Source organism: Lepisosteus platostomus, chromosome 14 (genome assembly GCF_059453375.1).
Source record: "Lepisosteus platostomus isolate fLepPlt1 chromosome 14, fLepPlt1.hap1, whole genome shotgun sequence".
In the NCBI taxonomy this organism is placed as follows: domain Eukaryota; kingdom Metazoa; phylum Chordata; class Actinopteri; order Semionotiformes; family Lepisosteidae; genus Lepisosteus; species Lepisosteus platostomus.
The window spans coordinates 27,181,125-27,412,876 of NC_142624.1; the positions used below are offsets into that span (position 1 = coordinate 27,181,125).

Sequence of the window (231,752 nt, forward strand, 5' to 3'; positions counted from 1 at the left end):
GTAACTATACATGGTTGAAATGAATACCTTTGGATGGTTCTAACAATTTCCCAAATGCACTCACACATATTCTAAATAGTCACTGTTGTAACTGGATAAATTACTGCAACTGTGTTCTTCCAACTACTCAGGTGCTACTCATTTACTGTAGATACAGCTAACAAACACACCGGACCTCCAGAACCAAAACAATAAGCAACAGCACAGCCGAGCAACGCTAACTGACACATGACATTTGTTTCTCATTTACTTGAATTATTTTCTATTTAAAGTCCTGAAATAGCACTGTCATGAAAAATGAAATCAAACCTGGATTATTTCTCTGTAGGAAAATCAATAAGTACATCTGAGAGAGCTTCCATTAATTTCTTGAAAGGAGTCCTCAAAACTTTAATGGGTGTTGATGTGTTGTAGACAATTTGCATTCTGATCCACAAATCGTAATTTAGTCTTTCTATCCGTTTCATTGTTAATAGGAGAGCTCTTTGGAAATTAAGGTCCCAAAACAGCATGACAAAGATAATCCGGAAGATAATAGATCTTCCCTATACGGAAATATTTTTACACAAAAAGAATATGTGGAAAATATCTATATATATATTCTGTTTGGGGGGTCAAAGTTTTTCATTACCATGTTTTTTATTAATTTTTGGCGTCAGATCTCACAATTAAATTTACAGTAAAGGACTCCCTTGTATGTTTACAACTAGAACATTCACCGCATAACTTAATAATTAAGACGTACTACTGAAAAGAGAGACAATAATGAAGATGTTTTTTAAAAAGTCAGTTGTGGCGTATTTTATAATATTAATAATTTTCACCAAACTTATTGCAATCAAGCAGTATGTTTTGTGGCAGTCTGTGATATTTGCCGGATGTTTGTATCACCAGCGGTAGTAATCCCCTGCAGTAGCTGACACTATTCTGAGTCAGTGAGGAGGTGAAGGGAAGTTTTGCAGTCTGAGGTCGTTTAGTATCTGAAAAGCAGCATCATGGCGGAGCAGAGCGATTCTCCTGTTCATGTCCAAAATCCGCAACCAGCACCGACAACGAGCTGGCCTATTACCAGGGAGTCATACGAGCTCCAGGAGGTTATAGGTTAGTATTGACGGAGCCTATTTATGTGGTCTGAATTGTGTTTGATTTTAAGAAGTCCGGCGATTATCTGTAGAAAAGGACGATAAAGGCCTACCGGCTTTTTCGATGCAACATCCAGTGCTGCTCTGTGTAACAAACCTCAGGTTTGCATTGCGGATGTCAATAACCGCAGTGTTTTACTTAACATTTTGGAAGACACTGATCGCGCTTTTGAGGTGGAAAGAAAGATTCAATGGTTTTAATGATCATTTGGATTTGTTACTGAGTTGTCATTCTCGGGAAAGTATTTTTTTCCTTTGAAAATAGCAGGCGATATACAGTAGGCGAGAGATGTCACAACGTCTCTAGTTACGGTCTGGATAGAAATTATGATACCAAAACAGGCCAAGTTTGGGTTTTGTATTCAGAACTTTATAGAATGTAATACATTGAGTAAAATATGTATGTAATCAGCTCACATATGTTTTCTATCTGGGACATGAACACTCAGTAAAACGTGTTTTAAATAATCGATTAGATTGAATGTATATAGTGTATAATTGCTGAGGTATCGTAAAGATATTAAATAGCTGCCTTATAGTAAAGGATCACTTTACTATAATCTTTTGTGATTGCCATTACATTGTTAAAGTTGAGGATGCTTGCAACATCCAGTTGAAACCCAGTTCAGTAACTAGACATGACAACGAAGCTTTTTTTTGAAGTTTAGCCGTGGAGAGGTCGTAAATTTAAATGTGCATTAGTTAAAAACGACGAAGGTGCATTTGAGATAAAGATTACCTTCAGCAGTTAAAGGAGTGACAGCTTTTAAGAAGGTCTTCTCCTTGCTTATCCTTCCTTTTTGTACAGTAGCTGCCTGTTTGAGAATTGTTGATAGTTTATAATTTACTCATATTTATAATCTTGTCACGTTTATTGCTTTAAGTTTTTAGAAGAACTCTCTATGTTTCTGAGTAATGTTTGTTCTTGTCATCACTTTCTTTAACACCACAAACTGAAGGGGATTTGTTACTGTTGATCTATCTTGTCGCTTGTCGTTTAGGGAAGTCTTACATGACACTCACCACTCCCTCTGCAGGTCAGACTCTGCATCCACTTTTGGTCCAGTAACTTACTAAAATACTGTTTCCCCTTTAAACTTTAAATTCTCTAATGTTTCTTTTTCACTTCACTTCTTGGCGGACGTGTTGAACACTTTCGAGACAAATCCAACAGATTTTTTATTTGGGTCACATTCCTTAATATCTGCTTAAATACACACCATTCCACTAGGGATGGTGACAATATGCTGCAAGTGTATTTCCTTCGAAAGCAGGATTGTGCTGAAGCATAGAGTCTAGAAGAAGATGTAAGGGGTAACAAGGAGAAGGAAGAAAAGTCTGCTACAAAAAAGGTTGAGGACATGCAGTATAGTTGGGAAAAAAGTTTTTTTATGATCAAATGACAGATCCACATACACATCCTAAGTAGATTTAATCTTTTTTTCATGCCACAAGCAGAAGGCCTCATCTCATAAAGGTGGAGGGAAAATATGATTGGCATCAGTGGAAGAAAAGACAGAGAAAAGTTATCCCCTAAACTGTGCCCACATTTTAAGTGATTGTTGTTGGAGGGATTAGTAGTAAAGTGGGAGATATACTGTAGTATAAAAGAAAGAATCTTCTCTAGTCTCCATACTATCCTGGATGGTGCAATTGTGCACAGCCATTTTAACACTTTAGGTTTTATCCCTTTTCACAGTTCACAAGGAATAACGACACCTGAGAATTAGAGGCTTCTTGAGTGTTTAGGTATTAATCCCCTTGGTTGAAGGTCCTGGTCTGATCTCAGTACAAGGAGGCCGGGACCCCCATGCAGAGTGAGGGGTGATCAAGGTGCAAGTGAGCAGCTGCACAGGAGGAGGAGGGATGTGTGAAGAATTGCACAAAGTGGAGGGGTTTGTGTATTATATTTACAACTTGGTGAAATGACATTGGAAACGATTATGATTTAGAAAAGCCAGGGTCAGGGCTGGGTTCCCTCCGGGACTTCAGTCAAGAACTTCCATTTTAAGGTTTTATGGGGGACAGATCTATTGCATAACTTATCATAAGAGGAGTTAAAAAGGTGTTGTTTCATATTTATTCATCCTCTGTGCCAGACTGGAATGATCCAATTAAAATTTTTCCATTTAATTAGTTCACCAAACAATTGCTAATATTTATGTGAATTAGCTATTAGGATATTAGGTGGAGATCTTATTATCTTTTAGAGTTTTTATATGCATGTTAACTGTTTTTAATCTTATGGTACAGGAAGAGTTCTAACTAAGCAATGTTTTTGAATTCTGTTTTGTATTATAGTATTATGCTGTTGTTGTCTTGTATTGTTGTCATATACAGTGGTGTGAAAAAGTGTTTGCCCCCTTCCTGATTTCTTATTTTTTTGCATGTTTGTCACACTGAAATGTTTCAGATCATCAAACAAATTGAAATATTAGACAAAGATAACACAAGTAAACACACAATGCAGTTTTTAAATGAAGGTTTTTATTATTAAGGGGGAAAAAAATCCCACCCTACATGGCCCTGTGTGAAAAAAGTGTGACAAACATGCAAAAAAATAAGAAATCAGGAAAGGGGCAAGCACTTTTTCACACCACTGTATATGTTATGTTTATGATCTCTTGATGTGCAAGACAGATTCGCTTAGGGGCAATAAAAGGTTAATCTGGTTCAATTCAATATTGTGTGTCTGGATGTGGATCTGGTATGTGACAGATGTCTGCAATCCCCTGTCTCTCTTTGAACACGTGTTTTGGTCCTGGTTTTATCATTCTCTGCACTAACACTGACCCCACTCTTCTATAACTTTTTGGTGTTGTGCCCAGTATCATTTCTCTGACCAACTGCAGTCAGATCCCCTGGCTTTTGCTAACTTTTTGGACAAAAGTATGCCTGATGTAGTTCACCTGGCAGCAAGCTGCCCCACCTTCACCAAAACAATGGTTTAGGAATGTATTGCATTTCAAGTCTCAAGCTTGAAATGAAAGTTTGCGACTTGAGGTCATACTAATAAAATGTTATTCCGTGTGACAGCCTCTTTTGCATTTTTATAATAATCTACAGCTCTCTTTAGACCCAGAGACTTTACTACAGGTCTCGTCCCCAGGTGTTAATTAGACTTATCACATTTTAATAAATTCTACAGAAATAGGTTTTGTATCCCTTTAATTCCCCCTCCAGTATGTACATTTGACAGATATTTGAAGAAAGTGTATAGAAGTTGTGCTTTGCACTTAAGTCCTTATACCCTTCTGCAAGATGTTTTATATTCATTTCTTAACTTAGTTGGCATAAGCAATGTTAGCTTATATAAAAAAATACATTATTGATTAATAAATTATTAGTCATTCAATCTATCTAGTCATTATTTCACATTGAGGTGTTTGTATCAGCAATTGTTGGTGCAGTAATAATTATAAATCCCAGCTCTGATAGAACATTTGTGAGTATTGCTCTTATACAGAGACCACCAAGAAAACATTCCAAAGATCTGACTTGGTTTTCTGTCACAGAGATTTAAAATCGCAATGATTCTGATAATAACTCTTAATGTTTTGCATGTGCTGTTTTGTTTTGGTAATCTTGGATGATATGCAATCTCGTCCCTCACTTACCTGTCATGGCCAGTTGCTATTTTGCCTAGTGTATCAAAGAGTTGCTTACTAGAGAATAATTACAAAGTACAGTACACTTCATCTTGAGTGTTGTATAAGCGCATAAATACTCTGATTTAAGTGCAAAATGATCTGAATACACTAGTTATTTTCCATGGTTAATACTCTGTCATATTGTTGTTTTAGGAGGGTAGCTGTTGCTTAAGCAGCCCAATCAAACTCTTTCTTGGGTAAAAACAAAATTAAAACAGTATGAAGAATGGAAAAATGCAGATTTAATAAAGTATTAAACATTTGTGCTGCTATTACATTTTAATTACACGATAACATATCATATATATTTGTAGGTGGTATTGGGTTTTGGTGATTTGAGTTGAAAAAAAAATGCTTCTGCAGTATCTTATTTTGTTTGGCAAGAATTTTTACTAAAGCCAAAATCACCTGATGAAACAAAAGCTGTGTAAATAATGAGAACACTATTTTTTATATAATTCCATAATATAGGGTAACTTTCATGCCAGGCAAAGAACATCATGTGTTTGAGCTGTGTAAGAGTTATATTTCAAGCACAACTTTCTATTTTTTACTTTGATTTTCCCATTTAAGGAAGAGGTATTTATATAATTAAGGTCAGGTTTGGACTTTCAACAATTTGTTACTGCACTCATGACATCTCCTGCTAATGTTTGGAAGTAGTTATATCATATCATTAACAGAATCTGACAGAATGTTCTCATATTTCTTCAATCTAACAAAATCTTTTTTTTTCTTTCTCATGGTTTAGGTAGTGGTGCCACAGCTGTGGTGCAGGCAGCACTTTGCAAACCCAGACAGGAGCGTGTGGCGATAAAGAGAATTAATTTGGAGAAATGCCAGACGAGTATGGATGAGTTACTGGTAGGTAAAATTATGAATGTGTTTTTGTCCCTTTCCCTTGTTCCTTGGTGGACATCGTCTGGCTGTCCCTGAATCTGTTCATTCATGGATTCTCCCTGTGCTCCTTCTGTTTCTGCAAATATGTATATAATGAAGCAGTGCTAAACATCGTTCAGGGATGAAATCCAGTTCTAAGAAGTCTAGTATAAAAAGCTAATAGAGCAACAATTCACTCTGCCATTCAAGTGTTGATGATGTTTAAAACTTTGACAGTACTTGTGTACTATAGCCATGCTCTCTGATTTACCTTGCTCAGTGCTGCTTTGTTGTAACAGTTATACTCCATGACATGGCATGTTCCTAAATGAGCTGCAAGTCTAAAAGCAGGCCGAACCGAAATTACTCTTGGATATTTTTCTTACTGAGGCGATCCACAGACCTGAGGCATTTTACACGTGCCTCTTGAGGTCCTGCGTAGGAGGTGTTTGCATAATTCTCTCCAAGCGATGTTTTTCTTTTTTTCTGAATGAAGTACTGTGTGGTCTACCGGTTGCAAAAATAGTACTCAAGCTTTCAATTTTATGTCTCTACGTTGAGTACAGGGCAGGATGATTGTTAAATTGGGTGAGGATGTAATTTGTGTTGATACTTGCCAGTTGAGGCCATCAGCCCTAGGACAGCACTTAATTACTTGCACAGTGTCAAGAATGGGTTGGGTGTGTTTGTCTTGAGGGATCTTGTCTAACCTCTCATCAGTGATGCTTGTAGCTGTATGGTGACGTTTTGAATTTTCTGTCTACTAACTGGTGCACAAGGATGTCTCAGAGACTCAGAGGCTGCAGCGTTTGTTTTTAGCTACCCTGCTGGAGATCAGTATGGGAGACAGAAAGTGTGAAAGTGCAGAGTAAGATCAAAAAGGGTGGCTGATAAAAAATAACATTAAAAAGCAGCGCATTCATGAAGTAGCACACTAATATTTTGCAGATGTTGTACTTTGTCATCTAAATGTAACACAATAAGTTAATTTTGAATACAGGTGTATATCACATTAAAACTGTTTCTCCTTTTTTAACAGAAAGAAATTCAAGCAATGAGCCAGTGCAACCATCCAAATGTAGTCACTTATTATACATCGTTTGTGGTAAAAGATGAGCTTTGGCTGGTAATGAAACTGCTGAGTGGGGGTATGTTCTTACTGCGGTGGTATTTTTCTTTGGCATATACTCATACCACTGCCTTGTGCAGAGGATAACATTACTCTTGAGTACTTTCACCATGAATCACCATTATAGGCAGACGTACTGAATATTTCCGACAATGAATACTACCCTTTGCCAAGGGAAAATAATCTGTGCCATATATAGGCTTGGCACTAAATATCTAAGTACTTTGTTCTGACCCACTATGGCAAACATTGGAATTGTGGACTTCTGAAATAGCCCCTGACTACATAGATTACGCCCTGCAAATTTAATAGAAATTTGAGATGAAGTCATAGAGGCCCTGGGTATTAACTGTCTCCACTGGCATTGTACGCTGTGACATTTACTGGACCTATGATGTGTAATCCGGTCATCTGGTCATATGTACTTGTCAGTTTATAGGTGATTATGTACATGAGCTCAAGGGTCCTAAAGCATTAGGGTTTTAGCAGTCAGTGATACATATTATGTACTGTATAAGTCTGTTTACAAAAATGTAACCATGCTGTTCCTGCATATGGAGTCATTTTTCTAGCAGGTTGTAAAATGGCTGTGAATGGATTTTTCTTTTGGTACTTTGGCTGACGGCCAATTTTTGTTATGAATCAGCCTGTCAGAGACATTACTTAAAGTGGTACGGCTATGTTTCATGAAGGCTAAAGCACAAAGAAACACCTTGTTTTGGGCTTGATGAAACAATTTATAACGAGCAGCAGTGACTTGTGTTAGTGAAGCAGACCCATTCAGGCCAGTAGTTAGAACAGGATTTACCACAGCAATAAACTGATTATGTTGGCTGACCCGAAAGAGCTATGCTCTGTTGCTACAGTAGGAGAACAAACAGGAGCATGAATCTGTAGGTGCAGAATTCATCTCTTGATGATGCATTGAATCGGGTGAAATGTGTCCTAGTTCATTACATTTGAAGGGGAGTTCATAGTTATTTATCCAAGATAGTAAATATACCCAGTTGACATCTTTGTTTGTTTTTCATGTCATGCATATAATTAAGAGATTTGTTTCTTAACATAATTATTATTTCTGTTTGAACCCGATCTTTAGGATCAATGTTGGACATCATAAAATACATATTCAGCAAAGGAGAGCATAAAAATGGAGTCCTAGATGAGCCAATTATAGCAACTATTTTGAAAGAGGTTTTGGAAGGTTTAGACTACCTACATAGAAATGGTCAAATTCACAGGTAAGAATTTTATTAGAGTGTTTGTCTTCAATGTCATGGTATTAAAATTGGTGGTCTTCTAACTACACTTTTTAATAGTTTAAGTAAACTATTAAAAGAGTTATTTAACTACAATTTAAATAGATTACAATTAAAAAGTTCCGATTCCTTTGACCTTTACTTAATAAATATATGTATTTCTGTGACTGGTGTTCAAAACTTTGTTGTTACGAATTCAAAGCTTAAGGACTTTCCTAGTTCTTCATTTTAGTTTAATATAAAAACTTATTTTGTAGTAGACATCTATGCATCTTTGAGGATTTGTTGTGGAGACCCTGAAGACCTAAACCACTGATATCACAGGAGCTTTTCAATATTTCTATTGTGTTCATTGGCTTGTGACAACAGTTAAAAATATATGAAGGAAATTACTGTAATTTAACACCATTCATGTAGTATCCTGGAAATGAAATAAGGCTAACTCTTTCTTTTTCATGTAACCATAGAGATGTAAAAGCTGGAAATATTCTCCTGGGAGAAGATGGTTCTGTGCAAATAGCAGGTCTGTCACGTTAAACTGAGCAGTAACTGGTACAGAATTATCTAAATTCTCTTTTTTATAATAATGTTAAAATATCTTTGCATTTCAATGTTGATCACCTTAACAGCTGGATGTATTGTCTAAATTGTGCATATACCCTTTCAAATGCAACAAAATGGAGCGTCACTGGAGGGGGAGAATACAGTGACAATGGAGTGTTTATTCAACAATTAAAGGCACACGTGTATCACAGAATAATTTAATAAATATTGAAAATCTTCATTGTTTTTAAGAACATACAGTAGAGCATAAATAAAGTGGTACATTTCTTTTGATACTCGGAATGCACTGGTGAGTATAAACAGTTAGGACAGTTAATTTTATAGCCCCTGAAAAACTAAATGACCAATGTGTTTTTCTACATCCTTTATTTAAAATACCGAAACACTCTTAACACAGTGGTTTTCTAAATTCTGAGTGTGTTAAGTTCAGTGTCCTGGTTAGACTTTGCATTGCAGTTTCATTATCGAGTACTCTATTAAACAGCTTTTTCTTGCTAGAATCTAATCTGTATTTTGTTTTGTGCTGTCGGTGTGCTTTGACATGCAAACATTAGACATTTGCCTATTTAGTGTACAGAAAAGTATGAAAAACTGTTTTAAAAGGATCATAGCCACATGACCTTACAGCATGAATACAGTTTTGCTTAACGAAAACAGTAGCTTTTTCCCATATGTTATATGCTGGTGTATGAAGCTCTATTTTAGTGCGCATGATGTGTCCTCTGATTCTGGTGTACTGTAATTTCCTTGTTGATCATTTCTACAATTATGCAATAAATACCATTTATCATGTTATTCTCTAACAGTGCAACTTACATCTTTCTGAAAACTTCCTCAGGACCAAAGAAATGCCATAATTTATATCACCTAGCTATCAGTGTGTCTTGTTTGGAATCATGACACAATGATGTTTCATTTGTGCTTTAACAACACACTATATAGAGTTGTTATTCTTCTGAGAGATCAGTGTAAAGCTTATAATGTTGTTTTCAAGACCTGCATACTGTATCATTCCCCAGTCTTTTTTATCCACTACTAATATGACTTTATAAAGTGTTGCCTTCTTTTTTATTAATGTACTACTATATCTGCTACTATATTCCCTCCCCCCCCCTCCCCACAGAATGTCAAATTCTATCAATCTGTATGTAAATTAAAAGGACCTTTTTTCAGAATTAAGGGGTGGGGAAGGAATCAGTTGAGATGATATTTTTACCTTATAGATTTTGGCGTCAGTGCATTCTTAGCAACAGGAGGAGATGTTACAAGGAACAAAGTTCGGAAAACCTTTGTTGGAACTCCCTGTTGGATGGCACCAGAGGTTATGGAACAGGTGAGATAGTACTGCTACCCGTAGTCAAAATAGTAATCCAGATTAAACATGAAGATCTTAAGAAATAAATATGATTTTTTCGCATGTGTGTGTTCACACAGGTACGAGGCTATGACTTCAAAGCGGACATTTGGAGCTTTGGGATTACAGCTATTGAATTAGCAACAGGGGCTGCACCCTATCACAGATATCCACCTATGAAGGTACGAGGACAACCTTTAATATATTTAACTTTAAAACTAACTTTAATATGTTTCTGCATGCTTTAATGTTATTGGTGACAGTTCAAGACTGGTTATCTTGTTGCTCTGTTTAAAAAATGCGTGTGAGATGACCCTTTGTTTTATCCTCTTGCTTTTCAGGTTTTAATGTTAACATTACAAAATGATCCCCCTACTTTAGAAACAGGCGTGGAGGACAAAGAAATGTTAAAAAAGTACGGCAAATCCTTTAGAAAACTAATAACACTGTGCCTTCAGAAGGACCCTACAAAGAGGTTTGCAGTTTACATGACTTTACCTATCAAACGATGTTGAGTATTTGATTGACCGGGATACTTATGTGGTTAAATCTATAGCATTTAATCTATGCTTCATTTGTGAGTTGCACAAATTAATCTTGTATTTAAGAAATGTACCTGTTTGTTGATATAACGTGAAGTGAACAGTCAGATAAAGAGTCTTTAAAAGAGTGCTGTATTTGATTTACTGAAATGAACCTCCTGTACATGTTTGCATGGCTGCAGCTGTGAGTCACAGTGTCAAATACAGAAGAAATTATATAGCAGTACTTAATGGTAAGGTGAAATAATGTACCCAGGGTATTACATATGAGTTAATTAATATTCATAACAGCCTTATTTACCAGCTTTACAAAATAACAAACTTGTTTTTGTCTGTTATCTAAAAAACTATTACTTCTTAAACTTAAAAAAAAATGATGTATACTTTATAATAGTACATAAGATACTTTTTGTCCATATTGAAACTGTTAAAATACTGTCAACTAAGAAAGTGTTTATTTGACAACATTCCCCTGGCTACTCATTTTTTTATATTTACTGGTATCTGTTTCTCTGCATACCACTTACTGTGTTAACAAATACATAAATTGGTAAAATAACCAGACTTCCCTGAAAAATGCAGAAATATGACCTACTTCTTTCCTCTAGGTTTGTGCTCTGAAATACAAGTGGCATATTACTTGCAAATCTCAAAGTCTGGAGTTGAGTGTTTGAAGACGCTTGCATTTGAATGTCCTTAATGTTTTCCTCTTTTCAGGCCAACAGCTGCAGAGCTTTTGAAATGCAAGTTCTTCCAAAAAGCAAAGGTATCTTTCCATTCTCAGGTAAAATTGTAAAGGTACCGTGTATATCTGTTTTTCACTTTTTTAGTAATCTGGTATGCTTCTTGCTTTTCAGAACAGAGAGTATCTGATTGAAAAGCTGCTACATAAAGCACCGAATATTACCCAAAGAGCCAAAAAGGTAATGTTTTAAAAATACTGTTTATGTGGATATTTAAAGTGCTAGCACTTATGCTGCATTTTCTTTCATTATACAGATCTCAAGTCAACAATAGAAGACCTAGGACTAATTTCAGAACCAGTAGAAAAATGTAATACACCCTCTGTATTTCTTGCCATAACCTTGGCATGATCAAACAATCGTCACTTAAATGTGCAGTTCATTTTTGGGATCTATTTTTTTAAATGTAGTATACTGACAATTGAGTAACAGTGTGAGAGCTTTCATTAGTCTTGTTAAACACAGTACGTTTTGCTTACACCCTCACACATATAGTAAGTCAGTGACAGGTCTTGTAATTGGTGAGTAAGACTTTTTGTACAGGTTAGAAAACGACTAAATACTGCTTTTGGAAAGCTTGACTTTTTTAGGAAGCTGACTCCTGTGCCTCTGTCATAGCTAAAAATGCTCCTGCTCAGGTACCATGACAGCTTTTAGGAGTCATTGGCCTAGATTTTTCTTGTGGGTTAACTGCCCACTACATAGTAAATTAACTACTGTATATGGACAATCTACCCACAGTGTCCCCACAAGAGAACCTGGTCTGGTTGTCTTCTGTTTCTTTAGTCAGAATCTTTTTAAGATCTATAACTTGTGTTTTACAGCCATTAGGAGTTGTCTTGGAGATTATTTTATTATTTCCAGTAGGTTATGGGCCAGTGTAGCCACCTAGATGAGTAGACTTAAATCAGTATTTCACATTTTGAGTGAATACCCAGCTGCTGCTCAGGGCCTGTACATTTCCCACTTCTAGTGGTCTGATGTGTGCATGGGTGTTGGTTCTTTGCCTGATCTGGTAAGTGGAAGCCAGTTGTTTCAGTTTTGAATATGAAAAGGCTGGTTTAGTCCGCTGCCAAAAGATGTAGGACCAGGCACGTCAGACAGTTCTAAATTTCTGTTTGAAGAGTGAAAGTCAGTTTAACCTCAGACAGTGGCGGTTGTGTATGATTAATAGCAGGCAAACCAAAACAAGAACCTGCTGTGAATTGTACCTTCACTGAGGGGCGGTGTTAGAGGGGTGATATTGTGGTTCACTTTGTGTGTATCTGGTGAAAGTCCTGTTTATGTGATTGTACTGTTTATTCTGTTTTGTGGCTTCAAGCCTCAATGCATGACTCCAATGCCAACAATTTGTTCAGAAAGCAATGAAAGTGAATTTGGAATACATTTTAATTCCAAGGTAATTTTTTACTCTTCAGTAAATACACTGGATCCCTTTCGTACATGTTTAATCATAAACACCGTAGAATATCCCTTAAGCGAATTCATTATGAAATAAAAGTTTGAATAATTTTGGGCATGGTTTGTAACATGTTTCCATGCTAATAAAAAATAAAGTGGAGTAAAAGCATTGCTAGAAAAACAAGGCAAGCATAAAAAGCAAAATGCCACTAACATTAAACCTCATATGGAATTGGTTTATTATGATAAACCATCTTGATGTCAGGATTTCAAAGGCCAGAACGGCTGACTCGATTTATTTCTATGAGGATGTGGGAAAGACAAGTAGGGGAAGTTTAATGAGAAAAATAAGAAAGTTCTACTAACAAGTAAGGGTTTTCCCTCCAGCTCAGATTTGATTGGGGGGTGATAATTCCCACCTTTATCTTTTTGCTTGTTCAGACCTTTTTAGTATCTGTTTCAGGACTTTAACTTCTTAAAAATGCCATTCTTCAAGAGCATTGCTCTACCAATTTTAGCAAATTGATTTAGTCTCTCCTTAACTTGTTCAGTGATGGTTTACTCTCTCTGTCTAAAAAGCTATTAATCGGTGATTGATTTATAATGAACAGGCACAGATGGGAAGGACAATGTATCAGACACTCCTAGGAAAAAACGTTTCCCCTATGTTTTAGCTCACACCTGAATTGTGGGGATTGGTTCTCATGCTCAGAAACTGCACTATGGCTGATTCCAGTTATCAATCCCATTGAACTGTTCTACAGCTGAAAGCTCATTTAAACGTTGTTCAAGAAGAAAATTGAAAACAGTTGGACTGAAATTAGGGACTTGACTGGAACAAAAACCAGAAGACATTTAGTCTCCCAGGGTCTGGGTTAGAAATTGCTGGTGTAAAAAAACCCACTGTGATCTGCCATAGTTGGTGTTTAAACTGAATTAGATTTGGCCACTTGGATATAGAATAGCAAATTGTCATGGAATAGGTAGTCCTTTTCCCCTGTCTGAGGGAGTAAAAAAATACATTGTACAATACTATATAGTTCTAAAAATAAAAGTCAGTTTCTGAGATGATAAATGGTATTTTAAGATATTCTCCCTCATCATAAACAATATGTTTAATAATTTAGCAAATTCTGAAAATACATTTTGGATCCATTTGACTTGGACATTATAAGGCTCCATTTCCTCTACATCATCCTTTTCTTGATTGCTTGAACATGTTTGTCATTCATTTGAGAAACATTTTAGAAACAAATAGTGCCTGCAAGACACATTAAAACAAGTCTTCTTAAATGTTAATGAATTTAGTGCTTTGAAGGTTTGAAAACAATTTAAAATTCTCATGAAGCTGTGTTCAGCTAATTCTTGGCAGTATAGCATTGGTGTGTTAATGCACACCTTTTGGGAATTAAATCTTAATTATAAAAGTGAAAGGATTGTGGTTGCATTGTAATTGAATGTTTAATATTCTAAAGAGATAGAGTAAAGTGTACAAATTCCAAAGCCTGGCTTTCACAAAGCAGTTCAGCAGAGTTTGCTGTCCTATTTTTTCAATTTCATATTGATTGATACACAGAGCTAACAGATACTGAAAATCTGTATCTGAGTGTCTCTTGCAATTTATTAGGTGAGAAGAGTTAACAAAGGAATGTCAGCTATTGTATCAGACCTCAAGAGATCAGAACATAGTCAGTGTCACTTTCACTATAGTTCTCAGTAGAGTTCTTCTGCCAACATTCATAGTCTTTGCAAGAAAGATCCAACAGCAGAAAATACATCCATTTCAAAGAGCAACGTAACCACTAAACTCTGCCCCCTGGCTTCCCTGTCATTCACTTTGAATGCTGTCTTTTTCCACATTTTCTGAAAGCTTGGGCTGGTAATCCAGTGCTGTACTATACCTCATGGGGACGAAATCAACATATTGATTTTGAACAGGCAGCTGTGAAATCCATGAGAACAAATTATTGTATTGTATGAGAAGCTGAATTGGCCAAAGGTTAGTTTAAGAGGAGGTCACATGATTTAAAAATAAACACAGAAAGTCCCTAATTGTACTACGCGGTGAGCCAAGCTCAGAAGTATTATGGCTTTCTTGTTTTAGTGAAATGTCTACATTTTTACTGGTCACATCCAGCTGCATGTAGAGATATGTAAATAAACCAATTTCAAAAAGAAGCATTAAGAAGGTGAAAGCCTTTTTGAGTTCTAAACTTGAGTTGGATTTCATCTCTAACTGGGTTTGAAGCATGGTTGTTCTGACTAATGTACAAAGGCACTCTGCAGTTAGCGGTTTTTCTGCTTATTTGCTTTATTCTTCACCAATATATGTGAAAAACCAATATCTTGGATAGGTCAATAGGGGTGATGTGCTTCATTTTCTAAGCAGTCTAAAGCATTTACGAGTAACATACAAGATATTGACAGCCATCATTGCAGGTATTATATGTAATTACAGATGCTGTTGAATCACCTGCAAAACAATCAATATTCTAAATTCCTTAGCCTTTTTTTCCCTTTTTCCTGTTTCAAAGTAAGAATTGTTTGCAATCAATTCAACTGACAGGAGCATTTCTACTCTCTTTTTGAGAAGTGGTGTCAGTGCTTAGTGTCCAGCAGAGAGCAGTGTAATCCTGATTTTGTTTGCTCATAACCTTCATTGTTGTGTTTAGGGACTGTGAATTCAAGATGATCTTATTCAAGAGTCTGATATTCTCCTGCAATAACTTGAAATTCTATGTAACTGAAAGGCAATAACTGGGAAGGAAAACGTATATGCCTTGTAGATCCTCTTTCACCGCACTAAAGCCGTAACCCTTCCTCTGCACAGTATGTGGAATATTGATATTATTTTTTTCATTTTTTAGATGTTCCCAAAGACAGATCAATAAAAGACATTATAATCTAGTATCTTCTCTTTTCCTTGGAGTGTCACTACATGCAATCTTATAAACAGAGTTTTAAAACATTACTATTTTATGACACCTTTGTTAATGCCATATCTTTACTTAATTAATATTTCCAAAAACATTTGCATTTAACATGTATTCATAATTTAGACAGATAACTGTGATCTTTACAACAGTGATATGTCCTTTACTACAGCATTAGATCTTTAAGACTTTAAGACACCAAGAAAGTTTTAACTATCGTAACTAATCTATGGACAATGTCAGCAGATGGGAGATGTCATGGACTCGTGTACCTTTCCACATTCTGAAACTTGCTCTTGGATGGTTTTAAGACTATGAAAATGACAAGACCAGCTGTGAAATGCCCTACAGCATGAGCCAAGATACATCATTTGAGTCTGGTTAAAACCCATGAGTCCCACAAGCAGTTCGTACCAATATGAAGCATCTTCCTTTTTTACTCGCAGCCTGAAAAACTGCAGGCTAGATTCAGTGATGTGAACTGGCACCTGCTGCAGTTCCCCCAGGGGCACTTAATTTTCATATTTCTGTATCTTTCCTGCAGACAATTAGAAATGTATGTGGTCTGATACTGTAGTACAAATAACAGGTTTTAAAGGTCTTTGAGATTGAGTCTGTAAGGCCATCTAAAGACAACTGATGCAATTTAGGTTTAATTTATTATTCTGTTTCCAAAACAAAAAAAAAACCCATAACAAAAGCAATACACAATACCAAATGATTAGGCAGACAAGTCAACATAAAATAGTTGTAAATGAAAGCCTTTGAAGCTTATAGAACATTCTTTTTGTGCAGCTTGTTGTGCTTTCATGTTCCTATTCTCAGTGCTTTTATTAAGAAACCAGTGCCTTTCCATCATGGTGTACTGTGCATTTCTTGCTGTGTGTAACGTGCAAGGCGATCAGCTTCCTCTCGGGTGTAAAGAGCTTGCAGGTAATGTGGATGGGAATGGCTCTGATGCTTTTTTGTTTTGCTCAAGGAGCCTGAGCAGAAACCTGGGAAAACAACCTTGGTGCCAGGTTCTGAGAGAGAACACGAGGGCATCAGAAGGGTATTTGTTTTTTGACTTAGCCGTTAGATGCTGGGTGCTTCTATTTAGGCTGCTCCGACGTTGCCTGTTGGAGGTGTCTGTGTTTTTTTTTTTGCATTTAGTGTGTTGCTTGCATGCTTCCCGTAGGAATTGCTCCGCCAAGTTTCTCTGAATAGCTGTAATCTCTGCAGAACATGCAGACCTCTGACAAGTAAAACTTGGGCTAGAGTTTTGATGTACATACATATCTTAATATGTATACCTTCCGTGTATATATTATAAATGTATGTATATATGTATTTATTTATGCAACTTTGCTTAGTTTCCATTTGCATACGTTATTTCTGAACTACCACACTGATACCTCTTATTACAATCACCTGTTATTGCTGTATCCGCCTGATTTAAAATGGCCAACTGTGTGTTTTTGCACATCTCAGCTTGCGAGTCCCGTTGAAAGAATTGCCCATGGGAGAAAGGGGAGGTGTGGGTAGACTCCTCTGACCCACCCATCTCATGAGCCTTTCGTTTTTTTTAACACGTCACGAGTGCCACGGCCACCGGCTGGCGGTTCAGAGTCCTTTGGAGGGTGGCCACAGGGGGTCGCGGTGTCACCGAAGGCCCTGGCCGATCCCAATCCCATCCCAGTTGCCAGTTGCCCACAACTGGCAGAGCGCCACTGCTTGGGGACCCAGTGCCATGACCCAGGCTCGCACCTGTGATGAGGCTTGCAGGATGCCTGAATCTTACCCTTTATTGTATTTTGTTAGATATCTTTTCAAGAAAGATTTCCCCCATCCCCAGAGATTGCACAAAAGAAACCATTGCTGGTTGTAGACATCCTGTTTCTGAAATGGATAAGAAGTTAATCTTTGGAAAACTGTCTCTTGTAATCACCTAGGTGAGAAGAGTCCCTGGGTCTAGTGGCCATCTCCATAAGACAGAGGATGGAGACTGGGAATGGAGCGATGATGAGATGGATGAAAAAAGTGAAGAAGGAAAGGCAGCATTTAACCAAGGAAGGGTAGGTCCTGTGCTTTTAGGATCATTTTATCCTTCCCAACTGAGGGGCTGCGCTGAGGAGGAAGTATTTGCTTTTTGGATTTGCTGGTTGAATCTCCTGGGCTGTGTGATTTAAGTTGTGGTGAAATACAATGCAGAGAATGCTTTAACGGTCAGATGTTTTGGCATGCTTGCCTCACATGCTTCCCTGCCTGCGTTAACCATTTAATGTCACCATCTGCTAATGGCAAAACGTTACTTATCTTATTCAAGGGAGAAAACGATTGCCAGAATAGGTGGGAAAGATTTTGGAAATCGCTGGAAGGCCTAGGTGAGAAAGAGTTAGCAGATGCTTGACTGGCAATATCAAAGATGAGAAATGTCTTTGGTATATGTAACTGAAAAAAATCAGCTTTTACACAGACCGTAAAAAAGGCAAGCGTCTTCACTGTGAATATGCTGACGATTCACTAAGTGTTTCTAAGTTGTCTGTGCCAATGTGTTTTTTACGTGGTTTGCTTTATATCCATTTCTGATGATTTTGCAGTTGCTAACACTTCTGATTACTTCCCTTGGCATAAAGAAATTCATTAGATCATGCCTAACTGTATTATTGGCTTGTTTGTTGTAGTTTGAGGAATTCATCTTTTAATGTTATTTTTCAGTCCCGAAGAGTACAGCAACAAAACGAAGCCGTAAGTAACTTATGTAAATGCATGTTCTGTCATTCTAAAGTCACCTCTTACAATAATATGGTCTTCTGATGAGTGTTATCAACTGTGTATGTTTAAGAAGCGTTTAAACTACATTTCAAGGTAAAGATAACAGCTACATGTCATTATGTTAACCTCATCATTTTAATGACAAGATGTTCATGACAGTAAAAGAAAAACACATTTTGTGGGTTGCTCTTACTGTTACATGGCATTAGGACTGTAGATGAACCTTGCTTAAAGTCATTTTTAAAACATTTGTTTCAGGAATGCATTATATGCTTTTTGTGCTGTGAGATGATTAGCTTGGGTTTGACCCGTAAAATATCAGATTTATTAGTTTGTTTGCAGATTTCATCAGTTACACAAGAATATGCTTAGTGTGGCCTTCTCATAAATATTTATGTCGGCACTTACACTGTTCTTTCCTTATTAACTTATTCTTGTTCTCAGTCTTGTTATGACAACCTCCTCATTTTCAATTGTAAACTGAGCCTACAAATTAGGAATTAATATGCCATAACTTGATTTTGACTGAAACAAGGGCCTTTAGAGGAATTTCATCATGCCAGGGAAGAGGCCCTAATCCATTTTGTTTATTTTTTGTGAAGCTTATGGAGAAGCAGATGTGAATGGTATTGTTAATATTTTTTTTTTCAGAATGAAGTGAACGCCAATAACATTCCCATTGGAGGACTGTCAATTCAGCACCCCCAGGTGTGTTTCCGAATTTAAAAAATGACAGTTCTTTCATGATTTGGTGGGTTACTTTCTGATGTTTTAGTCCATCAAGGTTTTGATATTTTATTGATAGCATTTTGATACTGGCTTTCAATAAAGGATTAAAACTGTAATTGTAACTGTAAACTGTATCATGGAAAATATTATTAATTCTAAACAGCAGTTCTAATAAAGATCGAGCTTTTCCTTGAGCTTTCAAAATTTGAACAGGGACTGGGTCATATTTTAATCAGATTATTCTTTTTTGGCATGGGGATTAAATGCATGAAGATTTTATAGCTTTATACTTTTCTGAAAATCGATGGTCATTTCTTCCTTAGTGTCACTACCAGCGTCATTTGCAGCATTTATCCTACTTTTATTTACATAACAAAGAATGCACTACTTCCCGCACTTTTATTACATAATTTGTCAGCATATTACGAAGATTTCCAGCTCTACCAAATGGCAGATCTCTCCTTACTCATCCCAAGAATGCTGCATTTACTCTTGGAGCAAGGAAAATAAACATTAAACATTTACCATCTCCCTGATGTCACGCCACATACAGATGGCCTTAACGTGGGTGCAGCTGTTCTGACGTTATTTTCAGAAGATGATGAACATCATTTCTGCAAATAGAACTATATTTTTGCAGTGTGTACAAAGTCTTGACAGAGTAAATGCATCTCTGATAACATTCTAAACACAAAATAGAACTGACACAGGCAAATATACTGCACATATAAATAGCCGCATGTTGCAGGCATGCAAGCAATAGGGTACAAATAGAAAATTGCCCAATTTTATGAGTGATCGTTGTAAAATGTCAACCTTTATCTACAGTTATCCTTTGCATCACAAACTGGGCTTGTGTCTTAGCTGGTAAAGGCACTTGCACGAGTACAGGTTGAGCTGTGATCTAGACATTGGCATGGCGGGTTCGAGCCTGGGCTGTGTCATTAGCAGATGATGGCCTGGATTCCCCGAGTGGTGGGGCACAATTAACGGAGCACTATAGAGGGTAGGAAGGAATTAGTCAACCTGGGCTCTCTCCGCTCCCTGTGAAACATCACAGATGGCAACTTCCTGAGTGCCTCCAGTGCAGGACTGCATAGCCAGTGACATGTTACAAAATTAACTACTTGGAGGTGGGCTAGTGGGAGGAGCCATCTGGATTTCCCGTGTGTGCACACAGGGTTTGTAGCCATGACTTAAATCGTGAAAGCAATGGCGATTCCAAATGATTGGGCAGATAACAAAAACGGTTGGGACAGAAATGTTCCCAAAAAAAAAGACACAAACTTCTGTTATGCTGGTCGGTATTTGAACTGAATATCTGTCTGGCTGTCTCTGTTGAACTTTCAGGAAATTGACGGAAAACCCTTTCATATTTAAATAAGACACCTAGTTGAGAACATTATAAAATGCCTGCTAAGAAACTCTTTTTGTTTTTTGAAGGTTCAACCTTATGAACATTCCCCGTACATTCAAGGCCAAACTGCTGTAAATATGGTCCTTCGGCTAAGGTAAGACCAGTAGCACTTCAGGTAGAGCTTCATTTCATCAGCTGAATAAATGCAATTAGAAAGAAATATCCAGTTGAGTCTAACACTGTGACCTAATTGCCGTTTGCCTTACTAATGAGCAGGTGTTACTTTCATAAAGATATTTTTTTTTCTTAATTTCACTGAAGACTCGTATCATGGGGAGTATCTCTAATGAGCTGAACTTCACACTTCAGTGCTCATTTTCAGCACAGGAGAACTTGAATTGGGAAGACTGTGTGGGAACAGGTTTATATTTCCATATTTGCTGACCCTGGATCATGTTAATTTCTTTGGTCTACCCCTGGTGGGATATATCTGCCAGTTTCCTTAGACACATCTTTAGTAGATCAAACCTCTTGCAGTTGTACAGTCACGCCTTTAAAGGAAAAGGAACTCTTATAGGTCTGCAGCCAATAATAATACAATCCCCAAATCCTTCGTGTTTATGTGGTATTCAATTAGTTTTATGTTAGCTCACATTGGAGGGTTGTTAAACTGAATACACTTCACCCTGTAGTAATTGGCAATTGGTACATTTGGTCTGTTCTCATGCACCATCAAAGTATAAAAAGCTCCTAGTTTGAATATTGATTTTCCCTGTGTAGTTTGCTGTCTTCATGTGGACTCCCTCTGGGTACATTGTTTTAGTATTGTGCACTCCCCAGTGTGTGTTATCCTGCCTTGTAACTAGGTTAGTCTGGGGCTCAGCACAGCCCTCTCCCTTTTTTAATTTCCCCTTCCAGAAGTGTCTTTCTATACATCTTCTTCCATACTGAAATAAATCTTTTATGCCGTGGGATTTTGATTATTATGGCATCATGCAAAACAAAATTTCCACAAACCCATCAATCACAAATTACAGAGTCAGTGGTAGAAGCAAGAAGTCTCTGAGACAGACCTACTATCAGACACTAGGGCTGTTACTTGGGATTGATGGATTGTGTCAAAGTTTTGATGTAATATCATTCTAAACTTGTTTTTTTTCTACTTAAAAGAAAATATTATTGCAGACCCCAAACAGTATAATTTGGGCTATTTGTAATTAAAGTTGTATCCAATTTATCAACTAAACACCTCTGGCTTTGATTTTGTCCAGTGTTTTTGCAGAGCAAAAGAGTGCAGTATTTCTCTTACCATTATAAACATACATAATTGCCAAAGACTGCAGGATGTTAAAGATTATTAATTAAAGGCTTTTTTCTTTTCTGCTGCTGGGAAGACGTGCTGGAGTTACAACTCAGTAGTCCCTTTTGCATGCGCCATTGGCTCATTTAATTTGCAGGCCCATTTCTGACTAGGCAAGTACTTGCAGCTTAACATGGAACTGCTGTACTCAGAATTGACCTTTTTAGGATTTTCACCACCAGTTTGAATAATAAAGTTTTACCAGAAAAAGGAGAATTTAAAGACCAAGAAAAATGTCCCCTTCTTTATTAAAAGAAGTTAATAATGTTAAAAATATTGTAAAAAACTGCATCTTACTGCTTTTTTTAGTTGCAGTTATACTAACATTAGTTAATGTATGAAAATATTTATGAGACTAAAAACTCACAGCATATCACAAGTCAACTTAAACTGGGTTACATGATATGAAGTACTGTAGTTCTTGAATAATGCATTCTAACATACCCCATACCATAGACAATATGCCTATTTTAAAACAAGTTAATGTACTCTTCCTGTTATGTTATGGGCCGCACATAGCTTTAATGTGTCAGTGCAGCAATATTTTTATTAAATAAAATAATGTACTGTACAAGGGCATTTTATGAGCAGACAAATATTGTTTGGAAGGAGCTGTATGAATTTATTACGTTACATTTAGATCTTCACTGCATGCAGACTGTGTGCTAACAGATTTTAAACTCCTTGCGTGATAGACTAGGCAAGCTTTGTGGTTTTGAATTTAAAAATATATGAAAATAGTTATAAACCTCTAGAATCTAGGAAACTTACAGCACAGACAATAGAGCATTTTTAGGAGACTTGCAGCCGGCTGATTTATATTTTGAAAGCTAAGGATGAGTCTTCCTGGGAAAGGAGCTCTGGGGTGTTGAGATAACTTTGAGCCTGTATCTTCAGGCTTTTCTTCATGGCACACAGAGCCCAGAAATTATTGGAATTTAGGGACTGATTTGTGAATGTTGTAATTATTGTGATGCAATGTAAATAAATTGGCTTATCTCTTAAAACCATATTTTGTAATTTCCAGGTTTCAATAGTCAAAGTCAACATAACATTTAGATATTCTTATGTACTTGCATTTGTTTATAAATGTATACATATGCTTAGATAAACCTAAACATAGTTAGGGAGTACAAAAGTATCACTGCTGAATTAAACCAATTATATCTCCGCTCTTAAATCGTCACTTTTTGCACAACTGGTTTGAGGATAGCCTTTGATAAGATATGCACCATCTAGCTTTCAAAGGAATGGTATAATTACTGGAGCTATTCTTAGGAGATCTGGCTTAATTCTGTCAGGTCTGAAAAAGAAATGTACTACAGTTGGTACAGTTATCTCTAGTATATTTTATATAAAATGTGGTTTAGATTTGTGTTGGACTGTAATTTGTGTAGGACTTTCCAATAATAGAGACCTGAATACAACTCAATGTTGTGACAAAGATTTACTACTCGCTATAGTTCGTGCCTAGAACACCCAGAAAATATTTACTGATGATAGAAGAGTCAAGATGGTGTTAAACATAACTTGTGAACATACAGTGTCCTCCATAAGTATTGAGACAAAAGTAAAAGCCCTCCATAAGTGAAGTCAAAATTGCTATTTCTGTTGTATACAAAAGAATTTTAGATGAAGAGATGTTTATGAGGAGAAAATGCAGAATCTCTCCTTTAATTTCTGTGCATATATGCTTTGAACATTTTAGAATTACACCACTTTTTGTGTTTCATCCCCCTACATTACTGTATTAAAGCCTACTGTACATTCACATTGTATCCAAACTCATTACCCTGTCAAGATGATCTCCGCATGGTGTGGTACACTGCCCAAAGAATGTGTGGGAAAATTCATTACATTAAGAAAAAAAGAGATTGGTAGACACAGATCTTCTGACATCTTTCATGTTGTATGCTTTGCGGCATGCAATTTAAAGAACTTGTGTTGCCTCCTGTAGATCCTTAGTATGGTTCAGGACGTGTAGCTATGATAGATCAATAAAATTGCCTTTGGCTGTCAGGACTCTAAGGCTATGTCAAAAGTTGACTTGAAGCCGTTTGAATTTTGTTTTTTAAGCATTAGTTTGTGGTTATTATTGTCTCCAATCTGTGTAAGAAAATCCAGTTTAAATGTTGCAGAAAGTCAAGGTTATCCATCTGTCCTAAAAAGACCTCACACTAAGGGTAACATAGTTTGACAAGGTGCTTGGATGTCTCTTCAGAATTATAACTTTGTAAAAAGTTCATAATTAGCTCTCTGTAAAAAGCCAACAAATACAGTATTATGTGAATTTGCATTTATTTCGCAAAAGGAGGAGTGTGGTCTTATCCTTGGTAGGAAGAAAAACACAATAATCTAAAACTCTTCTCGTTTTTTATTTATTTCTAGGAGGACGTGTGAGGCTAGACAAGTAGATAAAAGAGCTGGATGTAATTTAATAACAAAGTAAACATATTAAGAGTGTTTTGTCAATGAATTTGAGAGTTGGGCACTACAGCAGTATCTTTAGTCAAATCTATAATGGTTGAGCAGAAATGAAGAAAGAAAATAGAATAGGCTTAGACGAGCATTACAGTCATGATGCTTTACTCCTAATAGATAATATAATCACATTTCCAATTTCTTCCACATTGCTCCAGTCTTGGTTTGAAGTTAATTCCTTGTTATTTCATCGGTAGACTGCACTTCTTTATGTTACAAACATTTTTATATACTTGAACAGGTTGGTTTATTGTTTGCTTAAGAGTACATTTTACTTTACTTTGAACCTTAGTCTAGTAAAAAATCCTGTTTGGGGTATTTATTAAAGTTATGGTACTTTTTTACCCTCTGTCAACCAATCATTTCTGTTTACAATCTGAATAAACTTTTCAGATGTTGTCTGCGGCTTAAAGCAAGACCCATAAAAAAGTTAAAAGAACTAAACGTAACTGAATATCAAAGAAAAAATATAGGGAGTGTTGTCTACGACTTGGACAGTTGGGCATTATAGCAGTATCTTTAGTCAAATCTGTAATTGTTGTGCAAAAATGAAAAAAGAAAATACACTTTGATTTATTGCATTTAGTGTAAAAGTGACCTATATTCATTGTAGTTGTACTCAGATTCATAGGCTTACTACTACAAAATCAATATAAATATATAAGGAAAAACATTCCTCAAAGGTTTGGCTAAATTGATACACAACTTTATGAGTGCAGATTAACCTGTATATAACCCCTATGTACTCATCAAATTTGTAAACTATTGTACTGAGTGCTGGTCTGTGACTTTGGTCTTCCCTGCACAACTTAACAAAGCTCTAATTAATTACAGAGTATATTATTCTTTTTCTCTTTTGTATACATGTAAGGGAACAAAACTGCTTATCACAGTAACGGAAAGTGCTAATGATGCATCATATTAAACATCAGTTTATTAGCAACCATTGTGTCTGTCTTAATGGTCATTTCAGTTATTTGTATTTCAAATACACTTCCTTTAACTTTTGCCTTTTATATTCTGTAAAGTGTGGCAACCATGATTGAAAATTCTTTTTTAATAGCATAAGTATGTTACATCTTTTGTGAACAAGCAAAGATACCTGATAAGACAGAATTATTATTTTTCATTGATTTAGATCTTTCATAATTTTGAAAATAAATAAATTTGTTGCAGGCAAAGTCCATGTTTTGATAGTGTTTAAAGAAATGAAAATGGGAGGAAATTCAGAAAATTATAGTTTATTGTAGTGATTTCCATGATGGGAAATCATTTAATCCTTTGACTGAAAAGCAGCGTCTGTTTTAAACTGGGTTTCCAGTACCTGATGTCGCCTTATTTGTATTCTCGTTTTGTGTGTAGGCGCTGAAATGTTTACACTGCGTGCACAATAATTAAAATGTGGTTGATAAAATGAATCTAAAAATGTTGATATGACTGTACTATACAGTACATCTTCTTAGAATATGCCTTCAAATAATGGAATCATTATTTTATTTCTTTGTAAATTGCAATCATTTTGTAATTTACATCTTATAAGCTTATAGTATATGCTTATTTAATTATACTTATAAATGATTTTGTAAGTTGCATTTCTTTTTATATACAAAATTATGTACCATTTTATTTCTTTATTCTTGTGTAAACTGTAATCCTTTTTCTAAGTTATTATTTTTGTTGGCTATATTGATGTGTGTTGTCTTGAAAATAATAGTCTAGAAGTAATTAGTGCTTAATATTTGATTTCAAAGAAAGATTTTTTGTCTGTTATAAAAAGCAGTGTTTAATGCTGTCTCTGCTTCAGAAGATATCACTGAAATACAGAGTGTTTATCCTGTCCAATTGCCATGTTTGAGTTTTAAACTGATAAGTATTTATGTGTCTTTTGGGACTATGATGGTGATACCATTACTCACAAAGGCCTGTCAAGATCTGCAAGATGCCAAGGAGCTGGAGTGGAAATTTAGGAAGCTTACGAGTCCCAAATGCCATTTCATTCTGAGAACAAGAAAATCCTTTTCCTTAAAAGCTGCTTTTGTGAAATCTTTCTGAAAGTAATCTACTTGTGGAGTCTTTTCAGGGAGAAGGAGCATTGCTTTACATCAACTAAGATATTATAATCGTATCTGACATAAGTTACAAATGAGAGTGTCCTGTGAGAGACTACAGCAATGCAACACATGCATAAAAAGCATATTGCATTGGTGTTTCTTTTCAAGCTTAGCCAAAGCCAAACTATGTCAGGGTATCAGGGCACACAATTCTCACAGTGTAACAAAGAAAATCAGGGTATGATTGAAATTCCTGTCTATGAGCGTTTGACACCTGACAAGTTCCATAGGAGGCCGTCTGAGCAGAGACCCAGTCTCCTAAGATTTCTGCTTTGCGGTGTCTGATGATCGTGCCCTTGTGGTGGAAAGAAAATCGGAATTGCTGGGAAGCCGTGAGACCTCTCAGCGAGCACCAGAATTCTTTGCTCGTCTTTGGGTTTCAGAAGGGGAGGGGGCGGGGGCGAGACTCGAACAGGGCTCTACCAACGTTGAGATAAGAAGCAAGAAAGAATGTGACATGAAATTTGTTTTTTTTTTCCCGTTTCATTTTAAACATTCCATTTTCTAACACAACCTTAGCTTTCCAAATAAAAGAAAAGCATTTAAATGGTGAAATGCATCCTTTTAAGATCCCCCAAGGTAACGTGTTTGAACCTTATTGTGTAATCTGTTTATTTGAACTGATATAATCTGTCAAAGGCTTTCAAGGCAGCTGGTAGCAGATTTTTGTCAGCTGCGGAACAGAATGAGCGGAAGATGGCAGATTACAGGGTTCAAGGTTGTGGTTACATATTATGATGGTACTGAAGACTCTTTCACAGAATAGGCTTAGACAAGCACTGCCGTCATGATGCTTTACTCCTCATAGATAATATATTTCCATTTCCAATTTCTTACATGTTGCTCAGGTCTGGGTTTGGAGTTCATTCCTTGTTATTTCATCAGTAAACTGCACTTCTTTATGTTAAAATTTTATGTCTACTTGAACAGGATGGTTTATTGTTTGCTTAGTGTACATTTTACTTTACTTTGAAACTTAGTCTAGTGTAACAAATCCTGTTTTAGGTATTTATCATACTTAAAGTTATGGTACTTTTTTACCCTCTGTCAATCAATCATTTCTGTTTACAATTCGAACATACTTTTCAAACTTAATCTTTAACTTAAAGCAAGACCCATAAACCTTAGAAAAATTAAGTTCTTATTTTTGGCAACATTTTTTTTAACATATTGCAGTGCAGCAAACAAAACGGTATAAAGCCCTCGTAATTTAGCCTCACAGAAACAATCAATATATAATAACTAATTTAGTGGTCCCTAAAGATTTTCATATATTAAAGTTCCTTTTATTGAAGATAAACATTTGAAAGCAATCTGAAAGCAAAACAATTTAATTATCACATCTGAGAATTTATTATTCCACATTTTGGGATGCACAATTTGTTTTTTAATAATAAACACTTTGTAATAAAAATGTGCTACTTCAAAGACAGAACTCCTACCTACAGTGAATTTGAAACTGATAGAGCATGTTTTAAAGTTGTCCCTTCTTATTATTTCCTAATGTAATCTAACATATAATTGTGTACATATACAGTACTATGTAACATACTGTATAACTATTCAAGTACAAGTGATTTGAATAACCAGTTTAGCTTGTGATACAGATATACAAAGTTTGCATCCAGCAGCTAAAAATATGAGGGTGAGTTCTTCATGAATTATTTTTAGACTATATACCGTTTTGTATTTTTATTTCTAATGGAGTTTACTGATACATGTAAAACCATGTATCTTCTTCTACTTCTACAACAAAAAACCTGTACATATGGATAAGAATTCTAAGGTAGAAGAGGTCTTTAAAATAATCCCTCCCATGTCAACAGTGTGTCAGTTTCCAGCGCTGTAAACCATGATCTCTGTGTTACTTTTATCGTAAATCCCCAAGCTAGTGAAATGCACATACTGTAGTAAATGCAGCTAGTGTTGAAACCACATTATTTCCAGCCACAAATTTTAAAAAAAGTGAAGAAAAAGAACGTTTTGGCTGTAGAGCCCTCTTCAGATGTGTTTAGGAATGGGGGAAGGGAGCAGGAATATGTGTAACAGAATGCAAAATGGACAAAGGAGAAGGCTTATATGAGAATTGATAAGAGGTAAAAGTGTAGGGGTCTGGCTAAAGAGACAGAAAGTCGGGTGGCAAATTCCACGAGGAAGTGTAAAAAGCATAAAGCTCTTAGTGAATGGAGAGACTGACGAAAATCACTGAATTCTGCAGGAAGCTGTAATTTAAGGAAAATTTTGGGTTCTGATGTCATTCTGGATTAGCAGTCGCAGCTTCTTCAGTTCACTGCTCTGACATGTTCCTAGGAAGTGCTGAACAGTCTTCTCCCTGTTGTGCCAAAGTTATATGGCAGTACGGCAAGCTACTTTCTCTAAGAGTTTCAATAATTGAAATTGCTGGACAAGCTTGATGCCCTCTGGGTGATCTTGGAATGGCCAGAGGCTTTGTGTATACAGTATGTGTTCTAGTGGATGTGTATTTTTGCAATTCATAACTTCTAATGCATCCAAACACGCATGGTGTGGATGGCAGCTGTGAGAAACAGAGAGGATCTGCAATCTCTCAAAACAGAGAGCAAGCCTGTGCATTTTTGTTTTAGAACTTTCCATGTTATTTTAATGGTTAAACCTGAAACATCCTTGGTGCATATATTTGTTGGTAAACTGTACTTCAGAAGGGATTAAAAGTTAGGATGTTCCTAGAATGATTTTCTAGTTTGTCTCTCCCAAAGTGATTCAGTGGCTTTAAGTAGTAAGCCAAAAGCATTTGTTAGCTTCTGTCTTCTTACTGTATATTTGGGTGATTCATCATCTGTGTGATGCACAGCGGCCCACTGCTGTCCCAGCATTCCATTTCAGATAAACACCCTGTCCTGGCAACATGTACACTGTATGGGCTTAACTTTGGGAGAAACATATACCACTCTCAATTAAAATTAGAAAATATCCTATTTTCAGAAAAATCTTCGGTTTCCAGTGCATGCGTATTGTGTTCTAAAGCCCTCTGTGAGTAATTTATTACTTGCGATTCAGCTTCCAATATAATCCCCTTCGGTTCGGTTGCTTTGGTTACCATGGAAGAGGCAGGGGAGCCATATCATGGGCTGCAAGAACACTTCCCACAGAACTGTTTCCTTAAGAGATACTGTAGGTCTCAGATTCATATTCCTGTCATCTGATGTGTTCTGGGGCCAAGCAATTTATTTTTTTCATATTCTGTTTTAGTGCCTTCAAAGCTTTTTCATTATCAACGCTGCGCTAAAAAAAGTTGGATCTGTCGGCGTTATGTACGCCGCCGATATTTTGCTTGATCTATATAGGCTTTCGTGGGTGGCATTCTGCATTAATGGTCAGTAAGGTTCTAGCATTTTATTAGATCATGACTATTGAAATTGCAAAGAAAAATCACCTGCTTTGTGTTTTTAGCAAAAAAAATGAAAATTACATAAAATTGATTTTTGCTAGATCTATCATACCTCCAGAAGTTTTTTTTTACTGAGTTTTTCCATTAAGTTAAGGTAAAGACTTGGTTGTTTCAGATTTGAAAGTAATTTATTACAGTTTAAAAATTAATTTATTGCAGCATCTAAAACACTCTTTCAGCACTTATCTTGTCATGCAATTGATTACTCCTAAAGCACAGTAAAGCACATGATTTATATACCCAGTGCAAATAGCATCCATTCATTATATACAAAACAGGCTCATTCAAACCAGTAGGTATGAAGACACATCAATATAGGGATTGTAGACTCTGCCTGAGGTTATAAATGGAAAAGATTTTCTGTGATGTTTTTCAATTTGGAAAGACCCCCACGTAAATTTGTAAACGTACAGTACAATACTGTAGTATGCATAATGTGGAACGCTTCTTAAAACGTTATTTCATTAACTTGCCTTTGTTCATGATTAAATACTTTTTTTTGTATAGATTAATAAATGATACGTGCTAAATATACCCGTATAATAAGTCGGAGGATGCAATTAGCGTTCAGCAAACTGTGATCTTCAAAGCTGCTGCTCTCCACAGATTTTGTTCTCTCGGATTGATGGAAATAATAAAAGCTCAGCACAACTGTAGAAGGATGTTGATGAGGCAGCAGATAGTTTTCTGTGTTATGTGCTACCATTCCATATTGATTCCCATTGACAAATTCTTCCGTTGCACACAGTGGAGCAGTTCAGATGGCAGCACATCTTCCCAGATGTTCCTAATTTTCATGCATGATCACTTGAGTTTTCGAGCTGTAAGCACAATAGCCCATAATATGGGTTATGAGTGATTTACAGCCTGACCTTGGATAGGAGTTTTGCAGATTGCTTGTTGTTTTGTACATTGGAGAGTGCATGTTCTGTGGTAGCTGGAGAAAAAGAAAATATATTTTTTTCCAATGTTCTTTCCTTAGGAATTCCAGAAAAGAATTAAATGACATCCGATTTGAATTTACACCAGGGAGAGGTAAGCTAATTCTGGATTATCAATCAACTAAAATAATGTGGTTTGATGTTTCTAGCCTTTGCATGTGTTGTGGGTTTGATCTGTATATCATTTTGCATTGCAATGCAGTTGTATGTAATATTGGGAGATTCTGATAAGGAAAGTATTTTCCAAAAACAACACTCAAAGAGCATAATTGAGTTGCTGGTCTCAAATTACAAATCCAGAATTTGAAAGGAATTCTGTCAGTTATGATAGAAAATGCATGCACTGAGCATCAAAAGAAATGCACCACGCTGTTTATGCAGGTATGTTTTTTAGAGGGATAAAGAATACAGATTTTGTGTAGTGATGAAATGTTTTTGTTGTCATTATGTATGTAATATTGGGAGATTCTGATAAGGAAAGTATTTTCCAAAAACAACACTCAAAGAGCATAATTGAGTTGCTGGTCTCAAATTACAAATCCAGAATTTGAAAGGAATTCTGTCAGTTATGATAGAAAATGCATGCACTGAGCATCAAAAGAAATGCACCACACTGTTTATGCAGGTATGTTTTTTAGAGGGATAAAGAATACAGATTTTGTGTAGTGATGAAATGTTTTTGTTGTCATTATTGTATGTAATATTGGGAGATTCTGATAAGGAAAGTATTTTCCAAAAACAACACTCAAAGAGCATAATTGAGTTGCTGGTCTCAAATTACAAATCCAGAATTTGAAAGGAATTCTGTCAGTTATGATAGAAAATGCATGCACTGAGCATCAAAAGAAATGCACCACGCTGTTTATGCAGGTATGTTTTTTAGAGGGATAAAGAATACAGATTTTGTGTAGTGATGAAATGTTTTTGTTGTCATTGTGACTCTGTGACTGCCTGTGATGCCGTGAGAGACTCCAGTGGCTTTGGCTGTTTCATAAACAAATCAGCTCATTAGTGAAAGAGTTGACTGGGCAAAGGTGATGAAGTGATTTAGCTTGTTGAATATGAACCCTGATGATAATCGAGAACAAAAAAAAACAACAACAACTAAGGAACCAATGTGCCCCACGTTTCAAGAGAATTATATCATTTCAATATATTGGAGCAACACCTCAGGTGAACTCGACAACCGCTTCCTCTGAAGTGATGAGTCAAGGTTTTGTGTAGCCGATCCTGACAGCTGTCCACAAGTCCAGTACAGATGAGCAGAACAGAATACTAATTGTTGAGTAATAGGGTGGTCCAGGTGTGATTGTAGTGATTAATGGGAACTTGACTGCATGGCACTACAATGATCAAGTCCCGAGCCCTCACTCACCTTTCCTCTGGGCTTATCCTGGAATGACAACATTCCAGCTGGGCAAGGCATGACCTCATGGTTTCCTGCAAGACTGAGATGCCTCGGCTGCCCTGATTGCCAAGCCTGAGCCCAGTTGAACATTTGGGACGAGCCAGACAATGTGTGGCATGTAGGGCCCAGAGACCGGTGAAGAGGCAAATGATTGTTCAGACTCTATGGAATGAAATGAATGAGACCACATCTCACAAGACATCATCTGCAGTCTGGTGCAAATCATGCTTCACACATGTACTCATTGTTTCCATTGATGACCACACACACACACTAATGACTTTTTTTCACCAAAGCACTTAATTGGCATAATGAATTTGCCAATGTCATGTCCGTTGTATACAATGTCATTATACCTGCTTCAGAAAATATTTCCCACTGGTAACTATATGAATTTGCTACAGTTCTAAATGATAAGTTTCTTTTGACGCTTAGTGGATGCACATTAATCTGTATCATAACCCCTAAATAACTGTTCAAGTGTAAAATGAAAATGTGATTAAATCAACTAACCCGTACAACTTGTCTCTTCAAAGTGCATTTTTTAAATGGGAGTCAGTGTTCTGAACCTTTATCATAATTTCCTAATTTTCCCAATTGTTTGTGAAGACACTGCTGATGGAGTATCCCAGGAGCTCTTCTCTGCTGGCCTGGTTGATGGACATGATGTAGTTATAGGTAAATTTATCTCTTGATATATTTGAATTTAGCTTATGTCTCCATTTTTCCATAAACTAAATATTAAGTCCAATGTAAGTGTAATGTCTTTAATAAATGCTGTATTTATTTTAAAAATATATATTTTTTTTCACTTTTCAGTTGCTGCTAACTTACAGAAGATTGTAGATGATCCAGTCACCTACAAAGTATTGACTTTTAAATTGGTGAGAACTCTAAAGATTAATGTATACAGAACATACAGCATGTGTGAAGCCAGTGAAATGTCTATGAAATATGTAAAATAATTCAGGTGGGTAGCTGCGTCAGCATGCGTAGGCTGCAAAGGAACAAGTAATAGGTTTATTCCATGCTGAAAAAAAGAAGAAAGAGAACACAATGTTTCAGCCGTGGAGCCTTCTTCAGGTGACACCTGTTGCGTTCTCTTTCTTCTTTTTTTCAGCATGGAATAAACCTATTACTTGTTCCTATGTAAAATAATGTTTTGATCCTTTACCTCAGCAGTGCTGCTAAAACCGCAATATTTTATTTTGTTCTAGTTTAATAAAAACTTTACATTGCAGAGTAAAATTCAAATGCACATATTTGAATGTGATCTAAACACTAAGCTGTACAGTATAAACACAATTAATCCTTATCATTTTTTCAAATCATAGACTTGTCTTCTTTTACTAAAAGGCCATTGATATTCTAAGATTCATGCAGACTACATTGAAATCTTTTTGAAAAGGAGATTGAATCTTGATCCAAAAATATATTAATTTATTTAAAAGTTCCAAAATTCAGTTATCAGTCAAGACAAGTTTATTTTTTAATATTGTTGAATGTGCACGTTTGATATTTTATTAAAAACTTTATCAAAGGCCTAAATATTGAAATATTCCACATTGCTTTTGCTTGTTCACAAACTCTTCGCCTATTTGTTAAGCAAGCTACCTTTTCTAAATCCGTGCTGACTGTTGTCTAGAGTCTTACTGCCATACAGATTATCTTCTATTTACTTACTATTTACTGCTTACATAACCTTACATATAATAGGTATAACACATATTGGTTTTGGGTTTGTTTTGTCACCCTTTTTTGACTAAAGTTTAGTGTCTTGTGTGACTGGTGGAAGAGTTTTTTTATTGACTGTTTCTTTTCCCTGAATTGATAGTAAACTGAGAGGCCAGCCTTGGAGATTTGTACTTTATACCTATAACCCTTGGAGACCTGAGTGCATATACTGTACAGTAACATATGTGCCTCTTGATGATGAACTTAATCCTCTACTGTTATCTTCCTGTGGTAGAACAGAAATAATACTTTTATTATTTAGTTTTGCTTCCATTGCAGTCTTCTTTTCAATCTCGAAACAGAGATAGCACTAGAGATTAGATAGCTAATCTCTAATATCCTCTATACCTTTGTTTACAATTCATTTAATTTCATATATATTTCATACTGTTTGTGTAGTATAAATCTCCTAATAATACTTTTTTAAATTTATGAAGTTCCATCTCCTTTCTTTAATAATACTTAAACCATTTGGGGCACTGTGTTTCCACCAAGATTTTCTTAGTTATGGTATTGATCTGTTCTGATTAATATATGAATATAATTGTATGCACTGTAGTAGGTTCCTAACACTTTGGCTTTTGAATGGCTTTTATAACTGACCCATATTCTGTGGTATCTGAGATCCTTGATGCTTCTATGTTCCTGTGCCTGCATGCTCTTTTGCTGTACAGTGCTCCACCTCTCCCTGTTCGAACGTTCCTTTCTCTCTGTAATGCTGAGTTCCCATTGATATTGTGCTCTGTACCATCACTCTCCATTAGCCATGTATCAGTGGTTCCAATTACATCATAAGTGCATGCTAATGCGCTTGCTTCTATTTTTTGCATTTTATTTCTAATAGTCCAAGCTTGATTTAAGCACTTCATCACTTGGACATTGTTTTATATTTAAATTTTCCTCATGGTTATATTTTTTACCTTACTCCCTGTGTATCTTCATCACAGAGTTTCACTAGATTCTCCCACCTTCCAGTGTAGTTGAAATGTTTTTGAAGTCCTCTGTAGATCCTTGCCCCTAGCCAGCTGGTGCTCATCATCAGAAGGTTTTCAGTGCACAAGAACGCTGAAGCATTCCTCACCACTCCATGTGCTTAACCATGTGTTTTGTTTACACATTAACATTTGCAATCCTTCACCTTTGCATGATGAAGCAATGAAGGCACGGTCCATCAGTGGATCAGTGCTTTGCCCTGCTCTTCAGCTGGTTTCTAAGTTCTTTCAATTTATGTTAAAGCAAACTGTTGCACTTGCAGTCTTGCAAAAATCGATTCCCTTCTTTGTGAAGTAGATGATTTATAATATTTTAACAAGTGGATTTATTTCACTGAAGGCCGGGGTGCCAATTGCAATCGATTAATGCCTGTGGTCTCAGAAAGTTGAAGCTTCCTAATGTCCGAATATATAGGGAGAGAAGGGAAGCTCTAAGCAAAATCAGTTTTTTTCCCAAGATAACTCATTGGTTTTCCACAAGAAAACTGCTGCTGTAAAAGGACACAAGGGAAAAGCATGATTTGGCTTTAAGTTCAACAATAAATTGTTGTGTACTGATGCACAGATGTCATGCTGTGGTGTTACTAGGGTACTTTAAAACTGAAAGGGAATATTGATTGGTCTTCAAAGACCCTAAATCCAATGCATTAAATGCATGTTACTACCAACAGGATATAGTCATACTGTGCTCTATCATTAGGCCAACAGTTAAAGTAATGCATTCATCCCCTTTCCATAATATATTATTCATAAAATTTGTGAATCAGTATGTTTGTCAACTAAAGGATAGCTGATAGCTTCAGCACTTCTCCATCATCACATACCTGTATAATATTTACATTTTCAAAATGCAAAGATCAGATGAGTGCTGCAAAAATCACGTAGTGCTATAATTCACATTTTAATCAAGAAATTATTTTGAAGAGCAGAACAATAGAGGATAAAAGTAAAAAATTACATGAGGGGTTTTTACTTTTTTAGTCGCTTATTATGAATCAGGGCCTGACACAACTCTTGAGCTTGCTCCTCCTAAGTTTGATGTGTCATTATAAGAAAAGGGCTTTTTTTGGCCATTTAGTTTCACACAAGAGATAGATGGATGACTACAAGACAGGGATTTCTTATAATTCATCTTGCAGAAGTATACATAGCTTTCTTTGAGACAAGCAGATGTTTAAATCATGATGAATAATTAGCTACTCTGCAAGTCAAAATTTAATCTTCATTAATTCCATGTAGCTTTCGCTATGCTTTGCAAATGCTGCGACATACCTTGTCATAACATTTATTTGGAGAAAAAGTTACCATTCCTCAAGGCATTTAAAACAGCTTTGCAGTCTGAATCTGAAGAAGGAGGAAGATAAACTCATGAGTCCTTTAGATTCAATTGACCAGTTTTCTTGTATTTGGAACATTTCCAAAGCACGTCTGCAAGAATATCTCTCATTTATTACCAGACCAAGGTACCACGAAGGCAAATGTTTTATGAGTCAACAGAATACTTCCATCCTCTTATCATCCATAATTACTTTATTTCCAGAGTACAGGTTGAAGGTTGTAGGTGCATATACTGTACATAAGAGGAGTATTAAAAAATAAATTGAGACTGCTTGTAATGTCAATAGAATTTAATTTCTTCATAAATTCAAATATCTCAGTTTAATTAAGATTTATAATGATACAATGCTATACTGCCCCAATTAATAGTCTGTGAACTTCTAAACAAGGAATGTTTTCCATTGTGTCGCATGAAGCCTATATTTTTAAAATCCTCGAAATGCCTCAGTGAAATTGTTGAATGTGGTTGCCAAGTACTCCGTAAAGTGGTGCCAAAATATGTACTTCTGTGGTTTGAAACGCAGCTCCCACAAAACCTTAGGTTTTAAGAAAGAGTCCTAATATATGATGGTTGTGCGATGGCCAAAGATATGAGAATTAACTTGCAGTGTGTATCTTCCTGTATAACCTAATAAACTCTCCCTCTGTCTGCTTCTCAGGCATCTGGCTGTGATGGCAGTGAAATGCCGGATGAAGTCAAATTGATCGGGTTTGCCCAGCTGAGTGTCAGCTGATGCCGTCTTATTGCCCGGTCTAAGCAAATGCTAGGATCAAATGGTAGGATGCAAGAGAGATGGAGACAGAGGAAGCACATTGCACAGGATTCTGCTTCATTTCCTAGCCTTTCACAGGACCCAGCACCCACTGCTTGCCTCTTCCTCCAACACTGCTGCTAATATCCAAGAGAGCATTTATACAACTCCGGAGAAACACTTGAGAATCCATCCACAACACAAAGTACAAGAATTAAAAAAATGTACTCAGGTGGTAATATTTATTGATATTAAGTAGCCTATTTTATTTTTTACCGTTACCTCTGCTTTTGGCATAGCTTTTTTGATGCTGTTCAAATAATTTATTGAATAAAGTATGTCTTTCTTTGTTGAAATGTTCTCAAAATAAAACAATAGCTTTCATTGATGTGTGTATTAAGGACCGGCAGATTGACAGGAAAGTTATTTTCTAGGTCCAATGTTTGCCATGTTCAAAATGTAAAATACCCATTATTTATGTAATGCTTATTTGACAATGAATAGCATTCTTATAATTGTTATTGAATTAATGTACTGTATATAGAAGGAAGAGTTCCAAGTTGGAGACTGAAAGTATGGCTGAGATTTTGGCGAGTCTGTGTTTATTGTCGCTTCAACGGAGGTCATTGTTGATGCTGTAAGATGTTGGAGGTGCCTTCTTAATTTTATCTTTAAAATGTGCCTGCGAATGTAGTTAATGAACACTGATAAACATCAGTATGAAATGTCAACAGCAGTTGTTGTTTTTTCAAGTGCCACAGGATTGCAGTGACATTTATATTTCTGCAGAGATTGTTTAAAGAGCGTGTATTCACAGTTATTGGTGATCCTTTAGACTGAAGTTGCAATGCACTTTCAGACAGACAACTTAATGTCTTGTCCTGTTGGATTACATTTTGAGTTTAGTATGTTTACTATATTACTGATGAAAAAGGTTATCTAAAGCATAATAGAATTAATAATACTCTTCTCTAAAAGTCTTGAAGAGGCCTAAATATTAATACACAAGCTTCTTGTTTTGTCTAAATGCACTGCAAGACTAGAGTTGTTTTTCAAAGATATACAAGATGTTAAAGGTATCAGCAGACCTAACCTGAAAGGCATTCATTAAAGGTATGATTAACAATTTACTTGTACGATTTATAAGTACGATAGTTCTCAATGCCACTGATCATATTTTAAGTGGTTCATAATGTAACTGTACTGGATCCATATGGTTATTGTGTGTTCTATATACAGTATGTATTTCATTTCAGCATATTTACTCTGTTAAATTTAATTCAGCGGCAAAACTAAACTGTCTGCAAAAGAGCTAGAAAATAAATTATTGCTGAACTGGTGTGTCACTTTTATTGTTTTTAGATTTAATACGAACAAATTTAACATACTTGTTGAACACAATAAATCCATTTCTGGTTCAATGTTTTAAAGCTCTCCAACAGAGATGTTGTCAAATCTAATTCTCTCTAATCTCAAGTCCAGCCAAGTGAAAGTGGCAATGACAAATTCACAGTATGCAATTGAAGAACTGATATATTTGTAGAGTAGTGAAACTGTCCCCATAGGTGGGCTGATCAATTACAAAAATCACACAGATTTTCAGTCTGTTTTTTAAATTGAAAACTAGATTTAGTCTTGTGATTCCATGTGTAATTCAGCCATGGTTATAGTTTGATACATTCATGTAACAGTCTTTGATTAAGTACGATATAAAAAATAAACAAAGGCACTCAAAGTGGTACTTACCAAAACAGCAGAGATGTATTAAGAATGCATTAAGAGAAATAAATGAATTAATTGGTTCACCTTTTGGTTTATCTTTTAATACAGATCACACAATTTTTAGCTCTTGGCTAAATTAAAAGCAGTGTCCATTTGCATGTGGTTAAAAAAATTGTAGTCATCACTGCAGAAATACCACAAGTCCAACTGTGAGAACTGTGCAGCTGAGGCTTTATTCAGGTCCATAAACAGCATTGGGTAAACAAAGGGAATACAAAATTGGTATTTTTCTCCCACTGTTGCAAATGAGTGGTATGTAACAACCAGTAATAAGTAATTATATATCCACATTTTATCTTACTGTGTCTTCATTTTTCTTCAGCTGCAGCTTCCATTGAAACATAATTATAGAAAAAGTATGGAAACATGAAAAATGGGTATGTAACACAAATGTGCTTGATTAAAATATTTTGGTAAGAATTAAGTGTTCATATAGGATTGTGCTATTTTGGTATAGTACAGTGTGACTGGTTCTACTGAATTAGCTACTGAAATAAGCTGCAAGGGCTGAATTGCCTGCTCGTGTTTGTACTGTAACTGTGATGCTACTACAGTTTTAAAAATGGCTTGTATGACACCTGGTTGGCAAGATGAGAGCGATCAAGGTGTTAATTAAACAAGGGTGCTCCCATTGTCAGATTGCAGCCAAGCTTCGTGTTTCGCCCGGAGCTGGATCTAAGTTCTCATTGGAGCTTTTCTTGTGTAAAGAGCAATGTTCAATTGCAAAACAAACCACAATAATATGGGCAGTTTCTGGTGGAGCGCTCCAGCTCACTGCATCTTCATTGTCCTGTTTCTCACCTTACCCCAGTCCTCCTATTCACTGCTTTCGAACAAGCTGTCCCATTCTCTGATGTCCATTCCACACATTTTTAACAGGGGCTCCTTGTTCCAGTAGCTCTGTCATTGAAGAACTCTGCATCGGTGTTTGGGGGACCCTCTGTTTTTTGGAGTTTGTGAGAGGTCTGACCTCATATCTGTTTTTTCATGTGCCAGGCGAGTTACTGCCAAATAATGATGTATTATGAATGCTATGCCTTTACATTCATCAGCTCATTTGTTCCAGTAAGAATTTGACCGAACTACTGAATAGTGAAAAGGCACATCTGGATTTTGCATATGGAGATATATCAACCCTTTGCTATATTCATTGTTTTACAGGATTGTCCTATGTGCATTCATTCCATTGCAACCAGCTCTTGTTATTTGGCGTTTCAGTACATTGAAGCAAATGGAGTCTAAGGCTGACATGTTGCCCTCAACATCAAAAAATATTTCACACATATTATAGGCTTTTAAAAGACCTTGAATTTGGCAGAAGCTCATGTGTGGCTTCTATGCTGTTATATTTGTCACCGTTCCAGTAGAGTAGTCAAAATATAACAATGGTGGTATTGTTGTTGTCATGCTGATTAAAACAGCAGAGCAAAGATAATGTCAAAATGATCATTATTGCTGGTCTCTTTACTGTGCTGAAAATACTTTATACACAGACATGCATTCAGTACAGTGCAGTCACATACTTCAGCACACAAGAGGCTTGGAATAGAAAATGATTTAGTCCCTGGGAGCAGGAGTGGGAGAAAGCCATAACCCCTGCACTGCAAACAAACGTTGCAATGTAGTGTTCTTGTTAAATTTTGTTCCAGCCATTTTGTTGTAAAAAGGTGTTGTGTAAGATGTGTACAGTACATGGGTGTAGAATATATTCTCTCAAATTGCAAGGATTTCGAAAACGTCTCCAACACAAAACATAACATTACACTATATTATTAAGACATATTTGTGCCGGGATCACCAGTTGTACTGGTGTTTCACCTCACTGAGGCGATACAAAAAGGCTCTAGCAATCAGGTTTTCAGGATATTTCATTCCCCTCGCTAACAAAGTATTTCAGTATACTAGGTTTTTTTTTGCAATGTGTGGGTTACTACAGAAGAGGATTATAATTACCAATTATTTTTTCTAAGTTTGTAATGCTAGCACTGTGTGGGCAGGTGTTTAAGACTTATTAGGAATTCACAAACCTTGCTGGGCTCTGTGACTGTGGCAAAGTAATTGCTGTTCTTTCCATCTTCAGGTAGACAGAGTTTAAAACACAGCGTTTTTACTGTTTCCATAACATAACGTGGCAGCTCGGCTGAAAAACGGGAAGGAAAAAAAATGCACGCAGCTACAGTATAAAAGCCAACTGGTACACAAAATAAAACAGCGGGGTATGAATACTTGAAACTGTTTCTGTGGAACTGCAAAGCAATTATAAAATATTCACAGCTGGAGGCACTAGGAATGACCATTTAAGCAGTTCCTTTCCTTTGGGAGGGGGTGTTTATCAATCATGATAAAACTAGTGTCTGCTATCCTTCTTTGTCAGGAAATCATTGAGTCAGATTGGTGTTCTTTTCACTCTGTTTCTCTGTGGCATTTTTCTGTAAATATCAAGGTTTGCTTGATATTGTGTTCAACCTGCAATAAGCAGATGGATAACAAATTGCTGCTGTGTTGATATTGGAGGATTATGCCCAGTCTTTAGTGTTTTGTTCCCATGAATGTCGCGGAACTATATGCCAGAAGCTGATGCCAAGTCATTTTGTATTTACTCTGTAATTTTAACCCCACCACTGTTTTGTAATGATATGAATGAACAGCTTAGAACTTTGTGTTCAGAGCAAGGCTTTCATAAAACATATTGTATACTGTATAAGGCAACAGCTGTGTTTTGTGGCTGTAGTTTCATCAGGGTTGTGCTGATCTTCAGTTTTGTCAGTACAAGTTATTCAGGCCTCAAATGAATCCCCCAGACGCATACTGCCATCCAAAATGAGATATATTTTCAACACGTATCACGCTTCAGATATTCGTCAGAAAGGGTTTTTTTCTCCTCCAATAATGAAGGGAATTGCAGTTAATAGCTGACAGTTTCAAACAGATGGCACATGTAAGCGAAGGCACAGTCAGGCAAACATGGTAAAAAGAAACGAAAAATATCCGTACCTGCTGCTCAGAGGAACTCCTTGATGTATACAGAAGTTTTGAAGCCAGGAATAATATATGGTACTAATGACTTTCAGAACATTGGGAATACTTACATAGACTTGCCTCTTTTTCAAAGTACTGTAATTGGGTATTTTTTTGCCTAACTGTACAACTGTCCTTTCTGGATATCCATTTGCAATGTTTTTTTATGGTTAAGTGGCAGTCGCCCAATAAGGTTAGAGTTTGTGTTTGTGAGTTGGTGTTAGGCCAGGGGTTCCATTCCAGCTGTGTTTGGAATGTTTTAATTGGCTAAATCCACTGGTTAATAAGGGGGAATTAACATGGTTTGCAGATGTAGGACTCCCCACAAGACCAGGGATCCAGACTCCTGGGTTAGTGTTCCTGTGAGGTTAAGGGCTAAAGTTAGTGCTAGGGTTCAGGGACAAGGTTGGTTTAGAATTAAATCTTAAGACTAAGTTTAGTGCATTGTACTTTAGGCTCCAGTTAGGGTTACTTCTGAATTTGTTTGTATAGCTACAGGTGGGTTAAGAATAGGTTTTGGTTTGGGGAAAAGATGTGTGCTTGTGTTTATGTTTTGGTGTAGAGTTTGAGCTGACGTATTTAGGCTTTCAAATGTGACACAGTCAACCTCAGAATTTTATTTTTATGTGTTTTTTTATGTGACTTTCAGCAACAGAATATTCCAGTGTTTTACATACACATTTTCTAGCTAATGGAGGTAAAGCTCTTATACAATCTGTATATACAGTAATGCTCAGTATGGTTTCAGTTTTTTTATCCAATTATTCTCTCAATTACATATGAAAGCCATAGCTTTTTGAAACATTTTGAAGAACGAATAATTTTAATGAACATACAAACTCCACACAGTTAGTACCCCAGGTTTATACTGTAATTGAATCAAGGGTTTCCTTCAGGTGCTTGGCTTTCATCCCGCATCCAAAAACTTACTGGTAGGTTAACTGACATCTGGGAAGCTGATTGATTCTGGTGTGAATGTGTCGGTGTTTTTATCTTTGTGTGCCCTGCAATGGGCTGGTCTCCTGTCCAGGGTGTATTCTGCCCTGTGAATGTCTCTTGCTGGGACTGGCTCCTGTTCCCCCTTGACCCTGTATTGGATAAAGCTGTTAGAAAACGGAGGGATGGAAATGTGCATTAATTTAGCAAATTTCTGTGGATTTCCTTTATATTCTTTTTTTCTTTCCAAATGGCCCTTCATGACAGATGCTGTTACTGGATTATTGTTAATTTATTAAACATTTCATAGTTAATATGTAATAATTGCCCACTAGCTTTACTTGAGTGGTTTCAATCAGCCGTCTTTGCTCATGCTTAACGACATTAAAAAAAAGCAGCCTGAAATGCAGGGCTAGTTGAATACTTTCCTCTTTACTGTCGTTGATTCGGATTGAGTGACAGGGCAGTATTTACTGGAAGTGATTTTGGAAATGGGAGGAGCAGTTCTAGCTCTGCACATGTGGGGGCTCCAGTGAGCCCAGCTGTGGCTAAGCTCTGCCTGTGCAGCATACAGTAGCTGAGTGAACAGCATGGCAGGTCTCCCATTCCTGGAAACAGGGCTGGACACAGCGGAGACTGCCCAAAATGATTACTGAATGCCCCAAATAGTAGTCAAAATCTTGTGTAGGAATAGTAATTAATTCCATTCTTCTGGACAGCAAATTTCCCCTGTATCACAGGTTTCATACCTGATGGTGCTGCCTTAAACCCAGGAGGGGGGATTCTAAAGCTCAGTCATTCTAAGTAGTCACCCTGACCTATGGAGACTTGTATGTATTATACTGTACCACAACATCTACTAAATTTATCCAAAAACGTAATACCTGTTCTAACTCAGAGCAAGGAAAACATTGAAGATATTGTAACTCTCTTAAGGGAGAGTTTTAATTAGGGTCCCTGACACTGCAGGTTATATACAGTAAACAACAGTTCATGTTTGCTTGGAGTTGTTAGTCCTGAGGCACTAGGTATCCAAGGCCTGAGGTTTAGCCACACACGTGTAAAACTGAAGGAACAGAATTGAAATAAAATAGCAACAAAATAAATACCCTCAGCTAAAAATGTAACTTTTCCTTCAAAAGCTGTGCTGTACCTGTTGTGGAAATCTAGAATGTTTGCCAGGAAGACAGACACACATTTTTCTAATTCACCCAGTTTCTCTTATAAAAAAAACAATTCGGTCTCTGTTTTACCTCTCTGACACTCCATTTCACTGTGTGTGCTGGTTGTAAATAAACGTGGTCACTGAGGGTGTGTAAAACCCACTTTTTCTTTTACCATGGCATGCTGTCAGAGGAGCTATAGAAAAGGTTTTATTTTTTAGGTAATTTAAAGCAAAAATAACACTCATGGAATTAAGACCATATCCACAGCAACTAAATTAAATCACACTGCTTGTAAGAGTTTGCTTGGACATGTCATCGTTATTATCTTTCTGGCAGAATAATAACACACAAATTGTTATCAGGTGGTGTATCACAGGACTTGGAATAAAGGAAATACGATGGAATAGTATGATAATTGCTTTAAGGGAGAAATGGTATCTTTGAGCATGGTTGATCCATTAGTTTAATTTGTATTTTTTTCTGACCAGGAATTCTTGATGAACTGGCAATACAAGCAGTGCCTGTCTCGGAAAAGGGCAAATTTACATGTTTATGAGAACAGCTATTCACAGCATCTAAATTAGCTGCAGCACAGCAAATCTCTGTAATTCTAATGGCAGAAAGTCACTGTTGCTGCAAAAATCTGGAAAGAGTGATCCAGAAAATTCTTCTGCTTTAGGACAGAATGCATCTGGAAGGAAACAAAGTTTTGCTGGGAGGTACTGTTAGAGAAGTACACACATACCAATAAACAAATCTAGGGGAAAAAATAAAAATAACTGTCCAAAGTTTTCCTTCTTAAGTGTATGAAACTAGCAAGATGTATGTGTTCATTCTTGCATTTTAGCACTTTAATTAAAAATTAACTTGCTTTATCACACATTTTCATAGGGAGATATACTGTACAGTACTCTATATATAATGTAAGGACGACAAAATATAACTGCATATCAGAAGCATACATACAGTTTTAAATTTGCCCTTTTAAGATTTTTTACATGGGTTTTCCTTGTATTTTCTATCAGTCAAGTTTCTTATGGAGTTTTTGGATCAGTATCCTTGCAAAAGGGCTTCCTTTTTTATTTTCTTCACTAATTTACAAAGAAACATTAGTTACTGCTACGGTTTTGCACTATTAACAGGTAATGTGTAATGCCGTAAAAAACTTGTCTTAATAATGCTCAAGAATGTTTATTTCAATGTAAAAAATGGCATACTGTACATAACAATAATCAGTTAGGAAAGTTTTGTATGCTTTGACAGTAAAATATCACAACAGCTCAAGTTCTACAGAATAAAAAATGTTCTGTGTATGCTTACAATTATACTGGCTCTGACAGAACAAAGCCATTTTAAGCTGTCTTTATCAGACTCAAGTTATACAAAATATATTTATTTGCAGTAATTTCAATAGCAGTGCTTAAATTAAAATTTGATACTTCACATACACATGATAATACATTCACATAGGAATGTACATAGTTACAATATGTCACTTATACAACATAATACATATACCCATTGATACATACTGGTGCTGAAGAAATTAATAAGCTCTGTACATACATTAGAATATAAACAGAGCCCAATTTTGAATTGAGAGCACAGTGTATCACCATCATTTTCTGAAAGAAAGGAAACAATTTTGATATTTAAACATTTAAAAAGAGCTACAGTTGCATCTTGTTAGTGTCAAATGACAGAGGTCATCATTTTTTCATTCAGAAAAAAGGGTTCCTTTTTTGCTGACATTTCAAAATTGAGCCTGGCACCTTTTAAGCATCAAATTATTTATACACAGTTGATTCTTAACACTGAGCAGCAATGATAGCTATCATTAATAGCTTTTCTATTGTACAATACATCCAACAATGTTTTTTCTTACTTCTTGATTTAACAAAAAATATTAATTTAATGACATTCATGATTGGCTTCAGTATGCATGATTTTATACATGGGTCATATTGCTGCCTTTCTGATCAAATGCTGGCATTATATATAAATACTTTTTTCCCCACTGTGTCACTAATATTTAATGAAGTCCTCTTCATTTATACATCATCCTACGCTGTATTACGCCCACTAGATTGTAGACCTAAGTGTGTTTTATGTCAACATAAAGAAATCTTTTAGACCCCAGTTCAGTTCTTTGAGTCCTGCTTATTTTTTACTATAGATTTAAAATCCACTAGCGTCTTACAAAAAATGGTGTGCATGTACACATTGAAACAAACCTAGAAATGCCTGCTTTAAAATTGAAATGGGTATCCTTTACACATACAGTAGTGGAATCATCTGTTTTCCCATAGTACCTTTAAGTTGTTGGCAGAATTAACAGCCTTCTGCATCAGTCTCATATAATAGACAAGCTACTTAATACCATATTGTGTTCACGTCACATTTTGTGCTTGATATTAACACTCATAAAACTGGCAATTAATAATTAAGCAACCCTGAAATGTATTGCACATTTTCCAAAGACATTTTAAGAGCACAAGAATCTGAGAGGACATTGGCAAGGCCGAGGGACAAGAATGTCAAAGATATTTTAGCAGCAAAAGTTGTAGTCTCTAGTGAGAACAGTGCCAAAAAATACCAACGGGTAGTAAGACTTATCTGAAACCTTTCACATTTACAGAGTCACATATGTAAATTAAAAAAGAAACAAAAAAATCCTAAAAATACTTTTTGCCCCATTGCCAATTCAAGCAATTTTCATATGGTACACTATGAGGAAGTTGTTTAATACAAACCTTAACTTTAAAATTAACAGAGCATTATTGTCCCACTCTTTCTTCATATTGTTAGTTGCTCTTAATTTCAGTCTTTACGACAGGTTCTCTCAAATACTGAACACATTTTTAAATGAAGCAATGAAGATACCTCCAAACCACTGCTGATTTTGCATCAGTTATATTATTTTCCTTTTGTAGGCGGCTCATTTTAATATGGCATGGCTCTGTACATTATTAATATCGATTGTTCTTGAATTTTCCATTATTTCCGAACACAAAATAAACTGTCAAACACGACTCATATATCGGTGTCATGTTTGTTTTAGCAAAACCATGCACCTTTCGAACCTTGTAGGCTCATAATAAACACAAAAAAAAAGTTAAATCCAGCAAGTCGCAGAAGAAGTGAACATCGATAACTTTTTTTAAAGACTTTTACAACAGTGGTCATTATACTTGAAAATTAAATGGATCTGATCATGTGATCCTGGTGCTTTCTCAATAATTCAAAGTTTTGCTCTTCCCAGACCCAAGGAACTAACATCTCAGGTGCTTCTTACTTGACATATCATTCCAGATCCTGTGCATTTCTTCTGGAGATATCTGATGCACTGTGATAACTCTCCGGTATCGGCAGAGGCTATAAGCCATTTTCCAGTGATTGAAGCCACTGTTCTGAAAAGGGTGGATACCAAGTTTCCTTAAGCACAAGCCAACATACACATCCTCCAAGTGCAGCAGCCTAGTGTGGAGAGATGTCTTGTAAATAAGTTCTGCTACATCTGCAGAAAACACATAGCCTGTCCCTGAGCAGAATGGCGGGTACTTGCTGTCAGGGTATAAATCTCTGGGCATGTACCACTTACTGCGTACATCTCTTATAGGCCCTCCATTGATGACATAGCCTGTGAAGTACCTCCTCCTTGGCTTTGTTGTCGGCTTTAAAAGCTTGTAGACCAGATTATCCATATTTACAAAAATGTCACTGTCTGTCTTCATTACATATTTTGCCTTTGAGCAAAATGTGGCCACCCATCTCATGCCCATCAAGGTTTTGAGGGTGAGATTATGGTAGGAGTCAATGAAGTCTTCAACCACAATGTCGTGGAAAATCTGGCTTTCCTGCTCCACCATCTGATTTAAGACAGAGTCCGTGTTTTTGCCCAGGAGAAACAGAGTGACAATCCTGATACCGTTGAAGTTGTTTTCGTCTCCCCATGTTTCCCGAATGGCCTGCCTCGCGTCAAACTCCTTGTGCGTTGTGCTGATGAGGATGACCAGGAAAGGGACATTGGTTTCACATTTTTTAGGCTCGTTGATAAGGAAATCAAATGAATGTGGATTCAAGGGGCGGGTCCGGATGTTGTTAAATGTCACGTTTTTGCTTTTTGCTACTTGTCTCTGAGGTACTGACGCTTGGCCAACATATGAGGATGATGGGCGAGAGACACTTAAGTACCAGAGAGCACTTGCCCAGCAAACTACTGTCAAAACATATAAGCAAGAGACCTTTGAAGGCATTATGTTACATTTACTTATATTTAGTGTACTGAACCTTGAGTGGCTTATTTCCCATTAGTGGTACTATTTCAAATTGGGCAGCATTATGCTGCTTAGTTGTATCACTTGACATTAATGGTCAATAATGGATTGCTTCAATTTCCAGCGGCCAGATCTTCTTTTGACAAGAGCGTCATATTTATTTTTCTAAAGCAAAACGTGCTTAGGAAATATGTCGTTCCCCCGTTTCTCCACTTCGCAGTCCTCCTGCCTCTCCATTTAAAGCTGCAAGAAAGAAAAGGGAAAGTAACAAACATGAATGCTTTTGAAATTCTGTGTTTATGAACTGTTCACATGTATGTGCCACCGCTTAACTATGGACTGCTTGCATTTCATCCATGCTTTTATCCCAAAGGATCCCAAAGAGATTTGCATGTAAGGGAAGAGCTTCATACGCTACTGAGCTGCAGCCCTCCCCTGAGAGATATGCAGCAGAACCTTATGCACCAGCAGCCACACTACACTCCAGATCAGGTGGAGAAGTGAGATAATACTTCACCAATCATTTTCAAAGGGAAATAAAGGGAGGCCAGACTGTGAAAGCCCCAAATGGAATCTTGTACAGTGGACATAAGACTTGTACTTTAACAAACAGTCTAATGAGATCTTTCATTATGTCACGGGACCCTGACTGAGCCTCTCATCCAAAGGACAGCATGGCCTATGGCACAGCATCTTCTTGTCAGGGGCGAGCAAGAGCTGGTAATCAGTCCCGCATACACACGCTGTTAGAACACACTCAGGCAGACTTTCACAGCGGCCAGCCAAATAATCTATTTTTTTACTTATTATTTCTCTATTAGTTCCATTTTCCTTTAAATACTGCCACCGCCCTTCACTCAGGGCTCTGTCATTAGCAGCTACTGTGCATTTCGTACTGTAGTTTCCTTACGGTTTTCTTTTTTCTCTACCTTTATGCGCTAACTTAATTATTCCAGCACTTTCCTTGTTCTTTGCCACTACTGCTCTGCAGCCCTGAGTGTTGGGTTTATTTTTGTGTCTTTCTTTTGTTTTTGGCTCCTCTGTTTTCTGTTGATGCGGTGTTCCCCACCTCGCTGTTGCCTCGTAGCATCATTACACTTCTGCAACACAGTGTCACCAGTCACTGTGCTGAGGTATTGGTCAGTACATTGTTTTCAGAGAAAATAGTGCCACCTACTGGTCTACCACCACCATATCCTGTACCTACTTGGTTTCCTTAGAAGTGCTCCATCTCTGTACTGATCAGTCTACAATGTGGTAACGCTGCTGTCATTCCTCACTTGCATTCATAAAAAACACAGAGCAATGAAGAAATTCAGTAGACATGGGCTAAAATAAATGAAATTGAAATGATGTGGTACTCCCTACACAGTGTATGCAAGGATGAGCTTCTGTCAGATTCTTTTAAATATAGGTGGTTTAGTTGTCAGAACAATTAGAGTGACCGGTTGCATGCCAATTCATTTTGTCATAATAACATCGTGGAAACATGACAAAATTAGCCCCTTAATCCTCAAATGGTATCAAATCTTATCATTATTATAATTTCTAAATGAAGTAAAAACAATGATAGTTAACACATACTGTACCCACGTTCAGCACAACATCAACATAGCTTTGTTAGGACAGCTACAGGGATATCAGTTTGAATGAGAAATTACTGGAGCACTTGATTGAGTTCCCAGAAATTGTTATAATTTGAGACCTAAAGCTATTGATAAGAGGGCCACTAGTTTAGAATGGCTAACTGGCAGACATCCAATGATTTTCATTTCAAAGAGTCAGCTTACTGAAAGGATCAGGTAAAGTAAACTGGGGGCAAAGATAATTCTAATGTAACATTCTGACAACTCAGAGAATGCTAAATGGAAAAAATATATAGGCTTTCACACACACTCTCCAGAAATGTGAAATAAAGCTGTTCTAAAGCTCTAGAAATCGGAATGGGTGAATATGGATTCTGAGAAGCCATATTTTAATCTTGTCACTGCATAACAGCTAAGAGGATTAAGATATGTGAATCTGAAACAACAGTATAGATCAAAATCTGATCCAAATCTCTATTATCTCTATTAATCTCTATTAATCTTTATTAAGTAGACACTATTGTATAGAGAATTAATAGCTTTTCAGAAATCTCTAACAATTGTCCTGTAAAATAATTCTATTCATAAATGCTAAAACAATGAATAGCACAGTGTAGAAAGTCAACTCTCACGTGACAAGGTAATCTTCACCTATCCATAATGCACTGGGTAGAAAAAAGACATAAAACTCAGAAATCAATTTCCTCGTTCTGAACTGCAAAACATAATGGAAATGTACAGCAAAAAGTGCTGTTAACCTTTGAAAGAGTACAAAAATGAAAAGATAACAGCTTGGCAACGTGCCATAAACTGAAATTTCATAAGGCTAAGATTTGCCACATTCAGGCTTTGTGTAGTTCATTTTTTGTCTTGCAAAACAAGTACATTATGATAGAGTATGTTGATGTGATGCACAAATGCTCTATATTTATCTCAATGTATCAATTTAAAGCTGCATCAAGTATGACATTTACATCTCATAAAAATAACTGACAAAATTCTGCAGTATTTGTCATGGTTGGATGTACCATTTATAGTTTCAATAAAATGTACACTGGGATGAATTCTTGTGTTCTTTTTTATCATGTTATTAAAAATGCATGCTACATCCAGCTGGATATTCAATAATATATTGGAAGATGCCATTTCCATATTTTGTTAGATGCCCATGTATGAGTTATATGGAAATGTTATGTTATTATGCAAATGTGAATTATATGAGTAGAGCATATTTTTCCCTTTGGCTATTAAAACGAATCAGTATTTTCACGAAAGGTTTTTAGACAGTTTAAAAACATTTCATACAAGTATGTAAAAAGAAATCTTAAATCTTCAGGGTTTCTTATTCTAGCTGCATTGGAAATGGTTTAACTCTGACAATTGAGTAATTTTCATTGAAAAAACTGCATAGAGTAAAAATACTAAAGCAAGCCACAAAAAGCCAGACAGATTCTAGGGGGAGGAGACACTTATCAATGTACAATGTGCAGAATGGGAAACGCAAACAACAGTTCTGGTTCTTATTTGTTAAGATTTCAGAAGAAATGATGGGATTGTAGGATCCACAGAGGTTTTTAAGACCCATGCTTGTTATCAATACTTGTAATACTGTACAGTTTTACATGTTTTATATCTTTTGTTTTATTTACTTAAAATTATGAAGCTAATTAGGTATTAAAACTGTACAGTCTACAAGTGTTAAATGCATCACTTCATTCATTTTTCTTTCCCTTTAAGATATTAGAAGAGATTGATACTCCATCCATCCATTTTCTAAGCACTTCAGGGTTGCAGGGGAGCTGGAGCCCTTTGTAAGCAACAAGTGCAAGGCAGGATACACCCCGGACAGGATACCAGTCCATTGCAGGGCACACAGGCAGAGACATACACTCACTTACAGTAGGTCCCCATTACCTGTAAAGCACTTTGAGTGGAGTGTCCAGAAAAGCACTATATAAGTTTAAGCAATGATTATTATTAATTACTTGCACCAGGGCCAAGTTTTACAAAAGCCAATTAACCTACCAAATATGTCTTTGGACTCTGGAGAACCCAGAGGATACTTGCACAGGAAAACATACTGTACAAACTCCATGCAGATAGCACCCCTGGTCCAGAATTGAGCCCAGAGCCCCAGCACTGCAAGGCAGCAAAGATAACCATAGTGCTGGCTAAAACAATACATTCACCTCAAAAGAGAAGCAGCCATATATTAAATTCTCCATTCTTGATAGGACCTAGCTCTACTAAACCTTAATATTATTTCTGCTCCTGTCATCTTGGTGTCCTACTCTATCTTGGTTGAAACACTTCTAAAATGTCTGGGCAGTTTTAAAACTTCCTGACAGATTTTGAGATTCAATTTATAGTAGGGTTCCCCTTAGATACTGTTAATTTCAAATTTGGTTCTGTATTATGGAATTAATCTTTGGAGTTCAGTAGAAAGATTGACAAAGTCTCAGGAGAGACTTTGTTCTGTTTTTCATAATCACTAACTCCTTACAAGTGATTATGTCTTCAGTTTGAAGCAATAATTGAATTCTCATTCTAGCAAATGTGCTCAGTCTACGTCTGGGCCAGGACTTGCACTTCCAATATGATCACCAGTATCTGGCTCTTTTTTTTTGGCTTACATATCCGTTCTACGGTATGTACTTATGCTGTCCCCCGAGGAACAAGTTTGACTGTACTGTAGGTTTAACTACACACATGGGTTAAAACAGTCTGCTGGACGTTTGGTAAAAAATGAAGGGAATGGCATATTTTTGTTGCAGGGCTTTTATAAACTCTTATCAGATTATTATATGACTCACCATCTGAAAAAAAGTTCTTGTATGCTACCAGTGAGGAAAATCTTTGGAATCAAATACATTTGCCTTCCAGAACCCTAACCCAAAGACCCAATTGGACAATTTGCTTAAATTTTCTTCACAGACTGTATTTGGCTCCTCATAGACACTATCACATAAGATAAGATAAGTTCACCTTATTGGCCATATACAGTACAATTTCTTGTATTGTATTTGTCTTTTTTTGTATATCCCAACTTGCTTTCCATGAGACACACAGACAAGGAGAGAAGCTTGGGGTCAGAGCAAACGGTCAGCCATTTATAAAGCACCCCTGGAGCAGCTGGGGTTAAGGTCCTTGCTCAGGGGCCCAACAGAGTAGGATTCCTCTGCCAGCCGCGGGATACGAACCGGCAACCTTCCAGCCACAGTTTCTTAGCCACAGAGCCGCCCCATCACATGAAATTTGTTCCTAATCCTATGTGTACGCTTTGTTCAGAGAGCACTATGGGTATATTTTCACACAAGTTTTGTGTTTCTCTGTGTGGTTAAAGAGACATTATTCCACTTTTTTCTCCAGTATTTTAAACCAAAATATTCCTCACTGTCATCTGGTACTGTTAAATGCTTAATCCAGTCCTGGCCTCTCCAGGCTGTAGAAATGGATCTGGCTGGCTAGTTTCAAAGCAGATAAAAAGACTGGAGGTCTCCCCATTCCCTGTCTTTGCATCATTGAATGCTTCTGACAGTATTTAATGTATATGTACTGTAGCTCTCTTCTGTTAACATCCATGGAGCCCAGGGGTTGATGAAGGCATGGAGGATTGCTGTCAATGTGGTCAAATCCTAATTTTTCAGCACTTCTATAATAACTATTTGACTTTATTTAAGTCAACAAGTGCAAGACAGGATATGCCCTGGACAGTACATGTGTTCTTTAGTATAAAACTCTGGTGGGGGAGTAGGGGGGTATACCAGTGTTAGGGAGTGTCGAGTTGTTTATTTCTGGCCTTGATCCATTTTTGACAAAAGAAATCACAAAAACTGGTTCCCCCCAGAATTTTCCCTTTACTCCTAAACAGAGAAACTGTACCACCCTTAAGCTTTGATTTTCAACACTGTAAGAATATTAGTGTTTTAAAGGACTTTGGTATATTTAAGTACTGTTAGTATGTCATTTTTCATGGTCTGCTTCTCTTGGAAAGGAAGACTTTTTTTCTAATAAGGAATTTGGTACTTTTAACATCCTTAAACTCAAGAAACTATACACTGACTTTATAACAAGGCTGAGATGTAGAACATTTTATCATATTCATGGATCCTTATGTTATTACTGCATTGCTATTTGTCCTAGAAGGATATTAAAAATGTGTCCATTTAAACTGATTTTCTTTTTTCCTTTCCTAGCGACCTGCTGGCAGGGGAGCCTTAGAGAGTCATTTGTTATTGCTGTTACAGGCAATATGTGACCTTGAAGGACACGATTTGTTATGAGAGAAGTCAGCAGAAACATTGACACTTACCTTTATGTGAATGCATTAAGCATTTGAAAGGAGTCACTGCTGATTTGAATGTGGGGAGATCAAATACCACTGAAGTAAGCAACTCACGAACACCTACATATGTTAGAATTTAAATCCTTATTTTAACCTTCATTGAATAATATTTTTTTATTATCCAGTAAAGGTTAACATAAGGATTGAAGGTAAATTAACATTCGTTTGAATGATTATTACTTTAATTACACTGGAGTTTTGCAGCCACATTAGCATTTTATTTCTGATTTATTTTATATATATCTGTATTACTTTCAAGTATAATGCTCTCTAAACATATTTGCTACTGTTATACAGTATATTCCTCGTAGCTTACAAAATAGAATTTTTGAGAAGTTTGCAATGACCACATTACTCTGCAGTGGACTGGAACCATAAAAATATAAAAATGAGGCTCCACCAATGGGGACATGCAAGTATCACAAAGAATAAACTGCTGAAATCTTGCTGTAATTTGAAAATCACTAAAATTCTAATTCTACATCCTTCCCCCTTTTCTGTGGACACTACATGTCAAAAGGTTAAAAGTAACAAATTATGTAGAAAGGCACTTATGATCTTAAACAATGGTTTTCAACCTGTGGGCCGTGGCGTATTGCAGGGGGGCCATCAAATTATGTTGTAATTGTAAAAGAGTCGTAAATATATAACATAATATATATAATATAAATATTTCAAAGATATTATGGCTTAGCATGCTGACCGCCATTAACGCCATTATATGTGACATGACAAGAAAGCTAACATGTAGTATAACTGCCTAATTACGCTTCATGTCATGGATAAGTGGCTTGCGTTTGGTTCTCTTATGAGGAAAGACACAGAGGAAGGCCTATCTATGGTGTCTCATACTGATAGCCCAAAATCTAAACCCCAACTAAAAAAGAGAAAATATTGCAGTGAGTACCTGGCTCTGGGCTTTATGTGCGTGGGAACTGTGAACGAGCCACTGCCGGTGTTTGTTGTGGTTTCCGAAGTGTTATGAAATGAGGCTTTAAAGCCAAACAAATATGGCCAAAAAGCCAAAACAAGTATTTGTCCAAACCTATTGAGTTTTGTTAAAACAGACTTGGAGAATACCAAAGCAAGAGTAAAATTCTTGAATCAACTTGAGTGGGAAGCGAAAATACCAAAGCAGTTGAAGTTTCCTTCCGTGTAGCTCAGCTTATAGTAAAGGCTGGAAAGCCTCATACAATTGGGGAGAATTTGCTTTTGCCTGCTGCTAAAGAGATGGTTGGTGTCATGTTAGGAGAGAAGGCCCTCAAGCAGCTAAATCTAATATCACTTTCAGACAACACCGTTGAACGAAGAATTAATGAGATGGCACAAAATGTACAGTAACTCAGCAGCTGTTACAAAGAGTGCGAGAGAGACGCTTTTATGCACTGAAATTGGACGAATCTAGTTATTGCAAACCTTTCCAATCTCTTTGTGTATGTTAGATATGAACATAATGGGGATGTACACTTTCTGTTCTTTAAGCCTTTACCTACACACTCAACTGCCGAAGCCATTTTTGATGTTTTGAATGCGTTTATTGTGTCAAATGGGAGAGAATGGTCAAAATGTGTGGGAGTGAGCACTGATTGAGCAATAATGGGGAAACACGGCGGGGTCATTTCGTTTGTGAAAGCTATTGCACCGCTTATGACATCTGTACACTGCAGTTTACTTAGGGAAGCAGTGGCTGCCAAAAAAATGTCAGCAGATCTTAAGAGCGTTGTGGATGAGTCAGTTACAATAGTCAACCTCATATAGTGCAGGCCTGTACAGTCACGTACATTTCAAGAGCTATGTGATGAAATGGGTAGTGATCATGTTCAGCTCCTTTTGCACACAGGTATGATGGCTTTCTCGGGGCAAGGTGCTTACTCAGCTTTTTGAGTTGTGTGACAAAGTAAGAAATTATTTATCCGACTCAAAATTTGATCTCTCACAAATCGTTTCAATGATCTTGAGTGGCTTGCTAAATTGGCTTACCTTGCGGACATTTCAGTCACTTTAATGGACTCAGCCTTGGTCTTTAAGGTAAAGCAGTTATGATTTTTCACATCCAAAGTAAAATAGAAGCCACAGTAAAGAAAGTGGAAATGTGGGCCAAACGTATCACCCAGTCAAACTACGACGCGTTTGAAAATGTGTCAGAGTTTCTAACAAAAGAAAAAACCCAGCTACCAGCAGCATTCACAAAGTTAACTACAGAGCAACTGCAAAGTTTGGGGACCCAACTGCAAGACTACTTCCCGGCTCCCGATGTTCAGTTCAGCTGGATTGAAAATCCTTTTGAAAACCTACAGTATGTGAAGAGGCTCTTGCAAGTTTGGGTGCAAAGGAGCAAGACAGTCTTGTGGACCTGTCCTATGACAGTGCTTTAAAACTGATCCTTTTCACAGAAATTCCTAACACATTTTTGGCTTCATGTTACTTCGGAGTATCCTGATCTTTCGGACAAAGCAGTGAGATTTCTGATACCGTTTCCGCCAACAGATCTTTGTGAAACTGGATTTTCTGTGCTGGTGGCACTAAAGACCAAATACAGGAGTAAGCTTAATGTTGAGCCAGACCTCCGCTGGCAGCTTCCCTCTCTGCAGCCCGACATCCAGCATTTGGTACTGTATCTGTCAAACAGCACAAGCCCTCTCACTAAGTGAGCCAGAAAGAAAGTGCGTGTGTTTAAAGCCAGGCTAGTTGTAGGCTATTGAGTGACTGTGCATTCATTCCTCCATTGGAAAATCTACTGCACATGTTGAATATAATGTAACGGATGGGGAGTTAACATCTACTTCTGTTTCATAATTGTTCTGATCGTTATTGTGCATATTTGTGTTTCTCAACGTCTTCATGAGTTCATTTTAGCACAGAAGGCTACCATGCACTTCTGGAAATATTTTCAGTTCGTTTGGATTCCGCCCGATCAGTTTTGTTTGCGACAAGGCTAATGTTAAGTGCGTGAGATATCATAATAAAGAAAGAGCTGTACTGGTGCCTTAGTTGTTACAATATTTCTTATTTTCATTTTTATTTTTTATTTTTTGTGAGGTGCTGACTGGACTCCTTTTGTAATCAATAAAAGGTCTTTGTAAAGCCATTGTTTGTAGCTTGTATATGTGCATTTCCACTGATTACTGGTGTCAGTTAGGCTACTGCTGAGGTACAGTATAGTGCTAGCCGTTTCAAAATGGTGAGGACGGCCTGGTTTTTGTATGGGCCGCGGAGGATTTTATGGTCGGTCCTGTGGGGCTGTCGAGCTGTAATAGGTTGGGAAGCTCTGATCTAAAAGATATTACTTAGTCTTCTGGGCTGCAATCACACAGTTGATAAATATCTGGCACCCCTAAACTGATTAATATATTAAATTATTTATACAGTATATAAACATTTGATTGGGGTTCTGTGTCAACATGCAAGCTGCAAAGGAATCAAAAGAGGTTAATTTCATGCTGAAAAGTAGAAAAAGGAAAAAATTTTAGAGAAACAGCAAAGGAGCAGGAATGTCTTATCTTTCTGTTTACTTTTCTGTGTGATATTATCATCTGCTTGGACAATATATAAATTACTGAAATATCTCTGAAGAAGGAAAAATTAAGATATTAGTTTTAAGTACAACGGTTACAGATTCACAGAAACGCTATTAGGAAAGTGTCAAAAATATGTGGGTCATTTGATAACAAATCAATGTTTTTGAAGAAAAAAAGCACCCTTTATATACAGTACCAAATGTAAAAACTGAAATCACAGAATAAATGTATCATGACTATGAATGAAAACTGAAAGCAAGCTCAATCTTTTCAAATTGACAGGTTTAGCAACCGGTGAATTCGAAATGAAATAATGATTATCCTTGTTCTGTCCCAGTTTTGGCCTTTAGTACAAGACTGGGCTTTAACAAAAGATGCCATTGCTTTTAATAGATTTGATATCTCTTGCATGGGTAAAAAGTCAGTTAAATTCTTTTTGCCAAATAGTAATTGTTGAAATTCTCCAGTTTTCTTGATTTGTTCCATGTAACCATGTTCTTCAGGTTTGTTTGTTTAGAAAAATTCAACATACCCCATCACCTTTGAACACATCACCAGAATAACATTTTAATTGCAACTGTCATCCTTGGAGCTTCTTTAAAAAGATTCTGCTTAGACACCAATAAGAAAAGCATCAATTGATAAACAGATTAAACATAGAATTGAAGTTACTCTATGCAGTAAAAATTACTAAATGTGTACATTTAACACCAAAGTTCAAACTTACTGTAGCAAATAATTAGACTATATCCTTAATCAGACTTGGGTCTGGATTAAATCAGAACTGCGGTCTGCCTGTTAAATACTTTACAAATCCAGCACTTAATGACAGATACTGTATACTGTACATTCTGCAGCAGCAGGAAAGCTCTGACTGACAAAATCAAGTAATGGGTACATAATTTATAATTGGTGGGTAGGCTGATTTCGATACAGGCTTTTGTAATCAGTTTTCAGATACACAGTGACTCTAATAAATCTTTTCTTACAGTAGGTAGATAAAACAAGACATAGAAACTATACATCATTACACATACTGTTACTGCATATGCTTCATTTAGAAATCACTAAGTGACTTCTATTAGTTCAATACGATGTTTGCACTTTTCCTTATTTAATTAGAATTCTTTAGATCCTCTTCAGACATTGAATTAAATCCATTTAAATCCCATACACAGAAAGTATCTACTGGAATTGTTGCAAATTATATACATGTTTTGACACTAATATATTCAGCATCTCAGCTAAGTGTTCTACAGTCAGAAAAAAACTCATCAAGGGCTGTTATTGAAAGCAGTAACACAGTCTGCAAGTGATTTAAAAAGACTGTAAAAACTTTCCATCCCATTTAGCTTCTGTATACCTCAGTTTAAGTTTATTCGATTTCTAGGTTACACGCGCATCATGAAAACCAGCCTTATGTTGGTCTTGCTCCAACAGATATAGTATAAAGCAGTTGGAGACAGAGACTTCTGCAGTGTTCAAGCATAATCCTTTGCTACATCTCTAGCTTCCTATTAAAACCAAAAACATAGATGGGAAACAAATAACTTTCTATAGATACTGTACATTAGCCATCTATCTAAAGAGACTACATATCGAAAGGTAATCCATCACCACTTTCCATTGGATGAACACTAGATCCTGTAGGTTATCAGCTACTCCCAACTCCAAAATCCCAGGCAGAACTGATATACTGTAAGTTAACTTATTGTCATCTTACACTATTACTTACTGTGCTCAGTCTTAATCTTGCACTCTCAATTTGTTACCCTCTCTTACAATTTTTCTCAACCATCACTTCCCAAATCTTTTTTAGACACCAACCAGTCACCTACTGTCGTTTCTCTCTTTCTGCAAACACTGCTCGCAACATTTCTTTGAGGATGTTAGTATTTTATTAAATAAAAATGTTGACTTGGATTGACAGCCCTGTTGCCTAGCACTGCAGTCTCGTTCTCTAGTCTCATTCTCTTGCAGCGCGTTCCTATTACTGTTCTACCACTCAGGAGGCTGAGTACCTCTTCTTTGCTGTGCCACTGTAAATCAATATGCAGCTAAAATTATTTCTTTCATTAGGCTCATTACACGAATGACCTCCAAATGTCAGCCAAAATGAAAAGAATATTAAGCGCATTGTATAAGGATCTTTTCAGAATTAATATGAAATTATTTAAAAAAAAATAAGGATTCATGGTTGGTTCACTGAATGTCTCCATTGGGCTTCTGTCTGAAAATATATCCTGTGTATCTAAACGTATACAAATGTTTAGACAACTTCAACATGGTACAAAAAGTAAAGAATGTCCACTTTTCTGAGATGTCTATAGCTGCAGAACACCGCCTAGATTAATGTCAGTGTAGACACAGTGTAATGGTATTGTTTGCAGAAAAAGAAAAACACACATTTCTAATCAGATGATCATGTCGGGAGCCAACATTTTCATTAATATTGCACAGAATAAACTGCTCTTGAATTGCACCATTCCAGTGATTTTGATTCAAAGTGAAATGTCTGCTTATTTTAATTTTTTAAAGGGCAATTGGCCCTGAAAAACCATGAAACTTGTTTTAATACAAGGCAAGCATGCACAGCCAATAAGCCACAGAAGAAAGAGATACTTTGCTTTTGAGAAAGTATCTCCTCTGACTTTTCCTTCATTCATAAGGTAACTTTTGAAGATGTTTTTCTTGCTCATTAAGCAGTCTTCAAATGATGACATCAGTTAAAAATGTATGATTTATATCCATGCTCATTTATACTTTGCCTCATTTCTGTGAAATTTACATTACACATGTATGTAGGTTGAAATCTAACAATTTCTTCAACTTTTAGAAATCGCCTTTATTAAGGTTATAAAACTGATATTCACGTACAATTAATGAAATTAAAATAATCATTCTACATACTGTATAAAAGGCCATTACTCCTGAAATACTAATAAATGCAGAAAGAAATCTCAGAATGGCAGTCAAATTATATTTCTCAGTAATATTCTCACTGTCACATGACAGAAGAGAATGCATTCTTATTTCTGCAATGCCATTAAAGGCAATTTTAATGCTGTGACAAGAACAAGAGAAACTACTTTTCTTGTAATGTCTTTTTATACATTCACATGGATTGCTAATCTTTTAACGAAGAGAGGACAAAACCATACCCATAATGCTAGGTTTTTATTTATTGTAAATGTTTGTAAAACCTTTTAAGTCATTTGATTAAAAACAGCATTAATTTTATGGGGAAAAAAGTGTTCCATGTAGTATCTAATCTTCAAATTCACTGACAAAGTGACTGCATTTAAATCCACCATTTCATAACTAATTATAATTTATATGACTGACAAGGGATTCTGGTTGCTTTGGAAACAAGAAGCAGGCTGTGATACAGTATGTGTGTCTGAAAAGAGGGCCACACAACAGAAAGAACATGCTCTGCTACTTTATGACTGTTTACCTATCCTGACTTAAATAGTCTCTTCAATAATGAAGCAATGTAATTATATGTTATTGTGTACACAGTCCTTTGTTTATACATCACCATGTTATGCCATAACTGTACTCAAATTGCACTCACACACATTCTCTGCACCCTTGAAAACACAAGGGTCAGTCCAGGAACATTGCAAAACCACTAGTAAATTAACTGGCAACACACCAATGCACAAAATGTACATACTGAGAACTGTGTAAATGTTTTAGTTACAGAGTAATAAAAAGAGCAGAGCACTTCACCATTAGTCTAAAAAAAAACTTCATCAGGGAACTATAAATGGTGATAATGTTAATTGGAAAGCACAAAATACTACAATTTGATTAAAGTGTATTATGCTTCTGTCCTTATTAACTGAAGTATGTTGATAGTGAAAAGATCTTTGGAGACATGGTTCACAACATTAAATCAATTTTTATTCTCAGGCAAATGAAGGAATGGTGGGACACAGGAATTGGAGCTGACAAAGATTTAAGACATTTGAACAGTGTCTTTCTATTTGGTTTTTAGTAGTAGGTTGAACAGCTGTGCACAAATTAATGACAGAAGGCAAAGACAGTTTTGAACAAGTTCATACCACTTTGGCTACATTTCTTTCCAAACAAGTTGAGAAGGACATTTGTCAGAAACGTCATGAAACAGTTCAGTCTATCTACCAGTCTGAAAGTATACAGTACATGCAAATCTCTCTTGTCTGCCTACATCAGATTGAAAAGACAAATTTCAGCTCTTCCAGTTTTAACAATAGTTTCGACTGTTTCAAAGACAGTTTTAAATATTACAACAGTATTAAATGTGATTGATATGTAATACAAAAACAATAACATTAGATATTCAGCAACACAAAATTATGTGAGATGTAGAGAGCTATCTTACACTGAAATGCAGCAGGATAAAACAGAAACATCAGAATGAGTGTCTAAAGACTTAATGAAATATATAATAATTTTCTAGGGTAAGAGTTAAATTTGTTGTCAGCCAAGAATACAATCACAATCAATTGCCACAAAGCAATGTTAATTATTTTTCTTAGAGAGCTGCTGAAGTCTTTTGTGTAAAAGGATTAATTATATTTTTCTTTACACAAGCGAGGAATGCCTTGATTTATGGTGAAATGTTAAAGTATAGACACATCCGTCAAACACAATGCCAATAAAGGCGTTTCTAGCTTAATAGGTGCCGGACTCAATTTACAATCCTATATACTGTATGAAAGTAGAATGGGAAAAAGAATGAAAGGCTTTCTAATGGATTAATGCAAACATTACACAGAAACCGAGTGGCAAGCAGAACATCCTTTGGCATTTATGAGTACTTAAATGCATCCTGAATGGGAGAAACAGATAAACAAGTCCTATTGTGTTGGATACACAATTGGTACAATCTGTGCTGTAGCTGCAGAGATTTATTGCACAAGACAGATCCCGTTGCTTTACAGTTTGAGAAAAAATATTGGACATCAAATATATAGTACATAAATAAAAATAAGGTATTGCACATACTGTATACTATCAGATGGTTAAATGAAAAAACCTGAATTAATGTTCTAACTGTCAAATGTTCTAATACATGGTGTTTTAGGTTTACTCAGCCATAGTTAGCTGCATAGTTCCTCTTTTTGGGTACATCCAAATTAACAAACTCTACTTGTTATTAATTCTTTCCTCTTTAATTTATACTTTAAAGGGATTGTTTCTACACCGATGTAGGGGACATTTTTCAACACTTCTTTGAAGCAAAATAAAAAAATACTGAAAAATAAAAATGAGGCTTATCTAAGGTATGCTAGGACACTGGTTAGAATATTTCATAACATTATAATTATATTATATTTATCTGAATACAAGGTGTATCTCTTCTAAGATGTTAAAAATTCATATCAACAGGCTCTGAAAAGCGAAACAGAAAATAACTGCAACCATGAGAAAAAAAAACTATATTCATTTTCTTTTAATATTTGACCATACAATACGTTCTCCACGTTTCCAATAGTTTTATATGTGAAAAGACACCTTGATGCTTTTTTTGCTCTTTAATGGAGCATGAAGGTCTTGGGGAGGTTAAGTTCTGAAGTGTCCTTTTACTTTCAGCATTTTAATTAAAATGGAATTGATGATAAAAAATCCTGCTAAGCTCACAGCATTGTGGGTTCAGCATGATAACAGATAATTGAATGATTGTTAGCAAGCAATAGTAGAATACTGGAAATTCCATTACATTAGAAACTTGATAGCCTGTTCAGACTGTTGTTTTCAGGTAAATACAATCAATGAAAATACAGGAATTAACTTGCATGAGTAGACAAGTCATGCTGTATTTGTTATAGGTGAGTTTTCTCCCTTCACTTTGATACTTCTAAGTTTTTATATCTGTATGGTTAACGGGAAATATGTTACTGCTTAAGGACAACTGAAGGGTGAATGCTGAAGAACAATTTAAATAAAATAATGACAAAAATCATAACACACTGTAATTTCCTACTGATTATTTCATCTTTGAGAGTTTCAATAAAGCCAGAAAGAATTTTATGTCTACACACAGGACCATTTTCCTGAGACAATCTGTCTTTGAAAGAAAGCAAATATTTGCAATGTCAAAGAGCACAAATAAACCACCAAAGAAACTGCAAAACATGACTGACATGTCACAACCGTAAACCCCTCCTCTTAAGGACACTCCAGCCCTTCCTTGTTCAGTACTGATCCCCTGCACCTGCCTCCGGTTCCTGTCCCGCGGGCTTTAAAAGCCAGACGTTCCTGCCAATCTGGGCTCAGCTTTGGAAGATGGATTCCCGGAAGCCCGCCTATCTGTGAGTCCAGGAGCGACTTGACGGCACAGGCTTTATCACGGCATCCTGACCTTCTGAGGATTAGGGAGCGTCTGGTCCCATTACCCCCTTTTATTCCCCCGACCCTCCGCCGGATCCCACTCCGGCTTTTACCTCTGTTTGTCTGTCAGGATGGATTACCTGGTCTTGGACTTTTGCTACACTCATGGATTTGCCTCGGATTCCCTTGGACAGTTTGCCTCGGCCACACCTCCCCCGAACACCAGCGCACCATGGACACGCCCCCTGTTTTCCTTCCAGCCCCTTTGCATGCTTTTTTCCCTGTATATTCCTCTCTCCTCCCCGGATTGTGTTAATAATTAATAATAATAATTGCTTACACTTATATAGCACTTTTCTGGTCACTCCACTCAAAGCGCTTTACAGGTAATGGGGTCTCCCCTCCACCACCACCAATGTGCAGCATCCACCTGGATGATGCGAAGGCAGCCATAGTGCGCCAGAACGCTCACCACACATCAGCTATTAGTGGGGAGGAGAGCAGAGAGTAATGAAGCCAATTCATAGAGGGGGATTATTAGGAGGCCATGATTGGTAAGGGCCAATGGGAAATTTGTCCAGGAAGCTGGGGTTACACCCCTACTCTTTTCGAGAAACACCCTGGGATTTTTAATGACCACAGAGAGTCAGGACCTCGGTTTTACGTCTCATCCGAAGGACGGCACCTGTTTACAGTATAGTGTCCCCATCACTGTACTGGGGCATAAGGACCCACGTGGACCACAGGGTGAGCACCCCCTGCTGGCCCCACTAACACCTCTTCCAGCAGCAACCTTAGTTTTTTCCCAGGAGGTCTCCCATCCAGGTACTGACCAGGATCACACCTGCTTCTCCCTAGAGTCCTGAAAGAACGCTTCGTGACAGACATAACAGTAGAAAACTAATTTGCGCTGCTTTGCTAGATGCCTTGAATTGTACATGAAACCTGGAAATGGTGACGGGAGTTTTATTTATAAGGGTGACATTTTTTAATAAATGGCTTCAAAAACATTTAGCCTACTAAATATTAAAAATATATTACAATTGGATATATGCACTTTGTGAATCAATGTGTTGAGAAGACTGAACTTTGTTTAGTTAAAGGTCTTATTAATACATTTTTAAATAAGTTTTAGCATTAGTTGTATATTACTGTATTTTCCTTGGTATGTGTTTTAGTACAGTATAATTTTTCAATTAGGCATAGGGGACATAGATTCTGGCTCCCTTGTGACCCTGTATTGGATAAAGCGTGTAGAAAATGGGTGGATGAAGTTTATTTTTGCATAATTTATCAATATTACATTCTTATAAAAGGTAAAAAGGTACATTAGGGGACAGGTCTATTCATTAGTAATTAATTTCAGATCTCAGATATAAGGAGGTCAGAACAATGTATATAAATATTGTGCATAAATATTCACTGTTCCCTGCAGTTACTGTAGATCAGACTAAGGATTAGATCTCTTTTTAGCTTTTAGTATACAAAACCAGTATTCCCTAGTCATGATAAAAATTTCCATCGAACAATACTAATGAAACTTGGAATCTTCATAAAGTGATGACAAAAAATATCCATCAAATAAGAGCAATTTTTGAAGGAAATCAAGCATTCTTTCCACATTTCCATAACGCTCAATGTTATTTTAAATGGTGAGACTGTTTGTTAATGTAGTAGCTAAGTTGCACTAGCAATGGTTAATTCTGACTTTCTGGTTGTTGACATACAGGATTTGACATTTTTCCATAATATTATACTTAATCATTGCAGCAGGAGAAAGTTCACATCTGCAAATGTTCATCAACATCAACATCATTTTTTATTTGACTTTATATATACTACCTAATATCTTCAAAGTATTACTTGTTAAAGTAAATATTAAATAATTATACACAAATAATTCAACATTCTACATTTAGTTCTGATTAAATTCACTAAATTTTGGCATTTTGTGAAAGTGGACATACAGTACATAATTTGCTTTATACAGTATTTATATCATTCATTTGAAATTCTAAGATACAGTAGTATAGTTCAATTTAAAATCTTAGATTAAATATTTTTGGCAAGAGCACTTCATATCTGTAATGTCAGTACATGTACAGTACAAAGTCAGGCTGCTGTTGTGCTCTTTACAGATATACAAATGTCTTAACACTCAACCACCATCACGCCACCACAATCCACAAAAACGCTCACAGCAACTCCATTACGAAGAATGGACTGAGGTTTCTAATGAGTCTTCTGCATTATTTATTTAGGCTTGTCAAAGGAAAAAGCATGTGGTCTCCGAGTTGATCCCATTTAAATAGACCAGAGTGCATCTAACAGAATGCCACTGCTGATCATTTTAAATTCTCTTTAAGCTAGAGTTAAAACTAAATAATAAAACATGTCTAAACTAATAAAAATCATCATGCAATGAGGTGAGAACTCTTTAAATATCTGAAAAGGCACAGAGCACAGACTCTTGTACATGAACAATGAGGTACCTGAAGATGTCAGACCAACGGCAAGATTCAGGTTCTTTTGTGGCAATCGTTCAGCTCCTGTCTGCCCCTCTTCTTCCTCCTGGCATTATAAAACCCATCCTTTGTTTCCACACACCTGTAATGTGAAACATACAGCAATCATTTGTAAAATTCATAAATAATTGGTCTCAAGTGCTTTTATGAGCTGCAACAAAAACTATCAACACAAAACCAAGGCAATTATCTTTGGTTTGAAATCTGCACTGGGCTTTCCAGTTTCTTTTAGCCACCTTCATTTTTTTGTTAAGCCTTTTCATCTGTCACCTGAAGTGAAGAGCAGCATATCAGGTTTTATAAACCCAGTGCATTACTTTTGTTACCACAGGCAAATTTGGATTTATGTACTGCTATATGGGAGAACTTCTGTTTTAACCTCAAAATCTGTGTTTTGCCTCAACGGTACAGTACCTAAAGGCAAGAAGACATTTTTATACAGTCTTGTTTGATTTATGATTCTGTGGGTAACCATAGCAGCAGGGTGATGACATCGTACTTAGCAGCCACGCTGTGCTTTTGGGTGTTTGCTTCAGAGAGGTTCCTGCCAGAATTCATCAGACAGATACTGTATGATGATCAAAACATCACATTAACAGACTGAAAAAATCAACATCCTTCTCTTCATTATTTTTTTAGTGCATACACTGTCTTTAGTTAGCTGATAATTTTGCTTTTCAGTTGAATGTCTAATATCAAAGGAACAAGAGGATGTTACTTCCATTCTAAAAAGTAAAATGAAAGAAAAAATAATATAACATTTTGGTTGTTGTGTCTCCTACAGGTGTGTGGAAGGGTCCACAGCAGCAACATTGTGATTTTTTTCAGCTTTTATTTTAGTTTTTTAGTATGGAATTATTGTTCCTTTGCAGCTTGTCCCCACTCCTAAACTCTTCAGTCTAATATGAAGTACTGTGCAGTCATACCATTGCAAACACATTCCTTATGACAAATATGTGCATATAAATGCCTACAGTTCTACAGAGAATACAGTGTTTTCATATACAGTATTTGCATCAATGAATTAACATAGACGTTTTTAAATTAGAAATGGGAAAATAATATTAAACATATTACCATGTCATAACAATGTAAGCATGAAGAAAATACTGTAATATTACTTTGAATTTAATTAATATATCTATATAGCAATCTATCTTTCTAAAGGCATTCTTCTTTGGACTTTTTTAATGACTATGAAACAAACACAGTAGAATTAAAACTGTTCTTATATTAAGATTCATGAATAATAACAACACCCAGGAATTAGATGTGTCTGAGGAGTTCATTGAATGTTTAGGTGTGAGGGTGCTTATTGACCAGGTAAAGGGAAACTTGTCTTAACGGCTTTGGCTGAGGCTGGCCCTGGCCAGAGAACGAGAACCCTGGGACCTTGTGCAGAGTGAGGAGTGACTGAGGGGTGGATGAATGGGAGGAGATAGGCTGGAGGAGGGATGCATACGAGAAACACTGAAACAGAGGCTTACTCTGAAGATATATACTGTACATAATTTTTGAGACAGTACCTCAAGATAAATTATGATTTACAACAGCCTGGGTTAAACTGACTTTATTGGTGTCATCCCTCCCTATCTTCAGTTAAGAATTCTTTTTATTCACAAATGTAGTACAGTCTCATTTATTTTACTCAAACTTCACAGCATTGTCTTATCTGATGAAATGAGATTAAATGACATTTGCTTCAGCTCTTTCAACCCCAGAGGCAGAACTGAATTTTCAGAATTTGAATTTGTTTTTTGTTTTTTACTCTTTTTGTAATTATATTGTATGGCATACTTTTTGACTGCTGACAGAATGGAGCAGATGGGCGGAGCTACAGTATGGCTCTGTGGCTAAAGGATCTGCACCTGTGGCTGGAAGGTTGCCAGTTCAAATCCCGTGGCCGGCAGAGGAATCCTACTCCGTTGGGCCTCTGAGCCCTTAACCCCAACTGCTCCAGGGGCGCTGTACAATGGCTGACCCTGCTGTCTGATCCCAAGCTTCTCTCCCTGTCTGTGTGTTTGTGTCTCATGGAGAGCAAGCTGGGCTATGCGAAAAGATGAATTCCTAATGCAAGAAATTGTATAGGGCTAATAAAGTAATCTTTTAAGAAGATAAAAATGGCAACAAATGAAAGAAAGACTTTTGATTGTTTGGTAATCATAATCCCTTTCATGCCTCTCCTTTTATTGCCTTAGGAAAATTCAAATCAGTAGAAAAGGTCTGGTAGCAAAAAAAACCCGATACAATTAAAATGAAATTCTTCACTTTTAATTTAAGAATTGAATTAATGGATTTATTTTAGTAAAATTCTTGTTATGGTGCTTATTCTTTAAAAATTATGCAGACAAATTGTGGCTATCTGGGTAGCTATATTAAATCTCTGATCTCACCCAAGATAATATGAGAATAACTTTACCATTTCAGAACTTGGGAAATTTCTATAGGTATGTTATATTGGTGATAACATGAAAAGATACATACAGTACATACTGTAGTGATTACTTCCCTATTGGGATGAAAACATTCATATAAAAAGCCACTCATCAATCAGACCCATACTATTTATACCACTTTTGACTGCTTCTTTTCTTTACTTTCAAAATATAACTTTCAATAAAAAATATTTCTAGCTCATTGTCAACAGTTGATTTCAAAGGAGGAGAGAAGTGAATGTAGAGAATAAATGATGACTGAAAAGCAGTCACATTGCAATGTTACAAAGTCCAGTGAGGTCTGTGGCTCAGATGCTGAAACCCGCAGTGTTCATTCTTAGAGGAAAGAAGAGCAGTGCATGACACATCATTGGTTAGTACAATAGTATGAACCTGAAATGAAGGATTGATCCCCCAGAAAATGCAATGGACAATCAAATTATTTCTATGAATCAGCTAAGAAAACTTTTGGTCGGTGTAGCTGGCCTGTAGAAGTCAAGGCTGAAATTCTAGACTTTGCCAACCGATGCAGGGGCTGAACAGTTTGCTGTATGTGACTGGGATTTTTCAAGCAGCATTTGAATGCAATTTAAATTTGTTGTCATCGACCTGAGTATCTTAGACTGTCAAGCAAATGCAATCCAAGAGTCTTCCTGGGTACCCAATGAACTCCAACAGATGCACGTTTTAGATAAATAGCATTCTGCCTAAGGCACAAGGGTAGTGGCAGTCAATTGAGTTAGCTAACAATCTCCAATTCTAAATTGAGAGTGTATGAAAAAACTGATAAGTTCTTCATATAAAAAGTAAGTAAAAAGTGCTTTCAGAGAACAGAAAAAGAAAGCAGTATTCACCTCAGAAAGGTTCTGTGCTAATTACACTATTATGTCTCTGGCTGCTTCATGGAATTGAGGAGCAGGGCAAAAAAAAAACCTCCCTTCTAATCAATAAGTCAAGATAAAATGTCTAAGCCCCACATGTACACTGTAGGCCCTGACTGAAATTGTCATTACATGTATATCTTTAATGTACACTTTTAAAGCACTTGGGTTTGTGAAGTGTATTTTGGGATCATTCTCAAAAGAATCAGACCTCTGTAAGAGGACACGGGGAAGGGTCATCTCTAACAGGTACTTCCGAAACGAAACGCTGAAAATGCTAGAGATGGACCTTAGCGAGATGGCGGACAAAAAGAATCAGCTGACCAGTAGATGGAAGGGGTCTACCTTAAGAGACAACGAGACACAGCTGAGACGCATCAGGAACCGGGATATAAGTGGCCCGGAGGCAGTGAACAGCGCGGAAGCCGGTAAGGTGAATGCGTTTTGGAGGAAAAGAGTGGAAAGAGGTGGATGTTAAGGATCGGGCTAACGAACGACTGCAAGGAGAAAGGTTTATGATTTTGGATTACGGACACTGGTTTAGGATACATCGCGGATTGTCTTTATTACGAACTTTTGGAACTCGGAACGAATCAGGACTAAGGGAACGGATTACGGACTGTATTAGGAAGACAGTTGTTGGAAGAAACGCCACGGATCGGAGGACAGTAAAGTGTGGTGTAAGTACGACCTTCGTTTACATAAACTATTCCCCCGGAGACACCACACCTCGTTTAAATCAATATCAATGAAGAAAAGGTTTCTATTGGTCACAGGAAAATTTGGAAAATCCTGTTTAATTAAATATAAATCAAGTGGAATCCTGCTTTCTTCCTGTTTTGCTGAATAATGGATGGTACAAATACACAACCACTTGTCCTTTAACAAATATCAACAACAGAAATGCCTAGAAAATATCAGTTTACCCCATTATAGTGTACGCAAGGTTAGGATTTAATCTAGTAAATATTACCTTCCTGCTGAGGTGGTTGAATTGCCAGAATGAGGATCTTTCTTTGTCAAATTGATCACTTCAGGGAGACAGGCTCATGATTGGAAAGCAGTATGTAAAGTCTATTCCCAGGAATAATTCATTGCAGCAACATAAATATGCATTGTTCACTTTTCAGCAAAATATAAAATATGGTAGGAGTATAGACTATAAGTTAAAACTAAGTTTGCATGAAATTGACCTTTTTACAACTGTTTGCAGAGAGAGAATTTAAAGCATATCAGCACTTTAAAACTTCCAATTACTACAGAAGAAATTTCACATTTGCTGACATCCTCACAGTTTTCACAGGAAGAATCTACATCTAAGTATTTTACTTTTTAGAGCATCCAATTCATTTTTATTATGCAACTCACCTACTGTAATTTGGAGTGGAAAATGTCTTTACATCTTTCCAATGACTGCTATACACAGAGAGTTCATGGGAAGGTGCAGAGAGGCTCCATGAACCCTTTCAGCTTTAAGCATGCTACAAGCTCTGTAACACATGTAGACATTTGTAGAAGAGTTGTATTCCTCCCTGATTTCGGAGCAAGTGTGTAGGTGCTCAGCAAAACACAGAAACATACACACATAAAGCATAACCTTCAACTGGAGTAGTATGTTCCTTTACAAATTGAACTATCTGAATATTTTACTTTCATACCTGCATATTTCAGTTTCTTTGTTTCCAACATCTATCCATTTTCTGAACCGCTTTATGCAGTACAGGGTCGCCGGGGAGCCAGAGCCTATCCTGGCAAGCAAGGGGTGCAAAGCAGGATACAACCTGGATGAGATGCCAGTCCATCACAGGGCACACACAGACACAATCTCACACACACTTACACTTGGGCCAAATTCATAGAAGCCAACTTACTTAACAGCATGTCTTTGGACTGTGGGAGGAAACCGGAGTATCTGGAGGAAACCCACGCGAACACAGGAAGAACATACAGATTCCATGCAGATAGCGCCCCAGGTCTGGAAATGAACCCAGGATTTTAGCGCATTGAGGCAGCAATGCTCACTGCTGCCCCGCCGAGCCACCCAGTTTTCAATATGTGACTCCAAAACCCGGGATTGTGAAAAAAAACACATCATCACACCAGTATAGAAGACTCTGTCTCATATGTAAATGTATGAAAATGACATGTGACCCTAACACATCTGCTGAATGTAATCCTTGGGGGGAAAAAACAGCAGATAACGTAAAATGAGCCAGAAAAAATATTCCTTTACTGATTTCTTCACTGAAACAAAACAGAGGTAGACTTAGAAAAGGAAGAGGCTGGCAGAAATTAGCAGATTTTTTTAACCTGTGTTTAAGACACATTCAACGCAGTGGTTTTTTTATGCATACATTAGGAGAAGGTCAAAATGAGGATAACGGGCACAGCACGTGTACCGTGCTTTAGCGGGTAATCATTAAGAAACAGATGGTGCTGTACTTGATTTGTATCTCTTTTGACCCTTTTGATTGTGTTTTCTAATTCTGCCCTGTCTTGGAGAGATGAAAAACCGACCTGATCCCTGTCAAGAGACTCTGTCTGTACTGTACAGTAGGTAACAAAGCAACAGGAAGCAAAAAAAAACAAAGCTCCATTTCATTGACTTTTTTTCATGCATATGAAATGCTAAACATTATATACTATAGTACCACTTTACGGCCTTTACTGAACACCATATAAGGACCTTAAACTGCTTTTAGTGGTAATCATGAAAGAAATTGCTATTTCTGAACAACAAGAATGCAATTAAAAGCAGTTCACAATGAACTAACATGGATATACACTGCAAAAATAAGGCTTTATAACACAGAGACTGTAGAGTCTGAACACATTTTACAGACACTTGTTATTAATTCCAAAATATACATTTTTCACTTATTTATATATTTAAAACTAAAATGATTGAATGTTGTAAAATGGCAGAGATATGGTTGAAGAGTTCAATCTCTAATCTTCAATGCTAATTAAAACATTTGCATTTGCTCATTTGCTGATACTCTTCATTGTCTGTATGAATATACTGTATAGAACCCAATCCTACTCGTTCAGCATAAAAAAATATGCATTTACTATCTTCACAACTGTGCAATGTTTTTACAAAGATTATGGCCCATGACAAATATAAAATAAACACTAGCATGTCAGCAAAAGTCAACCTTATCAATAAGCTTCACTTCAACTCATTCAATATGCAATGTTCAGAATTCAAAATTTCAATGGAGCAGAAACCTATACCTAGACTATTGTGTTAAAAGTGATGCTTTGTCACACTATATATTTTCAATCAAGATATTTTGTTGCCTTACCCAGTCCTGGGGCTAAACCTTTTAAAAATGCAAAGATTCAACCATGAAGACCAAGGAGGTTTCAAAACATCTCAAGGATAAAGTTGTATAAAGACAGATCAAACATATAAAACATTTGAAAGACACTTACTATCTCTTTGAGCATTGTAAACTTGATGATTAAGAATGAAAGGCACCCAGGCACTGTCTAAATCTGGCTGTCCCTCAAAACTAAACAACCAGGTAAGTAGGAAACTTTAAAGTTACAGTTCGGTGGCTGAGATGCAAGAAAATGTCCATGGGCCAACAATATCACAGTCACTCCACAAAGGAGGCTTGTTTGGAACTGAATAAAAAACAACCTTAAATATCGTGAGTCTGCAACAATGCACCTACAGTACTGTATGTGATAGTGCAGGCATGTGGCAAAATATTTTGTGGTTAGAGAAGACACAATGGGAAATTGGGTTCTAGGTGCAAAGCATTATGTCCTACACAAACCCAACATACTGTAGTGCATCACCCAGAATACATCAATCCTACTGTCAGGCGTGGGGATGGCAGAATGATGCTATAGTTCTGCTCCTCATCATCATGGATGGGGAAGCTTGTTTACTGTGCAAAGGCCATTGAAATGGACAAAAAGACTTCTAGTTGTAATTACTGCCAGAGGAGCTAACACCAAATACTGAGGTCAAGGGTCTGAATACTTAAGTAATCAACAATTATCATTTTATTTCGCTTTAGATTTTGCATTATATTTCCTGTGACCTACCTTCCCTTAGAAGTCTTCAGTATGAGAATTCAGGCTTTGAACTTCTTAAGTGATTGTTTCAAATGGGGACATCATGGGAAGGGTCTGAATACTTTTGCAAGGTACTGTATATTACTTTATTACTTTTATGTACAGCCTACTTCATCTTCAGCCAAATTCTCAAATAGACATGAGCTTTAAACTAACATCTAAACTGATTGCTTCACTGCAGATGTCTTTCTTTCTTCTTTATGAAAGTAATTCAAGTCTATGTTCCAGCAATTACAAACTGGTTTTTGATTATGCCAACCAATAAGAAAAAAATAATACAATTACGGTTACAATTAAAAGTTATAGATATCAGAATGCAAAAGAAAAAACTAATCATGTAATGGCATTTAAAAAAAATGAATTAAGCAAATTAATTCAAAAGGTCTTTATTTCTAATTAGAAAATAATATAAACAATGTTTACCCACAGGAATTAAATAGCGATAAAATCTGCTTAAAAGTGATTACAATTTATTAGAATATATATATTATATCATGAAAGTATCATATTAAACCCATGACTGCGCAACATGATTGTTATGTTGAAAGAAACAAAAAGAAATTCGATGTGTGAAGGCACTTAAGACTTTTCACAGTATGCTTCTCTGGTCAGATGTGGCTACAACTAATGTCATTAGTGGAGTCCAACAGGGATCTGTATTAGTACCACTACCAGGGCTGGCCCTAGCTTTTTGGGGACCTTAGGCAAGATCTTGGAAAGTGACCCCTTTGTAGAAATTAATCCTAGAAAAAGGTATGAAATTAAAGAACAAATGAAAAACAAGTGCACTCAATAACAAGGGAGGTGAGACCAGCAAGACTTAGCAGATGGGAAAGTTTTAAATAAAAAACAACTTTAAATCAATTTGCCTATATTTTAGGCCTCAGGCATGTTTTAGTCAACTCTGGCTTCATAAAGGTCCTCTCTGTTCCTGCTGCTCCACTGTCACAGGGAGAGCGACTACAATCCAAAGGGCTACAGTTTGAGTTCACAATATCTACATTCAATGAAATACAAGAGAAAACGCAGGGAAAACAATTCGTTTTATGTCGATAACGTGCGATCGCTGGACAGTCTTTTGTACTGTACATTCATTTTCACATTTCTGTTTGGCTGGGCAGCACCGATTTTTAGGCAGGTGACCCACACAGTGTTATACAATTGTGGGAAACATCTGTTAATTTCTAGTAAAGAAAAAACTATAAAAAACTACAACTCAAGTAGGCTACTCGTCTAGAATGGAAATGTGGCATGTCTACCGTTTGCTAACTACATGGATCTGAGAGACCCAAAACCGAATGAAATACAAATGATTACATTATTATACATATTATGTATTATTACAATGACTTGATTTGGCATACAGTGTATCTGCAATTCTGCGATTCAGAAGCATTACGTACTCAATTGGTCTTTTTTTTTGACTGGGCTTCCATGAGGATAATCTGTAGAAGCACCAAAAAATCCCAAGGTTGGGCACGCACCTGGCAGATGCCATTTAAATGCAGGAAACTGCACAATAATACAAAGCGGGTAAGAAAAACAAACTCTAGATACAACATGAAAAACAGCTTGAGCGAGATATCTATAAAATGACTTTGGTGTTTATGCTGATGTATGTAAGTTATTATCTGAAGTAAGGGGAGGGGTAACAGCAACATGTTAATCTCACTCAGCTGTTGCTAATCACAGTCATTATGGAAATTAGCCATATATTTTACACACGAACACCTTGCCTCTTATTCATCTCAAGCATCCCTCCTCCACCCTCTCCACACCTTGCAGCTGCCCCTTGGTTCGCTCTTGTCTGAATGTGGAGTGAACCAAGGGGGTCTGAGCCTCCTCATCCTATTGGCAGGAGGCTACCCATTAACTAGGCAGGTGAAGCCAAATCTATCCCACCAAAGAGATCCAAACATTAAAAAGCATCTTATTTTTGGATCTTGCTGTCCCTGAATAAATCATTTTAACTTTTGAGCCAAACTCGAGAAGCAAAACAAAATACAAACACAATGTTAGGAAATACTGTATACTGTAGTTATAGTTGATGTAGAATATACAGTACATCAAAGGAAGTACTGCACATGTACAAATTGACCTCATTTACAATGCTGTGTATGTTTTTGGTCACCGGGATGTTAAAAAGACATTTCTGCTAGGAAATCTCACCTACATTCTGTGGCTTAAAGGAATATACTACACAGACAGGTACTAACAAAGTCAACAAACTGCACTTCTTGAGAATCAACATTGAAACCAGAGAACACAAGTAAAAACTATAGTGTGTGAAAGACCATTTAAGACTGAAAACAGGAGGCATATTTTACACAAAGTGTAGACTCCAGAACAAGCAACACAGCTATGTTGGATAAGCTGTATAAATACATCATGCTGACAACCAAAGTTAGGATAAATTTAATGTAAATGCAGACCATCTTGGCAATAATATATAAAGAACATTTCTTGAGAAAGTTAAATGAGTTTATTGTGAATTAAATACAACACTGTGCTGTAGAAAATTGAATGAAAATCAAATGAAGTAATTCAATAAAATTGAAAATACACATACGTACTGTACAAATGATCTACATGTATACTCCAACAACCTTGCTAGCTTTTAACTACACAAATCTATTTTATCTAATTTAACTACATGCATCTAAAATCACATGGGTAAGTCTTATTTATTTTGAATATTGAAATAATAATGTAAGAAAAAATACGTTTTAATGAAATGTATCAGAACTTAGTATTTTCCTGTTGAATGATATCAATGCCATGTCTATATTGCTTTAAAAATAAACATACATTCTTTTTTGGCACAAATTAATTTAGTTCATTTAGAAAAACTGATTCTCTATGGAAAAAAAGAAAGATATATTTCATATTCATACCTTGAAATGACTGCAAATGGCTTAAAAAATGGACACATTCTACGTAAAAAAACTCAAAGCTTTTGTATTGGACCTCGCTTCAGTTTAACTGGCTTTATGTGTTTTGTACTCAATTCTAGAACCTATACAGTACATTGTCACTCCATTCCATGAATGAATTGTAGCTCAACAGCACTGACCTTCTGAATGTATAGCAACGGTTTCCATGCTAAGTCTCCTTTGGCAGTATTTCAGAGGCTGCTAAGTTGTTTGGGTAACGATTGTTGACCTGTTGCATCCACAAACCCTTTCACTGAGACACATGCTGTAAACAGTATGTTGTTCCCTGTTCTGTACTAAAACAATTCAGCCCAATCCTCCTTTTTCAGTGCTAAACATTTACAAAAGCAAATCACTAAAACACCATGTAAGAAAATACACTGGTATGACATAAATCTTACCATGGGAAATGAAACACAATAATGGTAATTGTAGTTATTTGCAAAAAAAGAGAGAGGGAGAAGGAGAAATTAATTTGCGACAATCAGTAATAGAATGAAAGCTGCAACTACTGGAATATGAATGAATCCTTCTGCTGACGTGAGAACAGGTTCTGCTGACAAGGGATGTAGTACAAAAGATTTTCCTATTGTTGAATAGGTTTCTTAATGCTTGAACTGCCATATTTTTATACATTGATTTCACTGATATATTAAACCCAATTTTGCAAATTTTTTGCCACAAGAAACTTTTCTGTCTCAAGAAACTGTTAGGCAAAGTCAACGAACAATTGCAACATGCACTATGTAGTTGTTTACTCTGTTTGTTATATCATCATCATCATCATCATCATCATCATAATCAAAGTGAGCATTTAGAGAACTGTTAACATGAAGAAAGACTGTGGCTTTGACACTTAACTTTTAAAATTATTATCATAATGAAGGTTAAAAATTATTACTACTAGTACTACAGTATACGTACTACTAAGAATAGTACAGGCTCCATTTCAAGTAACAAAATAGGGGTTCTAAAATTTGAAATCTTTATTTAATCTTGATTTTAAAACTGTTTTTTTTTTTACTCTGTGAAACAATATAGAATTTTTTTTCTATTAATATTTACTATGTTGCTTTACAAAATCTCAAGCAGAAATGAAACAGTTCAGAAACCAATAAGCCCAGTAGGACTGCTTCTCTAACGAAATGTAGCTGTTCTCTGTGTAAAAATTGACATTTGGTAGCAGGCTTTTTGACTACAGCTGACATCTCATGTCTGATTTAAACCACTTTATTTTCATGAAATTCAGCTTAATTTGACATGCTGAAACAATGTTCTTCTTTGCTGCATTAAAATCTGTGGTTACTCTGATTTAGAAGTCAAACGTATTCATACATCCTTTTAACACTTTGCTGCTTTTTTTTGTCTCTCATTGTTTTGACAGTGTATAACTGTATGTCACAGTAGGTTCTAAACATATTTTCATTTGCATTATCAAAATACTGTAATGTTCATGTTCTACAGGTAGGTGAATTTATTCAGTAACTAAATGATAACACGTCATGTGCATTGGTGCTTTCAAAAATATCCAGCTGTCGCAAACGTACAGTATACCTCACTATGACTACCTGACTTTTTACAGTGGTTACATCGCTTTGCTCTAAGCAAAGAACGAAAGAGCTCTGAGGCTTTTGATATCAATGTCTTTACAACAAAAATGGCTGCTGAAAATATTTTCTGAGACAATTGTGTGAGACCATTTCCCAAAAGACCTGTCCTTCAACCTGAAGACTTTTCTGCTTTTCGCCGTGCTTTAAAATTTGCCAAAAGGCCACATGCTGTTGTCTAAAAATGATCTATCACACTGAGGCAAAAAAGTACAGCAAAATAATTTCAAATTGCACTTTTGATACTGTAAAGAGCTGACTGCTGTTAATGTACCTCATGCATTTTTAACCATAACCCTGCAAGACAATAATTCAAAAGAGGTCAACATATGGAGGTGCATGTGTGGGAAGGATATGTAGCTCTGGCAGTGCGTGTGGGAGTGTGGTGGCAGTGGGATGGAGCGAAATGTACTCAGGTTCCCAAACAGATTTCTAGATTAGTTCTTCTATCATTATCATTATTTACAAATGTACCAGAAATTAACTCTGTACACATGGAAGATGTACAGTTGAAATATGCCCTGATTGCCATTTATTTGCTTTTTATCAGAATACTTCAGTGCAGCAACACTTTTAAACCGCTGACAAATTTTACGTAGTTTAAAAAAAGGGCATTCAATCAACAACGTTTCAGCAAAAGCCTCTCTGTCTCAAGAGATCCGGTGATTATGTTTTTACATGAATAAACATTAATATATTTTATGTTCACTGTGCAAAATAAGGGTGACTTGGAGGTGAGGCAGTTAGCATTGTAAACTCACAGCTCTTGGGCTCTGGATTCAACTCGGGCTGGGGGTGTCTTCTGTGTGGAGACTGCATGTTTTGCCCTGTGGCTGTGTAAGTTTTATGCCTGTTGCTCCAGTTTCCTCCCACAGTTCAAAAACCTTGCTGGCTAGGTTAAGTGCTATTTCTAAATAGTCTTCATTTAACCCTGTGTGTGTCTGCATATGCCCTGTGATGGACTAGTGTGCGCTACAGGGTCTAACCTGCCTTTTGTCCACTATCTGCTGATTTAGGCTCTGGCCCACTGCATCGCGACTGAATATAGGTCTCAGCAGTTAATGAAAATCAATCATGGCACAGAAGGATTACGTCCTGCATTCTCTGGACTTTCGCTTGAAATCCTCCTACCATTAATGTAGCATGAATGCCAGGTCCCCTTAACTATCAATCTCCCTATCAGAGACATAGTGGACCAAATAAAAAAGCAAGACAAGGCACGGGAAAGAGAGATGAATTTAAAAAAAAGAACTTAATGTTTTCCAGGTAATTAAAATCATTTCTAGCAATGTTTTGTTGTGTTTTTTACATTTCTATGAATTATGTTGGTTGGTTTTCAAAACTGGCACAAATTGAGCTGCTGAAAAATGATCTCAAATGTGTCACATGGAAAAGTGTTTTTTTTTTAAATTTTATTTAAGGGACTGAATTCAGTCTCCTCCCTAAAATCTTGCTTAGGTTTATTGAAGAAGGCAGAGATTTTAAAATTAGCACAAAATGACAGGGGTCTTTATAAATCCACTGTATAATACACACTCTCAACATAAGAAAGTTATAAGCCTAAGGTATTTTACTTCTCTATTTTATTAAAGGTGTGTTTGTGATTTATATACTTTCAAAGACCATTATCTGGCCATACTGACATTCCGGTTAAGCTGCACAGTTAACTTCAAAGACCTTGTTTACCTTTCAAATAATTAAGTACTACTGTGTATATATATATAAAAACACTTTTTGAAAACAAAATGTAACATACTCTAAGGCAAACTTGAAGATTAAAATTGATGCATCCACGGTCATCTTCAAAATCAGTTTGACTGCATTTATACTGGAGCTTTTAGATTTGCTGAAGGCCAATAGCAGCACTCTTACTAGGTTGAACTATGTATCTGAAACCCCACATGCTTTCAATATACAAATTATAATTGTTATGCACTAAACTCAGTGCATCAATGCACTGACAATGTATGTGTGAATGTTGGGGGTGGGCTGGAGGAGGGAAGTTAATTAAGTTTAATTACTGAAATGCTACAGCTCAGCATGCTGTTAAGGGCTCACAAGATCATACAGTGTATGCTTTAAATTCATGGCCTCAGTCAATGTAAACAACGATGCATGCAGTGTACTTAACTTTTCTCTTTCTCTGGGATCTCCCATATCAATCCCCACAGCTATAGAATCAGCATTAATGAACATTTTGCAGATTTCCCATCAGATAGTTTGGAGTGTGTGATATCCTTAGACTCAAAGTTAAATTATGCACACTATTCCTCCTCCCAAAAAAATATTTTTTTAATGGCACACTCTGGCGAAAGCCCTCAAGGTTGCCAGTTAAATATGATTGTTTTTCTCATGTTAAAATTAGCTAGTGCTTGAAGCCTGACCTAAGGATTCCAAGACATTCTGCATTTACAGAAGGCTGATTTGAAGCAATGGAAATTCTCTCATGCTTAAAGGAAATCAGCTGTCACTCTAGGATCCCGCAGGGGAATGAAAAGCATGGTACTGCATTATGCAAAGTAGTATTCATTCAGGAACACTGGTCACTCTTGGTTTGGTTCCATCTTTCCTACGTTTAACACATATGCCACAATTGGAACGTTTTTTGTTTCTAACTTCACTTTCTTTGCCTTCACCTTCTTCATAGGCTATAATTGACTGAAAACAGAATTGTGATAACTGCAATACACTGTAGTCATTGCAGTGAATTGCAGTCTCTTCAGTTTTAGTCAAAACAGTAGGGCAGTGACAACAGTGACTGAATTGTAAGGCAATAAGCATTATTACCATGAGAAAAAAAAGTGATGATGAAGATACTGAGAGCTACAGGAGCCTTTAAATGTCACATAAAATACAATGTGTTTAGGAAAAAATATTAAAATAGTGTTGAAAATCTTCTAGTGAAGGTGGCAGTTTTGATAAACATTCCACAAATTACCGTTTTATGCCACAATGGAAGGCATTCAGGCTACTGAGCGTGATTGTTATTGATTTAGTCAGAGGCTAAATGGTCAATATAAACAGGTAACGATAGAAAAAATATTTCTTGCCAGCCATGCATGTAATATACCACACGATTCATGTTCAAAGCCAAACCTGCTTCACCTGAAACAATTTAATTTTAAATTCTGCATATTCTAGTTTTCTCAATCTCCTGCAAAAATAGCCCTAAAACATTTCTCAACCATACTGACAGAAAAGCTAATCTGTATGGAACAGCATTCCTCCCGATGAGCATACACATACAGTACCTTGATTCAAACAGAATTAAATATATACTACATTCAAACTATAAAACTAATCCCTGAAATGGGAAAAAGTACACTGTCAAAATATCATCTTGGTGTCTTTTATCAAGTCAACAATCATGTCACCAAAGTTAACAAGCTAGGAAGATGTGCTGCTTTTTTGTTTAAATTCTATATTTGGCCTTCTTAGGATGGTAATGTCTTGAAATTGATTGTATGAACAAACAGCAACAAAAAAACAGCATGTGTTCACAAATAAATCACCATCTCTTCCACTCAGTAAACAAGTTTTGCTATAAAGGGGCATTATAGATTTGTGTGCAACAAAATGCCGGCTTGTATTTATTGTGCACTGATGTAATACTCTCCTGCACACCCTTGAAAATGTAAATAAAACTCATTCTGGGGCTTTAGGGAATGTCCTACAGCAACACACTGAAGAATCTGAACCATTCTAGTCTTGGGATAGAGATTGACAACAAGAGATACTGATCTAAGTATTTCAAGTCATGAAAAACATTGACAAAGAACAGTGTTTACAGTGGATACAAGTGGAAACTATGTGGCAGTAGATTTAAAGTTAAGAACATGATAATCTTTTAACTGTCAGCAGCTGTATCACCCTGCAACTCACATTGGGCAACCCACTGATGCTCAGCAGGTGTGTGTGTGGCCAGTTCCTGGATGGGAGACCTCCTGGAAAAGCTAAGATGAAGCTAAGAAGGTGGCATTCACCCTGCGATCTGTGTGGGTGCTAAGGCCCAATCTTGGGATAGGGACACTGTATTGTAACAAAGTGCTGTCCTTCAGATGAGATAAAACCAAGGTCCTGACACTCTGTTATCATTAAACATCTCAGGGTGTTTCTCAAAAAGAGTAGGGGTATTAACCTCAAAGTCCTGGCCAACTTTCCCCCTGGTCTTTACCAATCATGGCCTCCTAATAATCTCCATCTCTAAATTGGCTCATTACTGTGCTTTGAGTGGAGTATCCAGAAAAGGGCTATGTAATTAATTTATTATTATTATCATCCTCCCAAAGGGCTTCGGTAGCATGGACTGAGATACCCATGAATTTGACCTATTTTATTGAAGACAATATCCTGGCTTCTTTCAAGAAAGAGCAGGACGAGATGCTTGAATCAATTGGCTGCTAACTACCAAATGGCCAAGATAAGCTGAATAGCCTCGTTGTCACGACCGCACGCAACCAGACACAAGCACGTAAACGCCAGCACATTCCCACGAGCACTGAATCCCGCAAGCGTCCATGCACTGATTAATTATCCAACCATGTTCCCCGTCCTGCACCGCACTCCCCACTTCCACACTACTTAAGGACTGCTTACTCACTTCCCTGTGCTCAGCATTGAGTCAACGAGTGGAGTTCTTTCTCCCTCGTATCTTCCCTGCACTTCTTCGCTGCACTCTTCCGGACCGTCTGGCTTTACGACCTGAACTGCTTCTTTGACTACGACTTTGGATTCGCCCTTCGTATAAGTACTGTACACCTGGCTTTCTTTCCCTTGTCCCTCTTTCCCGTGTGTAACCTCACCTCAGAGGTCGCACAGGGCCCTACTTTCCTCTTGTATCCTCCGTTACACTCCTCCAGTTTGCTACCCTTCTTATGTTCTTAATGTCCATGAATCAATAATCTTGAGATGTCTATTAATAGACATACTCATCCTGTTGAGGCTGCAGACCTCTTTAGATCATTTAGGGATTATTCTGCTATAGTAGATGTAGATGGGTAAAATCCGGTACAATACAAACACTGTTAATTGTGTATGATATACGCTGTCTGAAACAGCTTGAAGCAGTGGATGATGAAAGGCTTCATTTTTTACTTTTGATGTAAATACTGTAATTGTAGAATTGTGATTCACCCTTGAGTGAATTAATCTAATTGAGAAAGGCGTATGTAGGGAAATAAGAAAACACAGAGCTTTTTCAAATCAGAATATCTGAAGGATGAAAGGTAAGGGAAAATATACTGTCGGGCCACAATTAAGAAATGGATAATATGAGTCTAGAAGCTAATGTGCAAGGAGACTGAAATTCCAGTCAAAGTTAAATAAAAATGCCAGACAGCTAATATCACTTGCATATTTAATAAAGACTTGACATCTGGATCATTTATCAACTCCCCAATGGTTTCAGTAACACAGCTGATATAAAAATTATCACAAATTTGTCACAGATTCCCATGACAACTTTTAACAATATTTCAGTTTTCATCTTGGAAACAGTTTTGTAAGAAGCAGCAAAAAATTCAAATAACGAGACTTGTTCTCGTATTAAAACTGTTAGGCAATATTACATAAATGCATAAATGGCAAGGAAATCTGCTAAATATACTGAGAGGCTTTGAAAATGCAACAAATGCTATTTTTTAATTTGTGTACCTTTCTAGAATTAGGGAAGAAAGAGGTCATAAAATATATATATAAACACTCAGTGTTTGAACAGTACCATCTGGAACCAAACATAAAAAACATGATTCAACTGAGTAAAGCCAGTATTATTTTATCAAGCATTTGTTTTCCAAGTCAGTCACTTAATATTTTATTTATCCAGCTAAAGCAGTGAAGCAATTACAATTATACTGCATAGATGACTCACCCTGTCATCCATGTGGGGTTCTGTCACCATTACTCAGCTCTTCATGTAGCCAGGCTACTTTCAAGAAGACACCCATTGATATCTCATTTTCAGCCTGATTCAGTCAAGAGAAAGGGGCTCATGAATCTTTTTCATTCATGTTTCAATTACCTTTTGTGTCAAAACCCCTACCTTCAGCTAGCAATTACTGTATTTGACAAAGATGTTACAGAAAAGGAAACAGAGTTTTCCAACACGATAGATACATATGGTTTCTCTAATACACATGTCAGAAATTAAAACTATCAATGGAACATTTTAATGATTAAATCCCTTTAAATTATTTTTACTTTAATAACATGTCTGAATACAGTATACTGTATTGCAAAATCCCTAGGCCTTGGTTTAATATCTTTTGTGAGAGACAGGCCTCAGCTCTTTGTATTGTAACATTAGGCTGAGACATTACAGAAATTGCAACCTTGCTAGTGTAACTCCCTGTGAAGTTTACAGTGCCTCATGTTTACTGTCAAACAGGTCTCCAATGTTTTCCATGTAAGAATTAGCCAGACTCAACTCTAATAACCTGTTTGCTGTTTCCATGCATGTGCTTTTGAAAGCAACTGGAGGAAAAGTATACAGTAACTTATTAAAAGCTTGTGTTTTCTAACTCAAGTACTACTGTATTAAAGAACTGCTTTTTTGTTAAATAAATTGGACTACTTAAGAGGCATACAGTACGTTGTTCAGCTCTTCTAACCACCCACAGACAGAGCCAACATAATTCATACGTAAAATGAGCAGTCTTTATAGGATATTAATATAATATCACGGCCTGACTCACAGAATAAAGAGAACAGTTTAATTAAACGCTAAGAACTGAACTTTCAATGCATGGAAACATTGTGTTTGAGTCTATGTTGGTAATCTAATTTTCCATAGATTAAGACCAACTCTTGTTTTCATTGCAGGAAAAATCAATTATAGGAAACAAATTTTAAGTTTGAGGTTTGAGAAACCTATTATCAGACGTTCTATAATATCAACTTCAGTAGCTGAAAGAAGAGTCCAAATAAGGCCAAGGACATACAGGTATTAGAAGTTAACAGTTCACTGATGTTATCAGAAGCCAAATCATTCAAGACCTTAAAGGTGAGCAACTGTTGTTCAAAATCCATTATGAAATAAATAGGGAGTTATTGCAAGAAAGCAACACCAGTTGATATTTTCTCATGTGTTTTAGTTTTAATTAAGATCTGAGCAGCTGGGTTGATCTGAGCTGAAACTTGTTAAGAACATGTTTGAAAACATCAGTAAACACTGCATTACAATGAACAAGCCTGGATAATGAAAAGGCTTATGTAATGTAGTACAGATCTAGTCTTCCACTGAATTACGAACAGAGTTGTAACGGGTTTGTAGTGAAGGAGACCGCCCCTGGCATGGCGGGAAAGGTACGTACAGTACCACTATACTGTAGGTTTCCCAGTGGGGGTGAGAAAAAATATAATTGGTATAAGTGTACTAATTACTAAGTAATGTACTACAGTTTATAAGTGACTTTAGGGTGGATGTTAATTTTAATAGTTGTAGTTCTTGTCCTGAGTAGATGTCCTACTGTAAGTAGATGATGCCCTTAGTGGAAACTGAACCCGCTGCCAAATTAGTGGTACTGTACGTGCGGGACAGGTGTGAAAAGAGCTCGTTTCCCGCAGATCTTTCTTCTGTCCCGTCCGGGAGTGCTCTCCTGGTAAGAACCGGGGCTATGTTGTGTGTTGATTTGGTTACGCATGTCCGTTATTAATTAATATTTTTTTGGTTATGAAGATTATGAAGTGAAAGCGGTAGGCATATGAGACGGGAGTAATACATTGTTCGTAAGTTTTGTTATGTATGGTGTTTTTGCTTTATGTATTTTGTTTCTTTATGGTTCTTTAGGTTGATTGTTGTAATAAGAAGAAGCTTTGGTTGGACCTGTGTCATATGAGTTTTATTTTCCCGTATAGCGCTTTCCTGCTGGTCTGGGTTACTCGTCTGTTCACAACACCACGCAGAGGAAGGTCGTGAATTGTGGTGGGTTTGCGCCCGCTACCCTTGCATGAGCTTTTGTGCATCTGACTAGGAGAGATGTGAATGAAGGTGACAAAGATCCCAATCGTGAGAACTTGGACCGACTTCAGGACCACCTGTAGCCAAGGTATGATTTAGAGAGTCGCACAGCGTAACTTTGGTCTTGTCAAAGTTTACAGTTTTCTGTAAGATGTTTTGTTGCATCCATTTTTAACATAACCTAAACTCTGTGACAAGGCTTTGATCAAGATTTGTGAAAACGTACATTTCGGTTTTATTAGCACAGAAGTGAAAGCCGATACCTCACCTACAAGGAATCAATCCAATTGAACATACTGTATAGACGATATGAGGAGCTGGACAAAGAGTATTATGAGACTTCAAATGTGACCTAATTGATTCAATTATTTCTTTGAACCACAAAACCAAGATTTAAACCACAAAAATTAGGGCCAGTAATACTTACAACGCTGTCTCATCTATTCAGCAAGATGGTGTGATCAACAGTATCAAAGCCAGCACTAAGCACTTGTCCAGGAGGAAGAAAATAGATAAAAAGAGAAAGCAGACAACAGTGGTTCAATATTTACAATTATCATAATTTAATAGAAGAGTAACTTCAGTACCTATGTGCTGATAAATCAACTTGTAACTAAATAGAATATTTAAAAAAATGGTTAGTTTTATTTTTAATTACTATGCAAATTGGGGTATAGTTTCTGCTTTTTAAACAGATTAATTGTAATTCCAAGTTTAAGGGCAGAGTGAACAAGTCCAGATCTTAATGTTTCGTTGATGATGTGTGCAATAATAGGACAGAGAATTACAAAGTTTGAACATGGCAAAGCAGTGGGAACAGGAATCAAGAAATGTGCAGTGGGTTATATGGTTATATTTTAGTGATCATTTCAGATACTCCTCTGCTGAGGAGAGAGAGACTGCATGAAACTCTGCAAGGTGAGATGCATTATGTTTGAGACTACATAAAGTATCCTTGAAGTGGAATCGAAAGGTACAACCTGAATCAAGATGTTATCAATTTTAGCTTGGGGAAAAAAAAACCAGACAAATAATTGCATTGAATCAAAGACTTGTCAGTCTTTTCCCCTGGTTAGAAATGTCTGTATGTTTTCACATAATTAACTTCTTAGTCTCTAAAAGTCCAAAGTGCTGTTCTACCTTTGGTATAATTTGATTAAGCAATACCAAAACTGCTTGTCTATAAAAACAAATTCTCACAATCATGAAAACAAGAATCCTAATTGGAGATATTTGAATGTGAACGTCAGGTTTACAAATTAAGAGTATTGGCAATTACTGGGATTATTTCTTAATGGGGAACTTGGTTCACAAAAATCCTTTGCATCATGAGTTATAAAGAGCAGTTATGAAAAACTATATATTTTCAATAAGAGCATCCTGAGTTCTCCTTGGTATTTCATTCCATCTGGGACCTGTGCTGTGCATACCTGAGCACTGACTCCACAGCTTTAAGACTGCATTTGGGTCAATGGGATGATATTTCAGGGAATAATGCTGCTAAAGCAGTGCTTGGCACACTTATCACTTTTATTCACATGAAGAGGAAGTGCCATAAAACTGAAAAACATGAAGGATCTGTGAGGCAGGTGAAACTGCAGCTGACGGGTATACTCATCCACAAAGAAAGGCTGTGAGGATTGTAATAAAGGGTGAAGTTCAAATCAAGCCTTCGAAACACAAAACGTTTGACAAATTTTTACAAGAAATCTCTTCATACAATACAGCAAAATTCCTATTCGAACAGAAGCTTCTGACAATCCATCATTCATCATTCTCTGAAAATATGGTACTGATCTCTAATGCTTGGAAGTATTGAAATATACATCCTAGTCACTTGTCCTACAACTCTATTGTACTTTTTGCTTTAGAAAGCTTTTAAGTTTCTTTCTCTTTAAATTTATATACTGTAACTTACTGCTGACAAAGTGCACCTTTATTAATTTTTAAGATGCTTTTATGCAAATCAATAAAAGACTCCCCAGCATGGGGACTTCAGCTTCCCCATGCATTAATGTTTTTTTTTTCTTTAAGAGTCAACTAAATATACAGTATGTGCAAGATACTGAATATGCTGCCCTGTAGGCACATAATCTTACCAAATATGTCACTCATGATGCAAAATCCAGCATAGGCATTTTGCAAAGTTCTAGTAAAGTGTGTAAAACATGCTCCCAACACATTCCCAGATCCAGGTTTTCTTCATTTAATGGGGTTAACTACAAGTTCAGCTAATCAGCAACGTAGGAGTCATTTGCTGTATATACAGTATAAACAGCTTATGTCTCATTCTCCTTACCTAGCAGAATGACCTTCCTAGCATTTTTTTATTCGAGCAACAATTTGATACTTCAGTTTATCTGAAGGATTCACGATGACTTATTGGTCTTACCTTGTATTCCCTGGTTTCCATGTGTAATACAGAATATAGAGGCTCCAAAGCCTTTTTGTGCCTTACACTTTCGTTCACTGCATTTATTCACATACATAAAACAGCAGATGTAGGGTGACTGTTGAATCATAAAATACATCCCCCCTCAGAGAAAGCAAGGATTTTTATAGCTGAGATATGGTTCATGCTTTAAAGTAGACATGGACAACTCCAGGGTTTAAGGTCTACTGGGTCTTCTGGTTTACATTCAACATCTGATTTTAAAAAAATTACAACATTTTGGGGGAAAAAGTTGAATCCCCTATATTTTTTAAGCCTAAAGCAGTTGCTAATTGAAGATCCATGTACAATTTGCCCGACTTAAGCCCTGAAGGACTGAAATAACCTATCCAAGGTTTAAAGATGGGTCAGGTTTACAACTTGTTTTACGAAAATAAAAATGAAACCACTTAAGAAAATACAATGTCATTCCATTGTAGACTACAGAAACTAAGAAATGTAAGGAAGATTATTATAAGACACAAAATAATTAAGTGGTAAGTATTTAAAGAAATTATATCTAAGAAACAGTGCAGTTTTAATTAATAATACATAAATAAAACATTCATGGTGCAGTAAGTTAAGTGTGCAGTACGTATGTAATACAGTATATATTCTTTACATAACATGAATCCTATTATTCGTATACAGTTCAGTGTAATTAAGATCTATTTAAATTTTAAGAAATGCACAAAGGTCTTGTAAATCAATAAATATATTAACACAGCTTGCATAAAAATAATTGACATACTTTTCTTGAAGATTAATTATAACATGCACTTTTCAATGGTTATTAACTTGCAAAATATCAGGAAAAATATGTATGAAAATAGAAAATATTGGCAAAAAGCTGTTGACATTGAACATAGAAGTCACTGAAGATAAAATTTAAAACCTCGAGGAAAATCAATAATACTGCAAAAACTATTTGGTAAACCTTGCTTCTTTCTTTTGTAAAGCGAGCTGTCATGTTATACAAAGGTCTAAAGAACCAACTGGAACATTCTCGAAAAATGTATTGGTGATACAAATCTGAATCAATTTTTTATGAGTGCAGAGTTTACTACAGGCCACAACTTAAAATCTTTGCCATGAGACAAGCCATTGGCAGAAAAATAACTGTTAAAACACTCATCCACTGCAAATAAAGCACCTTGCATTTTCAGTCACAAAAAGCCTTTCCCTTGAAAGGGCAGTTAACAGAAAATACTATCATACAGAGATGCGGTCCACTGATTTTAGTAAAGATTATTTGATATGTATTACTATTTATTCCATTCATTGAAAAAACATTGCTTCTCCTAAAATGTTAACCGCAAAATCAATGATTTCTTCTCCCCTGGGACAATCTACAGGACAATGATTTATATTTAGTGTCATTTGGGCAATATGCAACTTACCCCAAGCAACATTCCATGTTCCATATTTAATTCCATAGGCGCAGTGCTGAATGTGACAAATGGAGTCGATAACAGGGAAAGGCAGCAATAACTACTGCTACATACAGAACCCCATATCTTTGATGTTATTTTCAATAGGGTAAAACATCAAAAGTACATACATGATACAGCTCTAATATTGAAGGAAAGAGCACAACACTGCTTCATATTCTGTTTCGGAGGGTTAGAACAACCACACAGAATTTGAAGTCATTTGAACTTTTCCCATTTTATTGCTTCATACTTCACTTCTTAAATGTGCTTTGAGTGAATTTTTTTTCTCCTTAGATTTTTTTTTTCTCTCCAAGGTTAGGCATGATTTCAGTTAAAAAAGGTTCTAGAAAGAGTTCTGAAAGCTGACTGTCGGCTAAAGTGGGATGAAGCAAATGTACAGTACAGTATGTTGCACAAAAGCTAAAAAAATAAACATCAAGCCTGACTTTTCAAATATTAAAAACAAAGTAATGCGACACTAAATAGCCACTCCTGTATATCTGGGCATCAACTAAAATAAGACTCTCTGCAGTTTTATTTAACTGGAAAAGCCCTCATGACATGAATATGTAGAAACAGCTGCAAAGAATCGTGTGCGATAGGATAAGCAACGAGTAAGAAAGGGGGGGAAAAAAGTGACAAGACCAGAGGGGACACAGAATGTGTTCTGTGTCACAATCTAAATGCAAAGGAAGAATAGTAATTCTGCTGAAGACAAAGCATTCTTGCACCAAAGGAAGGTTAATAACCCTGACACCAAAAGGGAAGATCCCATCATTTTTTAGTCTAAAGAAGTAAAGTATAAACATCTTGTCATTAGGTTTAAGAAGGCCCTTAACCAGATGTCCATCAAATACTGTAACAGTGTCAGAGGAGACTCACATTAGGATGCTTATAACAGTTTTTTTCTCTAAAATGTGCTGCAACTAGACCTATTTATTTTCTTCCATTGTCAACCAATTTAATGTCATAGATGATCTTCCTGTTACCTATCACTGTCTCTAAATGATCTAAAAGAAAACCAATATACAAATCAGAAATTGTTGGATTTTTAGGCTTGAGAGTAAGGTCCCATTGGCAGCTAAGAAATATAATGTGTCCTAATTTAATCTGGAGAAGATTAACTTGGACATTTCTTTGGATAGACTCAATCAGTGCCAGATATAAAAAGGCCCTGAACTGATTCACATTTTGTGGCTGGTCCCTTTCTGGAAGTCAATTTCAAGAACCTTGTTGCAGGTCGCCGAGGTGTCATTTATTGGAGTTAAAGTTTTACTGGTTTTTCACATTTTATTGTTCACCGGGGCAGACATCTCATTTATTTACCTGGAAACATGGTTTTCTATATCCTAGGTCCACAATATAATAAAGTTTCATAACATTACATTGTTCATTTAAGAAAATCAGGTCTTTCTGTGTGGATCCAGATACTCCCACAGCAGATTAGTTGTGTCTTCAGCTATTTTATCAAGTCACAGTTCTGTATTTATGAACATTTTCCTCCTTTCTCATTTTGCCCATTCTTAAACTAATCATTTTATTGTTCTCTGAGGCCATAATCTATTGTCTTTTAAAAGTCATTTTCAGTTATGTTAAATATGAAGACAGAGCACAAAGACCTACACGGCTAGCCTCAATTTGATTTCTGTCTAGTGAAACTATGAAAACACGTACTTACTGTGGCTATTAAGGTGCAATCTCTTCCATAAACTGCATTTTGCATTATGGCACATTTATATTGACAGTGCCTTTTAATGACTCATGTTGACACAAAATTTCATGCGCTCATTTTTAAATATAAAAATCATTCAATTGTGCACTGTGTCACTTAATTTAACTCCTATATAATCTGTTAATAGAATACTATTTCACCTACTGTGGCATTTTGTCAAAGATAAAGGCATGCTTCAATAGCCTAAGAGTCTGTAAATGTTTTCTCCCTCTTTGTCACTGTAAATCCAAATGTAGTCACGGCTGTCTACAGAGATGCAGTGATACATAAAAAAAAGCCAGGGCATCTTGTCATTCAAATTGAAATGCCATGTCATTCTTTCACACACCTTCCTGAGCTAGAACACTTTAAACCTTCCATCAGGGCGAAGGATATCGAAGATTCTTTTTGTCTGTCACTGTGCTAATGTGTTTCAATGTGTGTGCTGAAAAAAAGTTTGTATATGCCATTTAAGTGGAAAAGCACATTTTAAACAGCAGAATTTAAAGTTGTTGCCTTTCTCAAAGTTATACATAACTTGGAATGAAACAGCTTGCTATTGGAAGATATAGGTGGAGGACACTGAACAATATAGACAACATAGCAGAATATTGAATATATAGCATGACTGGTGCATGACTATATTAACTACCTAAAAGTGCATAGTAGAAAATTTAATTTGACATTCAAAAGACTGATAAAGTTACAGTAAAATGCTTATTCAATCTTTTAGACAGTTTTTTGTTAGGGAAGTGATGACTGTGGATTTTGTATATCTGTGTGAAACAGCCAAAACACAATGACATTGAGACTTTGTATTAGATGCAAGATTTATAAAACCTTAAATCAATAATGTATCATATTGTAAAATGTCTTGTACACATGGTGGTAGTACTGGATTTAGGTCAATGAGGACAAAATATAATTTACAGGAAATATAGCTAATTAGAAAATAAAAGAGAATATAAACATTCTACAGCATGGGTTATATACTGTACACATTATGTTTTTTGTTGTTTGCTTTAGTCTCTCTGCCAACACATCTTTGAAGGTTAGGGGAAAATGTTAACTGCAGTTCAAATGAAATGCCCCTTGATATTCCATCTTATATTCTAAACAACACTATCCAGAAACATGTGTTTTGTTGAGATGACCTGTTTTGGGTATTTGTATTTATTTTTTGGTTAAAATTGGTCATCAGTATCCATCCATCCTTTTTTTTAACTGATTTATTCAATATAAAGCTGGAGCCTATCCTGACTAGTAATGGGTACAAGGCACCTTGAATGGGACACCTGCCCATTGCAGAGTCATTACTATTGATTAATTTAAATAAAAGCCAGACTTTCTTGCACTAGAAAGCTAATAAGTTAATGATAATTCATTCAACTTGGAGATCACAACTTCCTGAGCATTCATGAATGCAGGTAACAGATTGAAATTATGGGGATGCTTAAAATGTTTTAGAGAATGTTTTTGAAATTGAATCCATAATTATTGCACATTTTGCTGCTGGAAGGTCAGCAGATTTTTCAGTATCATACTGTATTGTTTGTTCACTGGGTTTTAATTTGAAATATAACCTGTTATTGCCAGTATACTACTGTATGTGGATTTACTAAGCAATAAAGCAGTGTGCTGCGCAGATATTCACATTATCCTAAATAATGCCTCATCAGAGTTCTGATTCTTTTTATTTAAGCAAGACACCCGATTACCAATTTCCACGACAAGCATTTGTGAATTTCTTTCACAAACAGGATCTTTAGAGAAAATTGGACCTATATTGTTGATTTATGAAATGGTTTACCTAACAGATAAAACTTCTAGCTATGCTTGTGACAAGGAATGTAAATTATAATTAATCTTTTTAAAGCATAATTAAACAATTAAGCATTTCAAATGCTTACATTTTAGATTTGTATCAGAAATATTCAGCTCCGAGTCTCAGAAGTTTGCAAGTGTAATCACCTTACTAAGCTTGTCTTCAGTGAATTGATTATATTTACATATTTATTCATGATAAAAGACCAAAGATGTTCATCAGAATTCCACTGCTATGCTCTTACAAGTGACACAGCTAACAATGCATTGATTTACATTTGTAACTGCATAATGTTAAAACCTGCCCTTGGGAATCCCTACAGCATTGAAAGCAGAGGAAGTAAATTCACTTCAATCTATGTGATTATATTATTTTTTTCCATATAATCTCTACAGCTTTGAAAATTAAAGTATTACAAATCCTGCTCACACATACTTTATAGAAAGATAATGTACTGTAGACGTCTGTAGGTTGAGATTAAATCAAAACATTGATTCATCCACCAATTGCAAACTATGCATTTGACAGACAATATCCACTGGGTAGATTACAAGATGTGGAGCCTCACAAATCAGTGATTTTCACTGTGTTCACAAAACCCAAAAGAAAATGTATATTTCTTAAGAACAAATGGTCATCAAGTACAGTATCAGGTTAGCTGGAGTGGTACAGTATACTGTATGTGCAGTATAATGGGATGATAGTTGGGGTTAGAGCTTTTGCTGCCACTCAGTTTGTTGCTATTGTTGTCTTCCCCAACTTCCTTTGGTTGTGTTTTTGTGTTGCAGTGCAATCCAAGACATCACAGACCTGAAAGAAAGCTGATTCTTCACCTGCTTTTTCTGTAGTTAAGAGGAAACTGAAAGAATATTCCCAAAATGGATAATATGGGCGATCAGTTCACAAAATCACTGGAGAATCATACTGTGCTTGTTAAAACTAAGGTGAGTCCATGGACTGCTGTGATTTTAATAGTAGTGTAGCAGAACAGAGTCGGCTCTGTGTGAACACTCCAGAAATTCTACATTTATGCTTTCAATGACGTACAGGTACAGTATCTCACTTTTATCATTTCAAGTGGAAAGAGAAGTATAAAGGAACTCCAAATTGGATGGCACTTGTAACCCTAACCCTAGTCTGGCCTCAAAGGCATGCTCATTTTTAAAACCACTGTAGCAGGATTTTTCAACTCAATTGAAAAGTTGCTTCGAGAATGGACATTCATCTTTTCAATACTGTACAAGAGTTATTGGGAATGGACTTGACTGTTTTAGGCTCATATTTCTTGATTTGAGGAACATTTTCAAATCTGATGAATATAGGGCTTCAGAGACGTATTGCAGAAAAGCTCAGTTTAAACCCCAACTATCGTTAGGGTTAGGATTTTCACAGTACCTAGACATTTTATAACCTCATGGCTGTGTTTTGGGCCCCAAGTTAAGTTTATGAAGGGTGATACTTTTCTCCCATCTTCATTTTAATTTTTCATTTACTTTTGGCTATTCATATTGTATTCCATAGTATATGAATGGCATTCCAAAAGTGAGTGAAAATAAGTGTTAAGAAAATGTGTTCTACTGGGCACACTATTTCAATTTGATCATTTCAAGTGGATAGAGGAGTATAAATGAAGTCAAATGTGGATGGGTCTTGTAACCCTAACCCTAGTCTGGCCTCAAAGGCATGCTCATTTAAAACCACTGTAGCAGGATTTTTCAACTCAATTGAAAAGTTGCTTCGAGAATGCACATTCATCTTTTCAATACTGTACAAGAGCTTTTGGGAATGGATTTGACTGTTTTAGGCTCATATTTCTTGATTTGAGGAACATTTTCAAATCTGATGAATATAGGGTTTCAGAGACGTATTGCAGAAAAGCTCAGTTTAAACCCCAACTAGGGTTAGGGTTAGGATTTTCACAGTACTTAGACATTTTAGAACCTCATGGCTGTGTTTTGGGCCCCAAGTTAAGTTTAAGAAGAGTGATACTTTTCTCCCATCTTCATGTTTATTTTTCATTTACTTTCAGCTATATTTATATTGTATTCCATAGTATACAGTATGCACTACGTACACTTCAATTTTATTTAGCATGATAAGAGAAAATTGTTGGAGATCAGTTAGTCTCTTAAGACATTCTGTTTCTCAATTGCACTGAAATCTTTCTTTATTCTATAAATCTTTATTCTATGTTCCCTCATAGAGTGAAAATGTTTTCTGACTTGTTAACAGTCTTGCTTCAAGCAGACTTCTAAATTACAACCTGTGATAGTGCAACATGATTAGATTTCCTTTTTAATGTTTTCACATCTTAATTTTGTATTTTACATTACTTTTCCATCTTAAAGCCACATATTAACTTGAAGTAGCCTATATTATAACATTGGATTTCGTGAAATGATACCCTAAAGCCTAAATTATAGAACTCGGCTTTACATCTCAGACATGTTGAGATTAAATAGTAATACCTTTTGTGAGTACAGCAGGCTTTCAAGAGCTCCTCATGTTTATTATGAGCAAAACATATCATTTAGAATGAAAATGTATGCATAAGTGTCTTTGTAATAATAACTAAAACCAAAATCTTCTATATCTCCTTCTATCTCATCTGTAATACTGAGGACTCACAGTTGGAAATCATTTCAGTTAAATTTGCTCATCAAGTGGACCGCTATGTAAGTCTTAGGGAACTTAATCACACTCAATAGGTGGAACATATGTATTTTTTGAGCATCAGCAGTTTACTCGAAGCCTCCAGTAGTGTTTTCTATTATTATAGCACATTTGTCTGTTATAATACAGCTTAGGTTGCCCAAGCTTGTCATTTAGCACTTTCATTCACATTCTTCAGAATCTTAAATTATGTAAAAAAAAGTAAATTATACTTGATCAGCCAATATGAAGTCCTGATTGTAATAACTAATCACATTTACCATTCAAATCTAATCAACACATTGCCAGGTGTCCCTTGTCATTAACATTTCTTTATTTTACATGTCCTTAAAGCCAAAAGGTGCATTTTTCTACTTAAAAATACAGATCTATCGGGACAAACTGTGATCTTAAATGAAGATGGCTAAAAATTCAGTAGAATTACCATTCAAGGTATTGCAGTAATCCTCCCTTATTTAACCTAGCTGTGTCTGCGAGAGAGGAATGAGAGACAGGAGAGCAGAACTGCAGGCTCACCATCGTTCGTTCGTAATTGTTAACAAGTGTGTGTGCTAATAATGGAGGGGGCTAGTGAGCAAGAGGGAGAGAAGGTAGCAGATGCTAGCGTGTCTTATGTCTGAGTGGGAACCAGAAAGGAATTTATATAGAGGGAGGAAACTGAAATAATGATTAATGGGGAAAAAAAATGAAATTCTATAATTAGAATAGATAAACACCAAATAGCATACACTCCAAAATATGCAGTACAGTAAATTGAAATTAGGAGAGAAATGTATAAATACTGTACATTTCATTACCCTATACTATTCGGTAATTAAACACAAAATGAAATACACAGTAAATAAAATCACTTGGGAGCTTCCCTGATATGATTGCAATACGGATTACGCACAACATTCAGGGATAAATCCTGAAATGATATGCAAAAGCAAAACGAGTCTGAGGTGTAAAACAGAGCCCTGGTGGAGACCACATTATGCTTATTCTGCACTTTTCATCCATGAAAGGAACTTGCTGCACTCCCTGCTCCTACACATATGCTGTAAGCTCCTACACACACGCTATAAACTCTTCTCTACCTCCAAAATGTTATGGGACCCACAGGAGTTTTTTAATATGAAAGTGACTTTGCATAAAGTCGAGTGTTGCGGGACAGGGTGTATTGTAGATTATTGCCATTGCGTCATGATCATGTTATTGCTTCATGATCCATATGCCATGCACGTTTAATACTGGGTAGGCATGGTGACCTTTCGGTGCCCTCTCAGGTACTGGATTCTCTTCCCTATGAGGATCTTTATGGCATTTGCATGCTTTCCCTGTGTTTTAGCGGGTTTTCTCTGGAAGCTTTGGCTTGATCCCATGTTCAAAGATCTGCTGGCTGGTTTATTGGCGTCTCTAAGTTACTGCGTGCTTGCATGCGGTGTCCCATTCAGGTTGTAACTCTGTGCTTCTGGGATGGGTGTGGGATGCCGTGACGTTTGTCAGGAGTGTTTGTCTTATAAAGGATGGATAGATAAAACTGGTTTGCGTGGGAACTTGTATATAAAGCTTCAGTTTTGGGAAGCGAGCAAAAGAATGAGATAATGGGTACACGCGGATTAGGTTTCTCTGTAGGGCTGCTGGGCTTACTCTCCATGACAGGGTGAGCAGCTCAGCAATCTAGGAGGAACTTGGAGAGTAGCTGCTCCTCTGGATTAAGAGAAGCAGCCAGAAAAGGTGGTTAAGATGGGGAAGCACCACTGGAGTTGTACTAAAGATTTAAGGCCCATAAGGAAGAGACCTTGGAGCAGACCTAGAACACGCTGGAGGCATTGTCTCCCGGCTGGCCTGGAAGCACCTTGGAATCCCTCAGGAAGAGCTGGAGAAAGGGAAAGTCTGGTCTTTCACAGCCTCAGCAGGAGTAAGCGGTTAGAAAATGAGATGAGATGATATCTGCAGATTAAAGCTGTTGGCTTATGATCAAAACATTATTTCTATGTGAGATGTTCACCATTTTCAATGAAGAAGAAAGGTATTTTGATTTATAGGATAGGGTTTTTTCATCCATTATATTTTTTAACAGAAAAGCACATTGCAGTACTTGTTGAACAACCCGGCTTGTATAGAGTACCTTAAGCTTCTGGCTCCAACGCAGATCACATGCCTCCTTCATCACACGATCTCTGGAAACAAATGAAAAAAAAAACATCTTAAGAGACAGAATGTATTCTCTTTATTTTCTTCCTGATGTTCATTTTTTCTTCCTTCTGAAATGTGCAAAGAAACATTCATATTATCCATTATTCTTCGAAATGAAAGAAGGAAACATTGGGCAATTAGTCATAGCTGATATAAGTGTCTCTGAACTGTCGCCAGTGACAGTCATGTACGAAATCCTCATTAAACTTTATAATTTTCCACCAGATAACATACCATACATCCTATTTCTCTGCCGTCTAAACTAAAGAGTAAAAGAAATTAAGATATTTAATCTTAAACAACGTTGACTAGTTTTAAATAAAGGAGGCTTTGAGGTGACATGATTCAAGTATTCAATATCCTTGAGTTGACAAGGGCAATCCAATATACTTCCTCAAGATCAATAGTGAAGCCCTAGACCAGAGTACACAAATGAAAACTGAGAGCAAGAGAACGTAAGACTGAGGACAGGGGCACTTTTTTACACAAAAGGTTATTGAATTCCTTCCTCTTCTCAACAGAACAAGCTACATGGCCTAGATGGCATCACCTCATTTATAACTTTTATTATGTTCTTATAATCTTGCACAATATGAGAGGGGTCATAGAAGTGTGCACGTCAGTATATGAAAAGCAACAATCTTCAAACAAATGTATACATAAACCATTTTAATTCCCTGTGGAGTCCGATACTATCCTGCGTGGGGGATGCTCTACTGTACTATGTTCCTCAGCACTCCTGTCTTCTATAAAAATGATCTTGAAAAGGTGAAAGTTGAGAGCTGCAACAAAATAAGTAGAGGATAATTCCATGCTGGAAAGAAAACATTTTGGGGCATTTTCAGGTGTGTGTCTACAAATTAATCAGGAACCAAAATTATCCTTAAATTTGGATCTCCATCTTCCACCAGCTGTTGACAGACTAATTTCTTTTTCGAACCTGTTCGTTCATTTACGGATTTCAACATTTTACACATCTCCCCCAGATTTCCATTCATATGGACAGTCTTTCACACAATTGTGTCTACTCTTGCATGATATTCCTTTTGTTCTCCTTTACTTTATATCAATGCAACATTCATAAGCGTCTCGTCCTCTTTCAAACCTGAAGAAGGCTCAACATCTGAAATGTGCATTTTCTCTGCTTTTCGTTGAGGCATTAACCTCTACTAGTTCCATATCTTGAAAAGGCTGATTAAGAGAGGCATAGATAGAGACACTCTGATGGCTTAATAGTGGATAGTAATCTAACATACTGTAGACAGCCATGCTGGTGGCCAAATCTGAGAAGGTCAAGTGCAGGGATGATTAAAAGGGATAACATTTTTGATAGCATAGTTATACCTTGGGGAACACTGCATTAAAGAAATTGAGGATGAAGGGCATTTAAGAAGTAAAAAAAAAAAATCAAATTAAAATAAATATATAAAGCAAATCCCATTTCATGGATGCAAGAGGGAATGAAAACTCAATTCTGCTTTCTCAATCAAACTAATGACCCTATAATAATATCTAAGGCCGTGAGACTTTTGCCATATCCCAAGTGTTCTAATTTGGACAAATATACTTTCACTGTTAACATCATGACCTTCAAGAATTAAGCTTTGATTCCAAACGTGTTTGACAAAGATCAAATCACAACAGTAACTAAATATTTACTTGTATTTTAAGTGTATAAATGCTGATGTTTTATATGAAATTGATTTAAAATATGAGGTTGGTTACAATACCAAGTAATTATAATTAACATATTTAAACCGTACTATTATTAGCATCTTTGTAATCCCTGAGTGATCAACGTTTGTATCATGGCAGATTCATTCACATATATTTGGTCTAATTTGCACATTTTTTTTGTTCTGAAAGAAAGAAAATTGCATATTGTAACTTTTGAATGTCTGTGTATATGTTGCCATTTGTTAGGATTGATCGATTCCTAGAAGTCACAGAACACTCAGAATTTACTGTTGTGACTTCTAATTGTTTCAGAACGTTCAAGCCATCACCACTACAACATTAATTCGGATTATGAACATAGTCACATGCCGATAAAAGGAAAGACATTGCAGTGATAGTATATGACCTGGTCTGAGCAATAATTGACTCTTGTTTTAAAAGATCAGCAACTCTAACCAAGTTCCAATAAACAAATGTTTTACCAGCTTCACCCTGTGTTTTCTTCCTAACTTAAACTGACAAACCCACTGATGCATGCCCTTTTACTATAAATCAGCATTCACACCTGCTTAGTATAGTAAAGGTCATACAATGCTTTCTAATGAATTTAGAGGTAGTGTTTGCTATCTGAATAATCTTGTGTCATGTCATTTAATACACTAATGAAAAAATAAATGAAGTGGATAACTGTGTTTTTTTCAAAGACTGGAAAAAATAAATATGCTGAAAGATATTTTGCGATGCATATAACTATTCACTATTACTACCATCATGAGAAAGGTCTGTTCATTTGTAATACAACGTCCTCTCATATTTTACACTGCACTGTAATTACACTGTATTTGTTTCAGTCCTGAACTGCAATTCAATGATGCCTTTGTAATGCTGCTATTAATATAGTAAAGGTGCAGCATTTGTTGCTAAAAATGAGTGTATACAATATGGTCACACATAAAGACATACAGGGCAACTCTTTGTAAGACACAACTCGTAATTTAATGTATTAACATTAGCATTTTTCTCAATATGTTCCTTTCAGAATTTTAGTGTCCCTTGCGTTACCAATGACACCCCTGAGTTATAAGAACTTTAATACTGATATGTGCTGGGGGGTATGGTATCAATAAGGATTGACAGCCACCAATCATAGGAAATCATTTAGCCTATACGGGCCTACAACCATGATCAAATGAAGACGGCACAGTTGCAAGCCACAAAGAAGACATGGGAAGACCACCTGTTGAGTGGCTCCCCTAGAGTCAATTAAACAACACAAGAATCTGAAATCTTTTACTAATGCTGAAGTGGAATGTGAAATGGCCGAGCAGGTTAGCTGTGGTGGGCTAGAACCAGTAAATTGGGTTGATATTCCATTACGATCCCTAACCACATACAGTATACTGAACTCCTTCCCTCGGAGTGGGAGGTATGATTGGACAGAAGCCTGTGTGAAAAATGACCAAACAAGGTATTAAAATAGCAAGCTAAAAGGTGAATGTCTGGTTCTGGAAAAGCATCTTGCTATCGGAAGTAGTCAGCCATAATACTCTCTTGTATCCTCCAGAGCTGAAGAAATAAGACCCTGAGTTCCACCTTCCAACACACCGAAGCTCCAGGAGTTTGGACCTACCATTTGAGGACTAATTTAACAAGAGTTTTTTAGCACTGAACAGACCATCTATCAGAGTGAGCATGTATCTCTATATCTGGGATGGTGTTAAGTACTGACCTTTCATTATAACAGAAAAGGTACTTTTAGAACAATCCTGCACTTGTAAAAACTTAATTTTTCTGTACAATAAATTGTCTAAAATCACATGTATCGAATTATTGAAAATATCCTCATAGAAGGATTCCCACAAGAATAAATTAACTTCACCAAAGGAAGTTTTATTTTGTTATTAATTGCTACTCACAAGCAGTGGCTAATGGAATGGAACTCTGCAACAATTAAAAAGAGAAATTAATCAGATTTACTGTCATCACTTGTCTCAAGGGAAGCTACTCAAAGCTTGAAATATGGTAAGAAAAAGAGCATATCTCTTCACAGCTCATCTCTTACTAGCAAGGTTATATGAATTACAGCTTTAATTAAGTCAAACAATAAATAAATCCAAAAGATTCATAAATGTCCATTAACAAAATGCTATCACGTTTTTCTCGGAGCAGACAGCAATCTTAATTTACTGATTGCATGCATATGATTATTGAAACTAGCAGATGTCTGGTATGACAACTAAATGCTTAATTTTAATTTACTTTAGGAAAAATGTAGATATAGGGCATACATTTAATTAAAACATATGCTTGTAAGATAAACAGGCGACAAGTGTTCAGCAGCTAGTTATGCAGTACATTATCACAAATTTACCTATACAACTTTGTGTGGTTTAAATTTATGAAATGTTCCAAAAATAGTGTCTAGAAATTGCACAAATGATATTAAATTGAAATTATCTGCCTAGACGCTGATATTTAATTTCCTTTTAAGAATTTACAGGTTGTAGAAGGATTCTGTAACTTTAGTATATGAAGTTTATATACTGTACATAGGCTGCCAGGTTGTATTATAATTGTTTCTAAAAAGAAGTCTAAAAGGGTTGCAGGGAAGCTAGTGCCTATCTGGGCAAGCAAGGCAGGACAGACCCTGGCAGGGACACCAGTCCATCATGGGACAGACACAAACACACGTACAGTATACACTTGCACTTGCAAAAGCCAGATTACCTATCTGTATGTTTCTGGTCTATGGGAGGAAACCATAGCACCCACAAAAACACAGAGAGTATCCAGATAACTCACCCAGGTCAAAAGCAAAAGATAACACTAAGGTCAATTGACATGCTTCGAAATCTGTTCCTTAACATAATTAGTGCCTGAAACTGACTTAAGTGTTCTATAGGTTAGGAGCGTGACAGTTAAAAGCCTGTATGAACATAATCCCATCACCAAGGGTTAAAGGCTCAACAATTCCCCAGTAAGTGAAATAAATTCTTTACTTTCCCTTTAGAGCATCTCAATATTGGCTTCTTGAGCCCTAATCATATACAGTAACCTCTTTCTGTTAAAACAGCTGATACTGTCAGATTCACAAATCCCCTCACTGAGAAGCCGATAGCAATCAGCACACCTCTATTACCTCTGGGAATTTTTCCACAACAACACATTTAACACGACTAGAATCAAATTCTCAGAGTTTTGACAGGTTAATAATGGACTTTTATCACCCTCTGAATTAGCATGTACTTGAGGGGAAGTGGAAAATTGTCTGATCATACATCAATAAGTGTTCACATTAAAAGAAAAATCAGAGCCTAGCTACTGATGTCGGTACTAACTCTATACTGTTTCTATAGGCACAAATTCATGATGAGATTGATTTATCCTTGCTTTAATATATAGAGTATCTTTCTGATGCGTTAATTTTTGGCATCCATACTGTATATTTATTTTTTTTTGTATTGGTTTCACAGAATTTTAAAATAATGCTCTAATGTCTGGTTTTGTCATTGGAAATGGGTCGTATTCTCCAGAGTCTCGTTCGATTTGCCTTAGTTTTGTAGATACTACAATAAAAAGGGAAAATGCACACAGTTTCACCAATCAATAAAATAATCAAGCTATAATTTACATGCTCTCTGCGCTACTATTAAGCATCAATTATCATTCATTTATTAAAGATAAAGGAATTAAGTGAACTGCTCACTGTAAAAGACCTTCACCTCTTTTTGGAAACTAGCCATTATTATGCCAGAATGATCCTTTTTTTTTCTTTATGGAACTCAGAAATTTGATTTCTAACTCCTACAGTCGAACAAATACTACTATGAAAATGACAAATACAGTGATGCAAGAATTTGCTTGCATGTTATGCTAAAATTGTGAAGATAATTCCAATGAATATTATGCCTGTGAAGAAGAAAGGACAGGCCTCATAGCATCTTAATTATTTTACACAAATACCTTTAAAAATAAAATAAGCACAGAATGAAAGTTGTCTCATATTTAAATTACTACTACAGTATAACATAATAAAGAAATGTTTTAAAACTCAAGATTTATGTTAATTTTAAAATATAGTATTTGATTTATTATGTTTTCATTTTATTTTATGTTAATGAAGAGTCATGCATTTTAAATGCAATATAACCACAAAATGTTTTACCTATTAAATCCTAATTGTATTACATTAAAGAGATTACCATTTACAGTAGTTTATTAGGCGAGTGACTTGTATTCACTCTGATTTCCTACAGTGAAAAATGTGTCTTCTTTGCTCCAACACAATGTGTTACTGAGATTTACAGTGCCATTTCTGCTTCCAGCAATCACTTTTCCTCTTTTCTGTTGAATGACACAAAGCATACGCCTGTGTGACTGAAATCATTATGAAGATCAATCAGAGTTGTTCTTTAAAACTTTTTATTGACTCGTTTGTCTCCAGGATCCTAATTAAACAAAGAAAAAAGGGTAATTGTAGGATTGCTTTTTTGAAATGCAAACTTCACTGATGCTTCCGAGGATAGTAGCTTATTCTCTGCAGACTGCTATGATACAAAGGGATTAACGTTTTCCTTTAAGATTCCCTTTACATCACCTGACAGTTGTAATTACAACAGATTCCCTAATATATCCCACACTTATTGCACAGTTAGTGATAAATGGTTTCATATACAGTACTGGAAGTCATTTGTGAAATAAAACTGGTGGGTATATAATGAAAATTACATGTTATAAATGGATATGTTACAAATTACAATATTTAATGTGCCACTCACAATAGCAGTAAATGAAGAAGAAAAGCTAAACTATCCACGAGTCATATAAGGCTCCTCAGAGTGAATTCACCACATGACAGATGACAATTCCGAAGACATCCTTTGAACAGCCTTCCTGCGACACCTATTAATGTTTTTTTTCTCTAGCAATACAATATTAGCACAAAAAAGAATGAAATTAAAATAATGAAGCCAAGCTTAAACCATCACAAGATATTAGTCGGTACCCAGCAGAAAAATCAAAACATGGATACACTGTAAAAAGATTCCTAAATTATAGGTCCCAAAATATTTATGGAATACATCCTTGAAAAGAGGCACCAGACAGTACTATACAAATGAGACTGTAGGTGGTGAAAGCACTGCATTATGTTTTCGGCCATCTGTTTCCAGGACCATTCCCCTGCTTTAGATAAAATTATGATGGCAAAAGCTATATTAACAAAGAATTCCTAATTTGATATAATCACATTTTTGGGCAAATCTAAATTAGCAACCACTATATATTTTTGCAACTGTGAAGTAATGACATTATTTTTCACTGAAGGTAATTTTTCACTGAAGATTTTGTCAATTTCCTCCATTTCCATATGAGACTACCCTGCTTTTTGATCGACAGGGAGCATTTCAAGATGTTGCAATTACCCCATATAACTAGGGATCTGATCTTCAGATGCAGCTCATTATTATGCACTGCTATGGGGCTCACAAAATGATGCTTAAGGGGGGATTGTTCTGGACATCTGTGGTGCCTGGAAGGTTAACACAACAATCTGTGTCACCTCCAGCATTCTTCTGCAGCTTGGCCATGCATATTTTTAAGCACTGTAGATTTTTTTGGCCCACTAAACAATCACATTTTTTTTATTTAAAAAATAATTACCGTAGACTGCTCCCTTAAGAAAAGCTGAATTTTAACAATTCAATTTGATTACCAACTTTAAAGGAAAAATATGATTTTTTAATAGATACAGGACATTATGCAGTATGTTAATTTAGGGCCTATTTAGTACCAGTGCCATGCCTTCTTTGTGATAAGTTTTTTTTCAGTTTCTCAAGATGGTTTATAGCTTTGACCCTCAGTGGGAAGTCTAGCAGAACTAGCTTGGTGCAAAGCAGTAGGAAATGTGGATTGGATCAAATTGGCCTATCACTTTCATAGTAAGGAGCCCTTTCAGATGTGCATTCAACCTTGTGCAGTATCATGAGAACTTAGTTATTATGTGTCATTTTCAGCCTCTTACAGCACATTGTCTAGATGCAGAGAGAGACGAAAGTGTTGTGTAATAACCAGAGTTCTCTCTGCTAGTGCTATGAAAGAGCTGTTCCAGCAGCGGTAGTGTGGGGTATTGTTTTGGGGGCTCTAGACTTGTGAGTGAAACGGTGTGGGTTCAAATCTCTAGAGCAACACTGTAAGTTGTACCCATGAGCATGGCAGTTTATTCAACTTTCATTAATGAAATGCCCAGCTGTAAAGAAGAATACAAATTTATATTGCTTTGGACAAAGGGGTTAGCCACATTATTTTTGAAAAAAACAATTTTGTTTTAGAATGGAGGAGGGTAGCCATAAAACAACATGTTATTTTGTGTTGGGGGTAGCTGATTACAGTTAAATCATTAAGTCAGTCTTCATGGGAGATGTGCCATAGTCATGGCCAGGGTAAAAGAGCATACAGAAAAGGAGATATATGAGGAGGACTAAGTCATAAAAGGAGAGTGAAGGGTGAATAAACTACTTTGATGGGAAACCTCCATAATTGGAGCGCTTAAGAACTGTTTTTTGGCTTTGTACAGGTATTTGTTGGAAATACTGATTTCCTGTTTTCAGGCTGGAAGAAATCACCGTTTAGTAACGCACTATTTTGAATAGGGAACAATGTTCCCTCTAATCCGTGCTCGCACGCACAGGTTATGAAATCAGCGTAAACACAAATTTGAACGGCGCACAAAAAATAAATAAATATGATAATAAAACAAACACGGTTGTCAATTGAATAACGCTTAATTGACCACATGAGACTGGCTGCGAGAGGCCCAACTTGGCTGTGTGCATTTTTATTGTTACTCGATAATTGATATCTATGCTCTCGCAGTCTCATACCTCACTGTTCATGCTCACTCCACACTCGCTGAATCGCTGTCCCGGTCTTTTCGATCTCTATGCATCTACGAGAATGACTATGTTAACAAAAAATAATCGCAGGTTTACAATTTTACATACACTTAATTTAGTCTGCACTAGTTTTTGTTACTGGGGAAAAAAATTGCGCAACTTGAAATTTTTGCGCACACAGGCTATTGAAAATTGGGGGGAACATTGATAGGGAATAGTTTCCTATTTAGCTTGTGTTTTAGAGAGTGAATAGGATAGTCCTGAACAAGATCATTTTATTTAATAAAACACAGGTTTATTCTCTTTATCCCCCTTTATTATACAGAACTGTAAAAACCTGAGCATAGCTGTAAAAATTGTATATTGTTAAGTTGTATTTTATTGTAAATACATACTGTAGTTGTCTTGTTTAAGTTTTCTGCCTGGTTATTACTTCAGTACCAAGATGTGTCAGAGAAACCAAAAAATTACATGTGTTGTTAACACTTGATAGTCCTTGATTACAGAGAATGTAATTGTTCATTTTTATAATTTGTTTGACCCAGTATTTAGGATTGGATTTTATGTATTTGAACATTTCTTATATGTAATTTGATCACTCCCAGTTTGCAACAATATTTAAATTTGAATTCTCTCTTTTGTTTTGTCTTTTGTCTTCTTTCTCCTCAGCAACATTACAGTATATGCTTTTCTCATTGATGTTGGTAACCTTCAACAACTTGTAAAGGACAGAGGCTTATCCTTAAGACTGCCATACAGTAGGTTTAATCATTTGGCCTATAACTGTTTCAACATAGAGAATATGGGAACATTGTGTCACCTTTCATGTGCTTTAAAATGCCTAAGGCTGCCTGTTGCAGTGGATTTCACAAAGGAAAGCTATTTACATGCTCTGCAGTCTTCCAAAAGCTTTTTGCTCTTTGGAGGTAATTAATAAAATATCAACATTATGTTCACAGGGCTGTATAATTTGGGTTCTTGTAATCCGTATAAATTTTTTAAATTAAAACTTTGTAAAAAATACATATATACATACAGTAGCTTCCCCTAATTGAGGATATGGACATTTTATTATTGGTTTGTCTGTTTCAAGAATATGTTATACTCATTTTCTATTAATGGGGGGCTGCTATGGAGTGTGCCGTTAGCAGTAAATTATTGGATTGCATAGAATACCATTTTGGCCAGACCATTACATTAAAGAAAGCCCTATTTAGGTTTTAAATATTTAAAGACAACAGCATTGTGCATCTCAGCTCAGCATTGAATTAATGAAGACTGTCTTTGCAGACACATTAATTTGATAAAGTACAGTACATATCTTGCATGTTGCAGGTATGAGATCAGCAAAAAGCAGAAGTGATTCTGCAATGGTTCTCTAATTTTCATTGCCAAATGATAATTTAGACATTCTGCTTACAAAAATGACCAATAACTACACTTGCTAAAAATGTATTGAGCTTTAAAATTTGGAAATACATTTTAGTTGCAACAGACAAAACTGTTCCAATCTGTTCCGCGCAAATTACATTTACATCTATATGCTCCACCATCATTAATAAAATACCTATTAATGATATGTAAGCAATGCTCTAATCTGTACAAATAAAACCTAAAATAAGTGATCAAACTGGACTAAAGTGTTATTACTGAACTATAAATTGTAAAGAAAGGTTTTCAGAGTAAATTGTCTGCAATCACCCTGACAATGAAATTTTAGATCTCATCAATAGGTAGACCAGTGTGACCTAGATTCTTCTTCCCAACAGACGGTTTGGATCATATCCTTTCGTCTTTTTTTAAGTGAAATTACCAGGATGCTTTTGACTACTATTTACCGACAAAGGAGCATGTGGTGCCCCAGCTACATGCCTACAAGTATGTGCCTACTTCTGACATTTTGGATTACAGTCAAGGATCACTTGACTATGAATTTCTCTCATGAATCAAATTGAGGGCATGGAATCCATCATGAATTTGTTCTTGGGGAAATTGTCTTTCATCAAGTGTTACCAAGACCTACAACACGATATACTGTATTAAAATTTACATATGCCCTATTTTTTTAATCTATCTTCTACACTGATCTGTTTTTCTAATCTTCATATTTTACCAACCTGCAACAACGGACAACCTGGGATGGAGAATATTCCTTTCACATCAAAACGTATCTAGAACTTTTTTTGGTCTCCCTCAGAGTGAGATTTTCTGATTTTCTGAGTGTCAAGAGAATGCCTTTTATCTGTATTTTTTTTAAATACTCTGGCTCATGGTTAAGTACTAAAAGAAAATTCCTCCCTTGGTAAATCTACTTTTAATTTCCACAGCAACGCTCTCCTTAAACTTTAACAGCTCTCTGGAGCATAATCTTTAATTAATTAAGTATTAATAATTCCTTGCATCTGTATTGTTTTCCCATCCCAAAGGATACAAAAGCACTTGACACATAGGGGAGAGCCATTTCATTAAGCCCTGAAGGGCAGCATTCATCTGGGTGAGGTGAGGTAACCATTAAGTACCAGCAGCCCCATTACAGTACAGACAGAGAAGTGAGAAACTGCTTCATCAATTGAATTATGGGGGCATTTGAAGTAGGCCAGATTATGCAAAGCCCGAGTGAAATTTGGCCAGGACCCTAAAGTTAACTCTCTACACTTACGAACAATGCAATGGGTTCTTTAATAACCAAATAGTCAAAACCTACTGTACCTACAGTACTGGTTTAATGTCTCATCTGAAAGGGGACAACTCCTATAGCCTTGTATCCTGTCACCATAATGAGACTATTTACTGGTCCAAAATAACCACTTACTGTACAATAGCAACCTCTTACCTCTTCACTTCTCAGACATACTGTACTACAGGCTATATAACCATGTTGTGTTTAAAAAAGTCTGAAATCCACACCAAATGTCTAGACAATTTCATCACTGGCTCTAGTAAATGAAAACATTATATACAGTTAAGGGCTTCTTGAATTAAATTTTGGATTTCTAGTTGTTACGATATCTGACTGTAAAAGGTAAAAAAACACCTTTGTTAGTTTAAGTTAATATTTAAGTTTTAAATATCATAATATTATAACATGATTCATTTTAAATTCCTTTTTACTTTAATGTAGTCAAGACCACTGACCGTTTGAGAATTGAGCTTACAATATGTAGATTCATACTTGACAAACCTTGAAATCAAAATTATTTCTGGTTTCATTTATATGTATATTTTTTTCTTTTTAGCAGTCACACTATGCAGTAAACTGTCTTCCATCTCTGCAGCCTGACCTTCAGATAAGCATATCAACATTAAACCCTAGGCAATGCTTATCAAGTTAATTATTTTAACTTGTTGAAGTACTGCACAATTCACACCTAAAGCCTGATAAGATCATGGAAACATCTATTCCTTCAGCATCATGCTGCTTTGAACCACTTAAGAAAGATCCCATTATACTGAAAGATGATCTGTCTGCTTTGGTCTTGTGCAGGGTTGATTCTTTCACACTAATCTTATATGATATAAAGTTTAACCAAACTTTTACCTTAACATCTTTTGCACCAGTTCTCGGTCTCAAGTTACTATATTGCCAATTCTAATCGGTTTGCACTTGGGTTTGTGACCAGTGCTGGCAATGGGATTACAGAGAAATGGTGCATTCAACAGATGCTTGTTAGTGATCTGACATTAGCTGTTGAATATATTCTGATGTTTCGTTTGTACTGGTAGATTTAGAGTGAGAGGTTTAAACTGAAAATAGTTGTGCCACTTTAGGCATTCAGAGGACAAAAATGATAAGTGCAGAAAGGTATTGATTGGACAGGGGTGAATTAATCAATATGCCACAAATATTGCAAATGGCTTCACAAGGCTTCATACTGTCTTCCTGTGTATTAGGGCAGTAGTAAGTGTGTGGTGTAATATAGTGCCCCACAACTCAAGGGCCACACATCCTAAGGATATGGAGTCTTCTCAACCACAGTAATCCTTTCTATAGCAACACCTGAATAAGGTCCTTGAAACAAGGATCAATGGAGAAATTATAAAAGAAAGGAATGTAAGCGTGAAAAATCCAAAGTAAATCCACAAGGGAGATACATACTGTATCTGGGAGATCAGGGACCCAAGGGAAAACTTCAAAGGCCAAGGGAAAGTGTTTATACCTACAGTACAGTAACTGCCAGAAGCATCAGGATCAACATGCAAGAAATGGGAACTTCTATGATTTATGACGTTTCTGTAATGGTAAAGGATACAATGTTCGCAGACATATCGAAAGACATGAAAGATAGAACGTAGTGGTGGAGCACAAGACAGAAACAAATTCCATATCTGGAATGGGATAAGAATAATTATTGGAGTACCATGGGGCTCTGTATGAAGATGCTCTTTCTAAATGATATTTATGAGTGAGATCAGTGGTAGGTAACTCCAATCCTCAATTTCCACATTTGTTTCTGGTTTTCATTCCATCTCAGACCTTAATTGAGCTAATTAGGTGGATAAGATTGAGCTACTTAAGTGGATAAAAAGTCAAAACAGCTGTGTTTTCCAGGTCTTAATCATATGCTAATTGAAAGATGTAAAAACCCCACAGGAATCCAACACTTGAGGACTGGAGCTGCCTACCCCTGATTAAAACTCTGGTATAATCATGTGTTTGTTGAAAGTTTAAAGGCTGAGGGCTATAATGACAAGGGGGGAGGTCACAAAAGAGGCAGTTCAGGTGGCCACCTGTAAGTAATGCACCTGTGTTGTGTTATTATGTAAACGTTTAACAAATTTGAATGTTTGAGTTTTCACAGAGTTTGTACAGTATATGAGGGTGTTCTTCACTGTTCTGTTGGTAGACGAGCGGAGTAAGGGTGGTATTACTATCTTCATTTTTATCTGTTTTGTTTCAATAGTAACAAATTCATTGAGCCTAGAATTTTCCACCTACAGTATGTTTCATGTGCATAGGTCATGGAGCAGGGATGTGTTAGACTGCAAACTAGTAAAGTTTACAGCTGATACCATATCAAAGACCAAAAAGCTGGGAAATTATATATAATTAAAAAGTAGCTAAAAGATAAAAAAACAGGTGAACATTTCTGGACCTTTCATGTGATGATACTGATCTCATTCATATTTATATATTAAACTTTTATTTTGAAAGGAGAAGATGAGAAGATGTGCCATATGTAAGCTAAAATGTTTCATGCATATTTGAACACAATGCAGAATCTGAAACTGAGCTTCAAATAAAATAAGTGGGGTATTCTTAGAACAACATATTTGTATTCACAAATACAGTATATTCATTAGTAAATATCCATAGATCTGCACACTTCAGTTTTACACATGGACATGAATGTTACAAATAAACCATTGTATCTCAATTTAAAAACTAAAAACATAAATGCTTTCACCAACTATTGTAGAATATAGATAAAATTCCAATTTAAAGTGTGAAATGAAAAAGGTACATTGTAAATTATAGGACCCCGAGATATAGAAACCTAGAAACTTTTAAAATATTTAAGAAATTACCCACTAATCAAAAGCTTTCTTTGAGCCACCGAAGACCTTTAATTTGTCTGGCCTTCATAATAAAATAAGGTATTTGCTCATTTTCAAGATGCACACTGCACAAACATCTGTTTCATTTTCTATATAACTCTTTTCTGATTCTGCAAATCATGTCTGAAAAAATCTATCTAAAATGTCTGGAACATTTTATGATGTAAGCATGTGTCTCCATTGGAGAGTACCATTTGAAGTAATTCAGGAAGCATTAGATTGTATGAAGAGAAGCTTTGGCCTTGTAAGATAATTCTGTTGAGTCCACTTCTTCTACTTGTATAAATAAATAATTGAGTAAGATGGAAAGTGCTCATTGACTCCACACATTTTTATATCTTTAAATTAATTCTAGTATCCTGTAATGCATTCCCATCTCATAACACTTTTCCCATGATACGTCTCTTAACTACAGTATATGCTATGACCCACTAAACTGGAATATGCTGGTAAAAATTCATAAATGAAGTATAACACAAGGGATATAGTTGCCTGTACTTACTGAAAAGTTAGTCTATAATTCTGACTCACTTAGCATTCCTTTATTATCTATTAATAGATAATTCAGTGGAATGCATTCTTATCTCACTTCTGTAAGATCTTTCCGAGCTTCAGATTTCACCCAATCCCCCTTAGAATAAAACCTTTGTACTGTATACAGTGGACATCATCAATTCTGACTGTTCTAGTGGAGGCATTTTCATGTTAGTCAACCAGACAGTTAAGGACTTTGTTTAGCCTCTTATTCAGAAATCAACTATTAATATAATTTATATCTAGGGGAAAACAGCTCAAACAATTGAGACACTGTACAGTGTTCCACATTGCATTAAATATGTACTTGTGAAATCTGATTACTCGTGTCTTGTGCCAGTAGAGAATTTTGCCTGCTAATGAAGTGAAAAAAACTATGACCCAAGTTAGTACATATTACCTGTAAATCAGCAGGTAAGAACAATTACAAACCCATCTGCAGTACAGAGGACAGTGTTTCACCAACACGAAATTACATGCCAAAGGCATAGAAAGGAGCTCATCTTTACCAATTACTGAGGAAACACAGTATCTGCAGCTGCAAGCAGTGGGTTAGTTCTCTTGAAAGTCACTGGGCTCAAATAAACATAAATTATTAATTAAAAATAAAGAGCACATTTGCATTGAACTCTTTAAAAATACAGTCACCTACTGTAATGATGTGAAGGGAGGGTCTTACAAGGAAGGTGCAAGAGGCTGCTCAATTATCGGTCCCTGAAAATGCTCCAGGCCTGCTGTTGAAAATAGTTTGTACTTCACCCTCGATTCTTAGTTATCCAAAAGACTAAAATACAAGATGCCAGTTTTGCTAAACAAAAAATGAACCTTTTAGTAGTAAAATCTTGAACACAAGCAAAAAAAAATGATTGAGGTTCCAGTCAGCCTTAAACTTGATTGCAGCACTTCACTGGCAATAAATTGCTGATGATACTTTTGCAGAAGGCTAAGCACCCAGAGCTAAGTATTTACAGCACCATCCTTACCAGCTGATGGCAAGGTGGAGCGTGTAGGATGAAGTGGGATCCAACTGAGTGATGAGATGCTAGTGACTGGTAGGCAAATTGATCCCTACAAAACAAATATTTAAATAAAAGCGAACTATTATCCTCCCAATCTATTGATCCATGCTCTAATTATTCTTCAGGAAGATTTATAAACCATCAATTACCGGGGTTCTCAAGTGGCCCAGCCTGTAAGGGAGCTCAAATTTGATTGCATTCAAATAAACCAAATATTGAAAAATTCAAGCCTGGGTCATGTCAGTATCTGATCTTGGTGTGAAAACCCCGAGTGACATCACCTGATTTGCTCAGCGCAAGCTGGGGGTGAGGTCAGGGTCAGTTCAATTGAATATTTCTGTGAACACTTCATCTACACAAAGTCACACAATTGTCACCCTCTGTAGGTGTACCTCCCTCTTGGTTACATTGTCATGGGTCTCCTAGCTCAGTTAACGATAACTATGGCTTCCTGGGCACTTGGAAGCCTACAATGATGTCAGTGAGGGATGTGCCTCTGTTCTAATCACTACTATACCTTCTTTACATTGCTGCAGAGCTTGTAACTTGTCGAAAGATTCATGAACTGATAACATTAGGAAACATTAGAGGAACCTGTTTGAACTTGTGTAGTTACAGGCTGGGTATACAATACAAACTATTTGATGATTCTAAATTAAAAACAGATAAATCACTAAGGTAGCAGGGAAAACATACGATTTCATATTCACACCGTGCTACAGTATGTTGCATCATTAGGCTTAAATTTCTCTAAATATAAGGCATAGTCAGTCTTCCATCCATTTTCTAACCACTTTATTCAATATAGGATCATGGGGGAGCCGGAGGCTATCCCAGCAAGCAATGGGCACAAGGCTGATAGACCCTGGGAGGAACATCAGTCCATCACAGGGCACACACGGATAAACTGTTTATGCACACACTCAGGGCCATTTTTCTCAAAAGCCAATTAATCTACAGTATAGTACCATAATGTCTTTGGACTGTGGGAGTAAACTGGAGTACTTGGAGGAAACCCATGCAAACATGGGGAATATATAAAAATTGCAATCAGATAGCACCCCAGGAATTAAACCCAGGACCCCAGAACTGCCAGGCAGTAATGCTGGCCACTGTGCCAATGTGCTGACCTATGTGGTATCATTAGGTTCAAATTTCTATAAATATAAGTTATAGTCTTATCACATTCAAATAATTTTCTTTTAATTATCCTCCAAACAATCCAACATTTAGCCTTTTTTTCAGGTTCTCGGTAGTCCACCCGAGAAAGAAAATTTGTAAAAACGATTCCTTATTCTTAACATTCTAAAGAATTTCACAAAATACCATATTTCATTCTCAAATTGGACCTCAGATTAAAATTCAACTAGTACTACGTCTATTTCACATAGAACAGCAAGGAATTTGCCTTAAAAAATAAGCAACAAAATCAATTCTGGGTTCTGATGCTAAAAAATATTTTCAATAACTGTCTCCTAACTTGCTTAAAATAAATCAAAGAGATGTCTTCTTGCAAACTTTCAAACCATCAAAATAAACAGGAAATGTGTCAGAAAGTAAAGGGCAACAGTGCAAGTGTCACCTGCCTTTAATATCTAAATCCTTCCTATACTGAGAGGCATTAAAAAATGCAACTGCTACTGGTTCCAATACTCATTTTTAGGGGTTTTAATGCCTCTTAGTATGCATATCTGTAGCATGTGGTGAATCAGTAGTAATGTGCAGATTCACTCTGGAGGAAAAGAATACTCAATAGAGGGTCAGGAGTCATTTCCAGCAAGTGAGCTAATCTTCCTTTATGTAATTCAGACTTGTGCAAGGTGAAAAGGAGGACTTGCTTTATATTAAAAAAAAACACAAAATGAGAAACTCGAGAAAGGAGCATGATTTTTTTTTTCTGGAAGTGTGGCATGCCTGTGTTCTGAATGTGTTTTAACTTGCTATAGATGTAGTCTTACAGTATATATCCCGGGTCGAAATGGTGGCACTGTGGCTGAGGATTTGTGTCTGTGGCTGGAAGGTTGCTGGTTCAAATCCCATGGCTGGCAGAGGAATCCTACTCTGTTAGGCCCCTGAGCAAGGCCCTTAACCCCAACTGCTCCAGGGGTGCTGTACAATGGCTGACCCTGTGCTCTGACCAAAAGCATCTCTGCCTGTCTGTGTCTCATGGAGAGCAAGCTGGGGTATGTGGAGAGACTAATTCCTAATGCAAGAAATTGTATAGGGCCAATAAAGTGATCTTATCTTATATCCTGAAAGTGAAGGCAAGATGTAGGAGGGAAACTGATTACAGGCTTTCAAACAGGTTTTGTGTTATTAAAAACTTTAAATAATTAAATCAGCTCCAAACATAAAAAAACGTTCTCCCCAGTCAGTCCCTGAAATCATTCCTCTGAGTACTGACAGCCTCAAGCTTCAGTCTAAGATGTGCACTGAGGACCTTTTCAGTTGTCAATTACAAAATGTTTTATATTGTTCACTAAGGGACTCCACCACTCATTGTTGGATCACTGCAGGACTTCATCCAACTTCAAATGTCCGAGGGAACAAAGCAAGGTTTTTAAATTGTTTAATTTTGTTGAAGCTAAAGTTTTCTGCTCCTCAGATTTTATGATTAAGTGTTACAGCCTGCAGAGCCCTTTTTTTTGCCAATTCCATGAGAAAACCAGTGTTGACACCATCTGAATACCAGTACGCATTTATGACTATACTATATATATATATCAGTGCTAGAAGAGCAGTCAATCAAAAGAACTTAGAAATACAGTACACATAATAACAAGATGTTTTGGAATGACAATGGTACTTGATATTGTTACATTTCAATTTTTCAACTTATTTCTAAAAGCATTCTGATTACTATTTGAGAACACATTTCTTGGAATATGAACAAATATTTTATTAGTTGCATTGAAGAATGTTTAAAACATTTATTGCTTAACATATACCTGGAAATCCTATAAAAATCCTGGTTAGCAATGTGCATTAAATATGACTGGAAAGCTAATTGTTTTCAAATGGATTTAGTTAGATTGCTTTCGGCAAGCTGATTTATGGAAGGTAACAGTTTTTTAATGCTTTCCAGTGTTTTTAAGCTTTCTTGAAAACATCTCAGTGTCAGCCAGATAATGTACTATACTACTGATGCTTTTCTTTCCAGTTGCTAGCTATAATAAAAATGATGTAAATCTGTAAATAAATATTTCACACTACAACTTACTGGCTTAGATTGGGCCCAAGAAAATTACATGCTACCGCAAAACAGATGGCCAGCTTAAAAATGAAAAAAAAAAAACACTACACATTATCTTTGCAAATACATGCATCTCTACAATATCACAGAGCATATTTTTCCATTTAAACCTGAAATTTAATTCCACATGGATGTGGGCATATGAGAGTTACTTATCAAAAAACAGCTGCCAAACTGTCGAAAATCTGTAGTCTTTTGTAACGCATTCCACTGGGAAACAATTTAGAGGCATTTTTACCCCAAAAAAATCAAGCCATGTAGTTTTGTTTTGTTCTTTGGAGAAAAAAACAAAACAAAATGTTTTTGCCACATTCTTTTCTCTAGGTGACAGAAATTCATTTGGTATTGTTTGTGAGGTGTTTTCATTAAACATACACTGAAATGCTATTAGAGCACAGACTGAGAATTCTACAGATGATGCTTTGTACTACACCATTTCAACAACAACAATTCCTTGCCTTTGTTTTGACAGAATAGGGACTAATTTCATGCCCATATTTTTCAGGTCACTTCTGAAGAAACAGTAATGTTCTACCTAAGAAAACACAACATCCACTTAATTATCCACTTATTCACTGAATATTAGCTGTAAACTACAGACATCTTCACTCACATCTCTTCCTTTGATATTTTAACCCTCATTTCTCTTCAGTACCAAACAGTATAAAGATACCAAATCTGCAGTAACTCATTCTATGAGTCAATCTATTCAACACAGACTAGCTCATTTCTCCACCCATTGTAATTCACATTCAGAACAGTGGACTTGGCCATAATTACAGTGCTCTTGCTTTCCATTTCAAAGTCATTCAGTAAAGTACAGTCTGACATTTCAGTATAGACAGATATTCCAGGTATTTTTTTAGTTCAATTGAAGAGCATTTAGCAATGACGCTCTGTATAAGACCGATAAGACGAAATCTGTGGAATATGGGGTGGAGTAGCTAAGGGGTGGGTAGATTTTTCAACATTAAATTATTCAGTAACTTTAGGTATTATATTAATATGTCATATGTAATTTTGTATTTTACATTTTGTTCAAAAAGAAGCAGAACTATGTGGGAATTAAACATTGAATGGGACAGCTTTGCTTTGATCTTTTTAATCTTTTACAGATGTTTCACATTTACTGTGCTGCAAGGATAGCAGGGTTGCTTTCTAGATTAGCTCTTTTACCTTGCTTTCTTCCCGATGACAATATTATTCTGTGGTTTCCTCGTATCCAACAGTTTCTCTAAAAATATACTTACTGACTTTGTAAGTACACAGAAGGATTTGTAGTATACTTTGTTAATCCTTAAATATCTAAGTCTTTCTAAATTGATATTCAATGATTCTTCTTTTTCTGCTGTATAAGCTGGAGTGTAGTGGTTAGCATTGCTGCCTTGCAGTGCTGGGGTCCTGGGCTCAATTCTGGGGGTGCTATGTGACTGGAGTTGGTATGATCTCCAATGTTCACATGGGTTTCCTCTGGGTGTTCTGCTTTCCTCCCACAATTCCAAGACATGGTGGTAAATTCATTGGATTGGACCTGGTATGTGTGTGTGTGTTTCCTGCCTTCTACCCAATCATTCCCATTATAGGCTCCTGGCCTCTGTAACCATGAATTGGATAGGTGTTTATTGAAAGTGACAATTTGGGATAGATTTCAGTTTCCATGAAGTACTTGGTTCTGAATCTTCTTTTACTGTATATCACTGAATATTATTGAAATATTTGTACAATTGTGTACATCAAACGGTTTGGCAAAAAGTACAATTAAAAATCGTTTTGCAGGTTTTGCAAGTTATCCAGCACTTCTGGGGAAAGTTTTTATTAACAAGCATTTTCTGAAGGCAGAAATATTCCTACACATGGCTGGAGATGAAAAGTCAAATATACTAGCACATACCAAGAAATTAAAGGTTGCATAGATTGTGAACTTCCAGCCTAGTTTGTCTCGGCAACAGAATGTTTTTTAGATGAAGGATCTCAACAGGGACTTAGGAACCTTTTGGAACCCAGCTGCTGCTCAATACAGGGCACAGCTCAGGGCATATGTAGTAATCACTTGGAAATAAGATGTGGTCTTGCCACAGAAAGGCTTTAAAGTAAGACGTGGTAACTTATAAAAATGAGCTGTATGGATGGTGACTTTAGACAAGGGAATGCATACATACTGTATGCAAAGTGAGTAAATTATTCTCATAGAAACAGCTCCTTTCATGCAAAAAACCTAAGCAGAATGTATTCTTTAAAAATGCACAAACTAAATGCATCTGTACTTTTTATCCAGCAAGACACACTTGCTCAAACATGTTATGTTTTCTTCTGATTCTCATATGTGTACTCTGTGATAATGACATTTAATATTATGAAAGGCCCTTTTTGCAATTCATAACCCATCCATTTTTAATTAATGGACTAGTGGAAGTACCAAGGGATTGCTTAATTACATCTAGAACATCATTCTTGTAATATAATTTCCAAGAGCTATTGGCATTTACTGTTCCTTTTGCTACTGTTCTTACTTATCCTAATAAGTAAAAATAATGACTTCATAATAAGTGTCTTAATGAAGACAATAAAGACTATTAAGAAAAACATTCATGCAGACACAAAAAAACTCAATCCTGCCTTACTGTAATTTTCACATTTTGAAGCATGCCCTTTAACATTTTTATAAAGAAATTTACAGTCACAGTGAATGTTTTTTACTGAACATAGGATTCACATTATAGAATCCTTTATAAGTTATTATAAGTGTTGCTTACAAAGGCACTAATTAAAACATGTCCAGCAGCTCCTGCGAGATTTAAAACTACCTTATGTTTAATATGGTATGTGTTATGAAAGTCCTATTAAATGAAATTGCTCAGTCATGCAGATAGTGCTCAGTGAAACAGGGGCTCACATCTGAAAATTACTGTAGAAAATTACAGCAATGTCTTCATAAATTCTATATCTGTAGTATATCTATAGACAGGTCATGTTCCTGACAGAAACGTTGACATTCTCTATCTGCAACTGGGTTATTTCCTAATTTCTTTTACTTTGAAATTTGTCTTTGAGAACCACTAAGTTTCATGTATTTGGAATTGAAATTCCTAAAACAATATACAGTGAAATGTGTGAGGTGATGCTGGCTGGGGTGGGGGGAGGGTTAAAAATGCATTTTATTAAATAGAACATTGTTAGTCTTTATTTAGTTAGTCATTGATGTCTTTATTATGTAGTTACTGACACAGACATATTTACGTTTATTAATTTCAGTATTGCTAAAATTCCTCAGAGTTTACATACAGTAGCTGGAATTTTTGGCATACGTAAAAAAAAACAGGGATCTGTGACTCAGTTAATTTGCTCTGTGTCCCAGCAAATCAGCTGATCCATCAGCTGATGGTTCCTCGAACTTATGTTCAACCAACTTTAATTATCCATGTATTTCAACATTATTTAAATTAGTTAAATGAGTTATAAACTACAGATGTCTTCACTTGAACAGATAAGAGTAAATAGTTCCAACTACACAGCCCTTAATTGTTACTTTTCTTGTGTTAACTAATCTTACAGTCAACGCAAGACAAATACGTGACATTGCTGGTTTATGATGTACAGTAGTTCATGCAACTCTAGCCAGAATCATTACATACTGTACAAACAGAATAACATTTCTAAATGCTTTTTTCATGTTCTGTTCACAATAGTGTTAATAGGGAGGTTCTTGACTGCACCATAACATGTAGGTGATATACTAAAACACCTTCAACATTTTAAACCTCATAAACTTGAAAATGAAAGCCGAAAATGAAAGTTTTTTTTATTTATTTCCTGTGTGAATATCTTTGTTACTGTCGGGCTAAAATGATGACCTGAATGAAAATGAGTTTGCAGATCAGTATGAACCATGTTAAATATTTCATATACAATATATTAACCATCCTTTTCTGCTTATTTGAGTTTTCAGACTACATACAGTATACTGTACAGTACATCATTTAAATTTAAAATCTGCATTTCATATATTTTTTACCTTTATTTTCATGATAAACAGTGCCTTCCAAAAGTATTGAGGAAATGGGGTTTCCAATATAAGCATTTCTTATGAAAAAAACGTGACTGATACAGTAAATACAACTTGTTGGTATTTTATTTTTTTATACAGTTGATTGTTACAACCTCTTGGGTTAACTAAAAATGATAATATATCGTATATTGTATATTGAAAAATCAAAAATATTACTGTATCTCAATATGTTGAGAGGAGTCTGTTTGTCAGGTGTTTGATGTGGGGTAATTAGGCACTCATAAAAGAACTGTGAACATCCTATTAACTATTTCACTTTCACCATCAGTCTTTGGAGTCCACTGTCGAAAGTAAAAAATTAAACAAAGGAACTTTTTAAGAAAAGCAGATGAATTTGAAGCTGAGGGAAACAAAACCTTAATAAGAACCACAGCATGGAAATTAGGCATATTGTAAAAATTTGGGATATGCAGTACTGAAGAAGAAAACCAAAAGCAGAATTATCAGTCACCAAAGACTGGGTCAGAAAAACCCTGAAACAACTGTCAGTGAAATCGCCAACAACCTCCAGTGTTGGTAAGATGTAAACCTCTCATCAGCACCAAAAACGGAAAATCTCTAGAATTTGCTCAGATGTGAAAAGCTGAACCAGTAGACCAGTTTTGGAACACGTTGGACAGATGAGACCAAGATAGCGTTTCATGAAAGTATTGGATAGCTAAAAAGAAAGAAGGAAATGAACTACAGCCGTTCCAAAGGACATCACCTTATCTGTTAATCATGTTGTGAGCATTCTTGGCTGGAACTGGATCACATGTTTTATTGATGATCTAATTAATGATAGCAGTAGCAGAACGGATTCTGAAGTTTTCCATTTCCAGAAGTATTTCTTCACATGCAGATAAAAAATGTTTCAGTACTGTGGCATCACGCGGGGGTGTGTTCAGTGTGGAGGTGGAGCCCTGGACGAAGGGCAACGCGTTACTATAGTAGCCACAGCTGTGTTGGCTGCTTGAGGACGAGCCACAGCTGTAAAGGTTCTTTAAAAACACACTGAACACCCTTCGAAGGGACGAGCAGGGCAGACCCTTGGAAGAGGAGGAACTTCCATTGGCAGTCCCGGAGGGGACTGTACCCAAGCGTAAGGCCGTCATTTTTATTTTATTTTCCTTTTTGCCTGTTCTGTCATGCATCTCTACTGGGGCAGGCTGACTTTTTTCACACGTTGAGTTTTGGCTTTGCGCTCCCTGTTCTTCCAGCCTGCACCCCATTATACAGGGTACGCTCAGTCTTACCGCTGTGCTAAGTGGTTCTTTTTCCCAGGCTGGACCCCATTAAAATGGATGTCGCGGTGTACAGCAGTGCATTTTTCTTTTCCCTTTTTCTTTTTTTTTCTTCCTTTTTTTGGTGTTATTTTCGGTTTTCGCTAGCCTCACACCAGTGCCTCCGTCCCTCGGTAGGGGCGTTGACTAAATACCGTTGCTCGGTGTGGCTCCTCCCACTCCCACAGTGTTACAGTTACTTACAGGACAGCACTTCATCATGAGGGATAACAATTATGCATAACATACATCCAATGCAATCGAGGAGTTAATCAGGAGGAAAAATAAATTGAAAATCTTAAACTGGACAAGTCAATCTTTAAAGCCAATGGAACATGCATTTTACACACAGAGGAAGAATTGTCAGAATACATCTAAAAAAGGCAAAACCTCAAAAGTGATTGGCAAAGCATCTCAAGCGATTACACAAAGGGTTTGATGAACACCAAAACTTAACTTTGAACTCTGAAATTTAAAGTGAAGGGGCCCCAATACACACAAAGTATGTTTCGTTCTAATATGATCAAATGGAATTAGCCAAAAATGACATTATATATTATATTAAAATTATCATTAATATTGAACTCATGATCATACTGTAAGTACACATATTTTGGGCTGTTTTTACTTTGCTGTCCCAATACGTTTGAAGGACATTATATTTATTTTGTAAAATACAGTTTCAAGTTCCTTTTGTGAGGTATTACTGAAGAGGTGGGGGGAAAATAAGTTTAAAAAGTCCTACGCTCATATAGATTAATCAGCTTAATTTATTAGAGGAATTCACTGGATGTCAAACAGGTACAGGGATGAGTGATCATTGTCACCAGTCAGCCATGTTCCAGTAATGAAGGAAAAAAAAATCAGTAGCTCAATTTGAGAATGAACTTAAGAGCAACTAACTTTGTTTCATAATGAATGCATTTTTTGAGGTTTTGGTTATTGGATGCGAACAATTAAAAATGCAAAACAAAAATAAACCCCCTAAGACTCTAAGCCCTAATTATGCAACAATCCATTCAGCTATACTTACAGTAGAAATAGATGGCATAAATACCTACAGTAAAGTATGTACAAACCCTGTATAAGGGTCACTGTGAAACGAAGAGGGTTAGCAAGCCCGGAGCTTCCCCTCTTCGCAAGGGTGAGGCTAAGAAATATTTTCTAAACCCATGCAAAAAGCATGGCCGATATTTTGTTACTACTTTCACTTCTCAATTAAATTTTTGTAATGAATAACTTACTGTTTGTTTCTTTTCTTCATTAAACAAGAGTCATGCCAGTTAGTTAAGCAATAAAATCAACTACAAATTAATAACTGTGTTAATATAATAACCCAAGTAAATGTAACTAAAGTTCTCATTAACGAGAAAAAGCCATGCAGGAGCTGAGCTTGCAGCCTGTGGCAGATCATCATTCACAAGGATCTTATTCCATATTACAGCTACCATTTAATGGGGAGACACCCCCTGGCACAGATTTGGGATATCAATCAGGGAGATGCAGGCAATTAGTAGACTACTCTTTTTATGTCTCCTTCTCCTCTACTGGATGAACCTCAGACACAGGATGTCATCTAATGATATTCTCTGAAATCATTTCATACTGCTCATTACATTACAAAAATAGAATGAACCTTAACCTCAGGATTCTGCAGGAGGGCAATTCTGTTGAATTGATCTGTCTTCCGACATCACAGTGATCCTTGATGTTGACACCTTCCACATTCTGTAACATCTAATATACACTGTAGTGCAGCTGCATGTGTATTATTGTACCAAATCCCACAACTACACAGACTACATTTGCTTGAGGTCTAAATTAGCAAAATATACAATACTTGTTCCCAAATGATAAATACCACAACTACTGTTATCAATAAATCATTTTCCTCATAGTGGAACCACTGATCATTTTAAAGAATGCTGTTAGAACAGAAGACTCAGAAGTACAATTGAGAAGAACCGTCTGTCATCGTGATTATTTGTCTTGATATAGGATATGGATGGAGTCCTTGCTTATCATGGCTCTGAAATCATGTCCAATAAAATGAACTACTGATTGTTTCCCAAAAATGTTTGTCAAACAATGCAGCTATTTTATCTTGATCAGTTTTTTTATCAGACACACAGGAGACTATGAAGTATTTATATCCTCTTGTGATGCCATGAAAATGTTCTAGGTTTTTGAGTACTGAACAGTGCATTAGTTGCTTGAACAGTATGGTTATAACATTTTGGTGACTACATGACTTTCCAAGACTGACAGACACCTTTGACAAATACATACCCCTGAGTGTGTTTAATTAGCCCTAGCATTTCAAATGTACACATTCATTGACAATCACTATCATAATTTGTGGAGGTTACTAAGGTTTCGTTAGTCTTTGTACTTCTGTTACAAGCTTTTATACTTTTGTCAGTCTGAGCAAAGCCATTCATCTTTACATTATAGCAAAATATTTGTTAGGAATTAAACAAGGAGTACTGCAACATCTTAGTTAAAGGAATATTATATGATGCATTATATTTCATTTGTATTCATTTACAATATGTGTACTCCCTCATGATTACAGATGTGATTTGCTCTGAAAAGCTTCCCCATAGTTCAGAAGAAAAACACCCCATAGTTCAGAAGAAAAACAAAATACAATTATATAATCCTCTAGCTTCAGAGACACTAAAGGGCTGCTGCTTTTTTTACTGTAGTTGGTTTAGTGAAATTTCATAGATGCATGCTTTGCCTTATTGAAAGCGTATTTCAAGACAGAAGAGATTTGTCATTAAGAGATGGACTCTACTGATTTATCATTTGATGGAGTAAGACTGTAGAAGATGGCAGAAATGACAGACAGTAGAACAGCAAAAGACTTGGTAAGTTGTAATGCCTTCCTGCAACCCTCATAAAGTATTCATGTTGAGATGTTAGATCAAGTTTTTTCAACAGTATATTGTATTATTCTAATATTAAGGGGTGCCATGGTCCTAAACCTATCTTTCTGACAACTGAACACAGATAGAAATCTACAATCACAATCTGATAAAGATTTAATGAATTGATCCCTTGAATTTTAATTCCCTGTAGACTTGAAGTACTGTAGGCAAATTCTAACTCCTGCGGTTCATCCTTTTAGAAGTTTATCTTAATATTCTGCAATTTCCTACCAAAAATTCCATGTGTCATTAAGTGCTTGTGTGTTATTTATTGTGCTCAAAGTACCTGATTCAGACTAGATAGCTGGGTTACTATTCCCTACAAGAATTGTTAGATTACAAAAAGCAAAAAAAATATCTAAAGTTTGAGACCTTGCCTTAGTTATAGCATGTGATTAGTTAAATGAAAACCATCCTTTAAGAGTGTTGTAAGCACTTTACAAGTTATCATAAACTGACTCATCAACCATGAGAATTTTTTTTAGGGAAGGATCATTGCTTGGTCAAAACAAAAGGGGATAAGACAAGCATAAATTATGCTGGTCACATACAGCACAGAGAAGGTTGGGAATACAGTTCAGTGAAGAGACTGTAAAAGTAGCACAGTGATACTCATATAGAATTGGGGGCGAAAAAAGCAGATGGCAAATAGGAGATTGAAAGGCCATCCCAGTGACACTCAAATGGAAGTTGAGCTGGAAGGTCTGGCTTGAATCACAGCTCTGCCTGTCAGAGCAAAGAGTCTGAAATCATACTGAATTCTTTGTTGGCAGCAATATAGCAGGTTGGCAGCCAGCAGGAGGCAAGCCCTCAATTTGAGGGATATCATCACTGAAGCTATATGACCCTCCAGTGCAGAAGACTGCAATAAAGAAAGAGGAAGAATTTCTATACTGTAGCAGGTTTATCCATGTACTGAAAAATACAGGCAAATATTTGTACTTCAGATAAAATTGTCTCATGCAATATTTGGCCATGACTTGATTACATTGTTCCACAATTTTCGAGTTTCTGTTTGATATATCTGAGGCTAAAGTATGATGAGGATTCAAGATCCCCTTTTGATGCTCAGACGGTTTTCACTCCTAAATTAATTTCCTTGCTAGTCACTTGTCTGCTAAATCTAAATTTATTTGTAAGTTTCTTTGGTAAGCTTTTGTGAAGTATTAAATAGAACGCTACAAAGACTGTAGTCATTAAAAGTTTACTGTTATGATTTCAATTCTTTATCTGACATCATGGCTAGTTGTCCTTTATTTATAGTTTCCTTTTTTTAATTGCATAGTTCTTACATTGACAATTACTCTATATCCATATGGGACTCAATACATTTCCATTTATGCTCTAACTGGATACTAAGTGGTTGCAACATTTAAGCTCTGTACTTGAAAAACAGTGCTGCACATCACCATGCCTTATACTTTTGATTCCAGTCTTGAAGCTTAACATTGTGATCAAATGTTTTTCTTTCATAATTAAATATAAAGTTCTTTTAGAAGGCAGGATTTTACAGTTCATGTTAAGTACAAGGACCACTACCTACAAATACCTGTTGTAGATTAAATAAAACCATTTTCGACAATTCTCAATTTAATTTCATATCAATATGCAAAATGTCCATTTTGTATTCTGGTAGACTACCAATGCTTGACAACAAGCCTGTTTAGACAGGCCTGACAGATGCAAATTTATTGTGAACGCAGACAAAGTGAGTTACTTAGGGAAGGTACTGATATTAGGCAGACACATTTCTCCATGAAAATACAGTTAAAGCAGATCATTGTGTGAAGAAAAACATTGCTTGTCACCAAAGAAATCTATTCTTTTCATTTCCCCCTAGAAGACTGATGTAAGGAATGCCACAGCATGCAATGGGACTCGTATTATTCTGACAATAATCATTACATAGAACGTTCTCTGTGCCTAAATGACAACATTAATTTCACATAAAGAATCAAGGCAGTTGCACTTACAGGAGAAAGCTAAATTCTTTTCGAAAACATTGGTTTGAGCAAATTAATCGATTAACAAATGATCTCTTTGATTTCAGTCTTTTCAGTTTTTTACCCAATCATTATCCTGTCTGCCCAAGGACAAGTGGGTTTTACAGTAGGAACCTGGCAGGATTTTATTTCTGTTAGCATCCTTTGACTGTGGACTGAAATCACAACAAGCAGATCTGGGAGTCCGCTAGCTCATGATGCCAGGCACATCAAATTAGTCCGATGGAAAAAATTGACCTCCTTACATGGAGGTGATATCTAGGCAAGAGTTCCTGCTGGACAGATTATCACTGGCTAGACATAAAATGCACACATTAGCATACTAATTTTTACAAACTATATTAGTCTGACCATCAGTTACAAAATGCATATATACAGTGTATACTGTAAAGATAGGTTGTTTTCCCACAAACAGAGAACATCTTCTATCACATGATAACTGTGCTATTAATATTGAAATGTGATGGGGGATTGTGAATGAGCTCCACTAGTAAATCTCATGCTTACTTACTGTATCGACCATTCTCTTGTTTGCTCTGGTTACATTTACACTGATGTACAGTATATGTAACCGGAGCAAACTAGAGAAAGGCAGATAATGTACAACAAAATGTACAACAACTGATTTAAGAATTAATGTACTGGTTAGCATTGCTACCTCGCAGCACTGGGGCCATGGGCTCAATTCCGACGCTATTTTTGTGTGGTTTATACAGTACATTCTCCTCATATTCATATGGGTTTCTCCCAGTCCAAAGTCCATACTGGTAGGCTAAATTTCTTCTGGTAAAATTGGCCCTAGTGTGTGTGTGTGTGTGTGTGTGTGTGTGTGTGTGTGTGTGTGTGTGTGTGTGTGTGTGTGTGTGTGCCCTGCAATGAACTGGTGTCTCGACCTGGGTCTATCCTACCTTGAGCCTTGCCATAGGCTCCGACTCCCTCTCAACTTTGTATTGGATAAAGTTCTTCGAAAATGTATGGAAGGATGTGCTGTTAAAGTCTATGCCAATAAACAGAAAGAAGAAAAGGTGAAGGCTTTGAATGATCACTTCTTGTTTGCTTTGGGTTTTTAGCCAAAAAAGTCCAAAATTTGTAACCAGTGCAGAGGTGTTTAAACCCAGACGGGAATATAAATCAATTTGATATGAAATTGAACCCAATATAAATGCAAGTAGTAGGATGTACTCATGCCTATCTCAAAGCAAAAAAAAATACACTAATAGAAATAATAAATTCTGGTAGGTTTTACTGAGAATAATTATTTTGTTTGTGTAGTGGAGAACTGAGCACTCACTTTGTCACAAAGGCAAGGGAGCAAAAACAAGAATGCTGTGTCTCATTCAGGTTTAGGTACAGTACTCAAGTACACACACACCTTTCTCCAAAGCAATCAGTAAAGCAACTGGATAGAAACCAGAACAATCAGGTATTTTGTCCATGAAATTCAAATTATTTGAATATTGTAAATGAGGTGGAAACTGCACACACAAATTGGCAGAAGTAAAAAAAAAACGAAAGGCACTGAAAATTGAAGGCACTGAAAATGAATCTAAGGTTAAAAGCAGGTATAATATTGCAAATAGAAATCAGTTTGGCAGAATATAGAAACCAGTTCTTAAAAGGGGGTCATAACTGTAACCTTCTGCTCCCAGATCCAGCTATATTTCCCATTCAGTGACATTAAAATAACATCACAGTGTGTATGAACAGTTCTGTAATATAATAACAAAAAACAACTATGAACAAAAGGATTATGTAGAGCTCTATTTCACTATTTTTCCACACAATGTTTTTGTACTGTATGTAAAGCATCTGTTTATTTGCTGCCTGAGTTTTCAATTTTGAAATAATGACTATATGAAATAACTTTCCATGGTAAACACAATTTATATTTTATGATCCTTAATTATGTTTCAAAGCCTTGTCCTTAGTTATTTAAGAGTCTGTTTATTCCATTGCATACAAGGGATAAGGGTAATAAAACTGTTTTACTTTGCAAAAGAAAAATGTTCAGGTTAAAATAAGAATAGAATTGCAATCATATTTACGACAGTACACAGCCTGGCAGTTCCGTAGTTAAGATGCAATTTAATACTTTGGTTTTCTAAGTAATCAGACCCCTTCCTCACTTCCCACAATTGCACATTTAGATTATATGGACCCAGGCTTTTTATTTTAAAACATTAGTTTCTTATAATGACAATCACTTATCTCAACTGTTGAAAAGGTGGAAATATGGAATGTGAAGATGGAGCTAATATGAAGTGAATTATTAAATTTATTACCCTGTTGGGGAAATGTCTTATTTCAATATGTAATACATATGAGTGTTAAACAAATGTGAAACACTCGTAATTAAACATCAGTTTCACCCACCGACTCACCACATGCAATGAAGGATGTACTGTACTGTAACAACATAACAAACATTTTATGTTCTTAAAGGCTGAGAATAATTTTGATCTGCTGAATTAAGTGACTTCTACTTTTCAGTGATTTATGAAGTCCTGCGCACAGTGCCTTCTGTGTTTCATGTTATAACGTAGCCCTTCATTGATTAGCCATTGTGATTTTTTTTATTAATCCAAAAATGTCTCTCCTGATCTCAGCGGTCTTATGGTTAACTACTGTATGAGTTCATTTTTCGAATGATGAAATGTGAAAAACATTTTAAAAAGAAAAATGATAGTGTGTTAAGCTGCTGAGCTAATAAAAGTAGTTAATTGAGGCTCTAAAAAGTTAAAGACATTGAAGTCAAGTTCAAGTTTATTGTCATTATACCATTATAATCATATGCAGGACATGGTATAACGAAATGCTATTTAGCTACTGTAGCTCTCAGACGGTAAGCCGTACAAAACAAATAACCATAAAATTGTATAAGAAAAGAAAGACAGAGACAACAGGCAATGTGCAAGACAACAACAGGCAGTGAGCAAGACAACAACAGGCAACAGGTAATGGGCAAAACAACGTCAGATGTGCAAAATCATACATCAACAGAATGAAATAAAGGAGAGAAAATTATAGGGAGTGAGCTTCTTGACATGTGAGGCAGAGGTAGATTTCATTGTGTGTTTGAGTTTTGATAAAGAGAGAGGGTTCTTGAAATCCTCTAAAGATTGGAACCTGGAGTCTTCCTTGAAATGATATTGGTCAATTAGGTGTACACTGGCATTAAAGCAATACTGTCGGCACTTTCCTTTTGTTTAACCTCTTTCTTGCTGCTGGTTTGTGAGGAGTGCGCATGCTTTCCTCATGTCCCCATGGGTTTTGAACAGGTCCCCTGGCTCCCTCCTTCCTCCAGAAGACTTGAATCTTTGATTTGCTACTTTCCCATGTCCCTCTCCAGTGTGGAGTTCAAGGATCGTTCATACTTGAACTACATAAGAAATCTGCAGAACCATAGTTAGGTCTCATATATTTATCTCCCCTGTTGACTTGGGGAAATCTTTTTTCAAAGCCATTTGCTTCAGCTTTAAATGATACTAATATGCTTCACCAGAACACGTCTGCTAAATTAGTATTGAGGATTATTTTCCGAAGCTATTTTAATTGAATAGTTATTCATCAAATAACCCCAGAGATATATAGCAGCAGATGATACCAATGACTTCTTTAGGATGCACTGAAAATAAAAAAAACAGGGATGTTTCAAGAAACAGCCTGATGAGATTCTTGGATCAATATGGTGCCTACACACAAGTTAGTGAGATAGGCCAAATGGTCTCCTCTCGGTTGTAACCTATCTAATGTGCTTCTGCTCTCACATAAGAAAATCTATAATATTCCTTCATACCCAGAAGTGAATGTGTTGACAGTCCTCTATATCCTGATAAAAAGAATCCTCAGCTATTTGTAGCAGTGCTGTTCAATGAACACATCCCCTGCCTGGGAAAATAAGAATTAAGATTCTAACCCTTTCCCCATCTCATTTAGCATTATATGCACTGTATTATGCAGGATGTAAATTGATATATTATCCAAGAAATTTGGATAAAAGAGGTTTTGAACCACCTCCCCTTGTGCACAGCAGTGTATTTTCAGGTCCTTCTCCATAATCCGTCTCTTCTGATATCTGCGGACCATTTCACATGGAAACATGTACAAAGGATGTACAGCAAATAATGCTTACAGTGCTGCAACAGCACTCGCGGTACATCCGATTGTAATTTGGCAGGCTGCATCACAAGTTGAAGGAGACAGGGCCACAGCGGAGAACAGATGTGGCCCAGATGCCCGAGAGTCTTTGAAGAATAGTCACACAAGGGTGAGGACCACTGACAGAAGAGAGCAGTGTGTAAAACACAACGCAGTAAAAAAAAAAGCTGAATTCCAAGACCTCCTATCCAATGTCAGTATCGACCAATTACTGTGGGTGGATCAGATCTATACGGATGGTGAGCCAAGCAGTAACCCTTGTGCCTGGAAACATGGGTGACATGCAGGGCTGTATTCGTAAATATATGCAGGTCAACAATGATACTGTACCTACAGTATTTTGTTTGCCAAGGGAAAGAGAGCTTTTTATAACCATTTCAAATGTTTTAATAAGTGTTTCCTATAAATGCGTTTTGCTGCGTTCATTCCTTTAAAAAAAACAAAGTTCTTAATGTCATGGTATCGTGACAAAGCACTGCATTCTCCTGTGACTCAGGATGACATACTGTAGGCCTCTGCCCTTGTTCAAGCAGTTATCATTATTTTCAGTCAAACTGCAATAATAATTTTCATCAAATCAATGGTTTGTCAACTATTTGATGTTGTATACTTTTTGTACAATTACGTGATGTTGTACACTTTGTAACATCACTTACTTGATGTTGTACACTTGTTATTAAGTATACACTTGATGTGGTACACTTTCTTGTGATAGAAACATCCCAAAAATCAATGGAGTTCCATACCCGCTACTGGAATAAAGCGAAATTGCTGTTTTATTTGTTTCTAATCCCTGTTATTGGACATCAGCTTTGAATATTTTTTAAGGCAGATTTGGATTTCTGGTATCAATATCAGTGCTCAGGTTATAAGCCTATCCCAGAAGCGCACGGTGTAAGGCAAGGCTCCTGGATGCGAGGCAAGTGTATTGCAGGGTATACAGACCCACAGGGATAACTTAGACATACCAATTAACCTACTGTAGGCAGCATGTCTTTGGAAGGTGGAAGGAAACTGAAGCAGCTCTAGAAAACACATATGAATATGGAGAGAAGGTGATGACTCCACATGGAAAGCACTCCAGTCAGGGACTGAACCTGGGAGCTGTGAGTCAGCTACAGTATGCCAACTGCCAGGTGTTTGCACCACAATTCACTCAGCATTATGGTGGATATGTATTACTACTACTACTACTACTACTACTACTACTACTACTACTACTACTACTACTACTACTACTACTACTAAGCAAAGGTTTTCCAAAACAAAAAAGCAGGCACTATTAAAGAATAAAACAATTTGTACATTAAAACATAATGAGTGTACACATATAACATATTAACAGACTATTGTTATTACTAGAAAAGGATACCTAATATTTAATATTTTACATTTTGTATAAATAATCTGTGTCAAAAAAGTAGTTTCATAAAGTATCTTAAAATGTTCTGCCATAAGTGATTAACTGCTTGACCATTTTTGCAACAAGTCTAAAGGAACATTCAGAGAGAATTTACATTATAAGGAATTTTAAATCTGGATTGCTTTCCAAATGCAAGTCAGCATCTGTGAGCGTGGCAATCTTTCACTTTCACTCTGGGATGCTGTGTGTTTTTTCAGGATTGATTAAAATGTTTGGTCATGTCTATTCGGAATGTGAGTTTCGTAAAAGTAAACATTTAAACATTTAAGTTAATTATCAAATTCAAGTTTATTTCTTTCTCTGTAGTTGTGCTCAACCAATCTTCCTCTGCTCATCTTGTCCGATTCATTTTTACAGTACATTTTTCCTTTATAAGGTGGACTGTTCAAGCAAATTGCTGGTGACACCATCTATTAGAAATAATGCTGCCATTTTGAGTCCTTCAAGTCTCTACCTTCACTGTCATGAGTCCCGCTGCTGATTTCAACCAAAAGACTATATGAAAATAACACACTCTTGAGTTGATACAAGCTGAACAAAGATAATTCATGCAATGAATATGCAATGGGAATATGTAATGAAATACATAATGAATCTAATAAATTAAATAATGGCAATAGCAGTACCTCCATTTAATTGTATTAGTTCTCAGAGCTATATAATGTCTTGTTACATTAAAATAGACCTATTCTGAGAAAGTCACTTGTGAAAAGTAGTTTGATTTTTCATACATATGTTTGTTTGTGGGGCATTTCACCAAGCTCAGCAAAACCTTTCAAAAATTAAGTTTCCAGTAGAACAACTGACATACAATACAGACAATTTTAGGAACTGAATCCCAAGGAGTGCCCAAACCATATTTCATTACAATTGAATACCGTATAAAGCCACGTTTTGAAGACCTTGCAAGCAGTTCAGACTGATGATCATATTCTGCTATACTGAATATTGACATGTGCTAGCTGATGAAAAACATACTGTAAGTATACCCAAAAGCATATATTTCTATGGAGTGTACACATTGGTTTTCTCTTTTCTATGAAAAATACTGCATATGAATCGAGAGAATATATACATACTGTAAATTACACTAATGTATTACTATTATTTTTACTGCTTGACATAACCTTTTACAAAATTAATTATATGTACATAGACAGACATAGAAGTAAGAGCACTCTAATATAAATACAATAGGGAAATGTACTTCAAACCTTAAATCCATGAGGAAGCAACATGATTTTGAGTCTTCTACTGTTTTGTAGGTCAAAAATGAGAATTGTTGCTGGGATGTAAAGCAAAGGAGCAGTAAAAAATAATCAGCACTCCCCTGCAAAAATGGCATTATCAGAGATTACAGTTCAATTTCACATTTCCCTCTGTGTCACAGTGGTTTTATTAGAAAAGGTCAACAGAAAAAGTTAATGCAATGCAATGTGCATTACATAAGGCTACTTCATTGCTCTTTTATGCAACACATTTTATTTGTTAATTCTTCTGCTGTTAAAAATTGCTCGACAAGTTAGGCTTCCTAAGTCTTCACCTTCTTTTCTAGACAAACGAGCACGACAAACGATTGCTGAAGAGGTTGTTTCGGAAAGGGTACAGTACCAGGAAAAAAAAGGGAACTCTGTCTTGCAAGGTTCTGCAACATGTAATTACAGCTTTTTTCTTCAGTTTTCACAACAATAAAATAATTACTATTGGTGAAAGAAAACCAAAAACGTGTTTGTATATTTTTACAGTGTGCTGTTTTCTGCTACACTTATTTTGATTAATAGATTCTGTGGTGTGTGAGTCAATACCATATCATTTGCTATTAGACATATTTTTCTAAATTCTATTACATCCACAGAGTCTTGATACAAGTAAGATTTTTGGCTCTTTTACAATACTGTTATTTTAGAATTCTCTTTGACATTTTGCACACAAATCCATAACATCCAGAGACATTACCTCTGTTATCAAGGGTAGAGCTAGAATGAAATCCAACAGATGCAGTGGTCCTCCAGGACTGGAGTTCGGCATCCCTGATCTACATGAATACAATTCCACCCGGACCAGATGGGATTCATCGGGCATGACAACGTGAAACTAAAGCACTTCAGACACGTTTTAGACACTACAGGTCTACTTCATTGGAATATCTTTAACCCAGATGGTCCAGGAGAGGAATGTCTTATAGTAGGCTAGGAGGTGAGTTGCTGAGCAACCAGTAAAACCAGTGAAGTCACTTTCTTGGTGTACAACCTAGCTCAGATGTCGACAGTTCTATGTCATGTTTAGACTGTGACTGGTATTCCCCTAAATAATGGTGTCTGAGACTTGTCGGGTGCCTGTGAATGTGCTGTGTAGTCACTAAGGGATTTTAATCACTCCTCCAGTCGATGGAAAACTCCCTGTAAGGCATTATGGAGCTAACAGTATATCACATGATGGCTGCCTTTGACAGCTGGATGTGACAGAGCAGTGCATGCACAAGTCCTGATTCTCCCCAAGCAATACAAGGTCCAGTAGTTTGGTCAAATTCTAATTAACGCAAGAAGACCATAAATATAAAGGGATAGAGTACTTAATATTTTAATGTTTAGCGTTAACTTGCCATACTGAGGAAAAAAACAGCCTTACAGCCTTAGTCATAAGGTCATGGTTGACACCCCCCCCCCCTCATTTACTGTATGAGGAATGAACTAGGGAGGTTGCTGCAAGGGTCAAGATGGGTGTGGGGGGAGGGGTGTGAAAAAGTTGGGAAAAATAAGAGTCAAGGGTGCTTGACAGGTGGCATTGGAAACTTGGGGGGAGGAGGAGGGAAGAGTAAAAGGCTGATATTGCACCAGTTAAACACCAGAGGAGGGGTGGAGGGGAGGTAAGACATATCAGCCGTGAGTGGTGCAGGTACAGGGGCTGGCAAATGATGAGAAGGAGGAGCCCGGACGACATGGTGCAGTCAAACCCCCAGGGCAGAGTGAGCTTCAGCAACTGGTGGGGAGGGCTCCTACAGGGACAGCACAAAGCAGGATTGAAGAAAGGGAAGAGACGAAACAATGAAGACAGGCTTAACCAGTAACGGACAGAAAGGGGGAGAAGGAGAGAGTGAGACGAGCAGGGACTGAGGAAAGGGAGGGCGGACTGGGAAGGGCGAAAGGGAGAGGAAGTGACTGTGGCTGTTCCACATTTTCAAGGAGAGGTTAGGACTCTAAGAAAAGATCACACATCACAGCAGGTGCAGAGAGAAGGCTGTTTTCTGTGGAAAAGTTAAAGATCGAAGAGCTGCTTGTTCAACAAGAGGCAAAAAAGCTCCTGGTTCGGAGAAGGCAAACATTGATTGGATCGTCAAGTCCAGCCACCCTAGAAAAGTTGGCAAGTGTAAGGAGAGGTAATGAGGTTGGAACCAAGATTAATTTATCAATGCAGATATGTATCAATTAAAAATTAAATGAGTTTGAGAAAGTACTGCACAGTAAATTCAAATAATATTTTTAACTTTTCTTGTGGAAGTGGCCATAATGCTTTTTTAAATCAATACAACAACACTGAAACCAGAACATGACATTTGGATTAATGTGTCTGTACACTGCATAAAGGATAAAACATTTTGTTTTTAAGTGCCATTTTTTAATAAAGAATTATATACAGTATACTACATCACGTCAGCTATAACTGTCATTTTTGTCTGTCATTTCCCTCAATGACATTCAATACGTATAGTACCTGCCTTGTCATTAGTCAGACACTGCTGCAGAGAAAACTCTTTGCAGTATCATAGTGCTGTGTTCAGTCTGATATATGGCACTCTTGAAACAATATATTGTATTTTATATGATATTATATGGAGGCCAGTGGTTACAAATAAAAACAGCATCCAAGGCAAGCTGTAAAATCTGTTTGCCAAGTCACAAGGGAATTCAACCCACTAGAGATCCCAAAACTCATAAATCACATTAAACAAATATGCTTTAATCGTATGACTTCATATAAACAAATGAGTTTTTAGCATTAAGACTGATCTCTTGTAAGTTATGCAGTTTTTTTTTTGTAGTGATACAGTATATTAAGATGGCAGACAGGCGATTTGTACCAGCAGAGAAACAATAATACAGTATGAATAAAAGTATGTCCAGCACTATATTTTCTTTGTTCCTAAATCCAGTCATGTATCAGAATACCAATCTGTGTTTAACATTCTGCTATGAGAGATTTCTATGCATTGTGTAGCACTTAGTAATACTGAACCACAATCATAAACTGCACAATCTAGCTTCAGAATTCCGTCATATACTGTATTATACAAAGCAGTTTCACGACTCATCAATATGCATTAAGTATAACCACCTGCTGTTAGGTGTATGTTTATGAGTTGTGTTTGATTGCTAATGTTTCCTCATGAGACTTCCATTCAAGCAGACAGTAAGTAGATGCCTACAGAGACTGAAATGACCAGCTTTAGAAGGAAACAAAAATGCAGCTCTCTTCAAAAATAAACTAAAAAGGAGGAATATGGGCTATACTCAGGACTCCAAGAGTTATTGGTTTTATTTTAAGCCTGCACCAGCTTTCACCCTCAATAAATTAAAGCACTCAATATTGTACCAGGAAGGTGTCTGAAATGAATAGTGAATTTGGCACCAAAGATGTTTCCCATTTCTTAAGGACCATCCTGTGCCCTGAAAGCACTGATTGGATTCCTGACATCAAGAGACTCCCGAGCCAATAAAAAATGATAGAACCTAGCTAAAAAATCAAGACCAGGTTCACTCAATGCAACAATACATCTCCTCTTTCTGCAGATATGGTACTGTATATACAAGCATACATTAAATTATTTAAAAATGAATAATACCATGGGGATGTCATGTTCCAAGGTGCTACATCATGTATAAGTTTTGGCAGTTGAGGAACCAAGTACCTTTTTTAATGTGTCACTTTTCTGTTATTCTTGCTAAGCTCAAGAATCAGAAATCCCCACATTCTGTGGGAAAAAAAGATTTGCTTCCTTGATAAAAAAAAAGCAAGAGAAAGAAGCCTAGTGATTCAGCAAATGCCTGTTTTATATGCTTTCGGCTGAATAAGTCATTTTTAAAATGATCACCTGCGGTGTATTTTGCAGTCTAAAGCTCATTTTTCACTTTGCACAAGACATAAGTTTGAAGCAAGTCACAGTGTGTTTGACACAGCAGTCCTATGCAGTGTGAATGATCACCTCTTGAGAAAAAATAGCAAAGACACAGAGAACAAAACAGCTTCCAAAACACTGAATAGCAAAGACAAGAGCTGAAAAATCTGTTGCAGTCACTATACCTGACCTCTATCTGGCTGAAAATTTCTACCAAAAAACAGCAGTTCTATGGCTTAAATAGGCACTGTCCTTAAAGGTTTTGAACTTATCTTAATGAACAGTCATCTGTTTTTGTCTTGCCACTCTCTCAGTCATAACATTATTTTCCAAGGTATGAAGTGTAAAAAACCGCAAACCTGATTATCAGTCCCACTTTATTGCTTTAGTTACTTTTTCGCCTTCCATTGGATTGACTTTTTCACATTTTGCTATGAAAGTTTTACAACACTCCTTTGACCCTTTTCGAACATCAGAAGCCTCGAAAGGTAATGAGTCTTTCAATGGCTTTTTATTATGATCATTTCAATGCTCAATAAACTATAGCCTCTGTCTCCATTAGTTTTAGTAACTGTCTCTGAATTATTACTGATCAGATATAGCCTGTGGCCTAGAAAGTACTGTGCTTAATTAATACATAAGTAAAAATTAATGATATCATCACTGAAGAGTGGGTGTTCAAAACCAGGACACCCCACATAGCACTACTTCCTTTTTTCACATGGGCAAAGGATACAGATGCAGGCACTCAGAACATGGGTTAACACTGCTTCGTGAGAGGCTCTGCAGCACAGTATGGTGTACTTTGGCTGTGTCATTCACTGGGCAAAGATAATCGATAGGTAGCACTTGTGGTGTGTTAGATGTGAATGAAACGACTGCTTCATTTAATGTTTCCCCACTGTAAGTCTTTAAATCCACTGCATAGGGAATATGAATATGGAATTATGTAACTAAAGGGAAATTCTGGTAGCTCAAAATAAAAATAACAGCAGTAATATCTCTTAACCTAATAATATTAACTTACAAAAATAAATACATCATACAGTACATACTGAAAGTACTGTAGTGGTAGCTTAAAACAAAACAAATGAAAGACAACAGTATTCCAACTTCTTCAGAAACATACCGAGGTTATTTTGGAAAAGTTGTGCTGGCGTGTTCTAAACAAAAGTTTTTAAAACGGTATAATGTTTTAACCTGTTCTATGAATACTTGCTGTCATTATTGTTGTGAAAAAAAGTGGTACTTTTTAAAAACCATGCATATGGAATCGTGTAACTTGGTGTAATTTTGGTAGCTGAAAATATTAAAACTATTAATTTATGGATATATATAAATATAATATATTTATATATCTGGCAGTGGTATGTATTCCACTTTCTTTGCAAACATCAAATTCCTTAGCTTGTTCACTTGTGATTATTTTAGAAACATTTTGACATGTTCGTTTTAACTATATTTTGCATTTGTGATTGCTGAAATGGAAAACAAAAAGCTTGACCAAACAAGTGGTACTGTACATGGTTCAGAGGTAGCATTGTCGCCTGCTGAAAGGCACATCTTGAAGACTCAACAGACTACAGAACAAGCTGTGATCACTAATGGTGTAAGATGGCTGAGCAGCTGGAATGAGAGGTTTTGACTAATGTAGTCCAACATGTACTGAACCTAATCACACTTGATCACATACCGTGGTACTGGTTTCTGTTTAGCACTTCTCATCAGTAGTGAAAATGCATAGCTTATTCATAAAGAAGTAATAAGTACATAACATAAGGCACTTGCTATTTGGATTTACAACTAGAAACCTCTTTATAAGCATTGCTTTCCATTATAGCATTACAACTTTGAGTTAATAACTACATTTCTTGTTATTTTAAATTTAACCGTGCCGCTTATACCAGCTCTCTTTGAAGAAAAGAAATAAACATTGTTTGAATGCAGAACTATGAGATTCATTTTGTTGTTAAATCAGCCATTGGAAGTCATGTATACTTATAAGAAAACAAAAATAAAACAGAATGCAAATTCACAATTTAACATTTAGAATTAGCAACAAGGAGCAACATGGATAAAGATATGGATGTGCATATTTAGAGAAGAGTAAGGAGTTGTCGATTGCTAATACGAAGATGTGTAACACTTTGCAGAAACATTGTTTCATTTCAGTTTAAAAATTCATTATCACTAATAAATGAATAAAACTATTGATGGCAATGTTTCATCTATGACTGGACCTGCACCAAAACATACAACACCACTTTGCAACGTGTGAATCATATTTTTACAGAATTTACATCAATCAGTATTTGCTGCCAAAATTCCATTACATTGCCCACATGTGTGTTTATTTACTTCTAATATGAACACTTGGTAGTTTTTCCAATACTCATGGAAAACTAAAAATAAAAACATGTAAGTATACATAAAATTATTATCTTTTAAAACCAAAAGAGAGCCCTCTAGTGTATTTTTCTTACAGCATCATAGTTGTTATATTTTAGATCCAAGAGGAATAATATATACCAGAAAGTTTATCAGTAGGAGTATTCATATCCGTCTGTGTCTAAGTTATTTAAATATATAATAATAATTGCTTACACTTATATAGCGCTTTTCTGGACACTCCACTCAAAGCGCTTTACAGGTAATGGGAACTCCCCTCCACCAATGTGTAGCCCCCACTTGGATGATGCGACGGCAGCCATATTGGGCCAGAACGCTCACCACACATCAGAGAACAGACTGATGAAGCCAATTCATAGATGGGGATTATTAGGAGGCTATGATTGGTAAAGACTAGAGGGGACATTTGGCCAGGATCCTGGGGTTACACCCCAAGAAAATGGCCAGGAGTTTTTTAATGACCACAGAGAGTCAGGACCTCAGTTTTACATCTCATCCAAAGGACAGTGCCTTTTTACAGTATTGTGTCCCCATCACTATACTGGGGCATTAGGACCGACACAGACCGCAGGGAGAGCACCGCCTGCTGGCCCCACTAACACCTCTTCCAGAAGTAACCTTAGTTTTTCCCCAGGAGGTCTCCCATCCAGGTACTGACCAGGCTCGCAGTTCCTGAGCTTCAGTGGGTTGCCACATGTGAATTGAAGGGTGACATGGCTGCTGGCAATACATGGCCCCCTCATAGAAGACCTATCAGATATTAAACTGATAAGAACAGAAACTACACTTGATCTGAGCCATAGGCCAGAAGCGATCATATTTTCCAACCATATATTCCATGTAATTGTATATATTCCAATATCTTAGAATTAGACAGCTATCTGTGCTGCTTACACAGCTGTAAGATGCAGAAAACAATCAGGTGGGTGCTGTACTTGGAGGATGAGGTAAGTCCCTTCATATACGCAAAGTGCTCTGGGATCCTTCAATATGAAAAGCACTACATAAATGCAAAGAATCAGGTAATAGCAAGGACACCGATAACATAAAACACTTAGCTAAAAGAACAATAATCACGAACAATAAAAAAAATCAAGATGGCAATAAACACGATCCAGTTAAAAAATAGGATTATAATGAATTGCAAGCTGTTATATTTTATTACATTAACATACACAGTATGATATTTATATATTGGAAAGGTTACGTGAGGAATAAAAAATATTTCAGCAGATACTTTAATTAATAATAAATGTTTTATTACTAAAGTACTAGTAGAGGAAAGGTCCAAAGACACATATACTAAATCCTTGGACTGGCACAATATATAGACTTGTAAATATTACGTACAAAAAAGGTATAAAATAGGCCAAGAGGTAAGTGATCAGGCCAGGAAGACCAGCTTAGTGTATCAGAAGTAGGGTAAGTCATAACTGTCTCTGATCCTCTTCAGTGAGAGTTCCACCTTGGTACAGCCTAAAGCTCTCATAATTTGACCCTACTCTTTGAGAATTAAAAGCTAATGCATACATTTGAATACTGAAAAGACCAAAGATGGATTTAGGGTCCAAGGACTATTTTTGTATTTTAAGGAATATGTATTTTCTTTTAGTACTAATCAGACAGACTTTGGACATCTGTGGGATGATTAAGGGATATGGTTCTCAGAATGTATCATCGGTTATTCAGAGCAGACTGTTCAGTAGACAGTATTTCTGTTGTGCAGAAATCAATCATTACCTATCTAACAGTGTACCTCTTTTAGTTTCAGTGTTCTAAAATATGTGTGAGGGCAACAAAAAAGCCAAACTAAATTAGAATATAATGTTAAAATTTAGATAATGATGTAACATGGTACATGTTAAAAATGAAGAAGGGACTAGTAAGACCTCAATTAATATTTTGTGTACAATTTTGGTTGTCATGTTCCAAAAAGGTATTGCAGCTCTGGAATTCATTCAGAGGAGAGTAACAAGATACTGTACATTGCATTGCACACATTCACAGGATAAAACCTAAAACTTTTTAGTCTCAGAAAATACTTTGAGGGAACTTGATTCAAAATCCTTAAATGCATTGACATAGGCATCCCAATGAATCTCAATCTTCAGAATCTACAGCAAATTATGAAGTCAAAGACACAAGTGTAGAATACATGGAAGTGCATTAAAGACTGAAAAAATGAAACACTTTTTTACACAAAGGGTTTTTGAGAATCTGGAACATTCTGTTTAGCCATGTTATTGAAGCTAATACCCTGGCTTATTTCAAGAAATGCCTGGATGAAATCCGCAGATCAATTTGGCTAGCAAACAAATGACTTAAATGGCCTCTTCTTGTTTGTTTCTTACTTTTTTACTGTATATACAGCTGGTGAATTCTTGTTTTTTTATTTTTTTTCCACTGGATTTGTTTACCATCTGCAAAACGAAGGCAATCTTTTCTTCTCATATTATTTCTCCCTTTCAATCCCCTAAAGTAAATTATCCCAACATTACAGTGCTGCAGAGTTTACCTCACAGGTACTGTGATAAGTACTTGAATTATCTGTGTTTCATACAAACAAACCAACCAATACTGTATACTTGAATTATTTGTAGGTGTTACATTAAAAAACCCAATAAAGTATTTAATAAATATGAATGAAAACACCCTTAAATCGTGAGGCTTTGTTATATTCTGTGGAAGGAATTAATGTATTTTTCCATGTAGCATAGCAGCTAGTGCTTTAAAAGTGCATTTTCCAATATAATTGTTCAGGTGTATTGTCATAAAGGATATTGTAGTTTAAAAGATTATATTAGTGTGCCACAATCCTCATAACTTTGGAAACATTATCTCACAAGCCTGTAATATCAAATCACCAAAGTATTATTTTTTAGTAATATTTTTCCTCCAGGTAAGCATACCAAGATCATGATAACTAATAATCTCGCTTGGCAAACCCGAGACCTATTTTTTTACAGACAATTTAGACAATTGTTATAGAAGTATTCCAAAAGGAGACAAAAGTGGTCTTTAAAAAAATGTAGAAAGGCTTTAGAGTGAAAATTTATAGACTTATTATTATTCATAAGTGCATGGTGCATTTTAAAAAGTTTCACTTTTTGGAATCAGGTACGGTAATTCAAATCTTGTTTCTATTAATTTTATCACCATGTTTTTCTTTTTCTCATTTATGGTTAAAGGTATTGACAACATTGTATTAGAGCATGTTATTACAAAAGCACCTAAGCTGAACACCTGTGACATTTTTGCTGATATAAAATCAACCTTACTTCTTGTCTGTATGGGAAATAGATGTTTTGTATTCACAAATGTTGGACCACAGCTGTGCTAATTTTCATGATCATTGTATTCACCACCAAATGGTTCTATTGACAATGGAAGTGGTTTTATTGACAACGTCTGTTCAGTCACACACATTTTGACATTAGTGAGTGTTTGGGAACTACAGTACAAGCACTTTTCAACTACAAACACTTACAACTTTTAGAATTATAATTCTTTAACTAACATCACTAAATCACATCAACTAACCTGCCTCTAATAACTAAAACGACCATTAAATTATCTCAGTGTGGTCCATGCTTACTTTAAAGAATAAAATGTTTAATACATATGGAAATGATCAATCAATGCGATCAGCATCATTGTGAAGTATGCATATACAACAGAAAATTTGAGTTTCACAGCACAAAACACACTAGGTGATTTTATAACCTTTAAAATCACTCCTCAGGATAAGACCCCATTCCTCATTATAAGTACTATAGATTCTAAACTATGTCTTCATAGAGAACACACAAACAGCATTTTACTACATTAATACGGCAGGTATAGTGCAGTCTGTGGGACAGTGGAGCACAATCAGTTAATAGGTTAAAAAAAGCTAGGTCAAAAAAGTGAAGTGATTCTCATTGCTGCTGGCTAGGAGTGTCCATTATCCCTTTAAACAAAAAAAACATTTTCAAAAATAAAAATAACAAATACTTTGGATGCTGTTTTAGAGTCTCTCTTAAAGTGAAAGTTCAATGATTGAGATAATTTGTGTCTGTCCATTCGTTTCATGCAGTAATATAATTATGAAAAAATGTTATATGTATACATTCAATCCTAAACATTTATATAACTGTTTTAAGTCTCCCATAATCCCTACTGTGAAAATGTCCAAATTTTCAAGCCCAAAGGAAGAGATGCAGCCATAAAATGTAGGTTTGTGAAATTCTTGACTGGTATTGCGTGTACTCTCAAGTACAAGTGTGTTTTCCTGAACTACAGCTTTATGCTAAATAGACAGGGTAACTTTACCCTGTTCAATTAAGGACAGTATGAATGCAGCATAGTCTTTAAAGAAAACACTGCCAAGTGAATCTGGAGACTGTTAGATTCTAACAATATTCTCTTGAGGCATCTGGGGTTATAACTCTAATGCATCAATGGTGAAAGATATTACTACAAAACGCAGGGGCTGAGGGAAGCAATGAACTATGTCTGACTTCTATCACATGTTTACCATGTACATCTGGCATCCAATCTTCCAAAAAGATTTTTAAAAGATTAAAAGCAATTAATTAATAAAGTTTTTACAGTGGTCCATAACCACTCATTCCTATTTTACCACACAATAGGTTAATAGCTGATGATAGAGAAACAGTAAGAAAATCTGGGAGCAGTGCACTATGAATAATGGTTCTGTTTGTAATTGAAATGGTGCTACAGGTGCTAAACAGAAGGAAGCAACAAATTATGCCAAAACAGCCTCTAAGGTAAATCTCAGTAATACTGGTGCAGCAGAGAATTCAAAAACTTAAGTCTCAAATTATCGACTTTAGAAAAAAAAAACACAAATGAACTTATATCCTCTGTGTAGTAAAGTGATTTCTGTATTAAAAAGTCATTTAGACCAGCAATGTTAAATGACTCGACAAAAAAGAGCCCTGAGGGAAAAATGGAGAAAAAAACAGTAAAATCTAAAGAACTCGTCACCATGCAATTACACCCCCACCGATTCACTGACTCACTTAACCCCAGAACTGCTGTGAACATTGGATAACACTGAAGCCATACGGACAAGTGAGAAAATATTCTAGCTGCATGTACGCATAACCCAATTACAATGACCATTCAAGGGATATTACTTTTCATACAAACTAAGTGAAGTGGAAGAATTTTAGTATCCTACTCACAAAGTGTTGCATGAAAGAAACATATTGTATTACCCACATGTCCTTCCTGCTATTTTTTAAATAGTCTAATTTGGCTGTACTGCTGTTTTACAAGGACAATATCCAAATAACCGCATGAGTAAATAGGTTGTCTCATGTTCATTAACCTGAGTCACTACATTATGTGCCCAAGAGATACAGTAATATGCAGTGGTTCTAAATATTCTTAAAGTACCCTCTCCGAGTATCTACTGTAAATAAAATGCTATTAAACTTTTATGAAATATTACATTCCTACCTACCTAAAAATGACCTAATTTGATATGATCAAATTGTTGCTTCAGATTTTTATTGGATAATCTAGTTTTAGAGAATAATCATGTTAATATAAATGTACCTTAGTGAGTACTGATTAATTTGAATTCACTATACTCACATCAGGAACATCAGAATACCTTTCTTTCATTTGTATGTACTGTATGTTGGCATTTATAAATAAATTAATTTAAATAAAGATTATAATTTTTTTAATATTTTTTTGCAAGAATTTTATTTGTGTTAAAATGAACACACATCATTCAATGCTATTTAAAAAGAAACTAGAACCTCAAACAGTGTTCCCTAAATACAGTATCTTCACTTAGAACAGTGTAGAAAAAAACAATGGTATATTTTAAGTCCTGATACTTTTCAAGCTGTGCCTGCAATTTTGAGTCTGATATGAACAGAAAATATATGCACAGACACCACAACACACTCAAGTTGTTATCAGTGGCTTCCAAATTGACTTCAAGTAAATTTCTATTTCTGCAGTACAAAACAGAATCAAATATACGTCAATAAAAACTGACATTTTCTTGTTCTGATTCACAAACTGTCTGACTATAGTGGAAAGTCTGACTGAGTGGAAAGGGCAAACATACACATACCTTGGCCTAAACCTTGTGTCTGTGTGCTCATTAGCTTGGGTGTGTAATAAGTTGGTAGAAATCAGATAACAATGATAGACACCATTAAACTCCATTAGGAGTTCATGCTAATCTCTTCCCAATGGAAGGGGAGGGCACTTGTACATGAACATAATGATGAGGTAAATCATGCTTGATTACCTAGCAAGACAGATAGTATGAAATGATGTTTTGATGCAATAAGAGTCTTGAATGCACTAGAGTTTTACCCTGCCTGGTACAGTGTTTCTCAAAATGGACCCGTTGTCTATAAAAGATGACACGCACATATCATTTCAGAAGATAAATGAATGGATGTGAGTCTTTATATATTTTACATAAAGGCAAAAACAGTGATCAACATCAAGGTATAAAACTACACATGTACACCAAAGAATGCAATAAAGTATGAATTTGTCAAACAGACTTATAGCAAACACTTTAAAGCAGAACTGTAAAGATTTGTTGAGAAAATTAACCTTTAACAAACTCTTAAAGACTTTCATTTGTCTGGGAACTGAAACATTTGACTGAAATCTAATGCATTAAAAAATGGTATTCTGATGTGATAGTTAAATGTTCCCAATCTTTGTGACAGCAAATATTAGAGACATACTTTGTAGGCAAACAGCAAAAAGATCAAAAATGAAATGCAATTCAGTGTGTCATAATGTGTTTTGAACTCATAATGATACAAAATCTAAAGTATTGTCACAGTTTCATTTGTATAATAATAATTCACATGCATATAACACTTTTCATGCCAGAGAATCCAAACAACATTATTGTACATATAGGAAGAGACCCACTTTATCCATGACAGAAGTGCAGCACCCACCTGAGTGATGCATGGCAGGCACTATGCCCCAGTCACTCCACTACACAGTAGAATAGGTACTGAAGTGAGAAATTGCTTTGCTGATTGAATTAAGGGGGATTTTAAGTAGGTCAGATTGTGTAAATCCAGAATGCAATTTATCCAGGACACCAGGGTTAACACCACTAGTCTTACAAGCAGTGCCATGGGATCTTTAATGACCACATAGTTAGGACCTCCCTTTAACATGTCATCTGAAGGATGTCTCCTCCTTCAGTACGGTGTCCCCTGTTGCCACACTGGGCCATTTCTGATCCAGAGGGAAGGGGGACAGCTATTGCTCCACAAACACCACTTAAAACAGCAACCTTAGAGGTCTTCCATTACTAACGAGACCCAACGTGCTTAGCTTCTGGAGGTCTCATTAGATTAGTCTACAAGGTAAGTGATACTGTACAAATGTATTTCAAATATATTTAACTCATGCAAAATAAGTGGAGCAATATTTGCTTGTTATGAAAAGTGTAACCAATTGTTTGCCAATTAAGGAGAAAAAAGCCACAAACTGAGAAACAACACAGTCAGGGTGTAGATGGATTGCTTATCATTTGTTTACAAAGGATTAAAACAGAATAGATATAATTATAAAATATAATACAAATATAATATAAAATATAGTTGACAGTATAAATGGAAAATTAAATTATAGATATTAGATGCCAGGATTGGTATGCTTGACTAGGTTTTAGAACCCAGAGGAGCAGGGCATGGCCTAGCAAAGTAGCAGAATACCTTCTCCCCAGCTGTGAGAAAGGAGTCCAGACAGCACAGCTTGACCCTTGAGTAGTCAAGTGCCTTAAGGATTGCAGAGAGATGTACAGTCTCTATAGTAAAGTAATGGCAAACTGGCTGTTACTGGGTGAGGGACACAAAGATTTGTTATATTTGTTTGGGTCCCTGGCCAAACAGGATTATCTGCCAGTAGAGTATTAGAAAGAACAGGGGAAGAGTTTTAGAGATGTGAATCAAGGATGAGATAAGCTAAAAAATAAGGTAAATCTGGGCACTACGGAGTGAGTGGAAATGAATTTGAATACTCCAGTGTCTGGTAGTGACACATTAGAGGAAAGACGTAGTGACAAGCAGCAAGAGAACTGCTGTTTAAATAAAAGTCTTTATACAGTACTTATGCAAATTTCTGTTTGAAGTCAGTTGTATTGTAGAAGCTTCCAGTTGAGTGATGTGCAGGAACTAAAACCACATACAGTACAGCCGATTTGTAATTTCAATTTTTATTCTATTTTATTTTTTATACAAAATGTACATAAACATGCATCTGTGTTCTTGTACTGTATGTTGGCCAATGTTGTTGAGACCGTAGCAGGGTAAGGGTTAGTTTTAGTGGTGGATTAGAAGATATTTTAAATGCAAGCCTAATACTAAGCTTAATGCTGACTGTAACCATAATATTTGTACTAATCAGCAGCTATTTCAAAATAACATTGTACTTATTATTATGAATTCCATTATTATAGCCAATGTATTGCTTTATTTATGTTGTTTATATACTGTACAATGTGTTTATTCTCATTTTACTGTTTTGAACACTACAAGTGTGGACCTGCACAGCAAATATGAATATTAAAATATAGAGGAATAGAGATACTGAAGAGTACTGAATGATAATACCACTTTTTGCTGTCCTCTTTTTAAGTACTGTATGTGGAAGAATGTGAAACATGGAAACCCAGGTATTAAGTAATAAAGCAAGGATTTAATTATACACAGGATGCACACCAACAAACAAGTTTCCTTATCTTACTCAAGTTGTTTCTTTATTAGACTGCTTGATTTTTTGCTTTGTTGTGCAATTTCAGCACAACACAGTTGTATTGTTGAATTATGTCTGTTCAATTTTGAGTTAATTGTCCAAGCACTCATTGAACAAAAGCAGTTTGTGGTATGTGGGATGCATATCGACAAGGGAACAAAATGGCAGACTGTCAAGTATCTTGGTTAATACAGAAACCCTATCGTGTCATAATATTACTGCACTGTTGCTGTAATTATACCTACAGTTTGGAATTAACAGACCAAACAGCTTTTATTGAAGAAAAAATAGGATTTCTGGTCACATTCTGAAAACCCCTTGATGACCCTGCATTGATGTAAGCAATGTAAATGCGTAGAGAACTTCAGGTCAGTTTGTGAAGTAGTCTCCAAGGCTATAGTAGTTTGACTGTTGTGAATAAAACAGCAGTAAGGCAGATATTATGGTTTATGCGGGTTTATTTATTTAACCATATTTTAACTGTATGGGCACCTGTCAAACTTCATAATTGACATATTTTGTTCAGACATAGTTTGCTGTACAGAATGTATATCAATAAGAAAACAAATGATTAAAAATTATTTTTGCATTGCCATTAGAACAATACCTATCAAATTTTGTGTTAACTGATTAAGTCTTTGAACAGAAATGGTTTGCATAAGAGTTTCACGGAGCAGTGTATGATCCAGTGTGGTTGAGACAATTATCACAGCAACTTGAGGTGTGTGTAAGAAACACCTTTAGTTGCTTGTATAATCTGCCAAGTTTCAATCTAATAAGAACAGCAGTTTCTAGGGCAGTGTGAATCTTGAGAGCAAAATCGTTGAGAACAGCAATCAGGGTATGCTAACTAGGATGATAGCTCCCAAATATGCAATTATTTGGACAAATGATTTTTAAACAACAGGCACTTATTTTACTGCATCCCAACGACAAATGGAAATAAATGGAGGACAGGCATCCATTTTGGCTTACTTCATTTTCAAATTTGCCTATCCTGATGTTACTATATTTATCCTAGAAAATTTGGATTAATTAGCCAGTTTCTAAACAGGGACATTTAACCTAACAAAATGGTTTATGACCATAAAAATCATGTCATTGTTGTAACTTTTCTGATGCAATAATTGACAATCTTTGGCTGTTACTTAATGTTTTAATTCAATCAATGTTTAAGTTTTTTTTTGTTTAATATGCAGGACAGGCCACCATCTTGGTTCATGGAAGACCACTGTCTTTGTCAGAGATTTAATGACTTATACGTCACAGCATATTTGGATAGTATGAAGTTGCCTTGTTGTATTGGTTTTTGACATATTATTGTAACATGGGTGTTTTCATCCTCTATCAATCTTGTTAGGAGGAACTGTTGGAAATGGAAAAATAACTGCATATTTTTTTAAATTATTACATTTCTAAAATAATTAACAAACTGGCTTAGTACCCCAATAATAATGAATAATAAATAAACTTCCAAAAATATATAAGATCTCGTTTCTGGTCATGTACAATTCTTCTCTTTGTCACCAGGGGATGCTAGTCTTGGCTTCAGTTAGGCTAATTCTGCTACTGATGCAAAAGCTGTAACTCAATGCAAACTCAATGTCTTGCTTCTTTGTAACTGATAAGCTTGAGAAAACTTGCAGAAAACCCTGGATCGGCCTTCCAGTTTGATCTCTTCCACATATCCAAACGAGATGGGTTCTGCTCTTCCCAAATGAACTCAATGGGGTTAACACCATAAATATGAAGCAGCTTTCTTGAAGCTTCAATGTTAAAATTGTAATGGCCCTCAACATGGTCTTACGAGATCATTCTAATACTGAGAAAAGGATTGCTATGAAAAAGAACTGTGCACAAATGCTTGTTTTACAAAAAAGAAGTAAAAAAAACCCTATTCCCTCAAGATACCATAAAATGTTTTGAAATTACCTAAATCTTGCAAATGATATGCACAGATCTACATAAGAATACTTACAAATGAGAGGAGACTAATTGGCCCATTTAGCCCATTTGATAATTAGTAGTTGATCCAAGGATCTCTTCCTGCCTTTTCTTTGAAAAACAGGGTATTGGCTTCAGAAACGTGGCTAGGTAGCTTGATCTGTACTCCTACAATTATAAAGAAGTGACTTCTATAATACCTACAAGCTATATAAAAGTACGTGTGACAAGTTTGTTTGTATAGTATTTGACTTTGATTTTAATACATGTAACTTAAATATGTTTCTAATATGATATTACAAATCAAAATGTACAGATATTCTAATAATATTGCAATATGACTGTGATGCCATCTAGTTTACATTGTACTAACATCTGATTCATGGCATAATTTGAGGTACAGTACATTAATAATAACATCAAACTGAAATCAAAATGCACCAACATAGTAATGTTAATAATGCCTGTCATTCTGTTTATACAGCATTAAAATTATACTTCAGAAAGAATTAAAATATATTATTGGTGGGATTACCAGAATCAAAATACTAATGCAGGCATGAAAAAATTCATCTGATATATTTTTATTTATGCTATTAATATGGTAATCTGATGCTTTGAAGTTGTATTTTAAGATTTTTAATATACAACATGATTTGTAATTGAATCATGTACATTTCCAGAAGGGACATCACAGCCAAATAGCTTGGACTCTGAACATTACCTAATGCCAATACTGTGCAACCACTGTATTATGGCCAGGAGAATGAAGGTGGATTAGTGCATTTAATTTCATGTGAAGGGAAATATTGGGAAAGGAGGAAATATTTTAGGAAACATTGGGAAAGCAAGCTTACAGATCCATCTCTCTTTAAAAAGGGACTTCAAATTAATTACCTCAATGCCAATGGCTAGAGAATTACAGTATCTTGACGGTCAGACCCAACCAAAATCACAGAAAGAACATTTCAGAAAGATTCTAGAAACCTTGAGGAATATCTCAATGGAGTACAAAATGTTGAGGACAGTATGATACAATATATTAAAGTCTAAAGAGGGGTTAAAATGAGTATATACAGTGGTATATAATACTTACAACTCATACAACTCATGGTTATTTCACATTCCGAGGTATAACAAAATCATAGGCTTCTTATTCATGTTATACTAGCAAAAGAGAAAACTGTAACTAAGAATTTACACAATACAGTAAATATTACATTTATAATATATAATAATAAATAGTATTTAACACAGTAATTGCTGAGGATATTAAAATACTCTCAGATTTGATTTGCACAGGCAATAGTAAAAATGTATGTTCCTTACTGGAATATTTCTTAATATTTTATGGAAAAATATTTTTAAACCTAAACCTACTCATCATCTCTTTGCATTGAAATATTGGCTTACTGGATGACTGCAGATTCTTCTGTTTGTTAAACATGAAGGAGCTGGGAAATGTCTTTCATTTTTATACCTTCTGCAAACATTTGACAAGCATGCAGATATCTTTTATTTCTGTTTACTATGACACATTGCATTGTTTCATTACACACACAATGTTCAAAATCAATATTTAAAGGTGGAAATACATAGGATAAAGTTTAAATTCGCAGAATACACATCATTACAGAACAATTTTCATACTATACAGTTTTTATGTACAGTATATCTTTATGCTAGATAACCATGTTGCATACAGTATATAGTCAGATGTCTTCCAAAGTTTTAACAGATATTCTTTAAGTAAATCAATACTTTGTTTGGATTAAAGCCACAAAGTACAGGCTGCCCTCAATGTTGCTGGGAAGGGAGGGAGTAATGAAACTGCTTTACATTAAACAAATAGTGTGACAAAGCAGAAAAATGTGACTAGAATAAAAGGAGTGAAGCATGTGTATTTATAAGTCCATACAGTACGCATATACTATTTATAAGTATATCCTTGGGTGTTCAACAAGGACAAACATACTGTACATGCACTACAAAGATAATTGTTTGGCCACTGAATACTAAGGTATCTTTCATATTTGCTTATAAAAAGATCTGCTTAGTTCGCTTTACATATGAACCGTAAGTAGCAGCTAGAAAATGACTTCCAGATAATATTTTCTGCAAAATTAATAGGTTCTATTTGTTCTGCATTTTGTACTGAAAAGGTGACAATTTTTCACACTGAACAAAAATGAAGTTAGAAGACAGTAGTGGTGTAAAAGTATATTATTTTTTTCTTTTATTGATTTTATATAAAATTAGTGTTGTATATACCTGTATGGTAAATTTACATGCTTCATGTATGCCTTTTATTCTTACTATATTATCATTTTAATGGAAGTGCAATGTGTAATTCTAGTGTGATTTCTACACTACACTAATATCACCAAAATGTTTGTTGCATTTGCTATTTCATTACATTCTTTAGTTCCATAAAGTAATTTAAACATAAGGACACATCAAAAGAAAAATGAACAGCTTGCTGAACACCATTAATGGAAAATTTAAAAATGGTCTAAATTTATTTCTATTTTATCTGCTGTTTATAAAATCAATGTCAACATCCCTTTTTTAAAAGAAGTAAATTAAAATGTCTTCAGGAACATCTGTGCATGACTATATGCTTTACAGAATCTGCCCACAGGTTTTAAAGAAAACATTTAGTTCAATCAATTTTATTATTGCCTAATTAACAAAAGATGTTAAATACTTAGTATGTTAATACCTCATGCACTCTAGTCATCATAACCAGTAGAAGAATAATGGCAACAATGTGAAAATATTTCTGACACAAATTTCCAATATAACTCTTGCGACAGAAATGCAGTAAGTTGGCTGTCTTTATAACTCAGTTTAACTAGAATCATATTCTCTTCAGTCTTCATTCTTCAACAAACAGATTCTAATATTCAGAAAACAACCTTTTAAGACCCAGTATAAAACACCATCAACCAATTTAAGTTAAATAACTAAATCTTCCTTTTACAGTGATGCAGAGTTTCCCCAGGAGATTAAACACGAAACAGTGTTATTAATATTGCTGATAATGATAGGTTATTGGTAGAATGCCAAAGAACACTTTAGAGCTGTAGAACATTATTCTATCCATAAAGTTTACTGGCAATAAAGCTATGTGTTTGCACATGTAATATCCAACATTTTGCAAACAATAATATCTCTGTCATTGGAGCTTCCAACAGACATATGACAGGTACAGTAAAAGCAGGAACACAGTGGGAAAAAAAAGACTATTTTAGGTAATATCACGCAAGAATTATGGAATGGAGCACACAGGGATCAGGTCTTGTAAACTTTGACTGGCAACAAAATAGCAAAAAGCAAAAATGATCATTTAGACTACAGTATGGGGTAATTACTTAAAAAGTGTCAGTTTTTATGCGTGGAACAGTACAATGGTGCTGAAATGGTGGGGAACTACATTTTAGAAGTAAAATTGTGTATTGCAACAGGCAAACCAAACACGTCCACCATGTCCATACAGTATATACTGTATATTGTTCTTGTTTCTCTGAGTTAGTTTTGTTTTTTGTTTGTTTTGCTTACTGCAGTGCCATGCTTGCTTTGGTGTGAATGAGAATCTGTAGCAAAAATGCAAACATCTGTGATATATAAAATAAAAATGCAAAAAAGAACATTGTAAAGCGGCAATTGTTAATTCTTTGTAATCTTTGTTCCAACAATATTAGGCTATATTTGCTGTTATATTGTTGCATTTTAGAATACTCTGCTTCTTTGCATGGTCTGACAGCAAAAAAAAAATGCTTTATGTTTTGTGTGAAAAAGCAAATAACAAAGATCAATAACAAAGAGACATTTTCATTGAATGGACTGTTGTTAATCTTTCAGGATTACTGAAATGGGGTTTACTGAATTGGAATGTTTAAGGGTACCTGGTCCCTTTATTTTTTATAATTAAGAGGCAGAAATACAGTTATTACCCCTGATTCTTTGTTAAGAAGATTCTCTGCCACACAGAGTTCTATTGAAAACATTGGAAACACCATTCAGTCAGAAATGCTTGTACTCTCTGCCTGTCTCGTGGTTTACATTGACCTTAATTATAATACTCCCTTTGAGTGCAAGCAGAGTAAAGGAAATGCAAATACTGTCCTTAGGAACATTAACAGTTATAAATGAAATGTTTCAGAAGATTTTATGGGCAAATTTGCATTTTTAACTTTAACTTGATTTAATATGAGCCTAATCCCCAAGAAAGCCATGTTTTTAAATAATACATAGCCCAATAAAATAAACAAAAAAAAACCCCCACAAAAAACAGACCTCTGGCATGCTTTATAATTCCTATTATTATTAACTTTCTTTGAATATGGAAAATGAGGGAAAAAATGATACCCCATGGAGAAGCATATAATTTAATATGATAATTTGCTAAGTGTTTTTCTGACATAATGTACGTCATAAGATCGTTTTGGCACGGATCTTTTTAGAGTGTTTACTTGTTTTGCAACAAATAACTGTCACTATAAAATTTGTATTTTCCTTTTTGTTCTTTTTCTGGTATTTTTGACACATACATCAAAGCAACACATTTGTTGACACTTTATAAAACCTATTAACGATCTAAATTCTCACACCATCCTTTTTACTAATATGACTACTTCGAGTTTAGAGAGAAATATCAATTACTATCAATATCAATCAGTTCACATGAAACATAGGGCAGACAGCGTGTTTCCAGGACATAACCTACTGGGCACCGAACGCTTTTATTCCAATTTCCAATTCTTTCGTGTATTTTCTAGTGTTAGTTTGCCCGTTTTATGTTATATACAGTATTCGAAGTTTATCTTTGTATACTATTATTCTTATTTGAAGCTTTAAAATTCTTAAAGCATACACACATTCAGTACACGCACGTACGTATACAGAGCCATTCGGTAACTGCCGTGTGGAAAGTTTACATACAGTACAGTAGCTGGTAGCATAAGAAATACAGTAGATCAGAGTATGAGTGGGTATTGTAACTGTATGCTACTGTACTTTCTCTGTGTGCTTACTAGTCTCTGGACCTACTGTATGAAACCATGCTTGACTAGGAATTGCTCAACAGAATAGATGAACTACCTAGTAAACACAAGAGCTTACATTTTGTTCACGAAGTGCTCAACCTTCACTCACTCGTGCTGTACTGTATGTCTGTCTTTCATAAACATGGTCGATTACGATGTACAATAACAGTGCACGGTCTATTATAAATCCATTTTTTATCGTCCGCCTTAAAAATACTGCAGCTACAGGATAGCGGAATATCATTTAGAACATTTATCCACTGCTGGTAAAGTTACATTGCCCAGGCAAGTGTTCAAAAACGAAGTCGTTAAGACTGAAAAGCCGTGCGTTTCAAAATGCGCAGTGGTCAATCATAGCAGTATACTGTATGTTTACTGATCTGGCCTTTCTGTAACGAATCCACTTAATAGTTTAGATTTTATTTTTAAAACTAACAAATCGGAAAGTTAAGAGCATAACCTCGTTTTATGATAACTGTACACAATGTAACAACGTATTTGGAATAGACAACTGAATCAGATAAAATAATTATGCCTACTTTAACAACAATTTGTTGTAGGCAGCTGTTACGGGGAAAAAAGTGAACAGTGTAGATTCCAACCTTATAATATACTTAGAACGATACACACAGCATACGATTTCATATACTAATATCGATTTTAATGGATATCTACTGTACATTTACTTTACTGTTAGCGTTTAATATACAGATTGCGCTTTTGTACATAAAAACGCAAAAGCACGCACTCTAAAACAAATACAGTATTTTATCTTCCTTGAATCGCCCTTAACCCAGTCACTGATGAAGGATAAATATCCCTCAACGTCAATTCTTTCAGCAAAGAATATTTGACAAGTTGTCGAAATTCTTTGGTATTTTCCATTATTATTATAACCTTTATAAGTAAAAAAAAACTATATCGATTGAGAATATACTATATATCGTAAAAATAAGAAATCCCACCGCTGTCCCGAACAACACAGATGCAAACTCCTGCACAGCATTTCCTCTAGAGTACGCGTCCTATCGTACTGGAGGACACGGGAATTTTGGAGGGTGGAAGGTTTTCATAAAATAGAAAATAAAGTGGTTAGTGAAAAATACTTCTTACAAGACCGAATAAGCAGCCAGCCTGAGAGGAAAACGATCTGTGTAACAATTGATGAACGTGAAGGTTACATAGAACAGTCCTATTCAGGTTTTTCACGTTTAACATTTCAACTGTACAGTTTTTAAAACGTAACAAAGAAAAACAAAAGAGGCCGTCATTGCACAGAAAGTAAACAGTTTGCACGTACCGGATTTACTGACTCCATCCCACAGAGACTAGTGGTGCTGATGCTACGAGTGTCCCCAGAACAGCATCTCTGGACAAGAGACTATCGGTCTCAAAGAAACATGATAGCGGTACATAGGCTAGGCTCAAAGGTTTGACATGAGAACCACCCAATGGGAAGCCCAGCCAATGGAATCACAACCAATCCGTCTGGAAGACAGCAAAGCTACGAATAGCACGGTAGACTGTCTCCCTAAAAATGAACGTGTTGTGTGAGTGTATATAGCCAGTTAGCTGATGGAAAGACAATATTTTGATCAGGAATCAACACCAGGTTTGTGTAGTTCACAAATAATGTTATATAAGAACGGCAGCTTTATCTGAAACCATTGCTTGTCTACTTAACCGTCTAAAAACGCAAACGCTCCGATTTTGTTTTTCCAGAATTGTATCGGAGATAACTTTTACTATTGAAGAGCAAGCCTAGGTAAATTCTGTTCTTTAAAAACCAAAGCGAAGCTTAACGCATGCACGACAGAAGTAGCACCTTTTATCCATTACCTTGAAATTAGAAACCTGCAATATTTGCTGTAACCGACGATATACTGTACAGTAGATGTAGTCAACAAGGCAATACAAAATGCTTTTCATCTAATACGATGACTCACATTGTTTTTAAATGTAATGTTATGCAATATATACTAATAATCGTACAGCTGGAGACGCCCACATTACAGAAATTATTATAGTACCTCTGAAACAGAACAAAGTCTGTTAATTACAAAGCTCTTACATTTTATAAGATCCAGCCCACAGTCCACTAGTGCACAAGAAAACTGTTATGTTCGAGTTAAGTGGACATTGATTTTCTGGGCAATTATACTGCAGTTCAGGCTCAATTTAAAAACTAAATGCTAGGCTAATTAAAAACTCAAACCCTGTTATAAAGTGCATTGGAGTAGCCAATAACTATGTGCGTTATTTTTAAAAATCTGTTTAAACCATTAATCTTCAAGCCATCAACACACTAATACAGTTTTCAAGCAACAGCCCAATACTAGAACAAAAAAGACTGGTTGTATCACAATAAAAACTCACATTTTGAATACATAGAAGACCCCTTGCCCACCCCACCCTCTTGTGGCTTAGAAGAAGTGTCTAAAGAAGAACACATTGTTCTACATTGCTATTAGTAAAAAAACTAGACATACAGAAAGACAGAGATGTGTTGTGAAACAGGCCCTTGATCTAAACTTGAGTATAGTCATACAGTATCATAAGAAATGTGTGATCTATGGGTGGTTTACTCATAGAATGGCACTCGGATTGATAGCCTTACCAGGTCTCAGAAGCTAAGCAAGTCTGGACTTGGTCTATACTAGAATGGAAGACCAGGTTGCTGCTGAAGGTGGTTTTACTGGGCCAGTACTGGCACATTTCCTTCAGGGCCATGATTTCCAAAGCAGGGCTTGAATGTGGCAAGATGACACTGTGTTCTTGAAGGTGCCATTTTTCAGATGAGAGGTAAAACCGCCTGGTCCCTGCAACTTGTTTACTAAGGATCCCCTGATACTTTGTAAGAGTATGCATGCTAACTCTGGTGTCCAATGAATCCACTTTGGGCTTTACAATCAAGTCTAACTAAATTTTTATCTCTTAATTCCATTAGTCAAAGAATGTCTCACTTGTCCGCCTGATTTGCTATGGAGTGGGGCTGCTGGTGCATAATGGCTGCTGTGTGTCACCCAGCTAGATGCTGTATTGCAGTGGTAGATGAAGTGGGTTATCTCTAATCTGTAAAGCACTCTGTGATCCTTATGGAGGAAAGCATTGTAAAAGTAGAAAGAAGTGTTAACTCTTAAATCATAAAAAAGAAAAATCAGACTTAATTAAATTTACTGTAAAACATGTTCATAGTTTAAAGATTTGTTCTACATTAGATAATTATTTTTATTTTCATTATGACAAGAGAAAGAAAAGTGGTTAAACCTTTCAAACTGCCGCATTTGGCATTGGATGCACTGGAATTTGAACAGATACTGTACAGCAAACATTTATTGGGTATTCCTGACTGACATACAGTATTAATTGTTAAAATATTGCTATCATAGGTCATAATCATTTTTTTTATTAAAAAAATATTATAGTTTTGACAGTGAGCTTGACCATTGTTGGGGTGACTGGTCAATTTAAGGGAAATTTGGCAAGCCACATTATAAAATTGCCTTTGATTATGGTCAGTCAGTAAGTTTGTCTTTATTTTAAAGGAAATTGTACAGTCAGTTCTTTGATCTTAAGGGCTGACAGTACTTTAATATTACCCACTAATGTCAGACTAATATTTTATTATTGTAAGCTGGTCTAGGACTGTAGATAATTGGAATTTGTGAAACTAGCCCTAAGAGCTCTGTGTTTAGGATGCTACATAGCCATAACAGTTATGGTGTGAGAGGAAGAAAGCAATTTGTCCAAGATTTGTAGTTGCAGATTTTCTGTGTGCAATGAGCTCTTAATAGTGTTTTAGCCCAGAAAGCATCTTCTTTTGGGAAATAAAGCAGTGAAAAATAGCCTTCAAGCATCAGTACTTGAAAATATCAAACCTAGTGCCTTTTCAACATTATCCCATTAACACAGTCTTCTCTCTGTTTCCAATTTGCTTCCTTACTATTTTAATCTGTCCCAGTAATCAGTTAAGCAATTAACCAAGCAATTACCCACCTGTTTTCAATTACATACTGAGTGGCATTAACAACACAAAAAATGAGCTTTGAAACCAACAGCATTTGGTATAGTATAATCTCAGTATAGTGTGCTACACAAATGGCCAACTTTTATCTTGCTTAAATAAAATCCAAATACTGAAAAAAGGTAAGATACAAGTAGACCTATAAGATTTCAAAACCCAATCATGAAGACTGGCAAAAGTGGCTTTAATAATTCATCCATCCATTTTCTAACCGCTTCATCCAATTCAGGATCGTGGGGGAGCCAGAACCCATCCCAGCGGGCAATGGGTGCAAGGCAGGATACATCCTGGATGGGACACCAGTCCATCGCAGGGCAGACACACAGACAGAATCACAGATGCACACATTAGCTATCGTTTAGGAGGATTTGCTGGTCTTCAGAAATCTGCATGGAGTACTGGCACACAGAAGGACATGATGGAAGACCTAATACTCTACATTTAGTACTTTTTGTAAAATTGTATAATCTTAACATGCCCAGAGGGGTTGGGCAGCCAGTTGACCTTGGACCTCTAGAGGTTTTTTTTCTCCTTACAGAGGAGTTTTTGGTTCCTCTCCTCCGTTGTCTTCTGGCTTTTTCTTTTTCTTTTTCTGTATTGTAATGTCATGTATTGTCACACAGCTTTGTTAAGTGCCTTGGGGCAACCTTGTTGTGAAAGGCGCTATATAAAAATTAATTGAATTGAATTGAATTGAACATTCATGCCTAAGGCCAATTTTCGCAGAAGCCAATTAACCTATGAGTATTGTACTGTATGTTTTTTGGACTGTAGGAGGAAGCCAGGGCACCTGGAGCAAATCTAACCAAACGTGGAGAACATATCAAATCCCATGCAGAGAGCATCCTAGCTCAGGGATCTAGCCCAGGCCCCCAGTACTGCACTGTGTCACCATGCTGTCCGGCTTCAGTAATATTATTATAATTAATTGCTTTAGCTGCTAAACAACAGAAGGCACTAATTCTCTCACTGCACTGCTTGTTGAGTTCTATGATCCAGGAGTTGCTAGATTGAGTCTGAGTTAGATCACTAGCTAAATGTGACTGGGATTCCTGAATCGGCAGTGCATAATTAACTGGGTGCCTCCAAGAGGGTAGTTGGGTTTAATCAGTAGGACTCTCTCTGACCCTGCTTGTAGTCTGAGGACGCTGTCAGTGAGATTCGTACCTTTCCTGCAGTTGACACTGGACCTGCTGTACAGGGCTGCTTGACTGTGACTTGTTAAAAGAAGAGTGGCTCAAAGGTGATTTGGTCGCAGAAGTCTGTCTGCTCTTCATCGATCTCCTTCTGTGTGAGTTTGCTGGTCATGTAGCCATGACCTGAGATGTGAGATACACACAAATGGCTAATCTACATTATAAATAACATGTTAAATAATTGCCAATTCTCAATGTAATAAAAAGATCATAATAATTAGATTGCATCATTAGAAGACATTCTCTTTAATCTAGTGTGTTAAATTGCCATTATTTTTAGATAAGCCTTGATTTCAATAATTATAATTTTTAATTGTCTTTCATTTGCTAGAGTTTTGCTATATTTAGTTTTTTTTGTGCATATGATATCTCAGTGTCTTTTGCGATGATATTGTACTGTATGTTTGTTTTTTTCTATGTTTTTATCTGTTACATTAGAATGAGATAAGTGCTGATTTTAAACTCACAATCATAAGTGTAGGAAATTTAACATTTGCAGCCAGACAATTTCATTATTCTTAAATTTGATTAAACATATAATGTAACTACGTAAGACTTGGCATGGTTGAATGGCAAATTGCAAATGCATTACGGTTGAATATAACAAAATGACATCATTAATGCATAGAGATACACAAGGACACAAAGATGATATCTTCTTGATATTTTCATAATATGTTTCAGTGCAAAGCAATACTCATACTATAGAAGTAATATTTTCACCACAGCATTATTTGTTTATAGAAAAAAGTAAAAGATGTGGGGTTCCTGTGTTGGAATGCAAAACAACAAGATCCCTAATGGTCTTGGAGGTGATTTAATTAATAAAGAATGCATGAAACTAAACAAAATTATTTTTTTATAATTAAGTAATTTAAACACAAAAGGTTTCAAACATTGTGCATGACCAAATTTTCTTATTAGTTTCTTCTTTTTGGTAAGGTTACCAGAAAATTGCTATGCATATACAGTACTGCATCATGCTCGGCATGTTAAGTGCCCCTTGGTTCATGCATTTCTGATAATGTCATTGCTTTTGAATATTAAGTATTTTGGCCAAACTCTAATTAAGATGGAATACAGATGCAATTAGAATTAGATTGATGTATTGACTTACTGTAACTCATCCTTCAGGGCTTTTTCCTCAGAAGAAATGATAACCCAAGCATAACTATGATGCTATCAGAAGCCCCCGGATGCTAAATGCTTAGATGCAGAGTTTAGAGTGAGTTTGTCTTTTGTTTCTTTGGATTTAATTTGGTGCTTGATAGTCTGTGGAAGTCCAGAGTTCTAAGGATTTGAAAAAAGGTGGATGGTGTAAGGAGAAAGGACTAAAATATTCTCTGTAGAAGGCATTGCAAGGACCAAAGACAGAGTGGGTAGAACACCCAACAGTGAAGATGTGACAGAGATAGGATAAGGATTGCAAAACTAGAAGTAGGCAGAAGACATTGTTGAATGAAGGTGTCACGGATGTCTGAAAGGGCAAGCTGTAGAATGGCAGGAGAGCAAAAAAGACCCTATGCGTAGCGGCAAAACAGGGAATAACCCGGGCTCAGGAGGTCAGACACTGTCGGGTAGAAACCTATGCCCTCAGGTCGCAGAAGAGACAACCTTGTGCTAGGTGGGTCTCAAGACATTCGAACCCTCAATGCTGAGCAAGGAAAGGGTGACCCAGAAATATACAGGCCCAAACAAAGACACACCAGAAGGACAAGCAAAGCACAGGGAAACTAGGAACAGGACAGAGAAGGAGCGCCCTCTAGCTGTAGAGGGCGTGACAGAAGGGTGACCTTTACTGGGGTCATAAGCAGGTAGAGGGACCACTGAGATAAAGAGGATCCACGAGGGTCATTAGCTACAAAGACAAGGAGGAAGTAGGGGGTCAATAAAAAAGGGGGAAAGGTGACTGTCATAGCCTGGTTCACAACTGTGATGCAGGAACTGTCATGTCATTCACTTAATTTGGTAATTTGTAGGAATGAAGACACAGTGGGTGTCATCACACAATACTGAAGAAGAGACAGAAAGCAGGATAAGAAAAAGTAAATTGTGGACCTGGTAAAGATCATGGAGGGGTCAAGAAGAACTAAAAGAGGGAGAGTAGAAAAAGGTGGCTTGCAAGGCCGAGCACGAGACAGTCACGGCGTCGCTGTTGAACTGGAGCCCTGGGCTGCTGCAAATTCGTCAGGCCAAAGAAGAAGATGGGGCATCTTGGTGACTCACAAAACAATGAGTCATTTGGGAATGGAAAAGAGAAAGGATATCCCTTGATCTTTAAGAGTCTGTTGCAGGCGAAACACAGTCTAACCTCTGGTTTTAGGAGAAGCAGAAGTAGAAGCACAGAGGGTATGTGGAAGACAGGTATGGCAGAACTTTTGAGTTTCTTGCTGTAGAACTGGGAGTTGAGGAGCAATGCGAGTGTCCATTAAATGGGCTATACCATAATTTTCCAACTATCCAGTACTTAATACTGTACATGTTTTTGTCTGAGGTCTCAGGTGTTTCATCTAATTAGATACTGGAATTCAGGCTGTGTCCTGGAGTAGACCAATTAGAGGAGAGCTACAGCCCTACAGGATTAATCAGTTTCTCTACATATAAAATCACTAATACCTAAAGCAAATGACATTTTTGAGCAATGGTGTGTAGACTGGCATGTACAGTGAGCAAGGTGCTGATCACTACGAGGCTTAATGGAATTCGGGTGGTAAGATGTTGGGCTAGAGTCTGAGAAATGGCACTGAATTTTTTTTTTCCTTCAAGCGGGGTGGAACGAGAAGGAAGAATGTCATTGGAGAGTGTGAGCACATAAATATCATGTGGACTGATAATGAGCAAGCAGGTATAGAGAATCATAATATGAATACGGATACACAAAGTGGGCAAGGTTATGTTTTGAGCTCCTTCTGAACATTAATTAAAAATAAGTTACAACTTTAATTGAATATGTTAAGTCTTTCTTGTTTTCATTTCATCTGGCCGGATCATATGCTTATATCTATAGATTTTATCATTTGCAAAATCATTTATCTGGGATTCAGTATGGCAAGTGGGGTCTTGGATGACAGAAGTGCAAAGCAGGTTGAAACTGTTAACTGTAACTTTCAAATTAGTGGTGCAACAGACTAGGATTGTGAGACAAAACTAGCTAGTGAGTGAACCTGTACCAGCCCCCTGCTCAAGGACCCACTACCAAGCAAGCTGCTCAAGGTGGTCTTTGTAACGGGAGCTGGTCCAGGCTTCTGCGAAGCGTAGTTGAGGACCCAATGCAGATGGTATGATCCAGAAGTAAGTGGAGAAGGACATCAGGGGAAGGTATAGCAGGATATGACAGGTTGACAGACAGGGCGGTGTGACGATAGTGATCTGGTGCTCGGGGGGCATGGCAAGGGCAAACAGATCCAGACAGTCCAAAGGGGGAATCCGTGGTGCAGTCCAAAGTCCAAAACGGGGGGATCCATTCAAGACTAGATTAACAGAGTTAAAATCTGGAATGGGCTCTTCAACAGGGACAGGGAATAAAACCAGGATGACGAGGCCAAGCGCTCCAAGTCCCAGACTCAGGTGGTCAGGACGCCGTGATGAAGCCTATGCAGTCGGGTCTCCCTGGACCTGCTGGTAGGGGGGCTTCTGGGCGTCCATCTCCCAGTGCTGAGCCAGGCATAGTGGGAGCGCCAGGCTAAAATAATGGGACACAAAATAAGTGGCAGGTGCACATAATTAACTAAAATACGAAAGGGGCCCTTAAAAGGAGTCTTCTTTTTATATTGTAACCAATGCTCCTGGTTGTGTGTTGGCGGTCTGGAGAAAGACAGGGTGGAGATTACTTTACAGGCCTTCTGGCAGTTTTATTGCCCGTTTAATTACAGTGAGGTGTACTCATGATGGAGGCAGAGAGAGAAAGCACAGCCTGGATGCAGAGAAAGGACTCATGATATTTATTTTTACCTGCTTACTATAGGTTTGTGATTACTGTTGCTTTTAGTTGATCAACATTATTTAAATAACAAATACCTACATATATAGTAAATATATACTAATATAAGGTAGGGTTGAAACAGGTTGAAACATGTCTTTTAACCATATATATATACTGTATACTACAAAGGAACAAGTAATATTTTTTTCCATGCTGTAAAGAGAGGAAAAAAGTCCTCCTGCTGTACACAACAGTAGTATATATTAATGTTGTTTTCTTCACCTCTGTAAGAAATATTTCTGTGAATATAATTACATAATAATAGTATTCTAATGCAGTAGCTTCTATTTCTTGCATTTTGTTCTCATTACTCCCTACTGGTATTAACTGTACATATAAGCACTTAATTACTAAGATATCTTAATTCAGTATCTCTCAGTATCTCTTTTCATTATATTCCCCCTCCCTGTCTAGTTACAATGTTTTGGAATTTCTCTTTAGATCCTTGCCCCACAGCTGACAGATCCCATGTCAGTCAGCTTCAATATATCATGTCTCTACGGATAGCCTTTTGTACTGTACTGTATATCAGTATACCAAGGTTTCCAGTGGCTGAGCAAGCTGAAGCATTCTTAAACACAACATGTACAGTATTCAGCTTTATGTTTTTGGATTAACTGTTGTGTTCACAGCTCCGCTGTTTTAAACTGTTCTTTTCTTTCACTTAACTCCGATAACTGGCTGATGGTTATTTGTGTGTGGCACTTTGACAGAACAGTTAGCATTGCTGCCTCATAGCGCTGGGACCCTGGGTTCAATTCCAGACCTGTTGTACTATTTGTGTGGAGTTTGTATGTCCTCCTCTTGTATGTGTGGGCTTCCACCTGGTGATCCAATTTCCTCCTACAGTCCAAAGACATTCTATTATGTAATTTGCTTCTAGGAAGATTGGCCCTACAACAGGTATGTCTGTGTTTGTGTTTGTGTGTCTGCCCTGTGATGGACTGGCATCTCATCCAGGGTGTACCCCGCCTTGTGCCTGTTGCTTTGCCAAGAGAGGCTATGGCTCCCCTCTGATCCTGAATTAGAAGAAATGGTAAAAAATAGATGGATTATTTGTGTGAACAAATGTCATCTCTGAAGTAAGGAAACAATTTATCAAGGCAATGTTCATTCTATTATGGGTAGATCTATTAAGAAGCTGTCTCAGGAAACATGCTGCAATTCCTTCCTGAATACAAATTGGTCAGCACTGCTGTGTGCCATGGACCTTATGGACACAGTGCAACAAACCATCATTATCACACCTGTAATGAAAGCTGTATTAGACTTTAATTAGTAATGTGCATAATTCTCTGCATTTGAGATGATCCATAATATTATTGCAATTCTCTAGTTGTACCACACAACCCCAGATGAGAAGACTAGGTCAGCTTCCATCATGTGGCCTACTGTACAGCCTTTGACTGTTTGCAGTTTTGCAGGAAATCCAGTATAGTTGTTCCTGTTAATAAATGCAGTGCAGTGAGAATAATTTGATTGCTTTGCAATGGACAATAATATTAATTACAAGTAAATTCTGTAAACCTTTTGCTCCTGCTTTGGCAAAAATCCAAGGCTGAACAAGTGTTCCAAAGCCTAGGAACACTTGTTTTACAGGTATTAATGTACGGCAGCTGTAGTTAGAGTCTCTGGAGGAGTTGTTAACATTCAATATGTTGGACAGAGAGCACTGCTTCAGAATTTATTTGAAGAAGAGATTTACATAGTTACCTTGGTTTAGGGTTTTTAACATTGTTATTCACAAGTGCTGTTACCTTACAACATTCTGGGTTCTGGGTTTGATTCTTGACTGGGGCATCTTCTTTTTGCATGTTTTCCCTGTGTCGCTTAAGTTTTCTCTGGGTTCTTTAGCTTTCTCATGTGTTCATACTGCATGTGTATACAGTAGTTTGAAGTCCCATCTGTGGCCCTAAATTGCTTCTTCTGCTATTGGAATAGGCTTAACTGCTAATTTTCAAATATCAAATAAAACATAAGGTGAAGGCAAAATAAAAATGATTAAAAGAGGTACAGTAATGGTGCTGGCATTCTCTATTATTTATATTTTATTCTCATGCCAGAATCCTATTCTAAACGCACAACCCCACAAAGATATCGAACACACACAGTACTACCCTTGTCTAATTAGCTAAAATGCTCATGAATGAACCTCAGATACAACATGCTATTTCAGAATGATTTTTTTTCTGTTCTGTCAATCTTTCTTACTGCATTCCTTGTAATTATGTTAAATTATATGGAATATACATACAAATGTCTTTTAAAACCCATTATGGTTATGAAGTGTACCTCCCAATGTATCAGTCACATTTTTGTGGATTGCATTTTCATTCTGTAATCCTTTCTTTGGTTCCATGGACCTCTTCCAGTTATGCATTTGCTGCTGTTTTTGGCAAGCTATGCTTGTGTTCATATATCCTCTGTAACATATGGTGTCAGGCAGATTAGATCTATGTACCCTGTTAGGAAATAAAGGGCCTCCCTGGGTCATACTGTACATGTAACCTTTATAAGGTTTGTGAAATATCATTATCAGAAAAACACTTACTGTACCTGAATGTGAGATATAAATACTCATCTTTTGTTGCATTATTAGAATGGTTAAACTGTGAATTGATAAATGAAAAACATACTGTAGCTTAAGCTTTGAAAATACAGAGGGACAGTTAATATTGCAAGTATTATTTATAAAGGCTTTGAAACAAATGTCATGTTCTCTAAATATAGTAGTGTATAAGAACTTACACTACTTTTCACTGGTGTGAAAATGCTATTTTAAAAAAAATTATTGAATATTTTACTGTTGTTTATACTGTATATCATTAACATAAATCATATGAATGGTGGCATAATCCATTTTGTACTACACTTTCCAGAACTTCAGAACTTTGATTTAAAAACAAATCTCATTTGCAATTTGTGTTTAAAAACACTAAATTAAAGTTCACCCTTGTAATAGAGGTGCTAAATTCTTTTGTGACAATGTAAGTTAAAGAAATGGAACAATTACTGAATAACTTACTTATTTGAATGTCTATATTCAGTATTACTGTGATGAAGACAACTGTGGACATAAAATCTATATGGGTCTGTTCCAGTTGAGACACTTCTTAACGCTGGCAATGGCACTAAATTTCATAGCTTTATTGTAATTGATTTACAGATTTTCTAGAGGAAGGAAATTGAAATTACCTTTATTGATTTTGTTTCTCTGAATCCTACCACCTAGACAAGGTTTTCAAAATTATTAAAACCCGCTCTTCTGAGTCCAAGCAATGCGAGAATTCTGTGCAAAACTGGCAACAGTAGTACCAAAGGTTAAAAAAAGAATATCTAATGGGGTTGATTGGCTTCATAACAAACCTCTCCCAGCCTCAGAAACTCAGTAACCTCTACTTTTTAAGTCCAGTTTTTGAAAAAGATTTGGTCAGTCAGTAAAGATAATCTCTTGTTCTCAACTTGCAGTGATTAGATTAGGTGATGAAAAAGCTGATTGTAATGGTACATGGTAGAACAGGGTAAAAAGGACAATTAGTAATTGTGATTGCATTCATTTAAAGGAAACAGATTAAGACAGATTCATTCCTATCTTACCTAGTCTTTTGCACATTTTGTAGTTGATCCCAAATAACATGGAGATACGATAAGAGACATTCCAATAATATTATATTTAATTTTTGTCAGGTTATGGTGAGGCCTTGCTAATCGCAAATTAGAAGGTTAAGTTAAACAATATAGTCCTTACGGAATGTCCCACTGTGGGTGTATACACCCTGCTGCTTTGTACAATAATCAGATGGACATCTTAACTACAGCAGAAAATAGGGTCGTTTATGTTTTACAGTGCTACTATGATTGTACTGTATGTGAAGCTGATTAAATGTTTTTCTTTCTAAATTAACATTTCATATTAATCTTTTCCTGGGTACTACTTTAGGAGAAACCCTTATTGTAAGGGTATTATAAGAAATGTGTCTAAAATGGATCAGAAACCATATCTAACACAGCTAGTGGACTTTTAAAATATTTTTTATTTACATATACTGAGTATAGCTCAATAGTATAGCTCCTACTCATTTAATATTTAAAGGGACTACTGTAACTTGTAGCACATTTGTCCTGTAGTGAGAACATTATGACCTTTAAAATTTAAATATTATGTCACAGATATACAGTGAAGTATTGTTTTATACAGGGCCTAAAATAAAAAAAAAAGTTAGATTCTTTAATATATATTAAAAGTACAGATATTTGAAATTGACTCAAATATCTCATATTGGACAGTACAATTTATTTCCTTTTCATGTAAAGTGCAAAACTGCCCTAATCAGAGATCATGGTCCCTCCTGTGTCCTGTGTCACTGTCTTTCTCCCTGTGCACAGAAAGCTAGATTTTAATATTTAGAGCTGACTCTATTAACACTGGCCACCTTGCAATGGGTTTAGCAGTATACCTGAGGTAGTACATTCAACTTCATCAAGCATGAATGCCGAATGTGCCTTATGCTTTTCAACCTCTTCTGCAGTCTGACAGCTTTGCAGTCCTCAGTGGATGGACTTTATTAAAATATTAATGTGTCCTCAGAAAGGAGCTGAAGGCAGAATAATACAGTTCACATTCTGTTGGGTAAGGTTCATCCATAATTTGAATCACCTTGATAAAACGTTCATAGCAGAAAAGAAAAGGACAGATTAAGAAATGTTTTGAGCAAGATATCCTAATTAAATGTTCTTTATAGACCTAATTAAATTAAGCTGCACTTTAAGGAGTATCAGGGGCAGCATAGTGCTGTAGGTAATTCTCTGGACTCATAACACAACACTGCTGTTGTACAGTACTTTTTCACAGTTGCTCCAGTCCACCCAGCTGTATGAATGGGGACCGGCATTTATGGAAACCTGCAAACCATTGGCCTCCCCTCCCATGGGGGTGCCCTGTGTTCTCAGGTCCACTTGGAAACACCATGGAAACCAGGATAGTCTCTGAGCCACTGTGACTCATCTATGAAACGTGCCTACATATAAAAATAATAAATGCAGGACTGTAGAAATGTAACAATGCCAATATCAAATCAGGTCTTCATGCAATCCAAAAGACCACAAAGACACTGCAAGCAATGACAAATTATGGCAGTAGGCAACTATACTAATTCATGTTAATTGTTTATTTTTTACCAAATAATTAACACTATTCACCTTTATCTATTATATTCTGACAACTATTTCCATTCCAGATATACCATGTCAAACAGATTAAAAGAATTTATGAGAGATTTGCACACCTACAGTACAGTAAAACCTACTGTTTGGGTAGGTTTATCAGTTAAGTCCTAATGCTGAACAATGTTGGTGTCTGGAACAGGCTTCCTAGCCAGATGGTTGTAGCCCAAACACTGGGCCCTTTTACAAAATGGCTGGATGAAGTTTTAGATTCAGTTAGCTATGAAACCACCAGATGAGGAAGATGAGCTGAATGGTTTCTTCCAGTTTGTAAACTTTCTTCTGTTCTAATGTTCTACACCTATAGTAATTATGTTATTGTAATGGAACAAGCGAGATTCACATCTGTTCTCAAACATCTGTTCTCATCTGTTGGATTATTAATGCATTGTTTTTTTGCAAACTTATTGAATTTATTGTCAGTTTGCATTATAGTCTTTAGAAACATGTAAACTGAACTTTAGCCATCATTTTAAAATCATTCTAAAACCCTTTTCTTCCAGTGAATGGAGCAGAGGTACAGTAGTAAAGCATTTAGGAAAATTATAAACACAATGTGTCTCTACAGCATACAGTATGTAACAGTTTTAGATGTTGTAAGTCCAGTGTATTGACATTGAAAAATAAAGGCAAAGAAATTTAGTTTGCATTAGGGGACATTAGCTAATGATATCCCTAGTACCATATTCATCTACAGCAAGCTGATTAATATTCCTGTTTTACTTCAGTCGCATTTTTCCCACATTTATTTTCACACCTTAGAAATAATAAAGCTACAACACAAGCTTCTGGTGCTTCACTGATAGTATAGAAACATCATTCTAAAAAGTTCAAGATTGATTACAAATCAAAATGATGGAATGTAACAAAACAATTTAGCAACAATTGCATCTGAAATGTAACAGAAGGAAGAGAGATAATTATGTGGTATGTCATTTTGAAAGTATGAAATAACATTGACAATAGTCCTTTTTTGACAGATTTATAAATGCCCTTGTCAATGTGAAGCTGCAATCAATAGTGCAGAAAAAGAAATGTGGTTTGAATGGAAATGAAAAGTGTTTTTAACCAATCCATTTTAGAACTTTCTGAAAGGCTGGTATGTATTACATTCTTGTGAAACATAATGTTACGGTTATTGAGTGTGTTGAGAATCTAGAGACAATGGTCAACATCTAGCTAGTGTCAATATTTGCAGTTCTTGGGAGCTTGGAAACAAGAAAGGAAATGAGGTGTTTGCTGAGTTGTAAGGGGTCCGAAACACATTGATCGAAGGAATCTCTGGTTTACCTTGGTTAATTAAGTTCTTTGTAAGTCATCAACAGTCCAGGAATCCAGGATAAAAAGATAGAGAGAGGAAGAGAGAGAAAAGGATGCAGAAGAAGATCATCTTTGAGGATCAGATTGTAGTTAAGTATTTGAATCCCAAGATCTTGCCATTCTGTTGTTTCTAGGAAACTCTGACTTTCTATTTTATGTGGTTAGTGCATGCATTTTATAGAATAAGGATTGGGTACAATTCACTTTGTAGCATCTGGATCTTTTGAGAGATTTAACACAAGGTAATATTCTGTTTTATTGAGAAGGCAGGTTTACAGTATCTCCCTTTTTGACATGTGTAGGTGTAAAATTGCATTTTTGAATACTTGGTAGAGTCTGGGGGTTTACTGGTTGGTCAGGATGCACAGTAGGCCTCTGAGACCTTGTTTGTAAGTAGAGTAACTTTTATGTTGTGTGTTGTGTTGTGTATTATTTAGTTTGTGTTGTGTCATTATTAATAAATATTAGTTTATCCCAGTGTGCCTGATTTATTACTCTTTAACCAAAGCCAGAGAAAAAGATCTCAAGTGCCTCTAATTAAACCAATCGGGTATATTCTTGATCTGGGTTTCAATTATTTATTGTAATCACTGATTATCTGGTGCTGTCTATTTTTGGCAATCTCTGTTTTCTGTAACCTTCTATTTGTAACAATTCTTTGCCACTGTTATTTTAGGCTGGTAAATAAATTAGGAATTATTTTTCTATGCATTTCCTGCCACATCAGAAATTATGAAGACTTACTTTAAAAATAATGTCAATCTTTAGAACTTGTAAAGGATAAAATGCTATTTTTTCTGCATTTACTAACATACCATACAGTATGTCTTGTATACAGTATTTGTCCTTGTCAGTTGTGTGGATGTACTGAAAATTGTCTTAAAAAGCGAAGGTACTTATTGTTTGTATTGACAAGTCAAGGCATTACCTCATCACTAAGGAATGTTTTTTTTCTATAAAGAAAGGACAGAGTGGAAATGTCTGATGCAGATTAGTACAGATGATACAGATGGTATATTATTTGTTCAATGAAATGTTGCACTCAATAAAAATCAATGCAGCATTTACTGGAAATATTTTATCCCCAAACTGTTCATTCCATGTACAGTGTCATGCTACACTTCTATATGGAATTGTACAAAGTACTTATTGTATATTGCAATAAAATTTTTTACTTAAATTGATTTAAAAAATAGATGTCAATAATGAAAGGCTTATGAGACTTTATTTTTATTATGCATAAATCAGAAAATGAAATAAGCATTGTTGGTAAACCAGACCAAGCATATGAAAGCCAAGAAGTCTTTCAAACCTTAATGCAAGGCAAACTAATCTAAAAAAACAACTTGTAATGTATTGAAAAAATATTGCAGTTAGTTAAATATCAATTAAGTATAACATATGCGTTATAAAGGACAAACAGTATTGCCTTGATCATTTTTTCCTTAATTGCACTCCAGGTGCTTCCAAAGGCAAGAAAGTTTACAATCTTTGAAGACTGTTATAAGAAGATGGACAAAATGTGATCTTTAAAAATAGTTTTAAAAAATGATTCATGATACTGTAAGTGGTATACTTAAATCACTTAATTTCATCTCTCCACGGACTTAATTGTAAAATACAGAAAAACCTTAAAAGTTTACGTAAGTAAGAATGCATATCTGACAAAAAAGATGGTACTGCATGTAAGCAACTTGCAATTAAGAAAAGGTTACAATATTTTAATCATCTTCGTCATCATAATACCGATTCATTTTGATTTGTTCTTCCACAGTGAGGGTCTGGGTTTCATCGTTCCAAAGATCATGGCTTTGACCTGTTACAGCAGGCATGTCAGTGACTAAGACATCAAGGTGTACGTCAGTTTTTAATGTATCTGTAGATTCATTTCCATGGATTTTTGCAGTGTCACTCAGCTGAATTCCAAAATCCAGGAGGTCATCTAGAAAAGGATCAATGGGTTTTGCACTTGGAGAACCAACAAACTTCTCCTTTTTAAGGTCAGAATCCAAACTTGAACTAATGGCTATCCCTGAGAATATGTCCTCAAGCAAGCTTGATGTGTCCTGCTTTGGTTCATTTATAGATGAAAACATACTCTTTGGAAATGGATCCATAAACAAGTCATTCATATTAATACTTCCCTTGCTACAATCTTCCAAATATTTGGCACCAGATTTAACAGAATCATCTTCTCTTTCAGTCTGCAGTAAAATATCTTCTGTGACAGCCAAGTCAAATGCCCTATTACTCTCTTTAGGATCACCAGAAGATGAAGCTTCTTTTAAAGCAGGTTCTGGTATAAGAACCTGTGGACCTTCTAAGGTTGCTCCACCATCATCAATATCTTGTGTATGGAATGCCTGGTAGTCAGATGACAGGCAGTTGTTGTTGTTATTGGAGTTTAGGTTCTTCTCTCCTGCTGATTCCTGACTGTCAATTACTGTGACTTGAACCATCTCAGCTTCATCCTCTTTTCCATCTTGCTTTTCTGCTGTTTCAGTAACAACTTCATCACTTTCGTTTCTGTCTTCTTCTCTAGCTTCACTCTGCAACGTTTCCACCTCCTGGCTATCCAGAACATCCTCAAGCATGTCCTCACTACTTACCTCATTCTCACATATTAATTCATCTTTATTATTCACTTCACTCTTTTCATCATTATGCATCCCAGGCTCTTCATCCTTTTCCACTTCAGGCTCATTCTTTTCCATGATCTGGGTTTCCGTCTCACTAGCCTCGGGAGATAAATCCGTATCTGCTACCGATTCATCAATCTCCTTTGCATCCTCTGCATCTTCTTTATTGATACCACTCTCATTTTCCTCTTCTAACTTATCTTTTCCACTTTCTTCCAAACAGGGCTCCTTCAGCAGAGCTTTCTGTACTGGAATATTCGTGTTGGGTTTTGGAGAACTGTCTTCTGGAGGCCAGTTTGGCTTGACTACTTTTACCTCTTCCTCAATGATAAACACTTTCTTGGGGGTATCTGTCTGGGGAGGCCATTTAATGGACAATTTGTTTGCAGGTTTCTTGGTTTCCTCAAATGGTGTATTATCTTTTTCCTCTGTGGTTGATGTCTGTTTCTCTGTAAGAACAATGCTCTCTGAGCTGGAATTATTTGCGTTGGCTTTTTCTGGTGAGGTGTTGGGTGTAGTATCTTGTGCAGAATTTCTTTGGTTTTTAGAGCTCCATAATTCCTTATGTGGTTTATGTCCAAAGCCTTCATCATAATTACCTTTGGACTTGAATAGCTGTTTGAAATGAGGTTTGCAGTACATTTGTCCATGGAGAGAGGCGTAATTGCCTAGGCTGCAAGGAAACATATTCAAATTACTCAATGGCAATTAGAGCAAACAAATCAAGTGCTTGTACTTACAGTATTTAAAATGTGAACCACCCTTTTCAATAAAATAAAGTAACACTTCATGATAGGAGATGTAAATCTCACGTCTACTGTATTCAATACAATAAAACTCTGAAACTTATTTTAAGTACAATAGGTATAATTGTTACTTAATGAGCAACACCAGTAGATTTAAACAAAATACTGTATATGATACTTTAAATCAGGTATATTAAGATTTGAATGAAGTTTTTTATGTTACCCATAAAAGGTTAATTCTTAAATTGCGGGCAGTTGGCATTCAAGGAAATATATTTACTTGGTTTAGAAATTAGTTAATAACGGGACACTGGAGTTCAGATAAGGAGTAAATGATCAAATTGGGGTTATGTAACTCATGGAGTTCCACACGGATCTGCAATAGGACCATTGATCTGCCTAATTTCTATGAGTAATGTAGAGACTCTGGAAAATGAAGCAAATTCATTTTTATAAACCACTTGCAGAAGCTGGAAAAGAAATGAAAAAGAACTTAAGAGAAATTCAGGACGTAAAACCACAAGGTAACTCACACATAGTGTGTTGTATACTGTAAATGTAGGGTATTACATAAACTATTAAATATAAAATGGGAAACACTGATCTTGATAAAGCTTTAAATTATGAGAAAGACATACAGTAGGTGTATTTTGGGCAGCAAGTTACATAAAAAGATTGTTGCTCTAGAATGGGTTTGGAGTAAGAACAAACAATTACACCTATGGGCTAAAAGAACTGATCGTTTTTGTGACTTGAACACAGGGGACTATGACGGCATATTGGCAAAAGTCAACCCATTGGACTGGAGCAAATTGCCTAGCCATGTTGTAGAAGAACCCTGGCTTCCTTCAAGTAACAACTGAATTAAATACTTGGATTAATTAACTATTAAAATAAAACAAATGAGCTGTTTGTATTTATAATAGTTCTAATGTTATGTATGGGAGCTGTCCATCAACCATTAAGTTCAAGTATGATGTAAATATCGAATTAACACAACTTTCTTCAATATTGTTGCACACTATAAGTGTTGCCAGAAATTATTAGGATACACCATACATTGATGTATTATTAATTTAGCCATCAGCTTTCTTTTGGATGACATATTCAAAGCACCAAAACACACCAAACAAGAAAGATGCAATGACAGGATTATGTGGAGAGCTGGGACTGCAATAGGAGAGGACAGAGTGATGAAGAAATACAGAAGAGCTAGAGGTAGATGGAATACTAAGCATACAACAAATTTTAGAATCAATGTGTTGCTGATACGGGGATAAAGACTAGTAGCTCATTCTAGATAAAATAAAGCCTTAGATCAGGAGTTAAGTGGGTTATAATGTTAAGAGAGGGCACATATCATAGATGTTATGTACAGTATACAAAGATGATAAGAGCATGCATACAGTTTAACTACAATGTAAAATATTTTATGACGTCTGTCTGTGAGCATGACAAGCATTACCTTAGTTTACTACTGCAGTATTGGCAGCGGAAACAAGCTTTATGGAAGGTTTGTTTGTCTGCGATTAAACACTCCATCGGATAAACCTTCGTCTGACACAGTGTGCACATCTCCAGTTCTGGAACTTGAATTTTCTAGAGAAACAGAAAATACATTTTAATCCTAGAGAATCTGCACTTTGTGGAAAGTTTTCATACATGTTCACACATTCAAATCAGTATTAGCACAGACAATGCCGATTTTTAAAAAAGCTTACTGTTCCTCTGAATTTGATGGGCTTGGATATTGATTTCTTTATTAGAAACCTGATGAATAAATACTGAAAAAAAATCATATAAGGAACATTTCTAAATAAAAAATATCCCATTGTGAACATAAATAATGATAAGGATGAATTATTCTGCTACAATTTTGCAACCTGATACTTTGTACTTTGTCATATTCATAAGGAATGTTAGCAGACTCTTTTCATACCATATTATGTATCATTTACATCTAAATTTAATTGCACTACAGAATAATATTGAACGTATTTCAGATATGACTTTCTGGAAGTATTTTGCTAATACTGTAAATATAATAATTTAAAATTTTATTACCACAGATTGGAAAACAAGAGAAATAGATACTGTTCAGTGTAGCATTAAAATAATAATTCCATCAAACCTCAGGGGAAATTTGTCTTTTCTTAAACAAATTATGAAAGTATGACTTGCCAATGTCTTGCACGCTGTTAGATTTTTATTTTGTTTGGTACGGATATTGAAGGAGCTGGATGCATGTTGTAATCATTCGTTACTTTTCATTATTGATTCCTCCTGCTAATGTGGCATGCCATGTAGCTTCAGCGTTATTTTGTTCATTATTTTGTTCACATTTTCTTTCCTTGAAATTTCCACAGTATATAAATAACCACACTGAAGTACTGTAGCAGAAGTACTGTATTTTAAAACTGAGAATTTTTCAGCTTGAAAAGGATGACTTAATAAGTAGGATAAGTTAAGCTAATTATTGGGAGAATAAAATTATGTTTTCAGGATACCATGCTTTATGCACATAGTGTGGCATTCTTACAATGTGTCACTTTGATCAACAATATTTTTTTCAAATTTGGCATTGTTCAAATATTTACATTTCTGTACAGTACGTCATCTGACACTGAAAACATTTCACTAAAAACTTCACTAAAAAACTTTGCATGCCGAGTTCCTTGTTTTTTTTAGTACTAGGGTGTAGTATATTGGTTTTCTTCTGTGGAAATTTTTGGTTTAGTTAGAGGTGAAGGGGTGCATTATTGAGCTCAGCAATGTTTTTAAATCCCGGGTTAAATTTACAAGCATTCAAACTTCCATGTACTCTAATAGGGATAAATAAGAATTATACAAAAGTTTGTCTTAAGTGTTATAAAAAGTTAACTGAAATGTTTATAAAGCAAAATTTTGATTGAAATAAATCTGGTAACATAGGTGTTTTAAATACAGCTTGTAGTATACTTTTATCTTCATTGTACACAGTGACTTCAAACACTACTTATTGCCCATGCACATTATTTTGCAACTAGAAGGTACATTGTGACTTTTGTCATTTTCTGAATTGAGGTACCAACCTCCTAAAATCATGAATTCTAAACTTGATTGCCAGAGCATAGAAGGCATCTGTTTCTTAGCTGTAATACCTAAAACCAAGATTGTGCTTTGCTTTTGTCAAATGCATTCCTGTACAACATTTCACAATAAGCTTAATAAAAAAAATAATCTTTTTCGTGGAACAGAAAAGGGTAAACTGATGACAGACAAAATAAATCACATATCATGAACAGATTGTCAGTATCAATTAGAATATTAGACCTTATAAAGGAAAATGCAGCACGAAAACATGTTAGTTCAAAATGTGTATCAAAAACCACACATATATTATTTATTAAATTCCTCATGCTGTGCAACTCAGTTACCAGTCACTTCCTGATGTGATATTGCCTGTGACGTCATTTCTTCCACCTCTGAAACTTTGTAGCCAAGGCTTTTAAAAACCCTTTCACTTTCTTGCCAGGTCTTTTGGAAATTCTTCAATAATTCTTCAGGAGATGTGTCTGCAGATATATCCAGTACAGCGATATTCCCTTTCACCACATCTGCATATGTTGGAGGGGCATGTCGGGTTCGAATGCTTTCAGAATGCTGAGCCATAGTTGTTGCACTTCTTGACCCACTTATTTTGTTGCCAAATTTATCAGTACCCGAAAACTGTTCACTCACTGAATTCATTTTAGAGGACACGGTGGGCTCACATGACTCTTCTTGCCTCTCATCCTGTTGAGCAGGCAGAGGGGAATTTTGCTTTGAGCCCTTCTGTGTCCTCAAGGGGAAGGTTTGCTTTGAGCCATCTGCTGTGTGTTCACCTGACGTCAGTCTTGATTCCATTCTCTCATGTTTATTTTTCTGATCCTTGATATGGCAGCTTTGTTCTGTGCTTTCGAACACCGTTTTAATGGCTTTAAGATTGAAAGCTGGCATTTCTTCCGTTTGAGTAGTTTTCCTTTCACCATCATCTTCAGTGTCACTTCCGAGTCTCTCTGCTATAACAATAGGTTTCTTCCTGACATAAACCTTTTGTTCTGGTGATTCAAATTTGTGAACAAGCTCTGACAGGTCTACCTTAGGGACGTCATCTCTTTGATTTTCAGTGAGTTGATCGGAGTCCTCCATTTCAAGACCCAAACGCACCGGAATCTCAATGGGTTCCTTGCGGTTGTACGTTTTGTGCTCTTCCGCTTTTCTAGCTTCCTCATAAAATTCTTTCATGTCCTTGACCGTACCGCCGATCAGCGAGGATTCTGAAGTGGCCGTTTCCACGACGTGCGACTCAATTTTGAACTGCCGGCGGAAGGATGCTGGAGATTCAATGATTTCAGATTTCTTCTCTGTGACCTGCACAGGTGGGGTTGTCTGAGACTGTGATACTCCCTGAGATAGCTTCGCAGTGGTGTCCTTCAGCTTGGCCAGTTTCTCAGCTCGACTGACAGGCGGCGAGGGAGTGGCGGAGGCTCTGCTCATTCGAGACGTTGGGGTATTGGAGCTGCGGGGGGGTGGTGCTGGTGGAGTAGCAGCCCTTTGCGTTGTCGTCAGTGGGGGGGAAGGGGCAGCTCTCTGAGGAGACTCAGTTCTGCGGGCTGTGGATTCAATGGTAATATATGAAGGTGAAGGTGAACGTAATCTTACCAAGGGAGAAGGAATTCTCTGATCGATTGCTATTGCTTCATGAAAGTCTTGCTTTCTGCTTTCATGCCATGTCATTTTCTCCTCCACTACTTCCTTTTTCTTCTGAGTATCAACTTTGGTGGAACCAATATTTATTTTGGATATTTTCGGTGTGGCTCCACCAACAGGCTCATTGTCAGCTGCGTGCAGGCTACCATCAAAATATACAAGTTTTGCGTATGCCTGATTTCTTATGTATGCAGTAATTTCTTTTAGTTTCTGAACAGTACAGTCATCTGTAATTCTCTCCAATTCTTTCCTTTCTTCTTGGCCTATCAACCATTCAGGAACGTTTTCTAGAATACTCTTTGCTGTCTGTGAATTATTTTGTCCCGGAACGTTCTCAAAATTGTAAATGTGAGAAAGTAGCTGTTGTAACTCTTCCCGTTTTCTTGACATTGCTGCAGTATTCCTAGAAGATATAGGATCTTCCTTATGCATTGTTTTTTTTGTCAGTTTAACTGGGATTTCCCTGGATTCTTCTTTTGCTTGTATTTTTTCATGAACCTTTCCTTGTTTGCTTGATTCTTCTTTTTGTTTTTCATACGAATGTTGTTGTTTCTGAATATGAGCAGCACCATGCTGCTGGGCAGTGTGCTGAACTGTGCTTTCTGTAATTATTACTTCTTCATGGACTTGAATGTGCTCCTTTTCAAGTGTTGTATGTGTCTTTTGCATAATCCCCTTCTCCTGGATTTGCAATGGTTTCCCAGAACTCAGTGGCTTTGTATCTTTTGGGATTACAGTCACTTTAATAGGTATTGGTTGTTTAATCTCTTTTTCTTTCTTTGATTTCTCCTGTAACTTCTTAATTTGATGCTCCTGCTTGGGCTGTGGTGAATCTTCAGGAATCTCAGATTTTTTGTGCTTTTCTACTTTTTCCACTTTAACATCGGTTTCTGAATGTTGCAGACTGCTTCTTGTCAGCAGGGATTTTTTCTGAACCATGTTCACATCTGGCTTTGAATCTACATGTTCAACTTGTTCATCTGTTTTTTGCTTGCTTGCCTTTTTCATTTCAACTTGCTGTTTAACACCCCTCTTTTTTTCTTCTGAGCATTCATCTAGTTTTGGCACCTTAATTGTTTTAACTTTAAAACTTGGGGTTACTTTTGGAATTCTTGAAGGCTCTACAGATATTTTCTCATGTTCCTGTTGATTAGAATCACTGATTTTCTTGATAGTATTACTTTTTGGAGTGCTAGGACCTTGAGTGAGATTCTTTAATCCCTGTAATATTTCCTGTTTACTTCTTTCATTTTCTGAACTGGTATTCAGGATACTCTCTAGTTGCTCAGCTGCAGAAGACACAATCAGAGTGTTGATATTGGAAGAATCAAGAGTTTCAGTGCAAGAAACTGAAGTGGCCTTTTGTTTAGAAGAAGAAACAGTAGCAATTTGATCAGAAGTAACATTATGTTTTGCAGAAGAAATAGTGGCTGAATTAAAAAATGATTTCTGATTTCCCGCAAAGGTTAAATTGCTGACGGATGTCACTGGCATTCCCGTAGATAGAGATGAATTTAAAGATACTGCTTCAGACTTTATATTCTTTTCAGTTTGCTTGTGAATTACTTCTGACTGATCCGATGATTTTTTTTCTGATTGTTCTTTGAGTGCTACTAAAACAGCCTTGTCAGATTGACTGTGAGGGAATTCCTGGGGTTCTTCAGAACTGGATGGGCTTTTGGGAGTTGGAACTCCTTTCATTTTTTCAGTTTCTTCTCTCTGTTTTCTGTATTTTTCCTCTGCGATCATCAGTGGAGTTTTGAATTTCCTCACATATGGTTTAGGTTTTGTGGTGGGAGGTTCAGTAGTTGCAAATGGTAATTTTACTGGAGGCACAAAGACTCTCTTTGGTGACGGAAGAGGGCTCTCTTCCTGTGGTGCCTTTGGCAATGATTTTCCAGGTAAAGCCTTTGCTGCTGTGAGAGCTAGAGCATCTTGTTGAATCTGCGTTTTTAGCTCTTCCTGTTTTTTAATTTTTTCTTCACGTAACTCCACTTCTGTAGTTATATTTGAAACTGCTGCTGCGGTTTGTTGGTTTTGGACATGTGACTCTGTCAAAACAGCTGATGTAGATGTTGGGGGTTCTCGATAGGTTTTTATCTTAACTTTGCTTTGCCATACATGCTTACTGGGTTCAAACTTTGGGGCTTTGTGCAAAGGAGGTACGTTTGCTGGCTTGACAATAATTTTCTTAGCTCCTTCAGGTGATACATGAGGTTTTTGCAAAGGTATGGAGTCCAGTTCTTTCTGTGAAGGTGGTGGAGGAAGAGTTTCCCGCTCTAATTTGTTCGTAACCATGGAGGGAGGTGATGGTGGAGGCGGAGGGGGGAAATGTTCCATTTCTGGGTGTAAATATTCAACAGAAGGAGGAGGTGGAGGAGGGGGAGGAGGCAGATCGCTGTCCTGCTTCATCACTGATGGAGGTGGAGGCGGAAACATTTGATTGTCAGCTTCCACGACCAGCATAGGTGGGGGTGGAGGAGGCAACTCTGTCTCAGAAGGTGGAGGAGACAGAGGTGGTGGAGGAAAATGTAATTCTGGTTTCACCTTCTTTTTCTCTGGCTTAACTAAATGACCATCCCCTTTTCCTAATTCAGAACTTCTGGAATCTGTCTTTAAAGTTTTAACATCCAGTTTTTGAATACCTGTTTTGTGTTCTGTCACCGTTGTCTGTGTGTGCTTTATTAATTTTGCCTCTTGTATATTCTTAGTTCTTATTACATTCCTCTGTGAATTCTTTTTTATCACATCAGGATGTTCAGCAGTAACAGTTTCAGTCAACTGATTTGTAGTGATTTTCTTCATTGCACTCATAGGCTGAGGTAATGATGCTGATTTCTGTTTCACTGATTGTTCATTAACAGTTTTTTCCTTTGATTGGTGAACCTTATTGCTTATTACAGTTTTAGTCAGAAGAGACTGATCTTCCTGGGCTAAAGACTTAATTTTGACTGATTTATTACAGCTTATGTGTTTTTGCTTCCCACTGTCATTCTCTGGTTCAACGTTGTGAACCAGATTTTTTCCAGCAGGGACTTGTTTTACTGTTTCTCCTTCAGACTTAGTCACAACAGAGCATTCATGGATTCCTTGCTGAGAATGTAATGAAGTTTTCACTGCGCCTTTTACATTTTTAGAGTCATCAGTATTGAGCTCAGTACTGGTATGTTGTGTTCCTTCCATCAGACTTTTTATTGTACCCTGTACATCTCCTTTTATCACAGTCTCCTTTTCCATTTGGGTTGGTTCTTGCATGTCATAAAGTGATCTAATTGTATGTTTCACATCTCCTTCTGTACTAGGTCTGCGTTGAGTTTTTGCAGGTGTTTTTGGTTCTAGTAATGCCTGTATAGTGGCTTTCACATCACCCTGCACACTCACTTGCTGTTGCACAACCTTCTTTTCAGCTGAAGCTCCTAACAGATTTTGCATTGCAGACTGGATGTCACCTTTGACAACTTCTTCTTTTTCCACCTCCTTCACAATATGCTGTGCTTCCTCCAATGATTTTAATGTGCCTTTGATATCACCGTGTACTAAATCTTCCACAATAATTTCAATTTTCGTATTCACTGATTTTTCCAGGGACTCGAGTGCTCCTTTAATGTCACCTGGAACAACCTCCAGCTTTTCAAGTTCCTTAGCTTGATTTTTTGCTTCCTCAAGAGATTTTAAAGTTGCAGGTATATCGCCTTTCACCACTTCTTCCTTTTCAATAACTGTTGTTTGGTGTATGGCTTGCGATAAAGAGTTTAGAACTGCCTTTAAGTCTCCTTTTATAATATCCTCTCTCTGAACATTAACCAGCAGATTTTCAGGCTCAGTCATGAACACCTTTACTGTGTTATGTACATCCCCAGGAACAATATCATCTTCTGCAACTGTGCGCTCAATTTGAATTTGATTCTTTTTCAGAAGGAGTTTTGTCCCTTCCACATCACCTCCAATTATTTCCTCTTCTCCTCTCTGCTCAGGAGGAGTGTCTTCTGGATCTGTTTGGAGTTGTCTGAGGTAGTCCATTGCTCCTGATTCTATGCATGTTGTATAAAAGCTTACATTTCCTCTTTCCACCTCATTTATTTTTATCTTCCTAGAAAGCTCTGGACTATCTGGAGTTGAAAGAAGATTGTGGATAGTACCTTTTACATTACCTTTTACTATGTCTTCATTCTTAATGGTCGCTTCATCTTTTTTATTAAGAAGAGAGTATATAGTCATCCTTACATCTCCCATTTCATCTTCTTGAATCAAAATACCTCGCTTTGTAGATTTGTCCTCCACGAGCAGGTTGTTGATGGCTTCCTGAATGTCTCCCTTAATTATTTCTTCTTTTTCTAAATTGATATCTGTCTCTCGATTAAACAGCTGTGCTACTGTTGTGTTTATATTGCCCCTTTCCTCTTTGTCTATTATGATCCCCTTTTCTGTTGTGTCCTGTTTATTCAACAGATTCATCATTATATTTTGCAGATTCCCTCTTATGATTTCTTCTTTTTGAATTTCTGGGGTTTCTTGATTCATGAGGTTATATTTTGCCATCCTGACATCTCCGATTTCATCTGCTTCGATGAGTATTCCATGTGTATCAACAACTTTGTGAGAGTATAGTTCATTCAGGGTCTCTTTGATACTTTTACCAACAATCTCAGTCTTCTCAACATGACTTTCATTAAATTCATGGAAGGGAGTTGTTTCAAAAAGCCATGTTGTCGTCTTTACATCAGCTTGTGGAATTTCTTCGCGTGTAACAACAATATCTGTTCCATCTGTTTCCTTTATAGTATCGAGAGGCTGCTTTTCAAAGAGCCATATAGATTCTTTGACATCTCCCTTCAACACTTCTTCCTTTGTCACTGTCTTGATTTCACTGTAATCAGAACCCTCACCCTGTATTTCATCCATTGTGTGTGTTTCAAATAGCCACGTAGCTGTTCTTACATCACCTTTTTGGATTTCACTCACACTTACTGTCCTCACACATTTTTTCTCATCCAGCTCCTCCGACTCAAAGAGCTTCTTGCTTGTTTTTACGTCTCCTCCTTGAATATCATCAACTGTTCGAGTCAGAACTTTCACATCATCTGCAATTTCATCTAGTGATTGTGTTTCGAACCGCCACCTGGCGGAGCTTACATCTCCTCTCTGAATATCTTCCTGAGTTACAGCTTTGAGAACATACACTTCATCTGTGTCCTTAATTGAGTCTAGAGGCTTTGTTTCAAACAGCCATCTAGCACCCACTACATCTCCCCGCATCACTTCTTCCTTTGTTACTGTGGTCACCTCATGGAAGTGGCCTTCTTTGTCTTGAATAGCATAGAGTGGCTGTGTTTCAAAAAGCATAGTATAGTTCTTTACATCTCCTCTTTCTATTTCTTCCTGTTGAACTGTCTTTATCTGTTTCAATGTCTCCGAGGTCTCCTCGTGAATTCTGTCTAAGGAAAAGGTCTCAAAAATAAAACAACCATTTTTGACATTGCCACCTTGCACATCTGTGACTGTGCGTATGTCTTTATGTTCTTCAGGATTTTCTTTAATGTTTTCTATAGGTTGGTTTTCAAAGAGCCACATGCAGTTGACAACATTTCCCTTTTGGATGTCTTCAGCCTGAATGCTCTTCAGTTTCTTCATTGTTTCTTCAGAGGTCGAACTAAATAAATCGGATGATTGGTTTTCAAATATGCATTTCATCCTTGAAACATCTCCAGACTGAACGTCTATCTCGGTGACCCTCTTGAACACCCTACCATCTTCTCCTTTAATATTCTCAAGGTTCTCAGTCTCAAAAAGAAAACGGGCCATTCGGACATCCTTCCCTTGAACATCATCCTGTCTCACTGTGCACGTTTTTAGAACAGTCTCTGATTCATCTTTGATTGTGTCTAGCGCCTGTGTTTCAAAGAGCCATGTGCAGGTTTTAACATCACCTTTTTGAATTTCTTCCATTTCACTCTTTGACTCAGCCTTTTCATACAAGACATCCATTGGTTGAGTCTCAAACAACCACCTGCATGTCTCAACATCCCCTTTCACAATTTCATCAGTTTCCTTTGTCTTATTTTCCCCATCATCTATGTTACTAAAATACTTGATGGAATCAAGAGGTTGAGTTTCAAATAACCACTTAGCTGTTTTAACATCACCCGATTGTATCTCCTGTTTGGATATTCCTTTAATTATCTGGAATTTATTAATACTTTCATCAAACTGATCAATAGGACGTGTTTCAAACATCCATTTGCAGCTTCTTACATCACCTTTTACTATTTCTTCCCTTCTCACTGTTTTCACCTCATGGTACTGTCCAGAGCTGTCTTGCATGGCATACAGTGGAGCAGATTCAAAGATAACTCTATTTGACTGTACAGAGCCACTGGAGACACCTTCTACTTGTATTTTCTGGGATTCATCGCATCGACTTAAATCCACGGTTTCAAAGATTTTCTTGTAGTTCCTGACATCCCCTTTATCAAGTTCCTCAACTTTCACAGTTCGTATGAAATCCTTCTTCTCTTCTCTGATGTTTTCAAGTGGTTGACTCTCAAAAACCCACTTTTGATGTCTCACATCCCCACGTTCCTCCTCTGAGGCAACTACCTTTTGAAGTTTTCCGACATCTGGACTATCCTTCAAAACATCCATGGGAATTGTTTCAAACAAATATCTTGCTGATTGCACATCACCCCTAACAATTTCTTCAGTGGGTATGGGTCTAGTATTTGAATTGTCTTTCAAAGAATCCATAGGCTGAGTTTCAAAAATCCAGCACTGTTTGCGAACATCAGCACCAATTATATCCTCCTTTTCCAATTTAGAACTTTCTGATTCTTCTCTAATACTGTCCAGGGTCTTTGTTTCAAATAACCACCGTCCTCTGTTTACACCCCCTTGAATGTTATCCTCCATAGAAACACCACAAACAACCTTGACCTGAGTGGCATCTTTATTTATCATGTCTAAAGGCTGAGTTTCAAAGAGCCATCTTGAAGTTCTGACATCTCCTCTTTCTGTTTCTTCTCTACGAACAGTTGTAATCTCAAGCATTTCACCAGCGCTGCCTCTGATGACACATAGAGGTAAAGTTTCAAAAAGCCTGGTCGTTGTTGTCACATCTCCTTTGATTTCTTCAAGTTCAGATTTAAGCTGCAGGAAGTGATCTTCATCAATTGTCTCAGTGTGGCCTAGAGTGTCTAAATGCTGTGTTTCAAATAAGTACCTGGCAGTTTTGACATTGCCTCCAGTAATATCTTTTGAAATTGTAACGTCTGTGGCTTGTTCTTCCTCTTGGTAAATTTTATTCAGAGTGTCCAAGGGCTGTGTCTCAAAAAGCCATGCTGCAGTGCGAACATCTCCTCTTGCTAACTCAGGAAATTTGGCAGTTTGTTCGACAGAATCTGGGGTGCTGGCACCTAATGCATCAATAGGCTGAGTCTCAAACATCCAAGCAGTGTATTTGACATCTCCTCCTGCAATGATTTCCTGTTGAGAAATGTTTCTCGCATTTTCCTGATCTGGAGATTCATCCTTAATTGAGTCCAAAGGCTGGTTTTCAAACATCCAGCGCATAGATTGTACTTCACCTTTTAGAATTTCATCCCATTCAAGATATTCGCGTTCTGGGCTCATACACTTATTGGGACTGTGCCCAGTGTTCTCAAAAACATATCTGGCCTGCTGGACATCCCCTTTGACTTCCCCTTGACTTTCCACGTGATGTATCTCTGTGAAATCACTAAAATAATCTTTCTCTAAATTCTTCCTGACTTCAGGGTGAATATGTTTATACAGGCGTTTTAATTCATTAAGGTTACGCTGTTTGGAATATTCCTCTTTGGGAGCTGTGTTTTTTGATGGATAAGTTGGGGGTTCTGGAGAATAAGAGGGTTCTACCAATTCAGATGGTGCCTTCAGTATGTCTGGTGGTGGTGGAGGGAAATATTCTACTCCCTCAAAATTTCTGGCAGAAGCAGAATCAGACACTGATGTGTATCTTGCTCCTTCAACCTCTCTAGTTGTGGACGATGTTTCACAAATCCTGCTTGTTGAGGTTCTAGAAGAGGTATTTAAGATTGGTGGCCATTGGATTTGGTTGAAATCATGATCAATCTTTTTAGAAAAAAAGAAATTAGAACAGAAAGCATTTATATTTCTGTAGGCAAAACAGCAAATCACAAATGACTTAATTTTTGTCTTCAGAACAAAATGTGAAATATCTTGTCTTTTTATTATTTACATTTGTGCTGCTACATCTTTAATATAAAGTAATTAACATAACATATTAAAAATGCTGTACATCTCTTACCTCCAGTAAAATGTCTGGATTTCAGAAATTTCAGGTGTGTCAAGTTTTATATACTGTAATATGATCCATAATAAATTAAAAAGGATAAAACAAGAATTTAAAATTAAGCTAGAAGTGAATATCCCAGGGGAAAGCAAATGTGACCAATAGAAAAAATGTAAGAATAATACATAAACCAATTAGATTTGAATTATCACAGGCAACAAAGATACAGTACATACTTTACAATATTTATACAACAGAATGAGTTTAAACTTTATAAAACAAACTGAGTTTACAGTGCTCTTTATTCTGAATATATGTTCAATACATTGCATTTCACTTTTAAATGTATTAAGGTTATTTTGTATTTTAACTGGGAAATAAAAAGGCTATAGAAACTGGAAAATCTGTATCCTTTTTATACTGCTATTCTACTGAATTAAGAATTATTCTATTTATTGTTTGACACTAATAATAATCTAAGATTAAAATTATACCTGTAAAACAGTTCCAACAGAGATAATAATTATTGCATTTAAACAGTGTTTTTAATCTCAAAGAACCTCAATGTATCATATACAGTATAGTAGGGGATTCATTTAATAATAATAACTGATTATAATAACATTATATTCAATGTGTTCCATCATGTTTTATTTACTTAAATGGAGTTAAAATAATTTTAAATTGCTTCATAAAGCTATTATAATTGAATTTTGTAAAGGGGTGTTAAGTCATCCACAGTAAATCAAATGTGCTGTTGAAACTGCAGTAGTAAATTTTTTTCTTGTAACTTTTTCATTCTTTCAATAATGTAAGGAACCTGTACTGGATTAAAGACATGTTAAAAGTATTTTCTGAAGAAATTAAATATTTGTACATCCATTCCCAAGCACCTAATTACCTTAATGTGTTTGCTTGGAGTCACCTCCACTTGTACTTTTTCTTGAGCTGGTTTTTCAAACTGCTGTTTCAGGACCTGAGTTGAAATCTTTGGTAACTCTTCTCCTGTGATGATTTTAACTGAAAAGGGGTAATTGAAAAACAAACAATAATAATTTGCTAGAGACAATAACATCCAAAAAATGTATGCTTTGTGAATGTTTGTAATACTTGGTGAGATAGGTTTGACTTAACCCACTTGGTTAATGAATAGCCTAATGGCCATAGGATGAGGAGACTCAAACCCCATTCAGACTGAGTGAACCCAGGGGCAGCTGCAAGGTGGAGATGGGATGGAGAATGGACGCTTGAGATTAATGTGAAGGGACATGTTTGTGTTTGATGCGTTTAGCTCATTTCTGTAATGATGGTGATTAGGAACAGCTGAGTGAGATTGTCTTGTTGTTGTTGTCCTGCCTGAACTTCATTTAATAACTTCCATTTAGATGTAATGCAATCTAAAGCTGCCTTTTACATTACTTATGGACATGTGACCCAATATCTTAGAATTAATATTATATGCGAAATATGAGAGCTATTACTTGATTAATATTAGAGTGCAGTAATTAAAGCACACAGAGTACATAAGCACCTCTGATTAACAGACAAAGTTCTTTAAGTTAGTTTTGGTAGAGGTGTTAGTGGGGCCAGCAGGGGGCGCTCACCCTGCGGTCTGTGTGGGTCCTAATGCCCCAGTATAGTGACAGGGACACTATACTGTAAACAGGCGCCGTCTTTCGGATATAACGTAAAACTGAGGTCCTGACTCTCTGTGGTCATTAAAAATGCCTGGGCTATCCTCGAAAAGAGAAGGGGTGTAACCTTGGCATCCTGGCCAAATTTCCCATCGGCCCTTACCAATCATGGCCTCCTAATAATCCCTATCTATGAATTGGCTTCATTTACTGTGCTCTTTACCTCACTAATAGTAGATGTGCAGTGAGCGTTCTGGTGCACTATCGCTGCCATCGCATCATCCAAGTGTGGGTGGTGCACATTGGTGGTGGTGGAGGGGAGTCCCCATTATCTGTAAAACGCTTGAGTGGAGTGCCCAGAAAAGCGCTATATAAGTGTTAGCAATTATTTAAATTATTATTATTTTGTATAAACATGGGAAAGAAAACATACTCTCTAGTAGAGAACATACAGCTCATAAATTAAAAAATATTGGTTTCAATATTCATTAGTTGTGTTTTTTATGTGTCTCAGGATACAGTATATACAGTAAAGTACATACAGTGCGTAGAGACTAATATCATACCTGTTTCATCATAATGGTTTTCATAGCCAGTAGCCAGGCTGCTTTGGTGAACACTCTCATCAAGTGAGACCTATAACGAGTTTTTAATTAGATGTCATGATATGTAAGGAGAATTTATAGAGACCTGAAATCTCACATTAACAATACCTATTACTTGGACACCTTTTCCTCAAGGTATAATTACTGAGAGCTGAAAACTGAGGATGGATTGTCGAGAAACAATATCTTCAAATGAGAGGAAGAAAGCAATTTTTTTAGAGCTATAGCTTTTAACTTCAACTATGATCTCCAACGTATTAACTTTACTCTGATGTTTACACCATAGCAACAAGATAAATTTTAGCTCATGTATGTCTTTTGCAGTGATAAAAATTCCTGAAATACACAATTTACTGGAATGACTCAAAACCAGACTCTTGACCAATATTTAAAACAATAACACCGTGCTTCTCTTTTTAAGTTTAATGCACAATGAAATGTGAATCCTTTGTCATATTTCTTTGTATCATTTAAGTGGTCTCCTGAATGTCATTAAGTGGTTTCTGTGTGGTAATTATTAATAAAGTTCTGTAATGTTATAAAAAACACAACTTATCTACTGTATACTGACAATTTGCTTTTTTCCATTTGTAAAAAATATTCCTCATTGGAAGGTATCCAGTTTGAAAAAAGCATCGTCTGATTTAATGTGCTTTTAATTCTAGTTTATCCTTATTAGTTTATCAATGCTGCATAGTACCTATTTAATTATATATTTTATTTACTCATTATTGGTAATAGCAATTGCTTATGTCTAGTTCTTATTTTATCTAGCTTAGCCACCCTTGATCTCAATATGCTGCCAATTTTGCACAGAAATGAAAATATTTGATAAGACGTAGACTTGTGAGAATAATTATTGTCAAGAAGGTATCTGTATATTGCACAGTAGATATGATTTCCAAGTTTTAGCAAGTGACAAGGCTCTATCTGAACATTGATTCAGGTGTTAATCTTCTCTCTACTAAACAAGGTTTTAAAAATCTATTTGTATAAAGTAAGACTTTACTAAGCACCTTTCAATATTACAAGTCTTCTTTCTTTGTTGAAGTCACTGCATGCCTTCTTGATCAAATCATTTCATGCTCCATCTGTTGTCTTTACAATACCGCTCTGTGCATAATGTGTTTACATATCAAAGCCTTGTCCACTCATCTTATTTGCAACTGTTACCTTTTCATCCTGAACAAAAGACACCTGGTGTGTTGATGGAACATTCTCTCTCAGCTCTGCCCCGGTACTGCTCTTCACCATAACCTCAGATGTACTTGACACTTCCTGTGACAGAAAAAAATAGCTGTCAGACGCTGTAGAGGACCACTTGTTTATTTCAATGCTGCTAACAGCGGAACATTATTAGCAATGCAAGTGGGACTAATTAATGTTTAAATTGAAGAAGATAAAAATGCTTCAATGACACATTTTTTAAACGATAGCTTGCTAATTATGAAAGCCGAAAATAATCTGGCAATAAGATATTATTGCTGTGCAATTTCAGCATTACATACTCAGGACAGTAATTGTTTTAGTAACCAAATGCACAGTTTTTAGTTTCTTTCTTTAAATATGTTACTTTTTAAAGCAGACTTGTGTCTATACAGCTTACAAAATTATAATAAAGCAAATATCCAGAATGTAAAACGAACCTTCAAATTTGAATGCCAAGTAATTGCTGCAACAAAATGTGCATCATTTGATGTTTTCAATTCTTACATTAAAGCTGTTCTTATCATCTATTTGTATTGCACACAACAACGTATGTCCATTAGCTAAATTTAAAAATGGCAGTAAATGGCAGCCTTCTTCAATAACCCATTCCCTGCAATTTAATGATCCTGTTACAAGAAAAAAAACATGATCACTCTGGAAACTTGTTTTTTTTTCAATTCAATATTCATACATATCTTTGATCACTGACTGTAAATGTAAGCAAGTGGGAAATTAAACGTGATTTAAACTCTGCAGGAGAAATAATGAATGCAGAAACAGAGTCAGTGGATGGGTGGGTGACTGAGAGGAAAGGTGGTTAGAATTTATCTTTCATTGCTAGATGTTCTCCTACAGCTTATATTTGGACTTTCCATTTCTATATCACTTGTATTACAATATTCTTAATTACCTGTACAGATTTGTGCTGGTAATGGAACTGGGTAACTGTTCTGTGTGAAGATGCAATTTCCTGGCTCTCAAATTGTTTCTTCACGCTGGCTAGCCCTCCAGGCAAAGAGCAAGCTTCAGACTCCTCCACAGCCTAATGAAGCAGTGAAAAGAACATTAGCTCCCTTCACTTTAAATGGAAAGAGAATGCAATTGATAGACTTAATATTGTACTTAGCTCTGTTTGGCTTTGGTGACATTCTCTCACATTAAACACTACTGTATATTAAAAATATATGCAGTGGCATCTCTCCTATAAATTAACAATGTTAACTAAACTACAAGTGCTGGTGTTCACTGGAAGTTTAGGAGTTGTTGTGTTATTTAAATGCGTGTCTATGATAGGACCAGCCTCTGAATTTGATACATATCTGTCCTTCATACAGCATGTTGATGACAGACCCAGGCATTATCTACTGTATATTAATAATTGCTCCCAGGCTTATCCTGCAGGGGGCACAAATAGTACATTTTGCTGTACCAAACTCCATTTGAAGCTCTCCTTTCTGACTCGCATAGATTTCACTGCAGGAGAGCAGTGAAGCCTAACTTTGGTCACATTTTGTCATACAACAAGAAGGTAAAATGTTTTTGTAAGCTTGCCTAATTCACAGTATTGCAGTGTGATTAATCATTTTTATGCTCCTATTCTGTGCCCCTATAATATGCTATTTATATGGATGATATCTCCATCCACGTTAGGGATCTCCTGACTATACTGAACAATATTATCACGCTTCATCATCTGCAAATCATCTGTTTAGAAATAAAAAGCACATAGCTTTTTATAAAACTTGCAAATGACCCTGCTTTCCATTTTCTTGCAGTACTTTGTAAACTTATAGGAATCAACCAGGTGACAAGCTTCAAAGAGGAATTTCAAATATTTAAAAGCTTATTCTTTGCACATTTTCTAAAAGATACTGTCCCTGATGTACTGTACTGTAGAAACAAAGATTTGCTGTTGATCTGCATGTTTCCCAATAAAGAAGATTTAGTCAAATATATAATAGTAGGTCTAGTATGGCAATTAAATTGCGCTGACCAGCTAGAGATTAAAGGAACATAATCTTACTGTGCTGGAGGTGCTGGCTGCCTCCTTCTTGGAGACAGCTGCCTGATACATGGCCAGCCTTTCCTTCAGTGAAACAGTCTCGTTGTTGCTATCCAATAGTGTGCTGCTCCTCCCGTTTGCAGTTTCCTCTGGAATTCCTGTCCCTGATTTGTCTGTGCTGCCAGCAGCTAGAAACAAATATAATATATTAATAAATGGCTTGTACTGCAATACAATGGTCAAGTAAAGAGAATTAGGAAAACAGATCAAGACATATGTCGTGTTTACAGTATATCTGATGCTGTTACAAAAACAAACTCTTCAGGGTATGTTTGACTTATAAAACAACCCCAGTCTAAAACAAATCCAACTTGCTTCATAGCTGACCACAACTCTGGAACTAAACGATTAATGGGTGAAATTATTAAACCTTTCTCATTAATGGAGTGAATTGACACTGTTACCTGAAATGAAGCTAATGCAGACTAATTTAGCTAAAATCTGTTTAGGAAAACATTTATATGAAAATCTTTATGGAACAGAGTTCAACCATCGAACTCATTATATGCTTGCTGTTTCTGAATGAAGAAAAACACACATCAATCACATCACTTACACTAAAACAAAATGCCCACACAGTAAAACAATTACTTAAGCACTGGTAAATCACAGATGAGAGGAGAATGTTTATATGTAGCTAAGGGCCTAACAAGGAATTTATATTCTTAGACTTTTGGAACAGATGATAGCTTTGCATTACAACTAATTAAAGAGGTTAGGATGAAAGTACATTTATACTGCCGAGTTTATATAAGAAAAGTGCTGATTTTCAACATTGTGCCTTTTCCCTAAATCATTAAGCTCTGGTGACATACAGAAAATTGTATTGTCTCAGTATAAAGCCATGACATCATTTGTAGGTGATTCAGTTCTCTAAAAAGCTCCCTTCTATACATAGTGAGTAAAAGAAATTTATGTCATGAGCTGTTGACAGACAATTAAGCTTCACCAGCAAATTCAAGAATCAACTGCTAGCTGATCTTAAAAATATAATACAACTCTTTAGATCAAATAAGAACATATTGATTTAATCTGTCATTTTTTCTTTGAAGTCCGTTTACAGTATATTTAAAAACAAACATATAATTAAAGAATATGAAAGTGTCACTTCAGAAACACATGCTAGCAAACAGCTTGTCAACCACAGAGGGTTTGACTTCCAGATAAGTACATGGCTAGGCCATACATTCGTACAGAAAACCAGAAGTGAAGTGAGAAATACATTTCACACTATTAGTTGAACATTTCTGTGAGATAATGGCAAAAAAAACATTTTTGCAAAGTAAACAGCTGTTGCTCATTGTTCTCCAGACCTCTCAGATTGTCAGTACTGCAAGCACAAAATCCACTTATAAGGAGTGATAAGATTTAAAATGAAATGACTTTCCATTGTCATGTTTTTTACTTGCTCTGTAACACCCTATTCACTTGTGTCAAAAAAATCAAATGAAAATTTATTGAAAATACTTTGATATTGTAAACAGTGTCATCACAGAAAACACTTAAATTTGCTGCACTATTTGTTATATTACTGAAATGCATTGTGGCATTCTGGGTACAGGTATTACAATTCAAGTAGAAATGCACAGTAAGTTTTAGATGTAAAGGTTAATTGCATAGCTAGACTTAGGGATAGTTTTTGAATTCTTACATATACTTAAATGTACATGGTACAAAACAATGATAATTCAACAACATGTGCTGTTTTAATGCAAAGTTATAAGCATAAGTTAACATGAGGCATGAATAATCATCCAGTTCTGTGCAATTATGACACTATAATTGTGTCCATACTTTGTTTCCCAGCTGAATTAGCCAGGTTGTGCCTAATAAGTACTGGGATAGGAGGGATTGCAGCTGGATAGGTAAGTGCTGTTAGCTAGACCAGTTGGTGGCACTCTATTCTCTTGAAATGTCCAAACCAGTGTCCCTGTATGGTGACTGAAGTACTGTAATTTTGCTGTAGAAGATGCCATTAAACAGACATTAAACTGAGGTCCTGGTTATTAGGTTACTGAAGCAGTTTCTCATGTCTCTAGTCTCTACCTCACATGTTCATTTAGTGGGGCTGCTGGCACATAATGACTATCAAGAGTTGCCCAGGAGGGTGCTACACTTTGGGACAGTACAGTAGCAGTAGTTTGGGACACCTTGATATTAAAGCGATTAATTAACACTTTTACGTAATCATGAAAGATGATAGTCAATGAGGAGAAGACATTTGAATTATCTATGCTATTATTATATCTGGCATTTCTACTACAATTGGTAAGAAATTTCTTACTAGTAACTTGGGAAAAGGACTGGGAACAATTTATTACTTGAAATAAGCAACATTCAAATGCTTTTTAGATGTATGTAAGAACTTATCCTCCATGTATTAATTACCAAATCACCCCCATTAAGAAACCAGTCTCTGTTAGTGTGACACATAATGAATTAAGAAATTCATTCACTTTACATTCAAGACAAATTAACACATGCGTGGTAGTGTTAATATTGATTATTTTTTCAATTCTGTTTTTTCATCTAGTCCACTGTGTAGACTAAAGAGCACAGTGTTTGGACATCCTTTGTACTATACATGACACTTAAATTATGAAACAATCTGCAAAATTAAAATGCCTGTCAAGCATTTGGTTTTAAATATATACGTAGGCACATTATATCTGTGTCTTTGTTTCAATACAGAAGATTTCAATTAAAATCAAGTCCACACAATACAGCACATACTGTACTGTACTTTCACATTTTCTATTTAAAAGCCATGCAATATGGCCTTTTTTATAGGCATTGATCAAAATAAAAAAAACTTTAAAAAATACAGTACAAGCCCTTTGTGTCAAACAATTAGCTTATGTCTGTTGTTCCAATAACTTAAACAGAAATTGTTCAAAGTTCTGTACGACACAATGAAAATAAAAAAGGGTAGTTTGGTTGTAGGAGATTTTTCAGGTATATAGGCTGCCTTAGCTTTAAACAAGTGTTATTGACAAAATCCCAACAGTCATTTAAATGTTCAAACTGAAACATTCATTTATTGACTGATTCAAGTGTTTTAAGGGAAAGAGAGAAAATACTGTCATTGTCTTATTTTCCACTTATTGCTCTACAACACTGAAGTCCTCTTACAACTACATGTTGAGTTCTACAGTAGCCTCTCTAGCCAAAAAAAGAACTTTGCACAATAATACTTAATACGATTCAATTACAAAATCTCATTGATGATTGACATTTGGAAGATAATTTACACCATGCGATGAAACTATGTTCCCTTTAACTACCAATTTTAGAGTCCTAGCTATGGTTAGCATGCTGGTGTAAACTTAGCACCCTCTTACCATGAGATGTGTGACTAGCACAGCAAGCTCCCAAAATAAATGGGGTTCTTCCCAGCCCAGTTTTTAAAGACAGGTCAAATAGTTAGCACCTGAGGTAATTGTGAAATTTAACACATGCTGAAAAGAGGAGATAATGTATTCATTTATTTTATGGGATCAGTGACTCTGGCGTACAGGCAGGTTTAGCAGAGAGACTGACATTTTCATTCTAAAAATGTGCAACTACAATCCTTGGATATCTCATGACGAGCAGTAGTGAGGCAAGAGATCACATTACAGGAAAGTGAGGTAATAGCGGCGCCAACTCTAAGTTAAAAAATAAATCAACCTTATTTTAAACTGCTTTAGCCATAGACTCATGTTCCCTTCCTGGTGAGACAGGCACCATTATGAGCATTCATTGAAGGAAAACAAAAGTATTTAAATCAGAAACTAAGTTTTATTTAGTCAAAATAAGAGAATACTTTTTGGTACACTTTTTTTAGTTAAAAACTCTCTTTTGCTTCCAGACAATTTGTCAAACTTTGAAACGCTGTTTATTAACATACAGTATATGTAAGAGGCTGTTCTATTCTCGATTACATGTGCAGCACTGTATTCAAATGGAAGTTATTCAATAATAACCTTCCTAATAATAATAATAATAATAATAATAATAATAATAATAATAATAATAATAATATAAGAGAATAGTATACCTTATAACAATATTGAATATTCAATAATGGAATTTTGATTTGAGGGGGCATACAGTTAGGATGTGCTTTTGTCACTAGGATGAAGCATTAATGTGGGGCCCTCTGACAATCTCTCTGATGATTGAAAAAGAGGTAGATATCAGAATGAGGGAGTGTGGTATTGTCTTTGGTATGTATAGAGACCAGCAGTTCAGCTCAGCTGAGCAGAGTCTCCTAACACTGGTAGCGGTTACATGAACAGAAATATAACACTTCAGTGCCAGCTTGCAGCAGGAAATTATTCGAGAAGGAAATCTGGAACGTAAGCCTTCACTTAGTAAAAGCTCATGCCATTATAGGCCAAGAAGTGAATTGCATAAACCCATTAAAATGCAGTTCTGTCAGCAAAATTGAACTGAGATACGTTTTGCCTCTTAAGATTTAAATTGAAGACAATAAACAAAACAATGACTTTCATAAATGAGTCTGTTCCTGTGAGTTATTGCTACTTAACAAGCAACAGCTAACAAACCTCACACTGCCTTGGTCTTTAAACAGGAGATAAATTAGATTATTAGAAATTCAAATATGAAAAAGTAAAAGTGTAGCTGTCATGGTGAGCCAAGTATGACAAGTAAGCAGAACATTATTCATTTATACCGATATGATTTTTTGAATTATTTTCTTTGTGTTTTTATCAACTGTATAACATAAACCCAGTTCAAAAACTCATCAGGTTTTGCATTTCTAATCCAGAAAATAACTTAGTGTATAAAAGCTGTACAAACTATCACTATTGTAAACAGTTCCTCTCTGGTTTAAACATTTCTGTAGAGAAAATCATCACTCTGCAGATCTTCTGACTCTGCAGGTACAGACGTTCCACCAGAGCTCAATTCCCTACACATCACTAACTGTCATGCTTATGTTTAGTGGCCCTTCCTCAAGTAAGATATATTGGTAACAATTCTTAAAATGCTAATAAAGCTTCACTTTTTCCAACATTAGTGCCCCTTTAAAAGGTTCAAAGACACAATACAACCCAACAAAGGCTAGCAGCTAATTGCTCTTTATACAGTATATTATTCCTCAGTTCTTTTAGCAATTCCCCAGTTACAGAACACAATTTTATAGACTTCAGGTGCCTTAGAATTGTTCCAAATCCAGAAAAAACAGCTGAATGTAAGGTTTTTCTTGGACGAACTAGTAGTCACATGTCACTCAAACACAAATCACCTTGTCTATAGTTTAAAAAAAATATCTGCTATTGAAAATGAGTACATTAAGAACTTAGCCATGTGTAGCTTAGTGTTTGTAAAAGGAAAAAAAAAGGTTATTATTGTATTCTATATTTTCACAGTACAATTTTGAACAGATAGCATAAGAGTTATCATTTTATGGAACAACCTTGCATTAAGAAATGAAATTTGAGTGTAGACATCATCCTTAAGATTTCCTTCCATACAATCTGACTAGCTTGGCAATTCAAGAAAACGTCATACTGTAAATTGTGCAAATTGATTAAATCTATGACTTATAATGACAGTCTGGTATTTTGATCTTACATATGCATGAGAATATTTGCAAAACTAAAACTAAATGACGTTGTGGGGAATTTTTAGGTCAGTCATTCATTAAGTCAGTCTTAATGAAGGAGCTTGTCTTAAGAAAACATTTGTTAAGAGATTGCCATAATAAAACAAATTGAAACATGCCAAAACAAAGCCAATATAAGACAATTAAAGTTCCAGGTGTCTGAAATACTTACCTTCTTTACAGCTGGATAACAATATCTAGGAAGTGTTTAAAATGGTATGATCCCACAAAGGCCCCCCGATCCTCAACTAGCAGGATTTATGCCCTCCACACAAGCACATCCCCCTGTGTTGGAGACCAGCTCCAGCCTTGTCTGTTCACCCTCTTACCCAGCTAGACAGTGACAGCTGATTTTATTTTAGACCCCTTGTAAAAGCAGAGCCTTGGTGTCTTTTTTTAGAAGGTGAGTCCTGCCTTGCCTTAACATCAAATTGTAGCACTCTTCTTGACCAGACTTCCTGTTGGAATGTTTTTGGAAGTACTACACCTAACACAAGCAATTATTAGTTTTATTATTATTATCAGATAATAAACATTTATGGTGAATTTGTATTCTAATAATGGCAGTATTATTGCATATTTAGTTCCTTCCAGGCAAAAAGAAAATGCTTAAATCAGACTGACTGTTTAATCTTTAAATATGGTAATACTCTATCCAATAAATTAGGTCATATTTTAATGCCAGGGTCCAGAGAGGCCTGGAGCCAGGGAGGTGCAAACAACATACAACCACCTGGGGTTGATTCCTCTCTTTCCCAGCTTATCTTGTCCTCAAAGGCGCCAGACTGACACCCCTGGCATCCCTAGCAGCCCAGAGCAATGTGTGGTTTCCAGACATGGCACCCGAGCATTGCACCACAGCAACACTGTAACACTGTGTACTGTTCCATAGGTGAAACTGATAGCTCATTCATGTCACCAGGCATCTAGAGGAAACCAGGCAACTTTCAGTTACAAGGTAACCCTTTCTGCTGCTATAACCAGGCTCTGATAATGACAGCTGCACTGCTTAAACTAATGATTTTAAACGTCTTTAGCACTTGTGTCCTTGATCATCTAAATATGATATACTGTAAGGCACTTTTCTGTCGACTGTTTTGATGATGTTATGATTGCTTTTTTGCTTTCCTTCTCCCTTTTTTAACTTTGATAAAACACGTTTGCGAAACCACAAATAGCTGGAGATTACAGTAATGGAGCTTAATAAATGTTAATATGTAATAACTGTTAGTGTGACTTTGTTATAGCAAATTAGACTACTGAATTTCACCAGCCAAATAAATATGTGTTATATAGTTTAGATGTCTCTGAAGGAGCAGGGCTATTAAAGAACAATCAGTACTGCTTTGTGATGTTAATAGGGAGAAAAACGTGGTTTTGAATTATTAAACATACTTGGAATTTATGATATTTCCAGAATGTGACTGATTCTATGAATCCATCATATTTTCCTAGCATACTAATGCTGTAAAACAAGAAAAGAAATGTGAATGCACCTTTTCCCTTACAGACTTCATCAAAATCAGTAAATGGAAAGAAGCGTGTCATAACCCACTAGCAGAAGATGACACAACTATGGCATGTCCGTTGAGATGAGAAGTGATTTTTAGAAAACAAATGCAGCCTTTAAATGATACAGAATTCATGTCAGGGGTGAGAAATTAGTCATCCATGAGCAAGGTAGCCCACTAATAATAATAAGCCAGTGATGCATAAAACAGGTATTTTTATAATATTTGTCCAACATGATTATGCAGAGTTTCTGCATTACCTTATAATAACAGGGTCTGGACTTCTTTTCAGTGCCACTGTTTAGGTTGTCAGCCAGACACTGTACACAGGAAATGATTAGACACCTGTCCTCAAAATCAAATGGATAGGTGGTCATATGTCTGGGTCCAGGTCTTCATTAACTGTGGTGGTACAATTTGAGCACCGAAGCCCCTGAGTCCTAAAAAACCCACTTGTTTATACAAACATACTTCTTTTGTGAAATATAATACATTAAATATATTCCTCTACCATCTTTTATCAGTTTTACATCATTACCTTTATTTAATTTTGCACACCTTTGTGCATGATTAATAACATAGATAACAATGCACACACACACACGAAATGCTGGAAGTCAATGAATGCAAGACCACGATTCTGACATTATCAACAGGCCTGAAGACATATGCCCATACTACATCACTTCTGATTACCTTAAAATAATTTCAAATGAATGTTACAATACATGGGTGGCACAGTGGGTAGCATTTCAGTGTTGCAGCACTGGGGAGCTGGGTTCAATTCCTGGAGTGCTATCTATGTGGAGTTTGTATGTTCTCCCAGTGTTTGTATGGCTTTCTCTGGGTGTTCTGGTTTCCTCCCACTGGGGGCAATTGTAGGTTAATTGGCTTCTGGGACAATTGGCCCTATGTGAGTATGTGTGTGTATCATGCCTTGTGCCCATTGCTTGCCAGGACAGGCTCTGAATCCCTTGCAGCCCTGTCTAGAAAATGCTAGGTCATCCATATGTATTCAATTCAATTTTTTATTCTCAACTGGACAATTTCAATCTGCTAAAAGGATTTTCTTGATATTTCAGCTTCTTCATCCAAATCTAAAACCAATTCCCTTAATGGATTTTTATATTAAAATGCGCACATTCAAGTTTAGAAATCAATGTTGAGAATCTAAGATTTTAACATTTAAATATGCTAGTACTGTATATATGGTTACAAATAACATACATGACATAAGATAATAATTAAATATACTATATTCTAATCTCCAAATCCTTCACTAACAATGTATGGCCACATATGAATTGCTAACACTCTAATGTAAGAGTAGTAACATGTTGTCTTGGGAGAGTTACATTTAGCTTTTAACTACAGAAATAGAACTGTGCCTTACAGCATGATTGCAAAGTGTGTCTTATTTCTTCTATCCCACTTGCCAAAAGCCATTCTGTATGCAGTATACTGTACCTGAAATGTGTAATCACAAAATATATTGGTCCTTTATAAAATTATTTGGCCTTCTCGGAGAACTCTAGCGTAAAAATTCTGCACAGTGTAACTATTAAATTGAGTATGCATACAAATTGGAATATGAGGAACACATTTGTATGGACAATGACCGTATGCATCTAGGGGCATTATGTTAGCTAAATTACTGTATTACTAGCCAACATTTACTGTGCCTTGCAGAATTATTCAGACTAAATGATGCATACTCCATAAAACTAAAAATGGAGAGACAAAAATGTAATATGTCAATTGCATAAGTATTCAGAACCGAGAAAATTTTTGGTGGAACCACTTTTGGCAGCAATTATATCTGCAAGTGTTTTGGGGGTAAATCTATACCCACACACTATTGCAGTTTTTGTCCATTCTTTGTGGCTGATTTGCTGAACTTCAGACGCTTAGGGGAGGCTTATGGACAGACGTTTTCATAACCTTCCCCATATTCTAAATTGCATTCAAATCAGAACCTGGCTACTCAAGGACATTGATGTTCTTATGCTTACACCGCTCCAGTTTGGCTTTGGCCTTGTTCTTTCGATCATTATCCTGCAGAAAGGTGAACTTTTGTCTCAGTTTTAGAAATGAAACAGGTTTTCCTCTAAACTTTGTCAATGGTATGTTCCCATTAGTGTTGACAAACTTCCCAGTCCCTGCTGATGAAAAGCAAAACTATAACATACAGTACTGTAACTAACTTACTACTGTAACTGTAACCACCCTGCTTGAAAGTAGCATATACTGAGTGATACACGACATTGGGTTTGCATCAGATGTTTTGCATTTAGACCAAAAAGTTCCAATTTTTTGTTGTCTGAACACAAAACCTTTTGCTACATAATTGCAGTATCAGGCGCTTATTTGTAAGCCTCCTTTTGGAGTGACAGCGATATTGTTGACCCATGGGCTTTTTCTCCCATGTCAGGCACTGAACTCTATAACTCTTTCAAAATCGTGGTGGTATTCCTAACCAGTTCCATCATCACTTACTGTAACTGCTTAAGGCGTTTGGAGGGACAGCCTGGTCTAGTCATTGGGTGGGTGCCTTCCAAATCATAAGGTTTAACTTCACTACGCTCTAAGAGATATTAAGAATTGTTTAAATGTTTTTATACTCTTCTCCTGATCTGTGCCTTTCTATAACATTATCCCTGGGTTGTTTTGAAAACTCCTTGGTCTTCATGGTTGAATCTTTGCTACGACTTCACTACCTGACTGAGAGACCTTACAGAGTGAGGAGTTTTTATTCTGAAATCATTTGAATCACTTTTATTACCCACAGATAGAGGCCTTTCAACTATTTGTGTGACTCGTTATGATAATTTAGTGCACCTCATTTAATTAAAGGTTTGCCACAGCAAAACACTTATGCCATCGTGTCTTTTCCACTTTTCATTCGAATTCTCTGTTTATGTCTTTCTTTTTGTTTTTTGCTTAGAATGTGTGGAGTAGATATTAACTGCAACTTCAAAGTATCATGACTGCAAGCTTGAAAGCAACACAATGTAAAATGTAGTGCATGGGTCTCACTATTATTGCCAGGCGCCTTATACATCCATAATAGTTTCCATGTGTGGAAGAACATGGCATTATATTCTTGAACCATGAGATGCAGTCTAATGACGATATTCACTCTAATATGTTCCATATGATCTCATTTGTATGTGTATCAAATTGCACTGCTCCACAGTGCAGTTATTATGACTCAGCTGTATGAATATGCTGAACCTTTATTCAGCTGTGCAAATAACTTTATAAGAAGCCTGTACATTACTACATTTAGGGAACCATACTGTATGATGAAAGGGTATTTTTCTTAAAATGTGACAAATGACATGCCCTTCAAGTATAGATGTACTGTACATGCACTTCAAGGATAAATAATCTTTTCACCTTTACAAGTGAATGAGATGATGAACTGGCTTTGGAGATGAGTGGATTACATCTGAAAGTGAAGATTGTGGGGCATATTTACAAAGAATGCAATGCCAAATTAAATTAAACTCATATCATAAAGGAATTATAAAGTAATAAAAACAGCTTGATTATGATTTTTTTCATATTAAGGAAAATATACAGTTAAAATCAACTTGGTGGTTTAAAGAAATATCTATTTCAGATGCTATTTTGTTTCTATTAGTTTCATAAATCTCCACTAGTGATGATGGAGCTTTGATGGTATCAAGGCTCATCGCACAAGTAGCCCTTTAAATTACAAGAAACTGGTTAAACTGCAATTTAAATAACCTTGATTGTCTACATTACAGGCAAATATGACTCTAATCGTAAAGTCTGGATTAGTCTTTTGTCAGCTTATTTGGGCTAAGTGCAATGAATGTTACTATGGGGTATTTTAGAGAGACACTATATATCTCCATGATAGAAAAAGTATTGCAAGCTGCAGATTAATTAAATTCAAACTTCAACATGAAAATAAATTCATGGAAGAATTTCTCTGGGGAGTTGTTCAAGATGTGAAGTGGTTTTTGAGAGAAGAATCACATATTCTAAATTTTGCTTCACTGACATATTTCTTATATCACTTTTTCTCCCCTGAAGCTTTTTCTAAGGTACTACTTCATGGACAGAATTACAATGAAAGGCATCTTTGCAATACAGCCAATATATTTGTGTGTATATCTATTTGAATTTGCAAATATTATTATGTAGACAACTTGATTTGTATTAGTGTGGCTACTAAAATATTTTGCCAACTTAGGGTTTATGTACCTTGCCAGCTTCTACATCTGCGTCAAGCATTCTACACATGAAAACAGTTCCCATCTTTTATTGAGATAAGCAGGCCTCCAGCTAACTACCTCAACCCCACTTCTTCATTTTTCCACGACTAAGAGAAATCATTTTGAGGTAAATGTCTCAAGCTGTTAATAATAAAAATACCAAACTTTGTACATGTTTTACAGTATGATAGAAGCACAGAATGTACAGTTCATTTCCCACTGATTTTAGTACAACTTTCAAATGAATAATTTTTGCAAAGAAATAAAAATTGGCTTCAAAAACATGTTCCTTTATATGTGCTTTTATCTTTTTTATATTTTAGTGAAATAATGTGATTTTCCAACGACTGGTTATATTTTTTGTCTTATTGAAAGACCAGATTTTTTTATAATTCACGATAATGTACAGTATGTGCCAATGAGATGTCAACACCTTAATTATTGTTATGCTCTATTGCCAAGCCTGTTTGAGAAGTATTTTCTGGACCTTAGCTGTATTTAGTTCAGTGCTCCTACTAAAGGATGATTATTATCTTTGTGAAACCTTTGAAGCATTGAAAACTCTTTAGGAAACAAATAAAGCATTCCTCCTGTTAAATTAATTAAATGACCTCGCCTCTGAAGATACAGTAACAGTATCTGCTAATCTGCAGAATATTCCTGTGCCAGAAATCAGAGGTTGATCACTAACCCAGCCTCTTCTAACACATTTCAGGATTTTACTTGAATTTTCTAGGGGATTGGACTGGCCAGGGGTAGCTTTCTCTCAAGGAAGGATTACATGGAGATAGGGACATCAGAAGTAGAGCCTTCACACAAAACCAAAATGTTATATTCCAACCAAGACAAAATACTTACAGGGTTGTGGACATGCATGCAATGTTAAAGCTGATCTAAAAATATCCCTGAATCTTTTCTGAATGTCGTGTCCATACTCTATAGCCTTCACCACTTTTTATTCTCACATTCTTATTTGACATTTGAATTAAACATTTGACAATGTGTCAAATGAACAATCAGGGATGTAATATATTATTAAATGTTTAGGTATACTCAAAGTCATATAGTATTGAGTACGATTTTACTGTCTCAAATGCAATCCTGTTAGTGGAGGCAGCATCAGAAAACAAAACAGTCTGGCAGTATATTTAAGTTGGGAAAATGACCATGAATTTCTTCCTATATAGAATATTTTTATTTTTAGATCCCTTTATTCACATACCTTTTTTTCTAACCAATCAGAATCTTATCCATGAGCAAATCACTTTAAATAAACAAGTAAGACAAGATAAGCAATATGAACATCACTCCGGTTGACAGAAATATTGTTTCAGTCATGCTGTGAATCAAAATATCAGAAAACATTTTGAAAAATAGAAAGAAAACTAAGGTATCACTAGACACATGGCAGCAGATTATCTGGAGATTTAAAAATTCAGCTACAGTACAGTCATTTCTTAGCAGAGTAATGTTTTGACTAAATCTGTTTTAGAAAGTTCTGAAGCCACTAAGATCATAACAGAAAAAAAACTTTTCTGACAATAAAGGTCAACAATGTTATACACTAGCCTTTATTAATAATATTATCTGCACATACAGTATATCCTTTAATGCCTGGAATTTTTAAAGTCTCTTAAAAATAGTTTGAGATGTTTATTTCAAGGTGCTGAGGTGTTCAGGTCTGGTAGCAATATTTGTAATTGTTGAGTCCACTAAACTAAAAAATAACAATTGGCTAGGAATGTGAGTAAGCTGTTTCTTGTAAGATTTATTTATATGATAAAGAAAAAGCACTGTTGTATCCTATGACAAGTGCAGGGGAGAAAGGGGCATTCATGGTTTCATCTCAATTTATTGTCTTCAACCAGTAGATCCAAATCTGTCAGAAGTTATCATCATTGAAGACCACAAAGCAATGAACTTTACCTCTGTGAACAACTGTTTTTGCTGCAAACACTGTCTCAACACAATCAATATGCAGAGTCTGAAGGTTTCAGGGAGCCCTCATTAGAATTAATCAGTTAAAACAATATGCTATTATAACCGGGGAGTTAAATGTCTCAAAAGCAGAAAAAAATGTCTTAGAAAACAACACAATCTTAATGTTTAATGCGCAAATCAAAGAAAATCAAAGAAAGGAGATGCAGTCTCTTCATCAAAAAAGCAGGATATTTTATTATATATTTGGAACAGAGGAGTGCATACCTCATGAATATTTATTTCAGAGAAACAGCTTGGGAGTCTGAGATCATTCATTTTTAAACAAACACTGCCTATGCCTACAAGTGTGGGTATGTTGCATACCTTGGTAGCAACTCTAAAATACAGTAAAAGTGGTTTCTATAAGCATGTTTGCTTTGGTATGCTTCAAAGATCTGTCCTATAAATAAAAATGCAGGAACATATTAGCATAATATGCTAAAAAATTAAGCTTCTAATCTTAATTTAGTATTTTGTTTTAAGAGATTATAACCTATTTCCATTTCAATTTTAGAAACAGGACAGTCTGCATCAGCAGAACCTTTTCCAAAGCCTTTTGCTCTGCTGTAAAATTTGCTCTGGTTTTCCAAATTTCTGATAAACTTTAATTTAAAAAAACTGTTTCCCATACCTGCAGTGCCTACAGCTAAGAGCACGACTTTAAAACTTTTCTTTCAGGAAATGGAAGCCAGATTTGCACTACAGCAAATTTTCTTGAAAACCACTTTCTGTTTTAATTTTTATTCTGCCACTGGCTTAGGTGGCATAGGCTGTAATCGGTAGTCACTCATAAGCAGCAGCAATCAGCCAGTATGCTAGGTGCCATTAAGAAATCACAAGTGTATTTAAGAGATGTATTTATCCTCACATTTGCTGGTGTCCAGGCTCGATTTTGGGCACAATTTGTCTTCAGGTGATTGGCAGTCTTTCTGGTCCATTGCAAAACTGCTGGTAGGGCTTCCAAGTTGTTTCTTAGATGCTGGTGAGTGCATACCTCTTTTTGCTCTTGCTTCCTGATGAAGACAAAAGGGGATGTAAAGTGTTAGGAGGAAACACCTGCGGTTTTCCTCTGTGGGAGTGACCATCACACAGCCTTCGCAAACCAACTCAGTGTTTGAATAAGACAAGAGACAAGAAAAGCTTGCAACTTTCTTGCCAATCAGCACCAGCTGCGATTTCACAACACATGGAACTGCAGCAGATTGCATTTTGCAGTAGAAAGGCAGTCATGATTTCACTGCGCAAAGGTGACCTTGAATGTAATATGGAAAGCGGAGTTGCACTGAAAGTTTTTTTTCCCTCTTTTCCTTGTGTGGACCCAGTACAGGCATTTGAAAGACATTCAACAATCTCAGAAAAAAACAATCTCAAGTTGGTATAAAAAAATATGTTTTTCAAGACATCAAGGTGGCCCAAATGGATAATGAACACAATATTTTGTTTTCAATGTTTATGTCTTACAGTACTGATGAGATCAATCTAAAAATATTCCCAATACATAATAATTCTAGAATATAACTGAGTATACAGTGACCATAAGACAATGATTTCAGGCTGTTTCACATTATAGGGCAGTGCAGCAGTTAATGTTATTATTTTATGAGTAAACAAAACACCAAGCCTTTAAGGTGTCCTAAAAATAAGTAATATGAAATTTTATAAATTCTCTCTTCTACTTTGTTTACTGGGGATTTTTGCTGCTGTAAAGCAGTTGCAGTGTTTTATTTCTTCTTGCAAATCAACCCTACAGGGGTATAAACCTACCTTTGTTTCCTACTTGCCATTATTTGCAAATCAAATTTGTTCCCAATGGCTACTCCCCTACAGCACCTCCATAGCATTAGGTATGTTGAAAATAATATCTGAAGACAAGTGTTTTTCATCAAAAACTGAGTGAACTAAAACCTCTCAGTTTATCTTTGTTTTGAGGAATTCACCCAAAAGCTCCTCCGCATTCATTGACAATTCAACAACGAAAAGCTCTCTTCTGACATTTAAGCTCCCTCGGCATCAATTCACTGTTTTGCCAGGATTCCTTAAAAATCTTTTTGCCTGTGATATACCTCAAAGCTTGACTGTGATCTTCCCTGAACACTATTTCACAACTCTGGTCCTTCAGCTAAATTAGCTATGTTGCAAATATTGCACTATTCATGCTATGCTTACGCAACTCTTGTATTAACGTCTAAAGCATTAATACAACACTTTTTTCCCTTTAACCTTATCGTTCCATTTCGGTCATAAAACAAGACTCATAGCATATTTACAGATCCAAGCTACACGTTAGAAAGAGAATTATGTTACAAGGCCAAAGGATTAGGGGCTGGGTATTCAAATTTATAATGCTACAGGTCAAAGATCGTCCGGCCAAAATGTGATATCTTGGGATAAAGGGGGATAAACACATGTAAATATCAATGAAACAAAATTGTCAAACATTTTAAGTATCTACTGTATAAATAATAGCCACTGACTCCTTTAAATGCACAATCCCTTGCAAAAGCATGTATAATACATACAGTAAGCAAGGTTTCTGCCCTTGTGGCAACACTGCAAGGAAATATATCAATAAACGGCATGCTGATAAGTGAAAAATCCTGTTCCGGGTTTCTGAGATTGTTTCTCTGAGAGTGACATCTGAAAGGTGCAATCCAATACTGTTCTTTTCTGGTTGTAGGAACTCAGGGTGCTAGAACCTCAATTCCAGAGATCACAGAGTGGTATTGATTATGATGTAAACTGTGCAAGACTCTTGAACACCACTGATAACAAAATGCAGGGGATTTGTGGTCTGCACCTCATCTGCAGCTTTGCAAGAGCGGGCCTGGGAGAAGTTTTATTTAAAACCACTCATGGCAAAAGGTAGCTCATGTGTAACTCCCAGTTTGGAGGGAATGTTCAATTTAAATTGCAGTCCGTGCTGCAGAGCACATCGATCCACGCACAATTGCTTGATGTAATTGCTTTTTGAATTGAAATATGCTTCCTGTTGTGATCACTGTCGCATTCCTTTTTTTTTTTGTCGCAGCCTTGGAGTAGAAAGATTAAAATGCAACATAATCTGTTACAGGATTTTATGAACCTACACCACAGTATCTATATTTAAGAATTGTTTTATTCTCTTAAAAGGAATTAAAAAGTGGCTTTAGAGTTATACCAAATGAAGAGCATATCTAAAGAAGTTTACACATGAGGTCTGTATCTGGTCAGTGAGTCTCTGTTATTAACACACACACCATATACCGTGGCCTAAGACATGCCACCATACTAATTATAGACTTAAAACAGGTGGTTATGATACGAAATGAAGTTAAACATGATACCTTCATATTTTCTGTGGTTAACACATTTCAAATATGTGCGCAGAGAGACAGATACATATATTCATGAATTTTATGTTTGTATCAACAAATGAAAGATGACCAGAGAAATAGAGAACAAATGACCCATGGCAAAGTTGAGGGAGAAAGTGCCGATATCACTAACCAGAAACTGAACAGAATTCACATAGGATTAACATCACAGATATTGCTCATGTCATGTCAACATGATTCTGTCTGATAAGTTTTCTACAGTCACCTCATTTCCATCTGACCTGGATTATCACTTGTTTCGGCTTCTCTGAATCTGAAATTCTGGGAGAATCTATTCTAAACCATGACTGATGCTACTGTATGTTCATACACTTGATGTTTGCAGTTAAAAAACACATTTATAGAACAGCTTCATATTACAATTCTTATTACAGTATTGTTATGTAATTGTTAGTACATAGACATACATAATTCAAACCCTGGCACTGGCTGTTCTAAAAGAACGGAACAAAAACTTTTAGCCAGAAAAAAGAACAGAACTGCAAAATTGCAGAAAAGTAATCAAAATGTATTTAAGACTGTAAACATTGCATACAATCATTGAGACCATGGGTGCTCAGAAGTGGTGTTTAATAGGTTTATATAAAAAACCCATACATTTGTTTTTAATTGTAAAAATGAATGAATGAATGCGCAATACTGTGTGTGTAAACTAGACTAGCCAAGAAAAAGAAGAGTCATGTATCCTAATTAGCAGATCTACAACCAATGACGTGTTTTCTCTCCAAGTGGATACAGTCAGGCCAGTTTAGTTCATCCAGCTGTTTCTACCTCTCTCATGCCAAAGACAAAAAAAAGGAAGATTTGATAATATTCATATACTAATGGATGTTGAACACAATTGCTAAAATATATGTTACTATTGGCTCACCTTTAAGAGATGTTCATATAAAAAAACGTTCATTTGTCTGTCACTGTTCTTTATATTTCCTATTTCCTTTTAAAATCAGTAATGTCTGTGGTGGAGCAAAGTTGGACACAGTCTCCAGCCTTTTCATTTTTTTCCCAGTGTTTGATAGTATGTAGAAACTTATTCCGTGTTCCAACTGAGAAGTGTGAAAGAGCACGGCTTGCCAAGTCTCACATCTGCTCTCACAATATGGGCTGCAGAGAAGAGCTTTGTGAGCAGCCTTGTCTATCACAAGCACACAGGCTGCTGCAGCACGAAAGCCACCAATGATCAGAGCAAGTATTAGTTTTCAGGAAGCATTGCTGTCCATTTCAAATCATTCACATGTGAAAATACTCTCCGTGAGGTGAACTATAGATACAAATTCAGTTTGGGATTACACAAGCAACTGCTTTTTGCAACTGTCATACAGTAAATGTGTCATTACTGCCGTATCACTTACATTAAGGCATTATTCAGACTTGTGAAAAAAAAACATTCAAAAAGAAACACAAAACACATCTACCACTTCTGACCAAATGTAAGATACTATCTCTCCCATATGCACTTAGGGTTAGACTATCATAAAGCTCTTCCTGTGTAGGACCTCCTTCCTGCTTAATGCTGTTTTTGATATATAAAGGAGTGCTGACAGCACATCACATCTCTCTAATGAACATACTGTATGGTGATATTTCAAATGTTTAAGAAGTAGACTTTAAAACATTTTTAAAAGGATTCTTTTGTATCACTTGCTGCAAGAGAAGGAAATAAGATGAAAACAAATTACCAGGAACAGGTAACAAAGAGAAAATAAAGCCTTAATACACATTTGAGTGCTGTTCTATAAAAATCAGACAGTACATTTTTTCTGCTTTAACACATAATGCATTGTTGAATCCATACCCACCCTCCTCCTCTCTTGCCACGCTTACTCATATGATCAAAAAAGGGCAACAGAAGTGCTTAAAGGGGACAATGATCCTAACCGTTACATTTTATGGAGTGTGACGCACATTACTGAAGCAACACACTAGGTGTGCAGTGCCACATTTCACAATATCACGAATCGGGATATACTTGTCACTTAAATAGAGAAGCCGTGTTGCAGTCCAGTTTTGCAGACAAGCTTTTCAGTCTACAAAATGTTTTCCTCTAATGTCATTGCAGCACAACTCCTGTGCGATGCATGCAAATCATGTTTCAGTGGCTTCCATCCGCTTCTCTATTATGCCAATGCTGAGCACATAAAAGCAAAGCCTGGTTTTATTTGGGGATAAAAGCTGCTGTAACTGGTACTTCAGTAATCATAAAGTATAAAATCTCATGCTAGGGTGTGCTTCTTTTATGAAAAAAAAACACAAATCTCCTGAATAGGCTTCAACAGTTCTTTTGCTGAATGGGAGCAGTAACAAACTACCATTTACACTGTGTTAGTTATTTTGCATATTGGTCTGCAAAACAGACTTGACATTATAAATAGTGCTCTTAGTTCTACCCCCTGTCTGTTCTACTATTAATGCTTAACTAGAGTAAACTGCTGGAATGTAATTTACATTTTCCATTGGGAATATTTGTTTTTCCAGTATCTTATCATTTCCTTGTTCATTTTGCTTCAGAGGTTTGCCATGGCAACCAACGTAATCTCCATTTTATTAGACTTACTTTTGACTTTTGATTTTGATTTTATTTGCTACTGGAATGTTTGAGCAGCCTGCATATATAACTCATAAAATAAACCAAAAATTAAGGGCATATGGCCCTGAGTTAAGCCTTTGTCAAGATGCAAACTATTACAAATTCCCTTTCAGCCACAAAAGCTTATTATTTTAATTAAGGCAGACTTCCCATTACTTCTATCCCCATACTGTAGCAAGCTGGATATTAATTGAGGAAATGATTATAAACTTAACATTAGTAGAAACAATTGAAGTCGTGGGGAGTTCACTTTCTTGTAGCGGAAACTGCTGCTTTGGTTTTTTTAATCGCTGCAGGCGTCAGTAAATTTGTTTCAATCACACTACAACCCTGGCCTCAAGCTTCTGTCAAATAATTTTGAAAAGTACATTTATTTGAAATACACTTACAGTATTAAGGCCATAGTATCCATAAATTAAACTACACTTTTTAAACTACTGCTTTTTATAATATCTTTCTGATAACCTGCTTATGTCTCACAGACATTGACAGTACTGTATATACTGTACAGGACTGCACACTGTACTGCAGTCTCATGTCACTGAACATATTTGTGTTACACTCATTTTACTGCATTACTGTATTTTTTGTATTCTTACACTGTTTCCCATACTCCCTTAACTTCTCTGAATTCATTTTTTTTTTTCATTTTTAAAATACAGCAGATTACTCATGGTCATCCTTATAAGTCACCTTGAATGAAGACAATGCATAAATATGCAAATTAGTGTATCAAAAACACATATCAATGCAAAATGTATTGAATATCGTTATTGATACTGAGTATCCATAATGGAACAATGGGCAGACAAAATAGGATGGATTGGAAACAGCAATGTAATGAATGTTCCATTGAAGTTTGTCCAAAGTTCCATTATGATGTGTAACTCCCACTTCAACTAATGTGTGCCAGCAGCCATATCACCCTGCAACTCACAACTGACAACCCACTGAAGCTCAGCAGGTGTGAGCCTGGTCAGTACCTGGATGGGAGACCTCCTGGGAAAAACTAAGGTTGCTGCTGGAAGAGGTGTTAGTGAGGCCAGCAGGGGGTGCTCACCCTGTGGTCCATGTGGGTCCTAATGCCCCAGTATAGTGACGGGGACACTATACTGTAAACAGGTGCCGTCCTTCGGATGAGATGTAAAACCAAGGTCCTGACTCTCTGTGGTCATCCCAGGGCACTTCTCGAAAAGAGTAGGGGTGTGACCCCCGTGTCCTGGCCAAATTTCCAATTGGCCCTTACCAATCATGGCCTCCTAATAATCCCCCTCTATGAATTGGCTTCATTACTCTGCTCTCCTCCCCACTGATAGCTGGTGTGTGGTGAGCGTTCTGGCGCACTATGGCTGCCGTCGCATCATCCAGGTGGATGCTGCACAATGGTGGTGGTGGAGGGGAGTCCCCATTACCTGTAAAGCGCTTTGAGTGGAGTGTCCAGAAAAGCGCTATATAAGTGTAAGCAATTATTATTATTATTATTATTATTAATATACCGTACAATGAAAGAAAAAAAAACTAAATATACTGGAAAAGGAAATATTTCAAACACTATTACACGGACTTCTTCCCTAATTAGAACTCTTGGCAATCCTCCAACAAGATTTTAAGCATTTAAAATTAAAACTCAGGGACCTTTTATGATAATATATTCATTTGTTGCCAGAAATCATAAATACAGATTTTCTTCTGTGCCTAAAAATAAGCTTCTGGCAACATTTAATGTTGAGGTCAAAAACTATAACCAAAAAGAACATTAAACTGCTTGCAATATCTCATACAGTACTGTATATAGCCAGAAACCTTCTTTCAAAAATTAGTCATTAGAATCATATTACATCTGTAAGCATTACAGTTATGGACAATTTAGAAGGAAATGTGGGGGTGAAGATGAATGAATTATCACAAGATTAAATTTTGTTAATAAAATGGGATACCATTGGGATAAAAATGCTATTGATTGGCTTATTTCTTCAATAGGGAAACAGATGATTGTGTGTTTTCAATGAGAATACTTTTGAATTTCTTTTGCTCTCGTTACAGTCAAGTGAAAACATGCAGTGTTGGTTGGTAGCTTCTGAATTCCTTTCTGTCTTTACTTTTTAGAGTGCCAAGTTAACACAGACATCCCCTTGTTTAAAACATCTTTACAAATCAAAAGGAGAATGATAGTTCTCCGTTCAACCTCTGCTGTACATAAAGCCAACCACACATCTGTATCGCACTTGTCTGCTTACTTTACCCAACAGTTGAAAGGAATAAATCTATCTAAGTGATGTTACTTGAATATTCATCTGTTAAATTTCTGCTGGGTACAGCTAAACCAGATAAATCTTGATCTATTTGTTACTCTATGTATAAGCAATCTCACTCAGCCATTCTCTTCTTTTTGGGAAATGGAGGGGAAAAAGGAGTTAGTGAGGTGATCAGAAGCATCAGCTAACTTTAAAAACCACTTCATATTTTTGCAGGTGCTATTTTAAGTTGTAGTTCTTAAGATTTAAGGAGCATAGAGTTAAACTGAAAGACAGTAATTTTACATTTATGCAGCAACCCAAATAGAACATATTCCTTAAGCTTGCAGTTTGCTATAGTGATGCTGGAACTTTCTACCACCAGAGTAAATAAGGCTAGCGACGTCACTCTCAAGATCTGGAGCAAAGCTGCAATTAGATACAATGAAGAAAGTGTGGTCTGGGGAGATACTGCTGGGGGAGGGAGGGAGAGAGACATTTGTTGAATTTGTTACATTGCTTCCTGCTTATCTTGTTATTGGTGTGATACTCCTTGTTAAAGTAAAAAGAAATTACCTAAAAAAGACTGTTTTTTACCTCATTAATATTCCTATAGTGCCTTGGCAACTAGAAGTTTCTCAATACAAAAATCAGACACTAGCAATTAACCACAGAGTGAAAGTGCAACAGTAAATGATATGTAAATGAGGCAAAGACCAACATACAGTAATATAGCTCTGTTGTGGAAAGCCAACATACTGTATGTACACTACAGAAAAGAATGACAAAGCCAAACAAACTACATTAAATAAAGTTTTTGTTACAGCCTCAGAAATCCATATCAGTAGTACACGTAACAACAGCGCAATATTCACAGCAACAGAGCATATATTTAGCAACTGCTTGCCTTGTGATATAATCATATTTGACACCTTATCTCAGAACTCTCAAAGTCATTTGAACATTAGAAGCTAAGCTTAAAGAAAAACAACCACCTAAAGCATTTTGTTCTGACTTTTATTAATCTAGTGAACATGCTAGGACCACAATAGCCATGAGATAAAAAGCACTATGCTCAGGTTCCAGATAAAGTATTGGTTACTGTAAGTGTATATAAATATGTAAAACATGGAAACATGGACATTTTCTTAATCTTAAACAAACTTAAAATATAAACTTACTGTAATAAATCAGCACAAAGACTTCTATTTATTTCTGAAGAAACATAGTTCAACCCAAAGTTTATTACGTCTTTTCATAGGTTTTTCGGGGAATTTTTTTTTGTTGCTGACTTTTCCTTGTAATACACAATAAATAATACACAATAAACAAGTCTTAAGAGGTCCAATCATAAGAATGATATGAATGATATGAAAACAATAAACATACTGTACCTTTTTTAGAAACCGTTTTTCTTTAATTAATCTTCGGATAATGTACCCTTCAGAGAGCTGTCAACTTCAATCTGGTATTGTGTGATTAGAAGACAGACTGCCACCTTGTGGTTCAGAGTGAAACCTCTGGGGTTGGAGTATTTTTTTGGAACTTTTTAAAACTCCAGAACAGGATTCCACACTCAAGTCAGAGGTGAAATGGTAAACTCTGTAAGGTCAATAACATAAGCGCTTATAACCTCTGGGCAGTTCACACATTTCTGCCACTGATCTAGAGTACTGTATCAGCTGTTTGGAAAGCGCTACTGAAGTAGCCAGGAGGTTATAGGAAATAGCATGAGATTGTAATATTTTTGCCATATAGAGGAAAACAAATGATTATCAGTTGACTATTATCTGTTATTTTCCAAATAAGAAGTTAAACTGTTAGTCATTTTACCACTGGATGATGTTATCAATGAATGAGCTATTGACTTATTGGGTAATGATTTGTGAAGTGTATTGGAAATTGTATTGAACACATTGAAGCCAAGTATTTACCACCACCACCTTCCTCCAGCTAAAATAAATTAAAGTTAGTTGACAAGTATATATAAAATCAAAAATTTCTTAGTCAGGATAATTGCATAATTTTAATTTTATTGCTGTGTGAAAAAAGTAACTTATTTCTCCAAATTTACAGAAATAGTTCACTGTAAAAGTTTTGCCTACACTTGAATATATGAAACTATAGCTATTATCTGGTACTGCAAGGGATTCAGTGATGACAGAAATTAAACAAATGTGACTGTAATTGTCGTACATTATTAAATTAAAATTTGTTTGCAAGGCATTCATCTAATGTGGATAACTTGTTGCAACACAAATTATGATTCTGCTCTTGTTTATTATATAAATATAAATTCTCATCCTGAATCTGTCCTAGGGGATGTTCCAAAGGCTTTTAAGTTAGATAGTAAAGATTTAATTGTCCCATTTCCATAGTCACTCTAATATGTTTGGATATGCTGGTATCCATAGGAACTGAATGAGCCATTAAAAGGCATTTCATGAAACTGACACCAATACTCTGCTTTCCTAAGCACTTAAATGATGGCAGTGATTACCAATTCATTTACCATATAGCACTATATTAAAATACTACATTCAGTGTGACATAGGTCTATTAACTCTACGACAGTATATTGTTTCTGTTTCACTGATGTTTGGGGTATCCATACACAGTTACTTTGTATCCCTTTCTACACAATCATTCAAAAGTCTTCTCCAAACAATATATCCATCTTGTGTATGATGAGTAACATAAAAAAAACAAAACACAAGATATCATCAAATATGTTCTTTACCTTAAACCTTAATTTTTTCTTTAAAATGTTTCTATACTCTGGTATGCAGTTCAATTTCTTTATATTGTAAAATAATTGGTAAAATCCCAGCAAAATTGACCAATGTACAAAGGTCAAAATTTCCATCCTGATGTGTAATTGTGTAATAATACATTGTGGCGCCCCCGCCTGGCGTTGCGGCTGAAGTGCACCCAGCCAAGGTGTGCAGCGAGGGGCAGGATGGGAGGAGAAGCCAAAGGGGGAACTGAGGGCTACTGGTCAGCGTGGGTTGACCATCTGGTGCGGTTGCACATTGTTGTGGGCTGTTGGGTTGTCATATAAATACTGTAGTTATCCCCGGTTTACACCCTTTTATACCTGTACCCACTTAACCAACCTATCCCTATGTACCTGTACCCCAAGTGACCCTAGTGTGTTATACTCTGGTTACATTGTCTTTGTCTCCTGCTGCCTTTGCTGCTGTGCCGCCTGTAAAGAGCAGTTTCCATTCTAAAAAGAGCCTGAAAATCTGCTGAGCCCATCTTGCTACAATATAAATATACTGTACAAAGTTAGAAATATACTGTAAAATGTCCTACGTGACGATAGGTGACGCTCATGCAGATATACTCCAAGTATTTCCACTTTTGGTTTCCATACTAAAGTCCTTACAGATGTACAATGTTTTTAAAACACTTTAAATATTTATGCCAAAGTCTTAAAGGGGAACTGCAGTCCCAATTTCACAGACTGGTTATTAAATCTTGATAACAAATTAAAATAATTGACGGTATCACAAAATTTTACAAATTCCGAAATCAAGCACAAAATTGTGAACTTTGTGAAAGTACTGTATAGTCACCATGTTGTCGCAAACCCCTGGTCTCATGGGCAAGAGTGAGGGTTTGTTCGAACAGTGACGTGAAGCTGCCCTTCCTACTCACTAGTCACTGTAAGGATTTATGTGATGTAAGAGCAAATAAGTACAAATTGTGCAGCAGACATTTCACCACAGAAATGTTCAACCCGTTAACAAGTAAGTTGTATTTGTTGGCAAAACCTCCTTGAATTTGAGAGCAATATTTCTATTGGGTTAAAAGAGATGTATTCACGAACCTGCTTGTTTACAACATTATTGGGCCACAACATGTCACCAGACGTTTGGCTTCCTCATTCTGAATTGCAGAAAGTGGCGCTGTGCACACCTGGAAATTTAGTCTATTTTGTGATGTAAATTGGAGGTTTTACACATTACTGTGCACATTTTAATTTCATTGCGGTTTGAAATGCTCTCATCAATGCTGATTCTTTCCGAACTTGAAATATAAAAATAGTGTTGCAGTTCCCCTTTAACAACTTCAGTAGATGTATGATTTTCTTTGTTTCAAATGATTCATAATTTATCTCTGAAATGCTGCAAATGGCTTAGAGATAAGCACTGACTCTGGACTCAAATTGCCATTTCTGGTAGGTTACTAATAGAGGAAGAGGTTCGGTGTAAAAACATATTGTTTCAAATACTTGAGAACAGAGTGAAAATCTACTGTACCTTGTGCACAACACCTTTCTGTAGTATATTCTAATACACATACTGTATATAGAGAATCGTGAATTTAATATGTTGGTAAGTTAGTAATCATTATATTATTTGTTGTTTTAGTGTATAAATTTCATTTATTAAATAAAATCCATTTCTTTTTATTAAATTTTATTTAACAAAATCACATATTAGTCAAAACTTACACTGTTGTACTGCTACAAATTGTTTAGCTTCACTCTCAAAAATATCTTGTACAGAAGGAAGTACTAAAGATATTTTCATTTAAGCCTTGTTTTTTCACGCTTGGATGCATAATTCAGTCAAACAAAACTGTCCTTTTCAACCACAGTTAAACAAGATGTTAAAGAGGATTTGTGATAACTTAAGTTATGATACTGCATTTTTTAGATGCAGGCTGTGATCCATAACCTTATTTTTTCTAGCAAACAACATTTCAGACACATGTTTGAAAATATTTCAGCACCCCATAGTGCCGTTTACTAAACTTTTTCAGAACACCTACGGAGCAAATGTGCCTGAGCTAACAGATTAACTCTGGAAATGCATTCTGATATAACGTAACATTAATGAAGTAACAAATCTGAATGATTAATTCACAAATGTAACTAAGCAATAAAACTGACAACGCACCATTTAAACCAGGCTGTAGCCCAATTCAAATTTAGAAAAGCTTTAAAAATACTTTCCCTTATCCCGTATAATTGTTTTTCTTAAAAAACTCTAAAGGCAAGGGAAAATATTTGTAAATTAATAGCTATTGGCATGGAAAGTTCTTGAACACTTGCAGAGACTGTACTTTCTGAAGTTATTTTCGCACAATAAATAATAAATATTCCATGATTTCCTTAGATTCTTTGACTTTCCGGGTAGGAAAGCTGTGATGGGTATCATTTCAGAGCTCTACGTAGGTGATTAGCCCAGTTTTTTATTGACTGAGCATGAGCCCCCCTGAACAACTTCAATGGATTACAATTTAGATGACAAAAAAAGATCTAGATTCTCCATCTCTATCTGGTGCTTTTTAGTGTGGATGAAAGATGAGAAATCCACAACGCAATCTTTTCTACAAAAAAGTTACAAATGTTAAAAGCAACATCAGAGGTAATTAATTACAATTAAAATCATGCTGTTTTAGCAGACAGGCTTTTTCTAGGAGATTTCTTGTCCTGATTTTTCCTCGTCCTAGTTTGTTTCAAAACACTTAAATGTCTGCTTATCAAGTAACATTTAACATCTGTTGGCCTCATTACCCTCTGAGAGATGCTTTTTGTCTTTCAATGCAAACAGTTCTAACCAGTCTTCTCTTTATCTACACTTATAATAGCACACAGTTTTTTGCTCTTGTACAAAGATAAAGGAAAGGAAAGGAGCTCTGTGTGGGAGCAATATAGCCATGTGCATGCAATATTGTAGTTCAAGTGTAACAATCAAAGAAACCTTTCACTATTAAACTACGCTGAAAGGACATTCCTTCAAGGCAAGTTTGTTTATAGTCCCAAAGACAGTTTAAAATGTCTGGAAACATGCTGTTCCCACTTTAAAGCTGCTTCCCACAAAGATACCATGAGGACAAAAAAGAATGAAACTGCTGTCATTACTGTCAATAGTTTAAGTCAGGACTGGCAGAATACAGTGTGTTTTGTATAAATAACAACAAATTTAATAAAAGCGGTCCACTTATAGAAGTGTTGATACGCACTAGTTGCAGTGGCCTGCGTCAGAATTTCTGCAAAGGCCTCTTTGTTTCGGGTGAGGCTTTAATTTGTGCTGAAAGGTTATACAGTGTTGCAGAGATACAGTTTGTGCTCAATTTATTCTGGGGTTCCCTGGAACTGAGCTCTAGAACCTCTCAATTTTAGTCTTTTTTTTGGGTTCCAGGTCAAGACCTCTAAAACTTGGTGTCACGTCCTGGTGGCATACATCATATAACATGAGCATTTAAATAATGAACAGAAAATAATTTTATAGGAGTCTTGTCTTGTATGCTCCTTGATCACATTTCTGCATAACAATCCTCCTTTGCTCACAATGTGTGAGCACCGTAAAAACAGATTTGAAGTTAGGGTTAAATGAATGGTACTGTAATATTCATCTGCAAGATACCACAACTGAGAATTGCAGGGGATTGTAAGTGTTGGAATGTCATTAAAGCTGGCTGCACATCATCTCAAAGCCCATCATGTAACCATTTCACATCTGTTAGACTGTGTTAGGACAACGTTAGTGATCATCTTTGTCCTTGTCCCTTATGTTTCACCACAGCAAACCAGGATTAATATATTCTTCTTGAACACCTTCACACTCAATTGCTGTCATCAGGACTCAAAGCAGGTCAAGAGTTTGTGACTATACAGTTCAAAGATGTTTGACAAAACGTTGCAGTGCAATGTGCCCTATCATGGTCAGATCATCAACATCAATGTGTGGAGCAAATCTGGGAAGCAAATTGAGCCAACCCTAATCACAGAAGCTGGAGAGATATCGTTTTCTGATTAACTGAGACTCAATCTGAGTTTTATTGATATCCAGCCCCATGTCTACATGGAGTTTGTGACTGATGATGTGGAGTGCAGTTAATGTTCATTTCTTATCAGAACTGGTTTCTGTGGACAAGCTTTTGTGACTAGGTTTTCCTCCACTGTTAGTTGAAGCTGACAGACACAGACAATTCACTTTGCAGCAGACAGTGCGCACACAGCTAGGGTTACACATATTGACCTTCAAAACCATCTGAGATGAATCCCAACCAAACACCTGGGGGTGGAGGCATTATGTTCTGCAGCAACAACCCAAATGACAGACCATTATAAAGATGTTGCAGGCATTACAGCATCATAGGATAGCTCTCCCATAAACATTTGTGAGACATCTGTGTCATTTAATGCCTTTTAAACTTCAGAAAAGTGCCAGGGCACAAGTCAGTCCCACCTGTTACTTGATGACATTTACCAGTTCCCAGCCAATGAACTGCGGTTGTTTCCTCTGTGTGTTCCATTGATAAATTCAAACAAACGATGTACTGTATTTGCCACATGAACTTTCATGGTGTCATAAAATGGTTTCACTTACAGAACTCACACTTTTTATTGCCTCTCCGTATATGTTTATAGATACAGTTAGTAGTGGGAATCAAGTAAAAAACATAGTATTTATTTTTAGCCAATCACAGTAAGAACATTTTATAAAAAGACAAAATACTCAAAAACTGCTCCTGATGCAGTCTTTTTGGGTTGAAGTCATAGAAGTTATCCAAGGATAAAAGTATCCTTATGACACAGGTGTTGTTCAAAAGAAATATAATCAGGCCTCATAATCACAACTAGTGTACTTTTTTTAAATGATCATTATGCTTTATCATCTCTTACTCTTTTTCAGAAATAAACTAATTTTGCAATGGGCCAAACATTTTCTAAACATTGCTTTACAACAATGTCTGCTTTGCCCTGTTTACTGAATTTGTCTGGAACCCTTGGATATTTATTTTCCATTTCTTTCCAGTTATCAGTGACCCAGAGCAACATGGTGGTGTGGCAGTGCAGAACTCCTGAGTTCCATGTTTGCTTGTGGACTGGAGTCACGCCCAGGTTATAGTACTGCTCAAAATTCTTGGTGATACTTTTTTATCATGAGTGATAGGTGTTTGTTTTTTTAGAAAATCTTTTTGAAAGCAACATTTAAGCTACCTTAAAAACTGTAAAAACCTCCACACTAACTGCGTGCCATAAGAGCTCTACAGGAGATCTTGTTTGTTCTTTGTTTCTTTTTCCACATCCTCCCTTCCGTGAATAGCCAGAACATTGGCATACACATCGAACGTGAGCCAATGTAGGAAGGGCTGTATCCACACAGGACACATCACTCCACTGAGGAAGGCCTGAGAAGTTTCAGCTGTTTTCTGTTGCACTGGACATGGTAATTAAGTATTATTTTTAAGTTTAAAATCAGATCTTAACCATAAACCTCCCAATTATCCTTAAATAACATAGTATTATGCTCTTTTCTCTTTGTGCCATATCTACAGAACACTGACTGCCACCTAATAGTTTTGCCAGAGCTATTTTAAGGTTACTTTCCTACTGTATATCAGCTCTACAGTCAGTTCAGTGAATCCTCAGAGGACAGAAGATTCTAGGTAGACATGTATATTATCCCTGTTTTCATAAGATAACAAAAAGGAAGGAATGTGTTACTTAGAGTATTTTATCTCAGTGTTGGCAATAACATCTTATGAAGTTGTATACGCAGTTATCAGTAAATAATACAAAAAAAATTGAAGTCTTGGTTGTTTTAATGATTTTTAGGATTGCTTTGCTATGAATACATTTTCTCTTTCTTTTTACATCTCTTTCTTGCACATGACAGTGTGGAAATTCACATTGGAGTTACTGTGTGACACATAAAAGTACAGCAGCCTGAATGAATGGTCTGTCTCCCACAGGGGTGGTAGCACGACATTTTTGATATGACCAGTCACTATCCTAGTAATTACTCAATGTGCCATTACAGTTACAATTAGAACACTAATCGAAGAATCTGCTTTGTTGTATTTTATTAAAACATGGCACTGCTGCTTAGTACACTGCTCAAATAAGCAATTAAAATGTCACATGCCCTTTCAGAAATCATACAAAGTTCATACAAAAACAAAAAAGCACTACAGTAATTGCAATTTTTAACTGGTGACAGCCTCATTCATCCATGTTCTTACACTATAGATCCTAACAGATGAACCTATAGAACCTTCTGCTGCAAAAAAAGGGAAACAATAAAAAAGCCAACGTTATCTTAAAAGTACAAAATTGAAAGGGTTGCTACCTTAATACTGTACCATGCATTTCTATGAGATTACTGTGTATAATTCGGTATCACATTTCTTAAAATAAATTGCTGTTCTGGAATACCGCTCAGTCCAGGGAAAAGCAACCAGATACATTGCTGGACATTCTACACTGAAAGATTAATAGAACTGAATCCTTTTGATCTTCAATGAAGAAGACTGGAAAGGGTCCTGATTCAAGTAGCCAAATTCTTGAAAACGTTCCTGACACAGAACGAACAGTGCAGCAGGAACCAAGGGGCATGCATGGAAACTAACAAGAAAGGCATTTAAAATATAAAACAGGAGGTACCTGTTGTAATGGCCTCCTCATGTTCTTATGCTTTAGTAATGTGGATATGTATCGTTATAAAAAGTTTATAATTATTTCTACTAATAGGGAAGAAACAAAAACACCCAAAACTATAATTGTGCATCACTGAATTATAGTGATGGAATAAGGAAGGTGACACATTTGATAAAACATCATTCTAAATCTCCAAACTGCAATCTGAACACTAAGAATGATTTACCCTCAATACTTCCTAGAAAAATATACGTAATAAAGTAAAATCTCACATCTGCCTCCTAGTCCTCTTATGTGCTACAACAAATTACTCTGAACTTTCTGTGATACTGTATAAGGTACTTTCCATCATTGCCTGTTTGTTTTTTCCTGTTATATTTTTCATGTAAAGAACATTGATTTTAGATGATTATGCTTTAGAAAACTCCATTAAAATAAGAGAGAAACATTTATCTTTCTGAGAGCAGAATGAAAGACTCACAAAGTCTTCTGATTTTTAATAGTGCGATTTGTCAAATGATGTCACCCTAATATGTTGGCTAAATTTGAATTTATATCTTATCTGACAGGATCTGTTTCACATTGGTTAAAAGGATACTTACTATGAATTAAACACAATGTGCCATGTTTTTCCTTTACAAAATCCCAGTCAATTACACCACTATCTCTAACCCTATAAGTCTATAGTAGTAGGGTAAGTCAGGCTAATGGCCAGATAACCTCCAAAATCAACTGAAGGTGACATGTCTGTTTGGAAGCTTTTATAACAAATGAATTTTCCTGGTCCCTGTGATGGACTGGCATCCTGGCCATGGTTTATCCTGCTTGCCGGGACCCTATACTAGTTGACTAGTTTACTTTGCTCACTTCTCTATAAGTATACACATTCAAAAAAACTGTCAAATTAGGAAAGATCTTTATTTATTTTTTTATTTCTCTTTCTTTTTCTTTCACAGGCCAATATAATATATGGTTTTGATTCAAATTGGTCTGTATATTGGAAAATATTATTACAGGTAAAACTGTTTTTGTTTCTATTATGCCCTACAGCTTATTTCTTATAAATTATTCAACACAGTGGCTTTAATATGTTGTTACAATTGTTGTAAGAGTACATGACACACTTGGTTAATCATACTAAGGTCACAGAGGAAATACAATCTTGTCTAAACTTCATGTGTTATAGATCTTATTTCTCTGTCTCACATTGAGTATTCCAACCTGAGTTGCAAATTTGTAAAAAATGAAAACTTTAATTGCAGTTTTACACATCTTCCTGACCACTCGTATTGCATTAAATACACTTTGACCCATTTTGTGTTAAAGTAGGTTGTGTTATATTTAATTTTGTTTTTAGTTGGGTAAGCCAAGATGAAAAACTCCCATTAGCTGAACTAGCAGGAAGCTCCTAGTAATATTTTAGTCACAGTTTTCTGATTTTTCAACTGAAGTTTTAAAATCCAGCATAAGTATCTCATGCCCTTTCTATGTTGAAATACAGTGTCACCAGACAGTATAAGCCAGAGAAAGTTTACATTTTAGTACAATCAAGTCCTTTTAGATTCTTTTAACTGAAAGATCCAAACACAATTAATTTTGGTTTTACTTGACAACTATTGAATACAAATTCAGCAGACAGAGGGAAATTTAACAACAGTTCCTAATATTGTTAGAACTCTATAAAAACTTCAAGTGATAACAAATATTATAAAAATATTATTTAAGCTTTGAAAAGTTGCTTTGTACTTTACAGGTATGGGTGGCCTTTGTGTTTTTAGGTGTCGTGCACGAGTATAAATTCTTACCTTGCTAAGACTTTCATGTGTTGACCTATTAATTCAAAGATTTTTCCTGGAGGTGAAAGATGGAATTCAAAAGACATGTTGGATGATTAACTGGAGTGTATGAAACCAACAAAGCACTTTACCCTATAGCTAAAGCCACTATGCCATTCTACATCAATGTATGCTGTATGTATTTTCATGAATGATTTATACAGTAGCGTAACAGACAGCTATTATTCACATCCTCAGGTTTGTATTATATTGAAGTGCAAAAAGTGCTTTTGTCTCCCATTAACAGCAAAATTGAAAAAAAAAACAGACAGAAAACCATTTCTCTTAACTCCTGTGCATTTCAAAGATCCTATAAAAACATAAAAACCATATAAGAACTGAAACGAAACATTTTTTTTCACTTTTGTTTAGAAAGATCTTCCAAAAGAAGAAAGTCTGGGCATAATTAACATATACAAATGTCTGATGGGTATATATTTCTTATAGTTTATTATAATAATCTGATTAAATGGCCAATAAGGTAGCAAGTATGATCAGAACAGAGCGTATGTTTTAATTACAAAATAAGCTATTATGTTTTACTTACACTTTTTGCAAGTTGTTTTACTTACGTTTTTAGGTGTTGAACTTGGATTCATGGCAGTGGTATTCTCAAACATCATTTTCAGGCTGTCTAGTGGGATGTCAAATCTCTCTATCTTCCTCGCAGCTTGCAGGTCTTCTTTAACAACTTCATTGTTGACTTTGTCCGGCTGTGGACTGAAGTGGGATAAGGATGTGGGTTCTGCGACCACAGCCTCATTTGCCCTTGTTCCGTTTCCTGATTCAGTTTCCATCGTTGCAGAAACAGTATCCCCCTGCTCTAGGTACTGAAACTGGAAGTCAATTGTGACTAGAGGGAGAGAGGGAAAGAGAGAGAGAGAAAAATCACCAGTTGATAGGGTAACACTTTCTATGATGTCAGTATGACTGTTAAAAGTTATAGCGTGCGCAATCGGAAGACAAAAATACAGACTGGTTGGAGCTGAATGAAAGTCTAATAATAATTAAAACCAACTTTAAGTGCACATTAGTAGCCTCAGCATCCTGGTAATATACTGTAAACAGATGTAGCTACTTTCAGACTTTTGAAAACTTGACTTTTTCAAGTGAAACCTTGAATGCCTACATCGCTGTGTCACAAGACTCCCACTTGTATTTCAAACAGCTTGCTAAACCTCTCCAGCTTGGGCCTTCAGCCAGGTTTTTCATTTTGCACAAATCATCATTTTCAAACTTGGGTTACTTGGCAGGCATGTACTGTAGCTGTGATGCTCAAAAGGAAACTTGCATCCAAGGCTTGGATGTTGGGTTTTTTTTTTCCTGCGGTCTGCCTTCAGCTCTACAAAATGAATTAATCCAAGATGGGAAAAGAAAAAAAAAATCTTGCAGATGAATTATGGTAAGCTTCAGGCATTCCCCGAAACTCCCAGCCTCCTTTGTTTTTAAGAGCAAGACTGCTGCTGTAACCTTGAAACAGTGCAGGAAGGTCCCATGGGTGAAATTCTGCAGCTAACAGGAAACAAGAACAGGAAGAACAGTAAATACCTATCACATCCTTCTGTGTAAATCGGGACCCCAGATGACAGGATTGTGGAAATCCTATTATTCTTAAATAAATGATGGAAAACTACTAACAATTAGCCTGACCCCCAGCTTGTTAGTTTTATTGCTTTTTTACCAAAACGCCCTTTTCCTTAGTGGACACCTCCCAGGGTCTCTTAAAGGGCTAAATTAGCAGTTTACTTTAAATGTAATATAAATGTTTAACACACAAAACTGATAATACGCAATTACAATTCATTAACATTGTTTGGATTATTGTGTGCTCTACTGTACACAAAGCAAAACATAAGTCACATGGTTCTTTTACCTAACAGTGCTTGTTCAAGCTAAACAGACTAATTTCTCAGTGATCAGTGCCAGGACATGTACAAGGAAGACGAAAGAATGCGATGCATATCTAAAAGGTCTATTAAAACTTTTTTTAAACTGCTTTTTAATCTTTTTTTATCGGCAAATCTGCTTCTTCCACATGATTCCAGGTATTTGGCATACAGAGGACTTTTCAGAAGTTATATTTTGTTCACCTGATTATAAATTATAGAACACAGTACAAGGTGAATTTTATGAAAGATAATCACAGAGAACTGTATAGATCATATATAATAAGATACCACATAAGAACAAAAGTGATAGGAAAGTGCAGACAACATAATTGATGCCTTTAAGATACTCTGGAATTTGGAACTAAAACCATAGGCAGAATCGTCTCTCTGTTATTATGTTTAATTCTCTCGGAAAAGAAACTGGTAATGAACCATCATTTCGCTTGTTAAGCAACCACACTGGAATGCAACATGAATGTGTCTTACCTTTTTGTCTTTCTTGTCACCCTGGCATAGCCCAAACTAAGAAACCTGCATGAATTAAGGAGTCTTTGTGCGGGGTGATCACATCTAACTAATGAACAGCAAGCATGATAGACACATCTGATAGCAGCGAAGAGACACAGAAGCTCCTCCACGTACTTCTAAGAATGCATTATTTAGCAAAGCCCCAAAGAATCCGTGTAACTTTCAGCTGTATCCCGTGACTGCCCAGAGTACTCATCTTACACTATTTAATACTCGTGTGTTCTACCGTGAGTGCAGGTTTTTTTATCCGTGTAAATTCTACAGTGAGAAAGATAACATATTGACCGAGGTTATTCAAGATGCTGAGTGCACAATTCTGAATGAACTAAATTGGAAGCATTATTAACTCCACCACAGCAACAAGATGCCCTATTCCTGCCTGTTTATTAAACAGTTGTTGCCCTTTTCCTGCTACTGAAACGAAAATACACTATTTTGTGTTAGTTTAAACTACTGTACATACAGTATATGCAACACACAAAACACATTCATCTGCATATACAGTATATGTCATCCTTACATTTTTGCTTAATAACTTACATAATAAAGTTTAACTGCAGCAATCTTATGATGGTGTTCTAATAATTTTTATTAACTGCTCCATTTAAAAGCATTTGACAGTAATGTCCTTAAGATTTTCATCAACATGAAACACATTTTCCCTTACTTACAAAAAACATAGTAAATCTCCAACCAGACAAAAATGTTTTAATATCAGTTTTTTGTTTTGTTTTTTCAAATGGCAACCAGGTCATTGCGGGTGAAGATTTACAGATAAATATCATTCAGTAAAAAATCCATTATAAATACAATTAAAAACCTTAAAATTGTAATATTGCAGGACAATTATTCAGATTTTGGTTACATAAAAATAATTGCTATGCTTTAAAAATGCAAATTTAAAATGTTTTCTCAGAAATATACTGTATTATGTTACCCTACCGCTAACACCTTAAGATAATGAGCATCAGGGCTTCCTATAGAGTAGAAAGTAAAATATCTTGAAGGATTTTGCTCCATGCAGCATAGATGTTAAACCTCTCCTTTCTGTTTTGAAGGACAAATTCAGTGAAAGAGCTTCCTGTTTCTGTAGTACAGGAGGGCACTCTGAGTTCAATGCACTCTCACGGGGTATGGGGTTAAACTTTAAAAAAAAAACAGCTTTAGGGCATCATGAACTTTTATATGTCATTATTTACCCAAGCAAAATTCCACAGAGTCCAAATCTTTTCAACAGGCAACCTGCCAAAACCGCAACTCATAAAACACATTGGGAAATAATTAGTAAAGCAAATGAGCAGCAAGAAAAAGCAAATGTCAGTTTCATTAATTAGCTAAAAACACATACAGAAATGTGCTGTATTGTTGTATTCACAATTGTATTTTTATAAAGGTTGTTTTGGAGAATGTGTTTTATGGTTTACAATGTACACTATAAAGCAGTCACCATTCAATTAATCTTTATCATAAAAGAAGCACTGTGCACGCTAATTACAATGTCCAAAAGAGGCTAAATAAACACTGATTTCATAAACATTTATTTAGAGAATCTAGAAAAGCTTTGAGCTCAAAGGCATTTTCTCTCTGTGTTGTCAAATGTTAGTGGTGGTTTCTGTGAAAATCTATCACCAATTAATCATGTCCCAGCATCACACAGCATACAAACAAAGCTGTCATAATTATATGATGCTCCCTAATGCATCACAAGCTTGACTTGATATCATAAGGCACATCCAGATGGGAAGAGCTGAAATGCCAAAACAAAATTATGCTGCATACAGAAAGAGCAATGAAATAAAATACAAGGGGCAGCATCTAGTCCTGTGAACAAAGCTAATGTAATATTTCTAAAAAGAATAAAACCTTTAAAAGGCATCAATCCTGTAAGACTCCATCAAGACCCTGGTTGGAATACTTTTGTTCAAATTTTATTGCTGTTCCTTTCTGAAAATTAGCCTTTTTATTCAGTGTCATTGAACAGGTCCTGAGGAGCATAAATATCATTTTCTCATATTTTTGTCTTGAGGTATTTCTTCCTTAGTCACAGAACAAAAAGATTAAAGGCAAAGGAAATTTATTCCGGCACTTCTTGTTCTGAAAGAAAGCCCATTTTCGTTGTTAGAAAAACAGCATGCTTATTTAAATTCTCTTTGTATTTGTTTTTACTGACTGTGAAAAACATTAATGTAATGGACGACACACTCAAATCAATGGAATTCATATTA

At 36.1% G+C, this 231,752-nt stretch overlaps 3 protein-coding genes, 1 long non-coding RNA gene and 1 pseudogene across 11 annotated transcripts; 2 read left to right on the plus strand and 3 right to left on the minus strand.

Annotated features, from left to right (window-relative positions):
* The first annotated feature begins 922 nt into the window (after positions 1 to 922).
* Positions 923 to 38,315, plus strand: stk39 (serine threonine kinase 39). 2 transcript variants are annotated; one of them, XM_088605403.1, is made up of 19 exons: positions 923 to 1,101; positions 5,544 to 5,656; positions 6,711 to 6,819; positions 7,900 to 8,041; positions 8,527 to 8,582; positions 9,847 to 9,956; positions 10,058 to 10,159; positions 10,319 to 10,452; positions 11,237 to 11,285; positions 11,377 to 11,442; positions 16,576 to 16,647; positions 17,528 to 17,650; positions 18,294 to 18,323; positions 19,002 to 19,058; positions 20,523 to 20,590; positions 30,798 to 30,850; positions 32,774 to 32,842; positions 32,984 to 33,048; positions 36,888 to 38,315. In XM_088605403.1, exons 1-19 carry the CDS (start codon positions 996 to 998, stop codon positions 36,960 to 36,962), a joined length of 1,599 nt encoding a protein of 532 aa, XP_088461529.1. In that variant the 5' UTR covers positions 923 to 995; the 3' UTR covers positions 36,963 to 38,315. The 2 variants fall into 2 exon arrangements, with proteins under 2 accessions (XP_088461529.1, XP_088461530.1); XM_088605404.1 differs by lacking the exon at positions 16,576 to 16,647 and having other exon boundaries at positions 924 to 1,101.
* Positions 38,316 to 45,048: 6,733 nt separating this feature from the next.
* b3galt1b (beta-1,3-galactosyltransferase 1b) lies at positions 45,049 to 158,175 on the minus strand. 4 transcript variants are annotated; one of them, XM_088605407.1, is made up of 5 exons: positions 157,968 to 158,175; positions 98,546 to 98,597; positions 86,787 to 86,848; positions 66,422 to 66,536; positions 45,049 to 48,402 (listed from the first exon to the last, which is right to left on the minus strand). In XM_088605407.1, exon 5 carries the CDS (start codon positions 48,136 to 48,138, stop codon positions 47,155 to 47,157), a length of 984 nt encoding a protein of 327 aa, XP_088461533.1. In that variant the 5' UTR covers positions 48,139 to 48,402; positions 66,422 to 66,536; positions 86,787 to 86,848; positions 98,546 to 98,597; positions 157,968 to 158,175; the 3' UTR covers positions 45,049 to 47,154. The 4 variants fall into 4 exon arrangements, with proteins under 4 accessions (XP_088461533.1, XP_088461532.1, XP_088461534.1 ...); XM_088605406.1 differs by lacking the exon at positions 86,787 to 86,848; XM_088605408.1 differs by lacking the exons at positions 86,787 to 86,848; positions 98,546 to 98,597.
* LOC148649142 (uncharacterized) lies at positions 85,935 to 101,967 on the plus strand. 2 transcript variants are annotated; one of them, XR_015926293.1, is made up of 3 exons: positions 85,935 to 86,000; positions 86,257 to 86,447; positions 101,855 to 101,967. It is a non-coding gene; the product is annotated as an uncharacterized LOC148649142 (long non-coding RNA). The 2 variants fall into 2 exon arrangements; XR_015926292.1 differs by having other exon boundaries at positions 85,989 to 86,127.
* Positions 141,616 to 141,727, minus strand: LOC148649143 (U2 spliceosomal RNA; annotated as a pseudogene).
* Positions 158,176 to 175,584: 17,409 nt separating the features above from the next.
* Positions 175,585 to 229,655, minus strand: xirp2b (xin actin binding repeat containing 2b). 3 transcript variants are annotated; one of them, XM_088605411.1, is made up of 12 exons: positions 229,486 to 229,655; positions 228,240 to 228,622; positions 227,683 to 227,963; positions 208,546 to 208,690; positions 194,287 to 194,453; positions 193,174 to 193,305; positions 192,228 to 192,332; positions 191,016 to 191,085; positions 189,717 to 189,835; positions 179,214 to 188,634; positions 177,263 to 177,396; positions 175,585 to 175,724 (listed from the first exon to the last, which is right to left on the minus strand). In XM_088605411.1, the coding sequence occupies exons 3-11, from the start codon at positions 227,905 to 227,907 to the stop codon at positions 177,302 to 177,304; spliced, it is 10,479 nt and encodes a 3,492-aa protein (XP_088461537.1). In that variant the 5' UTR covers positions 227,908 to 227,963; positions 228,240 to 228,622; positions 229,486 to 229,655; the 3' UTR covers positions 175,585 to 175,724; positions 177,263 to 177,301. The 3 variants fall into 3 exon arrangements, with proteins under 3 accessions (XP_088461537.1, XP_088461536.1, XP_088461538.1); XM_088605410.1 differs by having other exon boundaries at positions 227,683 to 228,622; XM_088605412.1 differs by lacking the exons at positions 208,546 to 208,690; positions 227,683 to 227,963; positions 228,240 to 228,622; positions 229,486 to 229,655 and adding an exon at positions 200,112 to 200,289.
* Between the last annotated feature and the right edge of the window lie 2,097 nt (positions 229,656 to 231,752).

Excerpts from the sequence above, each read along its gene's own strand:
- stk39 (XM_088605403.1), top strand. The coding sequence starts at position 996 with ATGGCGGAGCAGAGCGATTCTCCTGTTCATGTCCAAAATCCGCAACCA. Across the intron at positions 8,583-9,846 it reads TGGTTCTGTGCAAATAGCAG|ATTTTGGCGTCAGTGCATTC; the intron begins GTCTGTCACGTT and ends TTTACCTTATAG. Across the intron at positions 33,049-36,887 it reads AAGTATTGACTTTTAAATTG|GCATCTGGCTGTGATGGCAG; the intron begins GTGAGAACTCTA and ends TCTGCTTCTCAG.
- b3galt1b (XM_088605408.1), bottom strand. The coding sequence starts at position 48,138 with ATGCCTTCAAAGGTCTCTTGCTTATATGTTTTGACAGTAGTTTGCTGG.
- xirp2b (XM_088605411.1), bottom strand. The coding sequence starts at position 227,907 with ATGGAAACTGAATCAGGAAACGGAACAAGGGCAAATGAGGCTGTGGTC. Across the intron at positions 188,635-189,716 it reads CTCCAAGCAAACACATTAAG|ATTGATCATGATTTCAACCA; the intron begins GTAATTAGGTGC and ends TTTTCTAAAAAG. Across the intron at positions 177,397-179,213 it reads ATCACATCAGGAAGTGACTG|AAAATTCAAGTTCCAGAACT; the intron begins GTAACTGAGTTG and ends CTGTTTCTCTAG.